Source organism: Pantherophis guttatus, chromosome 2, assembly GCF_059756535.1.
Source record: "Pantherophis guttatus breed Tessera chromosome 2, ASM5975653v1, whole genome shotgun sequence".
Lineage (NCBI taxonomy): Eukaryota > Metazoa > Chordata > Lepidosauria > Squamata > Colubridae > Pantherophis > Pantherophis guttatus.
In genome coordinates, this window is record NC_142064.1 from 158,205,494 (window position 1) to 158,469,301 (window position 263,808).

The 263,808-nt window shown below is 40.4% G+C and overlaps 12 protein-coding genes and 1 long non-coding RNA gene across 17 annotated transcripts; 5 read left to right on the plus strand and 8 right to left on the minus strand.

Moving 5' to 3' along the window:
- Positions 1 to 4,830: 4,830 nt before the first annotated feature.
- LOC132710863 (uncharacterized) lies at positions 4,831 to 65,871 on the minus strand. Its single transcript, XR_009621589.2, has 3 exons — positions 65,631 to 65,871; positions 59,955 to 60,028; positions 4,831 to 5,603 (listed from the first exon to the last, which is right to left on the minus strand). It is a non-coding gene; the product is annotated as an uncharacterized LOC132710863 (long non-coding RNA).
- Positions 65,872 to 84,284: 18,413 nt separating this feature from the next.
- On the minus strand, positions 84,285 to 88,347 carry TMEM235 (transmembrane protein 235). The gene is made up of 4 exons (XM_060688249.2): positions 87,999 to 88,347; positions 86,218 to 86,298; positions 85,729 to 85,866; positions 84,285 to 84,996 (listed from the first exon to the last, which is right to left on the minus strand). Exons 1-4 carry the CDS (start codon positions 88,204 to 88,206, stop codon positions 84,764 to 84,766), a joined length of 660 nt encoding a protein of 219 aa, XP_060544232.2. The 5' UTR covers positions 88,207 to 88,347; the 3' UTR covers positions 84,285 to 84,763.
- Positions 88,348 to 94,002: 5,655 nt separating this feature from the next.
- On the minus strand, positions 94,003 to 97,663 carry LOC132710851 (baculoviral IAP repeat-containing protein 5-like). Its single transcript, XM_087887100.1, has 4 exons — positions 97,444 to 97,663; positions 96,085 to 96,194; positions 95,096 to 95,213; positions 94,003 to 94,262 (listed from the first exon to the last, which is right to left on the minus strand). The coding sequence occupies exons 1-4, from the start codon at positions 97,564 to 97,566 to the stop codon at positions 94,179 to 94,181; spliced, it is 435 nt and encodes a 144-aa protein (XP_087743226.1). The 5' UTR covers positions 97,567 to 97,663; the 3' UTR covers positions 94,003 to 94,178.
- Positions 97,664 to 104,872: 7,209 nt separating this feature from the next.
- LOC117663025 (baculoviral IAP repeat-containing protein 5) lies at positions 104,873 to 115,292 on the minus strand. The gene is made up of 4 exons (XM_087887101.1): positions 115,089 to 115,292; positions 111,616 to 111,725; positions 106,572 to 106,689; positions 104,873 to 105,132 (listed from the first exon to the last, which is right to left on the minus strand). The coding sequence occupies exons 1-4, from the start codon at positions 115,209 to 115,211 to the stop codon at positions 105,049 to 105,051; spliced, it is 435 nt and encodes a 144-aa protein (XP_087743227.1). The 5' UTR covers positions 115,212 to 115,292; the 3' UTR covers positions 104,873 to 105,048.
- A 6,689-nt stretch (positions 115,293 to 121,981) lies between these two features.
- On the minus strand, positions 121,982 to 125,932 carry LOC148115396 (baculoviral IAP repeat-containing protein 5-like). Its single transcript, XM_087887099.1, has 4 exons — positions 125,763 to 125,932; positions 124,055 to 124,164; positions 123,075 to 123,192; positions 121,982 to 122,241 (listed from the first exon to the last, which is right to left on the minus strand). The coding sequence occupies exons 1-4, from the start codon at positions 125,883 to 125,885 to the stop codon at positions 122,158 to 122,160; spliced, it is 435 nt and encodes a 144-aa protein (XP_087743225.1). The 5' UTR covers positions 125,886 to 125,932; the 3' UTR covers positions 121,982 to 122,157.
- Positions 125,933 to 126,565: 633 nt separating this feature from the next.
- Positions 126,566 to 135,425, minus strand: AFMID (arylformamidase). Its single transcript, XM_034412860.3, has 11 exons — positions 134,676 to 135,425; positions 133,756 to 133,846; positions 132,644 to 132,748; positions 131,991 to 132,039; positions 131,766 to 131,851; positions 131,617 to 131,689; positions 131,318 to 131,415; positions 130,908 to 130,986; positions 130,184 to 130,316; positions 128,694 to 128,798; positions 126,566 to 126,843 (listed from the first exon to the last, which is right to left on the minus strand). Exons 1-11 carry the CDS (start codon positions 134,703 to 134,705, stop codon positions 126,814 to 126,816), a joined length of 879 nt encoding a protein of 292 aa, XP_034268751.2. The 5' UTR covers positions 134,706 to 135,425; the 3' UTR covers positions 126,566 to 126,813.
- A 977-nt stretch (positions 135,426 to 136,402) lies between these two features.
- On the plus strand, positions 136,403 to 142,586 carry TK1 (thymidine kinase 1). Its single transcript, XM_034412863.2, has 7 exons — positions 136,403 to 137,871; positions 138,016 to 138,047; positions 138,821 to 138,934; positions 140,171 to 140,264; positions 141,112 to 141,201; positions 141,284 to 141,403; positions 141,517 to 142,586. Exons 1-7 carry the CDS (start codon positions 137,806 to 137,808, stop codon positions 141,700 to 141,702), a joined length of 702 nt encoding a protein of 233 aa, XP_034268754.1. The 5' UTR covers positions 136,403 to 137,805; the 3' UTR covers positions 141,703 to 142,586.
- SYNGR2 (synaptogyrin 2) lies at positions 140,726 to 148,894 on the minus strand. The gene is made up of 4 exons (XM_034412864.3): positions 148,617 to 148,894; positions 146,742 to 146,979; positions 145,241 to 145,380; positions 140,726 to 144,749 (listed from the first exon to the last, which is right to left on the minus strand). Exons 1-4 carry the CDS (start codon positions 148,719 to 148,721, stop codon positions 144,552 to 144,554), a joined length of 681 nt encoding a protein of 226 aa, XP_034268755.2. The 5' UTR covers positions 148,722 to 148,894; the 3' UTR covers positions 140,726 to 144,551.
- Positions 148,895 to 161,428: 12,534 nt separating this feature from the next.
- Positions 161,429 to 196,475, plus strand: TMC6 (transmembrane channel like 6). Its single transcript, XM_034412865.3, has 21 exons — positions 161,429 to 161,679; positions 167,379 to 167,657; positions 169,070 to 169,194; positions 173,333 to 173,455; positions 173,601 to 173,759; positions 174,924 to 175,029; positions 175,178 to 175,271; positions 176,170 to 176,424; positions 177,588 to 177,781; positions 178,683 to 178,827; positions 180,742 to 180,894; positions 182,360 to 182,532; positions 183,047 to 183,128; positions 185,411 to 185,508; positions 187,628 to 187,723; positions 188,143 to 188,218; positions 189,116 to 189,249; positions 190,943 to 191,119; positions 192,940 to 193,018; positions 194,288 to 194,367; positions 195,675 to 196,475. Exons 2-20 carry the CDS (start codon positions 167,602 to 167,604, stop codon positions 194,342 to 194,344), a joined length of 2,382 nt encoding a protein of 793 aa, XP_034268756.2. The 5' UTR covers positions 161,429 to 161,679; positions 167,379 to 167,601; the 3' UTR covers positions 194,345 to 194,367; positions 195,675 to 196,475.
- Positions 196,476 to 197,141: 666 nt separating this feature from the next.
- ARL16 (ARF like GTPase 16) lies at positions 197,142 to 207,597 on the minus strand. Of its 4 annotated transcripts, none has more exons than XM_087887102.1 (6): positions 207,412 to 207,597; positions 206,548 to 206,605; positions 203,845 to 203,958; positions 201,641 to 201,685; positions 199,025 to 199,140; positions 198,646 to 198,912 (listed from the first exon to the last, which is right to left on the minus strand). In XM_087887102.1, the coding sequence occupies exons 1-6, from the start codon at positions 207,504 to 207,506 to the stop codon at positions 198,747 to 198,749; spliced, it is 594 nt and encodes a 197-aa protein (XP_087743228.1). In that variant the 5' UTR covers positions 207,507 to 207,597; the 3' UTR covers positions 198,646 to 198,746. The 4 variants fall into 4 exon arrangements, with proteins under 4 accessions (XP_087743229.1, XP_087743230.1, XP_087743228.1 ...); XM_034412877.3 differs by having other exon boundaries at positions 206,548 to 206,604; positions 207,485 to 207,594; XM_087887103.1 differs by lacking the exon at positions 201,641 to 201,685 and having other exon boundaries at positions 197,142 to 198,912; positions 207,412 to 207,593.
- On the plus strand, positions 207,582 to 219,057 carry HGS (hepatocyte growth factor-regulated tyrosine kinase substrate). Of its 2 annotated transcripts, none has more exons than XM_034412869.2 (21): positions 207,582 to 207,763; positions 209,201 to 209,285; positions 210,110 to 210,185; positions 210,262 to 210,354; positions 211,688 to 211,811; positions 212,411 to 212,463; positions 212,984 to 213,052; positions 213,207 to 213,331; positions 213,619 to 213,697; positions 213,794 to 213,892; positions 214,619 to 214,714; positions 215,140 to 215,178; positions 215,297 to 215,440; positions 215,776 to 215,989; positions 216,238 to 216,410; positions 216,522 to 216,662; positions 216,764 to 216,941; positions 217,058 to 217,191; positions 217,584 to 217,712; positions 217,909 to 218,004; positions 218,215 to 219,057. In XM_034412869.2, exons 1-21 carry the CDS (start codon positions 207,727 to 207,729, stop codon positions 218,326 to 218,328), a joined length of 2,298 nt encoding a protein of 765 aa, XP_034268760.2. In that variant the 5' UTR covers positions 207,582 to 207,726; the 3' UTR covers positions 218,329 to 219,057. The 2 variants fall into 2 exon arrangements, with proteins under 2 accessions (XP_034268760.2, XP_034268761.2); XM_034412870.2 differs by having other exon boundaries at positions 215,779 to 215,989.
- A 2,076-nt stretch (positions 219,058 to 221,133) lies between these two features.
- On the plus strand, positions 221,134 to 228,494 carry MRPL12 (mitochondrial ribosomal protein L12). The gene is made up of 5 exons (XM_034412879.3): positions 221,134 to 221,387; positions 222,423 to 222,609; positions 222,799 to 222,873; positions 226,047 to 226,184; positions 227,894 to 228,494. Exons 1-5 carry the CDS (start codon positions 221,335 to 221,337, stop codon positions 228,008 to 228,010), a joined length of 570 nt encoding a protein of 189 aa, XP_034268770.2. The 5' UTR covers positions 221,134 to 221,334; the 3' UTR covers positions 228,011 to 228,494.
- A 2,554-nt stretch (positions 228,495 to 231,048) lies between these two features.
- SLC25A10 (solute carrier family 25 member 10) lies at positions 231,049 to 249,451 on the plus strand. The gene is made up of 11 exons (XM_034412878.3): positions 231,049 to 231,391; positions 235,386 to 235,505; positions 236,689 to 236,803; positions 236,892 to 236,940; positions 237,613 to 237,654; positions 238,002 to 238,045; positions 240,591 to 240,661; positions 245,251 to 245,343; positions 246,947 to 247,024; positions 247,265 to 247,321; positions 247,777 to 249,451. Exons 1-11 carry the CDS (start codon positions 231,302 to 231,304, stop codon positions 247,876 to 247,878), a joined length of 861 nt encoding a protein of 286 aa, XP_034268769.2. The 5' UTR covers positions 231,049 to 231,301; the 3' UTR covers positions 247,879 to 249,451.
- Positions 249,452 to 263,808: the final 14,357 nt, after the last annotated feature.

Sequence of the window (263,808 nt, forward strand, 5' to 3'; positions counted from 1 at the left end):
AAATCAATCCCAGTGATTCAATAAGTTCTGCTAAAAGGCCCCACAGATATTGTAAAGCAAGTGAAGAAACAATTTGGGCATGTAAGTGAGTGGCATTCATTCATCTGATGGCAAGAAATATATCCATTCTGACTTGGCAGACTATCTCACTGAGTAAGATTCTATCATTAGCAACTTCCTCATCACATTAAGCCCTGAGTTTGTTTCTATAGTGATTGTTTACTTCAGTGACCAAAAATATTTTGCTACTGTTAAGATGTATTTACAATTATGTTATGGGAAGTTTTATCCATCAAGTGTAATGAAAATAGCTTCTTGGAATTAATCCAACATATTTCTTCCACTACCACCCTATTTAGATGATTATTATGATTTTCTGGTAATATAACACCGGTAAGTAGCAATAATGCTCAATAACCCTGTTGGAATAATATGCAAAGAAATCCTAAATGCAGAAGTCTACTAGGTTAACAGTTATCTTCACAATATACTCTGGAGTCACTGGGGATGCAGAATTGGTGCTGAAAAGGTTCATGTGACAACTAGGTTGTCCATCCACATCCTAAGGGATATCCTTAGGTGTAGAATATTTTCATATGTTTTATAAAGTTAATATCCTTCACAGATTACCATTGGAACTGTGAAAACATCCCCTGCCCAATAGGAAGCAGCTGAAAATGTATTAACAGGACATGAGTATGACATTCCAAGAAACTGTTACATTCATTCCAATTCTTAGAACAACGAGAAGTTCTAAGTCCTTCATGAGCTATGGGTTTCTATGGCAAGCAGCCACTTGAAAATATGCTGCCATAATACATAGATATATTAATTTATATAGGAGCACAGATTAGCACTCAAAAAGACTGCCAAAGCTCCTGCTCTCACATCGGATTTTCAGACAGAAACCTTTCCTTAGATCTGTTTATTTTCATCATTCTGCTATACCCTAATGTTTTGCAGATGCATTGGTACTTTAATTTCCAAAACTGTTGACCTGTATGGGCCTTGGTCTAAAGAGCCCAGACTCTGTCTTTTTCTGCTAATCTTCTCTTGTATTCTGACCAGAGACAGGAGAAAGGATGAGTTATCGCCTGACTTTATTGAACTAATTTTCAGCATTCAAAGATAATCTCTACCAGATGATTTTTAAAAACTTGATTGTCCAAAGCATTGAGTTACAAGCTCCAGAATCTTCAGCCTACTTCTACATAGTAAAAAATGCTGGCCCCAAGTCTCTATCCGTCTCTAATATTCAACTCCATGGAAATCCCTTTCTGTCAAGCCCACACAACAATATGTACCATTAAGGAAATCTTCATCAGTTTCTAAATTTCATTAATCTTTTCTTCTCCAAAAACATAATCATTCTCTTATGTGTTGTATCTAATTGCCAGAAATAGCCCTACCTTTCATTTACATTTGCTTTCTGTTTTTGCAATAATAGTTTGAAGGACTTTTATCAGTAATTTTTCTCCTGTCCTGATTAAAGTATGCCAAGATTAGAACTGAGGAAAGAGATGGGAGAAGCAAGTCATGTTTGTTTCAGATACATTTTTCTAAAAAAATAGAAAGTAGAGATGCAGAAGGGGGAAATTTGAAGGACCCTGAGAGCTATTCCCCAATTGCAACTCATCATGGTATAAACATACTGTAGCAACTTATTTTTGAAAATATGTTTTTATTGTGCTTTATTATTTTTATAAATAAACCAGGCAACAAAGTCTAAAACTCCTTCCTCCTCCTCTTTTCTCCATAACAACAACCCTGTGAGGTAATTTCGGCTGAGAGAGAATGATTGGCCCAAAGTCACCTAGCTGGTTTTTGTACTTAATGCAGGACTAGAACTCAAAGTCTTCTAGACCAGCACCTTAACCACTATCAACTGACTCTTTTCTCCCATCTCTCTATGATATTGCCTCCATCTCATCCTGAGCCCACAAATGAGACAGCGTTAAGTTTAAGGTCATCCTTAACTACAGCAGTATTCACAAACTATTTCCTCTCTTGTTCTGACAGCTTCAGAATAATCCATTATGCTTTGCCACCTGTTATCTTGGAGGGAGATCAGGGGATTGCAGGGACTTGCAGCAGAGACAATAGCTGTAGACAATAATTGTAATTTCATTGAGGGCCACATCAGGGTTGTGTTTGACCTTGGGGGGCTGGGATGGGTGTGGCCAGGTGGGCGTGGCCATCTTGACGTCACTTGTGTTGGGGGCACCTGTAGTGGCCCAAGCGCTCAGCCAGCAAAAATGGGCTCCCAAGCTCCATTTATGGCTGCGACAGCCTCCTGCAACCCTCTGCCAGCGAAAATGGAGACCGTGAAGGCCGCACACAGCCCTCCCAAGGTCAGTTTCTGGCTGCGATGGCCTCCTGCAACCCTCTGCCAGCGAAAACGGAGATCGGGAGGGCTGCACGCAGCCCTCCCGAGCTCTGTTTCTGCTGGCAGAGGCACAGCGAGCCAGTCCTTCGCTGTTTCCAGGGCGGCCCCGCAGGCTAGATCCAAGCACCCTTAGGGCAGCCCACAGGCCTTGAGTTTGACACCTATGCCACAGAAGAAGGGCTGGTGAGAGCAAATTTCATACAGGTCCAACTTTTGCTGATTCAAGATGGACAAATAGTAGCTCAATTCAAGATGAGGAAAAGCCTCAGAGCTTTTCTTGAATACAGGTGTCTGCTATTCTTCCCCCCACGCCCCCCACGCCCCCAGCCTACTAAAATGGGACCCAGACAGGTGTGAAATGCTCCTGGATTGGACTGGATCGCCTGATCTGGTAGCGATGGAGGCGGGTGGTTCAGAGAACCGGTAGCAAAAATCCCTGCCCCCCCTCCCCATTGCCCAGCTGAGCCGCGCAATCACCAGAGGCTTTTTTTAATTTTTAAAAGCATTTTTTCTACAACCTCTTTGGCCGAAAAAATGCTTTTAAAAGTAAAAAAAAAAAAGCCTCTGATGATCACGCGGCTCAGCTGGGATCATCAGAGGCTTTTAAAAGCATTTTTTCTACAACCTCTTTGGCCAAAGAGGTTGTAGAAAAAATGCTTTTAAAAGCCTCTGATGATCACGCGGCTCAGCTGGGATCATCAGAGGCTTTTAAAAGCATTTTTTCTACAACCTCTTTGGCCAAAGAGGTTGTAGAAAAAATGCTTTTAAAAGTAAAAAAAAAAGTTGGCCACGCCCACTCAGTCATATTAACCCCCCCACCAAGCCACGCCCACAGAACCGGTAGTAACAAATTTTACATTTCACCGCTGGATCCAGAGCCAGGAGTGGCTTAGGCTCAGGCAAGCAGAACTGGAATGGATTTTATTATAAGTTTTTCCTCTCAACACCTGATGGTGGTACAAATCATTGTGCTGATATGTTTGCCACTGGAGTATGTAATCTCTTGGTTTCATGGAACTAGTTTTATGATTACAGTATCTGAATGTTAGTTTTTGTGCAGCAAAAGCAAGGGACTCTTCTCTCCGTAATTGGGTAAATTCCTACAGAAAGAAATTCCCATTAAACCTGGCACTTTTCTCCTCCCGACTATAGAAAGCAGGAAATGTCACTGTATTTGCATATATTTTTTACACAGAAAAGGGAACTAGCGGCTGGGAAATACAATGCTGTTTCCCTGCTTGAGTAGACTCCAGTTTCAACAGGCCAACGTCATGTGGCCACAATACTAAGGAAATTGCATCTTCGCTAGACTCTTCGTGATTGACAGAGGCCAGGGTGGTATTTCCAGGAAATTTCTTGATGTGGAGGAACTCCTACGCAATCATTCAGGGAAATAGGTTCAAAGAAAGGAAAGAGAAATATTATAAAACAATTCAAAGAAGAAACCAGAGATTCCTCACAAGTCTGAGTATTGGAAAAATCCCAATTTCTTCAAAAAGCAACTCACTTTATTGAGAAATTCAGGGACTTTATCAGAATCACTCCAAGAGTCATTCTTTCTGGGAGCAAGATGGACTGAATTCAGATACCTTAATATTACTGTTCCAAATTTACATCATGGTTTCTGAAAGTCCTTTACAAACATTGCCTGTGTAATCTTCAGAATTACTGCATACCTTTGTGTTTTCTGCATTCCTCTATGCATATGTGAGTGTGCGATCAGAATTAATACCTAAGATAAAACTCTGGTTTAGGCTTATGGGAGTTGTGTCTGGGTATATGAGGAACCACCTAATCCCAAGGAATTAACCCACCCCACATATTCCAGAGGAAAGGGATCCCTATGGATCCCATTGTCCAAAGAATTTTGGATGGTGGGGTCCAGGACAAGAGCCTTTTCTGCTGTGGCCCACGCCCTCTGGTATAATATTGTCCAGTCAGAGGTGAGATCGGTCCCCATGCTCCTGGCCTTCCGGGAGAGGTTGTAGAAAAAATGCTTTTAAAAGCCTCTGACGATCCCAGCTGAGCCGCGCGATCATCAGAGGCTTTTTTTTTTTACTTTTGAAAGCATTTTTTTCAGCCGAAGAGGTTGTAGAAAAAATGCTTTTAAAAGTTTTTTTTTAAAAGCCTCTGATGAGGTGGGCGGGGTAAGCAAGCGGCAACTGGGCAGGGCCTGGTTCTGGGGCATGGCCAGCCAATGTTATTACCGGTTCTCCGAACTTCTAGAAATTTTTACTACCGGTTCTTGCGAACCGGTGCGGACTGGAAGCAACCCACCACTGATTCAGTTTTATCTCCAGCTCCTGGAGATAAATAAAGCACTCATCTGTCAAGATTTCAGCCGTTTTCCTTCCTTTCATTTTAAGCAGAATTTACTATTTTATCAGCTGATTTACCTTGATATATATATTTTTTTTATTTTTTATTTTTTTTTTGCATGATGAGAGCAGAGTCCTTTTGGTTTCTCAGATGGTTGAGTAAATGTCTATTCTAAAAAAATGCATTTTGGAAAATACCACATTTGCATGATGCATGTACAATAATACTTTGGAAGAATGTTTTAATCAAAGCTTGGTTGCTACAACTATAGACATTGCCCATAATTCCTGTCCACCCTCCCCCCACTCCACCATACACACACCATTGCCATTTCCTCCCTAAATTGGGAAGACACTCATTGAGGTTGACAACAATTTATCATCTCACTGGCATTAGAATGCAATCACCCAGGCAAACGGTATCTCCTAAGAGTCTCCATGAAGCTCCTCCAGAAATCTGAGTTTTGAAAATTTGAGGAGATTCCAGCTGACTATGAGGGGGAAACAGGAAGAGGAAGGAATTTTAGGAATGTTTGCCACCTTGAGTTATTTATAAAGTAATAAAGAGGGTAACAATTTAATCAATTGATCAATAAAGATGGGGCAAGCTGGTTTGGGGCTGAAGAAAAAACCTTACTGGAGGACAGCATTCAGTTAGAAAAACTCTTCCTTCCTTTGTGAAAATTCACTTGTGGCGTATGGGTCGTATTCGTTTTGGATCTAACCATGAGACAAAGATATTCCAACAGCATCTTTTTTCTGCTTAAAGTAGTTTGAATGGCGTTGTCTTCCCTTCATCCTCAGCCCCTGAGTAAGGCAACCATGTCATCCTTCACTGTGCTGAAAAAGCCTTTTCTCCTCTGCTTTGACACTCTCTGAGATGGAAGGAAGTCAGATGACTAACAATGATGGGGGACAACGATAAATAAAAGAGAGATAGAAATTAGCAACAAAGGACAGCAAATATCATATCGTTATGTTGTGTTCTGCCGACTCAAGGATGGTTACAAAGCATTCTATTCCAGTCATGGGGGAAACCTATAGGTTGGCTATCTTTATCAAAAGAAGAACATTGGATCCCTTCTAAATCTGTCATCCTGGGGTTTGCTATTATTTTCTGGTGCATTTTTGGTAACTCTGTCCCCTCAATGAATGCAAACATTCAACAGTGTGAGTGTGAGTATGTATTAAAATTGGGGCAAATTATCTATGGGCACAAAAGGTAGTGAACTACAGGTAGTCCTCGACTTACGACCACAACTGAGGCCAACATTTCTGTTGTTAAGCAAAACAGTTGTTAAGTGAATTTTGCCTCATTTTACAACTTTTCTTGCCTCAATTGTTAAGTGAATTACTGCAGTTGTTAAGTGAGTAATGCGGTTGTTAAGTGAATCTGGCTTCCCTATTGACTTTGCTTGTCAGAAGATCGCAAAAGCTTATCACCTGACACACACACTCCTCCAGGATACTACAACCATCATAAATATGAGTCAAACATCCAAATTTTGATCAGTTGACACTGGGAATACTCTAATGGTCATAAGTGTGAAAAACGGTCATAAGTCAGTTTTTTCAGCGATGTTGTAACTTTAAACAGTCACTAAATGAACTGCTGTAAATCAAGGACTACCTGTATTGTAATTTTCTTGCTCCCTACCATCACTTGCCATCAATATTAAAAGTCACAGAATCTGTTTAATCATAACATTCTTCTGCATATTAAATGAGACAAAATTATGGGTTTATCTCTTCTATTACAACGTCTTCTGTTAAAAAAATTAAAATGTAATCCTTTACATGGTGGAAAGGTTTGGGCCAGAGGTGGGTTTCAGCAGGTTCTGACCAGTTCTGTAGAACCGGTAGCGGACAGTTTGAGTAGTTCGGAGAACCGGTAGTAAAAATTCTGACTGGCCCCCAAGTCCCAGCTGATTCTCTGCCTCCCAAGTCCCAGCTGATCGGGAGAAAATGGGGATTTTGCAGTAATCTCCCCCTGGATTGGGGAGGGAATGAAGATTTTACAGTATCCTTCCCCTGCCACGCCCACCAAGCCACACCCACAGAACCGGGAGTAAAAAAAATTGAAACCCACCACTGGTTTGGGCAAATTCCAGATGGTAAATATCATTTTTTAGGAAAGTGAAATGAAAGTTCAGTTGCACTTATGACCTTACACATGACAGTGTCCCAGTCGCTTAGTATCTTTCCGTGGTTCCTCTTTTATGCGCTACTCAAGCTGTCTAAATTAAACTTACCAGAGCAGAGCAGCCTGGAAATCCTTTTGTTCCTTTAGCACCACCATATAGTATGTCTTTTGTCCACATTCAGGGGTTGCTCTTGATCATATGCTAAGGAACACTTCTCACTAAAATAATCAGGTGCCAAGCAGTGGCTTCCGATAGTCTTCACAGCAGTTATAAGTATGATTACATTTTAACCTCTTTCTTTAAAGTTATGTCATCATACTCTTTTTTCTATAATCTACCTTAACCATCAAAACCATAAATCACATGTTCATTTTTTTCATTTTTAAGCAAAAAGTCCATAAGCGGTTTCCAGTCACCAATAAATTTCTCTAACCAAAGAAGATACTTTATACATCTCAGCAAAATTTGTCAATTTCATCAACCAGCCCTCCATAGTGAAAACAGAAAACATCAACTTAATGTAGTCCTTAAGTTATGACAGACCCCGCAAAAGGTACTTACTACCCTGTTCTGAAGTTCCAATGGCCACATGTTGGTTAGAACATAGAACGTCATCAGAGTTGGAAGGGATGTTAGGTTTATCTAGAGCTCAGCCTACCTTCCCAATGACCTAGGTGGAACAATAAAAATGTAGTCTGGTTGACAACTTGTGTCTCTGTAACATGGGAGTAGATGGGAGGGACCCGCTTTAGATTTAGATCAGTTTTAAAAGATTTTTCATTCTGTCTTTATTATTTTTATAAATAACTCAAGGCAGTGAACATATCCAACATACCTTCCTCTGCACTATTTCCCCCACAACAACAACCCTATGAGGCTGAGAAACAGTGACTGGCTGAAAGTCACTAGCCAGCTGTCATGGCTAAGGCAGGACTAGAATTCACAGTCATCCACTTTCCAGCTTGGTCCAAACTGGCTCTCTAGGGGAAATGAAAGCTGAATCCTTGGGCCCCTCAGCATGAGTTCAATTGGCTAGATCAGGTGTCAGCAACCTGCGGCTCCGGAGCTGCATGCGGGTCTCTGGGCCCTCTGCTGTGGCTCCCTGTTGGGTGATCCCACCACTGACTGGCCCCACTCCTCACCCTCCCAGTCACTCCTCGCCTGGCCTGAGAAGGTAAGGACGATGGCAGGGGATGGAGAAGTGGCCAGGGCAAACACAGAGAGATACAGAGAGAGTGGGAGAGAGAGGAGGGAAGGGGTGGGAAAGAGAGAGAGAGAGATGTCAAAAGGGTTTTGTGGTTCTCGGTGTTTTTTAACAACTGCCCTAATGACCAGCTGGGTAGGCGTGGCTAGGGGGATCATGTGACTGGTGGAAGTGAGTGATGTCAAGTTGGCCACACCCACCCAGGTTTTGTGGTTCCCGGTGTTTTCTTTTCTGTGGAAAATGGGTCCAAATGGCTCTTTTGAGTATTTAAGGTTGTAGACCCCTGGGCTAGATGTTTTAGGGAGCACTTTTGTGCCAACCTTAAACTAGGGGGATTATCACACTTCCCCAGTAAGGATTTTTGCAGATGGATTCATTTGAAAAACGTCCCAAGCAACATGCTGAAAAATGGAACATTTAGACAAACTCACATGCCAATTTTATAAAGAAACACATAAGTTTATTTATTTATGAATTTATTTGATTTCACCTCACCACAATCTAATAGACTAAGCAGCTTTCAAGTGCAATAAAAAAAATCTCCAAGCAAAACTACAAACATACAGTGCTGAGAAGAGGAAGAAACTCAAACCTCAAAGCATATGGTGACCCTATCAAAAACGCATCATAGCATCACAGAGCAAACATCCAGTAGAAGAGCTCGATCTTGAACATCTTCTGGAAGCTAGCCAAGATAGGAACAAGTCTAACCTCAGATGGGAGGCCGTTCCAAAGGGCTGGGTGTCACCACCAAAAAGTAATACTTTCGACCATCCTTCTCCTTGACCTTCCCAAAGTGTTGAGGAATCAATAACTTGTTCTCACATAATTGCAACATTTGGGCCAACGTCATTAGGGAATTGCAGTCGTGCATGTGGTTTGGTGCTGAGACATAATGCCTCTGGTACTTTTAATTGCACTTGGAAGCCAATAGGTAACCAATACAGGGCTTACAAAATAGGTGTTGCATGTTCCCACTGATGGCTGCCAGGGAGCACTTACTTGGAGTGTTGCAATCTGTATCAATTGAAGCTTCCAGATGGTTTTTAAAGGCAGACCCATGCAGAGTGCTTTGCAATAGTCATGGTAATGAGGATATAAGCCGCCATCATAAGGTTCCCTGGGCCCAGGAAAGGCCACAAATGATGCACCAGTCGAAGTTAGGCAAAGCCTCCATCTGCTATTCTAGAAGGAGCCACAATTCCAGCAGGCCTTCCAAATTGTGCTCAGGGGTGAAATCTAAAATTTGTTACTACCGGTTCTGTAGGTGTGGGTTGGGGAGGGGGGGGGGGTAATGGCATGGCCAATTTTTTTTTTTTTTACTTTTAAAAGCATTTTTTCTACAACCTCTTCGGCCAAAGTGGTTGCAGAAAAAAATGCTTTTAAAAGCCTCTGACGATCCCAGCTAAGCCGCGCGATCATCAGAGGCTTTTTTTTTACTTTTAAAAGCACTTTTTCGGCTGAAGAGGCTGTAGAAAAGATTGTAGAAAAAATGCTTTCAAAAGTAAAAAAACAGCCTCTGATGATCGCGCGGCTTAGCTGGGCGTGGGGGGGGCCAGGGATTTTTGCTACCAGTTCTCCAAACCACCCGCTGCCATCGCTACCGGATCGGGCAATCTGGTCTGAACCGGGAGCATTTCACCCCTGGGTCTGCTCCTTGGGGGAGCAATGGCTTCCCATCCACAATGATCACTGGGTCTCAAAGTGAATCCCAATGTAAGAGCAGTTCTATTGTGCTGGAGCTTAACATCAATATCTATCTGTTTTCTTCCATCCACGCATTGAGATAGTACTTCAGTGGGATGAATTACCACTCTAGAAAAGTCTGATCTAAAAGATACAACTGGAAAATAAACTTGCCTGTTAAGTTCAATTCCTGTGAAATATAGACTAGATGCAAGGTCAGGATTGAAAACTGGCTCCAAGTTCCACATTCAGGATGCCAAGAGAATTGTGCCAAAGCTAAAGTTGGATTTAATATATCAATATTTATTTATTTATTGGTTTGTTTGTTTGTTTGTATAAAAAAGAAGGATTATAAAAACATTTGCTATTTCTTGGTGCACAGGATTCAAAACGCTCATCGAAACTAGCTACTACAAAAATAAATTCAAATAATTGCTTTGGCAGCTGTACAGAGTTCCTGCTTGGATTAAATATAAAAAAAACATGGGAAATGTGTTACATAAACTGTCCTGAGGATAAATTGAAAGGCCATAATTGTTTAGAGTAATTTATCCACCACCCTTGATGCTCTTTACCACTGTTCTCTGTTCACAGGATCACATGAAATACATGCAGGAAAGTGAGAGGGGAAAAGATAAAAGCCACAGCCAACTTGATTCTGTGTATTAGATAAGGAGGCCTAAAACGACAGAAATGAAAAGTGACTTTATGCAGAATGCAAAACTTTCAGATGTTTGAGATAGCTGCTACACGTTTCCACGCAGCTTGCCCTGCATTAACAAAACTGCTCCTTTACCAAAATAGTCACTTCCCAGCAAGTGTCACAAAGCCTCTCTTCTGACCGTGGGAAGCTGGTTCCCCTCCCCCACATCTTTGGGGTACCTGGATTCTCCCACCTGGCATGTTTCCAGAACAAGTTTGCTTTGATTCCATACAGGTTGAGCAAGAAGTAGTTACTCCCTTCCTCCCTTCTGCCTATAGGGCAGCTGGCAACCAGTAAAAGCGGGTGGAATAGAGCTTCAGCAACACTTACACAATTATACATGGGGCCTGCTTCCCGTCAGTCTGTACACAACCATCACATGCTCTAGTTTTATAATCTGCATGTTCTACTACACCTATCATGCACGTACACACTTACAAATCTAGTTCACCACCCTTGATTCCTCTCACCTAGTTCTCAGGTAAACACCTTGGACTCAAAGGACTATATGTTTCTTTTTAGAGGGCTCCTTGGTTTCACACAACAGCTTTAAATGAAAGAAGCTGAAAAGGCAAGAGAGGGGGAGGGGAGCCCCTTCAATGTTTTCTTTACAGTTCTACCAATCAGGTATTTCCAGTAAGTGTGGACTGTTAGCTGGCGATTTATGGGAATTGGTATCTAATACATCTGTAAGACACCAGTTGAGGAAGAATTGCTTATATATTGCTTGTTAAATATATTAAATGTTTTAGGACAGATTACTATTATCCCAATGGCATAAGCAATGTACATTTTAATTTATCCACTGGATGCCTGGTGAGTATTTTAAGGGTCTGCCCAGAGTATGGGAAACAGATCGGAAAAAATCCTAACAGAGCAAGGGGAATATGACACAAGCATTACTGAAATGTGATGGGGTGACACACAATTGGAACAGAGCTAGGGTTGCCAGGTGTCCACTATTTGAGCGGACAGTCCACTTTTTTCACATTATGTTCACTATTTTTTTTTTCACAAAATAGTGGACATTTTTTTTTATTCAAAAGCTTTATGATGAAATGGTACGTAATCTAAAGCTGTACAGTCTAAGAGAATAAGGATAGGAGAATCACGTTTTGTCTTTTTTTTCATAAGTTAGAATGAGACAAAGATCGAATGCTCATTGCAATAATCACATTTTACACAACAGCGCAAAAAATGCATTAAAGCAGTTATCTTTTGATATCGAAAATGTAGTGCTGAAGGTTTTTGCCAAATTTTTGAATTCTGCGAAGAAACGAGAAGAGTTGAAATCATTTTTTGAGTTTTGCGAGTCAGAATTCCATGAAGTTTTGCGCCATGTTCCAACACGTTGGTTAAGTTTGTTTAAAGCGGTCAAAAGACTTCTTTTAAACTGGATACCTCTAAAATCGTATTTTATTTCTCTTGGATCTGATGAGTGCCATAAGGTTATCTGGAACCTTATTTCGGATCAGGAAAACGAACTCGCAAAGGACGACAATTTCAGAATTGTATTTATATTTCACACACTTCTTCATGTCAATAATGCAAGACACCCTACTGAAGCTGGAAAGCAAGAAAATTCTTGCATGTGATCTTCACATTATCATGTGTAAGCTGCGTGATTCTTTGCAAAAAAAAATACGATGAGCAGTTTTTTGGAATGAAAGTTTTATTTGCCTTACGTAAAAAACATTTGCCTGAGAATGCCGTGCAAAAGTTCAAGAAAGAAGCCATCAACGTGTATCAAAGAGCCATTGCGTACCTAGAAAAGTGGTATAATTTCACCGATTCAGTATATGAGATGCTAAATTGTTTCAATCTAATTGATCACAATAATCCTCCAACTTTAGAAGAAATGACGAACATCTGGTTATTATCACCATGGCGAGAAGAACTTCCACCCAACACTCTCTTCGATGAAATTTCTGCCTTAGAAGAAGTTTATGTTCATCTGCAGGACGATTCATCCTTTGATAAGTAGATGTACTTTTTCAAGAAAGAGCCAGCTCCAAGTTTACTGAAACTGTTCCAGTATTGTGCATCAATTCCGGTATCAAATGCAAACGTTGGACGAATTTTCAGCGTCATGGGAAATTTGTGGACTGACGAACGTAACTGACTGCTTGTATCAGTTCGAAGTGAACTTTGTATATTTTTTAATATTTCTCAACGTTGTACTGAAATTAAAGAATTATTCCTTAAACACAAAGAATTGATCAAAGCTGCGCAGTCAAATAAAAAATACACACGACAGCAAAGTAAAATGTAATTTAATATTTTACATATTATTATAATATATTTGATGTTTTGAATTTTAAGTAAAGTTTTGAAGTGATTATTTTAATACGTGTTAAAATGTTTGTATGAAAATATATAATTTAATTGTAATTTTTTAAAAAAATTTTTACTACTTAACCCCCCCCACCCCACCCCCACTTGTCCGCTATTTTTTGGAATCAAACCTGGCAACCCTAAACAGAGCACTGGAAGACTACAACTTACTCCAAAGAAGCAGACTCAACAGAAAAAATAGAAACACTATACCACTGTATATGTTTATCTATTTTTCAGCCACATGTATAAATCACTCTAATTCTAAAGGATTGTTGGTGATTCGCAAAGATAAACACAGAATAAATAGTTTGCAATTAAAGTGCACAGTTAAAAGAATCTGCAAACCAATTAATAAGCAAAAAATGCAAATTGTGTTAATAGCACCAACCTATGACCCATTCAAATTGGTGTCTGGGACATGCTATAATTATAAAGCCTTCTAGAAAAGCTGTTTTCATGAAGATGGTCAAAGTGAGTGCTAACTGCAAATACAAGAAAGACATAAATTATCTGCTACTGCATATACTTACAGCGGCCTTTGTATAGAAGTGAAAAGAGAAAGTTACCCCAAATGAAGAGGAAATACTACTAAAAATTTTCAGCTGCGCAGAAATGGATACACTCGCCTTGGAACTCAAGGATAAAAGCGAAACATTGTACTATAAAATCTGGGCAAAATTCTATGAATGGTTAGATAAAAGGAGGATAGCCGAGACAAATGTGTAGTGTTAGACTAGAATTATATACGTTATTATAGAATTATATACATATTATAAATATGTATGTGAATTGTATAGATAGGTATATGTAGGTATAGATATGTATAATTGTATAGGAATAAGGTATAAATGATTAATATTATACTATGTTTAAATATTGTATAAGGTGTAAGGAATATATTATTATATCATCATTAGTATATTATGTATTAACTTAAAGTGTTGGAAGATGCTTGAGACCAGTGATGTCATATCTATGTCCAATGTTTTTAATTTTGAATTACTAATAAAAAACTTTTTATTAAAAAAAGAACAAAGTGGGTGGTAACTGGATGCTCATTGGGAGGCCATTCCAAAGGACTAACAATACTGTCAATTGTGGTCCCTCTCGCCTCCCTTTGTTATAGCTTTTCTCTGGTAGATTGAACTGGCTTGGTCAGGCCAATTCTAATGAGAGAAGCACTCCTGCAGATAACCTGGCACCAGTTACACAGAGAAAGCACATTTCCCAGCATGGAAATGTGGGTAAGGATAAAAGGAAACAAAAAGAAAATAACATAATCCTAGCCTACTAGACAGGCAAAAGGTATGGATGAGTTGTTTCTGTGCCAAGTAAACAAGCTTTTAAAGAGTCAAGCAATCGTGACAATGGGAGATTTCAGTTATCTCAATATCTGCTGGGAATCTAATACTGACAACCGTAACAGAATTCCAGCAAATCCCTGTCCTCTTGTTGACAACTTCATTGATCAGAAGATAGAAGAAAGAAAAAGGAAGTCTGAGGTCCTGGATCCAATCCTTCTAAACAGGAAGGAATTGGAGAAGCGATGGTGACTCAAACCTCAAGGAGAAATTCTATGACTATGGTGTTTTTTTTCAGTTCGTGATATCAAGGAGAGAAGAAATAGAAAAGAATCAGACTTTTATGCCAAACTTCAGAAGAACAGATTTCAATCAACTAAGAGGGTAGGTCAGATCTAGTGGATTAAACTATAGTACCATAAACGGAGAGCAAACCCCACTGCCTTCTAGCAGCGAAGATGTTACCCTGATCGGATAATGAAATGTCTGCAAGAAAACAAAGAAGCTCTGAGAGCATCAAGGACTCCACAGTTTTTGGATTTGTCGCAAATGTGTCATATCAAATCAGAAGAACACCATGGACAACATACTGTACTTCGACCGCAGCAGCACACTGATGGTAACTTCATTAATAAATCTGAAATATGGGCTACATTATACTGTTTCCCCAAAAATAAGACCCTGTCTTATATTTTTTTGAACCCTGGAATAAGCACTTGGCCTTATTTTCAGGGAGGTCTTATTATTTTGGGTGCGTGGAACAAGACGGGGCTCCTCTTGCTGTCTTACCTGATTTCCAGCTCTGCCTCCCTAACCTTAAGCAGAGGAAATGGCGGTGACCGGCTGCGCATGCATTTAAATATTTTCGGGGGGGGCTTATTTTTGGGGAAGGCTTATTTTCAGGGGCCTTATTTTTGTGCATGCGCTCAAAATTCCAATTGGGCTTATTATCCAGGGAGGTCTCATTTACGGGGAAACACTGTAGAAGCATTCAGGTAACAGGTTGAACGAGCATAGTCAGAATACATTACTGTATAAATGGCTCCACATGAACTAGAAGAGTAGGGTTCAGTAGAATATCATGGTGTTCCGAAGCCCTGCACCATTCCACATTTTTTTAAAATTTATGAAATGGCTGAAGGGGTTGAGGCGATGATTATCGCTTGCAGAGAATATAAAATTGAGGGAAGGGGCATAAGTATTAGAACAGAAAGGCAAAATTCAGGAAGATCTAGACAGTAGCTTGAACAGTACTGTGAGCTGAAACAAGCAAGATGAAATTTAATAGCAAGGAATATAATGTGCTGTACTTGGCAAGAAAAAATGAAAAGCATAATGTAGGACGGAGGAGATGTGACTTGGCAGTAGTACATGTGAAAAGGACCTGAGTGTTTTAGTATTACAGCTCACAGATTGAACATGACCCAAGAGTATGGTACAGCTGCTAAAAAGGCCTGTGGTATTTTGCAATATATTAATGGAAACTTACACACCAGATCATAGGATATAATTGTTCTACTCTACTTTGCCTTGGTGAGGCCCCACTTGGAATCCTGTGTCCAGTTCCAGTTAACAGAGTACAAAATGGGCATTAGTAAAGGACAGAGTTCAAGGGAAGGCAGGCAAGGTGATGAGAAGACTGGAAACAGTCCTATTGGGAATGTTTATGGAACCTGAGTAAGTTTAACCTACAGAAGAGAAGGCTGAAGGGAGATGGGACACCAGGCGTCATATAATAAAGAGCTGTCATACAAAGTAAGGACAAGACTCAGTTCTATGTCTTCCTGAAGTAAAGTAGATTCAGATTAGATATTAAGAGGATTTTCCTGAGAATCACAAATGGAATAAACTGCCTAATAAAATGGTACGGCCCCTTTCACTGGAGGTCCTGAAACAAGATCTGAAAAAGCAGTTTCACAGATAATTCATCAAACAGGAGACTAAATTAGATGACCTCCGAGATCTTTTTCAATTCTCTAATGATCCCACTTCACTATCCTTATGCTAAAATTTATCCTTGTCTCATTTAATTAAGGTATGTCAGTAGTCAAAATGGAGTTAGAGGATCCAAAGACACTCAACTTTCAATTTAAAGCAGAGGGGCAGAACTTCTGATGCTCCAGATGTTGATACATTACAATTTCATTTATCACATTAGTCAGGATGGATGAAAATTGGCAGAATATTTAAAGCCCACAGATAAACGTGCCCATTTCAATCTCCTATAGCTGATTTTCCCAATTGAAGGTCTTCTGGCACTCTAGCCCCAATGTATCAAGTTGGCGCTATATTGGGTGTCTTATAGACATGCACAGACTACACGCCCCATTGGATCCAATTTCCTTTAGCTTTATTCATTAAAGGAACTGGGGGCAGGAGATTGTTTGCTGGATATACTGTGCTAGCTACAAAACTAGTCACTCACATTTTACCAGTCTGTTATGTTAGATAAATCTAGCCTTCAGGTTACTGATGATTCAATATGTCTTGCAAACCCAGAGTACTGCATTAGTGGAGTAAACCATGGTTTAGTTAAATATAGATGTTCATGTGATGTCATGTGAAGGCAGCAGTGAGTTATTTCCAGTAGCTCTTAATCTGAGTTTTGCCTCAACAACTGTTAACTTTTCCTGCAAGGTCCATTGCAAACCACAATAATACCAAAATGACAAGTGTGCAATGACATCATCATGTAAGTGCTGTATTTTTGTATTTCTGTCCCCATCTCTGAGACAAGTATGTAAGCCACAGAATTATCATCATTATTCATATGATGCCCACTTGTCACCTCCCAGCATAGATGCCTTTCCTTTTATCAGTAACTAGAATAATTTATTGGGCACTTAGACACACATATATCACACATATTACCTTTGTACTTTTTGTAGGGTAAGTAATATTATAAAAAGGCACCCAAAATAGTAACAAGTAGCAAATAAAAGATACTGACGGTAGAAGATAAAATAATAGGAAATTTAGCTACATTTAGTTTATACTAATATCATTCTTTATATTTCTCCATATGTGTGTCTTGCAAATCATTATTGCTTTGACCATACCGATACTCTTGAGCATAGATTGTTATTTTTAAACTTCTCACCTCTCTCCTTCAAAAGATTTTATCAGCTCAATCTGATAACCATCTCAAAACCACAATTTTCTCAGACCTTCCCCATCCTCTCAATTCACTTTTTTCTTGAGATTTGCAATTTGTTCCTAATTCCGTCTTTTTATATGATCTATCTCAACATACTTCTAATCACTCATTTTTGTAATCAAATCACATGCATGCAATATGTTATTATTGATTACACAGTCAGTCAGATTGGATTTGACATTTTTGTCCTCCAATTGTATCTTTCCCAAGGGAATAGGAAAATTAAATATTGATTTAGATACTAATATCTTCAACAATATTGAAGATATTGTTTGCCAGATGTAAGCTGTTCCAAGAAAAGCTGCCTTCTGCAATTAACTGGTGATAATTTTGTCAATGACAATGGTGTTCACATAGTGTTCCAGTGGTTTTGGAATTGTACCCAAAGAGCCTATTACTATTGGTACTATCTTTGATTTCTTCTGAAGACGTTTCGCTTCCCATCCAAGAAGCTTCTTAAGTACTTCACTTCTTCAACTTTTTCAGTTTCTTGGATGAGAAGCGAAATGTCTTCAAGGAAAAAACCAAGAAAGTCCAGTTGCTTTTTTGAAAAAGCATCTTTAAGACAACCATGACCTGGACGATTGAGAATCTCCATAGACATTTCACCACGGTTGTTCTATATTTTATGATTTAGTTTTCAATTCTTTCTCTTCTGTTCTGCTGACTCCAGAAATGGCAATGTCCGCTATTAAATATTTTTGTCTTTCTTATCAACAATTGTTATAACTGGAGTACTGTGTGGCAGATGCTTATCTGTTTGAATTCTAAAGCAGGGATCCTCAACCCCCAATCCGTGGACTGGTCCGCAGCATGCCAGAAACCAGTCCGTGCAAACAAGTGAAGCCCCATCTGCGGGATGCAGGCAGCATACAAAACCACATCCCCTCATGTCCACAGAAAAACCTCTCTCCGTGGAACTGGTCCCTGGTGCCCAAAAGGTTGGGGGCCACTGTTGTAAAGTCCAGAGCACATTAGCTTCTTGTTTTCTGTCACTTTGTCTATTTTGCAGTCCCAGCAGTTCTTGCTTGCAGGCAAATGGTATCTCTTGCAGGTATTTCAATGCAGCATTGTTGCTACTTTGTCATGTTATTATTATGCAACATCCATTCATTTGTAATCTTATCTCTTATTATTCTACCATGCACACTTCCTAAGTAACTCGTTCCCATTACATTCAATTTACTTTTATCCTTCCACTGACATCCCCAACTCTCACTTCCACATAACAACATGGGCAGAAGCTACTCTCGTACAGATCTATTTTAATTCCTTCTGACAAAATTCATTCCTAGCAATAGCAATAGCACTTAGACTTATATACCGCTTCATAGTGCTTTACAGCCCTCTCTCAGTGGTTTACACAGTCAGCATATTGCCCCCAACAATTTGGGTCCTCATTTTACCAACCTTGGAAGGATGGAAGGCCGAGTCAACCTTGACCCCTGTCAGGATCGAACTCCTGGCTGTGGGCAGAGTTAGCCTGCAATATTGCATTCCAACCATTGCACCACCATGCAGACCCCAGAGTGCCTACAAGATTTCTACCAGATGTACATGTACTTGCACATCCAATCCATTCTTCCATGTACTTGCCCTAATTTTTCACCATTGATGTATGAACTGTATTCATTCACTCCATTTTCCTTCTCAAATATAAATATTTTACAGTATCCGCCCTGCCCATTCAATCTGGTAGGATTAGCATGCTCTGATTCCTTTGATTAAACAACACATCCTATTGGGACCCTAGAAATGTGCCTTCCCAGGAGCAGCACCTGCCCTCTAGAATGGGATTCCTCACAAGTTCCAGATTTTGGATCCTGGTTCTAAGAGTGGAAAGCCCCCTTTGGATTGTGAGGATCTATTTCTTTTTACTTCTTGTGCAGCTTTTGTCATCTTTGCCATCTTCTACTCCTTTATTGTTGTCTATGATGATACTGTGTTTCCACGAAAATAAGACCCTGTCTTATATTTTTTTGAAGCCCAAAATAAGCGCCTGGCCTTATTGCCATGCGTTCAAAAGCCCAATTAGGCTTATTATCAGGGGATTTCTTATTTTGGGGAAACAGGGTACCTTTTTCCTTTCTTGTTCTTAATGTTTTTTTTTTAACTTGTGAACTACCCAGAGTTGTTGGAGAAAAGAAATAAATAAAATAGATTATACAAGCTATCTAACATTCACTGCAAATCAGTCAGGCTCTTGGCCAGTGCATTGTCTGTATAAAAAGGAAACATTCAATTCCAACCAACACATTTCTAATGAAATTATAATTATTCCTTATACACTGATTCACAAATACATTAATCAAGAAGAAATACTGTGGAAATCATGAAGAAACCTGGATATGTTGCTCCCCCACCCCCATCAGTATATTTAACTCTGAAATATCTACAGGGATTGAAATTATTAGTCTTTGTGAATCAGGCAGGGATCTTTCCTATCTGGAGATGCAGATTTTGAAATGGAAATCTTTGCCAAGGTTTACTCTATGGCTGCAGCAGGGCTCATCAAGATTGAAATGGCAATTTTCAATACAGAAACTCAGCCCTGGAATATATATGAAGTTCAAGGAAATAGAAGAACCATTGAGAAGGTACAAAATGGATGCCGTCACCACTAGAGAACCCTCACAACCAAAAGATAGAAGGTAGAAAAAGAGAAGGATGAATGGATAGAGATACCTAAAAATTTAATGCCTGCCATGATAGGATTATCAGTAACAGTGATTATTGCTAATAATCACTGTTACGGATAATCCTACCATGGCAGGCATTAAATTAAGCAGCTCTTGGGAGAATTAGAAGAGTATTGATCTATGTATCCATCAGCACACAAGTCCTTCTCTCTTGCAGCCAGTCCTTATACTATGCTTTTCTTGCTGAGTTGGTACGGGTGAAACCTAATTGAGAATCATGACTAATTTGTTCTTTGAATAACATCTCTGTACATCCCTCCAGAAGAGACTGGTGGGAATAAGAAAGGGAAAACTGAATCATAGCTCCTGGCCAGCAAGTTATATTGCACAGAAAAAGGAAAAGAAACAGATGTTTGCCAGGACTATGATTATAGCATACACAAGAACAACATGGGACAAATGTGAGATGCGTCATGGGAAGGGCAAGCGAGAGCCAATGCTATTCTTCCCCCCCCCCCATCTCACTGGGACCACCCAGAGCCATGGAGGCTTCCCTCTCCTACTGCCAGTTGCTATGGATCCTGTCAATAATGACTTCAGTAATAAACCATGAGATAGACTGAGTTAAGGTTGAGAGGGGGACACGCCGTTCTATGTATATGTATCAGTACAGAGATGGCTTATGCAAGGACTGGGCGGGGGGAGGAGAGGGTGTGTCTTGCAATTCAAGAATCCATATGCAGAGACAGTCTTATTTTTAGACCAACTGAGGCAGACGTCCCAGGTAGTAAAAGGGTATAAAGTGGGCAATGGCAAAAGCCTACCCTGCACCCCTAAATTAGCATGCTAAGGATAGTGCTCTACCAAAATCAAACCAAGATTTGAATCAAACCAAACCCTTGAAACAAAGTATGTATTTTCATCCCCAAGAATGAACGAATTTAAAATATTCCATTTATGGAACCTGAGAAAAGGACTGCTCTGTTGGACTATTCTGGGAAATTATTTCATAAGGACTGACCTGGTACAATTTGAAGAAAGCCCTGTCACTTGTTCTTGCCAGCCTGGCTCCAGCCTGACTCTTGCAAGCAAGCGTCCCAGTAGCAATCTCAGTGTACTGATGGAGAATTGAGGGAGAAGGGGTCTTCCACACATGTAACTTCTATTTCACAGAGAATAATCCTCTATGGATACAGAATACAGAATAACAGAGTTGAAAGGAAACTTGGAGGTTTTCTAGTCCAACTCCTTGCTTAAGCAGGAGACCCTATACCAGTGATGGCTAACCTTTTCCGGACCGAGTGCCCAAAGTGCACCCGAACTCCCAAAATGCAATGCACGTGCAGCCCCCGTGCACACACTCCATCTCCCTGTGGATGTGCACGTGGGGCCCCGCACGTGCCTCATCCCCCACACATGTGTGAGTGGCCCCCATGCACGCAACCTGGCCCTCACACATGTGCATGCACCCCCCACACGTGCCACACATCCCGGTGCATGCACAGCAGAGACCCAAAGACAAGCTGGCCACAGAGAGGGCGCTGTGTGCCACCTCTGGCACGCATACCATAGATTTGCCATCATGGCCCTATACCCTTCCAGACAAATAGCTGTCTTACCTCTTCTTAAAAAACCTCCAGTGATGGAGCACACACAACTTCGGAAGGCAAGCCGTTCTACTAATTAATTGTTCTCACTGCCAAGAAATTTCTCATTAATTCTACGTTGGATCCCTAAAGTTTCCATCCATTACTTCTTGTCTTGCTCTCAGGTACTTTGGAGAATAGGTATCTGAGGGCAAGACAATAAGATAATCAATTAATTAATCAATTAGTCAATCAATCAGTAGAATGGTTTACGGTTCTCTCTTACAAAGCCATTCCATATTAAAGGTAAAAAGAAAGAGGAGATTGAAGCTACCATTATAATAGCATCTGAACTGAACAAACATGCAGAACATCCAACCTTTCCACAAGTATAGTGAGATGCATTATACTTCTGTTTAAAGTATATCATTATTTCTGAAGTTGTTTCTGTACCAATCAATTAACATATGTAATTTTTATGCAAATATGCATTGCCTTTTCTCCTCTTTGGGGGCCATACATTTCCTCTTTTAGTAATTCAAAACTGGACACACTACTCCTAGAGGTGCAGTTGTGAGGTGAAGAAAGAGACTTCTGATATTCATTACTAGTGATGATATCACAAGGTTACTCAGTAGGTCCTATGATCCTTACACAAACATATTTCTGTCAAAAGGTTTCCATTAACTGGTAAAGGAATGAGTTTTTGTACTAAAAAAATACTGAATACTGGGTGCTGAAATAATTTTTAGAGCACAGGAACAACAAAATGTACTCAAGTATTCATTCAGTAAATTATGTGATCTTAATGTGTTTCGTGCACTAAAGAGCTCTTCACCCGAGGGGGAAAATAACATGATCACTTACAAATTTCAGCACAGAGTACTTTCTGGCATCTTGTGTCAGTTGCAGTGATTTTGTTAAAAAAATGCCCTATTCTTGTAATAAAAGCATTACCTTAAAGAAGAAAAAAACCCAGAGAACCACCTCTGCAAGAGAGGCACAATAATCTGCATTGTGCCAAAACATATTCACACACATTCATGTTCATTTGGAACATTTATTTACAGCACCCATCTCGTATCTACAATAGTAAAACTATGAGTGAACCAATGGCTGGGAAGAGAGAGGTCTTGTCCTGACACTGACTGGGATTTGGCTCTCATTGATTTGCTGTTACTGAAGCAAGTAAGAGTGGATGCTGCGGTCGGGAACTCAGAAGCTCCCCTCAGGCATTTCCTGGAACAGGCATTGCTCATACGGCCTTCAGTTTCAGAAACTGCACACAAACACTTTTGCCTCAGATCTGGAATAACTCCCTTGCTTTTGCATAAATGGGTGGACGTGCATTTCTCTATCCTTCGTGATGTTTTTCTTTGGAAGAAGCTCTGAATGATTGTTTGTCAGTCACACTGTTAATTACACAGAAGGCTTCTCTGGGGCCATTTCCCCACTTTTCACTTCTACCGTCTTCACAGCATTACCCAGCCATCACTTAAGTGATATAAAGTCTGTTGCTGTGATTATTTATTTAGGCACAACCATGGTTGTTTGACTTTTAGAATCTTCTGGGCACCATACATTGTTATCAAGGAAATATTCCAAAAGGGCATAGCCAGAGGTGGCTGCTGCCGATTCGGATCAGTTCAGGCAAACTGGTAGTTCTGACCAGCGGCTGACATTTTCGGTTCTGGGCAAACCGGTTGTTACAGTATGTGACACCCACCTCTGGGCATAGCCATTCATCTCTAAATCCTGTTTCTTTCAACATTTCCAAGGGTTATCTCAATATGAATCAGTGGTGGGTTGCCCCCGGCTCGCACCAGTTCTATAGAACCGGTAGTAAAACTGGTGGGAGGCTCCGCCCATTGACACTGACATCATCAAAACGCTTCTGTGCATGCACAGAAGCTTCTGCGCTTGCGCGCAGCCCCATTACAAACCGGTAGTAAAGGTAAGTAGAAAAGTAGAACCCACACCTGGTATGAATTATGGTTTTTAAAAATATTTCTGATGTCATGGAGCCGTTCTTGTTACCCCATCTGCTTTGTCAGCCTAACTCAAGACAAGCTGGTGTGCTTGTATACCCAATATCAGGACAGAAGGTTGACTCTCAAAAACATTCACTGTGAAATATTCAAAGAGTTTAATAGGTGTTTAGCTTTTGCTTACATTCCTAAGAATCTAAATTCCTAAGTGCAGCCTTACTAATGTTTGTTTGGCGTATTTATAGGCCACCCAACTCAAAATCACTCTAGGCAGCACACATATTGCATAAGGTTTTTTCCACTATCACCATCACTTTGTGGTACACTCTCCAGAATCATAGCCAGATCCATCTTAAAGTCCTGATTTTAACTTTAAAGCCTTATGAGACTTAGGATCACATTCTTTAAATGTCTCCTCACAATCCTAAACTTCAAATCAAGTTAGTCAAGAAATTGAGCTTCCTTGGTGGTAGTCCAGAAATTCCTTCGTGTTAATTTGGGTCTTAGGTTCTGCAACTCTTTAAGCAATTAAAGCCTCTTTCTTCACCTCTATTAGATTGGGATTATTTAAAAAAAAAAAAAACAACCCTGAGAATTCCTGCTCTTTGTGTGGTTCATGGAATCTGAACAAGACGGCAGATCTCTCACATAGGTTCACACACTATGGAACATGCATCCCCCGGAGGCTTAAAGGGTTCCTTATTTTCGGGAACAACATTACAACCTTCCTATTCCATTAGGCGTTTGGCTCCATTTGATTAGTTGTGGGCACCTCTCTCTATTAATTTGCAGTTTTTGTAGGTTGCACTGGTTCTCTTTGTATGGCTTTTGTTCTTTTTCTTTCTTTGCTGTACATTCCCCACAATCAAATGATTGAGATGGTTTATAAGTGTTGTAAAACCAACAAACAAACAAATAATACACTTCAAAAAGTAGTCTGCATCCTAAAGGCTACCATACACTTGAAGCCTTCCTAGCTCTTGCTTCTACAAAGATGTGTGAATAGATAGGGTTAAAATACCAATTTGATAAACACTGAATTAAGTAGATAGTTCAATTTGCTTAGGCCCAGTAAAATGGAACAAAATAACGTTATCAATTTTTTTAGCAATAAAGGAGACAGGGAAGTGGATTTTTTTTTGTTTATACATCAAAATATAAGGCTAATCTAATTTTAGAAGCCTTCATGTTCCAGAATTAAAGTTCCACATCTTGGAGCTTGGTGACTTGGTGATAAAATAATCTTTCTTCTCCCCAGCCCATTGCCTCTCTCAGTATCATATTAACCATGGTCACTTGAACAGAGGTCCTAGCAGAGATGGCTAGGATCACAGTGGTATTTGTAGGAGGTCAGGTACTCTTCTCCCTAGGGATAAATGTTGTTCCCTGTCCAGGAATCAATCCCTGGCTGGGCCCCAGGATATAGTCATGACTCACCTTTTGCCATCTGGTTCCTGCATGCTTGGGAGCATAAATGCATGATCAATCAGCATGGCCAAAACCCCACCCTCCCATTTTATACATATTTCCTGGAAGTGGGTAAAGTCATCCTTTCCCGTTTTGGAGGAGGATGGGAAGTGAATCACTGTCTTGCTGCATGAATGTCTGCATTAAGGAAGAGTTAAATGATTTCAAAACAACTCAAAATGAACACCATTGCCAGCTCTTGACAAACCACAGGATTAGGGTCTAGAAAAAGGCTATGGTGAGGCATGGCCCAAAGAAAAGACTCTGCTCCTTTCAGGTTGTCAGCGTTCAGAAATTCAAGCAAGACCATTCATGCAGGAGACTGTATCACCGTAGATTTCTCAATTGAAGCACACATCTAAAACAAGAATTAAAAATGAATGCATAATAATAATAATGTAGGACTTATGTAAGTCAGAACGAGTGCCTAGAATAAATTACATTTATACACAAAATGTATACATGCCTTTGAGGGTTTTTTTGGCAGAAAAGTAGAAGGTAAATATTTAAAATAAATATACATTCAACACACAATTGCTGAACAAAAAAAGAAATATTTGATATTTTAGAAATTATTAACCTGTGGGAATATGTGGATGGAGACTAATGACAGTGAACCCAGGGTTAAGATCTCAAATATATAAAGAATAATTATCTTTAACAGACAACCACAAAATGTGTGTTTGTGTGAAAAGGTGATTGAAAAAAATGTTGAAGGCTGAAAATTGTGATTACAGATACTTAGCACAAGACTGAGAATTAGGATTAAAAGGCTACTAACTTCTCTGTTTATCAAGAATTGTCTCTGCAAACAAAAAATCAGAAGGATATCAAAATACTCTGGTAGTACCTTTTCCGACTAATATATTTTAGCAAAAGGCATAAATTTTTCATAAGCTGCAGTTCATTTCATCAGATACACCATTTCCAAGAGGAACAGATCTGGAATATGTTAAATACAAATCTTCAAACAACACAGTCAGAATGAGTGAATTTCAAAAGTGAAAGAACCTGTCCATTATTCTCAGCCCCACATTGGAGTTAATGGGAAATATCCCACTTGTATAGACTGGTGACCTGAAACCATGGATAAAGCAACAGCCACAAACTTACATATATATTCTATGCTCATTTAGGGTGTCTGATCAAACCATTTAACTGAAAGTGCAGAACTGGGACTGAAGTCAGCAGATTTGTTTCTGACTTTTCCCTACCTAAATCTGAAGAAGGCTATGATTTAAAAAGAATATGTATGTCTGTGGAAATACCGTAGTATTTTCCTCACTACTTACAGCCATGAGTATTACTAGGTAAGCAGAAAGCATTTGTTCTTATTTGCAACTGGCCAGAAAGGCCCTGCTCTTGAGCATGTTTGCAAAAAACAGGTGATTTCCCCCCCCCCCAACTCAGAAAACTGTAGCATGTCGCTTAACAGATTTCTCCAAATAAAACTCATACAGTAATCCTGAAAGGGCTTCTTTGTCTTTTGGCCTGGGTGACAAGTAGTGGGAGGAAGAAATCAAGTTGAGGCTCAGAAACAGGCCTTAGCACAGGATTGTCTAACTTGTGGACATCAACTCCTCCATATTCATTAATCAGCATCACTGGCTGAGGAATTCTGGGAGTTGAAATTCACAGGTCTTAAAGTGATCAAGGTTGGGCACCCTGTCTTAGAGAAATTCTCAGCTCTAAGCACGAGCAAGGAATGTTAATTAAAATCTTATCATAAGGTGCCAATAAGGAACACTGTGTCCTGTTTAGTTTTGCAAACATACTTCTTTTTTGGACTGTTTACTTATGCATTTTTTCTGCTGCAAAAAGAAAAAGAAATTTGCCTCTTTTATTTGCAATTTTTGCTCCTCTCCCACTGTTGCCATCTTTTTGCTGATAGGTGTTTTGCTCTTAATGCCAGCATAATAGATTGAAATTCCCTTTCATTCCAGGAAAAATCGCACTTAATACGTGACAATCTGAATTTGTAACAGCTACTGTAAAATCAAGATTGGAAAAAAAAAATGCAGCTGTTGGGATGGCTGCAAACAGTTAGCATCTTCTATATCTCTTTGGTACCATCTAGTGGACATTTGGACTTTTGCATTTGGTGGTCTTAGTGTTGTGCATTTCACCACCACAGAGCCTCTATCAAGAGAAGTACAATGCTGCAAACAAATCAGGAAAACTACACAAAGAGACCCCTTTGACTGTTATGGTTGTCCTTACTTGGCTTCCTGGAACCACCACAAAAGGCTGATTCCTAGGAAATACAGTGGATAAGATCAAAAGCTGCACAGCCTTTACTTGGTCGCATGCTAAAAAGTTGAGATGGCCAGGAAAAAGAAGTAGCTCTTGGTAGAAGAAAAACATAAACTTACTGAAATTAAATCATAAAATTATTAAACTAATTAAATATAGGTAATATGTTTTTCTTCCCGTGCAACTAATAAAAATAATTAAGATAATTCAATTTATTTCGCATGTAGCAAATAATTTTTCTGTTCTGTCATATTAAAAATTACAGTTCATCGGCAAAGTTTAGATGGGTTAAGGCCTTGAGGATGGGGTGAAGGTGCAGGCCTGCAGCTGTGGTACCACAGAAGGTGTTACCTCAAATGGAAATAGTAAGGTTAAGTATGAGCCATGAAATCAGCTCCCCACACCAAGCGTAGGCCAAATGTTTATGCCATTTTTTTGTGTGCACCTATGTGTAACACAGCACAACCGATTACACTGTCAATGCAAGTAAGCAAGCTAGCGAACAAATTCAATATGTTTCTACCCTTTCATATTCTAGTCAATGTTTTGCTACCAATCCAAAATATTGCCCCTCTGTGATGTACTCAAGGAAATTAATATTCCATCTTCCCCAAAATATTGATGTGGTCTTGTTTGTGAATATATTGATGCTATGATGTTGGTAAGGTACTGACCATCTTTTCCTGGCCATCTCAACTTTTTGGCATGCAACCAAGTAAAGGCTGTGTGGCTTTTGATCTTATCCGCTATACAGATAGTCCTCAATTTACAACCATTCATATAGTGACCGTTCGAAGTTACAACAGTACTGAAAAAAAGTGACTTATGACCGGTTTTCACATGACCACTGTAGCATTCCCATGGTCATGACATCAAAATTCGGGCACTTCACAAATGGCACGTGTTTAGGATAGTTGCATTGTCCAAGGGTATCATCATTTGTCAAAATGGTTTTTGACAAACAAAATCAATGGGAGCAGCCAGATTATTTTAATGACCACACAATTCACTTAATAACTGCAGTGATTCATTTAACCACTGTGGGGAGGGAAAGATCATACAATGGGCACCACTCACTTAACAACTTTCTTGCTTAGCAATGGAAAATTTGGGTTCCATTGTGGTCGTTAGTCGAGAACTACTTGTAGTAGGAAATGATGCAACATGTAGAGAAAGGGGTTTAAGAAACTAAGCAAAGAGTATACAGAGAGTCTCATAAGACAAAGGAGCTAAATGGGGAAAAGGTGAGATGGAAGTTGGAGCTGACTTTTGTCTTTGTGGAGACCAAAGTTTAAGCAAGTCAAGTAAAGATCTAGCAGATGCATTTAGATAAACACAATTAGGGCTTTCATTTTATGCAGTTAAGTGGATGATGCAGACTCAGCTCATTTGTTTATTTTATGGATCCAAAATAAATTTAATTAATTTTATTACCTGTGTCGTGGGAACACAGGGGGAATGGAGTTGCAAGATAGCAGAAGATATAGCTAGAACATCTCTAGATGTTTGGAGCTAACTTCCAGACTTCCTTTTCATTGTCTATTCTGTCTGGGACTGATGTGAATAAAAGACATCAGGATTCTACCAGGTGGCTATTTCCTAATTTAGAAGTACTATCCTCAGAATCTACATACTTCCCCAAACTGCATAGTCTTTTCTGTGGGACACACACCTTTATGGCTGTGTCAGTGCTCAGTTTCAACTAAAAAAAACCCCCATGGTTATCATTTTCTGTTCTTCTTTTGCAAGAAATACCTCCTTTGTGAGAAATCTCCAGTTTCTGTCTGGCAAAGGAAAAGAGAAGGATCAAAACTGTCTACAATGTAGACAGGGACAACATACTGAAAATGATTGCTTGGCTCAGGATTCCCACAAATTGCTATGTCTCTACTCTGAACATATTGTTCAGCAAGCACTTGCCTAACAAGTTTTTAGAAACATCAAAACAACCCAAATACTTAATATTCTTCATTCCTTCATAATTGAGTAATAAAATGAGGCAAAATGTTCATATTTCTGCTAATTCAGTTTGTATTCCCAGCATGTTACCTTACTGTATCTTTAAATTCACCAAAATAAACAAATTAACAATTAAAATTCCTTCCCCCTCTTTTTTGGAGAAAAGCCAACCCAACCATATCCAAGTCAATTTTACCCATAATGCCACAGATGAACCAACTGGCTTATTCAAAAAGACCCAGCCCCTTCCAATTCTTGATTTGAACTCCGATTTCCAGTATCTCAGCATGGTCATCTCATGTTTATTTGATTGCTCTATTTATCTCTTTCAGAATTATAAAAAGAGACAGATTCCACTCTATGGCATATGTTGTCATTGCATGTTCCATAGGCCCTTTCTAAGGCTAAGACAAGACCTTGATTTCTATTTTTATGAACCTGTAAACCCTATGGCATTTTTATAGATTTCCATTAGGCAAAGTCTTCCGTTTTTTCCTTGATTGTACAGTATTCAAAGGTAGAACACAGTTTTGCCATCTTAACTATTTTGTACTTGTTTGTTGTTTCTCCCTGAATAAATTATCAAAAGACTATTACTTCCCATAGCAAAATAAGAATGACAATGAACAACAATTTAACTTCTATACACCTGCACACATATACCTATGCTACATTTCAGCTGCACAGGTCTATTTGAAGCATGGAGTGAGGAATTGCTGTGGTCTGGTCTTTCTCCATAACATCAAATTGGAAGTGGTCCAACTCATTATTCAGGGCAGAGTCTGCTAAAACATTTTGGACGGATGGGGATCCAACCTCTGTCTGAAATCAGCCAGTTTTACGGGTTAGAATAGCTCTTACATCAGGAAGTTTCACTTAATACATACCGTGTTTTTTGGAGTATAAGACGCACCTGAGTATAAGACGCACCTACCTTTTCTGGTGAGGAAAAGAAGAAAAAGAAATCTCCCTCTGCCTCTGCCTTTGAGTAATTTTGCCTCCTTGCAGCATACAGCAAACATCCTGCTTTACTTTCAGTTTCGTTTTCAACATAGCTTGATTAGCACAAGGGGAAAAAAATCTGCTCCAGCAATTTACCTCTTTGCAGCAAGCAGCAGAGCCCTGCACAAAACAGCTGAGAGCAAATCAGCTGAGACTTGGGAAGCCGATCCAATCAACTTGTGTTAATTAGGCTGTGCTGAAGCTGAAAGGAGCTGTTTTTTCTTGCTGTTTGCTTGCAAGGAGGTAACCGCTGCGAGGCAGAGGCCAAAGGGGTCCACCCCCTTGTAGAGGGGAAAAAGGTGTGTCTTATACTCCGAAAAATACGGTACTCTCAATCTAAACCCCCGCAGTTCAACACTTTCTGATCCCACCCTCTGGGATAAGAGAGAAAATATCATTCCATCCTGTTTAGATAACTAAAGATATCTCAGTTCCTCTTGTGCAGGCTAAACATATTACACAGTTCTTCAGCTGTTCTTCATAGGACTTTATTTAAAGTTCCCTCACCATCCTGGTAGCCCTTCTTTGAACTGAGCCAGGTCTGTCAATGCCTGGAGCTGTTGGAGGCTCTATTCCTTCCACCGAAGCAGAATAGAGGAGAACCATTACTTCCCATGAATCGGACTCTCTTGCGGGATCCCATACATACATTCCAAAACAGCGTCTGTCATTTTAAGCAGCTGCATCACGTTGGCTCATGTTCAACTGATGATCCAGTAAAAGAGAGAGATATTTTTGTATGTAGTACCGTACCCATCCAGATCTCTCCCATTCTATTTTGTCTCTTTTGCTTTCTCCTCAGGAACAGGACACTATATTTCTTCTTGTTAAATTCTGTCTTGCTTGTTTCAGCCCATTGTTTCAAACCTGTTTATACCCATTGGAGCTTTTCTTTCTCTTCTCTTTCTGCAAAGTTATAGTCACTCCTCCTATTTTGTATTCTCTTCAAATTTAATAATCAACCCTTAATCCCTTCAGTCAGATCATTAATAAAAAATGGTGAATAGCACAGGTCCCAGGACAAAAGCTACCGGCATTCCATTCAACATTACTCTTCTAGCTGATGTGGAGCTATTGATGAATAATCTCTGGGTGTGATCATTCACATCTAGCCCATATTTTCACCGTTTTTTTTACTGAATGAAAAATCTTTGTCTAACACGTTACTGAATTCAAGATACACCAAGTTCATGGCACTCCCCTGATAAATTATACTAATAATTCTTGTCAAAGAGAAGATGTTTCTAATACACTCATACTGGTAATTCTTAATTGTTGCATTCTTATCTATGTACTAACTAATTGATATACTTTTAATTATTTGCTCAATACATTTTCTCAGTGTAGACAACAGACAGACAGACTTGTAATTTCCCAGAGTCTTCTTTCTTCCTATATTTGAGGACAGGGGCAACATTTCAGTTCTTCCAAGACTTTACATCTGTTTGTTTCTTGCAAATAACTCAAGGAGATCAACATATCCAACACATCTTCCTCCTACTTTCCCCACAACAATAACCCTGTGAGGTGGGCTAAGAGAGAATAACTGGCCCAAAGTCACCCAGTTGGCTTTCATGGCTAAGCGGGGACTTGAACTCCGTCTCCTATTTTCTAGCCTGGTGCGTTAACCACTAGTTCAAACCAGCTCTCTAGATCTTAACAGTTCTCCTGGAATTCTCAAAAGACTGTAATACAGTTAGCAGTTCTGTTATCTCTTCCTGCTGTTACTTCAGTACTGTAGGATATAGTTCATTTGGCCTTGGAGATATGAATTTCTTAAATTAGCTGGGTGTTTGCACTGTGTCCTCATTGAGCTATAATTCCCTCCTTCTAGTAATGTCAAAATGTTAGCCAGCTAGGGCTTTGTTTCCCAGATTGGAGATGACAAGACATAAAATACAAAATATTATACTTGTCATCATTCCTTTCTCCTCACAATGTAAATAGAGTTTTTTCTTTTGTTTCTGACATGTTCACACACAAAGACAATTTTTTTTTTTTTTGGTCTTTTGGAGCATGACTTGCAAGCCTCAGCACATACCCACTTTAGCTTTTCCAACACACATCCTACAGTTTCTGACAATTGCTTGGAAGTTTTATTATTATTATTATTATTATTATTATTATTATTATTATTATTATTGAATGCCCATCCTCCCATTTCTTATACACATTTCTTTTTCTTTTCACCATTTTAGGAAGCTCTGGGTATATCAACGCTGGTCTCTTTGGCTGTCTCCCATTTTTTCTGTAGTAGGAATTGCTTGTGATTGGGCCATCAGTACCTCTTTTGACAGGATTTTCCCTCCTTCCCGGATCTCTTTCATCTTCTTTATTTCAAGTCATTGGACCTGATTATCTGCCACTTGAGTTCACAGAAATTCACTCTTCTGAAACCTAACACATAAGTCTGTTCCTTTTCTATTCCTCTTTGATTAACCCTGTCTGTTACTAAAAAAGAAAGCACTGTAGAAACATATGAGCCTTGGTGGCCCAGCAGACTAAAGTGCTGTTAAATAGCACCAGCTGCCTGCAATTACTGCAAGTTCAAATCTCACCAGGCTCAAGGTTGACTCAGCCTTCCATCCTTTCGAGGTAGGTAAAATGAGGACCCAGATTGTGGGGGCAATAAACTGACTTTGTATAAAAAAGAACACTGCTTGGGGGGGGGGGGCGAAAACCCTACTAAGCAGGTATATACAAAAGTATGAAGGCTATTGCTTTACACATTGTAAGCCGCCCTGAGACTCTGGAGAAGAGCGGCATATAAATTGAACCAATAAATAAATAAATAAATAAATAAAGCAAATGCTTTCTTTCTCTCTGCTGCCTCTTTTTAACCAGAGGATCACAGGAAGCTCACATATTGATCAAAGCATCCTCCATTATGTGTACAAAACGCCTCCACATCTCCAATCCTTTTCATTTCCAGTTCTTCCAAAGCAAGTACAAACTGACCTGCAATCATCTTCAATGCTGCCAGTGCCAACCTTGAAATGCAGCAAACACGTTGAGATCACCAAGCCAGTCAATGCTCCTTCGAGCTCATCAGTGGGGAGGGAGTGGGAGGGGCAGAATCATTTAATCAGTGACCTAACCCTGTCTCCCACACTAGCTAAATAAGTAGCTCCTATCAATGCACTCATGTTACTAGGAAATATTACTAACATACAGGTAGTCTTTGACTTATAAGAGGCCACTTAGGGACCACTCAGAGTTACTACAGACCCTCCAAAAGGTATTTGCAACTCGGTTCTAAAGTTCCAATGGCTGCACCCTGCCCCAAGGTCACATTACATTTTGGGTGCTAAGCAACTGGTCTGCATTTAAGCTGTTTGCAGTGCCCTGCAGTCATGTAACTGTGATTTACAGAAAACTGATGTTTACTTCCACACCACAAATAATGGGTTCATTTAACACCGTGGCAATCATTTAACAACTATGGTGGTAGCTTTAGCCCCATGGTATTCACTTAATGCTTGCCACAAAAAATGGGCATAAAATTAGGTCGATTACATGATGATCTGCTTTACAACTGTCACAGTTGGGCAAGTTCCATTATGGGCATAAATTGAGGATTAGAGCTGCAGTGGCGCAGTGGTTAGAGTGCAGTAATGCAGCATTCTTCTGCTGAACACCAGCTGCCAGCAGTTTGGCAGATCGAATCTCACCAGGCTCAAGGTTGACTCAGCCTTCCATCCTTCCGAGATGGGTAAAATGAGGACCCAGATTGTTGGGGGGCAATATGCTGACTCTGTAAACCACTTAGAAAGGGCTGTAAAGCACTGTGAAGCGGCATGTAAGTCTAAGTGCTATTGCTATTATCTGTACTGTGTTGTTTATGAAAGCAACTGAAGCTGTTAACATCAATAGCAATTATACAGTTACAGTAGGACCTTTTCCCACTGTCCTTACGCATGGTTCCGTGCCACCTGTTATAGTGGCTGGAGTGGGAGAGAAGACTTTCTAAGCAACGAAGAAAAATGATAATATTTCTAATTTAGAATACAGACAACATTGATCTGGGCTGACAAGGGTTCTATTTGTCAGTGTACAAAACACTTGTAAGCTTTGGTTTCTTCTGAGGGATTGTGTGAACGCAAGAGCCTTTCTTGAGCCCATGCATAAGAGGCCCAGAGAGGCCAGATTTCCTGCCCAAGTGGGTCATTCCCAAATACCAACAATGGGAAAGAATATGCCAACTTTACTCCAGTTTCAAGTGGAGAAAATGCAGCTACTGTATTTTTTTAGGATCAGAAGGGGAAATGCCTGAAAAACTCCCACTTTTCATTTTACCAAAAGGTAATCTTGGATTAGTGACTCAGTAGAGGACAGATAGTGTGCACCTGTACAGACACATACGTTAGGGAAAATGAAAAAAATCCCCTTCCTTGATAGGCGTGTGCCATTCTGCTTCTAAGAAAATTAATGAGTTCTCTCTTGTGTCGACAGTGAAAAAAAGAAAGAGACTGGAAAAGGCAGAAATTTTTCAGAATCAGTTTGACTCTGATTTCCCCTTCAGTACAGCGATTAAAGGTCTAGCTATGATCTGTGAAGTAGACAATCTGTGGCTGATAAATACAGTAAAGTGAAACAGCAAATGAAGAAATAGGATGCGAGGAACAAGGAAGGGGGACAATTTATAGAACATGGTAACAAAAATCCAGATCAGTCAGGTTTACAGAACATTCTGTGAGATTTTCAGTGCACAAAATACTTGTTAGGGAAGATACATTTAACTTTCCACGCATTCAGATCCTTCTTTCTTTCCTTCTTTCTTTTTTTCCTTTTCTTTCCTTTCCTGCCTCAAGGTGAAATATCCACCCACCTTCTTTCTCCTATTTTCCCCACAACAATAACGAAGTGAGCAGGGCAGAGTGCCCCAAAATCACCGAAATGGTTTTCATACATAAGGTGGGACTAGAACTCCCTGTCTCCCATTTTCCAGCCTGGTACCTTAACCACTAGACCAAAGTGGCGTTCTTATATTTAGGCATTCATCCTTGTGTGGTTAGAAGCTGGAATAAGGAACCTCACAATTCAGTTCTTCTTTGGATTCAATGATTATTCAAGAATAATTTGTCCCAGCTGAATTTTGGTTAGTAACAGTATTGAAAAACCTCTGGATCAGATTCAATACATGTGCTTAATGCTGCAAAACATATACAGATAGTCTTCAACTAGCAATCATTTATTTAGCAACGGTTCAAAGTTAAAACGGCACTGAACAAAGTGATTTATGACCAATCCTCACACCAGTCCTACAACTGCTTGGATCACACAACCCCATGGTTGTGTGATCCAAATTAGGGGCACTTGGCAACCGGCATATATTTATAATAGCTGAAGCATCCTGCAGTCCTGTGATCACCATTTGCAACTTTCTCAGTCAGCTTCTAACAAGCAAAATCTGTCACAAGTAAATGCCTTATTCTCAAATGGGGAAAATGTACATACACAGGGTATCAGGGGTTAATTTATTCTTCCTTCCTTAATATATTCATATGTAACCACTCCCATCCTTTACTCCGCCTTATTGATATAAAAGGGGATGCATGCACCTCCTTCTTTGCTTCTATCTACGATCATTCAGAGAATATAGAATGCCTACTGTAAATAAATAGTGCTTTATTTGAATACTTCATTCCTGAATCATTTATTGAGTCTGATCCTCAAAATTACGCAACAATCTGGTAGCAGAGGATGGTTGGACTGACTCAATAAAAATAGACATGCCTAAGAAAGAAAACTCCAAAAACAAAAGAGAAAGACCCAACACCAGGGCACACAATAAAGAGATGGAAACGGATCAAGAAATGATCGATGAATCCACAACTATAATAACAAAAGAATCTGAAGACTACGCTACAGACAACGAAGAGATAATCGATGAAACTGATGACCAAGAAGAGAACGAGATAGAAAACAACGAACTCAGATCAGAGATACTGAGACTATTGAAAAACCAAAAAGATGACGAAAATCTCATCGCGAACCTCCAAGACATCATAAGAAACAGCGGAGCAGCGAGAGAAAATCACATCGTAACAGATGAATCTAAAGAACTAAAAATGGTGAGCGAATTGCCTGTAGATAAGAATATAACGAAAAGGAAGACTAACGGTCCCGCACAAAATTTCGAATGGCAGCCATCTTGGTTTCAACAGACCACTAAGATGAGCGAAGCAGAGCCAATCAGAAAACAGAATTCAAAATGTCTGGCGCGAAAAGCTCTACATAGTGTAAAAAGTAAAAAAGAAAAAATCTACTCTTCAGAAGAATCTGATACAGACACCGAAGAAACTTCAATCGAACTACAAATAGAATCAGCAATGAAAACTCTATTTGCAACATTCGGCCCGAATTTAAAAATTACAAAAGAATCAACGAAAGATGGCAATCAAAGAATAAAGAAAAGACAAGCAAGCAAGCAAACGTCTTGGAATCTACCCGCTTCCATCCAAACGGCGAGAACACCAACGCCTGAGCCCAGAGAACCCTGTAAATACTCCCCCACGCCGCAGACAATTCCAGGGACCAGAGGCCTCAACAGGAACAACTTCAGCGAAAAGAAGCAAGCGCCAGTCGTCACCTGGACACCCAAGATCGAACCGGAGACCGAGTCATCGGAGGAAGAACACTACGAGGGAGCTACAGCAACGAGAACCTCTCCCGACAGCTTCAGAAGCGAAATGAGCAACGTGCATGTGCAAACACACACAGACAACTACGGAGAACATGAAGAACAGAGAGAACCATTCAGACTCGTTGCGAGCATACCCACACCATTCTGCAATTATCAACATTTACAAGATCATGGACAACCTCCAGTTGTAAGTAATGGAACTAATAATATTGAGAACTTGCCCAATGATTTCCCAAAACTGAGAATAGATGGTATTAATTTACAGGAATGGTGTCAACAACTTCAGGTTGTTTTTCTAAAAGAGAACTTATTATTTTTTATAACTAACCCCCGCAAAAGGCCTTGGACTCTAAAATTGGACTGCTTACACCACAGAGCATTCTACTTATTAATATCTAGTATATCTCCTGCTATGTATCATAGTATTAAGCATAACTTGACTGTCTCAGAGATTATTCACTGCATGTTTAAATTGTTTCATAGTGAAAGTGTAGCAACCACTACAAGAATGTCTAAAGATTTCTTCTCAGCTAGGATAAAACCTGGGATTACTATAAGTGAACATTTGATTTCTCTAAACAAAATCAGAGCAGAGCTACATTTAAGGGGAGAAATAATTTCAGATCAGACAATGAAAAGTGTTATCATTAATTCATTAGACCCATCGTGGGATAACTATATATCACATTTAGACACAATTAATTTGGGATACTTATCCATAGAAAATTTATCAAATAAGCTAATAGCTGAAGATAATTTAAGAAGAAGCCGCTGTAATACACACATAGAACATAGACAAAGTAAGAGAGTGGTATTTCAAGAAAAATATCGAGAATCTATTGAATGTTATAATTGTGGATCCAAAGAACACTGTAGAAGAGATTGTCCTAAATTTCTTAGAGAAAGACAAAAACATGACTATAGAAGCAGATATCATAACAGACAATCGTCTATTGATAGACATAGATATAGAAACTCACCTAATTTTAGGGAGCGTAGAGGGGGCAGAGATAATTCAAGAGATAGGAAGTCTGGATCATTAAATGGATTAGATAAACATAATATAACTAACATACAGGATTCAAGGGATAATGCTTGGCTCATTGATTCTGGGGCAACTAATCACACAACACATGACAAAAAAATATTATCTTCCTTTATAGAAGATAAATTTGTTATTAAGGTAGCCAATCAAGAAAATGTCCAAGTTATTGGTAGAGGAAATGTAAACTTACCCGGTCTAGGGAAAATAGAGGGGGTTTTGTTAATACCAGAAATACCTCATAACATACTTAGTGCAATAAAACTAAGTAGAGACTCTGACATAAATATAGTATTCTCAAAAGGAAAAGCAACACTAGAGAAAAATAAAAGAAATTTGGGTAGTATGGTTATCAAAGGGGGTCTACCATATTTAGTCATAGAAGAAAAATGGCTACACAATATTGATTCAAACATGGAAGATGACACTAACATAGAGAATGAAGACAATAGCAATAGTGATAATGAAGAACATGAAACAAATCATAACCACAAAAACACATCTATTAATGACACACTCAATAACAAAAAACCTACGATTGGAAAACCAATCCACGATGAATGTGCACATATATTACATAGGAAATTGGGACATGCTAGTTTCCCTGTAGTACAAAAAATGATTGAACATGCTGAAGGTGTTAAAATAAAAAATTGTAAAAATTATTTGGAATGCTCAGTATGTAAGTCCTCAAAACTCAGAACTAATCCCAAGCCAAAAAAGGCAACAAGATCAACTAATCACATTTTTGATCTGGTACATATGGATCTAGTTGGTCCATTAACCCCATCAATCACATATAGAAAACGATATTTTCTAACTATTGTAGATGACTATAGTCGTTATGGATTTGTCTATACTTTGAAACACAAAGATGAAACATTTCAAAAATTTAAAGAGTTTTACAAACGTGTAGAAACACAGCATAATATTAAAATAAAACAAATCATGACAGACAGGGGATCTGAATTCATGTCTAAAGAATTCTCCCAATGGCTAAAAAACAAAGGAATGCTACACTTCACATCTAGCCCCTTCTCTGCATTCCGAAATGGAGTGGCAGAAAGAAAGAACTCGACACTACAAACCATGATTAGATGTACATTAGAAGATGCTGGCTTAGGAAAACAATTCTGGTCAGAAGCATTACTATATTCCAATTATACTCAAAATAGAACTTGGTCCAGCATTGTAAACAAAACGCCATATGAACTAATGTATAATAGAAAACCCAAAATAACACACATGCACATATTTGGAGTCACAGCGGATGTACACATACCAAAACAATTGAGGCGTAAAGGAGAGAACGTATCCAGAAGACTTAGATTCATGGGATACGAAACAGGCACAAAAGGGTACAGATTTATTGATAATAACAACAGATTCATAATTTCTAGAACAGCTGTATTTCATGAACAGGCCAATTGGTCTAAAATACATCTTAATGAGATATTCCCAACTACAAAAACAGACACTGAACATCAAGACAAAATAGATAGAGAAGAACTCAATCACAATGCACATGAAAACAAAAATAAAACATGGACAAATAGTCACCCCAGAATAAAACCAGATTCATTAACAAAAAAGGAGGCAAGATATCTACACGATAACGATAGCAAGCCAGAAAAAACAATCAGATGCAACAGAAATCAGGTGCCAAGTAAATATAAGGATTACATAATGCAATTGAATAATGAAACATCAACACCTAACACATACGAGGAAGTATTAAAGCTCCCCATTGAAGAAAGAAAAAAATGGGAATTAGCTATGGCCAAAGAGATGGACAGTTTGCGAGAGTTAAGTGTATTTACACCTACTACTGCACCTAAGGACAAAACTATTATAGGCACCAGGTGGATATTCAAAATTAAAAATCTGGAAGAAGGCAACACATTATATAAAGCTAGATTAGTTGCACAAGGTTATGCTCAAAAGTATCCTGAGGATTACACAGATACATACTCTCCCACAGTAAGGACTGAGAGTGTTAAGACAGCTTTAGTCATAGCATCTGCACTTAATCTTGATGTCTTTCAATATGACATACAGACAGCGTATTTACACGCAAAGCTCGACAAGGAGATATATGTAAGAGCACCTCATAGCCAATACACAAACAAAAATGAAACTTGGTTATTGAATAAAAGTTTGTACGGACTAAAACAATCTGGCAAACGTTGGTATGAATGTTTAGTCAACGTACTCAAAACTATGAATTTCAATGCCACAACTGCTGACAATTGTTTCTTTGTTAAAAAGGAAGGTGACTCATTAGAATTTGTGTTAATTTATGTGGATGACATTTTATATATCGGTAAACATAAAGAGAAAAGAGATACATTTGTAACAAAACTAAATGAACATTTTTCTTTAAAAACATTGGGAAAAGTAAACAAATATCTTGGAGTTCAAATCAGTAAAACCAAAAAAGGATTTAAACTTTCTCAAAAAGATAAAATTATAGAACTCCTGAACAAATGTAATTTGAATGATGCCAAAACTTGTGATACTCCAATGCAGGCTGATTTCTTAAGAAACATGGATGAATCATCCCCTGAATTTAAAGATAATACACTTTACAGATCAGTTATTGGTTCCCTTTTGTATATATCTAATTGGACTAGGCCTGACATTGCTTTACCCCTCAATCTGTTATCCAGATATGTTGGTAAACCCTTAATGTATCACTGGGAAGCCATTAAACGAATACTAAGGTATTTAAAACACACCTTGGACTTCTGCCTACTACTGGAACCTAATAATATTAAAGAGCCCATCCTCACTTGTTACGCTGATGCGGATTGGGCAGGTGATACTAAATGCAGAAAAAGCACCTCAGGTTATATATTCTTTCTTAATAATTGTCCAGTCTACTGGTATACCGGAAAACAAGATTTAGTAGCCACATCAACGACCGAGGCAGAATATGTTTGTTTGTCTAAAGCCTCCAATAATCTTGTATGGTTTAATGATTTATTAACAGATGTTTGGAAAAATCCTTCATTACCATTTATCATACATGAAGATAACAAAGCTGCTATTGAGATATCTAGATCTGATGCCATTGGTCAAAGATCCAGGCATATAGATATCAAATTCAAACATGTAAGGCAATTATCTCAAGATGGATTCATTAAGGCCATCCATTGCGAAACTTCAGAACAGATAGCTGATATATTGACTAAGCCTTTGCAATCTAAACAACATAAATATTTAACTTCAAAACTACAAGTCTTATATTGTTCTGAATCTGAATGTAATTATTGTTGTATATCGAATCGGCATTTAGAGGGGGATTTGTCACAAGTAAATGCCTTATTCTCAAATGGGGAAAATGTACATACACAGGGTATCAGGGGTTAATTTATTCTTCCTTCCTTAATATATTCATATGTAACCACTCCCATCCTTTACTCCGCCTTATTGATATAAAAGGGGATGCATGCACCTCCTTCTTTGCTTCTATCTACGATCATTCAGAGAATATAGAATGCCTACTGTAAATAAATAGTGCTTTATTTGAATACTTCGTTCCTGAATCATTTATTGAGTCTGATCCTCAAAATTACGCAACAAAATCAATGGAAGAAGCCAAATACACTTATTGATCACATTGATTCCCTTGACAACTGTAGCAAAAAAGGTTGTAAGATTGGGTGCAATTTGTTTAACAATTGCTTATTTAGCCACCAAAATCCTGGCCCCTATTTTGATTGTAAGAAGGACTACCTGTATGGAACATAATAGTTTGCAGACATAATTTTGATTGCTTTTTTCATGAAATTCTTGTAAAATAATCCCAATCAAGCTTCTCATAGCATTATTACTTTAATCAACTCATTTCAGAAGTATTCTGTCAAATACTACTTTTGTAAAATTAAAAAATAAATTCATTTACTTCAGAATGCTTGGTGGCAGTTCATTCAACTTCAGTATTTCTTATTCAGTTTATTTGTTCAGGTGCTATTATAGCTTCCGAAGATCCAGTACGAATAGAGATTTTGGAAGAATTAATTGTACTTCCTAAACCAGTTGCCCTTTTTAATAAGAAATTGATGAAATTAGTATTTACTCAACTTCAGGGATAATGAGCTGGAACATTCTGGCTTAGTAAACTAAGAGAAAATTGCATTAAAACAATATAAAATTTCTACAACCTTTGAAAGAATTTAAGATAACGCTTCTGATTTATTGGATGCCTGAAAAATATATTAATACCGGTTGGTTGGTTACACTACACTTATTGTTGGAAATATAATTCAGTAGTCATTAACAACTCTGATCTTGTTCTATTATTGTCCCTTTTTCTGTTGATATCAACAGAATAATTCATATGATTTTGGATTTTTGGATTAATAACAGTGTGTTAGAATGCATCTTGGCTAACAGGACCATGGATTTTTCAGAAATTGGGGTTGGCTCAAAGAATTAACACTAGAAAAAAATGCAACAATGAATTTTTGATATATTTTCTGTCAACTTTGAATTAGCATTTTTAAATCATGGGACAATGAAGAATTTTCAATATGAATATGAATATAATCAAAGTTTTAAAATTGTTCGGTTCCTAACTTTTCAAGCCTTTTTCTCCACTTTGGTGATGATGAAGTTTAACATTGAGACCTTAATACTGTTGTCTCTATTTACACATTCTTTTTGTTAATTCATTTAGCACAATAAAATTGTAAGAAAATGCCTGTCTTGTCTCTTAAGAAGCAAATTTCTCAGTGATGACAAGCAAATCAGCAAATGCAAAGGTGACACATACTAAACAAAATATCCAGTAGCCTACAATTTAATACATTCTAACTAGTTTTCAGAAGTAGCTATTAGAATTTCATTATTTTGTAAAGAACATGGTAAGCTCTCTTTTGTTAAGGCTAATATGAGACACTCATTGCTGCCAGACACATGTCTAGACATCAATAAGTAAAATATTACCAATCTGCACCTTGCGGGGAATGACATTGCAATCTTCAAGAAAACAAGAAGCCATCATTTGATCTTACTAATTGCATGAAAAGATATGCCTCTTAGTCAGCCCACATTCACCAATGAAAAAAACTACTTTGCTTTTTTCATGTGTCAATTCCACAGAAATTATAATTTTGCATGATTATAAGGATCGAGTCAGTTGTCAGGGTTCCAAGTAATAGATCCATAGCAAGCAAAACTCGAGAAAGTAGATTCCTCAAAGAATAGCTTTATTGGAAATATATTTGCACATACCTGGTGAAAACCGACTCTGAAGTCTCCCATAGTTTTCACCTAATTAAAAGTAAAAGTTTTTCTACTTTCTCAAAACAATCAATCACGTAGTCCAATCATGGTGCAGGCTGGCAGCCAGGTAGCACACCTCCGACCAGGTGTGAGAATGTCCTTGGTTCCCAAGAGAAAATATTTTGTTTTAGCTACAGAATCCCCTCTATCTCAAATCACCCCTCCCTATCCCTCGGCTCCAGTGTGGCAACACTGAAGTGGTTCAAAATAGCTTCGATCAGGTCAGCTTCAGGGTTGACATCAGTATGGATATGTAGTTGCACTCCGTGTCTCTCTAGCAACTAATATACAAGCAGTCGTCGACTTATGTCAATTGAGTCCAACATTTATGTTGCTTAGTGAGACAGTTGTTAAATGAATTTTAAATGAATTTTGACCCATTTTACAGCTTTTCTTGCCATAGTTATTAAGTGAATCACTGCAGATGTTAAATTAGTAACACAGTTGTTAAGGAAACCTGGTTTCCCCACTGACTTTGCTTGTCAGAAGGTCGCAAAGGTTGATCACATGACCCCAGGTCACTGCAACCATCATAAATATGACTCGGTTGCCAAGCATTTGAATTTTGATTACTTAGCTATGAGGATGCTGCAATGGTCATAAGTAAGTGTAAAAATCAGTCATAAGTCACTCTTTTCAATGTCGTTGTAACTTCGAACAATCACTAAATGAACTATTTTAAGCTGAAAACTACCTGTAGTAGGACGGGAAAATGTTTACTTTTCAAGGCAATTGGACTCTAATATACACCAGCAAATATGCTAATTCCAAGAAAGCAAATTTCCAGTATGCATATGCTTAAGCCAAGAAATGCCCTTCCTTAACCAATATGCCTTATGATAGAAATTTACACTGGGGGAATTGAAACCATCTTCTCTAACTGAAAACTGAAGCTACCAAATGGAAAAACCAGGGGGAGAATTTCCCCAGACAACGTAGGGCATCTCTGAAAATATGTTTTAGCAATATCTCAGGGAACACTAAGCATACTATTAGTGGTGGGATTCAGCTGGTTCTCTCCGGATCGTGTGAATCAGTAGCGATGACTGCAGGAGGCTCCCCCCACCTGCCCGGATGTAATGTACGACTACTGTGCATGCGCAGAAGGTCGTGCGCATGCACAGAGGTGGCACATGCGAGCGAAGCGAGAGAGAGCACACGTGCACGCACTCACATTTGCGAACCAGTAGGGAAGATAAATTAATCCCACCTCTGCACACTATGTATTGTCTATGGCAAAATATTAATTTTCAAATCATCCATTTTGATCAAATTACTCCAAGACTCACATATGCAATATATATCTCATTAATGTTGGCTGATATTTGTAATAATAAAGGATTTAGATGTAATTTAATCATCTGATTAAAAAATATTTTAAGTAGAACTGCGCCCAAGGTAAATTATTTCCCAGGACACCATCAACCATATCCAGAAATTCAGAGGGATCAGTTCAGACTCGGGTCAGTGCGTATGTTGTGTGTCTGTGTGTGCACACAATATCTAAAAACAGCTACAAAACAGTCTGTGATTGAATTAAGGAAGATCTGGGATATCTTTCAATATTTTAGGATTAGAAATAGGATCAGCCTTGTGTCAATGGGTGCTTCAACATGCTTCTTCTTTCTCTGCAGTTAAGGGAAGAGAGCCAGCCAAACAAGCATTTTTAATTTAGCAGAAACTGGCGCCATGGGACCACTGTTCCTCTAAGCAAAAGCCATATTTTTTCTTAAATTAAAAATCAGGTGTTTGTTATGGCCTGAATTATATAATGTAACTGGTTACAGATTTTTTGTATTTTTTGACTTCTGGTGAATGCCTTGATTAATTCCTACAGTTTTCTTGGCAAGATTTCAGAAGTGGTCGGCCACTGCCTACTACCTAGAATTGAGACAGAGGTACTGGCCAAAGTCATCCGGCTCGCTTTCTACCAAGACCAAACTCATGGTCTCCAGGTTGCTACCCTGATGCTTTAACCGCTACACCAAACCAGCTCTTAAAGACTTTTAGATGTGTGCATGTATATTGCAGTATAATTTTCCCCCTCTTTTATAAAAGATTTTTAATTTTTAAATATCTTTTAGTATTTTATATATTCAATTTTAAATTGGTTTTAAAAGTTTGGGGTTTTAAATTTGTCGGGGCCAAAATTATTTAATTTGATTTTATTCTATTTTTAAATTTTGTATGTATGTGTTTTTATTGTTTGGCTGTGCACCGCCCTGAGTCCTTCGGGAGTAGGGCGGTATAGAAATCAAATAAAATAAATAAATAAATAAATAAATAAATAAATAAATAAAATATTGCATGCAGTAAACTATGTGAAATTACGGTTTTTAAGAGCTATGGTGGTGCAGTGGTTAGACTGCACTATTGCAGGCTAATTCTGTTGACTGCCGACTGCCAGCAATTCAAGTCTCACCGGATCAAGGTTGACTCAGCTTTCCATCTTTCCAAAGTCGGTAAAATGAGGAGCCAGATTGTTGAGGGCAATATGCTGACTCTGTAAACCGCTTAGAGAGGACTGGAAAGCACTGTGATGTGGTATATAAGTCTGCTATTGCTATTTATCCAGTTTTTTTCAAATATAGATTAATGATTGCATGCGCAGTACGCACCAAAAGGAGGGTTGGGAAGGTAAATAGAACAATGGGGGTGGGGGGGGGATCAGCTGTGCCGCGCGGTTTAGCTTTGCTAGAAAGCATCCTGCTTTCTAGCAAAGCTAAACCGCGCGGCACAGCAGCTTTTTTAAACTACTGGTTCAACTAAAGCAGTAGCTTTTTTTTAACTACCGGTTCACCCGAACCGGTAGTTTTTATCACCAAACTGGAGCGGAGTGAACTGAAGCATTTCACCCCTGCTTCAGATTACATAAATATTGACCTTTCAAGAAAAAAGAAAACTTTTTTTTTTACTCAGAAAATTAAGAAGTTCTTATATGATCTAGTGGCTAAGGCTACAGGCTAGAAACCAGGAGACTGAGTTCTTGTGCCACCTTAGGTATGAAAGCCACCTGGGTGACTTTAGATCAGTTACTCTCTCTCAGCCCACTACATCCCACAGGGTTGCTGTTAAGGGGAAAATAGGAGGCAGGAGTATTAGGTATGTTCATCTCCTTGAGTTTGTTACTAACTAATAAAGGCAGGATTTAAAAAAATCTAAAATAAATATATCCTTTCAATTAGTTCTTACACTGAAGTTTTACTAAGTCAAGAAAGGCCTAAGGCTTTATTACATTTTTAAACGGTATAAGAATACTGTGCAATCTAGCTGTCTGAATACCTACTCAGAAGCAAGATTCATTAAATGTCAAATTTCAAACTTTTTTTAATATATATTTTTACTGCATTCTGATTTACAAAAATTATCAAGTATGTTATTTAGTACATAACATCTGAGATAAAAAAGATTTTTTTAAAGTACAAAAAAATATCCTAAAAAGTAAGGAAACAGCTACTGTACACATATAAATTTACCATATGAATATATTATATAAATATATTACAATATTAATCTATTGGTACTGAGATAAACTAGAAAATCCATTCAGTTTTGAAAGAATCTTCCTCTAATGTTTTGTTATTTTAACAGTGATTTTTTTTTCTAATGTAGCAATGGAATTTGTTAATACCATTAATACCATTAACAAATGGTATTTGTTAATTCAGATCTCAATTAAAACGTGGACTACAAATTTACACATGCTTACCCTAACTAGAATAAGTTGTAATGATCTCAATTGTATTTTTGCATAGATTGCCATAGGACAAGCTTGCATACTTCTTTAACAATTTTGAACTACAGTACAGAAATTTGCTTATTTACTTTGTTTATTTCCAATTCTCTGGATGTCTGCTGTTTAACTCCACAAACGTAAGATTGCTTACACTTAATCTTTTAAATGCTTAGAAGTATTATTTCACTGATTACATTTAATTCTGGTTTTAATAGTGAAGCAGTCAAATTTGATGTATGCTATTTGTTAACTCGGGGTGAAGTACCACCAGTACGCTGATGACACCCAGCTGTACATCTCCACCCCAGACCACCCCAACGATGCCCTTGAAGTGATGTCCCGGTGCCTGGAGGCCATGCGGATCTGGATGGGGAGGAATAGGCTCAGGCTCAACCCATCCAAGACCGAGTGGCTGTGGTTTCCGGCGTCACGATATAGTCAGTTGGCGCCATCACTGACTAATGGGGGCGAATCATTGGCCCCCACGGAGAGGGCGCGCAACTTGGGCGTCCTCCTGGATTCACGGCTGTCTTTAGAAGAGCACTTGACGGCCGTGACCGGGAGGATTTTTCATCAGGTTCGCCTGATTCGCCAGTTGCGTCCCTTTCTGGATCGGGACTCCTTACGCACGGTCACTCATGCCCTCGTCACCTCCCGCCTGGACTATTGTAACACTCTCTACATGAGGCTCCCCTTGAGGAGCACCCGGAGGCTCCAACTGGCGCAGAGTGCAGCCACGTGGGTGGTAATGGGAGCGACATGGTGTTCCCATGTAACACCCCTCCTGCACGAGCTGCACTGACTCCCGGTGGTCTTCCATGTGCGCTTCAAGATTTTGGTTACCACCTTTAAAGCGCTCCATGGCTCAGGACCTGGGTACTTGCAGGACCGCCTACTACCACCAATAGCCTCCCACCGGCCAGTACACTCTCATAGAGAGGGGCTCCTCCGGGTGCCATCGGCCAAACAATGTCGACTGGCGGCGCCCAGGGGGAGAGCCTTCTCTGTGGGGGCACCTACTATCTGGAACGAGCTCCCCACGGAGATACGGAGGATCCCAGATCTGTGCATCTTCCGCCGTGCTCTAAAGACCTTTTTATTTCACCAGGCGGGCCTGGCCTAACTTTCTCCCTCTTTTTAAACATTTTCAATTTTTATTTTTTTAGTATTTTTAATATTCAAAGTTACATTTGTTTTAAATTGATTGGGGTTTTAAATTTGTCTGGGCCAAACTATTTAATTCGATTTTATCTCTGCTTTTTAAATTTTGTATATATGTATTTTATTGTTGGCTGTTCACGCCCTGAGTCCTTTGGGAGTAGGGCGGTATACAAATCAAATGAAATGAAAATGAAATGAAAATGAAACTCCAGATCCCACTGAGGTGAAAGGAATTTTCCTCTATGCTATGTTCGATGGGTGTATGCTTTTCCAATATTTGTCAATATATGCGTAACCCTTGAGTCACAACTGATTACACACCTACTATTGTGGAGGGCAAGTCCTGAGAGTAACAGCTGGAACGGGAAATACCTCAAGTTGTACCAGTTATTGGCACATGATTCAGTTAAGGGAGATTTGTCATGGTGCACTTACTCTATTTATATGGATCATCGGCACAGAAGGGCGTTGATAAAGGGATCAAAGCAGCAGAAAGCCTCAGGCCACCAATGACGGCCACCTCTGAGATTTGCTCCAGGGTGCAATATGCCTTTTGTTTTTTGAAAATGTGGCCACTTCCTGCAGCAAAAGGTTGCAGACATCTGCTCAACTTGAATTGGGGTTTTCCAGCAGGGGGATGTCCTCCTCACAAACCTTGATCTTATCTTGCCAATAAATACGAACATGTCATGTGCAACAACCAATTATTTGCATGCATCAAAGCACTCTTCTGCCTAACTATGAAGCTAAAGGCACCAAACCTAAATCAAACAAAAAGAAAGAGGCCAATCATCATTCTCCTTTGCAAAACAGAGAGAGAGAAAGAGATCTCAGTAGTTTTTAAATTCTGAAAAAAAGAATAATTTTGAAAGAATAAAAAAAGTATTGAAATATAGATTCCAAATGAGTATATATTTTGTATTTCAGTTTTTTATTACACAAAACAGGATTTACATTTGGTTTCTTTCTGGAGCAAATAACAGCACAAGGGAGAGGGCAGCGGATTATGAAAATGACATGATGGGGAACATTAACTTCCTGACATAAAATGTTGCTTTCCCATTCCAGCTTAGTATCAGTTGCTTTAGTCCTTGAAAAAGACTTGATTTGAACACAGATTCACCTTTCTCATACCCATGTTTCCCCAAAAGTAAGACCCTGTCATATATTTTTTTGAACCCTGAACTAAGCGCTTGGCCTTATTGTCATGTGCTCAAAAAGCCTGATTGGGCTTATTATCAGGGGATGTCTTATTTTGGAGGAAACAGGGTATTTAATTTAACTTCAGTATAAGTGTACCATTGAAAGGGAAGCTTGGTAGAAATTATCAGATTGCAGAATTAGGAATACCCAAATAGTCATAGATGAGATATATATCAGGTATAGTAAAAAAACAAAACAAAACTATTACAAGAGTTCAGAAGTTCCAGAGGTGGATACTAGATGCCTATCCAATAAGAATTATGATCAATAACAGATCACTGGCATTGCCTTCGAGTTCTAATGTTCTTATCACATTGAAATTAGGAGGAGCTAAAATCTCAGTGAGTCAGTTTGGTGTCATGGTTAAGGCATCATGCTAGAAACTGGGAGACTGGGAGTTCTAGTCCTCCTTGGGCACAAAGCCAGCTGGGTGACGTTCAGCCAATCACTTTCTGACGTAGGAAGGAAACAGTGGCAAACCACTTCTGAAAAACCTCGCCAATAAAACTGCAGGGACTTGTCCCTGAATCAGACACAACTGAACAGAAGAAAAGAAAAACTCAACAGAAAAAAGCTCAAGAGGAACCACCCCAACTTGTACATCATGCATGGTTTTGACTGAGTGAAGATTTTGCTCCAGTGCTCCCACAACAAGGACGTGTAGGGAAGGACTTGTCCCCCAGGGACAAGGTGCAAAATTTCCTATTAGGTAGTCACAGAGAGAAACCACATTTGACAGAATATGGAACAGGTAGACTTACCATTCCATTTAGTAAACACAGGCCACCCATGTAGTAACAGACACTAGACAGAAGGACAGACGGTGATTTATTACTTTTTCCCATTTCTGTGATGTGCTGAAGCTCAGGGCAAGCTTGGCATCAGCACTTGTTGTACTTGGGCTGAACCACTGCTGCATATCTTAAAATCAACATGGACATTTCTTGGAATGTCCCCTGTATAATGTTGCTCCAGGACACAGTAGGAAATCACAGCAAGGGAAATGGCTAAAACCTATGGCACTTCGGGCAATGTTACTGTTTCCATCAGTGCCACTAAATACAAGAAAGCTCATTGGGAGGGAGGAGAAATTAAATCATCAGAGAATATGATGCCAAAGATACCTTCAAATCTGGGACAGGCCATGACTCATAACCTCTCCACCAGCAGAAAAGAGGATAAATCTGGAGTTGTTTTACAGTACATGGTCATCATGGGAGTTGATTGCTTTTACCTTACTGTAAATCAAAATAGAGAACAAACAGCCCATTATTTAGCCCAGTTAAATCAAACTCTATCCCAATAAGAGCACGTTAAGACTTTTTTTTTATTTCTCTGCACAACAAGCCTATGGAATAAACTGTTAGGATGATTGTTTCGGATGACTGCAGAATTTCTGATCTGCCCACATATGAAGACAGTTCCAGATACAATATCATATTCACCAGACCACTCTGTTTATAATCCTTTGAATGGAAGTAATTTGTTCCACCTTTTGAAATCCCTTTGATGTGTTGACTGCCAGGAATTCAGCAGGATTCATTTCTATTTCCCCTTAAACTCTCATCTCCTCCTAGTGGCCAGTTTTTGCAGAGATCTTCAGATTTAGACGTAACTTTCTCATTGCTTGTGAACCTCCTCAAATGCATTTTTAATAATGGTGATAGCAATCGTTTCTACGCAATATACCAAGAAGGAAAGAGTTATCTAGACTCAAGAAGATGATTACTTTTCCAATTAAGTTATATTCAGAGAACAGCATAGGCCAGATATATGAGTCAGATAAACAAGAAATACCACGTATGCACAATTTTAATTTTAATTTTAATTCGAATTTGTTTTTAAAAATAGGGGTGTTTTTAATTAGTATGGGCCAAATTTATTTAATATGTTTTTAAATTGTTTTTTAAATTTTATATTGTCTCTGTTTTATCTATGGCTGTTCACCGCCCTGAGTCCTTCGGGAGTAGGGCGGTATATAAATCTAAATAAACTCAAACAATGATATTACAGTACTAAATAGACAACAAGGATGCAATGCTATGCAGGCAATAGTAATTTTCGCTTATTTCAAAGATAATTAATTCAATCTGGTTGAGGTTGTTTTTCACATATCTAGCATTGATACAGTGCCTGTAAACCAAGAACTTTCAAAGGGACATGGTGGCTCAGTGGCTAAGATGCTGAGCTTCTCGATCGAAAGGTCAGCAGTTCAGAGGTTCAAATCCCTAGTGCCACATAACAGGGTGAGCTCCCGTTACTTGTCCCAGCTTCTGCCAACCTAGCAGTTCGAAAGCATGTAAAAAATGCAAATAGAAAAATAGGGACCACCTTTGGTGGGAAGGTAACAGTGTTCCATGCGCCTTTGGCAGTGGTGGGATTCAGCCAGTTCGTACTACTTAGGGAGAACTGGTTGTTAACTTTCTGAACAGTTTGGTGAACTGGTTGTTGGAAGAAATCATTAGGGCAGAGAACCGGCTGTTAAATTATTTGAATCCCAGCACTGGGCTTTGGCCTTTAGTCATGCCAGCCACATGACCACAGAGACGTCTTCGGACAGCGCTGGCTCTTTGGCTTAGAAATGGAGATGAGCACCACCCCCTAGAGGCAGGAACGACTTGCACATATTGTATGTGCAAGGGGAACCTTTACCTTTAGCATTGATACAGTGCCTGTAAACCAAGAATAGAGAATATTGTCCTGCAGATGTTAAACTCCAAGTTTCATCAAAAGGTCCTAACTGGGGAGTATGAGAAATGTTGTCAACAATCTAAATAAACTAAGATTCCTCAGTTCTTGCTATAAATACTTTACAATTCCCCCCACCTCGACCTTGCAAAACAAGCTCTTTCAGGACTGCTCCCTTATTCTTTTCGGGCTTTTGGCCATTTTTTTTTCCTACTATTGTGGAATAACACGAAAAACACTGTCACCGCACATGGGAAGAGAAACACAGAGAGTGGGACGTTTACATACATTTGTACAAAAATAGGACATCTAGCGTTCTGGCTTTCAACTCCTGTCAGACAGCTATAGTGCCAATATTTGCATGTGTGGGTATGCACCTGCATGCGTATGTATTAATTAATGCAACAGAAGTCTGTGGATTAAAGGGTTTCACGGTTGCTAAATGTGACCACTATGGTTAACTGAGCTCACGCCCTGAGGATTTTCTCTGCTTGTGGAAGTGACACTTCTGCTTCAGCAGCCTTTGGTGGTGGTGTGAGACAAAAGCCTTTCACTTCCTGAAGATCACCAGATACCCACAGCACCTGATCACCACACCACAATTGAGTCAGTCTATTTCCTCAGTGGAAAGTTTCCGAAAGTGAAGTGAATTGTAGGTGCCTGGTTTTGTTTGTGCGCGCTTGCGCACGCATGCGTGCTCACACGTGTGCTCTATTCTTCCCATATGCACTTACAAACAATAACTATACCACCCCACCTTGCCACATGTATGGCAAGACATGCAAAGGCCAGAGAAAGCTTCTTTGGCCTGTTAGGTTAAGCTAACCTATACCCACATTAAGTCTTGCATGGATGCTTGCTATGAATAATCATACAGGTAGCCCTTGACTTAAGACCACAAGGAAGGCTCAAAATTTCTGTTACTAAGCAAAACAGTTAAGTGAATTCTGCCCCACTTTATGACCTTTCTTATCACAGTTGTTAAATGAATCACTGCAGTTCTTAAGTTAGTAACAGGGTTATTAAGTGAATCTGGCTTTCCCGTTGACTTTGTTCACCGGGAGGTCACAAAAAGCGATCACATGACCACAGGACACTGTAACCATCATAAATACAGTTGCCAAATGTCCAAATTTTGATCACGTGACCATGGAGATGCTGCAACAGTCATATGAAAAATGATCATAAGCCACTTTTTTTCAATGCCGTTATAACTTTGAACAGTCACTAAATGAATACTTGTAATTTTTTTACTCCAACCATATGGATGAAGGGCAATTTTCCAAAATAATATCATCTCTGTTTTTTTTTTTAAAAAAAAACCATTCAGGTAATAGTTAAACCTACAACTTTAACTACTGTAGGAAACAGTTAACATTCTATCATTATAATTTACCACAGGTAATTGTAATCTGGGGATCTAGATCAGGGATGAAATGCTCCCAGTTTGGACCGGATCACCTGATCCAGTAGCGATGGAGGCGGGTGGTTTGGAGAACCGGTAGCAAAATCCCTGCCCCCCCACCCCATGCCCAGCTGAGCCGCACAATCATCAGAGGCTTTTTTTTTTTACTTTTAAAAGCATTTTTTCTACAACATCTTCGGCTGAAAAAATACTTTTAAAAGTAAAAAAAAAAGCCTCTGATGATTGTGCAGCTCAGCTTGAATCATCAAAGGCTTTTAAAAGAAAAAAACCCTTTTTGCCTGAGTTGCCTGATCGTCAGAGGCATTTAAAAGAAAAAAAGTCTCTGCCAATCAGGCAACTCAGCTGGGATCGTCAGAGCCTTTTGAAAGCATTTTTTTTACAACCTCTTCACAGAAGAGGTTGTAGAAAAAATGATTTTAAAAGAAAAAAAAATGGCCACGCCCACCCAGTCACATTACCCACCACCACCAAGCCACCCCCACAGAACCGGTAGTAACAAATTTTAGATTTCACCATGGATCTAGATTTTAACACTTCCAAACTAGTTCATTCCCAGTAGTTTTTATCCAACCCATCACATCTGACAGGATGGGCAGGCTCTGGGTCCCCTTTCTAAAGCAATGTCATTCGGTGTGATCTAAAAAGAGTTTGCTATCCTGATGCCTACCTTATAAAACTATATCCTGCTTAAGGGTCCTCAACCCTGCTAGCCTGAAAACAAAACTTTTCCTTTAGGCATTTTGATTAGGAAGTTTAGGGGTGCCCAGCATTGGCTGTGTTTATGTTGTTAGGGCAGTTTTTAAGAAGCCTCTACTAGACTTTTTTAAAAGGAGTTTGCACATTTGTGCTTTTGTTTCCTGTTGAGAGCTCCTCTAGTTATGATGGGCAGCCATTTAAATGTGCTTAATAAATACTGCCTAGGGACGCGGTGGCTCAGTGACTATGACGCTGAGCTTGTCGATCGAAAGGTCGGCAGTTCAGTGGTTTGAATCCCTAGTGCCGCGTAACAGGGTGAGTTCCCGTTACTTGTCCCAGCTTCTGCCAACCTAGCAGTTCGAAAGCACATAAAAAATGCAAGTAGAAAAATAGGGACCACCTTTCGTGGGAAGGTAACAGCGTTCCGTGCACCTTTGGTGTTTAGTCATGCCGGCCACATGACCATGGAGATGTCTTCGGACAGCGCTGGCTCTTCGGCTTTGAAACAGAGATGAGCACCGCCCCTAGAGTCGGAAATGACTAGCATATCTGTGCGAGGGGAACCTTTACCTTTAATAAATACTGAAAAAAATAGAAGTTTATATACGAAACTATGTTTCTCTACACCAAACCCTTGTAAGGTACATTGGGCTAAGATTAACTGATTAATTCCTAATTTGGAATAGTTTAAACTGGGCTGGGATTGCTTTTATGGCATACTAGCCAAAATGTGCCAAAAGTGAAAAACACTGTCCTTAACTTATCAGGGAAAGATACCTATAGAACAGATAACACTAAAATGAGTAGCCCAGTCTACATTACTAAAATTTAATATGAGTAAGTCCTTGACTTACAACTGTTTCTTTAGTGACCATTTGAAGTTGCAACTGCACTTTAAAAAGTGATTTATGATTGTTTTTCACCCTTACAACCACTGCAACATCCCCATGGTCACATGATCAAAATTCAGACGCTTGGGGACTGATTCACATTTATGACCATTGCAGTGTCACATGCAGGGTCATGTGTTCCCTTTGGTGATCTTCTGACAGCCATGTCAATGGGAAAAACACATTCACTTAACAACCACGTTACTAATTTAACTGTGGTTATTCACTTAACAACTGTGGCAAGAAAAGTCATAAAACGGAGCAAAATTCACTTAACAAATGTCTCACTTATTTATTTATTTATTTATTTATTTATTTATTTATTTATTTATTTATTTATTTTTCATATTTGTATACCGCCCTACTCCCGAAGGACTCAGGGCGGTGAACAGTCATAAAGACATATAAAACAGTCATAAAAAAAAAGACATATAAAAACAGTCATAAAGACATATAAAAGTTAAAGACTATTAAAAAACAGATCAAATAATTTAGGCTCAAAAAATTAAAACCAAAACATCCAAATTTATCTAAAAGAGATCTAAAACCCGATTTAAAAACCTGATTTAAAAGCCAATTTAAAAGGGAGAGTTAGGCCAGACCAGCCTGTTGGAATAGAAACGTTTTCAGGGCACGGCGGAAGATGCGTAAATCTTGGATCCTTCGTAACTCCGGGGGGAGCCCGTTCCAGATGGCAGGTGCCCCCAGAGAGAAGGCTCTCCCCCTGGGGGCCGCCAGTCGACATTGTTTGGCTGACGGCACCCCGAGGAGCCCCTCTCTATGGGAGCGAACTGGTCGGTGAGAGGCTATTGGTGGCAGGAGGCGGTCTCGTAAGTACCCTGGCCCTGAGCCATGGAGCGCTCTAAAGATAGTAACCAAAACCTTGAAGCGCACCCGGAAGACCACCAGGAGCCAGTGTAGCTTGCGCAGGAGGAGGGTCACATGAGAGCACCACATTGCTCCCGTCACCACCCGCGCGGCCGCATTCTGGACCAGTTGGAGCTTCCGGGTGCTTCTCAAGGGCAGCCCCATGTAGAAAGCATTACAATACTTACTGTAGCAACAAAAATTTTGGACTCAATTGGGGTCGTAAGTCAAGGACTACCTGTACCTGGGAGATTGACCTGGTTGACCAATAATTTTGATGAGCAGCAGAGGTATGTCTTTGTGGACCCATCTGGAGATAATCATGGCATAGGTGAGACTGAAATTTGGAACATGAGAAGAACAAACATAAAATAGCAAATCACACGAAAGAAAAGGGGCGAGATATATTTTGAATGTGTAAAACTAAGGATATTTCTAGACTGCAGACAGTTTGCATAAGCCGGCTGGAAACAAAGCGAGTTTAAGAAATCCCTCTTCTCCTTTCAACTTTCTTCCGCTTTGGCTCAAGTGATGGCCTTACATTCCTAAACTTGGTCCTTGACTGATGGATTCTCCTGCTTCTTCACTCTTACAAAACCAGTAAAGAAAGAAAAAGAGAACACCACGGTTACACCAGTTTCTTCCCCTTACTTGGTCTAGAAGAGAAAAATGGAAAAACTCTTCCACTTAATTGGTTAAAACAAAAAACAAAAAAACCAGAAGCTTCATTTCCATCAGTAAGCTTGTAAAGACAAGAGAAAGAAACCTCAACTTCTCATCATGCTACTGGTTAACTTGTGTGGGGGGTAAAACTGGCTATGAAGGGCACTAACCAGGGATTGGAGGAGAGGACAGTCACAATACACACAGGGGTCAAATGGACTGGATGCATCTACCTATCATAAAACAAAACCCAGCAGGCAAACCAGTCAGCACCACCTGATACAGCAGAAGTCACTAAATGCGAAGCAAACAAGCAAGAAAAAAAAAGGACAGAAGTTTCCTGCCCAGGAGCCTGGGGAGGGTAAAGAATGATGCTGTATATTCATACCCTTAAGAGATGGTCAGTGGTTCATATTCGTACTGGGGCAAGTTATTTCTATAGATAAGCTACAAGAGAAAGGGTTCCACATTGAACAAAGAATTAAGACAGAGATGTGTGAATCTTCTTAGCTGAACAAACATACAAGCAATATTTGTGGTTCTGTTAAAGGTGTATGATTTGGGGATTTGAATGTGCATGTACTTTTGTATGCAGAGGATGCTCTGTGGTTGGTTGAGAACCCAGAGGACTGGCAGTGAATGTTAGGTCGTTTGAGGCAACAAGGAACATGGATCTGAAAACTCACCTGTGCAAGACCAATGTAGTTGTGTTTGACAAGGAAGACGGAGTACACAATTAATGGCAAATTGAGTGAATTGTTATAAAAAGCAAAATTATCAATGGCCCAAGCACAGAGCAAATAGAAGAATTTATAAACTTTGATGGAACACTTACTAACAATAAAAAGAGATTGGAGAAATTTTAAGTCATGCAATCGCTGGTGGGAAGGTAATAGGTAGTATGTGCTTTATTACAATCTTAAACCAGAATTCATACATATGTGAAGTTTAACCAAAAGTGTGTGTGTGTGTGTGTGTGTGTGTGTGTGGTATGATATATGATAGGATATATATGATATATGATATAATAATAATAACCTTTATAGTCATTGTACATATACTATACAACAAAATTGATTTAGCTTCTACTGGTGCAATATATATAATGAATATATAATGTGTTATATATTATATATGACTGTATTAAACATATACTGCATGTTACCTTAATGCCACCAGATATATTACTTGATATAACCTGATGGTTGAGTTCACATTGTAGCTCTATGTGCCTAATCCACTGTTTAATCTTCTCATTTTACACCTGATTTTAGCAGGTATTCAAGGAGAAGTCCAGTGTGCAATTTATTTATATTTCCCCACACTTCATTCTGCATCTCTCTGGTACTATTAATAGGAGCAGATTGAGTTTAGCTAGGCAAATAAGGTTATTTGCCTCCCTGTTCTATGGAGACTACTTTCCAATCTCAGTGTCTCATTTGAAACAAATCTAGGTGTGTGCAAAGGGGTACTTAAAAAGCTGTCTGTATGTTTTGAATGGTAGCAAACTGGAAAAATGGGTGGGATATGGTCTATTGCAAGAATAAATTGTGGAGGGCTTAAGAACATTCATCCAAAGAAGTAAAAATGTGTTTCTGCTCACATTATACAGAAGTGAGAGTTAGGTATGTCAGGATAAGTATAAAAGTAAGCTGAATGCAGTGTGAATGGGGTACTTAAGAAGAGTCATTTTTAAAACAAAAAGAAATGGATTCAGGAAGGAATGGGTATTGAATGAACTTGGACTGAATACAAAATGAGTGTCTCACATGAAGTAAGTCTATTGATGTGATTTGGTCACATGAAGGTATAAATGAACTGTAAAACAAATACTTGAACGACAGATGAATAGGTTGGGAGGAAGTGAAAGGCCAAGAAAGCTATGGTTAGCAGAGATAGTGATAGCAGCCCAAAAGAAAAACAGTAGAAGCTAAAGAACCAAAAGCAATGTATGACATATTATTATGCATCTGGCAGAAGCAAGGATAATAAAAAAAAAGTATGGAGAGGGATAGTGAAAAGTGTTGGTATATAATAGATTTACTTTACTGATATTTCTTTTTTGTCTTTTGATTACCTTACATAATGACTTTAATTTCTTTATCTCGCTATTTTTTACTCATTTTTATGCTTTCCATAATGCTGCTTATGCTTACATAAAAAGGAATAGCTGGTGTATGTGTGTACACATAATAACTCAGGATAATTTCTTTTAAATTTCATTCAAAAACAGTTCTGTGTTCATAAAATATGGACAGTTGATTGCATTCTGCATGCATTTTATACAGGGAGATAAATTGTTAAATGTATAATGATTTCTGTTTGGAAACAATTTGTATCACTAACTTTATTGTTTATACAACTATGGAATGTCCCGGGAATCCAAGGCAGCATACCATAAATATCAGATGCCAGCGTGCAAAAGAGGAAGAAGCTGTTCTCATGGCCTCCTTGTGAGCTTCTTAGTATATTTTGTTGGCCTCTAATGCTAGGTAGGTCTTTGGCTTGATCCAGCAGGGATAATCTTAAATTCTTAAAAGAGGAGGGATCTATGGGAGTTCTAGCACATCGCTGTGGTAAAGTGGAAGGTGAAGTTGGAAATGAAATCCAGAAATGAGTAAGCAGCCAGATCAGGTTCTACATTCTGACAGATATATCAGTAGACAATTTATACTCACAGTCAGGTGAATTTATAATCAAGAGTCAGATAATTTATCCAAGCAGAAGTAATCAACTTTTTCAAGAAAAAAGCACATTGAGTGATTTTAGCTATGTTGTGGGCATCACAAATAAGCAATTATGTAAGATCACAGAGATCTTACAAGATCTCGTTATTTATAATACTGTGACCATTTTTTTTTCATTTTGAGTGTATCATTAGGCCTTGTTACGGATGCCATGGTTGACTACCAATTCAAAGGAATTAAGCTGCTGAAACTACATAGGCTCATGGTTTAAACATAAGATTCTGTATGCATATGTGCTTCACGAACAAAGTTAAACCAACTAGAAATAATTATTGCTAAGCCTATCAAGCCAACCAAGCTATTTGACTAGGAAAGGAGAAACTGTCCAAGTTTTGAAGGGCAGCAAAACTTATTTTTCTTTCAACGTGCAGCCTTGAATGCTTTATACCACTAAAGCCACCAGGTGGACTTTTGATTAAAATTCCTTAAGACTATGATACCCACAACAATTTGGGATGCTTCCAAAAAGTTTTCTTATTATGCAATGTTTCTGTTTCATTTATGGAATTTTATAGGGAAGAGATTCAGACATAGAGTTCTTCTTGATCAACCTGTCTCCAAGTCATTCTGAACTCAATTTAAAGCACGCCCAAGTTGAGTCTGAACTGTTTTGACGGTTTTTATTTGGGAGCAAACTATGCTACCGAAGCAGAGTGCTGCAATATGTTGCCAGTGAAAATGGCTTGAGAATTGCATTTTTCCACATAGGTATATATTGAAATTGTTCACATTTGCAAGCTATAACATTTTATCAATGAGGATACTCTCACCTTAACACTAAAACTACATCTCTTTCTGGAAGGGCTCAGTGTTCTCCATTCAGGTGGAGATCCCCAGCAAGAATCTAAAAAGGAAAAGAGTAATAGCTGAACAATGCCTTTTGATTAATAGTTATAGGAGCCATCTGTTTGGAAACAGCCTCGTTGTGCAATTCATCTTAATCCTGGCAGAGAGGCAATTCAAAACAATAGAGCCAAAATGAAATGTGCATAATGGGGATTACGTTTAAAATATGGCTAACATCTGGTTGAGCTGAATTAGAGGAATCTCACATTTTTAAAATCCCTTAATTTACATCTTCTTCCTGGAATCTAGGAGTTCAGTGTGATCCCTAAAGAGCCATTTCCAAGAAACCCAGCTTTTTCTCTTTACCAGATGCTGATTGCTAGGATTGGCCTCACTGGATCAATTTGCAGTGACTTGCCTTGGGGGATGATATAGGTTTAATGCAGCACAGCTGTCAGTTGTTCTCTTGCAGGTTTTGTTTGAATTTAGAGCCTACTTCAAGATCTGTCTGCCCAAAACAGACATGTGGTAGGATTAATCCATTTAACTATCCATATCATGTTGCCACCCTCCCAAGGGGAAAAAATCCCCACTACCTTTAGCACACTGCTGGAACTGAGTAAAAAACTGAGCCAGAAAGGGTCTTCATAAGAAAGGCTTTGTTTGTGCTCTCTTGCAGTTCTAAATCTACACACCTCTCACTTCCAGGATCCACATTTGCAACAGATCCTCCAGACTTGAAAGCTCCCTTCCCTGGGTGCCTTCTCTCTCAGGAGTCAGCCTACGGACTCAACTATTCCGTTTTCAAAGCAATTACCAGCAAGGGGCTGTGTAGGCTGTGCTCCCTACCCATTAACACTGGGTTGATTTATAGGAAACCGATGGTTGGGCTTGTCAGAGTATATTAATGGCTGGCAGAGGAACAAGTCAAACAGCCTGACCAGTAAGAAAGGAAATCCTTGTCTGAGCCTCACTGAAGGGAAGAGGCAAATCTCCTGTCTCACTTGCATTCCAGCTGGGGACTTCAAGCTGCACCAGGCAGGGGAAGCCAAGGAAATATTTAGAAGAGGCATTCAAATAAAAAAACAACAATCTGGACTCCAGAGGTCTGTCAGAAAGATTAGCTTTTATAATGAAGAGCCATATCAAGACTGGCGCTTCCTAAGAGAAGAAATTTATTTGGTTCTTCTTACTATTATATAAATGAGTTTGGTCTAGTAGTGGTTAAGGTACCAGGCTAGAAACCAGGAGACTGTGAATTCTAGTCCTCCCTTAGAAGTGAAAGCTAGTGGGAAGACTTTGGGCCAGTCCCTCTCTCTTAGCCCAACTCACTTCACAGGGGTTGTTATGGGGAAATTAAGGGAAAGAAGGAATATTAGGTAGGTTCCCCTCCTTGAGTTATTTATAAAAATAAAAAAAGGCGGGGAAAAGTCCAAATCTAATATTATACAGTATAAGGAACTTATAAATGTAAGTTTTGCCTGAATTTACTCACTTCCCTAATTCCCCGCCTCTGAAGATCAGAGCTATCAGCAGAGCTAAAGTTAGTTGATTTTAAATTATTTTTAAATATCCTGATTTGACAGTATTTTGGGGAAGAATATGAAGTACTGTGTGTGTGTGTTTCTTCAGGCAGTGCCCACTTAAGTCAACTGGAGTGTTGTGGCTTAACTGTAGCACAGAGCCTGCCTTCATTACTGAACTAAGTACAGAGCCTTCAATGGGAATATAGTCACTGATGTGCTGTAATGATGCCCCTTGAGAAATGGCCATATTCGTTTCCCAGAACAGTGCCTCTCATTTGTCAAATAAAACCTCAGGATCGCTGGCAACAATCATCAAGAGCCAGGCACCCTCACATGTCCTGATTGCTATGCTGCACTGTGAAGCATGAGACTTTCCTGGCAAAGCTGCAGACCATGAGGAAATCCCATTTTCTGGGAATGCAATGGGGTGGAGGGGGGATAGCATGAAGGTCATTCAAGTATTGCTGGGATAGCTACAAAAGTGCTAATCTAATTCAGTGTTTGACTTTATTTACATGACCGTGTTGGGTGAGACACTAGGAAAAGCCACAGAGAAAATAATCAGGGATCCCTCATAAAATAATTTCTATCAAAAGAATCAGGGGGTACTATAATAAAAACTTGCATCCCTTGATGATTCCGCTTATTTAACACTTCTTAAATCCATTTTTGCTTCTTCAGCTAATTTGATACATTGCTGCTTTATGGCAGTAAAAAGCCAAGCCTGATTCCTATCCAGAAGTTTCTTCTCATATTGTAATTATATAATTATGAAATGAATACATACAGCCAGTTTGGTCTAGTGGTTAAGATACTACGCTAGAAACCAGGAGATTGTAAATTCAAGTTCTGCCTTAGCTATGAAAGCCAACTGAGTGACTTTGCTCTGTTACTGTTACCAGTCACCCTCTGTCAGTCCAACCCATCTCACAGGGTTGTTGTGGGAAAATAGGAGGAGTTATTTGTAAAAATAAAAGGCAGGATATAATTTTTAAAAAAAAAAATACAATTGACTGCATTTTTTGTTCTGTGGGAATTGAAGCAAGAATTCTGTAAAAATTCCCAAATAGTATGATCAGTCTCAGAGGTTGTTTGTTATATATCAAGATTAGTAAATTTTATTCTGCTGCAGTCACCTTAGTTAAGAATCAACCTTCCTTGCAGTCAAGTAACAACCCTCTCATCAGATTCAGCAGGGCTGTCAAACTCATGGGCCAGATGCGTCACACGCTGGCCACGCCCATGTCCGGTTTAGGGAAGGGGGGGAAAGTGTCGATACATCACGTGATGCCACCATGATGCGAGTTTGACACCCCTGAGATACAGTATTACATTCTGACAAACAGATGTGGCAAAATTCCCGTGCTTAGAAAAGGATGTTCACTATGAAGCTGTAGGAATCATTTATTCTCTTCCCAGTCAGTGACAAAATGAAGACAAGGAGCGGCCCAAAGCAACATGACTTTGCTCTCAAGAGCCATGGCGGAATGCTCCCTGCCAGCAATTTTGAGTTGTTTTGCACTGCCTGGGTTGATTTAATGCAGACTGTTTTCCTCAACAACAACAACAAAAATGCTCCCTCCCTACCTCTCCCAGAAAAAGTGGAGGCATTGTAGCCTGCCCACTTAATGTTGCAACAAGTAATTGTAACAGTGAATTAATAGTCTTCAATGGTTGTTCTGTTGTCTCACCAGGCAATGTGGGGTTTGTTCCATTATGGAGCTAAACAAAAGAAGCAGGAAGCTACAGCCCTAGCTCAGAGGCATGGCGTGCCTTCCCGCCCATTCCAGCTGTGTGGGCCTGAGTAGTTTACATGACAGAGATTCCCCACTCACGCACACACGTAGGCACAGTTCAGACATTCCTTCCATCGCCTCTGGGGTGTTAAGGAGAGCTCTCAGGGCCTCAGAGGAAACCTTTCATGTGCCCCTCCCCCCCCCAAACAGGAGAGAACGATAGTGCCAAGCCTTCCCACCCAGCAGACTGCATCAATTTAAATACCATATTGGAGAAAGCATAAAGGACAGCTTTGGCCACTCCACCCCCCCACCGCAGGACCAGGAGGGCCTGATCCCCGCAAAGACCTTGCTCAGTTCCCAAAGCATCCCTTACCCACCCTCCATCAAAGATCTTTCTCAGCCATAACCTTGGAGGCCATTAGATGGTAGACACCGGTGGTGGGTTGCTCCTGGTTCTGTCTGGTTCTATAGAACCAGTAGTAAAACCGGCGGGAGACTCCGCCCACCTGCCATGACGTCATCATGGGTGATCTGTGCATGCACCCACTGGGAACCGGTAGTAAAGGTAAGTAGAACCCACCACTGGTAGACACGCATTAGTGTTTCCGGTATCACATGACTACCCACTATTGGTCGATGGGAATTTTGTGGATCATTGTAGATTGCACTGTCATTCATATTTTTATGCCACCTCCACCTACTGTAGGAGGAAGAGAGCAAGAAAAGGAAGAGAGCGGTTGAGAGCCATGTTCAGGGAAGCTACCAGAGTCTCCAAGGATTTTGTTTCTAGCAGACACAATGGCTGATTTCATGACGGCTGCTGTAGCAGTTCTGCTGCCCTTTCTCTTGCAGGTCTCAATGATTCCTGTGAGGGGCCCACATTTGGGCTTTCAGACCTGGGTTGCAGAAATCTGGACCGCCACAGAACATGGCAGCAAAGGGATACAGCTCTTTATTGATATCTAGTGGTCATCTGGAATCGGCAATCATGAGGGTTGTTAAAGGGGCAGACAAAGAGTGTGAACTCTTAGGTGGCTGCTTCTCCTGTGTTTAATCTCTTAGGCCGCTGGTCATTTTAGGAAAAGTTATTTACTGTCAATAATAGCTTTAATTAATTCCCCCCAAAGACCTCTCAATTATTCATCCTGCTCTGGGCTGCAGAGAAAACAATTAAAGCACTTTATATTTCTCTGCCATCCCTGCTTCCAAAAGGAAATGAAAGAGGCAAATGGCATTGTATGGCATGTGCTCCAACCTGTGGCCCTTCAGAAAGTTTCAGTACGTACTATTATTAGCCTAATATAATAATACATTATTTATATTAATATATTAATAATATTAGATAATAAAGGTAAACGTTCCCCCGCACACGCGTGCTAGCCGTTTCTGGCTCTAGGGGGTGGTGCTCATCTCCATTTCAAAGCCAAAGAGCACCACCCCCTAGAGCCAGAAACGGCTAGCACGCGTGTGCGGGGGAACGTTTACCTTTATTATCTAATATTATGAATATATTAATATAAATAATATATTATTATTGACTAAACGCCAAAGGTGCATGGAACGCTGTTACCTTCCCACCAAAGTGGTCCCTATTTTTCTACTTGCATTTTTTAAGTGCTTTTGAACTGCTACAACCTAGCAGAAGCTGGGACAAGTAACGGGAGATCACTCTATTACGCGGCGCTAGGGATTCTAACCGCTGAACTGCCAACCTTCTGATCGACAAACTCAGCATCTTAGCCACTGAGCCACCGTGTCCCTTTATTAGATAATACTATCCTATTAACTGACTGTTCTGCAGCTTCAGTTCTTATTTACAGGGTTGTGGAGATAGATTGATTGATTGATTGATTGATTGATTGACTCATGGAATTAGATTCGTACATCAATATAAAATGTGCTCATCTATAGAAATGAAATATGAAATATACTAATCTATGTAAATGCTGCTTAATCATATCATAATTTTAATGGAAAGATGATTGACAAAGGTGGTGAAAAGATACTAGTCTGTTGGAATTTAATAAAAGGAATACACATAAAGGTTCCACTTCTCAGGCAAAAGCACCCCCAGTTTTAGCACAAAGGGGGAAGCTAAAGAATCAACCAGAGTCAAAAGCCACCTCCTTCTATATAAGGAAGAGTTTGTCCTTTAAACCTTATAGAGTGCTGATTTTCTTACTCTCACATTATAAAATTAGATTAGGACACTATGTCAGAGAAGAGTTACATGAGGGAGAAAGAAGGAAAGTCAAAACTATACACCCTGCTCTTCACTGTTTAACTTTACACTCTTTTTTGTTTTTAGACTAACAAAATTGTTTACTACATTAAAGGGTGTTCTGCCCTGGGAATAAGAGTTTGGATAACTGTAATAAATAAAAAGAAGCTATACCTGACAGGCGGAAGGCAGAACCGTTTTGCTACGGCCTAATCGCGTTTATTTCCAATTTACCTAATCTACATTTAGAGTTATGTTGATTTTGCCTGACTCCTCCCTTCTCACAGACCAGAAAACCGCAGTTAGAGTTCGGAAACTGCAATAGATGAAAATGGAGTGTGGGGGGGAGACTGGGAGCTCTCCCACAATTATAACTGCTGTCAGAAGCTGAAGTAGAGACTGTGATTCTTTCATAAAACCTGACTTCTTAGGCACATAGTGGGGCTACTGTCTTTTATCACCAAAGCACTTCTGCAGCAGATCAACCATCCTTGTTCTCCATTCTGGCCTGCCAAGGGTTAAGAGCACAAATAATTAAATAAACCCTCATTCCTCTTCCCCAGCCCGCCATCCACTATGAAGCCAGAGGGCGGGGCTGTCGGGAAGCCCAGAGTTCTGCAGGGGGTTTACTGGAAAAGTTGTTGTGGCAGGTAGGAGGGAGTCACCATGGCAACACCAATGGCAGAGCGGGTGGCATTCTACTACTACCACGACTACTCCTCCCAGAGATCCGATTCATCAGAAAACACCAGAACAGCAAACTGTGGACAACAGCCCTAGAAAAAGACTGCCAGTGTTTAATTTCTAAGGAGGGAGGGGAGAGAGAAATGCAAAGGAGTGACTGGGATTACTCAGAAAGGAGGACTCAGCATGCCTAGAAACATGTTTCATTGGCATAAGTTCAAAGTTTCCAAGATGATCCCTCATTATCACACTCATTATCAAGGTTACCGTGAAACAGTTTACAACCCCAGCAGGGGTGGAACTAGGTGAAATGCAAAGAATTTTGTTCTCCCATTTGACTGAGGTCAACTTCTGCCATGCTTATTCCCCTACTCCTCTTGTTGCCAGTGTTGGCTTTTGGCTGAGAACTCAAAAACCAAGATTGGTATCAGAGAAATATTTCATTAGCTAAGAGATGGCAGGCTTTCCATCCAATTAGGACTAGATACAATGTTTTCCGTAACGATAGTATGGAAAATGAAATGCTAAAAGATTCATCTTAAGTGGAATTAAGCGTCTTGACACTCTCCACATTTGCTTGCTACAGGTAGTCCTCGACTTACGACCACAATTGAGCCCAAAATTTCTGTTGTTAAATGAGACATTTGTTAAGTGAATTTTTATTTATTTATTTATTATATTTCTATACCGCCTTTCTCCCGTAGGACTCAAGGCGGTGTACAGTCAAGAAAAATATAGATACACAAACATCATAAAATTGCTAATTAAAATTATTATTATAACATAGTTTGGCCCAATTAAATAGAACCTAAAATTAGATAACATTTTAAAAACATTCACATGTTCATATGTTTAGCCCCGCCTGTTGGAACATCAGGGTTTTGAGGGCACGGCGGAAAGCACGGAGATCAGGGATATTTCGTATCTCAGGGGGCAGTTCATTCCAAAAGGTTGGAGCCCTCACAAAGAAGGCCCTCCCCCTGGGAGTCGCCAGTCGGCATAATTTGACTGACGGTACCCTGAGTAGTCCCACCCTGTGAGAACGAACTGGTCGGTGGGAGGCTATTGGTGGCAAAAGAGGGTCTCGTAGGTACCCAGGTCCTAAGCCATGGAGCGCTTTAAAGGTGATAACTAACACCTTGAATCGCCTCCAGAAGACCACCGGGAGCCAGTGCAGCTCGCATAGAAAAATGGGTAATTTTTCCCCATTGTACGACCTTTCTTGCCTCAGTTGTTAAGTGAATCACCGCAGCTGATAAGTTAGTAACCTGGTTGTTAAGTGAATCTGGCTTCTCTATTGACTTTGCTTGTCAGACGGTCACAAAAGGTGATGAAATGCTCTTGGGACACAACAATGGTCATAAATATGAACCAGTTGCTAAGCATCTGAATTTTGATCAGATGATCATGGGGATGCTGGAAATGTCATAACTGTGAAAAACGGTCATAAGTCAGTCACTTTTTTCAGTGACCTTCAACGGTCATTAAGCAAACTATTGTAAATCAAGGACTACCTCTATTGTTTGTATTAACTGGAGCTGATGGGAAGTCCAGAAGACAGAAAGGAATAAAGTTGCCTAGTCTACTTCATGGATTTTAGACCAGACCTGGACCAAATGTAAAGAAATGTGATATTGCTGGCTGTACAACTCTGGATTGCTTACTTGTTTGTGATGTTATAAATGCCCCAACCCATATTATCAGTTTCTCTATCAAACCTGGACAAGAGGTTACAGCTGCACTAATATTATCAAGCCATTTTATAAAGCTGTGACATCGCTTCAGCATCTCATTGTCACAAAGATCTCTGGCCATACTAGTGCATACGTAGTGTTTTTGCCATTCTGCTCAACTTTCCATCAATGTGCTATTCTGTCTTGCAATTTGAAAACTGAAGTAAGCAGCCAAGATGATGCAAACAATGGATGTACATTTTATTTTGCAGGTCAGCTCAAGTCCAAAATACACCATTTTTAAATTATTTATTTTACAATATTAAAGCCCATCCAATTCAAACTGACTCAGGTGGAATAAATAAACATGAACAAAGAAATGCACCAAGCAATTCACTGAAATCATCAATAAACATGAGTTGGGATCATGTTGTATTATTTTTTCCCCCAGAAAATAGTGCTAAGACTGCCATTATATCTGCCTGTCCCATCAGATTTGGCAGAGAAGGCATGCTGTGAGTCCCATCTGTTAGGGAACTTACATTGGCAGGTCCCAGGAGTCGGACTTTCTCTGCCATGGCAACTGCCTTATGGAATTTTCTCCCTCTGAAAGTGAGTTTAACTCCATCCCTGTTAATGTTTTGGAAGTCCCTAGCTATTTCATTAGGGGATCCCAGAGGAGCGGTGAGATCTCTGGATGGGTCCCTTATTGCAAGTCACATTTATCTTATTGTGCCTTGTGCTTTTTCATATTTTTAATCATAATTTTATATATTTATTATTTTAATTAAATGTTCGCTGCCCAGAGTCATTTTTTCCAGGATGGGCAGCCATACAAATTTGATAAAGAAATCTATTTTGTATTAATCTAAATACTTTATATTTTAGATTAACAAGATGGGCCTTATTTTATTGACTGTTATATTCTGAACAGTTTGTGGAAAACTGAGCAGGAAAGAATGAACCAGTAGAAGAAAATATTCAGAGTCTACATTCAGCAAAGCAGGCAGGATGTAAATCTGGATGGAGTAAGAGTATGAAAAATAACAAGTTGTTGACTAATGCAAGGTGGAGCTAGACTAGAGTATATCTTACTCCAATCAATGTTGCCTTGAATCAATTATAGTGGTGGTATGGGGGGATAGGAGTGGATGTGTGTCCGACAGAAATGCATATTATTGGCTATGAAAAGTCAACGGGGAGGAGATAACAGATTTATGCTACCTTCAAAGACTTGAATGCTACGTGCCAGCAAATGAGGCAATACAGCAGCCTTCTCCAGATCTGACACCCTCCCCCACCCTCAGCTATCTGGGCTAAAGCTTTCCGAATTCCCAAACCAGATGTGTGAGCTAAAGCTGTGCATGCTTCAAAAATGATTCAGAAGAAGTGTTTCAGGTTTTGCATGAATACCATAAATCTCTCCTTTTTATTAAAGCAGCCCTTTTTTTTCCCAAAACCTCTGTGCAACCTCTCCAAAGGCAGCTATGAAACTATCTTGCTGCTTTTCCTCTTCTATCTTGGGCCTTAGCCATGAGATTCTTTAGAAAGGTTGAAAAATAAATCTAAATAAAAATGGATTTCCCTACTCCATCCTCTCAAGAAACAAAACATCTTTTTTTCACCACACTTAGGCTGTGGAGAAATTTTGAGCTGTTTTTTAAAGTTTCACTTTATTTAATGGCAGCACTTAACTGACTTAATTTGATCTCCAAAAGAAAAGCAAGGTTGGCAGCATTTCCTTGCTCTTCATTAAAGCAGCCTGCCATTTTTCAAGGTCCCAAGGAACTTGAGAAAACTTGTGGCTACCTTTAAGAGACACATTAACTTTAATTAGCCCAGTAGCATGTTTGTAGACTAATGCATTTGATTAAAGGGCCTAAGCTTTCATGGGCTACAGTTCACTTCACCAGAGGCAAAGAGTGATAAAGTGAGCTGTAGCTCAAGAAAGCTGATGCTTTTTTAAATATATGTATGTGTGTGTGTTAATCAGAAAGTTGCTCCAAATGTCTCCTGATGGATAGCTACCAAGGACTAATACAGGTGTGCTCCTATGGTTTAATGTTATTCCTTCAAATAGTGATATTTTTTTCCAAACTGGTGTGAAAGTCTAAAAAAAAGTCAGGTGTGCTTTAATGAAGGGCAGAGAGAGTCTGGGTTTGTCAGAGGTCCAAAGAAAGTTCTGTTTCCAACACATCGTTCAAACCCATGAAGGCCAACAGCTCTAGTCTGTTGTGTGCCCCATGCTGACAAATAATTTTCAAAATACGCTTACACTGAACACAGAAGCTGCATTTAGCTGTCACAGCTAATAGCTAACATCCTCACTGAATATGCTTAACATCAGATTGTTTAATACTGAGTATGTCTTAGGAAATCAAGGAAGATAATGTTTCTTATTCTCTAAAAAAAAGAAAATTACAACATAGACTTGCTCTGTCTGAGAAATTATGTCACTAATTATGCCCAAGAGATGAACTATGGTAATTTCAGCAATTGTGGTCCCATTATTTCTTCAGAAGATAGAAGTTTTCTAACTAGGAACCATACAATTTTATGCCAGTACAATTTTCCTGGCATAAAATATTGGACTTGGCTCAGAAAGTGTAATTTCTGCTAGACTACAATAAAGTCTGAGCACAAGGTGACAATACTGTAGGAACCACATGAAAAGTGAAATTAATTACCACCCACAGACGTGCACGAAAAAGGCTGTCATATAATCTTCAAATAATATTCCAGTCTAACCTCAGCAGAAAAGCCTCAGGTACAAGATCATTCATTCATCAAACTTGCACAGCCTTTTTCCAGGTCAGGAAGACAAAACCAGGCGAGACAACCCTGGTTTGAAAAGATGACACTTGGTCAATAGCAAAGAGGAGAGCAAATGATTAATACACAACCCAGAAGACTTACAGTGGGAGCCTCTCACTCCCAAGAACCTTCCATTCTGAACAGGGCATAACCAAGTTTGTCAGGTGGCTTCTAGTCTGGCCAATGCCTTCCTGGCCCTCTATGGTTTAATCAATAAGAATATCCCTTGCAAGGGGGGGTGGGGCGTGGATCAGGTAGTTCTGCTCTCATTGCTTTTCCATAAGAAGGAAGAGTTGATCACTGCTGACTTCCTGGGAGTCCTTCCTTTGATTAATTGCCAAAGCCTTTGGAGATGTAAAAGGATGCGAAGTATGTTTGCAGGGGGTCTGATTTCTTCCAATCTACACAATATACCCTCCACAAGACTTTGTTCTGCTTACTGCTTGGGTTTCACACCCAAGCTATTGTTTCCAGCTTCTATAAGATCCTAACAATCTTCTGGACAGATTTGTGCAGTTTCTTGCCACCCTAATCTCTCTCTGCCCCTTTTTAAGTCTCCTTGCCTCTTTTCATTGCCTTTTCTATGCCAATGCCACCCACCCAGTTGCTGGTATACTGTTTCATCTTACTGCCTTGCTTAACCAACTTTTAAGTGGCTGGTGAAATAGCCAGGAAAGGGAGATACAAGGTAGGATAACTCTGTGGTACAGCACTGTTCCCAACCCTGTGCCCGCTAACGGGAAGTAGTTATTTTCAATGACAGTAAATCAGATTGGCAAGATTAGAGGCTTCTTGCTGCCTAATCATGAGCTACTTGGGCAGGACAACTTACTGGAACTGAGAGGAAATAAAAGTAATAAACAAACAGTACTGTTAACATCTGGCCCTTGTCATATGGTGAACAGTTTCTGCAGGATGGGGTGGGGGGGGTTATCACTTATTCCCTGACTTTGTAGGGCTCTATGGTGTAAGGAGAGAAGGTAAGAGCAGTAAAGCATAACAGACTTTGCCAAAGTCAGGATATGCATGTGTGAGTGTACGTATACATACATATAACTCTGTGTGCATGTGTAAATATTCACATTTATATTCAAACAAGACCAGGCAGGTCAGGTAAGTAAGAAGGCCATTTTGGTAGCTCCATTTATAAAAACTCAATTAGCATTGTGCTCCAAATGGCCTACAGATCCCAAGGACAAAGAATCGTGCATCAACTACAGAGAGAAGGTTTATAGAGAGCTCATTATGCAGCTACCCTAGGAGCAGGAGTCAGCTTTGCAGTGAAGACTTGTCACTGCAACTGGGAATAGACCAATTTTCCGAGCATCAAAGTTCACATCTCTGACTTCCTTCCTGATAATAGCTAAGAGAACATTTTAAGTATGTTCTCCCTCTTCCCGCCCCTCAACACCTCCCACAGATACCCAGTCATTATGTGTGAGAGACATTGTAACATGGGCCAACCTAGCCTATCTCACCAGAGAACAAGTAAGTCTGCGGATATCTTTTCGAAAAACTGGCATTTCCACAAGCAAAATCTCAACTAGGGGAGAAAACAAAGGTGGTATTAATTAGAATAGAGTGAAAGAAATTGAAACAATCATTAATACTGAAAATAGCACGATCAAAAGTAACCAATGCTCTTGATCTTTTTCAACTTTAGGTACCTTGCAAACATGTTCAATGCATAATTCCCAACTAGCATCTAAAGAGAAGTAATTGGGGAAATTGGACCTAATCTGTTTCTCCAGCCAGTTCGGACTAATGGTTAAAGTGTTGACTTAAAAAGAAGGAGGCTGTGAGTTCTAATCCTGATTTAGGCATGAAAGCCGGCTCGGTGACTTTGGGCCAGTCACTTTTTCTTAGCCCAACCCACCTCACAGGATTATTGTTGTGGGGAAAATAGGAGGAGAAAGGAGTGTAATATGTTGGCCCCCTTGAGTTACTTATAAAAGTAATAAAGACAGAACTAAAAAATCAAATAAATAAAGCTTATGCATATGTAAAATAAGGCCTTCCAAAATCTGAATTTGATCTTCAGAATCCTTCCAAAACTGCCACTGTGCTTTGGATGAACCACCTACCTATTACTTTTCACATCAAAATTATGATGAATTCTGACTGTTCATTCTTTTTTTCTATCTCAGATGCTGCTGAATTATCCTTTCTATTTCAGCAGTGATTTACATTCTACCCACTATCATTAGATAACAAGGGATGAGGGAATGATGGGAAAAGTTCACTGATTTTCCATTATGGGAAGAATGCTTTTATCTGCAAACATATCACTGGGCAGAACAGGAAGGACATTGCTTCTCCCCTTTCACAAACACAACTCAGAATATTTTGAAGGAAGGCTGTAGGGAGATGTGATGATGAATAAATGTGCAACTGCAATATGTGTATGTAGGTTTGTGAATAATCAACATCACTTCCCCAGTTCTATAAACAAGGGGGCTCTGAAATATCTCTATAAGTCATGCAGCCACCAATCCAATAATTTGAACTCCTTGAATTTAAACATTATAATAATCACTATGCTGATGCTGCTAATAAATATTTTTTCTAAACAATAAAAACCCATTTCCCCAAAGTACTAAGAATGAGGAGTGGAACACACTCTTTTTTCAAAAACTGAGTAGTTAGTGGAAATAAAGATTTTTTTTTCCAATTCATAAGTACAAAATTTTAGATTGAATTAATAATTAGGTTGCCAATATGCACTACAAAACATATCAAGGAGTTACTTGCTCCTTATATCAGGTGTCCAATGTCTGAATATATTTTGTATTACTAGTCTATCATCCAGTAATATTCTTATTAGTAATTGGTAGGATACACTCACAGAATGGAAATTGTAACCCAGGAATCTTCTTCAAGAATGTTATCACCATCCCTGTCCCGATGCAACTGTTTGGAAGGTATGAATATTTGTTTAACAGGTTGATTTACATATATAACAAGGATCATCTACAGGTAATTTAAGCATTTCATTGGTTTTAATTTGTCAGAATTTAGATGTAGTTTTCAGAAGCAGTGCAAAGACGGATGTGAGAGTTCAGAATTCCTGTACTGAAGATTCACCATCTGAGGAATCATATGATTCTTTGGAAACCCTGATGCCAGATTAAGAGCAGATATAAAGTACCACCATGACTGATAAGCAATAAGGCAGAGTCATGGACAAAGGACACAGGAAAAAAAGCACACTTGCATAATAACTATGTGCCTTTGTGGTCCACGGGCTCAGAACACTGTGTTCCCTAGCATTTTTGCTAGATTTGAGGTCTATTCCTCCAGCACACAAGAGGCTTTCCTAGAAGAGATGGAAGACAAGGAAAATCCCTCAGGACACTGAGAAAGCAAACCTCAAATCCAAGGTTCCCTCTGCCTGCAACCTTCCCTGCCAGCTTCCCCATTGATTTTCTGAGGAAACCAGCAGAGAAGATTGCAAATAGTGATCATGTGATTACAGGGCACTTGGCAACCAGTCATAATGCAAACAGGTTGCCATGCACCTGAAATATGGTCATGTGATATTTGGTGGTTGGCGTGATTGCCAGAAGTATTTTATCAGCTGTAAATCACCTGGTCAAGGTTGGCATGACAGTAAATGGTCATTAAATGTCCAATTGAGTGAGGATACCAGTAATACACTTTGAAAAAGGTTTTCACCTGATAACAGAACATAAGGAAAATCACTTAAGTCTTGGAACAGGGAAGTCCATATATCAAATGCAAGGTGTGTTTCCTTATTGCCTCATAGGTAAAAAAAAAAAAAAATGGAGCCCAGTGAGGCACTTGCCAGCATCACAACAAAGTAGGGTAAATTGTGCACATGCCACATCCAAAAGGGCAGTGTAGGTGAACAAGAGAAGGAAGTGGATGCTCTTTTCTCTGCCCTCTCTCTGGATAGCTCGCAATAATGGAGTTCTTGAAAGAAAACATGTGAGCCAGAAAAGACAGTCAGTGAGATATCCATGGGCTTATCTCACTTGCTCATCTGTAATCCTTTTGGAGGTTCTCTCCCTGAGAGCACTTAACTGTGGCAGGAATATGCTCTGATTGGGGAAGGGGAATGTGGTTGACTTTGTCAGCCATTATTCTGGAGACAAGTTCAATGACTGAGAACAGAGGCAATAGAAGCTGGATAGAGATCGGCAATAGGGAGAACAAGTTTCATGCCAGTTGTCACATGCTTGCTGATGACAAGTAGCAAAGCCTGGATGGAAATATTTCATTAATCTTTGTGCTTCTTGCTCTCTTAGGAGCTTTTGATATTCTTGTCCATGGTATACTTCTGGATAGGTTCTAGGGGTTGGGAAAAGGTGGCACTGTTTTCTGTATTTCTCTTTTCAGAACTATCAACTTTTGTTGATAGCAATAGCACTTAGAATTATATACTGCTTCATAGTGTTTTATAGCACTCTATGAACAGTTACAATGTCAGTGTATTGCCCCCAACAATCTGGGTCCTCATTTTACTGACCTCAGAAGGATGGAAGGCTGAGTCAACCTCAAGTCAGGATCAAACTCCAGACTGTGGACAGAGTTTGCTACAATACTGTATTCTAACCACTGAGTCACTACATGATGTTGGTCGAGGGAGTGGGGAGGGCATTCCCTAGACCCCTCCTGTATGAGCTGCCTCAGGGCTCAATGCTTTCTCAACTCGTTTATCATTACATCAGGGGTGTCAAACTCGCGGCCCACAGGCCAGATGCGTCACATGCTGGCCCCGGCCCCAGCTGGTTTAGCAAAGGTGGGGGAAGTCCCAATACGTCACGTGACATCACTGTGACGACGCGAGTTTGATACCCCTGATCTACATGAAACTATTACTTGAGGTCATCTATTAGTTTGGGGCTTGACATCATAAGTATGCTGATGACATCAAATTAATCATCTTGATTGTAGAAATGAGCCAAGTGAGGCTATCAAAGTCCTGTCCCGGTTTCTGAATGCTGTGCAATCAGATAGGGGGAGGGGAAAACATCTTCAGCTCAATCCTACAAGACTGAATGGCTACAATGGTTAGGTCCTCCTAAATCCAGGGAGATTGTAATTTTGGCTTTTGTGAGGTTGCACTTCTCCAATCATTGAACAATCTGGTGGTCTTCCTAGACTCATAGCTCCTGCTTGATAGTACAGCAGATGGTACATGTGACCAAGAAGCTTCATCTGGTTCATCAATTGTGGCTTTTCCAGGATCGGGAGACCCTTCAATCATCCATGACCTAGTCAGCCCATGGTTCAATTATTACAACATGCTCTACATCACACTGCTCTTGAAGACAGCTCAGAAATTTCAAATGATTCAAAATGTAGCACTGTAGGCAATGATCGGCAAGCCTCAGTATGGTCATATGAGACCCTGCTCTGTGAGTTGCACTGATTACCAGTCTGCTTTTGAGTGCAATCCAAAGTGCTAGTTATGATATATAAAGCCCTACATACTGTGATTATTTAAGGAACCATCTTACCTTCCATGGTCTTTGTACAGTCCATACAAGCTAGGAGGGCTGACATGTTTTAGGTCCCTTCAATCCAAAAGCAACACCTTCTCCATCACAGGACCTGCCCTCTAGAATGAATCCTCCCTACCAGATCTAGGTGGCTCCTCCATACAGAGCATTCCAGAGAGTCATGAAGATCTGGCTTTTGCCCCAGATCTTGAGGTTACGATGGTTGGAACTTGGAACTGCTTGCGAGTTTTGTCAGTCAGATTTCCCATCTTCTGGGAAATATGCTTTAATTTGCTTTGTTATCTTTTTGATCGTTTGTTTTTGAATTGCAGTGTGTTTTATTCTTTTGTACCCTGTGAGCCACCCAGAATCGTTTGGAGTTAGATGGCACTTAAAATTCATTAAGATAAATTGCTTTCTGTCCTCTAAAGGATAGCTGACTAGCACTGTATCTTGAAAGGCCCTGAGAAAGCAAGTGAGAAGTGGCTGTTCCTGCAGGGAAAGGCTGCTTTATCGTTTCACTTGCACCTTGAACGAATGGGGTGGGATGGGGAGGGGAGTTGTACAATAGCGGGGATTAGTAAGAGAGGCAGCGGAAAGAGCAGTCTACTTTTTGCTCACACTTAAGAGACACGCTCCTCACTCTGCGCAATTTCCCAGTCTTCTCCGCCACACAATGCCACCATTCTAGTCGCTTCCCTGGTGTGATCCACGACGGCGAGAGAGAAAGAGAGAAAAGCCTTTTCTTGCCCACTCATCCCTCTCTGCGCAGAGCACAAAGGAAGTTTGGGCCGCGGCTCCTCCCGACAACTCACCTCCCTTCTCCCTGGGGCGATTCCACCCAGTCTTCCTCCCCCGTTTCTCTTTGGGTGGCCCAGCGGAGAACGTTAAGGCCGAGAAACCCCACAACGGGAAGAAACAAGGGAGAGGCGGCTCATGTGGCTCGACCTGCCCGCCCTTCACCGCCATCCAGCTCCCTCAGGGCACCGCGGTAGGGAAGACTACACGGATAGCTCCGGCTCCAGTTCGCGCCTCAAGCTGGGCTAAAGAGCGCGCGAAGCATTGGGAACCCAGCGAACAGCAACAGAAAGCGAAGCGCTTCCTTCTCGGATCCTTTCCCATGAACAGTCTCTCTCTCTCTCTCTCTCTCTCTCTCCCGCCTCTACGTCGCCGGCCTACTGAGCCCAAAAGGACCCACCACAGAAAGAGGGGAATAAGATTTAACCAATGGGCGCCGACTTACTCTCCCCCGCAGCCCTCCCCCCCACCCCGTTCTAGACTTGGCTGGAAACCTGAAAACGAGGCCGGGGTGTGTATGTATATTTCTCCATGCCAAGAACCGGACTTCCACCCCCCCCCCCCCAAATCTGGCCTTCCATAGGCAAAAACCTAAAAGCCGAATGTATAAATGCATCCCCTTTGGCAGCTGCCCTGCCAGGTATTTTGAATACCGTAATGCAGCCAGATCAGAGGTGAGTTTCAGCAGGTTCTGACTAGTTCTGGAGAACCGGTAGCGGAAATTTTGAGTAGTTCGGAGAACTGGTAGTAAAAATTCTGACTGGCCCCGCCCCCATCTATTCTCTGCCTCCCAAGTCCCAGCTGATCGGGAGGAAATGGGGATTTTGCAGTAAACTTCCCCTGGAGTGGGGTGGGAATGGAGATTTTACAGTATCCTTTACCTACCACGCCCACCAAGCCACAGCCACAGAACCAGTAGTAAAAAAATTTTTGAAACCCACCACTGAGCCCGATGACTGGTGAAACTGTGCTGTATGTTGTGCTAGACTAGGGAAAGAAACAAGCAAGCCGTTTGGGCTCTTTCCAAGTGGGAAAGGGCTGGGCGGGGGGAGGCTAGACTCAGCAGGCTAGTAGGAGAGATGGTAGACGGGTAAAGAAATAGATGGAGTTTTATATAAGGAGCCTCCCAGCTCTCACTCCTCCTCTTTGACACCCAGCACTCTGACCTCTGCCAACACAAAGATGGAAAGCTGACGCTACAAGCAGTGGAGCCAAGGAGGGGCTCAGGGTTGGACCCAGCCTGGGAACATAAAGGCAGTTTGGGCCTACACAAAATTTGGGATTTGTGGCAGGGTGGTTACTACCTTTCGGAGCAGGAATTGGGGCAGAATTCCGGAAGTCTATTCAGCCAGATCCAGACAAAGAGCCAACCTCTTAGTGACTGTTAGACAGCCTTGCTTTTTGAGCATCGTATCAAAAATTACAGCCAATTTGTTCTTGGCCAAGAAAGTATCATTAATCCAGGAGACTGAATATATCTTCCCTTGTCTCAGATATAAAACCTACTACTCGTAGTTACTGCACCACAGAGACCAATTGCTGTGTGGCAGTTCAACAGAGAGACTGGATGAATCTGTCTGACCCAGACAGGAGTTACTCTATGACTCAGGCAGAGATGGGTAATGACCCTATGCAAGCAGAAGAGGCACCCCATGGCAGGAATCATGTTGCAACCGTATTCTGAACTTGCTTACAGTTTTATATGTGCTGCTTCTGCTCATCTCTATGGCAAAGGGTACAGGTTAAAACCACTGAGCACCAGAGAATTGGTATGTGCCCAGGGATCATATGGCAGCTGGAAGAATAGGGGATAGAAGAGCCACCATGAACATTTTTAAAAAGGAAGGATATATATATATTTATTTATTTATTTATTTTATTGAATTTCTATACCGCCCTACTCCCGAAGGACTCAGGGCGGTGCACAGCCATGAAGTAAAACACATAAATATACAAAATTTAAAATCAAATAAAAATGAATTAAATAAATTTGGCTGAATAATACCCATAATTAAAAACCCATAATTTTAAAATACATTAAAAATTTAAAATTTACAGTTAAAAGGGAGAAGATTTAGGCAAGGCCAGCTTGATGAAATAAAAGCGTCTTCAGCTCACGGCGGAAGGTGCGGAGATCCGGAATCCTCCGTATCTCTGGGGGGAGCTCATTCCAGATCGTCGGTGCCCCCACAGAGAAGGCTCTCCCCCTAGGGGCCGACAGCCGACATTGTTTGGCCGACAGCACCTGGAGGAGCCCCTCTCTGTGGGAGCGTACTGGTCGGTGGGAGGCTGTTAATGGTAGTAGGCGGTCCCGTAAGTAACCAGGTCCTAAGCCATGGAGCGCTTTAAAGGTGGTAACCAGAACCTTGAAGCGCACCCGGAAGACCACCGGGAGCCAGGGCAGCTCGCGCAGGAGAGGTGTTACATGGGACCTCCATGTTGCTCCCATAACCACCCGCGCGGCCGCACTCTGCGCCAGTTGGAGCCTCCGGGTGCACCTCAAGGGGAGCCCCATGTAGAGAGCGTTACAATAGTCCAGACGAGAGGTAACGAGGGCATGAGTGACTGTGCGTAACGAGTCCCGATCTAGAAAGGGACGCAACTGGCGAATCAGGCGAACCTGATGAAAAATCCTCCCGGTCACGGCCGTCAAGTGTTCTTCTAAAGATATATGTTGATGCTTGTGTTATTATTAATAGTAGGACACTTTCATTCCCTATAATTATAGAAGACTACCGGTAATTCTATTAGTGGATGCCTCCAGAAAAGATCAAACAGCAATAAACTACACACTTTATGACTGCATCTTATTTAAAGGGATAAAATGTAATCTACCAGCAACACTTCAAAAAAAAGTAGATGAAACTTTAATCTTTGTTCAAGTATAAAACTAGTATTTATTAAAATACTTGTCTCTGAAATCTTATTTTTGTATTTTCCTATACAGGTAGCCCTTGACTTATGACCACAATTCAGCCCAAAATTTCTGTTGCTAAGTGAGACATTTGTTAAGTGAGTTTTGCCCCATTTTGCAACCTTTCAGTTAGGTGAATTGCTGCAGCGGTTAAGTTAGTAACACAGTTGTTAAATGAATCTGGCTTCCCCATTGATTTTCCTTGTCAGAAGATCGTAAAAGCGGATCACATGACCCTGGAACACTGTGACTATCATAAATATGAGTGAGTTGCCAAGTATCTGAATTTAGATCATGTGACCATGGGGATGCTGCAGAGATTGTAAGTGTGAAAAAAGGCCATAAGTCGCTTTTTTAGTGCTATCATAATTTCGAATGGTCACTAAAAACATGGTTGTAAATTGAGGGCTACCTATAAAATCCCCCTCTCCCTGCAGAATCAGTCACTTCACAGTTGTTCTCTTAACCATCTTCAAGTATCACTGTTATGGGCAACAAGCAGACATAAATGTTGTCAGAAGAAACCCTGCAGTGCACAGATTTGAGCCAAATTGGATTGGGCCAGTAAATCCTGTTTAATAGAGGGAGATGTTTGATACAGAATACTAAAAATGCATCTGAACTTTCCTCTTTCATTCTTTCTGTTCATGCTAAAGTGTACAACACTAGGAGACAATTGAATGTATATTTCATTCCACATGAGTTTGATATTAAAATTAGGAACCTATTTATAACTAACATGAGAAAGTTATCTCTGTCCTTCTAGCAAGTAGGACTCCTGAAATAAATTAATAACCATTTCTGTTTCAACATAGTTCAGCAAAAGAAGTTTTAAAAAAGAGACTAGAAAAATCAAGAAAATCTGAACACCAGTTTGAGGGTCTTAGCACTGCAATTGTTAGCCTATCAATGGCGGTCTGAAACACAATCCCCAAATTGCATCTGGAATAAATGAATAAACTTCAGCTATATCAGAAGGCAATTTTAGTGAGTTACAATAAATGTTGCTAACAGTTACCAAGTTTTTGTGACGTTACAGTTCTGCAAGATTTAGAGAGTTACTTTGCGAAGTTTGCACACACTTGAATGAAATGCCTACAAAAAAGGCAAAGAAACCTGGTCATTGGTTTCCCTCTAGTGGCCATTAGTACAAGCCTCTTTTTTTTTTTTTAATTTGATTTATATGCCGCCCTTCTCCGAAGACTCAGGGCGGCTTACAATGTGCTCAGCAATAGCCTTCATCCTTTTGTATATTTATTTTCTTCTCCTGGGATCGGTACATTAATGAAATGTGACAAATGTCCTAGGTCTAGGATTTTAATAATTTGGAGGTGCACCAGACCATCCTGTGTAATTGTGTAATAACAGTTGAGATCTGAAATGATTGGCAACCTCCTAGATAAACTAAATACTTCCATTTGTTATCCTCTCTTCTCTCATCTATGTCCCCTGCATCGAATCCAAAGTAGTATTCTCAAAGGTGACTTCTTGTGATGCAGGAGGAGGAGAAAATGAAGATTGTCACCATCCAGTAGTCTACCATGGTGTTAACAGAAGGGCTCTTGAAGGGCTGGAAGGGTATCTGCCAGAAGAAAAATGGAACCCCAGGAAGGAAGTGATGGGGAATATCTATTTCTTTGCTAATGTGCTAATTTAATGTAAATATAAGAAAGGGATGGGGTTTTTTTTCCTGCCAAAGTGATCGTACTGTTCCTAGTGTACCAGGAAACCACATGCAAAAACAAAAGGGGCCTAAAGAAAACATAAATTGAAGTCCACCAGATATTCTCTCAAACACACACACGTGTACCAGTATAAATCCAACTCTTCATCCTGAAATTAGCTTTTTAACCAATTTTACTGCAAAGATAGGTAGTTTGGGCTCCAGATAACTCATCAGTTGGAACTCCTTTAATGACCAAGAAGCCCTCCTCTTTAGACTCCTAAGATCTTCTGATTTCTGGATATGAAATATTAAGATGGAATTTATCAGGGGCCTCCCTCAAGTCAAACTTAACTCTTGGTGATGACATGGATATGTTCCATGATGCTTTTTTACCATGTTACGAAAATGATTTATCACTGGTGGGGCGGGGGGGGGTAGTTGTTTTGTTTTTCTTTTCAACTTTCCAATCTGGCCTGCAACAACCTCCCATCTCAATATTAACAAATCAGGCTGTGCAGCACTTCAGATTTTGTTCTGCACAAGGTGTTTCAAAATGTAGAGGTGTATAGAGTACTTGCCCACAACTCTATAATTATCTTCAATTAGAATAGCAATTACATTAAAATTCTTGTGCTAAGAGATAATTAAACGGAACTGGTATAATGGATCTATCTTATTTCATCTATCCACTTCATCCTGGAATAGGAAGTTGGGGTCCTTTCAGATTCCTCTGTTGGGATCATGAGTCATGATGAATTGGAATACAAAGTCCAGCAGATGCACAGGTACAAGTACTATCTTCATCTTGAGTCCCTCTGCCTTGAAAAGGCAGGTTGTTCAGATGGGGGGGGGGGGAAAGGGGGGAGACACAGAGATGTCGATTCATTCAGTAACTCCAAGAGATAAATCTTAAGAGCCAGCCTACCTTTCTTAGCCCAACTAATTTTTCTGAAGAATCATCTTGTTCTCTAGATAAATGAGTATCTTGGGTCATTTTAACTAGCAGTAATGTGACCTACAACACTATCTTGCATTTCCACTCCACTGCTTCCAAAATAATAATCTTGTAGTGAAAAGACTATAGTAACTTCTTGCCCAAATCTTCTCTCACTCCCATGCTGTCTCCAGTACCTAACAAAAATGGAAACTCTGTGATTATTACTTGGATATGCAGCTAAATTGGATGCTTGGACAGAGCAATCTTAGTGGAGCTTGCAAGAACCAATAGATGGTTGCAACAGAAGTTTCTCAAGGTTCTAAACGAGGCCTCTAACTGGATCCAGAAGGGATTGGCTTTCACATTCTCCAGTGCCTTCACATGTGGCCTCCATTTCTTTCCCCTTTTGCTTGACAAGAGATGGGTATCCCCTGCCAGGAGTCCTCGGGCTAGAGGCAAGGAAACCCATCACTGATTTAGCATAGCCCATGAAGAGGCTTCGGGGAGAAAGGCAAGTTCTGACAACAGCTCCATTTGTTGGATTAAACTATGGATGAAACACTGAAAAGTGCCCAGTAGGTTTGCTCAATGTACCATCTCTGTGAGGAGGAGAAAGAACAAAAGAGTTGTATAGTTAACTATTTGAGCTAAACCGGAGAGTACATTTTCTCCTGGTGGTGCAGGGACTGGGATGTTTTTTCAGATCTGTTTATGTAAGTTAGAGCCTTCTGCAGCAATTATTCAGTTCCTTCCTCCTAAGAGGCACAGTTTTTACATGATTGAAAATTAATGTGCTTTGGATTACGGCTCATCCCAGCTTTCTGATCTCAGAATTCTTCTAAAGTGGTCTGCACCTGTAATTCTCTGTTCTATTCCATCAGTCCAGTAATAGTAGAAACCAGTGTTACCATATGGTAATTAACTCCTGCATGTTATGTGAGCTCATGAAGCTATGCATGAGGAAGGTGCTGCAGTCATGGACAAAGTTATTAACATCCAGTTCACCCCCATAGGGTGAACTCTACCTAAGTGCTTTCAGGCACTATAAATCTCCAGGAAACATCAAAGAAGCACAGCTTGGATTACATATTTTGGAGGACAAGTCAATCCGCACACCAGAAGTGAAGTTGATGCTTGGCACACCATTCTAGACTACATCAAAATATACTCAGCTTGGCTAACGCAAATTAGACTTACCCTTAAACAGAAGAGCATTTAGCAGAATAAGATTCCAGCATGGGTATTTCATTTCTTTCCATTAAAACTCTCCTTGACTATTCCACGGCTATAAAACTGAAACAGATTCTGTTTTTTTAAGACATGGTATGTTTAGGGAAACCTGCTTCCCATCCTCTGCTCCCAGAAGATTCCAAAGGCTAAGGTGGAAATTGTTCCAAAGCATATGCCATCTTTTACTATGAATATCCTTGCACTAAAACCTTTTAAGTTCATTAAAACCCCATGCGAAAACAATAGGAGAGTAGCAGACTGCAAGTAGCCAGTCCTATCTTAGCAGGATGAGAAAAACAGCTGGTTTGTAGGTGCAGGTCTGAAGGCCAATAGCGCCAATGTTCTCTAAAACACTTTGCATCAAGATCAGTTTTAACTGAGAATCATTCTTGCTTCCTGCACGGAAAGAGACACTGTTGTATATTCTTCTTTTTTATACCTCGTTGCACTTTCAGGGCAGGATGGGGTATGTACCAGAGAGTTACTTCTTTGGGCTACTACAAACTATTTAATTTTATCTGCTAGATGAGGCCTGGAGAATCCAATTTTCACAGCACCGATAACTACTTTATACTTGTGACACACGGAAGCTACATTTTCCTTTTGCTTCATGGAGAGAATAAGAAACTAGCAGCCAGATGTTAGATTTGTTTATTTCGAGAGCTCCTGGATTAATCAGAAGGTAGAAATTAAGCCATACTTTGAAGAAAAGTACAAATAAGGAATACATTAAACAATCAGGGCAAAAGGTTTGTCATAATTCTTGGAGAGGCAACAAATCCTGTCTTGCACAATTTAACTCAATTTACACATCAGGAGTTCAATCCTATGTTCCCTAACAATGTGCATGAAAACAACAATCAGAATTGGAATCAGGATGTCTTTTTAACAGAAGTTTCCATTTGTGCTACCCCTTAGGTTTCACATTCACCAGGGATTCTTCTACAGTAGGCACCCAGCCCTGTAGCCCCACAGACTATGTATGTGTGCTGTATTTACACCAGAGCAGGGCATGAGCATCAGCATTTATTTCCTATAAGAAAGGCGAAGGAAAGCAGTATTGCAGACCAAGAATTATTTCACAGGCCTGGCACTGCCTCATTTCCTTTCTCACCATCTCCCAGGATTAAATGTCTGCTGAATGTGCATCCAGCTTCCGACGGACTCCTTGAGCAGCCAGGAGAAGCAGGATGCCAGCCAAACCCTCTGTGCCAAAAGAGAGCCATGCAAGTGACAGGGACCAGCCAAAGGTAATATGGACACGGTCAAAACGCTGTTCGTCAAACATACGCACAGTCTCAATGAACGCGGCTTTGGAGTAGCAGATATAGGTACTTGTCCCGGACAGAGTCAGGAGTGCTGAAAGGGAAGAAAAGTGGAGAAGAAGTCATCAGAGGAGCAACTTGAGTAGCAAATACAGTCGTTTGTTCGTATCAATGGAGGTAAATGGAGCAATCCAGATCACAAACAGAGGACCAAGCAAAGAGGCAGGGCTACCATCTCCTTGTTTGCTTGGAAATTTCTAGAAGCATTTGTAAACTAAATAGATCGTTGCATTCTAATAAAGCAAATCCTTAGATGACACACCTTCATAAAATAAGTTTCCAGTGAGCTCTTGTTGTAAGTATCCAAGAAATAAGTCACACAGGAGAGTGGTCCCTGCTAGAGAAATGCTTGGGGATTCTGTCCAGAAAAGACCTGGATAAATCCATCTACCAACTGTGCTTCAATCGTGTCTCCTATTGGCTTCAGAATAAATTAATTGTTTATAGCTTCTATCATAGTGAATGTGATTATCACAGCAATCTCATTTGCTGGCAAGTTAAGATGCTTATTATGAGATGTCTCACAGATACCTTATGTCCAAGTCTGCTGTGAGTCTCAATTAATGGCTAAAAATACAATCTGCCCTGCATAATCTCAAGAGCTACTACTTGGACCTGAGATGATGGGGGTGAATATTTTATATAATAAACAAACCATGCACACTGTCATTTGAAATGTCAGATCCAACAAGGAGTAGCTGGCAGGCTCGTAATGCAGAGATGCTATGGGATTCTTCGGAATCATTCCAGACATAATATCACTCACCACCCAACAGAAAATAGCAGCCTGTGAAGAGCAGAAGCCAGGAAATCTGGGCCAAGGAGCCAATGATCCCACAGATCCAGCCAAAAATAAGCAAGATGAGGCTGAGTGGCAGCAAGATCATGAAGGCTCGATGCATGTCTGATAAAGGAAAAAAACAGTGGCATAGCAAAAGAAGAAAGTAAAATCCTGGAAGTTAAATAAAGGAATATGCATTGGCTGAATTATAAGAAACTTTCTGCTGGAAACATCACTCCTTCTTAAACATCTATCAATTTTTCCTCTTAAAGAATGAATATTCCCCTTATGCCTATTCCCAAAAATAAAAACAGTGCCCACTTCTAGAAATAATCAGTTTTACAAAAGGCTCCATCCCCTTTTCTGAATTTAGTGTTTTTACAGAGGACAGTGTGAATTTCAAAACGGGAAGAGCTATATAAAATTTCCTATCACCATCAAGGATGCCAAAGTCACATAAATCTCTCTACTCACAGATAAGATGCTGGAGTGATGCTGGTACCAGCCAACTCTCTGCACCAAAGGGGTCGATCAGGGGCATGCAGGCATTTTGTCCTGGGGAAGCAGTAAAATAAGAAAAGCAACAGACATCTAGCATTGGGGTTCATGGTGCTGGATTGCTGACCAATGCAAACTCAGCAACAGGTATGTCCTAGTTCAGTAGAAATTTCAAAGAAATCACAAGCTAGAACTAAACAACAGCAGTCCAACAAGTATTTGTGCTGAGTGACAGTACTTAGAGGTGGTTTTTTTCTCAAGATCACTAATTTGGCTCATTCTAGACAATGAACACTTTTTTGAAAGCTAGAAAGGGCAAAGCAAGCCCCTTTAGGTAGTCTGTTGTACATTCAATTTTTTTCCTGTGATAATATCACAACAGGGGCACTCTTTCCTCATTTCATACCCAGTTGCACGATTCTGATGTGACTTGGAGGAAGAACAAATGAGAAGAATGGGGGATGTGTGTCTCTTGGGTGAGAAAAAGATTCTGCCTGTTGCAAATCTCTCTTGATGGTGGGTACCCTTTTCTCCTAGCTATGCAAGTAGGTAACATTATACTTGACCCATCTCTGCTGCCATAAAAGTTCTTCCCCTCCCCAGATCATGTCATATTGAGAAATGAGGTAATCCTAACAATAGCCGTCCCTACACTTAGAAGAAGGGGTCTCGATGCTCCAGTCAATTGTAACAAAAGGAAGCAAAGCTCAGAAGACGGAAAATGGCTCTGTTTTACAGCCCGATGCAAATGCATGCAGACGCTTAGGATCGGCTTGGGATTCAGTATATACGTGCCATTTCAGTGGGAGTCCAGCTGACAATGAGACATACTAAAAGTCATGCTAGGCATCCGAATGAGATAGCAAGTAGTTTCCCAACGAGTAAGGCTTACACTTATTTAAAAATTGCATGAGAAATGTGGTGCATTCTTCAGAGCTGATGGTTAAAGTAGCAGACAGCAGCCGTTGGCAGCAGCTCCCAACATTTTCTTCATTGTTGTCTCCTTTGCCCAGGAGATCAAGCCTTCTCCTCCACTCCGGGCTCATCTTCTCTTAAGGCAGTATTTCTAGAGCTTGCAGACCAGCTCCTACGGTACCGGAAAGGCACTGGGATACAGAATCAAGGGATGGGTGGGGGGGATTAATGAGCCACAAGAGAGTTAGGAGGCACCCCCCAAATTGGCATTTTTCCTCGAACTATATATCATATTATTCAACTAGCAGGGAAAGCAGCGGAGGAAGCACAAATGTGCTGAGTGGAGATGGCTGGAATGAAGGGCCAGCTGAGTTCAACGTCCTGAGCCGCTTACTCGCTCGCCTCAAGCGCTCAGCCTTCAATAGGGACTGTAGCTCCTAGGCGGATGCAGTTTTCCCTGCCGCGCCGGTTGAAAGCCGCCGGATGGATAGATGGATGGATGGATGGATGGATGGATGGGTGGGTGGATGGATGGATGGGTGGATCATGGATGGGTGGATGGATGGATGCATGGATCATGGATGGATAGATGGATGGATGGATGGATGGATGCATGGATGGATGGATGGATGGATGGATCATGGATGGGTGGATGGATGGATGGATGGACCATGGATGGATAGATGGATGGATGGATGGATGGATGGATGGATGGATGGATGGAAACGCCACAGATGTCCGGGATCAAGTAGCCACGGAGTTCCTGTCCACGCCAAGGAGATGGCATGGGACAGCGGCACCGGCAGGCAAGGAGCAAGCAAGGCTGCCCCGTCCTCCCTTACCTTCGCAGAGCCGCCAGAGCCCGGAGTGAGAACTCAGTTCCTCGCCATCCCGAGCGCTGCCGTTGCGCCCAGCCCCGTCCACGTGGATCAAGTACCAGTAGTCGGTGCCGATGGCCGCAGCCAGAAAGCCGAAGCTGAGTAGCCCATTGAGCGCAGCGGCCAGGCAGAGCGTGCCGGGAGACAGAGCCGCCCCGCACTTGGGCACCATGATCCTGCCTCCAGCACGGCCAGAGCAGGAGCGGAGAAGCTGCAGAGAGAAAGAGAGGAGGGGAGAGAGAGAGACGCCCCCTTTTGGGACGCAGCTCTACCTTCTGAGAGACCTCGGGGGAGCCCAGGAGAGTCGCTCAGTCAGTTGGAAACAAGCAGGTAGCGGGGGCAGTTGCTGCCGGCCTTTGCCCTTCAAACCGGGGAAGAGGAGCACGAAGAGCGCATCTATGGGCAAAAGAGCAGATCCCAGCTTCACCCAGAAGGGAGTCTGCGCCACTCGACAGCAAAAGCAGGTCTTGGAAACCCGACTAGATGTTACTTGGTGGCAGAATCTCCCCTGTTCATTTTTCATCTACTTCCAGTCCATCTAGAAATATAGTTGAGATTCATACAATACCCTAAAACCTGGGATGGGAAGTCCAGGTAAGTTTTTGGCTCTATCCCTTTCAAGATGAAAAGAGTGTTAAGAGGGGTTGGGGAGGGCTGAGGGGTTCTCTCTCACCCCTAATCCAGAGACCCATAACAGATTACTCTACTATAATCCTTGGAGTAAAACTGCAAAATTTGGAAGAAGCATTTTCTCTGTCCTTGAATCTTTTCTGATTGGGGCAACAATGCTACAGGTGACCAAGCAAATGAAATTATGAGTTATAGAAACATAAGGAAAGAGACCAGGATAACAGCAAGAAAAGGAACTTACTGTCTGAAGTGAGTAAAACTTTAAAGCGCTAAAACATCTCAGAAGTATCCAAAAAATTGATAAAGCTTGGATTCCCAGTTCATACCAAGCTATGGTTTTATACTATATTGATTTTTTCTATTTAATTATCCATTTGGCTGGGTTAGTAAACGTGGTAACTCAAAAATAGTTGTCGGACTCAGTATATTTAAGTTGCACTTCTCAGGTTGCTCCCAAGATGTCCTCATCCTCTTGTGTTTGTTACCTATATTTTCATTTGAAACATCTGCAGCAATCATGCTAACCAAATAGACGGTGCTTTAAATTTGTCCCCAAAACTCATTACTTCTGAGGAGCCATTAATCTCCCTATTTCCTATTATGTTCTAATTGCTCTCATATATCCATAACTGAAGTAAGCACTTTTTTCTTTTCTATTGTTTGTGCAAGCCTTAAAATTCTGCACTTAAGTCTGCACTACTATTAATCTTCTCATCATTCCTATCACCCATCTCCTCCCACTTATGACTGTATGACTGTAACCTTGTTGCTTGTATCCTTACAATTTATATTGACTGTTTCCTAATATGATTTGATTACTTATTTGTACCTATGACCATCATTAAGTGTTGTACCTTATGATTCTTGATGAATGTATCTTTTATGTACACAGAGAGCATGTGCACCAAGACAAATTCCTTGTGTGTCCAATCACACTTGGCCAATAAAGAATTCTATTCTATTCTATTCTATTCTATTCTATTCTATTCTATTCTAGTCTAGTCTAGTCTAGTCTAGTCTAGTCTAGTCTAGTCTAGTCTAGTCTAGTCTAGTCTATTCTACTGCATTCCATTCCATTCCATTCCATTCCATTCCATTCCATTCCATTCCATTCCATGGGATTCAAGGCAATATTATGTCCAATAATGTGACAACCACTCTGTATTGCCACCTTATAATTAATTTGTTAAGAAACGAAAAGATCCTTTGCCTGAAAGAGAAAATTCAAAATCCTCTTCCCTCAATCACTAAACCTTCTATACCAGAGTGAAAAATAATTGATGATTCACTGCCCTTCAGAGGCATCCAAAAACGTGCTTCTGGGGGTGGGGTGGGGAAGGCTCCATGCTGTCTAGCTGCAGGGCTCTCTCTGATCTGAAAGATGGTTGCAACCACCCTGTCTCCTTAGAAATATCCTACTGTGATATGAATTAGTGCAAATGTGTCAAGAAACTGCAGTGCCATTGTTTCAATTGCATTACAGTTGCACTGGGGATCTATTATGGTTTCACCACTGAGCAAAGGGCATAGTTAACAGCAACGGTGCCCATTGCAAATCATTCTTGGGGGTCATTAGGAATGCTCTCAACTTTTTAAGAACATAAAGCATCCTTTCCAAGCTGTTTATTTAGCTTGTTAAGCTTTGCGAGAGTGTGAGGGAATTTTACAGTCTCCCAATGTGGATAATTTCCGGTCATGCTGGAGACGTTGTATAAGAAGGCTGCCTACTGTAGTAAAAAAATCAGCTCCTATTAAACACACACAAAGCGATACATGGACTGCCTGTTGTCTTTTCATCAATCTCTACCCTGAAAAGTGAATTTTTAAAGGAACAATAGAAGTCAGACCCTTATTACAAAATAGTTGTTCATCTGCCAGACAACACCAACTATTCTTGCAATAAAGCTTTTGTATTACTCAAACAAGGAATGCTTTGTCTGAATGTATGTTGTGCGGCTGTTATAAGTACTAATACCACAAGCTTTCAACTACAATTGGACTGGCTTTTCTCTGTAATATTGTTAACTATTAAAGAGCAGGATCCATTTTAAGTTACAGTGATAGAGCAGTTCTTGTTTTGAGGGACACAATTAACTGGTCAATCACATCATTCAATTCCCAACCGGATCTGATATTTTAAGATCTACAAATGAAGTAAAATCAGTTTATAGAAATTAACACCCTTTCAATTTTTCCTAAATCTTTTTAAAAGGCAATCTAGAGTACTCTTGTTTACTGAGAAGATGAATTACATAATTGTGAATCAAGATCACAATTAATGTACAATTTTACCAACATTGCACAACCAGAGGACCTTGAGGTTAATATAGAACCAATGACAATTACTGAAGTTCAGGACACAATATGACTGTTTAAAAAATGACAAAGCAAGTGGCTTGGATTAAATATCCACAGAGCTCTTAAAACATAGAATAGAATAGGATAGGATAGGATAGAATAGAATAGAATAGAATAGAATAGAATAGAATAGAATAGAATAGAATAGAATAGAATAGAATAGAATAGAATTTTTATTGGCCAAGTGTGATTGAACACACAAGGAATTTGTCTTTGATGCATATGTTATCAGTGTACATAAAAAGACAAGATACATTTGTCAAGAATCATAGGTACTTAATGATGGTCATAGAGATTGGTACAAGAGCTCCCTATTTTATTACGCAACTGTTGGGCTAGTAATGTGTACCGGAAGATTGGAGGCAGGGCGGTAATCATTAAAATACCAAAGAAAGGGAACCTCAGATTGTAATAACTGGAGGGGCATAACATTGCTACCATGTTTCCCCCAAAATAAGACCCTGTTTTATATTTTTTTTGAACCCTGAAATAAGCGCTTGGCCTTATTGCCATATGCTCAAAAACCCGATTGGGCTTATTATCCAGGGATGTCTTATTTTGCGGGAAACAGGGTCCCTGGAAAAGTTCTATACCTTGTGTTGCCCAGGAAACCACAGGATCAAGTGGATGCATACCTGTGTGAAGAACAAACAAGATTCAGGGAAGGACACTCTTATAACAACCAGATCCTGACCTTAAGAAATATCATCAAACAGTTTAGAATTTTGGAAGCCAATGGTAATCACTTTTATTGACTTCAAAAAGGCTTTTGAGTCAATTCATCAGGAATCACTTTATATTATTGTAAAGTCCTATGGCATTACTCAAAGTTTTATCAACATGTTTAAGAGCCTGTATTATAATTCTAGCTGTTATGTATGAACAGAATGTGACAACACAGCTTTTAACATCAATACTAAGCCGTGGTGGCGCAGTGGTTAGAGTGCAGTACTGCAGGCTACTTCTGCCAATCACCGGCTGCCAGCAATTTGGCAGATCGAATCTCAACAGCTCAAGGTTGACTCAGCCTTCCATCCTTCCAAGGTCGGTAAAATGAGGACCCAGATTGTTGGGGGCAATTTGCTGATTCTGTAAACTGCTTAGAGAGGGCTGTAAAGCCCTGTGAAGCGGTATATAAGTCTAAGTGCTATCGCTAATACAGGAGTTAGACAGGCATATATACTATCGCCATTCTTCTTTCTCCTCCCCATGTAATTTTTGTTATGCAAGAGCAATGGATAAGCCATCTAACAAATTTGGGTTTTGTGGATGACATTGCACTGCTTGGTGAAACAAAGGTGTGTTTGCAAGAAATGATCACCAGCTTAGATAACGAGGTCAACAAAATTGGCTTACATATAAATTTTGAGAAGACAAAGTTTATGCACATTGGAACAGTCAATGGCCAGGCTATAGAACAATCCAACGATTTATTTAACTTGTGAGCATTATATCTATCAATGGAGGTACAGATAAGGACATTAATTATATTGGCTTGGAATGGCAGCAGCTGTGTTTCAATGCATGCACCCAATTTGGTCTCTGGCAGATATATGTATTACCACAAAGATAAAACTCTTCAAGAATGTTTATTTATTTATTTATTTATTTATTTATTTATTTATTTATTTATTTATTTATTTATTTATTTATTACATGTATTTATATGCCACCATTCTCCCGAAGGACTCAGGGCGGCAAACACAGGTTAAGAAACATGTACAATAAAATCCCATTTTAAACCAAATAACTAATTAATAATAAATAATAAAACCCGGAAAGAATGTTGTTCTACAAACTGCAATATATGCTTGTGAAACATGGAAGTGTACAACCAAGATGATTAAATGGTTAAATGTTTTCCAGCATTGCTGTTTGAAAATACTTTGTCTCTTATATTATGACCACATCACTAATGAAGAGGTATTACAAAGATCAGATTTAGATAACCTATTGAAAAGTGGGTGACAACTAACGATGGTGATGATGAATTAACAACATCACACTGTTCATCTGATATATCCAGTCAATCTTTTTGCAAACTCATTTATGTTACAACATATCCTTCAACAATAAATTTTGAAAGTTAGTTGTGCACTATTTAAGTATTTACATTATTGAAAGTTCTGGCACTCAGTTTCATTGGATGATTGCAAGTCAACTGAAGGATAATTTTCTCTGTTCACCTTCTCTTATAAGCAAAGTAAACTCTACTATTTGATAGGAAGTTTGGAATCTTTTCTAACATTTCTTTTTAGTTTATGTCAGTGAAACATAAAGCCTACATATCTATAAACGTTTTCTATTGCCTCTAATCTATCATTCTATTGCCTCTATATTTCTATATTATTATCTATAGTAATACTAATATAACAATGTTTTCTTCTTCCAAACGCTATTCTGCTTTAATTCCTCTCTCTATAATTTCTTCTGCTTTTTTCTTTTCCATTACTGGCCAGCATGTAGAGTATTTGCAACTTTCCATATTATGCTTTTGTACTTAACTTTTCCTTGCTGTGCCACTATTTTTGTTGTGCTTCTTTTCCTCTGGATTATTCACTACTTTAAAGAAAAATGCTTTCTTTTGTTCAGCTGCTTTTCAATTTCTTGGTAGTTGCAGAGCTTCCAAAATGCACACCCCCTCCTATCTCCACCTATATCTGTTCAAAGGTTGCAGCTTTATTGTCAACACAGCAGTGCTGATATAGGGAGAAGGCTTAAATAGGAGGTGAAGAGGGCAATCCAAGTGTCTACATTTTTTCTAAGCAGCCTCCTCTTTTACAGTACCCCTTTGAGGATGACCATTGCAAAGAATCAAAGACAGAATCAAAATATAGCTGTTTCCTAAGAACGCAGTTCACCCACTCTTCTCAATTGATTCTATTTTCAAGAATGGGTCAGAGCTTCATTTAGCACCTGAGAGCAATGTTTGCCTTCAAACAATTTTGCCCAGGAAACTATTACAATATGGTAAACATGGTATTTTATAAAAAGGAATATTTATTCATAAACACATTAGAAAAAATTCCATAAATAGTAACTACAAAAAAATTTAACATAAACTTGAACAGCAGACTTTGAGCAACTCAACTTTTCATTTTGCTCAATACCATTTAGACACTCAAAAAGCCCACAGCATCCAATGGCATATACAGTTTATGAACGCAGCTGGTCTATTTTTCCACGGATCAGATTAGCATATTTCTCCATCTCGGTAATTGTGTGCTTAACTTCTTTTTCCTAGAAGAAAATGAAAAACACATATTCCTATTAATAAATAGGCAGCTATTTATAGGGAAAAAAACTATATAGGGAATCTTATCCTAATGAACAGAAATCTACCTAAATAATTCACTTTGAGATAGAAATCAGCCAATAACAAACAGGCTTACGCACTGTAGCTAAATTAGGACATACGGTATGTATGTAGCCATATGACCCCTATAGCACAATAGGGAAAGCAGAGTAATTCTAGAAGGAATTCTAGAAGACATTCTAGAAGGAAAGCCATAATAATTTATAATAGCCAAAAATTGAAAGGAGTCTAGTATCATCTTTATTACAGCTTCTTCCCCAATTGCATCTCAGAACAAGGGTAAAGTTTCAACCTCACAGGATACTTACTCCATTACAGGTCTTAAAGTAGCCGTTTTGGAGAAAAACAACTTTGCCAGCACTATTGAATCAGAGATTGCTGAATTCACATATATGTCAAAAGGCTTCAAGCTATATCAGGATGTCTCAACAAATACAGTAGACTTTAATACAACACAATTTTATTTATTGCACAACTCCTTATTATGCAATAAGGAATTTATAATCTATATCGCATGTAACCTACATCCGAGTAACCTATCTGTCTTCTCCTCCCCCGCCCCATTCCCAGCTTTATTCCAATTTAATTTGGCATTAATCAAATTTAATTAATCAATTTGGCATTTCATGCATCTGATGAAATGAGCTGTAGTTCATTCTTTAATAAAATGTGTTAATCTGAAAAGGTGCTATCAAACTCCTGCAGAGTGATGAGACTACTCAAGCTAAGTTAATGGTTCCTTGCAAGTTATACTCACAATCAAATTTTTCATCCTCTCTTTACGAAGTTTCATAAATTCCTCTACTGTCAGGTCACAAATGTCTTTCTGTAGAGCAAGAAATGCACAGCTGGGGGAGTGTTTACGGTGCTCTTCCCTAGAAATTTGAAATACAAGTCATAATCATGCAATAATTAATCATGCACCCATAATCACAGCCTAGCCAGCTCTAGAGAGACTAATATCCGCGTTCTCTTCTTTAGTCAAATTGATTTCCAAACAGCTTACATGTTTTCATAAAGCTCAGAAAGTATAGCTAACTTTTATGCCAGTCTTTTCTGGCATCCAGGGCCCGAATGTGTCACGTCCCTACGCCTGGTATAGAGAAGTGGGGGGGGGGGGGGGGGGGGGATTGTGATACGTCCCATGGGCTGGATGCATCATGTGCTGGCCATGCCAATGCCCGGTTTAGTGAAGGGGAAAAAAGTTCCGATATATCACGTGACGCCACTGTGACGTTTGACACCCTTGATTAGGATTAGCTGACAGGACAAATATAAAACCCTTACAAACACCCCACACGATATTCTAGAGGTTTCTGGACTGTGTAAATTCACAATCAAGATTCCAGGTTCCCATCCTCCTACCTCAGTGAAAGAAGGGGAAAAAACGTGAGTTGAAAAACTTGAGTGGAAGCCAGCTGTACTGACTGCAAAGTATTAGCTGATCATCTTAACAATTACTGTCAGCCATACAATTAATAATCAGATAGAGATGTTGAACCCGTCTTTGACAAGTGGCTTAATTTGCTTTGACGTGGCTCTAACAGTACTATGGAAAAAGAGTGGATGACATAATAAATTATTAATATCTAGTACTACAATTCTATATTTGCCTCTATCATCTTCAATATTATCAACTAAATTTAATGTTTTGCAAGATCACCTAAGTGTATTTGTTGAGCTTTCTTTCCTAAAACTCCTTTGGTATCATTAAAAGTCTTAGGATAACAATTTCAAAGTACTTACATGGGGTCATCATCAGGTTCCCATCCCTCTAATTCTTTAAAACATATAAAACATTGTGCCACATCGGAAGCATTCTCAATAGGACAGTGAATGAATCCAGCTTCAGCCATCTGAATTGGGAAAGGGTGAAGAGACAGAGCAAGACAAATGAGAAAAAATGTTCAACAAAGTTATACATTTCAAGTTATACAGCTGATTTCTGAAACGGGGCTGTAGTTAAAGAATGATTTCACCGGAGGTCTCCTTGATTCTAAATAACATCTGACTCTTACCCTGTTACAAATATATGAAAAGAACAGGAAAAGAATAGTAATGTTTTGTGTGTACAGTGCTATTTCAAATTTCTAAGATTAGCTAATACACACATTCATAAAAAAATTCAAATAGGAAGCAAGATAAGTAAAATAAATTTAAAAATTTAAGAGGACACTTTTAAAATGTCCTATAATGGGTTAGCATTATGATTAGCCTGTATCAATTCACTGAAATATATATACAGAGAGAGCAGCCATTGTAAGCAAGATTCCCCTTCAAGAGCTTTTTGACATGAAAATAGCTAGGAAACTGATTTCTCCAGCATAAAAGGATTGCATTCTTCCCATATTAAGAGTTGGTTCTTCTCCCAGGTGTTGAACCAGGACGTCATAGGAGAGGGTCTCCGGACACTAAGAGAGGGCATTTTATTGTACTGCAATGTTTTAAATCCTTGTTAGCCATCCAGGATTGCTTGGCATATCAAGCATATAAAGAAAGAGGCTTGCCCTTGCTGCCATTTGTTTGCCAGGCTCAAATCAAGACACTGGTTGGGGGACAGACTTAAAGGAATCACAGTTTCCTTTAAGAAATGCCCAACTGGCTGATTACATCAGTCCATTGAAGCCTTTTTGCAGAGAGGATGCACAACACCCGACAAAGGGACAGCTTTGCAACCCATGGTGCTTTTTTCTGTGCCTGGAGTTTGTCATTTGTGAGTAAAGCAGGCTATGAATCCCTGAAGAATAGGAATAGGAACAGAACAGAATAGAGCTGGAAGGGATCTTGGAGGTCTTCTAGTCCAACCCCCTGCTCAAGCAGGAGACCCTATACCATTTCAGATAAGTGACTGTCTAGTAGTCTAGTAGTAATCTTTTTTGTTGTTGTTGTTGTAGGATGACCAAACTCGGTTGCAGCATTCCAGGTGTGGTCTTACTAGGGCTTTGTAAAGCGGTACTAATACTTGGCGTGGTTTTGATGCTTGGGGGGAAAAGCCCATTTAAACAGGAGGAGGAGGAGGACTTCCAAGGCAGGAAAGCCCACCCGTCCCGCACCCCCGAGAGAAGAGGGACCCCAGGGAGGGCTTGGCAGAAACGGGGCCCTCACCCTGTCTGCAGTGCAGGAGCAGTCGGAGTCGAAGGGCCACTGGGTAAACGTGGAGAGACGCTTCTCTTTCAGGTACAACTCGAGGCCCGGCGGGACCTGCCCTTTCCCCTCCGCGACAGACATGACGGTTGCCGGAGTTTTCAAACCGCCGCGGGAAAGAAAAAAAAAAACAAAACGGCTTTCCGAGGCATGATGGGAAATAGGCTGAGCGCTGACGTCATGTATGCCGCGCCCCCATGAGCGCTGAACATGCTGGGAAGCGTAGTTCTTCTTCACGATCGCAATGAACAAAGAACGGGCTTTGTTCTACAATTTTAAAAAAAGCACTTCCGTATCGACAGCAGCTTTTAGAAAAATGGCCCTTTGAAACCCTTACTGATTTTTTTTGTACTTTATAAGGGTAAAACAAAACTAGATCTCCAAGTTGTCCTTTCAAACTGGAAAACTCCACTTTTTAAAATATCTGGTGTGGCAGTAAGAGCGAAGGTTTTTGTGACTTTTAACTATGAACAGGAAGTCATTGTTTTGGTGTTACCATTAGCCGCAAAGTAATGGTAATGCCCATGAAAGTATAGTAGATGGCAGCACCTTGATGCCCTTGATAAAAAGTTAACCAGGGTTGGGTATGGTTAGTTATTGGACTAGGTCACTAGGAAATCCAATGGCTGCCTAGCCTAAGAATTTGAAAAAGGCTGTCAAGCAGTCAATTATAAACCATTTTCACACTGTACTGTGGCCCAGAAAACTACTTGTGGGTCCCCAGTCACAATAAATTGAGTTCACTTCGGATTTCAATTTACTTTCTTAACATTACTAGACAGCATAGAATTAATTTCTGAGTGAATACAATAAACGTAGGTAAGTTCAAAGATTTATTTCCCCTTGGCAATAGCTCTTTCCCTTGGCTAATTCTTTAAAGTTTATTATTTTTCCTTACACTTCCATTGTTCTCTGGTAAAACCTACCCTGAATTGCAAGGAAAGCAGCGGAGGAAGCACAAATGTGCTGAGTGGGGATAGCCGGAATGAAGGGCCAGCTGAGTTCAAAGTCCTGAGCCGCTACACGCTCACCTCAAGCGCTCAGCCTTCAATAGGGACTGTAGCTCCTAGGCGGATGCAGTTTTCCCTGCCGCGCCAGTTGAAAGCCGATGGATGGATGGATGGATGGATGGAAACGCCACAGATGTCCGGGATCAAGTAGCCACGGAGTTCCTGTCCACGCCAAGGAGATGGCATGGGACAGCGGCACCGGCAGGCAAGGAGCAAGCAAGGCTGCCCCGTCCTCCCTTACCTTCGCAGAGCCGCCAGAGCCCGGAGTGAGAACTCAGTTCCTCGCCATCCCGAGCGCTGCCGTTGCGCCCAGCCCCGTCCACGTGGATCAAGTACCAGTAGTCGGTGCCGATGGCCGCAGCCAGAAAGCCGAAGCTGAGTAGCCCATTGAGCGCAGCGGCCAGGCAGAGCGTGCCGGGAGACAGAGCCGCCCCGCACTTGGGCACCATGATCCTGCCTCCAGCACGGCCAGAGCAGGAGCGGAGAAGCTGCAGAGAGAAAGAGAGGAGGGGAGAGAGAGAGACGCCCCCTTTTGGGACGCAGCTCTACCTTCTGAGAGACCTCGGGGGAGCCCAGGAGAGTCGCTCAGTCAGTTGGAAACAAGCAGGTAGCGGGGGCAGTTGCTGCCGGCCTTTGCCCTTCAAACCGGGGAAGAGGAGCACGAAGAGCGCATCTATGGGCAAAAGAGCAGATCCCAGCTTCACCCAGAAGGGAGTCTGCGCCACTCGACAGCAAAAGCAGGTCTTGGAAACCCGACTAGATGTTACTTGGTGGCAGAATCTCCCCTGTTCATTTTTCATCTACTTCCAGTCCATCTAGAAATATAGTTGAGATTCATACAATACCCTAAAACCTGGGATGGGAAGTCCAGGTAAGTTTTTGGCTCTATCCCTTTCAAGATGAAAAGAGTGTTAAGAGGGGTTGGGGAGGGCTGTGGGGTTCTACATGGTTTTATACTGTATTGATTTTGATTATTGAATTATCCGTTTAGCTGGGTTAGTAAACATGGTAACTCAAAAATAGTTGTCAGACTCAGTATATTTAAGTTGCACTTCTCAGGTTTCTCCCAAGATGTCCTCATCTTACCTATATTTTCATTTGAAACATCTGCAGCAATCATGCTAAGCAAATAGAAGGTGCTTTAAATTTCTCCCCAAAACTCATTACTTCTCAGGAGCCATTAATCTCCCTAGTTCCTAAAGTTCCAATCTATATATATAAAAGTGAAAACCACTCATGCATTAATCACGCAATCTCCAGAACTGTAAAGCCTACGAACTTGAAATTTGTCAAGTATGTTCCTCTTGGCTTCTAGGTGCTCACTAAGAAAGGATTTTTCAAGATGACCATCAGAGTATTAGTATTTACTATATTATTATAACATGCTCTGATGCTAATTAGTTAGATGTTCTACTTCCCCTCCCAACTTGAAAATAACTCTGGAGAGAATGGGATAGCATAGGACAGGCTTCTGTGGGGCAAGCCTCATGGAGAGAAGGGGCTAGAAAGCCTGAGGGAGAGAAGGGGATAGGAGAGGATCTATGGGGCCAGCCTTAGGGAGAGAAGGGGAGAGAAGTGGATCTAGGGGGGAAGCTTGAGGGAGAGAAGGGGAGAAGAGAGGCCTACTCATTAATTTTCAAACTCATAGTTTCGTAGCGGAGCACGGGTATTCAGCTAGTTGCTCTAATATATCACTAATTGAAGTAAGCACATTTCTCTTTTCCATTGTTTCTGCATGCCTTAGAATTACAAGGAGGGGATTCAATGGACTGGGAAAGTGCCATTTACAAAGGCAATATTATGTCCAATAATGTAACAACCCCTCTGTATTGCCACCTTATAACTAATTTGTTAAGAAATGAAAAGATCCTTTGCCTGAAACGGAAAATTCAATATCCTCTTCCATCAATCACCAAACCTTCAATACCAGAGTGAAAAACAATTGAAGATTCACTGCCCTTCAGCAGCATCCAAAAACGTGCTTCTTATTTATTTTATTTATTTATTTTATTTTATTAAATTTCTAAATTAAATTTCTAAACGTGCTTCTGGGGGTGGGGTGGGGAAGGCTCCATGCTGTCTAGCTGCAGGGCTCTCTCTGATCTGAAAGATGGTTGCAGCCACCCTGTCTCCTTAGAAATATCCTACTGTAGTATGAATTAGTGCAAATGTGTCAAGAAACTGCAGTGCCATTGTTTCAATTGCATTACAATTGCACTGGGGATCTATTATGGTTTCACCACTGAGCAAAGGGCATAGTTAACATTCTAAGAAACAGCAACAGTGCCCATTGCAAATCATTCTTAGGGGTCATTAGGAATGCTCTCAACTTTTTAAGAACATAAAGCATCCTTTCCAAGCTGTTTATTTAGCTTGTTAAGCTTTGCGAGAGTGTGAGGGAATTTTACAGTCTCCCAATGTAGATAATTTCCGGTCATGCTGGAGACGTTGTATAAGAAGGCTGCCTACTGTAGTAAAAAAATCAGCTCCTATTAAACACACACAAAGCGATACATGGACTGCCTGTTGTCTTTTCATCAATCTCTACCCTGAAAAGTGAATTTTTAAAGGAACAATAGAAGTCAGACCCTTATTACAAAATAGTTGTTCATCTGCCAGACAACACCAACTATTCTTGCAATAAAGCTTTTGTATTACTCAAACAAGGAATGCTTTGTCTGAATGTATGTTGTGCGGCTGTTATAAGTACTAATACCACAAGCTTTCAACTACAATTGGACTGGCTTTTCTCTGTAATATTGTTAACTATTAAAGAGCAGGATCCATTTTAAGTTACAGTGATAGAGCAGTTCTTGTTTTGAGGGACACAATTAATTGGTCAATCACATCATTCAATTCCCAACCGGATCTGATATTTTAAGCTCTACAAATTAAATAAAATCAGTACGCTTTAACTATTTGGCAAGCAACTAAATTCCACATCTATTTTAACCACCGTCATTTATAGAAATTAACACCCTTTCAATTTTCCTAAATCTTTTTAAAAGGCAATCTAGAGTACTATTGTTTACTGAGAAGGGATGAATTACATAATTGTGAATCAAGATCACAATTAATGTACAATTTTACCAACATTGCACAACCAGAGGACCTTGAGGTTAATATGGAGCCAATGACAATTACTGAAGTTCAGGACACAATACGATTGTTAAAAAATGACAAAGCAAGTGGCTTGGATTAAATATCCACAGAGCTCTTAAAACATGGTGGAGACAGATTGGTACAAGTGCTCCCTATTTTATTAAGCAACTGTTGGCGCCAGTAATGTGTACTGGAAGATTGGAGGCAGGGCGGTAATCATTAAAATACCAAAGAAAGGGAACCTCATATTGTAATAACTGGAGGGACATAATGTTGCTATCCTAACCCTAACCCTAACCCTGGAAAAGTTCTATACCTTGTGCTGTTCAGGAAACTGCAGCATCAAGTGGATGTACCTGTGTGAAAAACAAATAGGATTCATGAAAGGACACTCTTGTAACGACCAGATGCTGACCTTAAGAAATATCATCAAACACAGTTTAGAATTCTGGAAGCCAATGGTAATCAATTTTATTGACTTCAAAAAGGCTTTTGAGTCAATTCACTGAGAATCACTTTGGATTATTGTAAAGTCCTATGGCATTCTTCAAAGTTTTATCAACATCTTTAAGAACCTATAATATTCTATTTGTATTAAAAGGTATGACACTTAGAATAGGGTGATTGGCATAAAAATGACACATTGAAATATTGAATAACTAAATAATGAAAAATTATAATTTAATAAAAATATGTATATTAATAGAATTATATAAGCTTGTTAAATGAAACTATTATGATTAATACTATTTTATTTGTACCAAAATGTATGACATTCAGGTGCCACACTGTTCACACATTGATGTTTGTAAAAAATAAAAAACTTGAAGAGAAAAAAAAAGATCTTTAAGTGCCTGTATTCTGTTATGTACGAACGGAATGTGGCAACATAGCTTTTAACATCAATACTAAGGCACGGTGGTGCAGTGGTTAGAGTGCAGTACTGCAGGCTACTTCTGCTGATCACCGGCTGCCAGCAGTTTGGCAGATCAAATCTCATCAGGCTCAAGGTTGACTCAGCCTTCCATCCTTCCAAGGTAGGTAAAATGAGGACCCAGATTGTTGGGGGCAATATCCTGTCTCTGTAAGTGCTATTGCTATTGCTAATACAGGAGTTAGACAGGGATGTATAATATCGCCATTCTTCTTTCTACTCTCCATGTACTTCATTATGCAAAGTACATAACATATGACATTGTACTGCTTGGTGAAACAAAGGTGTGCTTGCAAGAAATGATCACCAGTTTAGATAATGAGGCCAAAATTGACTTAGATATAAATTTTAAGAAGACCAAGTTTATGCACATTGGAAGTGCTCAGGATCCGCCTATAACAGTCAGTGGCTGTTCTGCCCCAGCTATGGACCCCAAAGAACGCAACACACACAAAGTCCATACAAACCTTAGTTTACTAGTTAAGGACTACTAATGAGCTTTCTTAGTAGTTGTTCGAATACAAGTACAGTTTAAATCAGTCTTTTCTGAACAAGGGCTGTTAATTTAACTTCATTAACAGCCGACAAGAATCCAAAGAATAACTCCATTCTGAGGCACAGAATTTCAGATCACCGTAATCTTACTGTGGTTGGCAGAATGCCCAGAAGCAATTTGCAGGATAACTGACAAGAGAGAAACAAGAGCCGAATCAAACGTTTCTGGAATCAAGACGTGAAGGAATATGAAAGAAGTTGTTTCCTGCAAATTGCATCAGTCGTCATCCTTCCTTAAATAGGCTAGGGGAGTGGCCAATTAGCCCCAAGCCTTACTCTCGAGGAGACCTCCTCCTGAGAAGCCACTCCTGCCTTTTAATAGCTCTGCGCGCTTGTGCATCGAGAAGAGGCTCCTCTTCTTCTTCCTCCTCACTTAGGGGAGCTTCTGGAGGTTCTGAAGGCCCTGGCTGAATCTCCACTTCTGGCACCACATCTTCTCCAGTCTTTTCATTGTCTGACTCAAGTGCCAGCTGCACAGGCTGCTGGCGCAACACCACACCAGCCTTCTCACTGTTGGAATCAGCTACTAGCTGCACAGGCTGCTGATGGGTCACAATAGTGGCCAGGCTATAGAAAGTCCAACAATTTACTTAATTTGGCAGCATTATATCTATCAATGGAGGTACAGATAAGGTCATTAATTATATTGGCTTGGAATGGCAGCAGCTGTGTTTCAATGCATGCACCCAATTTGGTCTCTGGCAGATACATGCATTATTATCACAAAGATAAAACTCTTCAGGAATGTTGTTCTACCAACTGCAATACATGCTTGTGAAACATGGAAGCGAACAACCAAGATGATTAAATGGTTAAATGTTTTCCAGCAATGCTGTTTGAGAATACTTTGTCTCTCATATTATGACCACATCACTAATGAAGAGGTATTAGAAAGATCAGATTTAGATAACCTATTGAAAAGCTTGGATGAATGCCAAATGTGGACTTGTTGGCCATATCTTACATGTGCCTAAAGACCAGAATCCAAAAATTGCTCTACGCTGGATACCTCTTGGAAGAAAGGAAACGAGGCCGGACTTGGAAAACTTGGCACCAAACACTTAAGGAAGATCTTAAGACTATTAATGTTCCTTGGGACAAGGCCAAAGATGCTGTGAATGATCAAAACCACTGGAAAACACTTGCTGCCCAATACGTTCTGCACAGGACCTAATGATGCTGATGATGAATTAACGACATCACACTGTTCATCTGATATATCCAGTCAATCTTTTTGCAAACTCATTTATGTTACAACATATCCTTCAACAATAAATTTTGAAAGTTAGTTGTGCACTATTTAAGTATTTACATTATTGAAAGTTCTGGCACTCAGTTTCATTGGATGATTGCAAGTCAACTGAAGGATAATTTTCTCTGTTCACCTTCTCTTATAAGCAAAGCAAACTCTACTATTTGATAGGATGTTTGGAATCTTTTCTAACATTTCTTTTTAGTTTATGCCAGTGAAACATAAAGCCTACATATCTATAAATGTTTTTATTGCCTCTAATCTATCGTTCTATTGCCTCTATATTTCTATATTATTATCTATAGTAATACTAATATAGGTAGCCTGCTCTTTTACAGTACCCCTTTGAGGATGACCATTGCAAAGAATCAAAGACAGAATCAAAATATAGCTGTTTCCTAAGAACGCAGTTCACCCACTCTTCTCACCCACTGATTCTATTTTCAAGAATGGGTCAGAGCTTCATTTAGCATCTGAGAACAATGTTTGCCTTCAAACAATTTTGCCCAGGAAACTATTAAAACATGGTAAACATGGTATTTTATAAAAAGGAATATTTATTCATAAACACATTAGAAGAAATTCCATAAATAGTAACTACAAAAAAACTTAACATAAACTTGAACAGCAGACTTTGAGCAATTCAATTTTTCATTTTGCTCAATACCATTTAGACACTCAAAAAGTCCACAGCATCCAATGGCATATACAGTTTATGAACGCAGCTGGTCTATTTGTCCACGAATCAGAGTAGCATATTTCTCCATCTCGGTAATTGTGTGCTTAACTTCTTTTTCCTAGAAGAAAATGAAAAACACATATTCATATTAATAAATAGGCAGCTATTGAGTTATAGGGAAAAAAACCTATATAGGGAATCTTATGCTAATGAAGAGAAATGTACCGAAATAATTCACTTTGAGATAGAAATCAGCCAGTAACAAACAGGCTTACGCACTGTAGCTAAATTAGGACATACGGTATGTATGTAGCCATATGACCCCTATAGCACAATAGGGAAAGCAGAGTAATTCTAGAAGGAATTCTAGAAGTCATTCTAGAAGGAAAGCCACAATAATTTATGTTGTTGTGATGAAGAAAGACGCATAGGCAGGAAGAAGGTTAATGGGAAGGCACCCAGAACAGCTTCTGGGAGCCCCCTTTTATTGTTCTCTATAGTCTTCATGGCAGAAGCTGATTCATTGATCAAAGTTCACTTTGTAGTTGATTGGCTAAACAAAGCTCATGTTCTAGGGTATGCTATCCATGTGGACAGCGCATGGACAGTTCATGTTTTCCTGTTGCAAACAATGTGATATGCTTACGTGACAAACCTCATGTTTTGAGACTTCCTGAGATAGGACCTTTAAGGATCACTGTGCTGACGTTTGCATTCCTCAGCATGGTTTGCCAGCTACTGAGAAAGCAACCATCCCCACAAATTTGATAGCCAAAAATTGAAAGGAATCTTGTAGAATCTTTATTACAGCTTCTTCACCAAATGCATCTCAGAACAAGGGCAAAGTTTCAACCTCACAGGATACTTACTCCATTACAGGTCTTAAAGTAGCAGTTTTGGAGAAAAAAAACGTTGCCAGCACTATTGAATCAGAGATTGCTGAATTCACATATACAGTATGTCCGCCGTGCCCTCAAGACCCTGATGTTCCAACAGGCGGGGCTAAACATACAAACATGCAAATGATTTTTTAAATGTTATCTAATTCTGGGTTTTATTTAATTGACCAAACTAAGTAACAATTTTAATTAGCAATTTTATGTTTGTGTGTCTATATTTTTCTTGACTGTACACCGCCTTGAGTCCTACAGGAGAAAGGCGGTATAGAAATATAATAAATAAATAAATAAATATATAAAAGGCTTCAAACTATATCAGGATGTCTCAACAAATACAGTAGACTTTAATACAACACAATTTTATTCCTTATTGAACAATTCCTTATTATGCAATAAGGAATTTATAATCTATATCACATGTAACCTACATCTGAGTAATCTGCCTTCTCCTCCCCCACCCCATTCCCAGCTTTATTCCAATTTAATTTGACATTAATCAAATTTAATTCAATTAAATTTGGCATTTCATGCATCTGATGAAATGAGCTGTAGTTCATTCTTTAATAAAATGTGTTAATCTGAAAAGGTGCTACCAAACTCCTGCAGAGTGATGAGACTACTCAAGCTAAGTTAATGGTTCCTTGCAAGTTATACTCACAATCAAATTTTTCATCCTCTCTTTACGAAGTTCTATAAATTCCTCTACTGTCAGGTCACAAATGTCTTTCTGTAGAGCAAGAAATGCACAGTTGGGGGAGTGTTTACGGTGCTCTTCCCTAGAAAATTGAAATACAAATCATAATCATGCAATGGATTTTTTTTTGAAAATTTTTTTAATTTATTTTTTAACATAAAACATCTTTTTAGAGCAAGGGTTTGATCCGGTATAAAATAAGTATAAATTCCAAATTTCATCAATTAACATCTTAAAGGGAAAAAAAAGAAGAACGAAAAAGAACAAATCTAAACCCAATTTTTGTCATTCAATCTAACATCTTATTCTAACATTTAGCTATTATGTAATCACCCTAAATCTTAAACTTCAAATCTAGACAGCTCTGTATAATATTCATTTATCATTTTAACAATCAGTATTTCATATATTTTCCTTACTTCAAAGACCCACATCAAGTCAATGTTTCTTTTAAATCACATCTAATAGTCAACATAAAATATTTTATTCCTCTCAAAACATTTCAAAATCAGTAACTGTTCTTCAAAAATATCTCCTTCACTCCTCCTAGGTTTATTTTTAGCTGGATTGCAGCTTAATTAGCTGGTTTCCAGGGATGCTTTCCTCCACTCCTAACCTTATTTATTGGCTGGATCACAGATTGGTTTTAACTGCTTTCCAACATTTTCTCCTTCACTCCTCCTAGGTTTATTTTTAGCTGGATAATCTGGCAGCCAGATTATGGAATTCTTTCTCAGAGTGTGTATGACTGCCTTTCTTTCTATTGTGTTCTATTTCTACATTTGTAGAATAACAATTGTTCTAGGACCAGACTATCCTTTTAAATGAACTGTTTTAATTGTTCTTTCAATTCTTATGGAAAGAATAGAATAAATAGCAACCTTTCCGCGGCACTGTTACAACAATAAAATCTATGTTTATAACTGGATAAAATGTGTAACACTTTTGGAAGAGGCTCGGGCAAGCTTACACAGAAAGCTATTATATATGAAGATGATGCGGTCAGAAGATTGGAACATTTCTTGTGTTCCATTCTATGAACTGGATGAAATCAGGGGCCGAGACCCCCGAGTTCCTCCCACTGTTCCTGAGGGGCCATCACTATGGTGCATCTTGAAGCAACAGCTCCCAAGGGCTGGCTTGCCTTTCTGACTGCTTTGTTTCTGTGGCTGAAGGATAGAAAATAATGACATACACTTTGTCATGACTCATCACCCATAATCACAGCCTAGCCAGCTCTAGACTAATATCCGCATTCTCTTCTTTATCAAATTGATTTCTAAACAGTTTACGTGTTTTCAAAAAGCTCAGAAAGTAAAGATAACTTTTATGCCAGTCTTTTCTGGGTTTTGCCAATTTAGGTCTCTAGTGCAGGGCTGTCAAACTCACGGCCCACGGCCGGATGCATCACGCACTGGCCACCCCTACGCCCAGTTTAGCGAAGGGGGAAAATATTGTGATACGTCACATGATGACACCGTGACATGAGTTTGACACCCCTGCTCTAGTGAAAAGAACAGATGTTGCAGATGGATTTAGGACAGGGCTGTCAAAGTCATGGCCCACAGGCCGGATGTATCACACACTGGCCATGCCCATGCCCGGTTTAGCGAAGGGGGAAAAAGTCCCAATACGTCACGTGACGCTTCTGTCAGGATGTGAGATTCAGGATTAGCTGATAGGACACATATAAACCGTTACAAACACCCACCAAGATATTCTAGAGATTTCTGGACTGCATACATTCATAGTCAAGATTCCAGGTTCCCATCCTCCTACCTCAGTGAAAGAAGGGGAGAAAACTTGAGTGGAAAAATTTGAGTGGAAGCCAGCTGTACTGACTGCAAAGTATTAGCTGATCATGTTAACAATTACTATCAGCCATACAACTAATAATCAGATAGAGATGTTGAACCCGTCTTTGATTAATTTGCTTAATTTGCTTTGACGTGGCTGTAACAGTACTATGGAAAAAGAGTGGATGACATAATAAATTATTAATATCTAGTACTACAATTCTATATTTGCCTCTATCATTCTCAATATTATCAACAAAATTTAATGTTCTGCAAGATCACCTAAGTCATTGGTTCCTAAACTTTTTCAGTCCACCCACCCACCCCTTGGTGCTACAAACTCACCCTCAGTGCCCCCCACCCCCTATGAATAGCATTGTTTGGAATAGCGGTTTGCACTACCCACTAAGGAGGATAGTAACAGTAAAATTCAAAACTGTAACAAGTATTTGCACATTTATTCAAAATCCAATTTAAAAATCTTTTGTTAATTCAACAAAATTGTTGAACATGATCCAGTGATACCAGGTTTTCAAAGTCTGATAGTCATTTATCAACAACCTTAACTTAGTAAATTCAATAAAATTTAGTAACTACTTCACTGTTCAATAAATTCTTAATGTGATGGATGGGCTTGATGAAGTGATACTAGTTTCCCAATGTCTGGTTTTAAGTCACTTCGTAGGAGTCTTAAATCACCACGTTCAGTAATCTGGAGTCGATTTCTTTGCTTGGAGAAGTTGGATGACCACACTGAAACCACGTTCCACCAAATATGATGTTGGAAATGCAACAAGGAGCTTTTTAACCACTGTCCATAGTGCAGGATAGCGATCAGAAATTTCCTTCTGTAACAAAACTGATTCAAGGGTAAAAGAGACTCAGATTTTTATAGTAGTTGGAACATGTGGTATGATTGGATCCAGAAACGATGGGAGAGAGATAAAGGATAATGTTGGATTATAATTATAGATGATGGTATAATTATGGTAATCAATAAGTATTGGAAATGTAAATTTGTATATAAGAAAATGTAAATAGTTTCTATTTTTACTTTCTGATTATTGGTGTATATGTACATGGATATTTTGGTGATGTTACACCGTGATAGAAAAACTATTATATATTTGTTTTTGTTTTTATTTTTTTGAACTATAATAAAAATTTATAAATAAAAAGCTAAAAAAAAAAGAAATTTCCTTCTGTAACCAAAACTCTTGGTACGATTTCTTAAACTTTGGCTTCAGCTCAATGTCATTTTGCAGCTCTATTAGTTGTTCCTCCACTACCCCATCTTCCTCAGATTCTGAAAATGGATTTATCACCCAACCTGGAATTTCAATCAAAAGAAGATCCTGATATCGCTCAGACATATCTTTATGCAGCATGTCCAAATGGTCACAAAAAACTTGCAGATCATCATCTTGTATCCCACCTTTCTATTCTAGCTCAGACAAGCTCAGAAATTGGTATAGCTCGCGACAGCCTATATTGCGCTTGAATAGAGTTAACTTTGAAATAAAGGTAGAGATGACAGATTTGGCCTTAATAAGATTGACCTCATTTCCTTGCAACTTCAAATTCACTTCATTGAACTTTGCACAGTTCTGATAAATAAGCAATGCCATGCCTGATCTCTTTGAGTTCATCACTGAACAAAGCATTCTTGTCTTCAAAAAACTCCACAACAGTGTCAAAAAGATTGTAAAAGCGTCTCACACAGTTGCCTTTTGATAGCCAACTAACTTCTGTATGAAGCAGCAAATGATCGAAATCTTCATCATTCTCAATACAGAGCCCTCGGAATAGTTGATCATTGAGAGCATATACTTTAATCTTGTTCACTGCAGTAATGACAGTGTGTAATGACTTGTGTAAGCAATCACTGAGGTTTTTTGCAACCAGATGTTGGCGATGAATGACACAGTGAATGGTAAAGACATTTGGCACTGCTTTTTTCAAGTAAGCAACACACCCACGGTAGCGACCAGTCATTGATGGTGCTCCATCAGTTGCACAAGCAAGTTATATTGGTAAGTAGAATTTCCTTGTCTTTGAAAAACTGCTCAACAACATGAAATATTGACTCCCCTTTAGTATCTGTTTTTAGTTGCCTCGCAAATAACAACTCTTGAGTCAAACTTTCCTCTTTAATAAAGCGCACATAAGAAGCAAAGATTCATTGCCTGGCAAAGTTGATTCATCCAGCTGTAATGCACTCAGTTGTCCGTAGTATGCTGCACAATACATCTTCCACATTCTCAGCCATTTCATCTATGCGTCTTTGCACTGAATTGTTGCTGAGAGGAATTGTCTTAATTATATCATGTGGTGACTTATTCAAAAAAGTACTCAGAACCTCACTAATGGCTGGTAGGATGAGTTCTTCACCAATAGTATGTGGCTTTCCAGACTTAGCAATCAGCAATGAAATGTTGTATGATGCACGCAAACCATCAGTGTTTTGTTGGGAAGCATTGTAAAACATGCGTGACAGTGTTGGGCACTTTTGAAATTTGTCACGAAGTGATTGAAAAAAAGTTAGGTTCTTGTCTGCCTTGTCAGGCTGTGCCTTCTTCAAATGTTCGTTCAGAATGGAAGGCTTCATTGCCTCATTAGAAAATACTTTTTCACATAGTAGGCACTGTGGCAGCTGCTGGTATAAATCCATACTTCAGATATTCCACACTATATTGTCCACATTTCCACATGATTTTTCCACTTCTGCCATTTCTGCTCTGAAAATCAGAATACTAACAATGTGTGTGTGTTCACAACTGATTTGAAAAGAGTTACAATTGCAGTGGGGGGGAGGTACTAGAAACCTGCTTTTTTAATTTAAAAGAATAGGGAAAGTTTGCCGAGCAAGGCAAAACAGAGCAGCACGCATGAGGCTTAGCCTGGCTGCCAGTGTACGGTACGCGCAGGTGCAGGAGGTGATGGGGCGTGTCAGGCCGGAACCGGAAGTGTTCAGCTGACTGGTGGCCGACAGAGCCCCAGGCAGAATTGTGCCCAGCAAGGGGCCCACCTCCAGCACTACTCTGCCACCCCCCTTGCCTCTTATCACCCCTCTAAGTCATCCCACTGCCCCCCAGGGGGCGGTACCACTCACTTTGGGAACCACTGACCTAAGTGTATTTGTTGAACTTTCTTTCCTAAAACACATTTGGTATCATTAAAAGGTCTTAGGATAACAATTCCAAAGTACTTACATGGGGTCATCATCAGGTTCCCATCCCTCTAATTCTTTAAAGCATATAAAACATCGTGCCACATCGGAAGCATTCTCAATAGGACAGTGAATGAATCCAGCTTCAGCCATCTGAATTGGGAAAGGGGGAAGAGACAGAGCAAGACAAATTAGAAAAAATGTTCAACAAAGTTATACATTTCAAGTTATACATCTGATTTCTGAAACAGGGATGTAGTTGAAAAATGATTTCACTGGAGGTCTCCTTGATTCTAAATAACTTCTGACTTACCCTGTTACAAATATATGAAAAGTACAGTAAAAGAATAGTAATGTTTCGTGTGTACAGTTCTATTTCAAGTTTCAAAGATTAGCTAATACACACATTCATAAAAAATATTCAAATAGGAAGCAAGATAAGTAAAATAAATTTAAAAATTTAAGAGCACTTTTAAAATGTCCTATAATAAACAGGTTAGCATTATGATTAGCCTGTATCAATTCACTGAAATATATAGATCTCTTCACTGAAGGTTATGGACTATAATCAGCCACTCAGGTCCAATACAATTGTGAACTGATGCTTTTTGACTTCCCAGTTTAGGGGAGAACTAATGCTTGGGTCTCACCATTCCTAATCCTGCATTCACCGCCCTGAGTCCTTCGGGAGTAGGGCGGTATACAAATATGAAAAATAAATAAATAAATAAATTTAGCGACTACTGGTTCTCAGGATAACATTAATTATACATGGCTATATATTTTAGACCAGTAGTCTCCAACCTTTTTTGGCACTAGGGATCAGTTTTGTAGGAGACAATTTTTCCATGGACTTGGGGCAGGGGTAGGGTAGGGTGGGAGATGGTTTCAGTTTTGCTTGCTTTGTCTGCCATTCACCTCCAGCTGTGCAGCCTGGTTCCTAACAGACCACAGACTAGTACCAGTCCCTGGCCTGGAAGTTGGGAACCTTTATTTTAGACCTATAATTTCTAAAGTGACTCACTAGAGATATTAAATATATTGCAGTAAAACCAGAAAAGATATATTGGTTGCTTAATATTATATCACAAGCTTTCGTAGATTATGGTCCACTTTATCATATGCATGCAACTGATAAACAATTGTCAATAATAGTAATAGTTTACAGATAGTCCTCAACTGTTGACCACAATTGAACCCAAAATTTCTGTTACGAAGCAAGACAGTTGTTAAGTGAATTTTGCCCCATTTTACAACTTTTGCTTCAGTAGTTAAGTGAATCACTGTAGTTGTTAAATTAGTTACATGGTTGTTAAGTGAATATGGCTTCCCCATTGACTTTGCTTGTCAGAAAGTCACAAAAGATTATCATATGATCCCAGGAAACTTTAAGTCATAAATACATGGCAGATGCTAAGTGTCTGTGTGAATTTTGATCACGTGACCCAGGGGTGGGTTCTAAATTTTTTTACTACCAGTTCTGTGGGCGTGGCTTGGAGGTCATGTGACTAGGTGGGCATGGCTAGCTGGTCAGAATCATTTCTGGAAGGTCCTCGCACTTACAACCAGTCCTCGCACTTACGACCCAACTCATTTGTTTGCTTTTAACACTGATCAGCTGTAGGACGGCCCTTTGAAGCCCCACGGCAAGAGTTTTAACAGTTTATTTCCCTCTAGTCATCAGCTGGGACTCAGGAGGCAGCAATAGATTGGGGGTGGGACCAAATAAAAGGTAAGAACAACGTGGGGGGGAGGACGGGGGGGGAGAACCGGTTCGGTGACGTCATATTGTCACCGCTACCGGCTCAGCCGAACCGGACTGAACCGGGAGGAACCCACCACTGACGTGACCATAGGGATGCTGCAATGGTCATAAGTGTGAACTTTAGAGAGGTTGTCCCAAAGGTGCTTTTTCAAGAGGCAACTGGACTTTGCTTTTTCTTTGAAGATGTTTCACTTTTCATCCAAGAAGCTTCTTCAGCTCTTCAATCCTTCCATTCCCTACCATCCAGTCAGAACTGAAGAAGTTTCTTGGATGAGAAGTGAAATGTCTTCAAAAAAAACCCGCAGAAAGTCCAGTTGCCTCTTGAAAAAGCACCTTTGGAACCAGGCCCTGGATGGCTGAGAATCTCCATAGACATTTAGAGAGGTTAGCATATATTTGTACTGATAATTGCTGTTAAGAATATTGGAGGCCATTTTGTATTTTCCCTTTCTTTTTTATTTTTTCCCTTTTCTTGCACCTGTTGCTTTTTAATCCCCCCCCCCTTATTTTCTATTAGTTTGTGTTAGCTTTTATCTTCTGGTTTAAAAGGTTTAATAAAAATTATACATAAAATATAGTATGTTACTATTTCTGGTAGTTCTTATTAGACTTTGATTTAGACTGAATATGTTTTTATAATTTGCTAGTTGGTAAGGGAAGACATATAGGAATAACTTTTTAACTGAAATATTAGAGAAAGTTACTGAAGTTGTTTATACCTGTCTGGAGGAGGGGGAGTGGAGGGGGAGTCATTGTTTACATACTTTTGGTTATTTTTTTTTCATTTTTTCCATCTCTTTTCATTTTTTCTTTTTTATATTGTTCCTAGTTTGTATTAGTGTTTTATCTCTGTATTTGTAAATTTTAATGAAATTATTACAAAGAGAGAGAGAGAGCAACCATTGTAAGCAAGATTCCCCTTCAAGAGCTTTTTGACATGAGAATAGCTAGGAAACTGATTTCTCCAGCATAAAAGGATTGCATTCTTCCCATATTAAGAGTTGGTTCTTCTCCCAGGTGTTGAACCAGGACATCATAGGAGAGGGTCTCCGGACACTAAGAGAGGGCATTTTATTGTACTGCAATGTTTTAAATCCTTGTTAGCCATCCAGGATTGCTTGGCATATCAAGCATATAAAGAAAGAGGCTTGCCCTTGCTGCCATTTGTTTGCCAGGCTCAAATCAAGACACTGGTTGGGGGACAGACTTAAAGGAATCACAGTTTCCTTTAAGAAATGCCCAACTGGCTGATTACATCAGTCCGCTGAAGCCTTTTTGCAGAGAGGATGCACAACACCCGACAAAGGGACAGCTTTGCAACCCATGGTGCTTTTTTCTGTGCCTGGAGTTTGTCATTTGTGAGTAAAGCAGGCTATGAATCCCTGAAGAATAGGAACAGGAACAGAACAGAATAGAGCTGGAAGGGATCTTGGAGGTCTTCTAGTCCAACCCCCTGCTCAAGCAGGAGACCATACCATTTCAGATAAGTGACTGTCTAGTAGTCTAGTAGTAATCTTTTTTGTTGTTGTTGTTGTAGGATGACCAAACTCGGTTGCAGCATTCCAGGTGTGGTCTTACTAGGGCTTTGAAAAGCGGTACTAATACTTGGCGTGGTTTTGATGCTTGGGGGAAAAAGCCCATTTAAACAGGAGGAGGAGGAGGAGGACTTCCAAGGCAGGAAAGCCCACCCGTCCCGCACCCCCGAGAGAAGAGGGACCCCAGGGAGGGCTTGGCAGAAACGGGGCCCTCACCCTGTCTGCAGTGCAGGAGCAGTCGGAGTCGAAGGGCCACTGGGTAAACGTGGAGAGACGCTTCTCTTTCAGGTACAACTCGAGGCCCGGCGGGACCTGCCCTTTCCCCTCCGCGAGAGACATGACGGTTGCCGGAGTTTTCAAACCGCCGCGGGAAAGAAGAAGAAAAAAAACAAAACGGCTTTCCGAGGCATGATGGGAAATAGGCTGAGCGCTGACGTCATGTATGCCACGCCCCCATGAGCGCTGAACATGCTGGGAAGCGTAGTTCTTCACGATCGCAATGAACAAAGAACGAGCTTTGTTCTACAATTTTAAAAAAAGCACTTCCGTATCGACGGCAGCTTTTAGAAAAATGGCCCTTTGAAACCCTTACTGATTTTTTTTGTACTTTATAAGGGTAAAACAAAACTAGATCTCCAAGTTGTCCTTTCAAACTGGAAAACTCCACTTTTTAAAATATCTGGTGTGGCAGTAAGAGCGAAGGTTTTTGTGACTTTTAACTATGAACAGGAAGTCATTGTTTTGGTGTTACCATTAGCCGCAAAGTAATGGTAATGCCCATGAAAGTATAGTAGATGGCAGCACCTTGATGCCCTTGATAAAAAGTTAACCAGGGTTGGGTATGGTTAGTTATTGGACTAGGTCACTAGGAAATCCAATGGCTGCCTAGCCTAAGAATTTGAAAAAGGCTGTCAAGCAGTCAATTATAAACCATTTTCACACTGTACTGTGGCCCAGAAAACTACTTGTGGGTCCCCAGTCACAATAAATTGAGTTCACTTCGGATTTCAATTTACTTTCTTAACATTACTAGACAGCATAGAATTAATTTCTGAGTGAATACAATAAACGTAGGTAAGTTCAAAGATTTATTTCCCCTTGGCAATAGCTCTTTCCCTTGGCTAATTCTTTAAAGTTTATTATTTTTCCTTACACTTCCATTGTTCTCTGGTAAAACCTACCCTGAATTGCAAGGAAAGCAGCGGAGGAAGCACAAATGTGCTGAGTGGGGATAGCCGGAATGAAGGGCCAGCTGAGTTCAAAGTCCTGAGCCGCTACACGCTCACCTCAAGCGCTCAGCCTTCAATAGGGACTGTAGCTCCTAGGCGGATGCAGTTTTCCCTGCCGCGCCAGTTGAAAGCCGATGGATGGATGGATGGATGGATGGAAACGCCACAGATGTCCGGGATCAAGTAGCCACGGAGTTCCTGTCCACGCCAAGGAGATGGCATGGGACAGCGGCACCGGCAGGCAAGGAGCAAGCAAGGCTGCCCCGTCCTCCCTTACCTTCGCAGAGCCGCCAGAGCCCGGAGTGAGAACTCAGTTCCTCGCCATCCCGAGCGCTGCCGTTGCGCCCAGCCCCGTCCACGTGGATCAAGTACCAGTAGTCGGTGCCGATGGCCGCAGCCAGAAAGCCGAAGCTGAGTAGCCCATTGAGCGCAGCGGCCAGGCAGAGCGTGCCGGGAGACAGAGCCGCCCCGCACTTGGGCACCATGATCCTGCCTCCAGCACGGCCAGAGCAGGAGCGGAGAAGCTGCAGAGAGAAAGAGAGGAGGGGAGAGAGAGAGACGCCCCCTTTTGGGACGCAGCTCTACCTTCTGAGAGACCTCGGGGGAGCCCAGGAGAGTCGCTCAGTCAGTTGGAAACAAGCAGGTAGCGGGGGCAGTTGCTGCCGGCCTTTGCCCTTCAAACCGGGGAAGAGGAGCACGAAGAGCGCATCTATGGGCAAAAGAGCAGATCCCAGCTTCACCCAGAAGGGAGTCTGCGCCACTCGACAGCAAAAGCAGGTCTTGGAAACCCGACTAGATGTTACTTGGTGGCAGAATCTCCCCTGTTCATTTTTCATCTACTTCCAGTCCATCTAGAAATATAGTTGAGATTCATACAATACCCTAAAACCTGGGATGGGAAGTCCAGGTAAGTTTTTGGCTCTATCCCTTTCAAGATGAAAAGAGTGTTAAGAGGGGTTGGGGAGGGCTGTGGGGTTCTACATGGTTTTATACTGTATTGATTTTGATTATTGAATTATCCGTTTAGCTGGGTTAGTAAACATGGTAACTCAAAAATAGTTGTCAGACTCAGTATATTTAAGTTGCACTTCTCAGGTTTCTCCCAAGATGTCCTCATCTTACCTATATTTTCATTTGAAACATCTGCAGCAATCATGCTAAGCAAATAGAAGGTGCTTTAAATTTCTCCCCAAAACTCATTACTTCTCAGGAGCCATTAATCTCCCTATTTCCTATTATGTTCTAATTGCTCTCATATATCCATAACTGAAGTAAGCACTTTTTTCTTTTCTATTGTTTGTGCAAGCCTTAAAATTCTGCACTTAAGTCTGCACTACTATTAATCTTCTCATCATTCCTATCACCCATCTCCTCCCACTTATGACTGTATGACTGTAACCTTGTTGCTTGTATCCTTACAATTTATATTGACTGTTTCCTAATATGATTTGATTACTTATTTGTACCTATGACCATCATTAAGTGTTGTACCTTATGATTCTTGATGAATGTATCTTTTATGTACACAGAGAGCATGTGCACCAAGACAAATTCCTTGTGTGTCCAATCACACTTGGCCAATAAAGAATTCTATTCTATTCTATTCTATTCTATTCTATTCTAGTCTAGTCTAGTCTAGTCTAGTCTAGTCTAGTCTAGTCTAGTCTATTCTACTGCATTCCATTCCATTCCATTCCATTCCATTCCATTCCATGGGATTCAAGGCAATATTATGTCCAATAATGTGACAACCACTCTGTATTGCCACCTTATAATTAATTTGTTAAGAAACGAAAAGATCCTTTGCCTGAAAGAGAAAATTCAAAATCCTCTTCCCTCAATCACTAAACCTTCTATACCAGAGTGAAAAATAATTGATGATTCACTGCCCTTCAGAGGCATCCAAAAACGTGCTTCTGGGGGTGGGGTGGGGAAGGCTCCATGCTGTCTAGCTGCAGGGCTCTCTCTGATCTGAAAGATGGTTGCAACCACCCTGTCTCCTTAGAAATATCCTACTGTGATATGAATTAGTGCAAATGTGTCAAGAAACTGCAGTGCCATTGTTTCAATTGCATTACAGTTGCACTGGGGATCTATTATGGTTTCACCACTGAGCAAAGGGCATAGTTAACAGCAACGGTGCCCATTGCAAATCATTCTTGGGGGTCATTAGGAATGCTCTCAACTTTTTAAGAACATAAAGCATCCTTTCCAAGCTGTTTATTTAGCTTGTTAAGCTTTGCGAGAGTGTGAGGGAATTTTACAGTCTCCCAATGTGGATAATTTCCGGTCATGCTGGAGACGTTGTATAAGAAGGCTGCCTACTGTAGTAAAAAAATCAGCTCCTATTAAACACACACAAAGCGATACATGGACTGCCTGTTGTCTTTTCATCAATCTCTACCCTGAAAAGTGAATTTTTAAAGGAACAATAGAAGTCAGACCCTTATTACAAAATAGTTGTTCATCTGCCAGACAACACCAACTATTCTTGCAATAAAGCTTTTGTATTACTCAAACAAGGAATGCTTTGTCTGAATGTATGTTGTGCGGCTGTTATAAGTACTAATACCACAAGCTTTCAACTACAATTGGACTGGCTTTTCTCTGTAATATTGTTAACTATTAAAGAGCAGGATCCATTTTAAGTTACAGTGATAGAGCAGTTCTTGTTTTGAGGGACACAATTAACTGGTCAATCACATCATTCAATTCCCAACCGGATCTGATATTTTAAGATCTACAAATGAAGTAAAATCAGTTTATAGAAATTAACACCCTTTCAATTTTTCCTAAATCTTTTTAAAAGGCAATCTAGAGTACTCTTGTTTACTGAGAAGATGAATTACATAATTGTGAATCAAGATCACAATTAATGTACAATTTTACCAACATTGCACAACCAGAGGACCTTGAGGTTAATATAGAACCAATGACAATTACTGAAGTTCAGGACACAATATGACTGTTTAAAAAATGACAAAGCAAGTGGCTTGGATTAAATATCCACAGAGCTCTTAAAACATAGAATAGAATAGGATAGGATAGGATAGGATAGAATAGAATAGAATAGAATAGAATAGAATAGAATAGAATAGAATAGAATAGAATAGAATAGAATAGAATAGAATAGAATAGAATAGAATAGAATTTTTATTGGCCAAGTGTGATTGAACACACAAGGAATTTGTCTTTGATGCATATGTTATCAGTGTACATAAAAAGACAAGATACATTTGTCAAGAATCATAGGTACTTAATGATGGTCATAGAGATTGGTACAAGAGCTCCCTATTTTATTACGCAACTGTTGGGCTAGTAATGTGTACCGGAAGATTGGAGGCAGGGCGGTAATCATTAAAATACCAAAGAAAGGGAACCTCAGATTGTAATAACTGGAGGGGCATAACATTGCTACCATGTTTCCCCCAAAATAAGACCCTGTTTTATATTTTTTTTGAACCCTGAAATAAGCGCTTGGCCTTATTGCCATATGCTCAAAAACCCGATTGGGCTTATTATCCAGGGATGTCTTATTTTGCGGGAAACAGGGTCCCTGGAAAAGTTCTATACCTTGTGTTGCCCAGGAAACCACAGGATCAAGTGGATGCATACCTGTGTGAAGAACAAACAAGATTCAGGGAAGGACACTCTTATAACAACCAGATCCTGACCTTAAGAAATATCATCAAACAGTTTAGAATTTTGGAAGCCAATGGTAATCACTTTTATTGACTTCAAAAAGGCTTTTGAGTCAATTCATCAGGAATCACTTTATATTATTGTAAAGTCCTATGGCATTACTCAAAGTTTTATCAACATGTTTAAGAGCCTGTATTATAATTCTAGCTGTTATGTATGAACAGAATGTGACAACACAGCTTTTAACATCAATACTAAGCCGTGGTGGCGCAGTGGTTAGAGTGCAGTACTGCAGGCTACTTCTGCCAATCACCGGCTGCCAGCAATTTGGCAGATCGAATCTCAACAGCTCAAGGTTGACTCAGCCTTCCATCCTTCCAAGGTCGGTAAAATGAGGACCCAGATTGTTGGGGGCAATTTGCTGATTCTGTAAACTGCTTAGAGAGGGCTGTAAAGCCCTGTGAAGCGGTATATAAGTCTAAGTGCTATCGCTAATACAGGAGTTAGACAGGCATATATACTATCGCCATTCTTCTTTCTCCTCCCCATGTAATTTTTGTTATGCAAGAGCAATGGATAAGCCATCTAACAAATTTGGGTTTTGTGGATGACATTGCACTGCTTGGTGAAACAAAGGTGTGTTTGCAAGAAATGATCACCAGCTTAGATAACGAGGTCAACAAAATTGGCTTACATATAAATTTTGAGAAGACAAAGTTTATGCACATTGGAACAGTCAATGGCCAGGCTATAGAACAATCCAACGATTTATTTAACTTGTGAGCATTATATCTATCAATGGAGGTACAGATAAGGACATTAATTATATTGGCTTGGAATGGCAGCAGCTGTGTTTCAATGCATGCACCCAATTTGGTCTCTGGCAGATATATGTATTACCACAAAGATAAAACTCTTCAAGAATGTTTATTTATTTATTTATTTATTTATTTATTTATTTATTTATTACATGTATTTATATGCCACCATTCTCCCGAAGGACTCAGGGCGGCAAACACAGGTTAAGAAACATGTACAATAAAATCCCATTTTAAACCAAATAACTAATTAATAATAAATAATAAAACCCGGAAAGAATGTTGTTCTACAAACTGCAATATATGCTTGTGAAACATGGAAGTGTACAACCAAGATGATTAAATGGTTAAATGTTTTCCAGCATTGCTGTTTGAAAATACTTTGTCTCTTATATTATGACCACATCACTAATGAAGAGGTATTACAAAGATCAGATTTAGATAACCTATTGAAAAGTGGGTGACAACTAACGATGGTGATGATGAATTAACAACATCACACTGTTCATCTGATATATCCAGTCAATCTTTTTGCAAACTCATTTATGTTACAACATATCCTTCAACAATAAATTTTGAAAGTTAGTTGTGCACTATTTAAGTATTTACATTATTGAAAGTTCTGGCACTCAGTTTCATTGGATGATTGCAAGTCAACTGAAGGATAATTTTCTCTGTTCACCTTCTCTTATAAGCAAAGTAAACTCTACTATTTGATAGGAAGTTTGGAATCTTTTCTAACATTTCTTTTTAGTTTATGTCAGTGAAACATAAAGCCTACATATCTATAAACGTTTTCTATTGCCTCTAATCTATCATTCTATTGCCTCTATATTTCTATATTATTATCTATAGTAATACTAATATAACAATGTTTTCTTCTTCCAAACGCTATTCTGCTTTAATTCCTCTCTCTATAATTTCTTCTGCTTTTTTCTTTTCCATTACTGGCCAGCATGTAGAGTATTTGCAACTTTCCATATTATGCTTTTGTACTTAACTTTTCCTTGCTGTGCCACTATTTTTGTTGTGCTGCTTTTCAATTTCTTGGTAGTTGCAGAGCTTCCAAAATGCACACCCCCTCCTATCTCCACCTATATCTGTTCAAAGGTTGCAGCTTTATTGTCAACACAGCAGTGCTGATATAGGGAGAAGGCTTAAATAGGAGGTGAAGAAGGCAATCCAAGTGTCTACATTTTTTCTAAGCAGCCTCCTCTTTTACAGTACCCCTTTGAGGATGACCATTGCAAAGAATCAAAGACAGAATCAAAATATAGCTGTTTCCTAAGAACGCAGTTCACCCACTCTTCTCAATTGATTCTATTTTCAAGAATGGGTCAGAGCTTCATTTAGCACCTGAGAGCAATGTTTGCCTTCAAACAATTTTGCCCAGGAAACTATTACAATATGGTAAACATGGTATTTTATAAAAAGGAATATTTATTCATAAACACATTAGAAAAAATTCCATAAATAGTAACTACAAAAAAATTTAACATAAACTTGAACAGCAGACTTTGAGCAACTCAACTTTTCATTTTGCTCAATACCATTTAGACACTCAAAAAGCCCACAGCATCCAATGGCATATACAGTTTATGAACGCAGCTGGTCTATTTTTCCACGGATCAGATTAGCATATTTCTCCATCTCGGTAATTGTGTGCTTAACTTCTTTTTCCTAGAAGAAAATGAAAAACACATATTCCTATTAATAAATAGGCAGCTATTTATAGGGAAAAAAACTATATAGGGAATCTTATCCTAATGAACAGAAATCTACCTAAATAATTCACTTTGAGATAGAAATCAGCCAATAACAAACAGGCTTACGCACTGTAGCTAAATTAGGACATACGGTATGTATGTAGCCATATGACCCCTATAGCACAATAGGGAAAGCAGAGTAATTCTAGAAGGAATTCTAGAAGACATTCTAGAAGGAAAGCCATAATAATTTATAATAGCCAAAAATTGAAAGGAGTCTAGTATCATCTTTATTACAGCTTCTTCCCCAATTGCATCTCAGAACAAGGGTAAAGTTTCAACCTCACAGGATACTTACTCCATTACAGGTCTTAAAGTAGCCGTTTTGGAGAAAAACAACTTTGCCAGCACTATTGAATCAGAGATTGCTGAATTCACATATATGTCAAAAGGCTTCAAGCTATATCAGGATGTCTCAACAAATACAGTAGACTTTAATACAACACAATTTTATTTATTGCACAACTCCTTATTATGCAATAAGGAATTTATAATCTATATCGCATGTAACCTACATCCGAGTAACCTATCTGTCTTCTCCTCCCCCGCCCCATTCCCAGCTTTATTCCAATTTAATTTGGCATTAATCAAATTTAATTAATCAATTTGGCATTTCATGCATCTGATGAAATGAGCTGTAGTTCATTCTTTAATAAAATGTGTTAATCTGAAAAGGTGCTATCAAACTCCTGCAGAGTGATGAGACTACTCAAGCTAAGTTAATGGTTCCTTGCAAGTTATACTCACAATCAAATTTTTCATCCTCTCTTTACGAAGTTTCATAAATTCCTCTACTGTCAGGTCACAAATGTCTTTCTGTAGAGCAAGAAATGCACAGCTGGGGGAGTGTTTACGGTGCTCTTCCCTAGAAATTTGAAATACAAGTCATAATCATGCAATAATTAATCATGCACCCATAATCACAGCCTAGCCAGCTCTAGAGAGACTAATATCCGCGTTCTCTTCTTTAGTCAAATTGATTTCCAAACAGCTTACATGTTTTCATAAAGCTCAGAAAGTATAGCTAACTTTTATGCCAGTCTTTTCTGGCATCCAGGGCCCGAATGTGTCACGTCCCTACGCCTGGTATAGAGAAGTGGGGGGGGGGGGATTGTGATACGTCCCATGGGCTGGATGCATCATGTGCTGGCCATGCCAATGCCCGGTTTAGTGAAGGGGAAAAAAGTTCCGATATATCACGTGACGCCACTGTGACGTTTGACACCCTTGATTAGGATTAGCTGACAGGACAAATATAAAACCCTTACAAACACCCCACACGATATTCTAGAGGTTTCTGGACTGTGTAAATTCACAATCAAGATTCCAGGTTCCCATCCTCCTACCTCAGTGAAAGAAGGGGAAAAAACGTGAGTTGAAAAACTTGAGTGGAAGCCAGCTGTACTGACTGCAAAGTATTAGCTGATCATCTTAACAATTACTGTCAGCCATACAATTAATAATCAGATAGAGATGTTGAACCCGTCTTTGACAAGTGGCTTAATTTGCTTTGACGTGGCTCTAACAGTACTATGGAAAAAGAGTGGATGACATAATAAATTATTAATATCTAGTACTACAATTCTATATTTGCCTCTATCATCTTCAATATTATCAACTAAATTTAATGTTTTGCAAGATCACCTAAGTGTATTTGTTGAGCTTTGTTTCCTAAAACTCCTTTGGTATCATTAAAAGTCTTAGGATAACAATTTCAAAGTACTTACATGGGGTCATCATCAGGTTCCCATCCCTCTAATTCTTTAAAACATATAAAACATTGTGCCACATCGGAAGCATTCTCAATAGGACAGTGAATGAATCCAGCTTCAGCCATCTGAATTGGGAAAGGGTGAAGAGACAGAGCAAGACAAATGAGAAAAAATGTTCAACAAAGTTATACATTTCAAGTTATACAGCTGATTTCTGAAACGGGGCTGTAGTTAAAGAATGATTTCACCGGAGGTCTCCTTGATTCTAAATAACATCTGACTCTTACCCTGTTACAAATATATGAAAAGAACAGGAAAAGAATAGTAATGTTTTGTGTGTACAGTGCTATTTCAAATTTCTAAGATTAGCTAATACACACATTCATAAAAAAATTCAAATAGGAAGCAAGATAAGTAAAATAAATTTAAAAATTTAAGAGGACACTTTTAAAATGTCCTATAATGGGTTAGCATTATGATTAGCCTGTATCAATTCACTGAAATATATATACAGAGAGAGCAGCCATTGTAAGCAAGATTCCCCTTCAAGAGCTTTTTGACATGAGAATAGCTAGGAAACTGATTTCTCCAGCATAAAAGGATTGCATTCTTCCCATATTAAGAGTTGGTTCTTCTCCCAGGTGTTGAACCAGGACATCATAGGAGAGGGTCTCCGGACACTAAGAGAGGGCATTTTATTGTACTGCAATGTTTTAAATCCTTGTTAGCCATCCAGGATTGCTTGGCATATCAAGCATATAAAGAAAGAGGCTTGCCCTTGCTGCCATTTGTTTGCCAGGCTCAAATCAAGACACTGGTTGGGGGACAGACTTAAAGGAATCACAGTTTCCTTTAAGAAATGCCCAACTGGCTGATTACATCAGTCCATTGAAGCCTTTTTGCAGAGAGGATGCACAACACCCGACAAAGGGACAGCTTTGCAACCCATGGTGCTTTTTTCTGTGCCTGGAGTTTGTCATTTGTGAGTAAAGCAGGCTATGAATCCCTGAAGAATAGGAACAGGAACAGAACAGAATAGAGCTGGAAGGGATCTTGGAGGTCTTCTAGTCCAACCCCCTGCTCAAGCAGGAGACCCTATACCATTTCAGATAAGTGACTGTCTAGTAGTCTCTTCTTAAAAACCTCCAGTGATGGACAGCCACAACTTCAACAGGCAAGCTGTTCCACTGCTTAATTGTCCTCACTGTTGGAAAGTTTCTCCTGAATTCCAGGTTGCTTCTCTCCTTGATCAGTTTCCAACCATTGCTCCTTGTCCTGCCCTCCCGTACTTTGGAGAATAATTTGACCCCCTCTTCTTTGTGGCAGCCACTCAAATACTGAAATATTGCTATCATGTCACCCCTAATTCTTTTCTTTAGACTAGCCCAACCCAGTTCCTGCAGCCCTTCTTCATGTGTTTTAGTCTCCAGGCCTTTGATCATCTTAGTTGCTCTTCTCTGAACTTTTTCCAAAGTCTCAACATCTTTTTTGTTGTTGTTGTTGTTGTAGGATGACCAAACTCGGTTGCAGCATTCCAGGTGTGGTCTTACTAGGGCTTTGTAAAGCGGTACTAATACTTGGCGTGGTTTTGATGCTTGGGGGAAAAAGCCCATTTAAACAGGAGGAGGAGGAGGAGGACTTCCAAGGCAGGAAAGCCCACCCGTCCCGCACCCCCGAGAGAAGAGGGACCCCAGGGAGGGCTTGGCAGAAACGGGGCCCTCACCCTGTCTGCAGTGCAGGAGCAGTCGGAGTCGAAGGGCCACTGGGTAAACGTGGAGAGACGCTTCTCTTTCAGGTACAACTCGAGGCCCGGCGGGACCTGCCCTTTCCCCTCCGCGACAGACATGACGGTTGCCGGAGTTTTCAAACCGCCGCGGGAAAGAAAAAACAAAACAAAACGGCTTTCCGAGGCATGATGGGAAATAGGCTGAGCGCTGACGTCATGTATGCCGCGCCCCCATGAGCGCTGAACATGCTGGGAAGCGTAGTTCTTCTTCACGATCGCAATGAACAAAGAACGGGCTTTGTTCTACAATTTTAAAAAAAGCACTTCCGTATCGACGGCAGCTTTTAGAAAAATGGCCCTTTGAAACCCTTACTGATTTTTTTGTACTTTATAAAGGTAAAGCAAAACTAGATCTCCAAGTTGTCCTTTCAAACTGGAAAACTCCACTTTTTAAAATATCTGGTTAAAATATCTAAAATTTCTTTGAGATAGGAGGAAAACGGGCTTGATGATTCTGTCTCGTTTTTATAAAGACATATATAGTTCTCAAACGCACAGGGAGCCCTAACCAAAAAGAACAGCTACCACTGAGCTAACTCATAGTTTTCCTGTTCTGACCATGATAGCTTTATATACACCCAGAACATCATATGCGGCTGCTGTTCAAAGGGAAGAATATCTACCTGCAGTTTGAGACTAAAGCAAAATAAAGTAAAGTGGTAATTTGTGCAGCAATTTTGTATTGCTGACAGATTCATTCCCAAACTACATCCTTTGGGCCAAGTAATGGACAACTATGATAAAGATGTAATTTAGGCTCTTTTTTTTTTATTATTGCTTTTCATCTCTCGTGTCACAATAGATGTCACAGTGTGAGAGCAGAGGTGGACTGTTTCAAAGTTCCACATAATATCTCTGGTCTCAATACATCTGCAGCTGAGAAAAGACAGGGGCAGGAAGCTCAGTCCTTGTTTGACCTGAAGGAGTTCAGTGGAAAGACAGCGGAGAAGAAAACAGCAGGCAGGCAGCAATTGTTCCTTTCCTGGCTTCAGCCACTTGAAATTATGTTTAAAATCACCTGGAACAGAAGAAATAGGGACATGTAATTATTTTCTTCTTGCAGGAGTAATAAGTTCCCATTGAATCAATCTATTTGTGCTTGCAATGGGCCTGTGAGTATAGGATACTTTTGCTGTGTTTTACAAAATGAACTTGACAAACTGCAAAAAAGGGAACAATCAGGTTGTACTTTAGAGATGGGTGCAACAATTCATATTGTTGAAAATGGCCCCTTTGATTGTATGTTGGCTTCCTAAATTAGCTTTTCACTGCCACGGGAGACAGATCTGAACAGAAAAAGCCCAAATTATTAGCCACATTGACCTCATGCAGGAATATGTGTAGGTAGTTTTAGACTACAATAGCAATTGGATCATAATTTCCCTTGCCGAGCAATGCAATCATAAAGCATGATCACATCACTTAAGGATGGCAATCTCTGAAGTTTTGATTGCTATCATTAACTCAGTCCCATGTTCATTAAGTAAGGCAATTTCCTGCTGGCTTCCTACAAGCAAAATCAGTGAGGAAGCCAATAGGAAGTTGCCAATTATAGGTTCTCGGGCAGGTAAGTAGCTACTGCTTGGTGTGTGTGTGTGTCCACAGCATAAATAGGGTGCACAGGATAAATGAGAGGCACCGCACAATTGGTGCACGAAAAGCACCATGCGAGTCAATGAAGGATGTACAAGAGGTGCTGCATGGGAAGGGGAGGTGCATGGATATGTAGTCTGAGTGCACAAGTGAATGTGAGTGGCTGACACAGAGTGAGCCCAGAAGGGCTGGGGAAGAGTGTGAAGGTGGGGCAGACTTACCCCAGTGATTTGCAATCTTCTCTACTGGCTTCCCCTTTGATTTTCTTGGGAAGCCAGCACGGAAGTTTGCAAATGGCAATCATGCAATCATGGCGACTTGGCAACCAGTTATAAATGCAAACTGGTTGCCAAGCACACAGATCATGGGGATGCTGGGATAGCTAAAAGTCTGAGGACTGCTGGTCACCATCATCCATTAAGTGCTTCCGTAACTTCAAATGGTCCCTGAATGAGTGGTCATAAGGTGAGGACTGTCTTTATGCACTTTGTTCCCTAGTAATGTGGGATCCCTTTGTAGCTCTGTAATGCTCATGCTTGAGTGTTGTGTGGAAACTTCCATTTCCAGCCATTTTTTCAATCCTTGAAGGCCTGAATCTATCCATAATTTTAATTGATTTCAAAGAGGCCTATAGAAACTACAATTCTGTCTTTCTTTAATAAAATATTGTAAGATGTATCATTAGAATAAGGAAAATTCAACACATCTTGATCTTGTGCAGTCATATTTTAACCAACGTCTTTGTTTTCTGTGTACTAATCTTAAAATCTGCTAATCTTTCCATTTTTTTCATCAAAACTTCAATTCCTTTTGAAGGGCCCTGTAACATCAAAACTAAACGATAAGCAAAAGCTCTTGATTTAAAGGACTCATTTTTAATTTTCAAACCCATTATATTCTCATCTTGTCTAATGTCTCTATTCAACACTTCAGGAACCAAAATAAACAACATAGGAGACAATCCTGTCTTGTTCCCTTCTGAATATCATGTGATTTAGTCAGATCACCATTAACTGTAACTCAAGCTTTTTTGAGATGTACGGTAGCTATTGACTTGGTTCCATGAAGAAAATTCTCACCAAAAACCAAATCTTCCATAATTTTAAACAGGGACCAATTCAAATTGTCAAACATTTTCTTGGCAATTAAGAAATGTGAATGACCAATTATTTTCTAAATGTCATGACTGTCTGAAGCATAGTTTATAGCACAAGTTCAATCCAATCTGCTCCCAAATGCTTTCATTTTTACTGCCAAATCTCTTAGCCACTATACCTGTGTGAGGAGATAGTTCTCTTGGGAGAGTTTCTCAATGATATCAAAGTGATCTGTGCCTGCTAGGTCTAGCAAGGAGACCTTCCAACCTGCTGTACGAAGAGCCTGTGGTGAAATAAAAGGAGTGTGAACAAAATGGCTCCCACCATGGCAGTTACAAGTGCATTTGCCCTGAGTACCCAACAAGTAGAAAGACAGAATGTAAATTAAATTAACAGCAACAATGATGATGTAGATCTCAGGATAGAATATTTAAAAAAAAACCCAGGAAAACAAAAACCCTCTGTATCTGTATTTTCACATCTATTTGTCTACTTGGGGAAGTTGAAGTTGCACAGTGAAAGGAGCCCATTTGACAACTAGCCCTCGACTTACAACAGTTCGTTTAGTGACCATTCAAAGTTACAACGGCACTAAAAAATGTGACTTATGATTGTTTTTCACAGTTACGACTTTTGCAGCATCCCCAGGGTCATGTGATCAAAATTCAAACACCTTGGCAACTGCCTCATATTTATGACGGTTGCAGTGTCCTGGGATCCCCCTTTTGTGAGTTTCTGACAAGCAAAGTCAACGGGGAAGCCAGATTAACTTAACAACCACAGTGATTCACTTAACAACTGTGGCAAGAAAGCTCGAAAAATGGGGCAAAACTCATTTAACAAATATCTCACTTAACAACAGAAATTTTGGGCTCAATTGTGGTTGTAAGTCGAGGACTAGTAAGTCGAGGACTAATGTATGCATTTTTAGTCTTACATTTAGATATATAAATGTAATACACATTTTCGATGCACACACATGATTATTACTTTGATTTACCCCCTACTATTTCACACTGATTACTCAAGGTAAACAATAGAATTAAAAGATGGATGAAAGCCGTTAAAATTATTATGCCTTTTAAAGGACTGGCTGAAGAGGAGCCAATATCAGCCATACTTGCTTAAACCCTTGTGAAATACAGGTAGTCCTCAACTTAAAACCATTCATTTAGTGACCGTTCAAAGTTACAATGGCACTGAAAAAAGTGACATGACCATTTTTCACACTTACGACTGTTGCAGCATCCCCATGGTCATGTGATCAAAATTTGGACACTTGACAATTGACTCATATTTATGACGGTTGCAGTGTCCTGGGGTCATGTGGTCACATTCTGCAAACTTCTGACAAGTGAAGTCAATGGGGAAGCCAGATTCACTTAAGAACTGTGTGACTAATTTAACAACTGTGGTGATTCATTTAACAACTGAGGCAAGAAAAGTCGTAAAATGGGGCAAAACTGTCTCCCTTAGCAACAGAAATTTTGAGCTCAATTGTAGTCGTAAGTCGAGGACTACCTGTATTTCCAAAGGATCAAAATGTTTGCATGTTTGTTCAGGCATGTTTGTTTCCATACAAAAGGGCGCATGCACATTTTTTTTTCTTAAGTGCTTTCTCTGATCATTGAATCCCTACATTTCAAATGGAATGCATAGTCAATATACCTGACAATATTCCTGAGACTGTCTGTGGAACTCAGGTGGGTCATGCTGGGCTACTGCAATGAGCACATTGCAAGTTTTCTTGTCTTTCACCTTTGGCACACAAGACAAAGGGCTATTCTTTTGGGCCACTGCACTGAAGAAAGAAAACACACTATTAAAATGAGTAGTGAGGTAAAGGAAGCAGACTTTGACAGATAGGCAGGTCTATGAATGAGGCCAAAAAAAGAAATAGCCCTTTCTATGTATAACTGTATTTTGAATGCATTTATCACACTAAATGCAAATGAGAGAATGAAGTCCATGGGTTCAAAAAACCTTGCTGTGGGAATATGTACAGTGTGTTTGGGATATAGTATTTCTACACATTGGCTGAAAAGGCGATGTGATATGCAAATGGAGGAGACAAGAAGCTACATGTATATAGACACGCACATCTAGAATACACAGAAGACAATAGAGAGAAAAGTTCTAAATCAAAGATAATGAACTAATCAGAGATTTAAATTATTTGGTTGTATACTTGTTTCTCCCTGTATGTATCACTCAGGTAGTTAAAGGACTATTGTGCCGGATTATATAAATACTGCAGCTTTAGCTGGTCATGTGTATATAATTAATATAGTACTTCCTGTTTGAAGTCAATTTGAAGAATTGGCAGTTACAAGAGAACTACTGTTACGATTCTGCTCTGCCCAAATTAAACAGTTCTAGGAATGTTCCTTACCGGCTCATCTGCAACAGATCATTAACATAGGTGTGCGTAATGGGCTCCAAATCATAAATACCGCTCACCAAAAAAACACCTAAGGTGAAAAATAATTAAAAACAATTAAATTAATAATTTAATAATTAAAATAAAAATCCAGATTGTTTTAAATCAGGGGTGGGCAACTGTGGCCCTATTACAACCTGTGGACTTCAACTCCCAGAATTCCTGAGACAGCCAAGCTGGCTCAGGAATTCTGGGAGCTGAAGTCCACAGCTTGTAAAAGGGCCACAGTTGCCCACCCCTGTTTTAAGTGGATTCCAGCTCCATCGAATATTCCAGTATGCATGATGTTCAAACAAGAGAAACTGAGGAAATAATGAGGCAAAAAAGTGAGAAAAACGGGATGAATTTCTCCCAGGCAATACCTTTGATGTTTGGCTCAACACCAAATTTTTCCCAATCTGTGGAAAGCACCATGGCTGCCAGATGGGCTCCTGCTGAGTGCCCAAGCAGGTAGACACCACTGCAAGAAAAGGAGACATGATAACAATGAGCAAAGAAGAGATGCTGACGGGGACAGAGAGGGGAAAACTGGCTGAAGTGTCAATCATTCAACATCTACTAAGCTGAGTTCTAAACCTGGGCAGGTTATCAGTGGAATCCAAGCTTCTCTTTCTCAAGGTTGCATGTTTATTAGTCATGCAACTTTTGCAGCCACTCTTACCTGATCCCTGTATATTGCTGAACTGCAAAAGCCACACTACGCCGCACCTGCTCAACCATCAGCTCCAGCTGGCCTGGGCAGAGAACACAACATCATGGTTAATCAGAGGAGAGCAGGGTGGTCATTAAACCTGAGCCACCATAACATACCTTTTGGAGCCACATCATAGCCAACTGCAGCCAAGGCAATGCCTTGGTTCACTAGGGGACATGCAGCAAACCCAGAAACATCTTTGCTAGAAAGAAACAAAAAATGTCAGTTGTTATAACAGTAAATGTTCTCCATCAAAAAAGATGTTCTTCTAGCCAGAGTGAAACTGACTGAAGTCTAGCAATTAGAAAATGTAGACCATTGCAGCCTCCAATACAACTCACCTCAAACTTTGCCAGTAGCCACCATGAATATAGAGGACCAGAGGAAAGGCTGAAATGGGATAACAAGTCACCAAAAGCATCGTCTACTGTTAACATTCCTCAAATGTACCATCCCTCCCTGTCTTTGTTCATCTTATCTAAGAGTTGTGGTGGCACAATGGTTAAAATGCAGTATTGCAAGTTAATTATGTCGACTGCCTGCAGTTTGATCCTGATCGGCTCAAGGTTGATTCAGCCTTCCAAGGTCAGTAAAATTAAGAGCCAGATTGTTGGGGGCAATATGCTGACTCTGTAAACTGCTTAGAAAGGGCTGTAAAAGCACCGTGAAGCATTATATAAGTCCAAATGCTATTGCTATTTCTCAGACATAGCATCAGCCCTTGCAGGTAGATCAGGTCAAGAAACCATCACCACAACAACTTATGAAGTCTAGTGTTGGCAAGTATATAATAATAGGAGATTCTTGAAAGCATGACAGAGACTTTCTCTCCCACCCTTACATCAAAATAATTAAAACAGGGCAAGTTTCTTAAGTTTCTTCCTGAGGCCATTTCCATACTCATCTACCCACGTCCAGCCTTCTAAGCTCTCTGTTTTCCTATTTCCCTACCCTGCTCCTTTCAGATCCCTCACCCCACTCTTTGTGCTCTTACTTTCAACATGTTTTTTAGGAAGATACACATCCAGTTTCTCTCCCTCACTGGAGCCATAGGGGACATTCAGCAGAGTTTGGGTGAATGCCTGGGCATTTCGAGTACCTGCAGAGTATTGGAAGAAAACACCAAGAAATGCAGCAACCACCCTTCCTAAATATTATTTGGGCTGCCCTCCTAGATGTTCCAGATGTCACTGAATCCCCATACAGACAGTCCTTGACTTACAACTATTGGTTTAGTGACTGTTTGTTACAGAGGTATTGAAAAAAATCACCTATGACAGTATTTCACTTACAACCATTGCCGCATCCTCTATGTTCATATGATCAATATCTGGTCTCTTGGCATCTAGTTCATATTTATGGCCACTGACGTGTCCCAAGGTCATGTGATCACCTTTTGCGAACTTCTGACAAGCAAAATCAATGGGGAAACCAGATTGATTTAGTAACCATGTTACTATCTTAACAACTGCAGTGATTCACTTAACTGTGTCAAGAAAGGTTGTAAAATGGGACAAAACTCACTTAACAACTGTGTTGCTTAGCTAGCAAAATGTTGGGCTTGATTGTGGTCATAAATCGAGGACTACCTATCGTCTCAACTGCATCTGATTCTGTTTGCTTTCTGGGAGAAACAGTGGCTCTTCACTTTGACACAACTTCAAAGGAAGGAGGTCTCCCCTTCATGTTTTTTTTCCAGTCTTGCCCAGCTCTTCCTTGGTATGTTTTTCTTTCCATACCAGAGGGTAGGTAGTCCATAAATCTGTATGGCCTAGTCATTAGAAATGCCATATCCGCCAATTTATTTCAATATTTTCTACCTTCTGGAAAAAGTTGAAGGCTGAGCTTTTCAGGAGTGCTTTGGGGATCTTGTTGTCATCTGTTGTATTTTATTTTATTTTATTTGCCTTATTTATTGTATTTTTTTGTCTTTGATGTTTGGCTTGTGAACAATCAGGATTTCTATGTTTGCAACTGTGTGCAAATTTTCAGAGTTTACAAACAAGGGAACACCTGCCACGACATAACTAATCCTGGCAATGGGAAGTCTATAGGAAGGTAGTCTGTTGGCTTACTCCATTTTTCTGGCTCTTGGATAGCCCATACCTTCAGCCATTGCTTTTATGTGTGCCTCAATCACAACATCCTTATCCAGCCGTGGAGTCCACCTGCTAGGGGAATATTGAGTCTCCAGCTCCTGTGTAGAAAGAAAACAGGATAACTTGTACAAAGGCAATGGCATCCTCAATACATAATGTGAACAGTTTCAGAAATAGATTGAAATGATGCTAACCTCAATTACAAAAAAATAGGTAGCTACCCAAAAGACAGGCAAGAGGATGCCTATATAAATTGCTGCACCTGTAATCCCTTCCATCTGTCTGCACAAAATGCCTTGTTGATTTATTTGTCTAGGGTTAATTTAGTTAATCTTAAATTTAACATTTCGTGACTGTTTCTCTGTGCATCAGAGTAACATGGACCCTTCCAGTCACATACAATTTATTCCCCAGAATTCTCTTAGCCTTAAGTTCAGTAACAGTGATCTAAATAATCGGTCTTCTTTCTACAACCCTTGTCTCCTCTCTGAACCTGGGTATGAAAGTGGCAGTATGTTGCAGCTAAGAGGAGAAGGAGCAGGAGGCATGGACCTGAGCAGCTCTGAAGAGCAGCCATGGAAGCTCTTTTGCATTGTGATATTCTTGTCATCAATGGAGCTAGCTGGTTAAACCTTCTGGGCTTTTGTGCTGTGAATAATTTTTGTGGCAGGGTGCAAGATTAGACTCAGAGAGTTCCTTAGGGATTCAGGGAACTAAACTTCCAAGCACATAAATAAATCTCCGAGTAAGTCATTTCTTAGCCCTTGTTCTAGAGCAAAATATGTCATACCTCTCCACTTCCCGTTCTGGAAACTCCAGAATCTTTTTTCTTTTAATGTCTCTAAAATACACCCACATTAAACAAACATTGACAATCTCTCTTCCCTCCCTTCCGCAATCATACACACACAAACATTACAACTATACCTCCTTTGTCATTTCCTGCCACTTTCCCATAGCAATGGCTAAGTTGTGGCTATATTCCTTCTCCTGATGAACCTGGGCTCAAGTGACGAACAAAGTGGCAAGAACATGTGATCCTACATAGCCTCTGACAAACAGTGCAGATCAGATTCAGCGTTTCTCCTTGACCTGTGGTCTTCCAGCTGCTCTGCAAGATGTCAGAAATTCCTGATTAGGGGGCTGTCGTCATTGGTCATACCAGCATTGGGGCTGCACAGAAAGCAGTTTGCTGTAGAACAAAGACACTGAGCAAACTCCGCTCCCTGTCTTCCTGCTACAATATCCAAGTACAAAAATCTGGGGAAGAAATGGTAATGTTAGGCCTGGCAATGTTATCTCTACCCCACCCCACCCCCTTTTTTAAGCTTATTTTAACTTGCTGATCTCTGTGTCTCTATAAACAAATTTTTCTACCATGCCTTCATAAGTATGCTGAAAACGAATAATTGGCAAATAACGTTAAATATTAACCTAGATACACTGAGAGGCCAGTCAACTTCTAAACATAAAAGCTGTTTTAAAAATGTTTTTATTCAGCATGTATCCACTTTAGTTTTGACTGCACCCACACATTACTAATATATACAGAATGTTTTGGTAATGTCTTTGTCTTCCATTTGTTAATCTTAAAACCTGTTGATGTACCAAATTATTTTATTTTTCCTATTAATGTTACAATTCCCTTTAAAGGATCCTCTAAAACCAGTAAAAACGCTGAGTTTTGATCTGTCCCCGTCCACACACACACACAAACACAGCCAGCCAAGGGTTAAGGAAACACTTTGGCACACACCCAGGTCTTAATCTCCAACTTGGCAGCGATTTACACACCGTCTGCCAAGTGCATTTATTTCCACAAAACAGACAAGATACTTAGCGTACAAAAGTCCAGTCAGAATAATATTTCTCTCAGCAGTTTCCGGACGAGGCTTTAGTGACTATCCAAGGTTTGCTTTGCTCGTCACAAGGATCACTGGCCACCACCCTCTATTATATAATCTCTAGGGTGTGGTCCAGTGACTCAGTTCTAATCCCTAGCACGCCTCCTGAGCTGCTGCAATCGTTTATCACGCCTTCGGAGGCGTGCGTCCAGGAATGATGTTTCTCCCTCACTCCCATCCGAGCCACCTGTCTCCCTGTTAATCTCCTCTCCCTCGGCCGGCACCTGAGACAGTGCCAGAGGGGAGGGGCCTGGAGAGGGAGGCCTGGCTGACTCCTCTTCCTCATGCTCAGAGCTTTCTTCCTCCGATGGGACAGGCTCAGAGGGCGGGGCCACAACAAGTTTGTCAATCGAAAGGATGGCAGTTCAGCAGTTCGAATCCCTAGTGCCACATAACGGAGTGAGCTCCCATTACTTGTCCCAGCTTCTGCAAACCTAGCAGTTCGAAAACACGTAAAAAATGCAAATAGAAAAATAGGGACCACCTTTGGTGGGAAGGTAACAGCATTCCATGTGCCTTTGGCGTTGAGTCATGCTGGCCACATGACCACGGAGACATCTTCGGACAGCGCTCTTTGGCTTTCAAAGAGAGAAGAGCACCTCCCCCTAGAGTCAGGAACGACTAGCACATATGTGCGAGGGGAATCTTTACCTTTACTTAAAAACCAGTATCAAATCAATTTTTTTTAACAGATTAACATAATTGGAAGGGATGTTGTAGGTCATCTAATCCAACCCCTTGCCCAAACAGGAGACTCTGGCCTACACCATTTCTGACAGATGGCAGTCCAGTCTCTTCTTGAAAGCTTCCAGTGATGAAGCTCCCACTTCTGAAGGCAAGTTGTTCCATTGGTTGATTGTTCTGTCAGAAAATTTCTCCTTATTTCCAGGTTGAATCTCTCCTTGTTCAGTTTCCATCCATTATTCCTTGTCTGGCCTTCAGATGCTTTGGAAAATAGGTTGGCCCCTCCTCTCTGTGGCAGTCCCTGAAATATTGGAACACTGCTATCATGTCTCCCCTGGTCCTTCTCTTCACTAGACTAGCCATGCTGTTCCTGCAACCATTCATTGTATGTTTTAGCCTCCAGTCGAATGGTAGGTTGCCCCCGGTTCGGACCAGTTCTATAGAACCGGCAGTAAAACCGGCGGGAGGCTCCGCCCACCGACCCTGACATCATCAGGCGGTTTCTGTGCATGCGGCCCCGTTGCGAACCAGTATAAAGGTAAGTAGAACCCACCCCTGCTCCAGTCCCCTAGTCATCTTGGTTGCTCTTCTCTGCACTCTTTCTAGAGTCTCAACATCTTTTTTATATTGTGGTGACCAAAACTGGATGCAGTATTCTAGGTGTGGTCTTACTAAGGCTTTATAGAGTAGTCTTAGTACCTCACTGGATCTTGATTGTATCCCTTGTTAATGCAACATAGGAGTGCGTTGGCCTTTTTGACTGCGGCCACACACTGTTGGCTCATATTTAATTGGTTGTCCACCAAGGCTCCAAGATCCCTCTCACAGTTATTGCTCTTAAGCCTAGTTTTACCCAGTCTATATTTCTAATTCTTTCCAGTTTAGTTCTGACATTGAATTTCCTGAATGGGAACAACTCTGAATGAGTTTGCTCATCCTCAGTTCCTAAAGAAGCAAGCATCATGCCCCATACCGACAGCCTTCCTCAAACTAATGCTCTCCAAATTTTGTGACAAAAGTAGTTGAAATCTCAAGTTATCAATTAGACAACAGGCTGAGGAGGTTGGATGAACCGTTTGCTTTGCCGACAAAAGAAGGCGGCGCTCAGCTAGAAAAGCAAACAGAACATTAATAGCAACAGATATAGCAAATTCCGAGATATCCTTCTTCCCTTCCCCCTTTTCCTTGCTTCGCAGCGCATGTTGGAAGTTCCTTACAAGTCGTCTAACAGGAATGTCGATAAGCACTTTTAAAGGGGGGGGGGGGGAAAGTCCCGCCTTGTTACTGATTGGTCGAAAAGTTCTTTTCTTCTTCTTTTTCTTCTTCATGATTTGCTTGACTGATGGGAACCGTCCCGATTGGTCAGCTACTCTGCTACAGACAAAAACCGCGCGCGCGCCTGAAAAAAAAGCCGCCTTTTGGGGATCCCGCTTTTGGAGCAGAGCAATCGGCGGGACCCAGTCGGTGCTATGAGTTGCATGATGATGCCGAGAGTGCAACCAGGATCCCCGCAGAAGGCCCGCGGCCAGATACAGGTACACGACAGGACGGTCCGCTTTAAGAATTTGAAAAGATCGCATTGTAGTTAAGGATGGAAAGTTTTAAATTTAGGGGGGGAGAAGGCGGTCAAGTGGAAAAACTGCTAACTCTTCATTTCCCCCCCCCCTCTTTTATGACAGGTCATCTTTGGACCCATGTTCTCTGGAAAAAGGTATGAAGGCATTAAAAATAGTTAGCACTGGTATCTAGATGCTGAGATGACTAGAAAAGAAGAGGGGAGTTTCAAGTGAAATAAATTGCTGGGGGAAGGGGGAAGCTGCAGAGGAGGAAGGCAGTCTGCAGGCCTGGTTATATTCAGCTAGGCCCATGCTTCTCCTTAACTCAGTAGACTAGGAATTAAAAGTATGGCTGAGATCATTTTAGCCATGAAAGCCAACTGGGTGACTTTGAGCCAGTCAGTCTCTCTCAGTCCAATCCACCTCACAGGGTTCTTGTTGTGGGGAAAATTGAGTTATTTGTAAAAATAATAAAAGCCGGATATAAACAAATAAAAATAAAGAATAGATTACACATGTATTACAACATATATAAAGTAGCACTGTCTTATTCTTTGAAACTTTGGCTAAGAATTTTAGAAGTTTGAGCTTTAATCTTATTTCAATACCATGCTGGAGGAGGCTGGAATAATCGGGGCAAAAATTAACTACCATTTTTTCTGTTTCTGATGATACAGTATACAGTACAAACCTATACCATTTCCAAGTACCATTGGAAATGGTATAGGTTTGGTATCTTTAGGGTGTATATTATCCAAGGGCCTAGATGCTCAATTACTTTGAAGTTATGTGGCCAAACTATTAAAATTGAGATTTTGGCTAATGCAAGAAGTGTTGATGCATGATAGAATAAAAAAGATTTTACTTCTTGATACTTTAGTTTTTTCTGAGTAGCGTTTGTCACAATGGAACTTTAATTCTTTTTTAGCACTGAATTGATGCGCCGAGTCCGTCGATTTCAAATTGCACAATATAAATGTCTACTAATCAAGTATGCGAAAGATACACGCTATTGCGTCAATGGAGTCTCCACACATGACAGGTGAAAATATACTATGAGCAAAGTAAAACAATATTTTATCACTTGGAGAAAACACTTTACAGAGATACGTTTTTTGGTTCAGGAAAACAGAGTTCATATGTGTCCTGTAATATTGTTTGAGGATTTTGTTTTATCATCTTCAAGAAACTGCAGTTAGTGTTATTGCCTCAGCATACAATATATCAGACACTTTTTTGGCCTTAAATATTGTACAGTGAAGCTTCATATAAGTCTCAATATGAGCTTTTAGAGAATTAGAAAAAGAATTTACAGATGATCGACAAGCATATGAAATTATTAATATATAAAAAGACATTGTTTCACAAAAATATGGCAAGTTCATTTCCTTATATAGTAACTTTCCCAATGATTTGTAACTATTTTACTATTCCTATATATACTTACACACAGTTCAATGTTTCTTTACAAATACAAACAAATAAGAAATGGCTCCTGTCACTTTGGAGGGAAGAAACAAAATTGCAAGAACAATATGAAAGGGTTTTTTTAGTTAAATGCTAGGGTAATCCAGAGCCCTTTTGTGTGCAGTTATGTTTTCATCACAAAATCATTCTTGTGAGGAAAATCACCCCAAACTCTTATGATTCAATTGTATGATTGTAACTAAATACACTTCTGTATATAACTTTTATTCTTTTGAAAGTTAAATAAGCTAAAATTGTGATCCCCTAATTTATCATATTGGTTGAGCCTTTCAGAACTTCAAATTTTATTTTTTCACAAATGTCATATATATTCCATATAAATAAGACAATTGCAAAAAGGTAAAACATTTTTCTACATCTTTTATTTGAATCTCTGCATTAAAATGTTTGCGATCAGATAGTCTTTAGGATTCAGAGGGTTGCTGTCTGTCTTAAAGAGGATCTGCAGGTTTTGGTATTTGGGAATAGTTACCCTTAAATAAATTTTAACCTGCTGCAAATACTTATCTTATAAGCAGAAACTTATGGAGGAGCGATGCAACCTAGAATTAAAGAGAAATTTCCTGACAGTAAGAACAATCAGTGGAATGGCTTGCTTCCAGAAATTGTGGGTGCTCCTTCATGTTTCAGATAGATTTAAGAATCAACCTTTGTAACACATTGCTGGAGGTTTTTAAGAAGAGATTGGACAGCCATTTATCTGAAATAGTGGAAGGTCTTCAGCTTGAGTAGGGGTTGGACTAGAAGACCTCCAAAGTCCCTTCCAACTCTTGATGTTCTTTCTGCACAGAAACACCATGGAGGCCATGTCAGCTTGTTGTCTTAAAGATGTCCAGCAGGAGGCTCTGAATTCCGCTGTGATTGGCATTGACGAAGGCCAGTTTGTAAGTTTATATTACCTGAATGTTTAAATGAACTGCCAAGTACTGATAGTTTCCGTGCTTAGTAGAGTTTGAAACTTAATTCTATACACATTTATGTAGGGTAAGACCCATTTTGTTCATTGATATTACCTCAGATGTGGGGCAACAGTGACGATATGATAGATCTTTATATTCTCTTGACTTGATTGTAAATGTGAATGATTAAAATGCAATCCTATGCATGCTTAGCCTGGAGAGCAAACTTCAGTAAACTCAGTAGGACTTGGTTCTTAAGCAAATGGATAAAATTGTGCTATGAATACCATGTAAATGCTTCTAATGACATAATCTTAAATAAATTGAAAATGCAACCAGATTTGGGAATACAAGTAGAATTTTGATCAATTCATCTGAAAAAGAGCATCATGGGGTTAAAGAAGGACACACACACACACACCGTTCAGAAGAATATAATTTTGCTCTTTATGTAGGAAGTGTGCAAATTTATTCTTTTGAATTATAAAACCTAGAAATTAAGCTGAATGATAGAATTGCAACAAATAACAGAAAATGATTATTTAAAATACTATATTCTATATACAATTTCTTTTACTATTGGAGAAAGCATATATTCAAAAGTTAATTACCACAAAAGATCCGTGGGAGGCTATGTTGTACTCCTGCTTGTAAGCTTCCTAGAGGCATCTCATGTACCAGTAGGTTCAGAATGGTGAATTAAGTAGATCTTACGTTCTTTGGAGGACCATCACTAACTTTATTCACAACAAAACAGCATCTTAGACATTGTTTCACGAAGTTTCTAAAGGCTGGAATGAGGGAATGATTAACTTTTAATTTTCCCAATTAGTTTCCAGATATAGTTGAGTTTTGTGAGACAATGGCCAACGCAGGGAAGACTGTCATTGTAGCAGCCCTTGATGGAACATTTCAGAGGAAGGTAAATCCCTTTAAATTCTTCATTAGAATTTCTGGATAGTTTATGTCCCAGATCTACAAAATATTTCATGGTTTCATTTCAGGCTTTTGGGAACATCTTACAACTAGTCCCCTTAGCAGAGAGTGTCGTGAAACTTAACGCTGTTTGTATGGAGTGTTATCACGAGGCCTCTTACACTAAAAGGTTGGGAACAGAGAAAGAGGTAAGGCTCCAATAAAAGCTCTCCCTTTCTTTAAAGCTATTGACAGTGAGAGATATTGCCTATTATAGGTTGAGAACAGCAAAACCTTTTATTTTTAAATTTCATCCTACTAGGTGGAAGTAATAGGAGGGGCAGATAAATATCACTCAGTCTGCCGGGTCTGCTATTTCAAAAATCGACAACAGTTGGTATTGGAAAACAAGGAGAACCTACTAGGTGGGAATAAGCCCATGGATATTAGTGCCTCCAGGAAAGTCTTGGCTACCCGTCAGATCATGCAATGGAGTCCATCTAATTGAACAAAGGAAGCAAGAGATCTGATTCTCAGGTGGATTTAAATAAACATTTTCCTGTCCTTCCTTCTAGCTTTGTATTGTTAAGCTGATCTCCCTCCAACACATCAGAAAGAGTTGCTTTTATGAAGAGCAATAAGGCTTGAGGACATTATAACATGCTATAAATAAGGATGTTCTATATTGAGAATTGCACTGGTTTCTTAGTCTCTAGAGGGAAGATTTTGTAATGTCATTAGTGGCATTTCCTCTTGCACAAAATTTCCCCAAACGGTTTAATTCAGAGTTTTAACGGCCGTAATAGCTAAAGTAAATTTACTAACAGCAAGTTGCACTATGAAACTGGAACATTGTTTTTCTAAATCCATCAAATTGGGGTTTGGGAGAAGGGGAATTCTTATTCTATTCAATAGGTAATTCATTTAGAATGAAACAGGCTGTTGGGGTATAAAGACTGAGTAGGGTAACTGAACAAAATGTATTTTTATTTGGTGCTGTGTATATCTGCCTGTAAGTAAAGATCTGGACTTCCAAAGAAAAAGGCCCCTTTTCCAGCCCTTATAATTAATTAATTATAACCTTCCTGGATAGAGACTTGACATCTTACATTATCGACTTAAATATATTCTACTTTTGCTTGATTAATTTATTAAACTGTGTCAGTCATTTTAAATATTATATTCCTGCTTTATGCTTTCTACATACTGTCTAGCATTTTGTGATGAATATCTGCATTTCCTCTTTTTGAGTAAATGTAATCTTTTTACACTGAAAACATCCCCCGTGTCTTGCTTTTGTTGTCTTAGGAGCAGAAGTATTAACTTCTGTAGTGGAAACTGAAGGGCTGGTTTTAATAATGATGTACTGAATAAAATTAATCTTAAAAGTTTTATGTGCAAGACTTAGTAGTACCAGTTCATCTTAAGAATATTTAGGTTCAGTGACAAGAACTTTATTACTGGTTTAAAATGTATTCTAGAGTTACCCTACCACCTTGTTAATGCCCGTTGATATAACAGGCATTATATTGCCCTAATACGTAAAGCTCTTAAATCATTAATCAGGAAATGGCTATATGTATGGCATTCATTGGAGGGAAATTACAGCCGAAAATGCTGGGAAGTTTAAAAATAATTACTCCCAATAATCTTACCCTAGTTATTCCTAAACAGTATAGATGATCTTCACACAAAAGCTATACAAGCTTTTTTTTTTTTTTTTCCAGACAAAAAGCAGGCAATAAAGGCTAGGCTAAAAGGGTTCATGCTTTTTAAAAGCTCTACTGCTGTCCATATGCTAAACAATATACCCTTGACTAGTTATTACTCTTTCTGTAAACTAAAGTATTTGTCCTCTCCCCTAAAATTATAGGATACATCAAAATCCACATTATGTTCTAAGGGATGCATATAATTCAACTTCTACTATGGCAAAAAGATTTAAAACACTTCAAAGCCCCAAGATTGCGATATTTGCCTGAAGTTTCCCAAAACGTGCAATTAGAAAACAACCGTGTTAACAGACACAGGCTATGGATACAAAAAAGCCATTCTCTGAAAGTCTTGTTAATGGAGATGTATAAATCATTGTGTGCAGAACAGCCATTTTTAGCTGGTTTCTGCCTGAACTAAAATACATCAATTTTGAATGTTTTGGTCTGCATACAGACTAAAATTGGGTGGGGTGGGGGGTATCTCTTATTCCAGTGGTAGACTGAAACAGAGATGGTTTTAGATAGAGCAAGAATGGTACCACATGCAGAGGCTGACAGTCACAGCAGGGAGGAAGGAAAGGCACTGTGAAGATTGGGAATAGGCTTTGCAGTGCTTTTGGGGCAGGAACTGCTGGGAAGATCAGGGCAAGAGAGGAAATGGGATATGCTGTGCTTTGGCATTGGCTGCAGTTGAAGGCAATATGCCTATTCTATTCATCAGAAAAATCCTGATTTGAGTTTGATCAAAAGACCGTATTGCAGCTATTGTTCTTGAGCTCTTCTAGAATGCAGTGTTATGGGTTCAAAGCAGTGTATTTTCCACTTCACACACATTCCTATTTGTTAGTGAATCAGGAAAGGTTAGGGGAATAAAATTTGTAAGAGTGAGTTTGTCTTTGGTACATTATTGAAAACCTGTAGGTCTCTACAGAATGCTTAAAACAGGTCTTACAATTCTTCATGGAGCCAAGTCCTTCCCACTTTTAAACCAAAGAAAAGGTACGATATGGTAAATTCAGTTGAATCACTAATGCAATACGTGTAAAGCTTTATCTAGAAATGTTTTTAATTGATTTTGGTATCAGCAGCTGAAATGTTAGAAAGCACTGCACAGATATTTCCCAGTCTGGAAGGGTAGCACCACAGAGCCATAGGAACACCAGACCCATTGGGGGTCTGGAATGGTCAAGATGAACAAGCACACCAAGGCACAGATGTAACAGCACCGGGCGGATAGCAGTGGCAAGGATCCCACTGGGGCATATCCAGTAGGAGTACAGTCTTCCTCTGCTGCAAAATGCCTCTAGCTTTCCAGCAAGCAGCTTAGTTAGCTGCAGCAGTAATAAGACCAAGTAGTCAATACCGTTTCAGCAATCAATATGCCTTGCAAGTCACACAGCAAGCTTCCTGTGCCCACAAAAGAAACAGCATTTTTTTTTTTTTTTTTTTGCAAGAAGCAAGTTTTGAAAATAGTTGAAAACAATAGACTATCCCAGAACCCAATACATATACAGGCACAACCCGCAATCTTGGTTGTGGCACTCTCACAATTTCACAGTAGACATAGTCCCCACCCCGAGAAATGAATACACAGCACTAGAATACTATCCCTGCCAGCTGCTTTGAACAGTGTGAGTAACAATCAATACACAGGTGGAGGCTGGTAGCCCTCAGAGGTCTCTCCAGTGTGAGTGAAGGGTGGCTGCTGGTAGCTCTCATGACTGGCATTGGGGTAACTGGAGTATGGGGGTGTCGGACCTGGAGCTGGGTCGATGTAACTTTGGTCAAAATCTTGGACACCCATACGGTAACGCTGAAGGGCGAAGGCAATCAGGAGTCCCTATGGAGAGAAAGAGTTATTGCAATAGTAGGAATCTGCCCATAAAGACTTGCTTGCCAGAGAACTAATATCCTCTGCAACACTCAGCACAGTGTTCAGTGAACACGCCATCGCCTTAATTAATTTAAATCACACTGCAACTTATGGAATCGAACTGAAAAAGTTACATCTCATCGAGTCAGTTCTATTGTAAAAGGCGCCTGGATGCATTTCCCTGGGATTCCTTCATTCAAGGTTTTTACAGCCTTTCTATAAAAGAGAATAACTTCCATGTTCCTCAGGCAATTAGAAGGCTGTGTTAATGAGAATGAGATTTGAATCATTCTCTGGTTTTGTGCTGAGGTCCTTTCATGAAATAGCAAAAGCAAAACAGCAAAAATCACCAGTTTCATATCCTGTTTGTCAACCAGGCCAAAAAGCTGCTTGATCTCCCTAGGCTGACTGTTCATTCCTGGGCTTTCTTGAGACAGAGGAAGAAACTCTTTACTCACCCATGAAAAAATGGAGAAGAAACTGAAGGCAATTGATGCACGGGCAGAATCGGCCCCAATTCGTACATCGCTAATGGGCGTTGATGACCACTGGTTTGTCAGCACACAAAATCCAATAAACCACAAAAAGGTCCAAACAGCTAGACAGAGGATAAGAGAACACATCCTTATAGATTACATGATAGCATGAAAGCAACGTATTAACTATAGCTATGAAAAGTTACTGTACGATACATTAATCCTATTCTGATATTCTTGAAGAGCTGTGGTGGCGCAGTGGTTAGAATGCAGTACGGCAGGTTACTTCTACTGACTGCCGATTGCCGGCAGTTTGAATCTCACTGGTTCAAGGTTGACTCAGCCTTCCATCCTTCCGAGGTCGGTAAAATGAGGACCCAGACTGTTGGGGGCAATATGTTGACACTAAACTACCGCTTAGAGACAACCAAAGTACTGTGAAGTGGTATATAAGTCTAAGTCCTATTGCTATTCTTTTTTTGGGGGGGAAGGTATTCAAGTCAGCAATGGCCACTTTAGACAAATGGCCTAGAGCAGTGGCCCCCAACCTTTTGGGCGGCAGAGACCAGTTTCGTGGAGGGTGGCTTTTTTGTGGATCGGGGGATGTGGTATCACACTGCCTGGATCCCATGTGTGTGTGCAGATGGGGCTCCGCTCACTTGTGTGGCCCAGTTCCTGGCAGGCCGCAGACCAGTGGCAGTCTGAGCTGAAGACCCCTGGTCTACAGCATGGGCAGGCTTCATTCCAACTTCGTGATAGGCATTAGGCAATATACCTCTCAAATGCTTTGAACACTATCCCAGTATTCTTGATCATTGGCAATGATGGCAGAGACCGAGGAGAATTGTAGTCCAAGAAATTTTAAAGGACTGCTTGTTCAATGACTGAAGTTACTATGGGACTGAAAAAGGAAATTTCTGACCACTCACTCGTTCATGTTATAGCCGTTACAGCATCCAAATGATCACGATTCGGGTGCTTGGTGACCCACATTTATGATGGTTGCAGTGCTCTCTGGTCAAGTCACGTGACTGCCATTTGCAACCCTCACAGCCAACTTCCGGCAAGCAAAATCAACGGGGAAGCCAGCAGGAAGTCGCAAAGTATAGTCAAGTGACATTGCACTTAACTGGGTTATGTGCTTCATGATTGCAATCACACGACTGCTTAGTGACTGTAAGTGAAGACTACCAGTAATGACTTTTTATTCAGAGAACAGGCTCCAATTCTATGTTCTCTTATCCTTCAACAATTATCCTCATGAAGAAGCACCCAGAATGAGGTCCCCTCCCTTAAAGGCCCTTTGCCCTTTCACAAAGCAAACCTTAGAGGGCATCATTCCAAAAGATCTGAACAATTACATGCACGCACAGGGGAATAGGAGCCAAAAGGGGAAATGCTGTCCCAAGACTGGAAGAGATAAAAGAATTCAGCTGTGTTCTCCCCAGGGTCCTGTTTGAGTTCACATCTCCCAGAAGCATACCTGAGAAGGCTAGGTCGGCCATAACGAGGTACTTGCGATCAGTGGCACTGCTAATCTGAGGGAAGTAGATGTCGACCATAAAGAAAAATATACAAGCCAGGAAGGCAACCACACCAATGCCGATACCATAACGACAGGCATCCTCACTATGATTAAAGATGCAGTAAAGTTGAGAGTCTTTCATACTACTGGTGTAACCTTCCCCAATGATGCAGGAGAAAACAATGAGTGCAAATACCTGCAAAATAATAAAAGAGAGAAGGGGAAAAGGTCAATGCTAACACTTCCGGGGAAATCCCATAATAACCATTTATGGAATTACAGATTCCGCTAAGTTTTGAACTCAAACTCATGCCTGGCGCTATTCTAGGGCAAGAAGCCAACTTGCAATATTTATTGCAACTTTATTGGTATGCTGCCCAATCCCCAAAGACTTTAGGTCAATTAACATCATAAAATAAAGCTTTGATAAAAAGGAGGAGGAGTAACAAAACAAAACAAAGTAATTGTAATCGTTTAGCTCTGGTGTTCAGGCAATAGCCCTGCCCAAGCGGAATTCACTATTCACAGAAACTGCCCCACTTTTCCCTCCACAAACACAAGAAACTCTACCTTAAAAGGTTAATGGAATGGAATTGAAATAGGCTCACCAAACTACAAACTGAATGCTCACCACAGGCAATTAAGCACACCCTCAAGCAGGTGCTTCTCAAACCAAATCAGCACAGCAGCCTTTTTGTGTGCCTGCAGGACTTGGCTTTGCCTATAGACTACAATTTTTGAAGACAAGGACAGAAACGTCTAAAAGTTTTTTAAGCCACGGAATAAATTACTTCAAGTCTTTAACAATTACAAATGTTCAAGCTCCCCCACCTTCTTTAAAAGAAAGTTAAGAGCGTAGTAGAGTCAACAAGACAGCTGCCATCTACTTCCGTGTTTTTGGCTAAGGAAACCAGAGGGACGGGTCGGGCTCGACTTGAATGGGTCTTTTATCTGTCTACTACGGTGCCTAGACTTTATTTCCCTAAGTCTACAGTAGCAGCCGGAGCGCAGGGCATTGCCACGTTCTTTGCAAGGCAGGACTGGGGGCTTCAAAGCAAGGGAAGAGCGGAGCCATGACCGTGCTCGTTTGCTGGTCCTATCCCCGTTACATTGTAAGGGAGCCAGCCCCTCGCGCCGCCCGCGGACCATCAGCTGACCTCCCTATGACTAGGTTGCCGCACAAACAACGCTCGGTACAAAAACGGAGGGGTTTTATCTGGCCGAACCGAAGCAAAGCTAACCCGAAGCAAAGCCCCGACCCTCCGTCACCACCTCAAGGACCCGAAGGGGTCCTGCCCGGCGAGGGTCAAAAACACCTGTTTTGCAACGCAAAGGGCAAGACTTGATCTCAACCCGGCCTGAATCGGCCGTTAGTTTCCCAAGCGGCTCAGCGCCGCCGGGATTTTGGAGAAGCGAAACACCGAAGGGAAAGTCCTCTAAAGCATCCGCCCTGGGTTAAAGCAATAATCCCCCTCCGAGGGAACAGCCTTGGCCGTTCCTCCAGCCGGGGCCCTCCGCTTTACTAGCAGCGTTGCATGACTCTGCACTGCTCCGCTCAGGCTACTTCTAGGTAGGGGTCCCAGCTCAGGTGCGCAATAAGTAAACAAACACTCCTTTAGTGAGGTTCCACTTCAGTGGTGCCGGAACACCTAACCTACCGGCACTCCGGCCACGTCACGCGCCCTCGTCCACACACCCTAGTGAGAAGCCACCGTTCCAGGCGTGCCCGCGAAAGGGAGGGAAAAGAAAAGAAGCGAATCGGTCTCCGGCAAGTTCGAGCCCCGCTGGTGGTTTCAAGCTACTCCGGGGCTCGGACCAACTTCAGCCACTCACCGCACTGAAAATGCGTGCAATGACCTGTGGCTGCTGCAAGAAATGCCACAGGTCAAACGTGCCTCCCGCTTTAGGGGCTCCGTAGGCGCCTCCGCCACTCTCCATAACTGTCTGACGCTGCTTTCCGAGACTGTCCCAGCCCGGAAACTCCCTACTGCCGCCTCGCCCAAACTTGTGTTTGAGCGTTCACAAACCCCGCCCCTTGGGAGGAGACCCTGCCCGGGATCGCGGAAGCGAAGGACCGCGTGCTGGTTAAGAGAGACCGGAATCGAGGCTTCTGCTCCTGCTCGCCTCAAAGTGGTTCGCTTTCTCTTTCTCCCTTACTAAGGAAGGGAGCGCGCGCGAGTTAGGCGCGTGGGTTACGATAGGCTTTGCCTTATTGTAATGCATTTTCGGGCTGTGGTTCAGGTTTGGGATCTTTTTGGAAAGGTGGTGAAGCGACACAAGTCCGGTGGGGACAATACCAAGGGGAAAATATACCACTCAGATAAAACACATTTTTTTTTTAAATTTATTTTTATATGCCGCCCTTCTCCAGAGACTCAGGGCGGCTTACAATGCGTTAAGCATTAGCCTTCATACTTTTGTATATTTTATACAAAGTCAGCTTATTGCCCCCACAAACCGGGTCCTCATTTTACCCACCTTAGAAAGGATGGAAGGCTGAGTCGACCTTGAGCCTGGTGAGAATTGAACTCACAGTAATTGCAGGCAGCTGGATGTTAAATGCTGCCTTAGTAGGAGGCATTTGCCTCCTACGCCACTCAGGCTCCTTCAGGCTCCCACATTTCCCAGCTTCAGAAGATGACACTGTTTAATTGAGGGGCTTTGGAACAGGTCCACCCTTCCAGATCATGATGGACAGAAATCATGAGGCAGATGGTCCTTCAAATAGTAGCCCTATGCCATATAGAACTTTATAGGTAATAGTTACTATCTTAAATTGCATCTCGAAACCTGCTGGCAAACTGATGGCATCTTGCAGAGCAGGGATACCATGTCAGCATTACATTAAATTCAGATTTAAAAAAAAAAAATTTTTTTTTTTTAATGAAGTGTGCTTAATGTTATGCCAATGGATATTTTGCTTTCTCTGATAGTTGAGTAGTCACTCCTATAGCGATTATACTTTCCTATATATGCCATTTAGAAATTTGACCAAATTCAGGAGACTGAATGAGAAGCTATTTTCCCTCTGGAATTAGGTCCACCCCAGATCCCTGCAACTGCCACTCTGAAGATGTTTTGGAAGGCCTTGAAAAAACTACCGGTAGTAAGGTGGGTGGGATTCCCCTGCTTGTGACATTTTATGTTGGATTTGTTTGTTTATGCCCTCACATAATTATTTGGTAGTTAACTTTTGTGCTACTCTGGTCATTTTCTGTATATTGTTTTTATGTCCCAAAGGTGCTTTTTTCAGGAGGCAACTGTACTTTCTTGTTTTTTCTTTGAAGATGTTTCACTTCTCATCCAAGAAGCTTCTTTAGCTCTGGCAGGATAGTGGGGAATGGAAGGATTTAATCTGCAAGGAATAAAGCACCTTTGGAACAACCTGACCTGGATGACTGAGAATCTCTACAGAATATTGTTTTTATATTATTCTGTTGCAAGCTGCTTAGAGGCAGTTGGAGTTGAGCAGCACCCATGTTGAATAAATTAAATATGTTCTATAAACTGCTTGTTACATTGAAGGAACAGCAATCAGGATACAGGTTGGGAATAGTTCCTCTTTCTCTGAAGAGTGGACTGTATTCACGGTTGGAGAATTTTCAGTAAAATCTATCGACCTGAATAACATAATTCAGACCAAGGCCTTAGGACATCAGCTCCCTTTATGAAAAAAGAAAATGAATCAATTCTTATTGAATAAATTTTCTTTAATATTAAATGCAACAAAGGAAAGAGCACGTAGCAAGTAGTTAAATCCTGAGCAATTGTAGCACCTTTAATCTCATGAGATACATTTTTCTCAATTTCTAGTGTTATCTAATCTAAAATACACCAATTTTTCCAAACTCCACAGAAGTGGTTTTGATTCATTTGAACTAAATTGTATAGTTTACGGCCTTCCCCAACTTGCATCCAACCCTCACAAACATGCCCTGGCATATTTTTTCGGCCACGTTCCTATGACGTGCCTTTATCATGGCTCCTTTTCATGAGTCACCCTTAGCTGTACTAGTATTGAAACAATGTTCTCCTTACCAAGGATACTGCTGAAGGCCACTTTAAGGTATGTAAAAACTGTTTGCCTTTGGTTCTCATCACCTTAGAGAGAACTCGGGGGCCTGCAGTGACTTGAAACAGAAGTTTCAGAGGCAAAATAAGGATAAGCAATGAAGACCTCGAATTTAGATGTTTTCTATTCCCACCAACTCAATAGCAGGGGAAAGTCCTGAGTCTTGTTGGAATAAATTTTGAGTTCAAACTATTGCAACTGATTCAGTGTTTTAGATCCATTATGATTATGCAGGACTCTAGAAATCTAATACATGTGATTCATTAAATAAAACACCTATCATGAGTTTGTGTTACATGAGTCATAAATATGATGCAGTGGATTGAAGAGTTGGTCTGTGCTCTGATCAATAAGGTTCTTCCAGCTTCATGTTTAGATCAGGATAATTTTCTACCTTCCCTAGTTCGGAATCGACTATTTTGTGGGTTCTGCTCTCCTCAGAAAAAATACATTTTCTTGCTTGATCATCCTGTAGCTCTCCTACCAGCTTCTTCTACATTCATTTTTTCTCGGGGATCTTTTACACCAAGTTTAGGGGAATTCCACTGGAAGTCTATTTTTTGTCACTAAATATCACTTTTCTTAGGCACACAAAATTCACATTAACAAGAAAAAAATGAACCATGAAATCATTATATTAAATACGTGTCAAAACAAAGCATCTTCCCATCATAGGTTTAATCGATTTCACAGTGCATATTAATGCATCTCATCCAACATCCTCCTGCAAAATTACAGGATTGCTCACTGTACGTGTTGCCTCTTGAGTCTGTAATGCTTTGTCTATTCGCCTGTGTCTGGAAAAATGTAAACCGCAAAGACAATGCTGTGAGAGACAAAAGAGAAACTATCATGCTGATGCCAGTAGTTCCTGTATTCTTACTTTTTACTTCCCTCACTGAATAGATAGTGAAATGAAAGAGTTTAAGGATAAGGCATAAAAAAAAACAAATTTTATTTATTTATTTTATTAATTTATTAATAAAAATAAATTTTATTTATTTTTTAATAATAAATTTTATGAACTTGGGGTCTTATAGATTAGATTGATAGATCTTAATAGAAATGACTTGTTTATATTATGGAAAAACAAAAAGCTGTGATTCGGTGTTAATGCTTTATTCTACTGCAACAGAGAGAGTCGGAAGTCAATGTTTCTTCTTCTTTTCTTTTCCCTACCTTTCCTCACTTGTCTCTCCCCTTTCCCCACCCCTCTCACTGCTCTTTTATTTACTTTTGTATTTTGCATTTTATATTACTTTATAACCTAATAAAAATGTATTATGAGAAAAATAAATAAATTTTAGAGATGCTCAAGACTGAATTGTAAAAAAAGCAGCTGGTGTTAGAGAATTTACAGTTATATAACTTAATAAAAAAAAACCCAGCCCTGCTCACCAGTTGCAGCTGACCAAGATAGAACCATGCCCTTACAACACCAGTTGTCTTTCTTAGCCCATGACACAGCCTTGTGTATGAATGACAGCATTATTTGTACTGGTAAAAAAGCCAACGTATCCCATCACAGTGCTATGGTACAAGTAGTCCTTGATTTACAACCATTCATTTATTGACTTCAAAGTTACAAAGGCATTTTAAAAAATGGCTTATGACCCTTGTTCACACTTATGACCTTTGCAGCATCCCTGTAGTCACATGATCAAAATTCAGAAGTTCGGCAGTTGGCATGTATTTATGATGGCTGCTTTTTGTGACTGCCATATAATCCCAGAAAAAAAAATGGCTATTTTGAAGGGTTGCCTATAGGTTTTATATTTGTGTATTTTACACTCTTCAGAGCACCAGTTTGGAACTCAATCCAAAGCACTATATAGCTTGACATGTTTATTACTATAAAATAACATTTTCTGGTTGCAAAGTAGAATCTGTGGTGGAAATGTTACTATTTTAAAGACATGTAAATCTTCTTTCTATCTGAACATCAGAATTCCTTTGGAAGTGAGGATGATCTTTCTGATTCGATAAATTTATTTTATATGCCACATTTATATATTGTCCAATAGTTGAAGAATGTGTGTGTGTGCACGTGTGAGAGAGGGAGGGAGGGAGGCAAGGAGGAAGGGAAGAGAAAGAGAGTGGGAGAGAGAGAGAGAGAGAGAATGAATGAATGCCTAGTATCATGAAAACCAAGAGAATGGGGCTGGATCCATAATCCAGATCTGACACCCATTGTCCCTTTTTATTTAGTATTTATGGCAGGTGGACATATAACAAAGCAATGGCAGAAATGGATGAATACCTGCCTTGATCCACTATAGTACTTTAAACATTATGTGGTCTTGGTACGTCCTGTTTGCCAAGTTGCTGAGCCAGTGCGGAAGTTGGATATTTAGTGCAGTATTTTTCAACCTTTCAAGGAGTGTTGATGGTCACTCTCAGAATTCCAGGTGTTGAAATCCACATATTTTAAAATGGCCAGGATAGAGAAACACCGGCTTAGCCTCTAGCCAGGGATAAGGAAAAAATACATTCAGGGAAAGTCTAACAATGGCAGCAAATTAGGCCTACATCTTTGTAAATGACCCATAGGTGCCATTGTCACTTTCTCATGGAAAGCGTATACTCTAATCCTCTACAATATTCCTAGTACTGAATGTTAGGAAAATTGAGAGAAAGATTAAAAAAAAGAACTCCAAAACATACTAATTGTTAAGCTAAGATTCAACATTGGGGTGCCAGGGACTGCTCCAATGACCATACCTGATAAATACTATTGCCTATATACTGAAGCTTTCGAAAAGGACATTGAAAATTATCAAGAAGCTGAAGCAACTTGCCTAACTGAAAATGATACAACCTTTCAGGCCTTCAGTTTAGAAAAATGGCAAACAATGGGAATATAAAATTGTATGGGATGTCAAGACAGCAGATAGACACCTCTTTAATAATTCTGGAATTGGGTTCATATGATGAAAAAGAGTTATGAGAGATTGTCTCCTCCCCCCCAAAAAACCACAACCAAATATTTCTTTACACTCTACATAGTTAGACAATGAAATCTACTAATGTAAAATGTGGCAAAAGCCATCAGGAAACAGCTTTAAAAGGGATAGCAACTTCACATCAGATATGTTATGTCTTATCTATATTTGTTAGCAACGATGGTTAAACATTCAAACATCCTGTCGCTGGGGAGGCAAATTGGGATGGCCTTCTCATAGATATCTAGATACCGAGTTCTCACTTTAGAAACAGAATGCAGGATGAGACAAGACTGTAATATTCTTATGATTTATGTTCTTATGATCTATGTTGCTGCTTCTAATCTCGGCAGGATGGCCAGATAAGGATATTTTCCCTAACAGGTCCAAAGGAGTGATGTGCATATCTGTAAATAAAAGGCACGATCTGCGCATGTGCAGAAGCATGCGTGTGCGCTCCCGTTGTGAACTGGTAGTAAAGGTAAGTGGAACCCACCCCTGCCCCAAACCCCCAAAATGCAATGTTCACCACCACCCTGCCTGCCCTCCACACATGCACGGCAGAGACCCGAAAACCAGTTGGCCAGTAGGAGGTACGCACACATGCGTGGCGGAACTGAACTGGGGCGACGGCTCACATGCCCACAGAGAGGGCACTGTGTGCCACCTCTGGCACGAGTGCCATAGGTTTGCCATCACGGACATAGACCAATATAGTTAAGAAACTATATCATCACAAAATCCTTCGAGAAAAGCTACCAACATTTAACAAAATTTGTAAAAAATTAGTTCCTTCATTTTAGATATCAGAAGCAATGAAAATGAGTAAGTGAGATGAGGAAATAATGCACAGGGGAAGAGTGGTAACTGAATGCCTGCCTCCTGCATCCCCTAAAATGACATTTCCTGTTTTTGATAGACTTGGTGCACACCAATCCTCCCAGATCTTACACGTTTGGCAGAAACAATTGGAGTATCAGCATATTTGGTAGACCAGACCGGAAACTCAACTCCACAGAAGAACTAGAACTGTACCTTATTGAGATTGACTACAATAACAGAATCTTTATTATCTCTAAATATTTCCTACTGACTAGTGAAGATATGAAGAGAGACAGTTTGGTGTAATGGTTAAGATGCCGCCCTAGAAACCAAGAGGTTGTGAGTTGTAGTCCTGCATTAGGCATGAGAGTCAGCTGGGTGACCTTGGGCCAGTCGCTTTTTCTCAGCCCAATCCACCTCAAAGTGTTGTTGTTGGGAAAATACAAAGAGGGAGCATTATGTATGTTTGCTGCCTTGAGTTATTTCTAAAAAATAATAAAGGCAGGGAAAAAAACTAATACATTATTCCAGAAGTGTTGACTGGTGTCATAACTGTAATTCATGCATGCCAAGAGTAATGGCTGCATCAATTACAACTGCCATAATTCTCAATATATGTCCAGCAGCCATATTAGAATAATATATTTGAGAGATGCTAGACCCATAATTTTAAAATGACTTACTACAAACTTACTACACAAAAGTAAGTTTGCCGTTCATTGTTTTTATTAATCTTTGTACGTAACCAGCCTCTAGAGGTCTCCCTTGCCTTACACACCAGCTTGATTAATGGTTTAAAAATTATTAGCCCTGTAGATACTATCAGACAAAGATGGATAACTTATCGTCCTACTGATGTCGCTCAAAGTAGCAAAACCAATCATGAAGGCTGTTGTAATTCAACAATATCTGCAAAGCAACAGCTTACCTACTACCATAGAAGGTATAACAGGGAATCCCCAAACTATTTGTTCAAAGGGCATTTTTTTTACATTTTAAGAGCATGTCATGTGGGTTAAAAGAAACAAACAAAAAAGTTGCCATGAAAGCTGGTCCATTCACAAATGATTTCCATTAATTGGAGTGACCAAAATTGCCTTAACTTCCTTGTTTTCTAGTCTTCCAAGATCCTATTATCAATCTATAGTTTAATTTTGGGGGTTTTTATGATCCTGTAGGCACATTTAAAAAAACAGAAAAATTGAGTTATAACATCTGCTATTTTTATTTTATATGAATAAGAATCTAAGCCATTATTGGAAAAAGATGACTAGAGGCCAATGTTTAGCTTTGCAGCATGCTGATTTCAGTTTGGTAGAAATAATAGCACTCTTCACTCACCAGCTCTGACGTTTTTATACTTGGGCAAGAAGGAGGGAGGGAAATTTATCTCTTCCTGTGGTTGATGTCATAATGTCATGCGAGAGTCTTCTTTGGTCATCCAGGAAGTAAAAGGCTGAGTTACAACCCCTCCTTCTCCTCAAACATTGCCTAGTCTTATCTATTTGTGCAGCTGAAAAATTATTTCCAGTTGCTTTTTTTTATTTCATCCAGAAAACCTTTCCCAAACTGGAAGATTATAGTTGATGCTGTCCTGAAGCTGCCTATGCTCACTAGACTGAAGATTTAGAAGGATTATGATAGACTTGTGTCCACCTCTTTCCTAGAAGAATGAAATATTTTAGGAAATATTAAAAAGGCAGAATATTATGTTTCCCTGGATGAGAAATGGAGAAGCATGTTTTAAAAGATGAAGCAGCTCCCACCTTCTTGCCCCCCACCCTTTGTCAAGGGGCCAAAGGCAGAAACTCAATCTTTGTCAATGGACCATCATCTGCAACACAATAGGACCCATCTAGCAACAGAAACTCACCACATGGCACCTGGGAAGATTACATCAGCCAGCAAGACCCCCACCCCCTGGGAAGTCTGACAACCAATCAGGATACTCTTTCTGAGTCCCAGGAAGTTCAAAGCCAGAGAGGGCAGAAAACCCGGGGACTCGCTGCGTCTCGCCCCCTTTTCTGTTCAAGAACTCAAACCATGTGATCCTGTCCACCATTAAACCATCTTTCCAAGTAGTCTCCATGTTTCCAGTGTCTTTTTCCCCACTTGGAGCTGAACCCAGAAGGATATCTCTTCCTACACTTGAATACGACGTCTCGATATAGTCAGTTGACGCCATCGCTGACTATTGGGGGCGAATCGCTGGCCCCCACGGAGAGGGTTCGCAACTTGGGCGTCCTCCTGGATTCACGGCTGTCTTTAGAAGAACATTTGACGGCCGTGACCGGGAGGGTTTTCCATCAGGTTCGCCTGATTCGCCAGTTGCGTCCCTTTCTGGATCGGGACTCTTTACACACAGTCACTCATGCCCTCGTCGCTTCCCGCCTGGACTATTGCAACCCTCTCTACATGGGGCTCCTCTTGAGGAGCACCCGGAGGCTCCAACTGGCGCAGAGTGCAGCCGCGCGGGTGGTTATGGGAGCGACATAGCGCTCCCACGTAACACCTCTCCTGCGCGAGCTGCACTGGCTCCCGGTGGTCTTCCGGGTGCACTTCAAGGTTCTGGTTACCACCTTTAGAGCGCTCCATGGCTTAGGACCTGGTTATTTATGGGACTGCCTACTACCACAATCAACCTCCCACCAGCCGGTACGCTCTCATAGAGAGGGGCTCCTCCGGGTGCCGTCGGCCAAACAGTGTCGACTGGCGGCCCCCAGGGGGAGGGCCTTCTCTGTGGGGGCACCTACTATCTGGAATGAGCTCCCCCCGGAGATACGTAGGATCCCGGACCTGCGCACTTTCCGCCGTGCTCTAAAGACCTTTCTATTTCATCAAGCAGGCCTGGCCTGACCTTTCCCTCCCTTTTAATTTTTTAATTTTTAATTTTTAAATGTAAATTGAAATTTTAAATTTGTTCTAAATTTTTGGGATGTTTTAAATTGTCTTGGGCTCAAATATTTAATTTGGTTTTAATTCTGCTCTTAACTTTTTTATCTATGTGTTTTATTTTGTGCCTGTTCACTGCCCTGAGTCCTTCGGGAGTAGGGCGGTATACAAATTTGATCAAATAAATAAATAAAAATAAATAAATAAATACTGGACCCTACCTAACAACATGAAATTCGATGGTGAAAAAAGTAAGGTTCCACATTTAGGCAAGAAAACCCAAGTGCACAGGTATAGAATAGGTGGTACCTGGTTCAATAGCAGTTAACTGTGAGAGAGATCTAGGAGTCCTGGTGGGGAATCATTCAAATACAAGCCAGCAGTGTGCTATGGCCATCAAAAAAGCCAATGTGTCCTCAACTGCATTAACAAGATCACATGAAGTGTTAGTACTGCTTTATAATGCCTTGATAAGACCAAACTTGGAATACTGCATCCAGTTTTGGTCGCCACAATGCAAAAAACGATGTTGAGACTCTAGAAAAAGTGCAGAGAAGAGCAGCAAAGATGTCTGGGGACTGGAGGCAAAAACATATGAAGAACAGTTGCAGGAACTGTATGTGTCTAGTCTACTGAAGGGGCTAGGGGACTAGGGGTGACATGATAGCAGTGTTCCAATATCTAAGGGGCTGCCACAAAGAAGAGGGAGTCAATGTATTTTCCTAAGCACCTGAAGGCAGGAAGAAGCAATGGATGGAAATTTATGAAGAAGAGATCCAACCTAGAAATTAGAAGACATTTCCTGACAGAACAATTAATCAGTGAAATGGCTTGCCTCCAGAAGTTGTGGGTGCTCCATTAGTGGAGGTTTTTAAGAAGGGATCAGACAGTCTGGAATGGTATAGGATCTCTTGCTTGAGCAGGGGGTTGAACTGGAAGACCTCCAAGGTCCCTTCCAATTCTATTCTTCTATAGCCACAAGTAACTACGTTCAACCATCCTTGAATTCCAATAATTTTTATCTAACTGTAAGCAGGTGCTAACCATTAGTTCAAAAGATTCCTGTGCATAGGCTGTTTAGCAATAAATCGGTTTAATAAGATCTTCTTGTGTGGTCTTTCCCGCCTGATATTGAAGCATTTATTCAGTAAATTAAAAAAGAACACAGAACCAAAAATTGGCTTAATTGAGTAAAGCTAACTATGGGCAAGTGTATCAGAGGTGGTATTCAGCAGGTTCTGTCCAGTTCTGGAGAACCAGTAGCGGAAATTTTGAGTAGTTTGGAGAACCAGTAAATACCATTTCTGACTGGCCCCAACCCCATCTATTCTTTGCCTCCCGAGTCCCAGCTGATCGGGAGGGAATGGGGATTTTGCATTATCCTTCCCCTGGAGTAGGGTGGGAATGGAGATTTTACAGTATCCTTCCCCTGGAGTGGGGTGGGAATGGAGATTTTATAGTATCCTTCCCCTGCCACGCCCACCAAGCCATGCCACGCCCACCACGCCCACAGAACCGGTAGTAAAAAAATTTGAATTTTTTACTTCCTATTTTTTTTTAAAGCTTTTCAAGAAACCTTCTTAAAAATATGGATTAGAATAAATCAATCTAGCATGCAAAACAATATATTTTATTCCTACATTACAATTACAGCTAATTATTACCCCTCTGCTTTGCCCTCATCAGACAATAAATACAAAAAAATTCTGACATGAGTTTAGGTGTTGCATGCATAGAAGCCCTTCACCCAATCATTGCATAGCTAAGGTCAACTAAAGAGCTTGAGGGAATATTTCAGGTTTCAATTGCCAGCCTTTAATTCATAAGTGCATTCTGATTAATCTAGTATAAAACTGATATTGACTATAGTTAGGCATGCTAATTTTACAGTACCCTGACAGTACCCGTTACAGCTCCCACACCCTTAGTAGAACTGTGGAATGCTATGAAGCATATTATTGTTTTTCTCCTTCCCCACCCTGCCATTCTATGTTTTACACTCAATTCAAATATTCCTGATAAATTCCTTGGAGGAACAAAAACTTAAGATTTGCTAGCCCTGATTTTAAATAAGAAGGAAAACAATGAACATGCTTTCCCTCTGAAGAGTTTCCTATCATAAACATAAATTACAGGATCATTATAATTACCAGACTAGAAGGGAATTTGGTATTTTGGCTTGATGCTCAGCAGTTTTGTTTCGCAACGAATGCCATTTATTGGAAGAATGGTTTTATACAATTACACTTTTTAGAAGTAAAAATAACAAAATTAGCATAACCATAAAACTTCCTGATCTCTATGTCAGACCTGGAAGCCATCTTTTTCGTTGGATCTTCAGGCCTGCCACATTTACTACTGTGGGAAACTGGGAGGGGGGATTGTATGGAGCATGGGTGATATATAGTCATAATTACATTCCTTTCTCAGAAAGTCAAGGACAGCATGCCTTGCACCTGGAAGGCTGGAAATGGGAGGCATCTCCAGTTGGGACGGTGCTTGGATTGGACCGTGTGATGGACTTGTGGGTGTTGAGCAGAGACTTGAACTTTCCTTTCGGTGGGGAAAACCTGGAAGCTTTCAGATTCGGGTTTTCCCAGATGTGCCAATATGACATCTCTAATAAAATCAAACTTTGAAGAAACTTAAGCCTCGAATTTCCTTTCGTTGGGAGTGTTACTTGGGACCCTGATACTCTAGCTGTCAGCTATAAGTTGTTTTTAAAGTAGTATATACACTATTGCAATATTTTAACTGCAGTGAGCGCTAAATCATCCAGGTAGTTGTCCTGGCCTGTTTTCACCCCCATCCTGTTTTCTGCTTCCATTATCTTTGGGTTCAATATTTCCTTAGCTTCCAGGTCCATCTGATTTTCTATACTAAAAATAAATTTTTAGGAGTTTACAGATTGTACTACATATTCCAGTGTTACTTTTATTTTCAAACAGAACTTATCTAGCCCTAAATGAATCCTGCAAACTTTCTTAAAGGTAAAGATCATAGGCAGTGACAGTCTTAGGAGTTCTGCAGAATGTTAATTATTATAATGGCCTGGCTGACAGTGTCTAAGCAGACTTGGGAGTTGACAAGGAGACCTCCAGGGAATACCAAGTCTGTAGCCTTAGCTTGGGAAATTGAAAAAAAAAAAACCCAGAAGGCAGTCAGTGCGAGCTATCCTTTATCGTTGCCAAGAAGCTACATAGCTATTTCTGTGAAGGTACCAGGAATCAAACTCAGCTCAAAATTAATTTATATGGATCCATTTCCAGGAGAAGTCAACTACTGTATGCAAGGAGTTTCCCTGTAAGCAATCTAGTATAGGAATAAGAAAGTGGGGTGGGGTGGGGGGAGATATCTGCTTACAGGGCCTTTTTTTAAAGGAGGCAATACATCACTTCTCATAATTCAAACTCTTCTGAGAATGTCTTAGAAAGTGCCCCTTTTACTCTTCTGCTAAGAACCACTCAAGTCAAATATTTTAAATCATTCCTTTTTTTTTCTCATTATAAAGAGTGGAAATATTTATATGTAACATTTGTATTACTGAAAACATCTTGTCCCTCCCTCTCTGATGTATGGGATCCACAGCTCCTGCTCTACTGTATATGCCAAACCAATGCCCATTCTGACTGGTCCTTATGCACGTACCAAGGAGCTGGAAAGAAGTCACTAGACAAGAGAAGACCACTATGAGAAAATATGACTTTGATGACTTCGGTTTTTCAAACCTGGCGACTCCTAGAATTTCCAGGTTAGCAAGGGTTGAAGCCCACACATCTTAAATTTACAACCTTGAAAAACATTCGCTTATAAGTTGTAGAAGCCTCCTGATAGAGTAGTTGGTCTCACTGGATATGAAGGTTACTCTTTTGTACAGAGGAAACTTTTCTTCTCGCAAGCAATTTTCCGTTTATGTTGTGTAGAACTTAAAGCAAACCTAAAAGCACCTTTCACCAAAAGCTCCAGCACCTTTCCTGCTCCACCTTTCCTGCTTTTTTTCAGGGGAAAAAAAAAAAAGAACTACAGCTCCCAGAGTCCTTTGTTGTTCAGGTGAAGCACAGGGTGTGTTCTAGCTGCCGGGACTGGGGTTTCCTTTGGAGAAAAAAAGTTTTCTTGGTGTGAAGAGGAGCCCTTTAACCTGATTAAACCTGGAGGAATAATTCAGAAGGTGAGTGAAAAAGATAACCTGATGTAACTGCAGGGCTATGTCGTGATTCCGAGAGTTGTAAAAAGGCTCCGTCTTCTTTATTTTGTGAGGTGTTACTTTTTCTCGCACGTTTTACAATTGTTTATTTGTAATAATCGGGGAAGGGGGGGGGTCCCTTGGTTGCAAATTGAGGCCTGAATGTGATCTCCGTTATTGCGATCGCTATCCTGGATCTCAGAAATTCCATTGTCCAGCGTAGGATTTGCTGCAGGCGGGAAAATCACCCGAAGGACGCAGCTACAAGGATTCCTGAGTGAAGTAACTGACCTCTGAAGTGAGGCCCTGGTCCTGGAGGGGCTGAACCATAAAGCAGACTAAGTGTAATATAAATAAATGCACTAAAAATGCTTTTGCTTTCTTTCTAATACATTCCAAGCCCAAAACAAAAACAGACACAAACAGCATTTGCTATTTGGCCCGGAGAGAATCTTAAAATCAATTATTTAATTGTAGGATCAGGCAGGGTTTTCGTTTTAAAAATTTCGCTTAAAAATAGCAGATCTTTTCCACCTTTTGAAAATCTGAAAGGGGCAATAGAAGCAGTAGCTATAATGTCGAGGTAAATCAAAAGAGGCAAGATTTTAACACACAGGTCTCCCATGGAAAACGGGGGCTGTTTCTTTATGATAAAATATCACTTATTACAACCCACATACTGCATAATTTACTTCCAGTAAGAAGTTCAAGAAGAAGTGCTTCTTGTTAAATATAGATCTCTTAGGTCTATTATGATGGGGTGGAATGTAAAACACTGCAAAATCCTCAGAAACAAAAAAGCACCGACGTTTCTAGACTTTAAAATGTACTTATAATGAAAATGAGCCTGTCGCCTTTTCTGAATAAGTCTATGTTTTGTAGGATGTTAGGTTTGCCTCACTTTTTACATCATTCCCTCCAGAGGAGCACTTTTAAAGAAAAAAATAAAATAAAAAATGCTAAGGTCCTGATCAAGTTTAAACACCAGTAATTGTAATAATCTTGCTCCTAGATAAATAGGCTGAGATCTTCAATATGAACATGAGTAGAAGAGTTGTTGGAAAAATGATTTTTCTTTCCTAACCCTTTTGAATGCCCCAGTGTTATCAGACAGCTCATTTTAAGGAGGCGACTGCCAAGAATATGCCCAGAGAAAAGGGAGGGTGGAAGATGAGACAGCAGCCTGGACTGCTTGGCACAGTGGGAACCAAAATCCTTAGTTATGCAGCCTGTCCATTCTTCCGAAGCTGCATGAATGAGAGAATGTAAAGGAGGATTGCCATTAGCCAGTGGAATAGGATGCTCTTGATGGAGGCAGTGCTTTACTTTGGGACTATAACAGATTTCAGGAGCTGAGGTGGCCTTTGGACAACCTTGTGTTGGTAAGTAACCAAGCTGTAATTTTTATTTTGAGGAATGATCTACCAAATGCATTGGAGATATACCCTTTTTTCCTATGTTTTTCTTTGATGGATATAGTACTGAGCTGCCAGAGAAATTGGTAGAATTAGGAAGAGACAACCTCCTGCGAGGTCATTTCCCAACTTTCTGCTGGAAGCCAGTTTGTTGGGTGATAACTTTTGTACCTTCTTATCCAGTTCTCTCCTTTCCCCTGCAACTGAGCTTTATGATTATGAATTCCTCTGGGCAACACCATAGATACTGGCAAAAATATAGAACTGCAATCAGGTTATTCTATGGGAGCTGAAACATTTTTGTTTCACCATACAATATATGCACTGTGGAATAAATTTATGAATCTGTCTGAACAAAACATTTAGTTTCTCTTCACTCATTCTCTTGTACCTGCACACTATTTTTGTGATGTGCGCATGCATGCACACATGAAAGGGAGCATGACCTAGAGCAATGGGCTGGCTGGTTGAATCCTGATTGGCTCCTTAGAACTCAGGCGTGACCATGCCAATTATAAATTCTTCCTCTGTGTGGCTACCAATAAATGATCCAAAATTCATTGAGATTTGGGCTACACCAATTGGTGTAAATGCTCCCAAAGATCTTCAGCTGCAGTTTGTTTCTGAACTGAACAAAACAATCCAATCTGGGTTTCTAAGAGAGAAAACAGTGTGGCTCACTAGCAAATTGGAGGGGGGGGGGGAACGACTATGAATCCTATAAACTATGATGCATGGCAAAGCCACTTGAAGACACCCTCTCAAAAAAATAAATACTATTGAAATGGGGAAAGTACAGATAATTGTTATTGTGCAGATCAAGGCTCACCTGAGTAGATACCCTCCAAATTAGATTGAAGAAAGTATACACATCGCCTTGAATGGCTTAGACAGTGATAAAGTTTTGGTATTCAGTTGAATTGGTGCCAAAGCAGGACAAAAGGCTTCTAATTCATTGGAAAGGCGGGCAGCCATGACGGGCAAGCAAATGCATTTCATGCATATCATTTATGCAGCAGCTGGCTCCTTGCATTCTGTGGAAGTGAAAGAACAGGAAGCTTGACATTTATGTGTAATCCCTATGTCATGCCAATCTGCATAATGGGTCTGTTGGGGTAATGGGTTATAAATTGAACTTTCAAAAAAAAAAAAAGAACTCAATGCTGCTCATATCAAACATGAAGCATTTTTGAGTAGAAGTAGGCAACTCCCTTGGCGCCCACCAGGTTCCCTATCCATCTGACAATTTGTTTATATCCTACTTAATTTAAAACAGCAAATGGAAATTGAGGTGCTGCAAAGAAAAATGCCAGTATCTAGCTGTAACTGTATTTGCATAAAAACTGTTAAATAAAAATGGTGGGTGGCACCATTGAGGGAGGTGCACATGATTTTAAAAAAAAAGATGTTCTCTGTTGCTGCTACTGTTGAGTTGAAGTGCTCCTAGACATCCTTGAGTCAGCAGAAAACTATTCAGATTGCCCCTGGCAATGTCATAATAAGCAGAAACGTACTAATTTAACCAAGTACAGCTAAAGGTGACTGAAGACTCTCTCACTCATGGGTTGGGAACAACATGAAAGCAGTGTCATGGAACATTGCAGAAAAACCGGTACCAGAGCATGCTGAATCTTTGGTTAAGTGAAACCACCAATCAGGTGTGGGCTCAAGCTTCCAAAAAATTCCTACCCAGTATGGTGGCTGGGGAATTCTGGGAGTGGAAATCCACTCATCTTAAAGTTGCTAAGGCTGAGAAACATTGACCGAGAGGTTTGCTCAGAAAAACCCAAAGATGTGATAATAGCAGAATAAACCAGCTGATAGCTAGGAAAATAAAGAAGTGGAGCTGGTTTGAACAGGAATATACCTATCTCACCTGGTCCATTAGTCTTTCTGTTCCTCAAAGATCCTGGCAAACCAAAATTTATGGAGAGACAATTCATTCTCCCAAGCCTTTCTTCCTTTCAGAACTTGCTACTGGGGGAATTGTTTTCCTTCTCTGTGAAGAGTGTTCCAATATCTAACAGGTTGCCACAAAGAAGAGGGGGGGTCAACCTATTCTCCAAAGCATCTGAAAGCAGGACAAGAAGCAATGAATGGAAACTAATCAAGGAGAGAAGCAACCTAAAACTAAGGAGAAATTTCCTGACAGTGAGAACAATTAACCAATGGAACAACTTGCCTCCAGAAGTTCTGGGTGCTCCAACACTGGAGGTTTTTAAGAAGAGTTTGGACAACCATTTATCTGAAATGATATAGGGTTTCCTGTCTGAGCAGGGGGTTGGACTAGAAGTCCTCCAAGGTCCCTTCCAACTCTGTTGTTCTGTTAAGAAAGGGATGCTTTTACTTGCTTCCAGAGATGAGCAAGGATGTTCTCCCTGCCATCTCCTGGATGTGAAAAGACATTCCATATAGAGCAGGGGTGTTCAGCCTTGGCAAATTTAAGACTTATAGACTTCAACTCCCAGAATTCCCCAGCCAGTACTGGGAAATTCCTGTTTGGCTCATTCTGTACTACATGCTTTCCTTCATACAAGAGGACTGGGAGAGCCATCAACTCCAGGAAAGAAATAAAGTTCCAGAGTTTTGCTGCTGCCTCATTTGTTCAGCAAGGATGACAAAGGATACCTAGCTGAGGCCCAATATTTTAAAGTGTGGAATATCAAGAAGTAGTAGCTCAGGCTTCAGGATTTTCTGAAAACCTTAAAACAGCAGCTGTTAGGTAAGCTAAGTTTCCTGGGACTGTTCATTTGTTGCCACACCCATAGTTCCCCATTTGTTCCCCAACAAAGCCATGACTAGCTTTGTTTACCCCTTGTATATTTTGGGATCAGGAAAAGATTAAGGCTCTACAAAGCATTGAAAGCTGCTACTTCACAACAATCTGCCCTGAAGCTGTGTTTAAGCTGGAGCTGGCTTCCAATTTTTGCAACAGGGGAGGTGAGAATACATAACAAGGCTCAAGGATTTGTATTTCAGAACATTCTTGAGTTCCCTCAGAAGTTTGGATTCTGTCTTTATCAGGCTGAAACAAAGACGTCTGATAGTCCATGTTTGACTTCTGGGGTGGACCATTCTTGTCCTTGTATCAGAAGATAAAAATATGCAACATATTGTTGCAAGCTCCACTTAAAATCACATTTTTTTAATATCAAAACAGGTCAAGACTGGTTTGCTGCTGTCTTTTTCTTGTCATTTTAATGAAGTTTTATTTTGCCCCACCCTGCATGACAAGGTCCTAAGATCTCCAAAAAGCCAGATATCTCAACAGCCACAGTATGGGACCTTTCTTAAAGGGAATGATAAATAATGTGAGAGAGTTCAGACTGAGAAGCAGAAGTGGGTTTTTTTTTCCCAGTCAAGAGCTGTCCTGGTGAAGATAATTACTTAATCACTTCCCCAAGAATAGCGTATGTACTGACCTTATACTTAAACCACAAGTTTATAATTTCAAAAAGCAAAGATGCCATAAAGTTCTTTGCTATCAGTATAGCAAAGTACTAGTGTCTTCTACAGAAAAACAAAATATCTTTCTGAATACAGTAAAAGCATGTTGCAACTCTTGCTGAGCTGGGTGGCAGGGAATGAGCCAGAGAGCTTCCTGGTGTTGAACACTGACAGGATGCTCCGTTTTTATCTTTCATAGGCAACAAGCTCACTTCCTTTCTTCATTCTTCTCATGCTCTATTGAGAGTTTTAGCCCTCTGAACCTGCACAGTCAGTGGTAGAAACAAACTTCCTGTCAGGCAGGAAGCTTGGTTGCTTCATTTGCTGGTGTTCACTCACATTCTCCTCTCAGGAATGCAGGAACTGGGCTTTACTAACCCTTGGAAGCCTAGCCCATCCTGGAGTATTGAAATGCAGAGTTACTTATCTCCCTTAGTGACAGCTGGGCTGCTTGACAAGGATTGAGATAGTCAAGAGAAACTTTTATGTTAAGTCTTCTGGTAGTGAAAGCCAGAGATGCAGCTGCAGGTAAGTGCAAGGGAGCTTCTGCTTTCCTTTGCAGAAATGATTTGCTTTTCTACTGTAAGTCAGAGAATTACGAAGTTTGAGCACCAACAGCTGTATTTGCATTATCTGAAATGCAGGCATCCAGCTTGAATTGCAGCCTTTGTCTCGACCTTGTTTTCCTTCCTTTTGTGTGATTTGCTCACAGCAGACCAGGCAGCTCTTGTGATACACACTTTCTAAATCTTGTAGTAGGAAGAGGCGGGAGAGCCCAGTACAGCTTTGTGAGTCTCAAGTTGTGTTCTTTATGGCATGTAGGCTTGAACGTAGTGGCCTGCTGTTCTTCGATCTTGAGAGGGAACAAGAAGACATCAGATATTAGACCACAGTCTGAACAGTTTGTTAGAAGATGTGGATCCCGAATCGTCTCAATGTAACCAGCTTCATGTGACATTGATTCTTTCTGTAACCTGCATTTGGAAATGTGGTGGAACTGAAAAGTGCAGAGGCGAGCAAATTACTTGTGGAGTTATTTATCAAAATGTCCCACACCGTGTCTTTCACCTTTCAGGACTTTGAGAATGGAGAACCTACCAGGTGAGTGTGGTTCTTTTTTAAATAGGCACATTTAAAAAACATATATGGGAACTGTATTCATTCCTGCCTTTGGAAAAGAAAGCATGTCATCAGATGGTTAGAGTACTTCCAAATTATGCACAAAGCTGAAAATTAGCATGTATTGATTTCAAAGCAAAGCTCCTTTTCAAAAGCCTGAAAATAAGACTTTTCTTTTTCTATATTGAATTGAATTCTATATTGAATTATCACAATACTAAAAGTAGAATTCTTGTTAGCATAAAGCATGGGAAGGAATATTGGTGTGTGGGAGTTCTGTTGCTTGTTTATGAAAGCTGGAGAGAGGAGTTCCCAGTAACAAATACAAATCATTATCAACATTGAGAAAAAAAAAGTTGATGGACTATTTATATGCACTGATGATGTTACCTAGTTTGGTAATGAAATATTGGCAAGAAAACCACCAAGCTTAGAAAGCACCAAGGACCCTAAAGTTCAACCTTGAGCTACAAAAATTCTCTACTATTGGGACTATTTATAATCTCCAATGTAAATCCTTGGGAATGAGTGGGTAGTGCATAAATTGCCCTACCGTGATTTCAGTTATTCTCAGAATAGTCTACAGTGTTAGGAAAATATTAGTCATTGCTTCTAAATGTTTTGAGTATCACTGCCTTAGATCTGATGTTAAGACGTGTGAAACATGTTTTGTCCATTATTGAACCATATGGTACTAAGATTCACAAATTAATAGAATTTTAGCCACAGAGATCAAAAGTTCAGGATTCATATATTACAAATTCTGGAAGAGACAGGAATTGATTGATTCTACCTCAATATTAAATTGGTAGATAATCATTGATTCGCCAGACTTAGGACAGAACCTACCAGAACAGTACACAGCTATGTAATAAGGAATTACAGAATTTGGATGTAAATATGTTAACAGTTTAATTAAATTAGAAATAAAAATGGAACAATAAAATGCAATTAGTAGAGCACTAAAAGATATGATGCTGAGATTAATCCCTACCTTACAAAACTACTTTCCAAGATGTAATAATCAAGACTTTATTTGTTTGTAGTTTATTGTTTAAACATATAAGGCTTTGGTTTCACTCTCATTATGTAGATCTCCTGGGTGCCCATTAGTAGATGCTTACATAAGGCTCTGAAGGCCCTGAGGGGAAGTCTTTGTAAACCATGTTTGATCACGTGATTAGTTATTCTCCATCCCTTTTATGTATTCTGTCTGCGTCTTAGACTCTGTCTGTAATGTTCTAATATGTTTTGCCTCCTTCCGTTTAGTCACTACATATTCCCAACTACTAACTAAATCCCATGTGAAGTTGGTGAGATGTTAGTTAGAGACTGTTGTTTTAGGGATCCTGTTAATTAAACAGTTGGGCAGACCGGTTCTCTGTTCCCCACAGCCAAGACCTAAGTCCATATGATGAAGGGGCCGTGCATGATTCCTTCCACCAGCTAATTAAGGAGCAGAGCAGTTTGGCTGAACAAGAGTTGGTGGAGATGCAAGATCTGACTACCAGGAGCAAAGGTGAGACAAGCCATGTCTATATAGGACAGAGACTTCCTGATGATTATCAGGGATATTCAACTTGTAGGTAAATAGTTGGGGTGAAGAAGAAAGATGTGTAACTTTTAAGTGGTATTTCCTGATTTTTCTTCAGAGAACAATGTGAAAAGCTGTGCAGCCTAATGTTACAGCTTTTTAACTTAACAAAATGTGGATGAAGAGATGTTTCTAGAAAGCATTTTCTTTCTTTTCAATCATTGTATCTCTGTATAACCAGCACACCTACAGCTAAACAAAAATCCTTGGCTTCTTAACTATGTTTAACAATCCTGTTCACAGTAAAAAGTAGGGTGAAAAACAAATGCATGATCTCATTTTATCCAAGATTGGCTTCAGAAGCAGTGAAAGCTCCGCAATACATTTATAGCCAGCATGGATTTTAATTTGAAGTAGTAATAATGACCTCTTTCACAAGATTGACATGATACCAAATAAGATAACTGAAAGGGCATTGGAGATAAAGGTGAGCCTATAGAGAGTGGTAGGTCAAATCAAAATTGGAGAACTAACCAAGATATGGGATCTACGACTGAGCAAAAACCAAGACTATAAGGGGACCCCACCACCCAAGAAGAACTCAGCCAATACAGAAAACTCTGTTAATCTTCTTTTTCTGTCCTTTAGGACCCAGTGGCTCACTGAGAGAGCTGGGTCAGGCCAAGGCATGAATACATTTTACTGAGAATATTTTTTGCAGAATAGCATTAAAGGATTATTTGCCAGTGGAGGAGGTTGGCATGCAATATTATGGCACAAAATTGTATCTTTAATCTTCCGCCGCAGAACAAATCGTTGATGGAAGAGACAAATTATAAATAGTCCTTGTTTAATAACTGCCTCATTTAGTGACCATTTGCAATTACAATGGTGATGGGAAATATAGAGCAACATAATTGAAGGGACCAATCTCCTACTCAAGCAGGAGACCCTATGCCATTCCAGATGAATGGCTGTCCAATCTCTTCTTTTTTTTAAAAAAAAAATTATTAAACAGACAAAAATACTTACAAACATGTATACATAAAGACAATACAGGAAAAACATACTAACTAAATAACAACTAACATTGTTTCAGCCTATCGGCTGACTTCTAGAGAGCTGTTGCATCAGTGATTATTTTCTGTTTCACCTCTATTTGTCTATTAGAGATCTATTTTATGTGCTTACTTGTTTTTACTTTTTTACACGTCCAAGACTTAACTTTATACTCTATTTTTAAATTTTCCTCTGTGTGTAAGTATCTGTTACTTCTATATATCCTTCTAATAACCGTTCTAACTATTTATACATACAGTCATGCGGTCTTCCTCCTATGTGATTGTCTATGTTTCTTGGTTAGATTTTGCATAAGTATTATTTTATCAATCCTATCTTTCCCTTTAGCCAGGAATACCATCTTTGCCAGACTGCATAATAATCAGTGTCCTCTTTCTCTTGTAGCTCTTTTGTGAGTCTGTCCATTTCTGCACATTCTGTTATTTTTGCGATTATTTTTTCTTCTGTTGGTAATAGTTCTGATTTCCAATTTTGAGCGTATACTATGCATGCTGCTGTTAGGATATGGATAATGAGATATTTTATCTCTTTAGTCTGTTGTGGTGTGGTCATTCCGAGTAAGAAAAATTCTGGTTTCATATCGACCTTCTGTTTCGTTATTTCTTCTATCATTATCTTAATTTCTTGCCAGTAATGTTGTGCTCTTCTACAAGACCACCAGAGATGGTAATATGACCCCTTTTGCGACTTGCATTTCCAACACATTGGTGACACATTTGGAAACATTTTCGCCAAACATGCCGGTGGAAGATGCCATCTGTAGAACATCTTATAAAGGTTTTCTTTATATGGTATCGACATTGTCAGTTTAAGATTTTCTGTCCATAATTTGTCCCATTTTTCCAATTCTATGTTGTGGCCTATATTTTTTGCCCATGTTATCATATTTTCTTTCACCGTTTCCTCCTCCAATTTGTAATTTATTAAATATCTGTAAATTTTGGTTATCATTTTCTCCTCTGTACTTTTTAGTATCTTGTCTAGTTCATTCGGTTCGGTCTGAAATCCATATTGTGTCCGATCTGCTATATATCTTGACTTTATTTGACAGTATGGCCACCAATCGATAACTATTCTCCGGCTTTCCAATTCTTGCCTCGTGTATAAATCTCCTTCACTACTCAGTAGTTCTTGGTAATTCCTCATCTTTCCTATTTCTATGGTGTTTGGGTAGATTAAGGCTTCCATAGTCGACAACCAACGCGGGATCTTAGTGTAGTGTTGTTTTCTGATTTCTTGCCACGTTTTGTATAATGAGCCTCTGATAATGTGCCGCTGAAAATAACCATGTTGCTTATCTGTGCCTTCCCATAAGAAGGCGTGCCAGCCCCGATTCAGATCAAATCCCTCTAAGTACAATGTTCTCTTGTTTTTTAAGTCTATCCATTCCCTAATCCAATTTAATGACGATGCCTTATAATATAACTCCCAGTCTGGTAAACCGACGCCTCCCTTCTCACGGATGTCCTGTAAGCATTTTACTTTAATTCTGGCCTTCTTTCCTTGCCAGATGTATTTCATTATTATCTTATTAAGATCTTTGAAGAAATCTTTTCCTGGGCCGATTGGTATCACTTGAAAGAGGTAAAGTAATCTCGGTAATATGTTCATTTTTACTGATGCTATTCTGCCCAAAGGTGACAACTGTAATTTGTTCCATATTTCCAAATCCTTTTTAATTTGTTTCATCAATTTAATATAGTTATCCTCTCTAATCGTTGTTGCTTTTGTAGTGATCCAAATTCCCAAATACTTTACTTTCTTTACAATCTGTATTCCTAATTCTTCTTCCAATTTTGTCTCTTGTGTCTTAGTCAGATTTTTTGCCAAGACTTTAGTTTTTTGTCTGTTAATTCTGAGACCTGCTACTTTGCCGTATTCTTCTATCTTCACCAGTAATTTAGTTCCTACTATTTCTGGTTGTTCCATTATGAACACCACGTCATCGGCGAAGGCCTGTAATTTATATTCCTCGTTTCGTATCCGTAGTCCCTTTATGTCCTCTTCCTTCCTTACCTCATTTAGTAAGGCTGTCCAATCTCTTCTTAAAATCCTCCGGTGACCCACAACTTCTGGAGGCAATCTGTTCCACTGGCTAAAGACCACATCTTTTGTCCATGTCTTTCTGAAATCATCAAGGCATCTTCCTGCCATGGTCAGCAGACTATGCAGAAGAGGCCTGAGAAACCTCTATCTGCATTTCAGTGGTTCACTTCATGGGGCAGCTGCCTTCAAACACCTGAAACAGAACTTAAATGATTCATATGTCCATTATGAAAGTGAGTGTTAGGACTTTATTCTTCTCCCACTCAAAAGCTAAGAATATTATTTTCCTCCCCTTCAAAATAACTCATTTGTGTGATTCATATAAAGTGTTGATAAGAATTAGAGGTCTTGCCCTTGATTTTTCTTATGCTATATTGTATTTTGAGCCGTGGTGGGATAGTGGTCAAAGTGCAGTATTGCAGGCTAACTCTGCCCACGGGCAGGAGTTTTATCCTGACGGGTCTCAAAGGCTGACTTAGCCTTCCATCCTTCCGAGATTGGTAAAATGAGACTCAGATTGTTGGGGACAATATGATGACATTATAAACTGCCCAGAGAGTGCTGTAAAGCACTATGAAGTGGTATATGAGTCTAAGTGCTTGCTAAAAATTTTACCTATTGTTGCTCTAGAGCTGATTTTGAGCATTTCATTATTATGTTATTTGTGAAACTTGGATTTGGAATCTTTTGTTTTTTCTGAAACACTGTACACAACTGTATGGGCACAAGGATCTCTGTCCTGTAAACGACAGGGAGTGACTCAGTCCACCTGGTAATCTGTCATGTTATAAATATTTGCTGTAGGAAACAGTAAAATAAATTTAGAATGGATGTCTAAGTTGTGAAATGTTACAGTAGGAAAAAAACCATGCTCATTTGGGGAAATGGCACAAAAGGAAGAAGAAGGGAAGATGTGGAGATTTCAGTTTTGACAGGACAATTCATAGCAACTTGGCAATGCAGAGAGGTTGTATCGAGCACTTTTCTTTTTCTCCAGAAAATCTGGTTCATCCCTCAGATCTGACTGGAACTTGGAACCCAAATGCACGGCTGGTTGAGCACCCTGATTTCTCTTCCACCACATTGCGCATTCTTGCCAATATGCCCAGCCGGACTATTGGTGAGTTGTGATGCTCCCGTGTAGCCCCTGTCTACTTCTTTTGATGAAGAAGAATTTCAGGATAGGGCATGTGAAATGTGGGAATTAGCATAGAGGACCATCCTTTTCTCCTTTCTGTAGTGACGGTCTTCCCTTTCATTTGCAGGGCGCAGCAGAGGAGCCATCCTGTCCCAGTATTGCAACCGCACTGCCAGGCGACGGCGACGGAGCAACCGTGCCCCTCTCCAGGAAGTATCCCGTTCTGCACGGCCTAGTTTTCGAGAGCTGTCCCTAGAGTTGGATTCCAGTTACAGAGAAGAAGACCGTAAGTTGACTAAAAGAGTAAGAAGATGTCTACTAAGCAGAAAAGTAGTGCAAGAAAAATAGAAGTGTATATTTAAGTTATCGTGCAGTTATTAAGAGTAGCAATAGCAATAGCACTTAAACTTATATACCACTTCACAGTGCTTTACAGCACACTCTAAGTGGTTTACAGAATCAGCATATTGCCCCCAACAATCTGGAGTTCATTTTACTGACCTCGGAAGGATGGAAGGCTTGAGACGGTCAGGATCGAATTGCTGGCAGTCGGCAGAATTAGCCTGCAGTACTGCTTTGGCCACCTATTGAGAAGGAAGGACTCACTGGAGAAGAGCCTAATGCTGGGAAAGATTGAGGGCAAAAGAAGAAGGGGATGGCAGAGAATGAGGTAGCTGGATGGAATCATTGAAGCAGTAGCTTAAATGGATTCCAGAGGATGATAGAGGACAGGAAGGCCTGGAGGAACATTGTCCATAGGGTTGCAATGGGTCGGACACGACTTCGCAACTAACTAACTAACTGCATTCTAACCACTGCACCCCCAAGGGGTCTTATCATAAAGAAATCATCTTGATCATTCTCAGTATGTAATCCAGCCATTGTAATCTCTCAGTGCTTCTCACAAAATAGTGATGAAGTGTTACAACATGTCCTGCTCGGTGGAGCAGCTAGTCGTTCTTTGACTGATTTTGCAAACCCAAGCAGGGTTTGACCTGATTGGGACCTAGATGGGAAAACACTAGAGAGTGAAGTTAGGACGTATTCTGGGAGAGGAAAACTAGGAAAGTATCCATGAAATCCTGAAGAGTCAAACTTGATTCGGGGGAGGCCATTATAATATTCCTCACTGAAAGAGATGGAACAATGTACACTTCCAGAAGACCTGAGAGTGAGAGTACCCTTGCTCTCTTATTTAACCTCTAAAGATGACTTTGTCAGGGTTCTTTTCTTGGTCAGCTTTGCCATGAAAGGCCACAATATGTTTGCTTTTAGTAGAGAAGGTGGCGTTTCTTTTTTCACCTTCCTATACCTTTAAAGAAAAAAGGTGATCCTAATTAAAAGTGGAGGAAGGAAAGCATCCTTTTTTCTTTCTGTAATCCAAATGTTTGCACTGGAGATGCAGCTGGGCTGCCTGACCTCTGACCTCACCTCTGCATTTCCTCCGTAGCCAAGTATATTTTGCTGGTCAAAGAACTCCAGAACCTGCCAGTACATCAACGCAATCACATGCTGCAGATGATGCCTCTAAGCTTGGCTGAGAAGCGCAGACTCAGGTGAGTGCCTTTAATCCATGTTAGTGTTCTGGTCATAAGATGCTTTTGGAGGAGAGAATCTACTTCACTGCTGTTCCTCCCCAAAACAACTTTTGCCATGTTTTAAGTTCGCTTCTCTCCCCACCTCCCCGCCCCGCATCTCTTACAGGCAGGATTCAAGTGGGCATTCAGGCACCTTGAGGAAACCCAAGCCAACGGGTCGCTTGTCTTACTGCAGCTGGATTAAATACCACATCCTAATAGTAAGCCATGTGCCCTACTTTTATTGTGGCAGGTGAGAAATAAGTGGACTCAGAGGACTTTCTGTGTCTTTCTCACGCTGCTATGAGAAAGGAAACTTTCACTGGAGTCTTTCTGTGAAATTTGTGACTATTCAAAGAGTTGGGGAAAGTACTCTGGAAGGTCTTTTTGCCAATTCTTGATATACTTATCAAGAAAGCATTAGCAAGTTTTAGGAGGATCTTTCTTGGTCACTGTGTTGAATATGAAGCAGGGGGGTTTGCCGTTTGCCAAATTCTGGTGCACAGGATGGGAAAAGTGGTTTTTGGTTCAAGCAGGCTCAGAAAAATAGGCTAGAGCTTTTGGGACAATAGGAAAGGGAGCTGCTGTGGTCTTCTTGCCAAGAAACATAACTTGCCAGGCAAATAGAAATAATTCCTACTTGGAGGCACGGAATGTTTCTTCACTCCAGCGGAAGCTGCAAATCCTTCCCTTCAGCAATAATTTTTTATAGCATAAGAAGAAGATGATGAAGAAGAAGTACGCACTCCCTTTAACATGAGTTTAATAATCTGAGTTCCCAGAAGACTTCTCTTTCCATATTTTAATGCTTTTGCTAATAGTGTTCTGGGCTTGAGAAAGTGTCAATTACCACACTTTTCTATTGTGCTAAATATTGTTTCAAACATTTAATTTTTTGCATTACTCCTTCAAGTAGGCAATTGCAATCCCTATTTCTGTTATGACACAATAAGACTGAGAGAGTTTCTCATAATGAAGGCTGGGGTGATATGTTTCTGATACACATTGGACTATACTATTATTTTCTGTCAAATAAAAGGGGTTGGAAGGTTACTCCAAGTCATCGTCTTGTCATGTTTTCATCTGAAGTTGACCCTTCTGTATCCATTTTTCTTGCAGGGCTTCCGGAATTTTTGGTACAATCTGCTGTCCTTCATTCCTATTCTCCAGCCCTGGCATTATTCCCTCAAGAAGATCAGTGGCCGCTTTGGCTCTAGCATCCTCTCCTATTTCCTATTCCTCAGGACGTTGCTCTTCTTCAATCTCTTTATGTTCCTGATCCTGCTGGTCTTTGTAGTTGCTGTGCAGGCTGCTTTCCCTTCTGCCATACCCAACAACGTGGCTTTCACAGGATCTGAGCTCTTAACTGGAGCAGTGAGTATTCATGAAATCCGATAGCTTTCCTTTACTAACAGAATTAGTCCCACGGGTAAAGACTGAAAAAAATCCTTTCACAGAGGCAGCCAGCCACCTCAGTGATCCCTGGCTAACATGTGCCATACGCTAAAAAACAACAACAACCTCCCCTCCAACTAATAGAATTAATTAACAGAGTGTATCACCAGCAGTTGTGAATACTTATAATGACATATTTCTCTCTAATCTATCCAGTTGCACAGTAGAAATTTCGCTTAGCCCATGAAAAGATTATTTTAAAATCCAGATAAAGCCTGACTCCTGCACTATGAGACAAAATGGGAAAAGTATAACCTATTGATGTCTGTCAATTTTGCCTTTGACTTTCAGTCCATAACCTTCTACCAGAGTCAAACTTTTGCTTGCCAATCTACGTATTAGATTAGATTATTGTCATAGTAAACAACACACCTACTGACTTTTAGTCTGTAGCACATGTCTAGATGATTGATAGATGCCTGTTCATTACCAGTGTTTCTGCTTGTAGTCTATACTCTGGAAAGGTGAACTTGTTCCAGAAACAAAAGAATAGTGTTTGAACTAGCCCAAGGGCAGGGGTGGGCTGCTGGGGGTTCGCAGGGGTTCGGGAGAACCACTAGCTAAGATTCTGTGCAGTTCGGAGAACCCCCAAATCCCACTCCTGGCACCCTGCTCCACCCCTCCCAGGAGTCCCCACGCGGCCCATTTTGGATGCAGGTAAGTGCAGGGCGCGTGTGGAGGCTTGGGGTGGGTGAAAAATGGGCCTACTGGAAAAACGGGCCTACCGGAAGGCCCTCTGGAGCCTGGGGAGGCTGTTTTCACCCTCCCAGAGGCTCAAGGAAAGCCTCCGGAGCCTGGGGAGGGCAAAAATGCCCCCCCCCTCCTGGCTGTGGTGCAGGAAGCCAACTAGGCCACGCCCACCATGGCCACACCCACCCAGCAACCGGACAGAGAACCCCTGCTCAAGGGATATAGGTTATTTTTATGTGATTTTGGCACCTGTGTAAGACCATTTCCATGAATCATCTGTGGCTGTAATTTTAACAAAGAGTGAAGTATTTCAGTATGGTTACAGCCAGGGCCATCTTCTTCAGGAAAGGATAACCCTCCAAAGGATTGACAATAATGTATTTTCTTCACAGGGCTACTTCAGTCACACAGTGATGTATTATGGCTACTACAGTAATTTCACACTGAATGCCCCTGATGCTTCTGAAGCTAATAGCACCCATTACAGGCAACACACACATAGCCAGATGTCCTACAATATGCCTCTGGCTTACCTCTTTGTTACTGGAAGTGCCTTCTTTGGAATCTGCTTTCTCTTGATCTACAGGTGAGATGAGATGCCTATTAAGCTTCCCTTTGAATAAGAGCCCAGCTGATCCTTTCTTTTCTGCCTGGGATAAAACCAGTCTTCCTAAATGCATTTAATATGTACTTGCATCCCTTTCAGGTAGGATTTAAATAAACATTATTTTTATCCTTACCCCAAGTGGTTTTCTCCTACCTATCAATATTTATTTTTCTTGGCTGTGATTCTCAGCAACAGGGAGAGGAAGCTCTGCTGCTCACCCAGACTTTTGTATTTCAAAATACAAAAGCCTGGTCCATCTGGACCAAGAGCAAAGGATTGTGGGACATCTTAGTAGAATCATCAGACTGATACAGTACAGTATATAGGATTGCCACTAAGAAAGCAAGAGAAATGGTTACTCAGAAATTAGCCTCACTGAACTTGCGAGGGGGGGGGGTCTTATTTCTGCAACATAGGATTATATTGCAAGCATTGTGTAATTTACATATAAATTATTTGAACATAAATATTGTAAATTGTTTCAAAACAATTTTAGGCTTCTTAAAATGATCATTTAAAACGGGTTTAAATAATTAAATAACTTGATATCATTTTCAAAATGCCCATCCCCCCCCCCAAGAAATGGTTTGATATCAAATACTCTTAACATTATTCCTGTTACAGCTTTCCCAGTGCTCTTAGCACTCTTGCCTCAGGCAATTTACTCAAATGTATAATATTAAGCTTTACAATCTTACATAGGAATACCTGCCTATTAAATACAGTGAAATTTGCCTATAGCCCTGCCAAACTTTCCACCAGACAGTTAATTCCATGCTTGCAGCTAACAGAGTGACCACAAAGGCTCTTCCTTGGAGAACAGTTTAAAACTGATGCTTGTCTAACCATCAGATACTGATGTCTTTTTTTCTCCTCACAGTTTGTCTCACTCCTTTGGGGAAAGTTACCGTGTAGGCAGTGCCTCAAGTAACCTGGCAGTCAAAGTCTTCTGTTCCTGGGATTACAAAGTGATTCAGAAACGCTCAGTCCAACTCCAGAGTGAGAACATTCGCACACATCTGAAGGTAAGTGCTGAACAGAGCTGTGTAGTCTGTGAAAATGCAAGAACTAAATTAACTGGGAAATAAAATCTCCAGTGTTAGTGAAACAGAGAATAGAAATGAGAAGTCACAGGTTTAGTTGAGAGTGCATTTGAAAGAAATGGTGCAGCCTTTTAATGCTGAATACACACAAATCTTCATTTTCACCAATCTTTCTGCAAGTAGGTTAGCGAGTAGCTGTGAATTCTGACTGACATCTTGCCTGCTGCTACAGCCCTAGTGTGCAAAAGAAGGGGAACAATCCCAACTTTCCATTATATCCTTTGGCTGAATGCTTACAGAGTTTCAAATTATGTGAATGTTTGAGCCATTTTCTTCTTTTCCTTATAACTAACTTCCTCAACCATGCTAGCAATAGTACCATCCCGTGTGGTGCCTAAAATGTTTATTGCCCCTCATGATACAGGACATTTTAATGAACAAGAATCAAACCTACTGCCTTGAACTTACGACGTTCCCTGTCTCAACTGTTCATACTTCAGTCAGGACAAAGGGATTCTATCTGCAAGAAATAAATATGCGTAGTGCATTTTACAGGAGGGCAAGAGAAAAACATGTACCAGTGTGCCTCTTGATTCTGAAACTGTGGGTGAAGTGAGCAATTTGCAGTTTTTAGTCTCTGCAAGCAGTCAGATCAGTCTTTGGGCAAGGAGCTATCTGCCCCTTCCTTGGCAGGTCAAGAGGGGGAGAAGGGTGCAACTGCTAGTGATAGGTCACTGACTATATTATTGTTGTGACTCCGACACAACAATACATCCCCGAGGCTGACTTATCGGAGGGAGAAGGCTCCGAACATGAAGGAGAGGAGTTGGCCAGGCCTCCCTCTCCAGGACCCTCCTCTCTGGCAATGCCTCAGATGTCTCCCGAAGGAGAAGAGATTGGCCAGGAGCCAGGTATCTCCTCACAGTCGGACAGTGACGGAGATAAGTCTTGGCTGGATCCACGCCAGCGTCGGAGAGACAAGGCACGCAGCAGAAAAGGAAGTGTGCCAGAGATTAAGCTGAGTCACTGGACCACACCCCACAGGGGATAAAAGGGGGTGAGGTGGCCATTCAGACTCTGTGACAGACAAAACTAACTACTAGCGAGTCACATTGTAACTTTGAAACAACGTTATCTGCTTTGGATTTAATACGGACTGGACTTGACAATTCTTGAACTGTGTGTATCTTGTTTGGGTTTATCTGTCGGAGGAACAACCCCTCCCTCTATGAGTAAAGTTCTTGGCAAGCAGCTACTGGGTTGCTGCCAAGCCTCTTATCGAAAGAATTTGTTGTCTGCCAGTTTTATTTAACCCCTGACTATCTGTTTGTGTGCGTGTGTGAGACGGGGACAGAACAATTATACTCCATGGAAATTTGATCTTCATGTCAACAACAGTGACGACAAAAAATTTCCATCCTATCTTTTTAGCAGCAGGAGAGAGGACATGGGCAGAATAGGAAACCTGGCCTATTCATGCTCAGTGGCAAAGCCTTCTCAGAGTGGTAGTACTGAGCATTAATAGAGAGAGTGTAGATTGCATCCAAGATAAGATTTTATGTACCCTGGAGGTTTCAATATAATTTGCCTGAAGCTTGTCTTTTCCTGTAATTGCCTATTTTTGTTTACATCACATTGCCACTTAAAGCCTACAGTTCACTTTTGAGGCTCTAGTCCCTCTCCAGAGATTTCCTTTCCGAAAAATCAGTGCTGACTTCTCATTCATTGAGAATCTACTTATGTGTTAAGACATAACTGTACTGTTACACTTTCATTATCGAGTCACATGCTTAATCCCTTTTAATCATGAACTGAGCTGTTTCTCTCTCTCTCTGTCCCTCCCTCCCTCCCTCCCTCTCTCTCTGTATCGTGTTTTTCTTCTCATTTTTTTTCCAGGAGTGTCTGGCTGAGCAGAGGCTGGAATCCTGTTTAAGTTTTTCTAAGAAACTTCAGGAACTCGTAGTCTTGCTGGTGACCTGGACTGTATCCCTGAGCACTGTTGCAGGCACTGCCATTGGTGTACACTACTTTTCTGAATATGTACATCAGGTATGTGAGCAATAGGGTTCCTGTTCAGATACCTGCTCCTGCTTCCTGGGAGAGAATCATGAGAATGAGATCATTTTCTGGACTCATATAATAAATCAAGGCTCAGGAGTGGCAGGAGCCTCTGAGAAAGGGAAGTCAAAGCAGGCAGGATGGTGGTTGCAGCAGGCACATACAAAGGGGCTGGACTTCAGTTGCATAGCTGCAACTGCTGTCTTCCTGGGTTTTTTTCCTCCTTCCTGGGAGATGACACTTATACCAATAACAGTAAGTCTTGGATTCGTGCATTTATATGCTGTCATAGGCACCTATCAGAAAATCTTGCCCAAAAAAATCTGCAGGAACTTGTCCAGGCAGTCTCTGAAAATAAGACACAATTGAACTGAAGAAAAAAAAATTTATAACCATGTTTATGGTCAGAAAGCTATTACTGGACAGGATAAAATGTAATGTATACATTGATGAAGAAAATAAATGAATGTAAGAGCATAGGTGAGGGTTGTAATAGAGTGATCTTTCCTAACCTTGCATTCTCCAGGCATATTGTTTTATTGTTCTCATCACACTCAGCCAACATTTCATGCTTGCTTTGTCCGATGAGAGTTGTAACTATAGAGAACAAACACACTGTGGTTATACTTGGCTTCTATAAAATAACCATTCTTGGGAATAAAATTAAACTCTTAGTTTCAGCAGAATCATAATCGGGGCCAAGAGCATTGAGCTACCGTCAGCCATCTTAACTGCAGTGAAAGAAGCCTCTTTTCCAAGATGACTGTTTCAAACAAACAGTAATTCTTCAGTCATCATGGAATTATTGCACACACACTGCTAACTAATTAAAATGGCCCAACTTGTCTATAGGGATTTGAGCGAAAGTTCAGTTTGAGGGAAATTCTCCATGTTCCATATTGACAGTTACATTTGCACTGAATGTGGACATGCTACTTTTCCTGGTGGTTTCATGTATTCTTTGGGCATTTAATGCATTGAATAGCAAGGTATCATGATGCACTGATTAAGATGTTGGTCATGAACCAGGGTAACCATCTGTCAAGTCTCTGCTCAATCATGGAACTCATTGGGTGACATTAAGCTAATCACCTTAGCCTATCCCAGATTGCTTACAGTATGGTGTGGGAAAGCTAGTTTGATCTAATGGTTAACACATTGAGCTAGAAAGCAGGAGCTTGTGAGTTCAAGTCCCACCTTAGCCATGAAAGCTATCTAGGTGATCTTGGCCAATCAATCTCTCTCAGCCCAACTCACCTCACAGAGTTGTTGTTGTGGGGAAAATAGGAGGAAGAAGGTAAGTTGCATATGTTTGCTGCCTTGAGTTATTTGTAAAAATAATGAAGATCGGATGCAGATAAAGAATAATAGCATCAGGGAAAAACTCTCTCTATGCTGTCTTGGTTTCTTAGTGAAAAAGTGGAATATAAATGCATGTGAATGATTTTCTCCTTAGGTTCTGCATGAGGAGTTTTTGAAAAACAACCATGCTGGGAAAGAGTTGCTGCTCCTGGCCCTGCCTCTGGTTGTGTCTCTCATTAACTTGCTTATGCCCTATTTTTACAACCTCCTGGCTGCGTGGGAGAAACAGGAATCTCCAGTCCTGGAGGTGTACATTGCCATTACCAGGTAATAAAAAAATCTCACAGCTGAAATGCAGGGTGAACGGGGCTCGACCGCATCCCATTGTTGCAATATTATTAACCGTTTATAAAAGGGATTTAAAAGCCATTTCCACCAGCAGTATTGCACAGAAAAAGCTCAGCCCTCAATGCCTTTCTTTTCCATTCCCCATAAAACAATTTGTGCAGTCCAGCCAGAAGCATGTGATAGGACAAGACGGGCGAGCTGTGCTTGTAGAAGTGAGCTAAATCATGGTATACATAATTTTGTAATAGAAAGAGCCATTTGTACCTTTGTTTTTACTGTGCAGCTAGAAAAGAGGAAGCACCTGGGGCTTAATCTGCTTCCCTCTTCTTGTTCTGCCCACAGTCTGCCTCCTTGATAAAAGAGGCCTTCCTTGCTCCAGGTGTCAACTGGAGGGAGGCAAGAGAAGCAGGGAGAGAGGATACCTGATGGTGATTCCTCTGATCCAAAAGCAAACTTTTTCTTAGGCTTTTTCTTTTTATTTCTTTTTCCCCAGGAATTTAATTCTCAAGACGATCATCTTGGGCCTACTGTCCTACCATTGGTTGAGTTGGAAAGTGACATCTTCAGAGATTCAGGTCAGTTCAGATCTGAAGTAACTCAAGACTGTTCCTGGAACAGTTCAAAAAGGGTTAATGGCTCTGCCCCTCTTACATTAGGCCAACCACGAATCAATGGTTTTAGGAGTTGTAGAACAAAAGAGCTTTTTCTCTTGGTCAATCCAGTGTGGGTTATGCCAGAACGACAACCCGTGACTGCCAGTTATGAAGAGAGAAAGGGCCTTTAGGACATGAAGGGGTTCTGCAGGGAGTAGCTTTTCCCATTGAATAAGACTGGTCATCTAGACGTAAGTGTGGCTTTTCTCTTGGGTCATAAGCTGTGGTGAGTGGGTTGAGGATATGAAATGGGCAGGCATACACATCCATGTGGGCAGAAGCAGACGTTTCCTTTTTCTTTGTGGGCACTGAGAATACTATTTTCTATGTTTTACTAGTTTTTGACAATCAGGCTCCCCAAATTTGCAGTGCATCTGGAGAGAGCAACAAAGGGATTGGGAGATTGCCAAATGCCCACCTTCAATACAGCCAATTCTGCAGGATTATTAAACTAAACTACGCTATATTTTTATGGAGGAAAAAGATTCCTGAGTTTTAGACTACAACCCAGACTCGCTAGTACAGTATTCGAAATGGAGTTCCTGCTTTTTCCAAGCAAGACATTTCTTCCCAGGCCCATAGATTCTTTCTGCATGGCAGGAAGCAGTGGTGGGATTCAAAAATTTTTACTACTGGTTCTGTGGGCGTGGCTTGGTGGGCGTGGCTTGGTGGGCATGGCAGGGGAAGGTTACTGCAAAATCCCCATTTCCTCCCTATCAGCTGGGACTCGGGAGGCAGAGAATAGATGGGGGCGGGGCCCGTCAGAGGTGGTATTTACCGGTTCTCCAAACTACTCAAAATTTCCGCTACCGGTTCTCCAGAACTGGTCAGAACCTGCTGAATACTACCTCTGGCAGGGAGGGACTCTACTCTGATAGGCTTGGTGAGTGCATGCTTCCAATAAGAGAGAAGCTGATGGGCACAGAGCTCTGGAAAGAGTGCAAGAGCAGATTCAGTATTGCATCCTGGGGTTCAAAGTACATTTTACTAGGTTTGTGAGTGTTTGCATGCCAGGGAGAGGTATCTGAGCACTCCTGTATTATTGCAGCTAAGAAGACAGTTACATTATAAATGCTGTAGTAATAGATACCTGGTGGCACAGTGTTGCCACTGAGACTTCCCATATGAGGGGGTCCTTGGTGCTCCCTGAGCTTGCTTGTTTTCTTGCAGATGTTTCATTACCCTAACTAGGTAACATCATCAGTGCTAGTAAGGAGTGCTGTTTGCTGTCAGTTTATATTCTGGTGTCTTGCCTGTCTGTGTGGGTGGGGGCGGTCTTAGAGATTCTTTCATTGGGCTGTTTACTGATGGGTCTTTGGCAGCTTGTTAATTGAAGTTAACCTTGGAGTTAATCTATGATCTGGGTGCTGATTACTGGAGGAGAGATGCTGGAGTGTTTTTGTTCTCTTTTGGGCTGGTTGATAGTCTATAGATGTTGTTAATGTCTATGTGTCTATTGATGGCTGATTTCTGCCAGGCTTCTAGAAATTCCCTGGAATTTTTGGACTTAGCCTAGTCTAGGATTGTCACATTTTCCCAATTGAAACTATGCTTAAATCATGTCGATATGCTGTGAAATTAAAGAATTTTCCTCATGTCTTCTGACTGCCAGTTGGTGTTCATGGATGTGTTCTTCTATAGATGTGTTCTGCCACTTCTCATATGGCTGCAGTCCATTCCAAGTTACAATACATTTCCCTGCCTTTTCATTTGTATTAAAGGCTCCTCAGTCTTTTTCCTTTGAGTCAAAACTCTGGCACAGGACTTTTTAATGTTCCCTTCTCTTATGATCTCAGCAGCTTGCTCCCAAATACAAGCAAGATGACACAGACAAAGAGCATAAGGGGACAGCTCTTTAGATCTATTGTGATTCACTCCTTTATATGGGAATCAAGAAGCACCACCCGCTCTTCAAGCTTTGTTCTGTTCAAAAGGTGGTCTCTGCTCCAAAGAAGCTGTGAGTTTTATAGAATGATGGGATTTCAGCCTGAAGGACTAGACATTGAAAGAGATCCTGCATTAAGCATTGTTAGCTTCCTCCAGGAGTAACCAGGTGCCAAAAGAACTGAACAGTACATTTTTGTTAACTTTGGTTTAGCCTGCTACTTGGTGTTCATTTGACTTCTGTAAAGGGGATAGGGAAGGCTGAATGGAGAGAAGCTCATCTGCCTGCTCTGATGTAAATGATGCTTATCTTTCCACAGTGCTGGGAAACCTTTGTGGGGCAGGAGCTCTACCGTTTGATGGTGATGGATTTGATTTTCATTCTCCTGGATGTCATCTTTGGAGAGCTGTTATGGAGGTAATAATTACAATGGAGATAATATGGAGGCAATCAGATGTTCTCCACCTGATTCCATCAAATGGTGGGGCACATACTTATTTAATGTAGGCAACATACTCTAAATCTTAATACACAGGTAATCAAAAGAAATATGCCCTATAGGTAGTCTCGACTTAACAACCACAATTGAGCTAACATTACGGTTGCTAAGCAAGACGTTTGTCAAGTGAGTTGTGCTCGTTTTACAACCTTTTTGTCACTGTTAGGTGAATCGTGTCGTTGTCAAGCAAATCTGGCTTCCCCCTTAATTTTACTGATCAGAAGCCAGCTGGGAAGGTTGCAAATGGGGATCATGTGATCCTGGGGACAGGGCGACTACCATACATGCATGCCAATCGCCAAGCAGGCAAATTTGGATCACACGACTATGGGGATACTGCAACATACTCATAAGTATGAAAACTGGTCATAAGCCACTTTTTTCACTGCTGTTGTAATTCAAATGGTGACTGAACAAATGAGTGTAAGTCAAAGACTGCCTGTACCACTCTGCTTATCCATGTTTTTGAATAAGATTAAGGATAGAGGTTACATAGCTGTGAAAGAGCATAGGATGCTATCTTCGGGCATTAAAAATAAGAGATTTACCCTTTATTGCAATGGGAAGAAAAAATTGATCCATATACTATATTATACAGGTACCGTAGTTCTTGTTTAGTGACCACAGTTGGGACCAACAACTCGGTCATTAAGTAAAACAGTAAAAAATCATGTGATAGCGGTTACAATTTTACTTCGACTGTCCCTTGCTTTACAGCATCAGAAGGATATGACCCCAACTGCCAGGGGAGCCCAAATGGTAGGGAAGGTTTCCAGCATTTGAGTCATGAGGAAGCCAGGTAAAAGGGCAAATCTTATAGCCTTTTTACCCCCTCCCTGCCCTTTAGAGTGCTCACCCGAGCACTAGGATAGTTAGCAAGAAGAGAATTGATATTTGTATTTACATTCATTGGAGAGGAAGAAACTACAAGAAATTAAGCAGGCACAAAAGGAGGAAGATGCAACTAAAGGAATGCGCTACAGGTAGTCATTGCTTAGTGAGCCTAATTGGGACTGGAATTTCCATCACTAAGCAATGAGGTCATTAGGTGAAACATCATGTGACCACACTGCTTAGTAACAGCAGTTTCAGTAATCCCACTTTTGGTTCTTAGGCAAGGATCTTGTGCTTCTGCCCTTCCAGGCTTGCCTCTGCTTCGGCTCCCCAACTCCCCACTCTCCCTACTCTGTCTTTCCCACCACCCCGTCTTCCCCATCTCTGCCCTGACTGCAGAGGCACCGCAATAGCCATAATTTTGAATCATTGGTTCAGTGTTGTCATAACTTCAAAAGGATTGCTGAAGGAATGGTTGTTAAAGGGGGATTACTGTAGCTGAAGTGCCAGCCATAAGCTACAAAGGAGGCGAACAAAAACCTTTAGTGTGAAACTGATTAGATTCTGATTAATTTCAGTCAAGCTGATTAATTGTCACAGAGCTGACCTTGCTAACATTCCCTTAGCATTTTCTAAGGAAGGTTACATTGCCTTGAAAAGCAGCTATGGAAAAGAGAGCTTGTTTAGGCAGTCTCTGCTGTGTGAAGGGAAGGGGTAGGAAAAAAACGAGTCAGTCACAGGATAATGTTTACTAGCTGATTGTAATGATCAAGAGGTGACAGAGGCATGTAGCAAACATTGTAAAGTTGCTTTTTCATCACCATGTATCCACAGATGGTTGCTATCCAAGGCAGTTGCTAAAAACAAGAACTACTCTACGTGTCATCCTAAATATAATTCTAATTATGTTAGGTATATTGGACTTGTTTCAGAGTAACCTCCAATAGGATTGTGTTGTTAACCCCTTATGATGATGCTACTCCAGGTAAATAAATGCCAACATAAAGGGTCAACCCCTAAAGTGGAAACTTTGGGGGTCTGAAAAATGTGTCTTTTTTTACTTAGTAGACAAGTATTCCAGAAATGAAATAACTTGCTTGATATTTTGAATAAAAATATATAGAGGATTATATATATATATTATAGCAACACCAAAATCGATTTTTGAATTTTTAAGCAAGGCCTCTTCTCTCTTCTTTACAGGATCATATTGGAAAAGAAGTTACAAAGTAAACAGAGGCCTGAATTTGACATTGCTAGAAATGTGCTAGATTTGATTTATGGTCAAACCTTAACCTGGTGAGACTCTTTCTTTTCCTTCTGTTGGTTGTTTCTTGCTTTGTTCTTTATACAGAAAAACCCAATTACAAGCTTCAAAGTATGTTGATCTTTAGACCTTTGTGTGCATCTGATTTAAAATAATTGTACCTTGCCTTTGTCAAAGTTTTCAAAATACTTCCCCAACACATTTACTGTATATATTTTAAGTTTTTTTTAAAATACGTTGGATTAACCTCAAAGACATGTATGTGAGATGGAACCTTGATGTTCACTATAGTTCATTCTCTGGTCCGTCCATTTCCATCTCTAAATCAAAGCTTTGTATTACTTTAAGCAAATGGGGTCAAGTGTGGAATTGTGTTAGTGCATTGCATCTTAATGAAATAACAGCTAAGTAATATAATAACATTTCTTCATCTTTTTAATTTTATTCTTAGGCTGGGGGTTTTCTTTGCCCCACTTCTTCCTGTGGTCCAAATCCTCAAATTGCTGCTGTTGTTCTATGTTAAGAAGGTAATTTAGTTGCCATTTTTATTAGTTCTGATGCACGTTGCTTTACTTGGCTGGCAGCAGAGGTGGGTTTCAGCAGGTTCTGACCAGTTCTGGAGAACCGGTAGCGGAAATTTTGAGTAGTTTGGAGAACTGGTAGTAAAAATTCTGACTGGCCCCACCCCCATCTATTCTCTGCCTCCCAAATCCCAGCTGATCGGGAGGAAATGGAGACTTTGCAGTAACCTTCACCTGGAGTGGGGAGGGAATGGAGATTTTACAGTATCCTTCCCTGCCACATCCAAGCCACGCCCACCAAGCCACACCCACAGAACCGGTAGTAAAAAAAATTGAAACCCACCACTGGCTGGCAGCATGCATGGACAAAGGACAGGAGTTTGGAAGTGGGTACAATATTAGAGACACCAGTCAGTATCAATATCACCAGTATACAATATCAGCCCCCCGGCAGGATGGAAAAGTTAGCAAATCGTATTGAATGGGAGGAGCTGCATTGACCAGAAGACCATTTACAGAAAGGCAAATCCATCAGGTGTTCTGACCCAAGAGGAAGATGTTTATTTCACACATTCAGAAGCAGCAGTGAATGAAATGCACCGTTACTCTGAGATGTGAATTAAGAGTATTTTTGTAAAATATTTTTTGTATAAAAATGCTTTGGGAGGTTACATTTGCAGAAGAAAATATTTTGGCCGTGGTTTATTTTCCCCTCCTTAAAATCACCCTACATTATTTATGCAGAGTTTAGACATAAATTACCCTTAAAGCAGAGGAGAGGCATTTATTGTCTATAGTTCACCTATTTCAACATACATATATACTGCATGTAAGTTTTACTCAGAAATTACTGCTCTTAGGAATAAGTAAAAATCCATGAATTTTCCTATGAATCTGCCTTAGGTCAGCTTGATGAGAAATTGTCAATGTCCCAGCAAACCCTGGCGTGCATCTCAGATGAGCACCATCTTCATCTCTTTGCTGTGCTTCCCTTCATTCCTGGGTGCCTCCGTATTCCTCTCCTATACTATCTGGGCGTGAGTAGATTTTCCATGCAAAATAACCTTGCGGTTACATTCCAGATGTGAAATATTTCAAACCAAATAGTCAAAACTTCCTCCTCCACATTTCTGTAATCTCCATTCTATCATCCATTGTCTGATACAAAACAGATTCAGTTTTGGTGGTTTTAGGGAGAAGGGGGCTCTCACAGGCATTGTGTTGTAAAATTTGTATCTCCACCCCATATACAAGTTACCATGTCACCAAAAAAAGTATTCCTTTCTTTCTAAGAGGCCAGTCTTTTACCAATGCTAGTTCATTAGTACTTGCAGCAGAACCATTTTAACACAATTGGTTGTCAGGTCAGGAAACTATAGACTGTGTTTCTAATAAGGTGACCCTGTGATTATTCTGTCATTGCAATCTTTAGTATGTTCTTGCTTTAACAAAGCACTTATTTTTCCTTTGAAAAATGTTATCTTAAGCTGTTGCAAATTGCTCTTTCCATTAGTGTAGATGTCACAATTAAATCTGCTTTATTTTCCATTTTCAGAATTCCAATTCACACATAGTTGCATATGCAGCATCTTTTATATATGTCTATGGAGATTCTCAGTCATCCAGGTCATGGTAGTCCCAAAGATGCTTTTTCAAAAGGCGACTAGAATTAATTAATTAATTAATTAATTAATTAATTCATTCATTAATTCATTCATTCAATTAATTAATTAATTGAATTTATATACCGCCCTTCTCCCAAAGGACTCAGGGCGGTGAACAGCCATAATAAAACAGTGTACAAAATAGAATTTAAAAACAGATTAAAATAATTAAATCATAGGCCGAATTTAAAACTCTCATTTAAAACCAATTTTAAAACCCCATTAAAACCAAATTAAAACCATTTATCCCATCAGAGCGGCTTGCTGGACAGGGTCTTCACTGCACAACGGAAGGCGTGGAGGTCAGGGATCCTTCGTATGTCTGGGGGCAATTCATTCCAGAGGGCAGGGGCCCCCACAGAGAAGGCTCTCCCCCTGGGGGTCGCCAGTCTACATTGTTTGGCTGATGGCACCCTGAGGAGGCCCTCTCTGTGTGAGCGTACCGGTCAGTGGGAGGCAATCGGTGGCAGAATGCGGTCTTGTAGATAGCCAGGTCTTAAGCCATGGAGCGCTTTAAAGGTGGTAACCAACACCTTGAAGCGCACCCGGAAGACCACCGGGAGCCAGTGCAGCTCGCGCAAGAGAGGTGTTACACGGGAGTGACGGGTCGCCCCCATTATTACTCGCGCGGCCGCATTCTGGACCAGTTGGAGCCTCCGGGTGCTCCTCAAGGGGAGCCCCATGTAGAGAGCGTTAAATAGTTTTGTTGACGATATTTCACTTCTCATCCAAGTAGCTTCTTCAGTTCTGATAGTCAGAACTGAAGAGGTTTCTTGAATGAGAAGCGAAAAATGTAAAAAGCTAAGTGCTGTTGGCCTTTTGAAAAAGCACCTTTGGCACATCTTTTATATATTGTTAAATAAAGAAGGAACATATGTTAAGAGGGAAATTGCTTTTTATATGTTGGTGCTATAAATTGTGTTTAATGTATACTGAAAACACTGGTTTTATAATAGGCAATACAGATTACATATGTGTAAAATGAAGAATTAAAATGTGGTTGTTACATGAGTTACATTTCCTTTTGCTTGACATTTTGATACTCGGCTTCTCTTTCTCCATACAGAATAAAACCATCAGAAATGTGTGGACCTTTTCAAACTTTTGATACCATCTATGATTCTTGGAAGGCATGGGTACTAAAGCTGGAAGAATCCAATCCAAATATCACTTGGTTTACCTGGATCCATCAAAACCTCTTCCAAACTTCTTATTTCCTGTTGTTAATCATTGCAATGTTGATGTAAGTTGAAATGACAAATTTATTTAAGCCTAGATAATCATAAATACTTGTTAGCTACGGTGCATAAAATATTTTTGCAGATGTATGTACCATGCAATTGAGTAATTGAATAGTATGGATAAAGGTTGACTGCATGCCATTTTTCAACCTAATGTAGCATCAGGATATATAAGAAGTTGTTGATGGTTTCTGCTGCTGGGTATCTAAGTCAAACAGGAATAATTTGCCGTAGATTTTAGTTTAATGTAATGTTTAGTTTGGTTTTATCTGAACTTCTAGGAAGTTCATGAAAAAGTGTTAATTTATGATCTTCCAAACAATGTAAAAAGCCTTAAAAAGTTAACTGAAAATATTGAATAGAAAATGATTAATGATTTGGAGAAGTAAAATGGAGACTGAATTATAGAAAGATATATAAAATACAATTAATATTTTTAAAACTGCAAATTATGTGCAGTATTAGTAAAGAGTTATAGAATGAACTGTCAGTTTAAAAAGTTTACTTATTAGTAAACTTTTAATAAAAAATAAATTGAAAAATACAATACATATAAATTTAAGAATTATGGTGGCACAGTGGTTAGAATGCAGTACTGCAGGCTACTTCTGCTGACTGCCAGCTGACTGCAGTTCGAGTCTCACCGGCTCAAAGTTGACTCAGCCTTCCAAGATCGGTAAAATGAGGACCCAGATTGTTGGGGGGCAATATGTTGACACTGTAAAATTGCTTGGAGTGGGCTTAAAGCACTGTGAAGTGGTATATAAGTCTAAGTGCTATTGCTATTTTTTTACAATTTGTAATTGTGGTAAATGTTAAATTAGTACTCAGTGATTCACCGTGTGATTCAGAATTAAACTAATTATCCAACATGAAATGCAGAGCTTTGAATTTATTAAAAGGAATAAAGATTCTAAGGCTAATAAAGCAGCATGATTACATAGAAAATTATGAATATGAGGTGATCTCTGCAGAAAAAAATAGTACAAGTATAATTATATTTAGCATGAAGTACGTTTTTTAGCATTAAGAAGCCCTCTTTGTTTATGCAAAGCTAAGTAAAATACTTGAAATTTAGTTGAGATAGTTTTTAATGTTAAAATGTAAGATGTAAGATACATTATACTATTAAGATCTTAAAATTTGCTGTTACTTTAACATTTACAATTTTATGTTTTGTTTGTTGAGTTTATTTTTTTTTTAATGAAAATTCAGAAAATAGATTTTTTTTTAATTTTTGCTGAACTGTTGATATTTTGTTCACAATATTACATTCATAGTGAGGTGGCATATTTTATATCCCTGCATCTCACAATGTCAGCCCTTATAAGATAGACCATACCAGTAGTAAGAAAAAATGCCATGTAAGTCAGTACTATTTTCATTGTAACAGCTGCAGTAACAGACTCTTGCAAGTCTGAAAGTGTTTTTTCACTTTATCTTCGTGTGAAGAAGCCTGTCTGAGATATTTACTCAAACTCGTATCTTGCAGTGGGCCAAACTGGGCTTGCCTTAGTTTGGCTCTTCCTCCTGTCCCTGAAGGCCACTCTAAATGCTCTATACACGCAGTGGGTAGAGGTCTCAAGATGCTCATCAGAAGATATATGTATTTTAGAAGTGCTGGCTTATCTGGTCATAGATAATTGATTCCTCTTGTTCTTCTAAAGGACTATGTTCCCTGTTCTCTGTTTGAAAATTCCGGGCAAAGCCATTTCCTCTTAGCAATTCTCTTAGCCTTTTTGGAGCACACATTGTTCTTCTCAGTATGTGCTGGTTAATTTGTCAGCATAAATGTCATATTCTCCAATCTTGTGTTTTACAGGGCTGTGATCTACTTCACCATTGAGATGGTAAAGGGTCTTCGGAGTATCATTTCAATACTAAAGGGTCAGATTGCCAATGTGAGTACTAAAGGGGAGTGGTTCCCCTTTTTAAATAATTTTAATTTAAACACAGTGTGAAAAAAAACATTAGCAATTAAAAGAACAAAACAAAACAAAAAAAGAAATATAGAAAGTACTGTGGCCTAAAAAGCAAATATTTAAAACCTGCATAAACTGAGATTATGTATACATTCATTTGAAACACACAAATATAAACATCTGGATTTATTTTTATTTATTTTATTTATAACATTCTTATGCAGTCCAACTCCCCTACAAGGTGGGGAAGCATGATCAGCAGAGTTTATATCATCATTTATCCAATTCCACATTTCCAGAGCCCTTATTTCCTCCAGTCCCAACAGCTATTAGCTTTTCCCCATTCTTACCCTCACCACTGAAACGTTTCTATCTAAAACAGATCCAATCTATTCCATTTCCAGAGCAAACATACATTTTGATTTGGATACAAACCCCCCTCCAAAAAAACCCGCTAACCATTGTAGGCATTTTCTGTATCCTTATCCATTTTTAGTATTTCTATCTAAACAGACAATTTTAGATAGGAATAATCTACTATGAGTTACATGGTTACTGTGGCTAAAAATGGAGACTAAATCTGATTTAAAATATTTTTAAAGGAAAAAAATCTTAGAGACTTTCCTGTGTTTATTCTCAGACAACACTGTTTCCTACATTGTAAAGACCTCTAATGCAAAAAAAAAAAGTTTGGTTGGTTTTCTGTTGTACTTTGTTATATGGCAGCTAACAAAAATATTCATTTTTAATGTTGCAACATTTTATTTGTCCTGAAAAAAGAACAGAATTATACAGTTAATTATGAACGTACTGATTTCCTCAAAAATGTTCAACCAAAATGGGTAACTAAATAGCAATTGCCAAAGTTGGTAGTATTCACCAATTTAATCACAGTCCTTCAATTCAGCATTTTTCCTTGTGACTTTTTTTAAGAAAAAAGAGCTTGTCTTCCTGCATTGCCCAACTTACACTAGTTGTAGCTAGGTTGCTGAGGGGAGTGGGCTGCAAACTGTCTGTGCCCAAAGCTCTACAAATAAAATGGACCTCCTACTCTAGGTACCTGAACTGTAATATGACTTTCCCTTTCATACCTATTTTGCCAATCATAAGTAAACTTTTAACAATCAACGCCAGCATAAAAAACAATTAGCAATTCTGCATTGTATTTGCTTCAGCATTCATAATGTCCATGTTCTATTAAGAAAGTCAATTTCCTGCTGCTCATCTTAAATGTGTCTCATATTCCAGGAAAGAGAAGACAAGAAGTTTCTCATTCAAAGACTTCATATTATATATGAAAAATGAAAGTACAACAGGGTGAAAATGAGGTAAGGCCATTTGGAACTAATTAGGACAGGACAGGACAGCGATATGCCAAACAACAGGACCCAAGTAGTTGGCTAAAAACTTTGCTCAAACTAGCCGACAGGCTATGCTAAATCCACACAGCTAGTAGCCTCATACCTTATAGTTTAGTTTAGGAATTCTGCAATAGTTGTTTTGTTTTTTTCCTCTTTTCAGTAGACCAAAATACCCAAGTGCAGTTACAGGTTTCCCTAAGCCCCTTCCTTCAGTGTACAACACTGTAGCAAATTACCAAATTTTGTCTAGAAAATTACAGGCTCTGAAGCAAATATATTTCAGAGGAAGGCACATTAGTCTTGTTTTTGTCACATACACACACACACACACACACACACATAAATGAGAAAGACTATCCCCACTAAACTTAAGATATTATGCTGCCATGATTGCGGGAACTTTCTATGGAAGGACGATGACCAAAGCAGCAACATGAACAGGTGGATGCTGAAATCTTGCTATGACTCACAACATTTTTTCTAATAACGTTTTTCTTCCATTTAGGCTCAAGACTGAAAATACTTCCTTCCATCAGAATTATAGCAGGCATGAGAAAAAAATGAAGAGAGTCTGGGAGAGGGGGGTACACATTATATTATAATATAATACAGGTAGTCCTCAACTTACGATCACCATTGAGCTCAAAGTTTATGTTGTTAAGTGAGAAATTTGTTAAGTGAGTTTTGCCCATTTTACGACTTTTCTTGCCACAGTTGTTAAGTGAATCACTTCAGTTGATATGTTAGTAATTACTAGTTGTTAAGTGAATCTGGTTTCTCCATTGACTTTGCTTGTCAGAAGGTCGCAAAAGGGGATCACCTGATCCCAGGACACTGCAATGGTCATAAGTATGAACCAGTTGCCAATCATCTGAATTTTGATCACATGATCATGGGGATGCTACAAAGGTCGTAACTGTGAGAAACAATCATAAGTCACTTTTTTCAGTGGCATTGTTAAATTTGAACGGTCACTAAATGAACTGTTGTAAGTTGAGGACTGCCTGTATTTGTTTACTCTTGGGAACCAAGTCTTTAGATCCTCTATTCAACACATAGGATGCTAGAGGACATTATACAGTAATTCAAGTACTGTGTATATGTCTGGGATTTTATTTATAAGCAAAGATGAGGTTGGACTGTATTTTGCAAATTGGTATTTTGAGGACAAATGTAAAAAGGCAAGATAAGGGTTGAAAAATGTGTTGTCATTAGGAATTGCATTATTCATTATTGACTCTAAAATCATCACTAATTTTCTTATTACATTACAGATCCATTTTACCTTAGCATCTTTACCAGCGAATGTACCAAGTGAACCTTTCGCTGAAGGACTTCTTAGGAAAAGGAGAATAGATATGTGGCTATCCAGAACAGGTTTGATGAACATGTTCATGCTGCTGAAGACATCTGACATTGACGCCCTTCACTTCCTGCATGTGAATGTTATCTACCTTTAGTTGAAGAAGTTATATTTTAACTGTTTGCTGGCCATTCCAGTTTGTCTTCAGCCAAATGGAAACCTTTCCTGAACCAGACTAAGAGCTTCTAGACTTCCTGAAGATTTTTACAGACAATTTTTATAACAGAGAATTCAAACTTATATTTTATAATGTGCAATGATCTAAGTACTTTGTTTTGCCAGGATTATGAAATCTATGACCTCACATGGAAAGTGTAGTTACTGGAATGAAATCTTTCTTACAAAGGACCTCATGGCTTAATATTATTAAAAATGATTGTCTTTAAAAAGCTCTCTAGTTACCTAAGAGTAAATTATATTCCCTTTTAATTCATTTGCTATTAATTGCCTAAGTGATGGTGAACAGTTGTCATTTGTTAAGTTCTCATAGTGTGCAGTTACTCCAACATGGTTATGCATGCCTACATTTTAACTCATATCCTTTGAATATATTTTCACTTCAGGTGTGAGCACTAATCTGTAGAGGAAATCTTAACTCTTTGCTACCTCATCTTTTATTTTCTTTGTGCAATTAAGGTGTACAATTATGGGCCATTTTTCACAATTTCTACGTTCCAGACAGTAAATAAAAACTGCAACTTTCTTTTTAGAATTGTCTGCCCACAAGAGTCAGGTGAGTGAAAGATGGTATGAGAATGTGTGTCATGGTGAAAGCAAAGCATGTGTTTTTTTAAAAATAAAGTGTTGCAACCTAAGCCATGTGTTCAAAACTCACTGAAAAATTTTAGCTGCTCAGCCACCTAATGCCTTATGAAAATAAATAAAATCCCATAATAAAATGTAACGCCCTTTACCTCAGCTGTGCAAAATATTTTCCCAAAGATGCTAACTAGTAGTGGAGCAGCAGAACTAACCTCATTTCTGGACATGTCATATCTCCAATCTATCCATGTTGAATATTAAGGATAGACTATGCTTGCTTGCATTTATACCATTGGAAATGCTACTTTAACAATCAATTATGAAATATGTTTCCAAATCAGAGATTCAGAAAGCAATGTAACAGGACTAATACCAGCTCTACTTCTTAGAGGTCAGTGGCTCTCCCTTGCCGGCTTTATTTTTTTACTTATTCTCTGAGCCCAAGCTAATTCCTCAGGGAAACCGTAATTTATTTTGGCCTGCAAACTAAATATCTTCTAAAGAGCAAATTACTAAAACAAAGTTACTAGTAAATTTCAAAAAAATGAAAGTAACGACAAGCCTTGTACAGAATGATGCTGTAAGAGCTGCTTAATCATTGACACAATAAGTGGTCTTTACTTTATGAAATATTTATTTCAAATAAATATTTAAGTTTCTAATTTAGAGCATTGTCATAGAAACACCAGTAAGAAAATATGGCAGCATAAAATAGGTTAGTTCATAGCTTTCAGATGCATTGAGTTCATAATTAACCTGTTTTTGGTATTAGGCTTTCAATTAATTAATTGCAATTAATGCAATTAATTAAAGCTCCCACTAAATTAGGTGTTTATGGAGAGTGGACACAGAGAGATACAGCATGATGAGAAGGGAGAGTCAGTTCTACTGTGTTGAATCTACCCATTTTGTGAGACAGGAAGAGAATGTCATTTGTGTTCACCTCTAGTAAAACCATCTTTGTGATTGTCCAGCAGTAGGTGCAACTGGACTGAATGCAAGCATTCATTCTGTAAATATTCTTTACTATACTTTTAACCCTAGTATATAATTGGTTTCTTATAAGCCATTCAAAGACTCTCAAGAGTCACTGAATTGGAATAAGTAAATAAATGCATTCAAATAACAATTTAGTGGCTCTGATGGATGCCACTGACACCACAAGAGAATAAAATGGAAAGCTGAGAAGATAAAAGTTAAGTGAAAAGAGTGACAGAAGAGCTGAGGTTTAAACAATACATCCAAAATTGATAAGACTCTCATCTCGTTACATCTTACATTTTACAATTTTTAATTGGTTGAGAGAACTAATTAGTCGTGCAGAACTTTAGAATTTGTACATTGCATACCCATTTTGTAATTCAGCTATAATCTATTGACATTGTTTTTGCTGATGCCCCATGACTCAGCTAATCTGGTTCACATGAGCTCACCAAAAACCTGAATTCTAAGAATGTGAGATTCTTGTGAGAAGAAATCAAAGTCAAGGAAACACCACAGAATTAACACATTTCTAATGTATCTCACAGAAAACCAATAGTATACAGTGTAGCAAACATACGTCATGTGTATGGCATTTAATACAGATTAATGTTGCCCCTGCACACTGGTCTGGATGGGCTTTCTGGCTGAGGAATAGCAGAGACTGCACCATTGGCAAAAGTTATCTGCTAAATCCCATCAAGTTAATACTTCTTAGGTCTGAATTTCTGGTTAGATCATTGTTGTAGAAAATAGTTAAACTATTGACAACTAAAACACAAGAGACTATGCACACAAACTCTTGAATAAGGTACTCTAGACTTGAGCAATCTGAATTTCTAGTGTGTTATAGAACAGGATTTTGTTTGCTTTGTACTTCCATCAAATCTGACTTCATACAGAGCACAGAAACATGAGTGAAATTAAATTTCACGTTGCCTACAAAACCTGATTGGTACTTCTATTACAGCATATTTTACTTGCCATTATTTCAACTCTACATATCTTCATCTAGAGAAAATGATACAATACTGTATATCATTACTGGGCTTACTGTTAGAAGCTACAATATTCCCTTTCAATGCATCTGTATTCAGTAGCAACAATTCAATATGCCAGTTAAGAGGCAATCCACTGAATAATTTAAATGACATATTTCTACATCAAAGTTTGTGATAGCAATGTTGATCTGCTGTTTGCAGGAAACATTTCAGCTTCCTGACGTTTCCAGATTCCAACTTCAATCATGCAGGGTGGATTGAAACCACTTCATTATATCAGATAAGCCCCTGCCATCTCGTGCACTGATCTCAACCACAGTGATAATCTGTTTGGCACAAGCAATGATATCTTGAATTCGGAATAATGACTTCATCTCCACCAGGGACATGTAGCATGGTAAGTCACTAGGATTCAGAATAGTGAGAAAAAAGGTAGTTACACACCCATTTCCATTTTGAGCTGATAAAAGCCACTAATGTAAGTCTTCTGTGTGGAAATTCAGCTTAATTTTCTTACATTTTGTTGAAAATGAGGAGGACAGGAACTGATGTTAGCTGTTCAGCAGAAAGGACAGACAGAAGCTGGACACAGGATGCGGAAATCTGGGTAGGGTTGGCAGCATCAATCATATACTGCAAGAGATAGGGAGCCATATACTTAAATAATATCCTAAAGTACTGTATAAGCTTGTTTTCTTATTTCGCTATTTGTGCCGTTTGCCATGGGAAAACTAGAAATACATAAAAATTTGGTACAATCTGAAATCTATACTTATAATCTATAGACAATAGGCTGTAAGACTATATTTTTACAACTCTTTAACCCCTTTATTCGGGATGGAGTTGGAGCGATTGAATGGAGCTGAGAGGTTTACTGGCTGGATGCCCTTCCTGACACTTACCGGTATGCAGAATTCGCATAGGTATCAGGAAGGGCATCCGGCCATTAAACACATTAAACATTAAACACTCTGCTCCATTCAGTCACCCAACTCCACCCCAAATAAATGGCTTAAAGAGTGAATGCTAAATATAATATATGCATACCTACATATAACTAATTTGTTTACCCTATATACAACACTTTAAATACAGGTTTAGAATTATATTTTCTTATAAAGGAACACCAATTGTGTCTATCAGCCCCACCAGATCTGGCAGAAGGGATATTCTCCAAATCCCATTGATTAAAGAGCATCACTTGGCAGGACCCAAGAGATGTGTCATTTTGTAGCATTGCCTGCCCTTTTGGCGCATCGTTCTTCCCAATATTAGATCATCCCCAAACTTGGCTAGTTTCTCCAGAGTCCTTAAAACCTGGCTTTTCTTTCAGGTATGTGGCTGGGAAGTAGTTGTGATTATGAGTTGTGCAAATTTGTTACTGATTGGTTTAGCCTTTGCTGTTTTTCATTTTTTCTTTCTCATGTGTTTTTATATACTGTATTTTGTGTTGCACAAAAAAAATCTGAAGACCAGATTAAGGATCATCCTGGAGACAATTTTAATCTATGTGGTTGCTGAGAGTCGAGACACAATACTGACTTGATGGCGCACAATAAATTTTATTATGTTGAAGTTTTCATTGCGTTAGTTATTCAGAGTCACTTTATATGAGATAGGGATCATATAAATCTAATCCTTAAACACTCTAGCCTAAGAAATAAGAGTGGGAAATTTACTTAGCAACAATATCCCTAAACATTTAGATTTATATATTAAATATATGTTGAGATTATAAATCCAATTGAGATGTCCCAGAACATCTAGAATCGCTTAAAAACCCTCAGAATATAGTTCTAAACTTAGAAACACGGTTGTTAAGAGAATCTGGCTTCCTCATTGACTTTGTTTGTCAGAAGGTTGCAAAAGGTCATCACATGACCCAAGACACTGCAACCATCATAAATATTAGTCACTTGCCAGGCATCTGAATTTTGATCATATGACCATGAGGGTGGTGCAACAGTCGTAAGTGTGAAAAACAATCAAGTCACTTTTTCATTGCTATTGTAACTTTGAACAGTCATAAAAGGAATAGTTGTTAAGTCGAGGACTACCTGTATTTATTTGACATTTTTGCCCACTTACAGCAAACAAATTTTCAGCAGGTTAAAATCTTAATTGTAACAAAGTACCCATGGCACAATTATAAATTTAAACTAAACAACAAAAGTAAAAAATAAATTTAAAAAATTACTGCTCAAGTGAAGAACAGAACAACTAGCCAATAGAAAGAATAAATAAATTGCAACAAATCAAAAACTTTGAATAATGCTATCTTCAGTAGTTACCAAAATAAATAAATTAATAAAAAGGAAACTGATTGAATGTTATGGGCAAGATGTTCTAGAGCAGGGATGTCAAACTTGATTTCATAGAAGGCTGCATCAGGGTTGTGTTTGACCTCTGGGGCCCGGGTATTTGTGGCCGGGGTCGGCATGGCCAGTTCGACGTCACTCATCAAGGCTCCCATTTTTGGTCGTGACTTCCTACTGCAACCCTCTGCCAGCAAAAATGGAGCTCGGGGAGATCGCATGCAGCCCACCTGGGCTCCATTTTCGGTTGTGATGGGTTGGAGCCCTCTGCCAGCGAAAACAAGAGTCCAGGGGGGACATACATGGCCTCCCTGGCTCCGTTTTTGCTGGCAGAGGGCTGCAGAAGCCCGTCGTGGGTGAAAACAGAGACTGAGTGGGCCTTGTGCAGCCTCCAGACCTTCTTTTTTGCTGGCAGAGGGTTGCAGGAGGCCGTTGCAGCTGAAAATGAAGCCTGGGACCTCCATTTTCGCTAGCAGAGGCACTATGGGCTGGTCACTGTTCCCAGTGCGGCCCCACAGGCCAGATCTAAGTACCCCGTGAGCTGGATCTGGCCCATGGGCCTTGAGTTTGACACCCCTGTTCTAGAGCAACTTAATATGGTTGAGGTTGCATTTGGGAGTGTTGTGGGCCACATAACAGCCCATGGGTTTGGCACCTCTGCTCTAGAGTGCCCTGTAGCTGCACACCAACCACATTTTTAATAAGCATGTTCCCACTCCCAAAGGAAGAATAGAGACAAAGTGGTAGTATCACGTGCAAATGGGTCCAGGGACAGTCTCTTGAGGAGACACACCACAGGCACTTTCAAGGTAGCTGACCTTAATTTCCTCCCTCACCCAATCTGTTCCCTGTCTTCCAGATACCTGAAAGAGCCAAGAGAGCGAGAGGGATGAAGCATACAAGGGAAAACTAAAAGGGCACACTATCAATTTCATTAAAGTTCAAAGGATAGAAATCATTCTGGGTAACATGGCTAGATGGACCACAAAGAATCAAGATTTTGATGAATCAGAGTAGCCTTCACGAAAATTTGTGTTAAACAGTCACAGGAGTAGCACACAGATAGCCCTCAACTTACAACTGATCATTTAACAGTGTTTGTAGTTATGACAGCCTTCAAAAAAATCTACTTATGTCCCATCCTCAAAATTATGACTGCCATTCCCCCTCACCCAGTGATTGTGTGCTTGCATTTCAGGGGCTTGGCAATCAGCTCATCTTTATGACCAGCTTCAGCATTCTCTGGTCATGTGCCCTTGATTTACAATATTTTTTGCCATTTTTTGGCAAAAACCACCTATGTAGTTTGTATAACAAATATGTGTTCCACTTAACAACATTGATGACTCACTTTACAATAGTTATGAAAACAATCACAAAATCAAATTAGATCACAAGGTGCCTCAATTATAATAGCAACAACTTACAACCAAAATTCCGGGTTCCACTGAGGTCCTAAGTTGAGGACTAGCTATATACATCTTTCTGCCTTCCGTTCCTTAAATGTCTGTGCCAGTGCAAGAGGTCAGACTGCAAGACGTCAGAGGTTTTATGGCAGCTATAAATCTTACAACAGTACAGCAATGTGAAAGTCCAGGAAAAATAAACAAGGAGCCTGGGTTCCATGCAGACAAATCCTAGTTCCAGGAATCAGAGCTAAGTATATTCTTGTACTGATCCAAAATTCAGTCAGGGAATCAAAAACACGGTCGGAAAGTCAGGCCTAAGAATGAGAAGTTGCTTACCAACAGAAATCTGATCCACAAGCCCTTCTTTTATAACATGATTCAGGCTTGCCTGTTTCCAAAGTCAAATCTCTTTTGAGGACCCTTATGAAGCATTCACCCCTCTGAGGTGAGAGTCCCTGATCACAAGGTGCCATTTAAGATGAATATTATACTCCTATTGCCTATACCAGGCATCTGGGTCTTTAACCCAAAGAGCAGATTTTTGAGAGAGCAGTGTCACTGCCCTCGCACAACCAGGTTTTGGAAATAAACAGTACACTAGATCTGCATGTTCATCAAGTTGTAGACAAGAAAAGTTTTATAAGGACTGCATCGCAGCTGACAAACCTATGCACTGACACATGTACAGTACCAGTGGGCCAGCTAAATAAGCTCCCAAAGCCACAGCCTCCAAGAAGATCCAGATACCCTCTAGCTCAGTGAGTAGCTGCTTTACTTCCTCCCTTTTTCTGCCAAGCGTCTGCCATTGATCTGCTCACTTATCTTCATCCTCCCAATTTACAACATTGCACTTTTTTGCCAACTCCAATATTATAGGATAAGCATGACCACAATCACCCAGAATCTTAAACTCTACCAAAAATAATTCTAAGTAGTAGTATCCTTCCAATCTGACCTCACTCTCCCTTTCAAAAAAACATTCATTGTTTAGCACCATCTCTCATTCCTTTGCATCCATATAAGAAGAAAAGCTGGTGTGCCACTGGTAGAAGCTAAAAGGCCTCTGTTCTTGCACCCCCCCCCCAGTCCACTTTTAGCAGCCCTCTGAACTTTTAACTATCGACCAGCCCCAGAATAATCATATAATCCTAACACTTCCCTGACTCCATAAAAGAGCAGGAATCCCTCCAGGATAAAGAAAAACACCATATGCAGATATGAAATACACATATCTAAAGAAAATTTTCCTTTATGGATTTCACACAGGATCAAACCCCAAATCAGGAGCATCTGCACAGGAAAGATACATGTTAAAACCAGCATGTTCACAAATCTCCTTGCTCACATCAAGGACTAGCCCCTCTATAAAACCAAGCCTCTGGACCCCATTTCCTATGTAGTCTACCCCAAAAGCAAATCCCTTTGTTCTTGGGAATAAAATTGGATTTCTTTTCTCACAGTATGTCTGGATTTCATGTTTTCATTTGTTTTTGTGCTACCCTGGCTCATAGGGCCCCAAATTATTCTTCTAACACCATAAAACTGGTTATAATCTTGCAAGTTTATTATAAAAATACCACTGAATTATACATAATACATTAATGAATGCTCACCAGGACAGCATGGCAGTCACTATAATAACTGGACCAGATAGGACCCATGCATCCTCCTAGCTCTCGAATTGTGATCTTCCTTCCTATTGGGAGATCAGTAAGATTTGTGCCTACCTGCAAAAACACAATCATACAAACATATACACAGATGTACAAATGAATTAATGTATAACAATACCATAAACTACAATAGGTCTTATTCCTAAGAATCTGTGCACACAACTGTAAATACTATCTACTCTGTTAATTAGGTTCCTTATCCTGATATAGTAATCTAACTCTCCTAATTCTAATGAGAAAGAGCAAAACCTGAATATTTTTCCATAAAAAGTTCTGGTATGCAATATCATGAAGTTGTTTTCAGGATCCTCAGAAACCTGAGCTCTATTTTCAGTGCAAGGTCTGATATAATTCAGTAGTGGCAGAAGGCCTTCTGCTTTCATTGATGGTATGTTTTCAGGACTTAAATATCCAAAAATATCCATGTCATATACATACTATTGAGCTATGATTAACATGACTAACATTTCCACAGGTAACTTGCCTTTTCCAAGAGTGGAAAATAGCAGCAGCTGAAAAATCATAAATTGGAGGGAACATGATAATAATTCAACAATTTATTTATTTATTTTTCACATTTTTAAACTGCCCATCTGCCCAAGAGATGAATGCTATTGGGTAAATACATAATAACAAGCCACAGATGGACATGTCCCATACCAACACACATTATAAAATATAATGGAAGGAAAATCATAACAAATAGAGAGAATAATAAAGTTTGTCCCAGAAGAATTAATTCTGAGGGCCACCTACTGGCTTTAATTACATGAGGCTTTAAAAACCTGCTTTGAATGAAGACAATCTGAAAACAAGCATGAACTTGATGATTAGTAATTACATTGCAATAGTGACAATCAACTATAAAATTACAGTTAGAGCAGCAAAAAAACTTATTTTTTAGAGGTCTCTGTAATCCTGTAGTATTATGATGCACAATGTGAACTGAACTTTAGTTAAGTCCTACTGGTATAGTATATCATAAAATGGTATAGTGTGTACTGTCTAGTGAACACACTAAGCCAACATTCACTATCTTTATTAGAAAATTTGTAAAGATTTAATGAAGTACTATCAAAGTAATTGATGTTACTTCTTTTAGCAGTGACAACTTGCAACAAATGTTTTCTGTTTTCTCTTTACAGAACTACAACTAATAATATGATTGTGTCAGGTGATGCCATAGTATTTCAACTAAGTTAATGTCACAGCTTTAACTTGGATATTCCAAAATTCAGTTTTCTTCTGCTTCAGTCATTTTGATGTAGATCAGGGGTGGTATTCACTTACCTTCGCTACCGGTTCGCAAATGTGAGTGTGCACACACTCCCTTCACTTGCATGCGCAGGGCCTTCCGCGCATGCACAGAGCATCAAAAACGTGCATAACTGGGACGTGATTACGTCCAGGTGGGTAGGCGAAGCCACCCGCAGCTACCACTATCGGTTCACCCGAGCCAGATAGAACCGGCTGAATACCACCACTGATATAGATTTATATGTATTTTACTATTGTTTTGTTGCATGAGCCACATTCATTTAAGCATCAGCTCATGGACAGATACCCTGCCATTTTCCTGATAAATCTGCTGACGCAGCCCAAAATTTGGTTTTTTCAATTATTGCAAGGTGAAAGCAGTCCCATTCTTTATGCACTCTTCTGTTAGAATGCAGTATGAAATCCACAAAAATCTTTCGAGCTCATAATTCACTTCTACAAACCTGTGTCATGGAGGGAAGGTTCCAAAAGAGGCAACCAACTTTTTACTTAATTGAGAAGAGTCCCTCAAATTCATGCCTGGATTGTCATCAAATTAATTGAAACCATCTAATTCAACTTGAGTTGATTATCCTAGGCTTCACATATTTTCCACAGCAGAGATATTAAATACTCTCAATGTTCTATAAAGACATGACACTGTGCAGTTTTCAGTATTGTTTGTTTAGTATAAAGGTACTAGGCTAGAAATCATGAGATCTAGTCTTGCCTTAGACATAAAACTAACTCGGTGCCTTTGGGCAGTCATTCTCTTAGACCTAGAAGAAGGCAAGGATAAACCACTTCTGAAAATCTTGCCAAAAAAACAGGGATTAGTTTAGGTAATTGCCAGGAGAAAAGGCTGACCTGAAGGTATAAAAGAGCTTTCTCTATTGTTTACTGAAAATACAAACAAACCTAAGCATACATCATGTGATATCCTACACTGCACCTATTAATCCACTAGGCTAGCAAAATATATTCAGTACCTCAACACCACACCATGGCCATTCCCTCAGCAGTTTGTACAGTCTGACTAACAATACTCTGCCAGCCAGCTTTTCAGCCATTAGACAGGCTGTGAAGAAAAGAGCCTAATGCAGAAGGCATATATCTCACTCTTGCCCTATAATATTGAGAAAAGGGGAGGGAGAACAGAAAATTCTGTTTAAGGGTACGTATATATTAATGTATGGATGAACATGAGTCTCCTAATTCTGTTTTCCACTTCCTCATATATTGTACCTACCAGCTCCAACTATTTATGTGGGCTCAATTCTATACACCAATCAACCCTGATCTATTCAAGCAACAGTGCTTAAAGAATTTCTTTCACTGGAATTCTTTTCACCAAAACTAGTGAACCAAAGATAATAAAAGCCATACCGTTGGCAAAGTAGCTGGTGGATCTCCGAGGTCCTTGGCACCACATTTGGAGCTCAGCTGTATAAAAAAGCCATTAAGGAAGATGGTAGGAAAGAATAACATTCAATACAATAAGATATAGGTTGGATTGAAATTTTCCAGAATAGCCTTTCTCAAACAATACTCTCAGATGTCTTCCATTGCTTATGCTTATCTGGGAATTATGGAAATATTTCTCAAAGATCATTACCTGGAAAACAGCAGGATATGAGTAGGAAAGGCTGCTCAAGGAGGAGATCCCATTTACACCCTTGCCCAATACAGCAAGGACTTAATATTCTGTGTCACAAAAACCTACTTTCCAAACATCAAGCAGCCATTTTTTAATTCCATTCCTCTCTCTGACTCTTAACTTCATGCATTAGCCCCAAGATTCTTACAAGAGAGGCCAAACCCCTATAATTTTTCCCCGGGGTGTGCATTTAACGATTTAATATTGTATTGTATGCTGCACTTGGAAAAAGTAATGGCAGCGGATATTCCAAGCCTTCCTTTTGCATTTAAACTTCATTAAAATTAAATATAACCGACACGGGTATTTTTTTTTTCTTTTTGCACTGTCATACATTTAATGGATGCCCTCTTCAGTCCCATTTAAAACCACAGTTCAGCAATCACAATTTAGTCATCACTTTCTGCAATCTCTAGAGGCCACCCTCACTCAGTCCTATGCATCTCTGCCCTTGGCAAGGCAGAGAGGCAAGGAGCACCCACCACCTCTCCTCGCTCCTTTCCTTTCCACTTCCTCGCCAGGCGCTCCTCTACATCGTCCGCCTTTGACCCAACGAGCCCCGCTTCCCCCTTCCTCGCCGGGGCCCGAGGATATTCTGCAGCCGCTTCACCAGCAGCGTCTTCCCCACCCCGGTAGCCCCGAGAAGCAGGCAGCAGAGAGAAGTACCACAGCTTCCCGCCATTCCCATAGCAACCAAGGCCAGACCGTCCGGTCGCCAACGTTCTTCGCAAGCGTTCCATTGGTTCGGAGCGACAGCTGGCTTCGTTCACGCCTCAACCAATCGCTATAAGGCTTGCCGCCGGAAAGCCCGCCTCTCCGCTGACTGGAAGGCGGAAGCGGGGCCTAAATTGCGGAGACGTCGGAAGGGGAAGAGCGGCGGTCCAGCCTGATCTTCAGCGGGGAGGACAATGGGGCGAGGAGGGGGCACCTTCGAGCGCCTTTTAGGTACCGAGTTGGGGGGGATAGAGGGGACCTTGGCCTAATCCTGCCTCAGAGGATTAGCCTTCATTTTAACGCTCGCTGGAGCAGCGGGGCTGGGTTTCCTTGTTTCCCTTCGACCTGCCTTTCTTCAGCTCTTGTGCAAAAACCTTTCTGTAAATCGCGCCTCCCTTTTCTGGGATCTTTCGTGGCTTCTGAAAACCAATCACGGCTTTGAAGTGTTTTCCCTTTCGTGTCCTTCCCCACCCCCCACACCCCCAATATACACCCATATTGATTGTCCTGTATTTATTGGTAGGATCATTGTCCTCGTTCCACAGATTGCTAGGTTGTACTTCAGCGACAAAGAGGTCGGCTGGAGTGATTAATAATGTGATATTGCCCAGTGTCATGTGATGGGATTGCAGAATGACAGTATTATTCACTACTCAAGACTAAGTACTGGCTCTCCTTTTCATAAATGAGGGGTGGGGGGATCTTTTGACCAGCTTAATCCATTTTGAATGTATGGAGTGATATACAAATGTTTAATTTGGGGGGGGGGGGAGAAGTCTCAGTTCCTGTATTTGTAATTGTACAATGCTGCTGACCTCATCACTAACCTAGAATCAGGTTCTACAAGGTGACTGATTGTACCAGGAAATAACTGACTAAGTACTGGCTGAATCAAGGCAAATGTGATGTGTTGCATTAGGACAAATACCAATGGAAAGAAAATCTACATCTCACAACCACCACCACCCTTTCAACAGTCGACAAATTAACTGGTGTTTTTGTGTTGATGGGAAAAAGGCAATGATATTCATTTCCTCTTTAAATATAGTGCTGTATTTGAATATGGAGTGTTAGAATATACCAAAGTATACCATTCCAAAATATACTTAAATTCCTTCAAGAAATTTATAACATGACAGGGAAGGAGAAAAGACGGGTGAGAGAGTGATATGCAGAAAGATTAAATACGTACAGAAGCAGTTACATATAACTAGGATTTATTGTACATAAATGTGGAAAAAAGTACCAAAGTTTATGACACAAGGAAGTTTGGAGGAAGAATTAGAAAAGAGGAAGTGAATAGGTTATAATCTATTGTAAACTTGATGATGGAGATGCTAGAGTGGCCTGATTAAAGAAGTCTATTTATTGGGGACGATGAAGTAATTAAAGGAAGTTAAGATATCTGGGCAAATGATAAATGTTATGGTTAGAGAAGTAAATGTTAGATTCGACAGCTAAGAAGTCAGCTTTGCTGACAAAAACAATTTATAAATGCTTGCTAATAGCATACATTAAATAACTAATAGCTATAATTGTTTGTGATCTGAAGTTCTCATTCATCTGTAATAATTCCCGTCAGAACAAAAATCCCTTTGTCCATCAATTCTCTGATAGTGAATATAAATTTTAATTTGTGCCTGAATGACTTATCTTGTTATCTTGCAGATAAGGCCACAAGTCAGCTTCTGCTGGAGACAGACTGGGAATCTATTCTACAGATCTGTGATATGATTCGTCAGGGGGATACCCAGTACGTGCTGAACTCTACCATTTTATCATTTCCCCTATTTTTATGCACTTTATTGACAAAAGAAGCATTCCTTCATTACAATTAAACTTTAAGCAAAGAATGAGTGGAAAGAAACATGCTGCTAACACAGAAATTTGAATCTATGTTTATCCATTTTCTAAAGCAATGAATTTCATAGCTTAATTGTTTGTGTGAATAAGATTATTTTCTCATTTAGATGCAGTAAATAAAGTGCATTCTGATACTGTGTGTGAAAGAAAATATATTTTCTGCTATCCATTTTTTCCCCTTACATGCATGGCTATATCATACTCTGTCTGCTTTGTTAATTAAGAAGCATTCAACACTATTTTTTTCCTTTTTTGCGGTGCCCTTGTTTTGCTCATAGCTGCATCTTTTAAGCTCAATAATGGGGTGGGTTTTTTTTTTTTATGAGAAATAACTAATTTAAGATGCAGTTGTAAAATTGATTTATATTAATTATTTCATTGGCAATTTTTATTTTTAATTAATTGGCTAATTATTCCTAGAAAATCCCAGAACAACTTGGTGCTACTTGGGACTAAGCATATAGCTGGTTCCACTGTGGTTGGCCCTTTAGCCCATTATTCTAGGACATAGTCATTTGGGATATTTTCTTTGTCTAGGACTAATCTAGTCATGACTTTTTTTTGTTTTTCTTTTGTCTTGGTATATACACAGCCTCCTTCATCAAGTGTTTGCATTTTGTAGGTGATTATACTATGTTTCATGAGAGAAAAAATGTTATCTTGCGGCTTTCATTAGACTGAACTGGTTCTCTTTTTTCCCACATGAATTCCCAGGGCTAAGTATGCTGTGGGTGCAATTAAGAAAAAAGTCAATGACAAGAATCCTCATGTGGCGCTCTATGCACTAGAGGTAAGCAGAAGTATAATCACACTCCCAGGTCTCTGAACTTTACTTGGGAACCAACTGTTGTATATTTTTCATGCAGGTCTTGGAATCTGTAGTAAAGAATTGTGGTCAGACAGTCCATGATGAGGTGGCTAACAAGCAGACCATGGAGGAATTGAAGGAATTGTTCAAGGTAATAGCACTTAGGCCATTTTTCTTTACAGTAAGCTAAACTAGAGAAAAGTGTTATACTGGAGTGAGGTGGAATAGATTGACTTTGCTGTTATTTTTCCCCTGAAGGTTTGTGTTAATATTACATAACAAAAATACTACCTTATTTGACCTTTTTTAAAAAGTAAACAACACATAAAAAATGCCAAAGTCCTAAAAGTTTTATTTTTAAAAATCTGCCTGGGCCTTAAAAATTGTAATGACCTTATTCAAGCATAGTATGTTTATGCATTTATATATACACATACCAGATCTAACATATTTCAATTAGCCTGAAATAGTTTCCATATCTGTACATGTATTTGTATAGCAAAGATTTCAGCCTGAATAGTTGCGCATACTTATATCAGTGTATGTATTATTGATGCTTTCATTGCTTGAATACACTCACTACTGGATTGTTTTCTTCCTTATTATCATCACATTTTTTAATGTGTGGATTTTATCTATTAGTGTCAAATAAAACATAACACTTTCTATGCTTCCACTTTATCTCTAAAAAAAATAAGTGAAGAAAAATAAATGTTGGATAACTATGCAGGTCTTGTACTCTGATTTGCTAGTTCTTAAAAATATATAGATTTAATATATATATATATATATAGTATACACAAGTGTAGTAATGCTCCTGTAGCTAAGTGGTGGAACACATCTTTTTCCTAGAAGAACATTTCAGATTCAAATCCTGGTCTCTTTTTGCACCATAGAGTAACATGACTCCTCCCACAAAGTCCATTTTTACTGTTGCTCTCTTAACCCTAACCCTATCCAATTTAGATCTTTTCCTCATGATCTTTCCTGCCATACAGTATTTCAGCCTCATTCCATCAATGGTTCTTGATGGAAGCAATATACTATTATGCAAGGTGAGAATGTGCTTGTAACTGCATCTTCAGTAATGCAGAGGTAATCCTAGTGTTCAGGGAAGAGCATTTTTCTACAAGAGCCTTGCTGTACCTTTAACTTTGTTTTTTTAGCTTGTTGCAGCAGGAAGAACCTTACATGATTTTATGTTTGTGAGGTAAGAACAGTTGTTTGTGTACCAAAACACCTCTTAAAATTAGATTCAAATTTCTTCAGTGAGAATAAATGCTTAGGAAGAAATTATTTTAGGTCCCTAGTCATATTGTACATGTTTACAAGCAAGGACTAAACAAGGGGAAAGTTGGGTTTAGCTTTTGCTGCTCTGAGGAATGATGCATTGTGTATCAGTATCATAACTCAAACAGTGGAAGATTGCGAGCTCAGTTCTGCTGGCTACAGTGCCTGATCTTGACCCTTCCTATTATCTGCAGAGACAAGTTGAAGCAAACGTTCGCAACAAGATCCTGTACCTGATCCAAGCATGGGCCCATGCCTTCCGCAATGAGCCCAAATACAAGGTGGTCCAAGATACCTACCAGATCATGAAAGTAGAAGGTGAGGAAAGACAAGTAGCCTTCCATTGTGGTATTAAGGCCATTTGTGTGGGTAATATGTCTGCAGCTGGGAATTTGGAGAAAAATCGAACTTTCCATTTATTTATCAAATTTATATGACCTGAAAACCCACCTCATAAATTTACTGACATTATTAAAGTGCTGGTGGCAATTGCTTAGTGTTTCATATACTGATCATAGCCATTTCACTTCTTGGGCCTATCTCAGTCTTCTAATTCTGGAGCCACCAGATACACCGGCTTTCAAGTTCTATAATTCTTATCCCTTCTGACTCCACGATTCTGGACATAGTGACAATCAAAAATTAATCCCTTTGCCCTTGTTCATTGTCACACTGACATTCATGGGATTTAGTGGTCAAGTGATCATCTAGAAAGATTCTGAAGAGTTCTTGCAAATAAATCATGCCCTGTAAGCTCCCTATCTTTAGTTAGTAAAAAAAAGAGACTTTGAGGCTTTGCCCACATGAGGCAGAGCATAGGGAAGCATGGAGACAGTTGCTCATGTGTAGTCCTCAGACCAATATCCAGGGCCCAAGATTTGGCATGCAGTGGCATGACAGTGTTAATTTACCTACAGGTCATGTTTTTCCAGAATTCAAAGAAAGTGATGCGATGTTCGCCGCAGAAAGGGTAAGTATCCCATCTGGGAAAGTGGCTCACCTCATTGGGGGAAATAATTTGGACTTTTCTGTAGTAATTACATCTTGACTGTGTAGCATATATTTGTTTTGTCTCTGCTTTGATGACTGTTTCTAATGCTGAGAATTTGGGATGAATCAATCACCAGCATAACAGCTGGTTGAGGCAGGTGATAAAACACAGCCTCTACTCTTTTTTTGCTATCAGTACATTAGGAATTTTCCTAATTCTTCTCCACTCATTACTTCACATCTGAGAGTGATTTGTGATTGCAGTTATATTCAGACAGACAGCTAATCTTTTTTCAACTTGCAAATCAACAAAAAAATTAGTTCACACTGAACTTTTACTGATCATTAACGACACATTATATCACTGAATGTATTTCCTTTATCTGTAATGCATTCTAGCATAGCAGTACTTTTGGAAAACTTTGCACATTTAGGATCACGGCAAAGTGTTATAGTGGCCTTTTTTTGGTACTCTAATTGCTGTGTTTCTATGCGGTTAGGCTCCTGATTGGGTGGATGCAGAAGAATGCCACCGGTGCCGAGTTCAATTTGGCGTGGTGACTCGCAAGGTGAGTACTACTGCATCCTCTGATCCTGGGATCACATGCTGAATGTGACGCAAGGTTTCTGTTAGAGGTACTAGGAGAGAAGAGGGCATTGGCTTTATGTTTTCCTGCGAGATGTTTATCTTGGATAATCCTGATAATTCTGGTATGTTCACAGCATCATTGTCGGGCCTGTGGGCAGATCTTCTGTGGAAAATGCTCATCCAAATATTCCACCATCCCCAAGTTTGGCATAGAGAAGGAAGTACGAGTATGTGAGCCTTGCTATGAACATCTCAACAAGTAAGAGCTTATCTGTGGAAGGGGCTACTACATTGAGATTCTGAAAACAATGGCTGTTTGGGCACCTCTGCTTTTTGTATGTGTGGATTTTGCAGTGTGGGATTTATAAAAATGAATGGCGTAACATCTCCTATCCTACAGAATGCTGTTTCCAGAAAAATTGCTAGTTGGTTCATTGCAGATTATAGTTTAATTGTCACTGGGCCCCTCTGCTTTCTCTTCCCCATTCTGCTTAGCAAGAGGATAGTTCAGCAGCAGTCATGACCTTGTCCTTTCTATCCATACAGGAAGGGTGAAGGAAAAGGAACTGCTACCACAGAACTTCCTCCAGAATACCTGACCAGCCCTCTTTCACAACAGTCCCAGGTAACTCCTTGCCTGTTTTAGGTCTCTACTCATGTTTAATTTAATTCATCAGTTCCAAATAGTAGGTATAGTGACTGCTGTTTGTTCTGCCCATAGCTTCCCCCAAAGCGTGATGAAACTGCCCTGCAGGAGGAAGAAGAGCTACAGCTGGCAATTGCACTTTCCCAGTCTGAAGCAGAGGAAAAGGAAAGGATGGTTTGTGTATTGATCATGATTCTTTCAAGTTGTCACAACTAATTTTCATTAGTCATAACTAACATTCCTATCAATTCCTCATGCTTGGCTGCTTTGTGTTATTATAAGAATTTATTTAACAACTCAGGCTTCTGCTTTTTCCTGTGACAGCTTATTGTCCAGTTGTGAGAAATTTGTGCTAATGTCACTTTTGTCTCTAAGTCAAAGGGAGACCCTTAATTACCAAACAGAAGTCTTTCTGATAATCTCTCTCACCTAATCTACTGTTCACAAATGATCCAAAAATTGAATTCCTCAAGACTTTTCAATCTTTGCTGCATTCAGAAGGTTACAATATCACATTTTGTTTTCTGACATCAAATTATCACTGATGTACTGTATTTTAATGAAATATCCTCATATATAAGATATTGTAGTTCTGACTGTCAAAAGGATGCTTAACGCTTCCTCATAAAACTGTAATAATCCAGATTTGAAGGGGGAAATATGATTTGGAGTGTGTGGGGGCACTTTTATATGTTGATAACTCCTTAAAAATGTGTCTTCCTAGTCTTGTGTGTAATCCCAGGTTTGATTTATGAAGGTACCAAAGTGTGGTCTGAATTATCTTTTTCCCCTTTCAATCCTTACACAGTGCTACTCTTTTCTGTACTACATCTCTCATGCTGATAAACATCAAAAAGTAATTAAAGATGGTGGTCTTACGTTCTTACTTTTCCTCTGCAGAGGCAGAAAAGCACATATTCTACCTACCCCAAAGCTGAACCCACACCAGTCACCTCTTCAGCACCCCCAGGCGGTACCCTCTATTCCTCTCCTGTGGTAAGAACGCAGCCTTTGGCAGAGAATAGCCAGTAGAGAAAGTTTTTGGACCCCTGCAGGCTAAATACTTTTTAATTGGTTTAATTGGTTTATTGTATGCAAGTCAGAGTCAGGTTTGTGAGATGAGCAGCTATATAAATCTGATTAGTCAATCCCAGGAATCAATTTTGGGGCTTTCGGTGACTCTTAAGCCACTTCGTTTCTCATTTACCATGACAATTCAGTAGTATCTTGATCAGGCTAATGAAGGATATTTGGAAGATGAAAATAAGAATTTGTTTTTGCTCTTATCTGCCTTGCTTGAGCAGCTGATTTGCAGGTCTATTCTCAAGCATTTGATATATATTTTTAAAGGATAATTAGATTGTGAGATATTTTCATGATGTTAATCTTACTAAGAATAAAAAATCTATGTCTTTTTTCAGAACTCCTCTGCTCCTCTAGCTGAGGACATCGATCCTGAGGTGAGACTCCAATCTTTTTAAGTTAATGAGCTGGTCTAAATAATATCTGACAATAACTTGCTGGTTTGAATAATGTATTGGCAATAACTTACTTTCATTTCTCAATATTTCTGGGCAGTTGGCTCGATACCTGAATCGCAACTTTTGGGAAAAGAAACAGGAGGAAGTGCGCAAGAGCCCCACCCCTTCAGCCCCACTGTCTATGGGGGAGCCAGCAACCCAAGCTACAGAAGTCCCACCTGCCCCACTTAGTGTTGTGGAGGTAGGAACGAAACCCTTCTGCGTTAGTACAGTGTCACTCTCTAAGCATCACTCAGACTCAACCACATCAACCTAGGGTTTGGGGAATATTTATTTATGAACTGGGAGTAGCAGCGCTAAAGGAAAGTTTAAGAGTGAGTGCTAGGCTTTCTTTTTGGGAGTTGTGAGTTTGTTTCATTGTGGGTGCATCTATTCTGGTGTGGGGTTTACGTGGACAAACGGTAGTAGCCATCTTGAAGAACAAAATTAACTTTTAAAGAAGCAGTGCCAGGATTCTAAGGCAGGAGAAGGCAGAACCTGGGACTTCTGGTCAGCAGTTTCCAATCTCTTCCCCAGCAGCAATATCAGAATGGTGAGACAGATGAGAGCCATGAGCAGTTTCTGAAAGCTCTGCAGAATGCGGTCACCACCTTTGTCAACCGTATGAAGAGCAACCACCTGCGAGGGCGGAGCATTACCAATGATTCGGCAGTTCTTTCTGTCTTCCAGTCCATCAACAGCATGCACCCCCAGCTCTTGGAGCTACTGAACCAGTTGGATGAACGTCGCTGTATGTTATCAGAAGCTGTGTCCCTGATGTGTGATTTAAAATAGATTTAGAGTTCCCTTGCCCCCTGTTGAATCTTAGCAACCTAAGTGACTACTGCTACTTTTCGATTGGTGTGGGGTTAAAACAATCCGGTGCTTCCCAATCCTTCTGACAGTTCCGCTTCTGCTTTCCTCTTTTAAGAGTTTTGGGGAGGTGTGACTACAGTGGGGGCAGCAATGAGACTCCAGCCTCGTCTTTCTTTTCCACAGTATATTATGAGGGACTTCAAGATAAACTTGCCCAGATCCGGGATGCACGTGGAGCCCTAAATGCCCTGAGAGAAGAGCACAGAGAAAAGCTGCGCCGAGCTGCAGAAGAGTCAGAGCGTCAACGTCAAATCCAGCTAGCTCAAAAACTGGAGATCATGCGGCAGAAGAAGCAGGTGAGGCTTGGACCGTGATGTCCCAAGTTTGTTTGGAGCAAAGATTCATCCGCTATCTGAAAGCATAATGACTACAGTGCCTAATACATCCTGCGTTATTCCAACCTTTAGGAATATCTGGAGATGCAACGGCAGATAGCCATCCAGCGCCTTCAAGAGCAGGAAAAGGAACGCCAGTTACGGTTGGAGCAACAGAAGCAAACAATCCAGATGAGGGCACAAATGCCTGCTTTCTCTTTGCCATATGCACAGGTATTTGAGTGAAAGAAGACTTGGGAGGCCAAGAATTCCTTTTGCTCTTCCCTTTCCTGCCTGTAAAGTTTACAGGAACTAATCTTGATTTCTGTGTGTAGCTGCAGGCCATGCCTCCTGCCAGCGGAGTGATCTACCAACCATCAGGACCCACAAGCTTCCCAGGCACCTTCAGCCCAGCAGGCTCTGTGGAGGGCTCACCCATGCACACTGTCTACATGAGCCAGTCCACCCAGGGCAGTACAGGACCCTACACTGCGATGCCTGTGGCAGGAACAGGTAACAGAAGTAGAAGAAAGAAAAGGAGTGGGTGTGGATTTAGCCCAGCCTCTTACTAACAGGCTACAAAGCTCAGCCTAGAAGGATAACTTTCATCTCTTGTATGTTTATTTCAGATCCTGGCATGGTGACCACCTACATGTACTCCACAGGCAATAATAACACACAACCAGCCCCACAGGCACAGGCAGTGCCCACCACAAATCCTGCTTATTCTTCCTATCAGCCCACACCTACGCAGGGCTACCAGGTACGATTGATCTTGAATAGCCCCACATCTCACCCCAAGTCAGGAGACTAGCTCCTAGCATTCTATTGGTTGTGTGAAGACTATAAGCCAGTGTGGCGCACTGGTTGAATTAACTCTGGGAAAATCCAGATTCAGTTCCCTATTCAGACATGAAGATCACGGGGTGCTCCAGGGCTGGTCAAGTCCTCAGCTTAATTAAGGAAGATTTCTCTCTTCTTTTACTTGTGAAAAAAGCAGGCTTTCCCAGCTTTCTAGAAGCAAAAGGCATCATATTGTATTTGTATGTTGAAGCTTGTCTAGACTTTCCTTGGAAGTTTCTGGGTATCAAAATTTTCTGCTCAAATTTGCTATGTACGGGGCATCTTGTTCCAGCTATCTTCTTTACCCTGCAGAATGCAGCCGCCCCTTCCCAAACGCAGACAATGCCTGCCATGACACAAGCGCCCCCCCAGTCTGGAGGTACTATGGGTTACATGGGCAATCAGTCAGTGCCAATGGGATACCAGCCCTACAATATGCAGGTGAGGAAGTTGTTTCAATTACTGTGCTGTTTCCTTTGCTGAACATCATGAATGAGGTTATCAGCAGGAAGATTTATAGGGAATATGTAGTTATGTTCATAGTGATGGGAAAATTCATTTCTAAAGCCCAAGTAGCTGCATTTCAAGAAGGGCCACTTGTTGTGGTGCAAAGTTTGACACCCTTTTTTTCTGCTAGAACCTTATGTCAACTCTCCCTGGCCAGGAATCAGGTCTGAGTAGCCTGCCACCCCAGCAGCCTTACCTGTCAGGACAACAGCCTATGTATCAACAGGTAAGTCTTTGACCAAATTTTCAATGTAATCTCTTCCCCTCCCCCCACTCCAAAACAATACTAATGAATTTCTTGACCTTATTAGCATTAAGATAGTGACTCTATCAACCCTTGGACTAAAGCAGCAAGTGCTGTTAATTCTTTTCTATAGGAATTTCATTGAAAGAAATGCTGCCTTACTCTATGCTTGCTTCCATTTATTTTTTGCAGATGGCACCCTCCGGAGGGCCTCCACAACAACAGCCTCCTCCCCAGCAGACACCTCCCCAGGTGCAGCAAGTGCAAGGGGGAAGTGGAGAGGCTCAGCTTATTTCCTTTGACTAATCTCTTGGGTTACAAGGCAAGGGAGGGATGGGTTTCTAAAACATTGTAAAGCTATCATTTCTTGGTCACTGCTGTACTTGCTACACCATTGCTGTTCCTTTGTGCTGTTCCCTCAATGGGGAGAGAGGAGAGTTGAGCTGAGCCCTTGGTGTTGGGTTATTTCCCACTGTCTGTCTGCATTTTCCCATTCCACCTGTCTAAAATGCTGCCAGAATCAAGAATCTGTAACATCCTATATGCTGCTACTCAGCTATGGAGAGATAGTGGCCCACAGCCCAACTCACCTAGCTTTTCATTAGTTGGATAACAGAGCTTAGTTCTCAAGCAGTCACTGGTATGTAGACCATTCAGGAAACTTCTCTAGTTCGGGAAAATAGCATTTAAGCATGCTCTAGAGTCAGAATTTATGAGATCCAGTGTATGGCATGGCCCTGAGCCTGCATTCTCTCTCTCTCTCTGTGGTCACATCTAGCCAAACAAGTGACCTTCACTTTGCCCAGCACACTCAACTTCTTTCCTCACTAATTTTTGACATCTCTCCACCACTTCCCTCCATGTCTTCTGAAAACCCCTATCTTGAACACAGCCTATCCCAATCCAGTATGTTTTTTAAGTCCTCACCCCATCCAACCTATCTCTCCTTATGGCTTTGAAGATGTGTGTCTCATACTTAGTGGCTGGTGTAGACAGAATGGAATCAGTGACAATAAAAATAAGTATTTAAAACTTTCCAGTCTCTGCTTCTGTTACAGCCCTGTGCTGGTATTTTAGTCTTTACATAAATGTGCGTTCTACCAAATATGTCATTGGGATGTGATTACTGAGGTGCTCCAACAAGAATACACGAGATCACACATGCTGTGTTCCAGGACTCGAGAGAATTTTCACCATTTACCAACTGAAGAATTTGTAGAACTATCTAACTTTATATTCAAAAGTTTTGTATCCAAACAGAAGGGCCACGGAGGTGCAGAGCCCTGCACAAATCCTTCCACTGACCCACCAGGCCAATTGGAGCCAGCAGTTTTCTGACTTTCAGAGGCTTCTTCTCATCTCCGGTTAGAGAAACATTACTTTCATGCTCTTAATATCTTGGATGGTCTTCAGCCTGCATCAGCAAAAGTCCATCTAGGAAAGGGAGCCTCATTTGGAGGACATGTCTTCAACAATACTAAGCATACTTCAGTCCTTGATGAGTTCATAAAATTGGATTCCCTGTGTTTGGTTTTACATTCCGCAACATTCCAGGAAGTTCAGCATCTATCCAGTGATAGACTTTAGTATATTTCCGTTGAGAAGGTGCATTGATCCCTAAAGTAATGGCAATAAAGGCCTTGGCAGTTAGGCCTTAATCTAACTGCACACACTTTTGTTACTGCATTATGGTCTGCCTGTCTGTTTCATGCATCTTATGGTCTAAAAATAGGTCGATCTAAAAAGAGTAATTCCACAATAATTTTTTGAGGGGAATTATAGAATTCCTAAAATACACCTAGAAAGTTTTTTTCTAATTCAGTGGTACATAGTACTTCTGTGACAGGACTTGTGTTTTGAATGCTACCATTACTCTATAAGGAAGTGAATAAAAGATTCCTTCAGCCAATTCCTGACAACTTCATGTGATTCTTGACAATAATACAGAAGTGGTTTGTCATTGCCTTTCTCAACTTTCCAGTTTAGCCTACAGCTTTAATCTACCCAAGTACTAACCAGGTCCAATCTTAGTTTTTTTCAAAGTCAGCGTTAGCTGGCTGCTGTTGGCAATGAAGAATCATTAGAAAGAATACTTTCTGCTAAGAAAACTTCCTGCTATGGAAAATAATTAGTTTAACTGTTTTTTAATGCTGTAATGAATGGACAGTGGCCATTAGTGCAATATTCTTACAAATCCCAATATATAAGTGTATCCATGAACAGGATATGCAATAAGGCAAAACTAATATTTATTTTTGTACCGTGTTGGTGATAATTAGATGATAAAAATTACAAAACAATGTCTGGAGAAGGCAGACTGTGCTTCATGCCCTGATTTTTTTTCCTTGGTCTTCACCCAAATAGCATTTTGTGTATGAAACATAAACCTCTCTACATAACTTTTTTATCACTGTGTGCCAACAAGTACAGTACGGTAACTCAAATGCAATGTGCTTCCAGAAATAAACCTTTGTTCCAAAGAAGACTGCTATAAGATGAACCGCAGGCAAACTGTGTGCCCACTTTCTCAAGATATTGTAACTGGTTTACTGCTAAACAAATCAAATATAATAGAAATAAAATTCCCATCTACTTCACTATCTCGTGTCTCATTTGTTGACTTCACTGCCTCGGGAAAAATTTTAAATTAGTCCTGCACTGCGGAGCTGTTGAGAGGCTCACACAGTAAATCGTAAATTAGCCTTCCATCCTGTAGTGTAAACCCTTCGCGGAGCCTCACTCGTCCGCCTGTGCACTCAAACCCTAGCTTGGAGTTCTTTACAGTTACAGTAACACAGTTGAAAGGGACCTTGGAGGTCATCTAGTCCAACCCCCCGCTCACGCAGGGACACCTGTACTAGGGATTCGAGCCGCCGACCTTTCTGATTGACAAGCTGAGTGTCTTAGCCACTGAGCTACCTAGTCAGGCTTTTTTTCCGCTTAAGCCTCCGAATTACGGAATATTCTTTAGTTGCAAATATTACTTAGTTTCACTTTGTTCGCCGAGCGTCGCAAGGTCAGCTGGGTAACAAAGTTTGGCTCTGTGGAAAACGGGCTTCCGGTTCCCGTAGTTATCCTTTCTGACATGGTAGGCTAGGCGGGCTTTGAATCGTCACATCCGCTCACCATCGAGACTCAAGGCTGTGTAAACGCTCTGTACATCACAGAGAGTCGAAGTCGGCGGAGATTGGACGTTTCGTTTAACCACAGAGATGCTCGGAGAGAGCGTCCCCGGCGCCCTTTGCGGTGTGCACGCTGCAGAGAGGGGGGACCGTCGGTGTTTCCTTCCTGCCGCCTTTTGCAGCCGCCGATATGGCCATGTTTCCCGCGGCCGGACTCGGTACCGCTCTCCGACTGTTACTGCGGTACGTAGGCCTAGGCGACCGATGCCGCAAACGAAGGGGAAGCGGGTGGGGGCGAACTAAGAGGCCTGAACGCCCAAATAAAGGTCATACGCCTGCCTCGCTTCTGCAAACGGAGCCCTTGCTTGGTGGTGCGCGTATAATTGCAGGGGGGGCAGCGGAGATTTCTTTGGCTCTCTCTAAACAACTCTTCAGCCCCCTCGATGTGTGTGGAGGAAGAATTTACTTTTTGATAAGTCTTGAAGCATCCCTGAAAGGTCAGCTCTGTTACCCCAACTTGCTAAGGGGGCAGAACCTGATGGTGGGTGGACTCCTGTAAGCTGGGGTGAGATCTGAACCAGAAACTTCGTGACTTGGGGCTCTGGCCAGTAGAGAATGGGTGTGTCCAGGTAATATCCATAAATAAGTCCTAATAGATCAATCAATGCTTGTTTGCTATTGTTGCAAAAAATACTGAATTAAAGCAGACCTATTTTGTCTGAGGAATCTCTTATCATCATGAATAAAAATGCACATTTAAAAATAAATTTACCCTCATTAATTCCTAATTATTAAAAATAGTCTGTCCTTACTTTGTCATGTTGAAGCATCCTAGCAGAACAGATTTAAGTTTTGTAAAAATATATATATACCATGCAAAATTGAAAAATTTGACCTATGCTACAGTATATTATAGTTTATCTTTTGGTTGACTGTTTTAAATTACTTGAACTGTACCTTTTGCGGTCTGAAACGTAGTCATTATAAAGCTCCTACCATGTAATATTTCAGGCTATTGAAAATAGCCATTATTTCTGAAACTGGGTTATTTCTAAAATGGAATTTGTCAAAATTTGCTAATAAAATGGCTGGGGAACACTTTTCTTTCTTTCCAATAGCATATGCACCAATTCATACTGTTGTTCTCCCCCAGCCATCTTGATTGGTCTTTCCTTGTTATCCGTCCATTCTTCATCTGTTCAACAGATACTTTTCATTTGCATGTACCTGTGTGTTGGGAAATGTGAACTGTAACTTTTGTTGTCTGATTTTCTACAGGCAGCATCGATCACAAGCTTGTGCTATCCGGATGCTGAAGACTACATGTTCAAAGTGTAGTGAAGTTTTAGCAAGTCCACGTATGGATGATGCCCCAAAAGAATATTCACCCAAGATTCAGCAGCTAGTTCAGGACATTGCTAACCTGACTCTCCTGGAGATCTCTGACCTCAATGAGTTGCTAAAGGTACCATTTTTACATTAGAAACTGGGTGATTAATAGAGCAAAGATGAAAAAGTTGTAGTAGATGCTTCCTGTTGTTTGTAGCTTCTTTTTCCTTATAGAGATGCAGTGTGGTACTGTGGGTTATAATCCCTATTTCATTATTACAAGTGATATAAAAGATGGATAAAAAGATGTTTTCTATGTTTACAGAAAACTCTCAAGATCCAAGATATTGGACTTATGCCAATGGCCGGGATGATGCCAGCAACACAGTTGGCAGCACCGGTAAGCTATCAGCCTTATATCTTGTCATTTACCTGAATCAAATGTAATTGCTTTTGGACAAGGGTCTGAGTGCACCTGGTCAACAAATACACATTGTTCTTGAAGAGGTGGGGATGAAACTTGCAAGCATGAAGATGAAAGGTGCAGACAGACTGCTTTCTTTACTTGGTATTTAAAAGAGCTTTAAGAGGTATAATGAAAATAATAGCACAGTTAGTATTTGTAATGATATGCAAATTGTAATAAGCTCCTAAACGATTGGCAGTATAGAATGGGGCAAAAAGATTTATAAAGGATGTTCACAAGTTAAAGTCAGCTACTTCTGTATGCAGCTATAGTTTTAGTTAGCTGGATACTTTTCAGTCCTGAGGGTGATCTTAAATTAAGCGGGATAACAGACATTTTATTATAATGGACTTAGCAGCCATTATATTTTTTTTCAGCTGTCCCTTTTAGATATTACTATGTCTCTATTGCTCACTTAATAGTTTCCTACATATTCTTGTATATTGTGATTTTCTATTAAAGTTAAGCTTTGTATCATTAAATATGGAATAAATATCTTTGTAGTGCCCCAATTATTCTGAGATTTGCTTCCTGACTAAAAGATTGTGTAGATTTGAGTGAATCAAGTGAAAATATTTCTAAAGCTTTAAGAAATTCATCTCAAACTTAACTTTTCCAAGTGGCTGCTTAATTTTACTCCAGAGAAGTTCCCAAAACAATTATACCGCCTTATAGCAGTTCTGGAAATCTGGCAGATTCAGTGGGATATCTGTAGTAATTGTGAATAGATGCCTTTTAGAGGCTGCCTCATATCACCCTCTTCAAGGTTGCTGATATTCTCTCCGTTTACCAAACAAAAAGGCACCATCTGCACTTCTTTTCCTTTTATTTTTTCTTTCACATTTTGAAAATATTTGAACTTATACTGGGGTGGGATGGTGATAAAATTTTCAAAACGTGAAGATGAAGTAAAAATTTGGCAAATATTAATCTACGCATGAATATTAAACCTGGATAAAACTATGGACTACAAAGCCTCCAGCAGACTTAGCATATATAAGAAGGAGCACACACTAGCTCCTGAATGAAATAATTCATTAACAATTTTGGGGAATATTTTAACCAGCTCCATAGAGAAGAAAGAAATGATCCTTAAAGTAAGGGGATTTTTCCAGAGAAAATAGCATGCAGGACATCCAACTTCTCAAAAAGGAAAATATATGTTTGCAATGTCTAGGTTAAGAAATTAAGAAAACAAGTTTTTTCAAGGATGGAGTTTTCTTATTCTATGCCCTTTCTTCCGTGACCTGACTCCCGAAAAGAAATCAATGAGTTTACTCTGTTTGGGGAAAAAAACTTACTTCTTGCTAGTCATAATTCATTTTGTAGCTCTTCTTTTGATTATTCCCATTGTGAGTTGTCATTTATGATTAAATTTAGGCAACTTGGTTGCAGAGCGTAAAATCACTGATCAGTCAAACAAAAAACCAGTGTGAGATTTATTTCTTAATGTGGATGGGCAAATAGGTTTTATTAGGTTTATCAGTGAAATGTGTATATCAAAGTTCTGGAGGAATGACAAAAGGAACAGAAATAATAAAGATTTGTATTACTTGTTTAAAATATCCATTCCCACTTAGAAATTCAGAGGAATGTACTTGATATGCTGTGAGAGAGCATTTGATTAAAATAAGTTACAGAAGAATAAACAATATTATTGTCAATACATTCAAAGTAAAAAAAAAATCAGTATGCTAGTTACTAAGTGAAAAAGCTAAAACGCTAACAGGTAACTAAGGAAAGATGATGGTTAGCAATTATTTTGGCTCTCTTATCAGTGAAATGATGGATGAAGGGACAGGATTGAATTATAGGAAGTTGGCTATTAACTTCGAATGAGTTTAAATCTATACAATCAGAGGAATTCCATCATAGGGTATTGGTAGCTAATGGTCCGGGCTGAACATTATACTAGCTTTAAAAATCCTAGAGAATAAGACATGTAACTGGAACAAAGCAAATATTTTCTCTACGTTGAAAAAATGATCCAGCAAATTATGGACCAGTTAGTCTGAATACAATACCAATATTTGGGAAGATACATTTTATTGGATAGTACCTTTATAGTGTAATGGCATGTAGGGATGACCTTTGGGGACATGTACTTTCAAACTTGCAAGATTGATGTCAGTTTTGCAAGATTGTCCAGGCAGGAAGCACACCACATGAACTAATTGTACCGTAAGTGTAAGATTACATTGATTAGAAGAGAGCCAGTTTGATACTGTGGGTAAGGTAACAGGCTAGAAACCTGGAGACTGTGAGTTCTAATCCCACCTTAGACATGAACCCAGTTGGATGACCTTAAACCAGTCACTTTTCTCAGCCCTGGGAAGAAAACAAGGAAGGTAGGAAGAAGGCAAACCATTTCTAAAAATCTTGCTTAGAAAAATGCAGACTAATCTAGGCAGTCGACAGGAGTCAAAAGGCACCCAATACACACACATATGAATCTTAAAAAACTAAAGGTAGATTCAGATAAATCACCTTTAGAAGCCAAAAAACTAGACAGGATCCCTTCTGAGATATTTGCCATGTCCACATTCGTTCTGCAGGTGAACCTCTCTTATCCAACTGTCCCCTTGGTTGCGGTTCTTTCCTGTTTCCCAAGGTCATTTCCACATACCATACATATAATTGACATAATACTATACTTCAGTTATTTTTATTAAATAAGTTGGATGAAGAACTGAATGCTTAATACACTTTCAGATCATGCAAATTGGGGGCAGATAGCTAACACCCTAGAAGACATAAATGAAAATGCCCCCTTTTGATTCTATGATTATTAAGAAGAGATTATTGGATCTAGTCTAGTACTATGTTTTCTGTAATGGAAAGCTAGAAAAAATTCTAAGAAGTCCCCATGTAGAATATGAAAATAGTAACCATTTTCAATTTGTGCCTTTAGTTCCACTGTCAGTTTATAAAAACAAACAACACTGTTATAGTTCAGTGCTAGCTTTGGGCTCCCTCCCCCATCTAAATAAATCAAATGAAGTGCCTAAATAGTTTGATCCTTCCTTTACTGCTGTCTCCTTGGAGACAAAGGGGCAGGCACTACCTACTAATTGTCAATTTGTTTCTCTTTCCTCTTCATCGACTAGGCTGAAGAAGAAGAAGAAGAGGTTGAAAAAGTAGAAAAGGTCAATTTTACAGTGCGATTGACTGGGTTTAAAGCTGAAGACAAGGTGAAAGTTATCAAGGAACTAAAGAACCACATGGAGAACATAAACCTTGTCCAGGTAAAATGATTCTTTCCTATTCTTGTTCAGATTATATTATTGAGGGGGAATATCTTTTTACTTGAAATGCTTGCAGAATACCTAGATGCTTAGAATGATGTGAGTGACAGTTCCCTGTATTGTAACTGTTCATTTAATAGAAATATATCTGCTGCTTTATGGAGCCTCAGGGGCCTTAAAGTGGTTTGCACTAATAATACAATTTCATTAAAACAGTTAGGAAAATAAACAAAATAGTGATCAACAAAATTAACATTGGATGGAAATATGCTTATTGCCTGCTTAAAAAACATCAACGAAGGACTGAATTATACATCTTGGAAGTAGGTTCCACAGCTAGGTGCTGATACTAAAAATGCTATACCTTATGCTACTGATTCCCTTGATGACATAAACTAGTGGAAACTTTAGTGATTACAGTTAATTTCTTAGCAAGGTCTTGCAGGCAGACACTCCTTCAGATACTGTGGTCCCAAAAGATATAAAGCTTTATAGATAGAAATCAACATCTTACATTGTGCCTGAGAATGAATAAGAAGCTAATCCCAAAAAACAAGAGTTAGTATAATACGGTCAATAAGAGGGATATTCTAAAACATGTTACTTCCTTTAACTGCCTTAGTTCATTTCTAAACTTGATTTCCATAGAACTTCTATTGTAATTTTTTGATGTTGCCAGTTGGGAGCAAAAAGGGTAAGATTTGATGGAGAGTTTAAAAAAAAAAGATGTAGAATGAGTAAAATTAGGATCCTCAAATATAGTGGCAATTAGTGTGACACAGTCTGTCATCAATCATGCAACTCAGTGACATCTATTGAGAAAGCAGGGCTTTAAAAAAAGGCAGGTTGGCAGAAAGGTCACAGCAACGCAAACCCAGACCCCTTGGGTGTGAATGTATACAAAGGCACTAGACTTGCATTTCAACATCGCTTTCTCCTTCTTGCCTTTTTGACCTTGCATGCGTCTCCACCCTTCCTCCATGCAAATGAAGCTGGTAAAGCTCCAAAGACAATTTCCTCAAATCTTTGAATTCTGTTCACTAAACCCTAGAACCATAATTTAGGAAATGTTTCTTTGGAAAGATTTGGGGGCTGCGTTGTCTCCTCAAATTCTGGAGGTACCATAAGTAGAAAATATATAGAGATCAAGACTAGTATTAGCATACATATTCTAACAGCAGCAAGATTGGCTTTTGCACAAAAATGGAAAAACAAAGAGACCCCCACAGAAGTGTTAGCTAAAATATTAATTTGTGCGGAAATGGACAGGCTGACTTTGGAATTTAAAGATAAGAACGAATCAGAGTATTATGAAATCTGGAACAAATTTTACTATTGGCTGGAAAGGAGGAGGAATGCTCGGATAAAGGACCATTGACGAGTAAAATGTTTAGAAGTGTTTATGCTAATTTGTTATGCTAGATAATCGAATTAGATATCGATATAACCCATATGGATGAAAGAATATATATATTTGAAATGTGATAATTAGTGTAAACATGTATAGAGATAAGGAAGTTTATCAATTATATGACAAAATTTGATGAAAACATTTAAACCGGAGATGTCACGCTATGTTCATCGTTTTTAATTTTATTATAAATAAACTTTTTAAATAAATAAATAAAAAAGGCTAGTATTAACTGAGGTTTCTCTTGAATGTTGTGCAATCCTTTTCATTTTCTGATTAGAGCCTTTCTATCTTGCAGGCAAAGAAGTTGGTGGAATCTCTTCCTCAAGATATCAAAGTAAATGTTCGTAAAGAAGAAGCAGAAAAGATTAAATCAGCTCTAGAGGCAGTTGGAGGCACAGTAATTGTGGATTAAAGAATCTGCCTACCTGCCAAAGGACTTAAAGCAGAGCGGGGGAAGGACCCTCTGACTTGTGTCAGCCACTCCTGCTGACTGGTGGTGGAGTACTGTGCGGTTCCAGGAAAGTTGCTCTGCCCCATTTTTTTCTGCTGTGCAGTTTCCCATGGGGATGGCTCAGTGTGTAACAATTCTTTGGCACACCTTGCAGTCTGCTATGTGGTTAAAAACCTGTATTCATAACGAATATACTGATGGATAACACCTGTAGAATATGTGTGATGATCCTTTCTTGCATGTTATAGGGGTTTTCACCCATCCAGCAGGTTCCTCAAGTTTGCATGGGTATTTGGACCAGTGTCCCTTAGTGGCAGATTTAATCATTTGTGGGAGGAGATGGGTGGGATCTTTGTAGATTTTGGGTCGTACTCTTAAGATCATCTTTTCAATAGAAGGTGTAAGTGAAATTGATTCTCTTTTAATAAGGACAGCAGCTTGGAAATGTTAGCTTTTCCTGTTGTGATTTACTAGATTTAGTAGGAAAAAAATTTTTTTTTCTTCCTGAAACATTTCCAAATCTGAGCAGGTTAAATTTAGGTAGGACAATACATTCTGCCAAGTTCCTTTGTTTATCCAATATCAGGGTAGATGGCTAGACCCCTACCTTGGCCCCCTGATTGATGTCTGTTCTCTTCTGTGGGTGGCCCTTTTCCTCTCCCCTGCCCTTAGTCCCTTTTGGTATGATTTATATCAGCACGGCCTACAAGTATCTTTTCCTTGGCACTTGCTGGGTCTTGCGATACGGTAGTTTGCTGAATCTTGGCTCCTGTTTGAAGGTTTAATATAAGCCATTGTTCAGGTCAAAATGAATATTCTTAGTTTGGTTTAGATAGTTCACTCAATGGAACAAGATGTGGTTTTAGTCCAATGTCCATGTTGTTGCACTTTCATTTAAAGCCGAGCTAAAGTGAACCCTTGGCAGCCAAGAGATTGTCTAAAGGCAGCTTTTAAGGCACGCTGCTGAGGCTGATAGTTGGGATGCTGCTTTTGCAGTTTTAACTTTTCTCCAGCACCTGAGAATTCATAGAGGAGATTTAAAGTATACAAATTTATGTGAGGCTTTAAAGACAGGAAGAATTTGAGACTTCTTTCTCTGTCATTTTTTTCATCCTTTTCTCGAAGATAGCTTGGCAGTGGCTAATTTTTAAGAGTTGGGAAACAAATTTTACTGACCAATAAATTTATTGGGCATTTTCTACTATATTAATGCAATAAACAGTGCTAAATATTGCACCTCCTCCAAAATATACCTACACAAATGTGTTTTCTGTGCTTGTACATCTCAAATATTTTCAAGATTGCTGAAGCCCTGTAAATAATATTGCCCTTTTACAGATGCAACTATGGAGACTTAGAACGAATTTCGGCAAATGAGCACACTTTTAGCAATTATTCTATCTGCAACAATCATTGGAAAGCAGCAAATACACCCTTCAAGACTGGAATGGTGATGATAAAGTATGGATGGAAAGTTTCATCCTAAATATTATTTTCTGTTGTCTCTGATCAAGGCAGCAAGATTACTCAGAACATGTAAAACTATCCATTTTTCTTAATGCATTTGAGGATGCTCTTAAAGCAATTTGGAATGGCATGCCTTCAGAAATTATGAGTGGTCCATTATTAAAGGTCTTTAAAAGATAGGACAACAATTTGTCTGAAATGGTACAGGATCTGCTTGAGAAGAGGGTTAGACTGGACCTCCAAGTCCCTTCCAATTCTTATTCTATTAATTGAGAGAGTGAGCAAGGTTTTTTTTTTTTTTTTCAAAGAAGGTAAAATTATAAATGGCATCCCTGGTTAAATTTATTATTTATTTATTTATTTATTAGATTTATATACCGCCCTATTCCTAAGGGACTCAGGGCGGTGAACAACGAACGATAGAAATACATGTAATACAAACGTTAATAAAAACCAATTAAAATATACTAAACACTCTGGTCCTAGATAATATAAGACATCCCAGTTTAAAATAAAATCAAAAAGCAATATAAAGGGAAAAATTAGGCCAGGCCGGCCTGCTGAAACAGGAATGTTTTGAGGGCACGGCGGAAACTGCGCAGATCCGGAATCTTCTGTATTTCTGGGGGGAGCTCGTTCCAGATGGTGGGTGCCCCCACAGAAAAGGCTCTCCCCCTGGGGGCCGCCAGTCGACATTGTTTGGCTGACGGCACCCTGAGAAGCCCCTCTCTATGGGAGCGTACTGGGCGGTGAGAGGCTATTGGTGGCAGAAGGCGGAATTGAAGAATTAACACCCTGCTACTGGAAAAAAATAGAGCAATTGTGTGCAAAATGTTTCTAATGTGTATTGCTTCAAGTCTGAAACAGGTTAACATAATTTTGGAAGCATTTTGGACTTGAAACAGTTCTGAAATGATTGAGCCCATTTCAAAAGAATTGTTTCAGATGTAAAACGGTACAACTGTGGAAGTTTTGCACATCTTTATTCAGTACCAGCAGTAAATCATGCAAAATGAATGCCCTCTTAGGAGCCTTGAAGATGACTTTGCTGCAGGATATACAATGTTCAGATTGCTATGCCAAAGGCAATGCAGTAGGAGTTAGAAAAGCTATAGCCAGTAGATCTGAAGAACATCTGTCAAAGGAAGACTGATGTATACAGTACAACTATGTTAACTATCTAAAGGGAGCCAGCTTTGCAAGAGGGCAGCTTATATACACAAGAAAGACGGAATGGCAAGAAGAGGCTTTAAATTCAATAGTTTGGTGAAACAGCAATGCAATGCAAGCTAAAGCTGAATTTTTAATTTCCTACCAAACATTCCCAGTAAAGGGAGGGGGAAGAAGACAGCAAGACTTGCTCCAAAACACACATATCTTATGGTACATTTTAGGATTACAAATCCTTTATCTCATAACGTCATAAAATAGTCTTAGGCTGCCGTCTTACAAATGTGCATAGGAAAAGGCGCTTTGCGGCTTGGTGAAAACGTCTTCGGAGCCGTCTTAGACTTCAACGCCAATCCCAGAAATTCGAGTCCCTCTCGCGAAAGAGAAGCCCGGGCGGGAACCTACACAGCAGCCCGGGAAACACCTGGCCCCTCTTGCAAGCTGCGCACCTTTGGCCTCCCGGTTGCTCTTTTAAGCTCTCCCTCCTCCTCCGTCGCTCACGGCGTTGCCCGTTTAAGGCCGCCTCATTCGGGTGTGCAGAACAGAGGCTGGGCTTGCCGGATCCGAAAGAAGGAGGGAGGGGAGGGATCGGCGAAAGCCAGTCTCGCCAGCAGGATGGCGGAGAAACGCGTGTCCCGCTGGTACTTCGGGGGCCTGGCCTCTTGTGGGGCGGCGTGCTGCACGCACCCGCTGGATTTACTCAAGGTGCGTCCTGGCAAGGGAGGGAAGCAGGGAAGGAGGACTCTTTCTTACTCGGCCACTTGCTTATCCTGCAGTCGATGTACAGCAGGCTGCGGTAGGGCTAACTAAGGTCTTCCCGGCAGCTACTTCCTTGATCAGTCCAGGGCCCGGGAAGCCTGGTAGGAGCCTCTACCTGGGGCAAATGCGTGGTATGGCCGGAGGCGGATCTCCAACTGTTACCATGGCTGCAATGGTTGCCCAGCTGCCATTTTGGCGCCCTTTATTCCTAGGAAGCGCTGCCTGACAATAAAGTCGAATATTTGTAGCTCGGGGTTGAAATGAGGGGGGTCCTTGGTGCTCCCTTGAGCTTGCTTGTTTCCTTGCAGACGTTTCATTACCCTAATTAGGTAACATCATCAGTGCTAGTAAGGAGGGCTGTTTGCTGTCAGTTTATATTCTACTGACTTGTTTGTCTGCGTTGCCTGCTTCCATTCATCTTTCTCCTGCCAAGAAATGTACAGAAATCCCTAATTGCCCACCCGAAAGGCAGATGACCACAAGGAGAGCCAGACTGCCCCCCCTTGGCTTTGGTGTGATGCTGGGGCTGCTTCTTATTTGGCTATACAAGCTTTTCTTCTAGGATTCTAGTCCAACAACTCTCAGGCAGTTGAAGCAAGAAAGTATTGCCCAACTTCATCCCTATTAAAGCATTGTGGGAAGTAGAAAAGCTACACAAATGTTAAAGAGGCCAGAAACACATTTCTTTGCCTTCTTTGCTTGACTTCCTCTGAGGCTCCTTGGCCAAGACTTCCACTAGTGACTAGGACACTTCTGAAAGAACTTTTCAACTTTTCTGATCTAATTAATGTACAACAATATTTCTTCACAAAGCAACAAATCCTGATACTAACTAGTTTTAATGACTGCAAATTAATGACCGCAACTGAGCCCAAAATTTCTGTTGCTAAGTGAGACATTTGTAAAGTGAGTTTTATCCCATTTTGCAACCTTTCTTGCCACAGCTATTAAATGAATTACTGCAGTTGTTAAGTTAGCAACATAGTTGTTAAGTGAATCTGGCTTCCCCATGGACTTTGCTTGTCAGAAGGTCGCAAAAGGGGATCATGTAACACTGCAATTGTCATAAATGAGCCAGTTGCCAAGCGTTTGAATTTCGATCACGTAATCACAGGGATGCTGCAACAGTTTTAAGTGTAAAAAATGGTCAAGTCCTTTTTTCAGTGCCATTGTAATTTCAAACAGTCACTAAATGAACTGACGTAAATCGAGGACTACTATTTATTTTATTTTTTTAGTAATCCTCGATTATTTTTTTAGTTTGGAAACTTTATTGCTTGATTGTGAGTCATCTTCCTGTCTTTGCATACAAGCCTCAGTTCAGTCAATATACCAGAATTGCATCTGCAGCATTTCCCCTTGAAATACAGGTAGTCCTCCACTTATAACAGTTCGCTTAGTGGCTGTTCTAAGTTACAATGGCATGGAGAAATGTGTCTTATGACCGTTTTTCACAGTTACAACCTTTGCAGCATCCCCATGGTCCTGGGATCAAAATTCAGATGCTTGGCAACTGTTATGACGGTTGCTGTGTTCCAAGGCCACATGATCCAACTTTTGTGACGTTCTGACAAGCAAAGTCAATGGGGAAGTCAGATTCACTTAACAATCGTGTGACTAACTTATCAATTGTGATTTGCTTAATAACTGTAACAAGAAATGTCGTAAAATGGGACAAAACTCACTTAACAAATGTCTCAATTAAGAACAGAAATCTTTAGCAGATGAGATGAATTTCAGAGCATGATAGTTTCTAGCCCTGTCCAAAACATTCTGCACTCCTATTCTTTCTACATGGCATTCTAAGAATGGTTGTTCTTAAGGCTGCCTGTTGCTGGATTTTTGGGCCATGCTTGCCAGAAATTCAGATAGTTGTAGCCCCAAAGCCTATGGAGGGCAACAGAACGCAGAAGACTGAGTGAACAACAGTGGTATCCGTTGCAGAACATTAACCGTGCTTGTAATAGCTCTGGTATATCCTTGGGACACTTATCAAGGTCAACCCATAGAAAAGAATAGAGGTGGCATAAATTGGTCAGGCTGCTCAATCTGTTAAAGGCAATTTGCTTTGGAACAGGTGCTTTGAGGGCTTTGCAAGTTTCCATATCCAGCCTCCAGAGCGTTTCCAGATCAAACCTGTTTTATAATCTCACTCATGCTTTTCTCTTCTCAGACATTTGGCACACTTAAATGTGGTCTATGTGGAGGAAAGTTTCCATTTGTTTGTCATTGCCTGCCTATTGGCACCTTCAAGTCAACACAAAGGTGCTAACTCTTGCAGAATTCCTCTTCCTCCTGCATGTGTTCCCTCTGTGACCTGCTGGCTAGCTGCTTGAGGAGCAAATTCCAATTTCATGCTTTACAATAGATCTTTGAACTATCATTAAAAAATTGGTACAATGCCCATCTTAGTCAGAGCTAACTTTTCATTGCCCTCTCCTGACAGCAGATACTTCTGTAGCTTCGTCTAATATATACTCTCATCACAGGCTACTTCAAGACATTGATTGTTAAAGTCGATTTACTAGATATTACTCTTAACTGATGAACCACATTGATAGAAATCTGAGGGGGTTGCATTCAAGTGCCTGTTCCCAGCTATTCATTGGGCTTTTAGGACTCCTCTTATACTGGGTGGAATGGAAGAACGTTTGTGCTACTAGACTGAATGTTTGTGTTTTCTCCTGGCATCTCATACAGTACATTCCATATATTCGCCTCCTTGTCTTGTTCAGCTCTCCTCCTTCTACAGCAGGGGTCCTCAACCCCTGGGCCACAGCCCACTACCGGGCCGCAGCCTGTTCAAAACTGGGCCATGAGAGAGATTGGACAAGTGCGTGCACAGACAAAGCTCTGCTCACAGATATGGAGTTGTGTGTATGCATGTGCGTGCGTCTGCGCCTGCCACTCACATACACACACCATGCCGGTCCACCAAGCTAAAAAGTTTGGGAACTGCCGTTCTAAAGGAGGAAGAGTAATCAGCAAGCCAAACAGCGCTACTATGTTGTTTGATTAACTTTGGGGGCCTTTCACCTAGAACTTCTGTGTGGTTGTATTATTATTAACTTGAGTTGCCCCATAGCAGCACAGAATAGAATAGTTATCTGGGAGCAACTTTTAAGTTGGATTTCCATGCTGCAGAACTGGATAGCTTAACAAGCTCTCAGTGTTGCCGAGTCCTGTGCAAACCTTGGAGTCTTTTGCACTGGCTGAAAGATGTGTTGTTTGCTTTTCACTATTAAAACATCCAAAGTTAACTGCCAATTAGATATACAGTGAGGAATGCAGGGCAGAGCTCTGTCAAAAGAAGAAGAAAGATGAAATTGGAATGGTTGTGGCTAAGAACTAGAACTTGGTGCTTCTGGCTAGATCAGGCATGTCCAACCCACAGGCTGGGTTGGACATGCCTGGACAGCTAGTAATATGGCCTCACAAGATGGTAAACTTTTAAGACCATTACGTGTTTTTTATACATTATAATATATATTTTAAATGCGGCCCAAGACAATCCCTCCTCACTCAGTGCTGTCCAGACAACCCAAAAGGTTGGACACCCATGGGATAGATATTTCCACTTGAGCGGTTAACAAACCCTATTAGAGAGGAAGGAAAGGAATCCAAATGTTTTTATCATAAATTTTATAGATCAAAGGTATTACCGGTGTTATTTCTTATGTGAAACTGGAAAGATCAATCATAGCTACTGGGAATCTTTTGTCTTTAGGGCCAGGGCAAAATGTTCTCTTTAAGCATGAGCCAGTGGAATCCAGGGCTAGAGGGATAGAGGCAATCTTATGGGCTTCTTATGGGTTTATGGGCAATCTTATGGGCTTCTTGCATCTGGAGTGTTTCAGTGCCTTTTTATTTGGCCTGGGATGCCCCTCAGCAAATGAGATCCAGAAAATGTGAACTTGACCTATCTGCCACTTCTGCTTAGGTTCATCTGCAAACTCAGCAGGAAGTGAAGATGCGCATGACAGGGATGGCGCTACGTGTGATTCGCAACGATGGTTTTCTAGCTCTCTACAATGGGCTCAGTGCCTCGCTTTGCCGACAAGTGAGTGTTTGGCTGCTGCTAAAATGGCTCACCTCATCATCTGCCATCCTGCTTGTTGTGTCCGGTGCCAGCTTCTTGCTTTCATCATTGGCAATGAGAATTCTGCACTTCTGTCCAGCATTTTCTCCTAAAAATCCATGTTGAGCATTCCGATGACATTCAAGCTCCCAACCAAGCACTTATGAATTTTATGCACTCTCTGAAACTGTAGAATTGTAACAAAATGTCTGTAAAATACTAATGATGAAAATAGAATATTGTTGACTACCTACAGCCATATTGGTAGATCAGGCAAACGCTAAGTATGGAAATTTATTAAATAAACCTGTGTGTTTCTGGAGTTTAACAGAATATGTGCAGGTGGGAAACCTGTGTGTTTCCAGAGTTTAGTAAAGTAATATGTGTAGATGGGAATAACTTGGAGCAGAAGCAATTAATTATTTCCACTTCATAATATTTTGACAGTGACAGCTTTTTCCTTCTGCACCTTAAGATCTTGGTTGGTTTTTTCACATACTACATAAATATCCTGCAGAGGCTGATTCTGCAGTCTAAATCAGTCATTCTGTATTAAGCCAGTTGTAATGCTGGCGTTTATGGTTTTCATCATTAAGCAGGATCTGAGGGAAAAACTTCACTTGCAGTCACACTTGCCATATATTTTTACAAGCATGACAAACTTAGCTAGGGCAATTTTTTTTTTTAACAATAATAATAAAAAACTGAAAGCAAATTTTTTTCATCTTTTAGTGGGGTATACCAAGGATGTTAGGGCACAGAAGTAGAATAGGCATGTCATACTTGCTTAATAAACTTAATTTGCTTATTTTTCTATTTACAAATAGCTAAATGTTATTGCTGCCCAATTTGGGCACTGCAGTTAGGAGGAACCAGCACAGGTAAAGGAGGAGGGGGAAGCGCTTGCATGTGGCCTGCGGACAATGGATATTTGTGATTCTGATGAGCAGGTGTCCTAAAGGTGCTTTTTCAGGAGTCAGCTGGACTTTCTTGTTTTTTCTTTGAAGACGTTTCGCTCCTCATCCAATGTTTTCAAAGAAAAAACAAAGTCCTGTTGACTCCTAAAAAAGCACCTTTGGGACAACCATGACCTGGGTGATTCAGAATCTCCATAGACTGATGAGCAGTTAACACATCCTCTTGTGACTCTTTTCTGCTTCTTCAGATGACGTACTCTCTCACCCGCTTTGCCATCTATGAGACAGTGAGAGACAGCTTGAGCCAGGGTGCCCAGGGGCCATTGCCCTTCTACCAGAAGGTGCTGCTAGGTGCAGTAGGAGGTGAGCTGGGGCTTGGCAAGTACAGAAAGAAGGGTGAAGTCATATCAGGCTGGGCAGTGGTTTTTCATCTGCTGTCCTTTGGTTGCAGGATTTACCGGTGGATTCGTGGGGACCCCAGCTGATATGGTGAATGTCAGGTCAGTTTTTCTTTCTTCTCCTCCCCAAAACTCAGTTCTGGATCTTTAGGAGGATCCTAAATTAGTGGAGGGTAGAGAAGGATTTTATTTTGCCAAGAACAAGGCTACAATTTGGTGAAATCTGCACTCTTAGGATATTCTAGTGCAGGGCTGTCAAACTCATGGCCTGTAGCAGTGGTAAAATCCAAATTTTTTTACTACCGGTTCTGTGGGTGTGGTTTGGTGGGCATGGTGTGGCTAGGTGGGTGTGGCAGGGGAAGGATACTGCAAAATCTCCATTCCCACCCCACTCCTGGGGGAAGGATATTGCAAAATCTCCATTCCCACCCTACTCTAGGGCCAGCCAAAGGTGGCATTTGCTGGTTCTCTGAACTACTCAAAATTTCCACTACCATTCTCCAAAATGTGTCAGAACCTGCTGGACTTCACCCCTGGCCTATAGGCCAGATGCATCATGCGCTGCCTACGCCCACACCCAGTTTAGCGAAGGGGGGGAAGTCGCGATTCGTCACATGACAACACTGTGATGACGCAGCTTTGACACTCCTGTTCAAGTGTCTCTACTTCTTAAGGTCGTTTCGAGCAAACAAAGCTATATTTGGTGGGGTGCTTGAAGAGAGAGGTTTTTTTTTTTTTCCCACATCTCAACACTGCTGTCATGTTCTTTTCCAGGATGCAGAATGACATTAAGCAGCCAGCACATCTGCGACGCAAGTGAGTATCAGAGCTGTATCAGATGCAAAAAGTGAACAAATATGGGAAGGCAAAGAAGAGCATTGGGGGAAGGAAGGGCTATGTGGCCTATCTCTGTTCAAAAAAAACCCTCTTGAATATGCAGGAGCACAGAGGGACAAAATTGATCTTCAGATGTTCATTCTCTCAAGTCTAAGATCTTTTTTAAATTGGTGGCAATCTCACCACAGATGTCTAAATCCCATCTGTCAGAGTTATCAGACAGAAAATGGGATTAAAAGTCTTCGATAGTAGCCAGCTGGGGTAGTGAGCGCCTGTCAGAATTACATGAATATTAATGAAAGCTGTTATCTCTTCCTGTTTTCCAGCTACTCCCATGCCTTGGATGGCCTGTATCGGGTGTTTCGTGAAGGTAAGAATGTAATCAGTGTACAGCCGAAATATATTGTGACTCTAGGACAGGGATGTCAAACTCGTGACCCACGGACCAGATGCGTCACACGCTGGCCACGCCCATCCCTGGTTTCGCGAAGGGGGAAAAAGTTGTGATACATCATGTGACGACGTGACGACACGAGTTTGACACCCCTGCTCTAGGAGACCCTTGTTGAATTAAGCTTACTTGAAGGGGAAAAGAATTCCCTGAGCAGAACACTCTAAAGTAGAATTTGTGGGCAACTAGCGGCCCTCCAGGGAGGGCTACATTATGACTTCTGTGGGTCCTAGGCACTTTTGTCTTTGTCCCTTTCTCTAGAATAGGAGTGAGGAACTATAGCCCTTTTATGACTTGTGGACTTCAACTCCCAGAATTCCCGAGTCAGCCATATTGACTCAGGAACTCTGGGAGTCGAAGTCCACAACTCATAAAGGGGCCATAGTTCCCCATCCCTGCTCTAATAATGCAGATAGTCCTCACTCTGATAATTGGAACCAGCAACTCTGTCGCCCAGAGTCCCTTGGGAGTTGGGCGGCAAAGAAATGCGACAAAATAAATAAATAAATAAATAAATAAATCTGTCGCTAAGTGATCGTAAAGCATGATGTCATCTGACTACATCAAGTTACAACAGCGGTTGTGGCAGTTCTGTTTGCTGTTGTTAAGCGAATCCTGCATGTTTGTTAAGCATGACACCATGTGATCACTATCTGAGACCTCCTGCCAGTTTTCCCACTGACTTTGCTTATCGGAAGCCAGCAGTGAAGGTCACAAATGGTGATCACCTGACCACATCACACGGCGACTGTTTTAATGGCAAACTGGTTGCCAAGTGTCTGAATCATGATCATGTGACTGGGGGATGCTGTGATAGCCACAATGGTCTTGTAAGTATCTTTGTTCAACTCCATCAGATGATTGCTGAACGGTTGTTAAACAAGGACTACGTATTTAGTGTGATTTTTCAACATTTTCTGGCATACTTTTCTCTTATAACTTCTGATGATTTAATATCACAAATGTGAGAATTAAATTTTCTTGGTAGCATTTAATATATGATTAAGCTTTTAATCTGCATTCTATGCATATTTTATTTGTATTTTATGTATTTGTACTATGTATATCTTCAAGAGTGAAAGACAAGACATGAAATTTCTACTTCACTTTTATTCTTTCTGTGTTAAAAGGATTTTTTGTGAGCCTTAGGCACTGTGCCTCTTGTGCCTAATGGGTAAGAAAGGTCCATTTTCAGTAATCCAGCCAGTGGAGGTGGGTGCAGGAGCCCAGTATGTGGTTGTCGTGGTTGCCCCATCCTGGTGGTCTTATATCTTCTCTCTTTTCAATTGGAGGTTGATCCTTATGGATCAGTGATGCTTCTAGTTATAGGTTGTTCTCAAATTACAACCACAATGGCGTCCCAAATTTCTGTTGCTGAGCAAGACAGTTTGCTAATTGCGTTTTGCCCCATTTCACGACCTATTTTGTCATAGTCATTGAGTGAATTACTGCAGTTGTCATTAAACAACATCTGGCTTCTCTCTCCCCCACCCACCCCCCTTTGACTTTGTTTGTTGGAAGCTGTCAGGAAAGGTTACAAATGGTGATAACAGGACCCCCGGGACAGTGAAACCATCATAAATAACATGCCGGTTGCCAAGCAACCATATTTTGATCACATGATCACGGGGGTGCTATGATGGTGATGAGTTTGAAAACTGATCACGAGTCAATGTTTTCAGTGCCATTGTAACTTCAAAAAGCCACTGAACAAATGGTTTATAAGTCGAGGACTACCTGTATAGGCAGAAGGCACCATGAAGTATTCTTGAGGCAGAGGCTTTTGAAGCAGGTCCTCGGCTTCCTCCTTGCCAGGTACAGAAGGTAAAAATCAAAGCCCTTCTTAAGATCCAGATTGTGGTTCTTGAGAACTGAGCAATCTTCCTCCAAACGCCTTCCGGGTGTTTGATTTGAACTGTCTGATTTATAGCCTGTGTAGTCCTAGATGACAGCTGGTGTCCCATCCAAATCTCACTTTGAAGCCAGAAGTGAGAGTAGCTTGTTTTGCTCAAGGATATTAGCTCTCAGTTAGAGTGCAATGAATGTGAAATTGAACTCGTGGCAGAGCATATAAAATGCACTTGTATTAGCCAGAGCGTCTTTGCTACAGTTAGATTTCATCTGCAAGCATTTAATAGGATCTTCCCTTGATCTTCATCAGCAGATGTATTTGTTTGCCTCTTTCATTGTGGCTACGTACATTGAGGCAACTTTCTTTTCAAACACAGCCGTCTAACCTTTTTATAGCCATTATATCCAGTCTGGGATGTGTATTGCTGATTGGTTTATTCTGCTCTCCGGGTGTTTTCGTAAATATACTCTGCCATTCTTTTTCCTTGGGAGTAATAGAAGAATACTTGTTCTTGAGGGATGCCTTGTGGGGAGGAAGAGTTGCATCTGCACAGGATAAGCGGAAAACACCACTAAAATGGAATCTGTAAACACCAGGCTTTTGTCTTTGCAGAGGGTGTGAGGAAATTGTTCTCAGGAGGAACAATGGCATCCAGCAGAGGAGCCTTGGTTACCGTTGGACAGGTAAGAATCCAGAGTCAATGTTGCCTGTGAGCCTCTTCTGAACATAAATAAGTGTGTCCATCTAGGCCAAGAATGGACAGGTAGTCCTCAACTTACAACAGTTCGTTTAGTGACCATTCAAAATTACAACGGCACCGAAAAAAGTGACTAATGACCATTTTTCACTGTTGTGACCTTTGCAGCATCCCCATGATCATGTGATCAAAATGCTTGGCAACTGATTCATATTTATGACGGTTGCAGTGTCCCAAGGTCATGTGATCACCTTTTGCAAACTTCTGACGAGCAACTAATGTAACAGCTGCAGTGATTTACTTAACAACCAGGGCAAGAAAGGTCACACAATGGAGCAAAACTCATTTAACTACTGTCTTGCTTAAGAACAGAAATTTGGGGCTCGGTTGTGGTCGTATGTTGAGGACTACCTGCAGATACACATTCATAAACATGAAGGATGTGCAAAATTCATGGACCTGAAACAGAATATTTGAGGGAACCTCAGAATACTCTGATCCCCTTCCAGGGCATGCCAGTCCAAGGGCAAGATCCAGTTTGGTCTAATGGTTAAGGCACCAGTTCTAGTCCCACTTTAGACATGAAAGCTGGTTGAGTGACCTTGGGCCAATCCTGCCCTCTGGGTCCAAACAAGGGTGGTTGTTATGGGGAAAATAGGAGGAAGCAGGAGTATTAGGTATGCTCATCAGCTTGCGTTACTTATAAAAAGTAATAAAGGTGAGATAAATATTGGTGGTTTTCAGAAAGAAATTTCCCAGGAGTGGTTCAAAATACTCTGAATATGGCATTAGATCTGGGGCACTTCGAACATAGGATTGATTCAGGAAGCTATGAAGTTGCCTTCGGAATAGATCACTTGACGAGCTAAATATTCCACCATTTTCATGCTGCCTCTGTCCAAACCGTTCAGTTGTACATAGCAAGAGCAATAGCCCTTAGACTTATATACCGCTTCACAGTGCTTTACAGCCCTCTCTAAGCAGTTTACAGAGTCAGCGTATTGCCCCTAACAACTTGGGTCCTCATTTTACCCACCTCGGAAGGATGGAAGGCTGCGTCAGCCTTTGAGCCTGGTGAGATTTGAACTGCCAAATTGCAGTCAACCAGCAGTCAGCAGAAGTAGGCTGCAGTACTGCACTCTAACCACAGCACCATCTTAGCCAATGTACGTCCGTTTTTTAAAAAGTATGTTTCTGTAAAGCCCACTATCCATAGAATCTTCTGGTTGTGTGCATGTGCCAGTTGTGCCCGTTCTAGATCAGGGGCACTACTCATGGTCACTCGTGCCTTGGTCACCTCTTGGTTAGATTACCACAATACACTCTACATGGGGCTACAGTATCTTCAGCTGGTGCAAAATGCAGTGTTGAGAGCAGTTACAGTCAGGTCCAGAAATATTGGGACATCGACACAATTCTAACATCTTTGGCTCTATACACCACCACAATGGAGTTGGAATGAAACAAACACAATGTGCGTTAACTGCAGACTGTCAGCTTTAATTTGAGGGTATGTACATCCAACTCAGGTGAACGGTGTAGGACTTACAGCAGATTGCATATGTACCTCCCTCTTGTTAAGGGACCAAAAGTAATGGGACAGAATAATAATCATAAATCAAACTTTCCCTTCTTAATACTTGGTTGCAAATCCTTTGCAGTCAATCACAGCCTGAAGTCTGGAACGCATAGACATCACCAGACGCTGGGTTTCATCCCTGGTGATGCTCTGCCAGGCCTCTACTGCAACTGTCTTCAGTTCCTGCTTGTTCTTGGGGCATTTTCCCTTCAGTTTTGTCTTCAGCAAGTGAAATGGATGCTCAATGGGATTCAGGTCAGATGATTGACTTGGCCATTGCATAACATTCCACTTCTGTCCCTTCAAAAACTCTTTGGTTGCTTTTGCAGTATGCTTTGGGTCAGTGTCCATCTGCACTGTGAAGTGCCGTCCAATGAGTTCTGCAGCATTTGGCTGAATGTGAGCAGATAATATTGCCCGAAACACTTCAGAATTCATCCTGCTGCTTTTGTCAGCAGTCACATCATCAATAAATACAAGAGAACCAGTTCCATTGGCAGCCATACATGCCCACGCCATGACACTACCACCACCATGCTTCACTGGTGAGGTGGTATGCTTAGGATCATGAGTAATTCCTTTCCTTCTCTATACTCTTCTCTTCCCATCACTCTGGTACAAGTTGATCTTGGTCTCATCTGTCCATAGGATCTTGTTCCAGAACTGTGAAGGCTTTGTTAGATGTTGTTTGGCAAACTCTAATCTAGCCTTCCTGTTTTTGAAGCTCACCAATGGTTTACATCTTGTGGTGAACCCTCTGTATTCACTCTGGTGAAGTCTTCTCTTGATTGTTGACTTTGACACAGATACACCTACCTCCTGGAGAGTATTCTTGATCTGGCCAACTGTTGTGAAGACTGTTTTCTTCACCAGGGAAAGAATTCTTTGGTCATCCACCACACTTGTTTTCCATGGTCTCCCAGGTCTTTTGGTGTTGCTGAACTCACCGGTGCATTCCTTCTTTTTGAGAATGTTTCAAACAGTTGTTTTGGCCATGCCTAACGTTCTTGCTATCTCTCTGATGGGTTTGTTTTGTTTCTTCAGCTTAATGATGGCTTGCTTCACTGATAGTGACAGCTCTTTGGATCTCATCTTGAGAGTTGACAGCAACAGATTCCAAATGCAAATAGCACACTTGAAATGGGCCTTTCATCTGCAAATTGTAATTGGGGTAATGAGGGAATATCACACATCTGGCCATGGAACCGCTGAGAAGCCAATTGTCCCTTTACTTTTGGTCCCTTAACAAGTGGGAGGCAAATATACAAACTGCTGTAAGTCCTACACCGTTCATCTGAGTTGGATGTACATATCCTCAAATTAAAGCTGACAGTCTGCAGTTAACGCACATTGTGTTTGTTTCATTCCAACTCCATTGTGGTGGTGTATAGAGCCAAAGATGCTAGAATTGTGTCGATGTCCCAATATTTCTGGACCTGACTGTATGTGTATCTCTGGTAGAACAAACATCACTCCTCTGCTTTATGAGCTGCATTGATTATCAGTGTGTTGCCAGGTGCTGGTGTGAACTTTTAAAGCCCTTCATGGCATGGGACCAGGTTATTTGAGAATCACCTGTTCCCTATTTCATCTGCCCATCTAATCAGATCCAGCAGAGAGAGCATGTTATAATTCCATCACCTAGGGCAGTGGCCCCCAACGGGGCTTTGCTTATTTGCGCAGCCCAGTTTCTGGGGTTGGGGATAGGTGAACTATTGAGGTGGCTCCAGTTTTTTAAACAACTCTTCATCTACTATTCTTTGTATTAGCTTTTATACTTTTTAATGTATTTAATGTATGAGCCGTAGTGGTGCAGTGGTTAGAATGCAGTACTGTAGGGCTAACTCACTGCTCACTCCAGGAGTTCAATTCTGACCGGCTCAAGGTTGACTCAGCCTTCCATCCTTCCAAGGTCAGTAAAATGAGGACCCAGATTGTTAGGGGCAATATGCTGACTCTGTAAACTGCTTAGAAAAGGCTGTAAGACACCGTGAAGTGGTATATAAATATAAATATAAGCGGTATATAAGTGAGTGCCATTGCTATTTATTAACTGTTTTTAGCTTTGTTATACGCTGTCCAGAGTCACTTGTTTGTGAGATGGGTGGCTATATATAATTTGGTTTAATTGATTAATAAAACAAATACTCAATATTTGTGTTCTCCTTGTGGATTTTAAATTGGCAGCTGGTCAGCCGTTATGGAAATTCTGTAGCCACTTTTAATCAAGCAAAGTTCTGTCTTAGATCCTTATATTGTATAGAAGTTCTTACTAAATTCTGAGAGAATGGTATTCCATGGTGTCCAGAAATGAATAGCAAGGTGACTTCAGCTTTCCTACTTAGGATATTTAAAGTATTTTAAGCATCTTTCTTCTCTGCTTCTCATTCAAGAGGACAAAATTTAACCGACTGGCTATAATCCCTTGTATTTTGTCTGTGTTTCTGGGACTGCAAAAAAAAAGTGGAGACTGGAGAAGGTTACAGAAGGAGGAAGGTTATTCTTTGAGGAGGATATGTAGTACTCCTTTTCTGTGGGGAATTAACTCTGTACGATGGCATCACCCTGGGGAAATTGTGAGGCCACAACAGGGTTAGGGAATGTAATCTCAACAGCTCAGGCACACTTTGGCGTGATGTTTAGATGTTTAACAACTGCAGACCTCTGGCACCTTTATTTTTTTTGGTAGTCCCAGTGGGAAAGGAGAGGCTCTTCACAGATCCATTACGGCAGGATTGTCAAACTCCCGTCAGATGCGTCATGTGCTGGCCACGCCCATGCCCGGTTTAGCAAAGGGGGAAAAAAGTCCCGTTACGTCACATGACAACGCAAGTTTGACACCCCTGCATTAAGGGCTCCAAACTAAAAACCCATGAACTCCTAACCTGATCTACCTGATCCCTTGGGGTTTAGCAGAAGTTTGAGCCCGTCTGCTTAATTTCCAAATCTGCTCATGACGCTCACAAACAGTCTTATTGTTTTCCGTTTCTTTGCAGCTCGCTTGCTATGACCAGGCAAAGCAGTTGGTTCTTGGGACCGGTTTACTCACTGACAATATTTTTACTCATTTCCTGGCCAGTTTTATTGCCGTATGTATATATCCGTGTTGGTGCAAAGTGAGCTAAGGGTGTGTATTTGTGTGCCTTTATAAGAGTTTTTGCTACTTACGCTAATGTTCAAGGGTTGCTCTGCCAGTTCCTTGGAAAGGTGGAGTACAGCCTATTTCCCAGAGCTGTCAAGGCTGGGAGTAGGCTGGATTGCTGCATATATCCAGGTTTTCTCTGCATGTTTTGGGCACCTTGTTCCTGCATTTTAATTTTAAGAGGGAAATGTCTGTTGATTAAGAAAAATCACATTGTAAGGTTAAAGTGGTAGATGAATATCAGCACACAGGTGGTGGCTCACCAAGGCAAATAAAACACAGATGCATTTGGCATTGATACTCTCCCCCTCCCCCCCCCCTTATCTGATGCTTTAAAAAGTATGCAAGATCTAAATGTCACACTTGATGGGAGACTTTGGCATTATGGATCAAAAACTATTCTGATTTACATAGACTCAAAGTCCTCGTTATTTTAAACAGCTGCTAAAGTGCACCTGAGTTATCCACATAGTTTGCAAAGCTATGTTTTGTTTTGTTTAAGCGGGCTTTATTAAATGAACTATTGTCTGGATTTACATTATGCTCTAAGGCTAGACAAGAAATTGGCAAGCCAAGGCCCATTTTTTCAGGCTTTGGAGCACCCCCCTACCTTCCCGGATTTCTGAAAACAAAGGATATTTTTTGCTATTTTAGCTAGAAAACAGGTGAAAATTAACAGTGTTTTAACTATGGTCCTTCACCAGCCAAGGGTGCTCATCTCTGCCAGAATTCATGGTTTATTTTCCGATTAATAAAGGCAAAGGAAAGGTCATTAAAAGGGAAGAGTAACTTCTAGATACAATGCCATATACTTTACATAAGAAATGGGGTTTACAGATGACTACAAAGACAAGAAGATTAGCTGTCAGGGAGGCTGTCCCAGGCAATGAGGTCAGATTAACAAAAGCAGGGGTGTCAAACTCACTATGACACGTTGTCATGTAATGTATCACAACTTTTTCCCCCTTCACTAAAACGGGGGTGGCCATGGCCAATGTGTGATGCATCCGTGAGTTTGACACCCCTGCTCTAGAGCAGGGTTTTTCAAATTGACAATTTGAAAACGTGTAGACTTCAATTCCCAGAATTCCTTAGCTAGCATATTGGCTGAGGAAATCTGCGAGTTGAAGTCCACACGTCGTCAAGTTGCCAAGTTTGAAAAACCCTGCTCCAGGGGGAAAACAAAGTTTCTGATTCTTCTATAAAAGATCATGCAATAACTCCAGAAGCTCTAACTTGCTTGGGATGATGCGAGTTGTAGTTGAACACATCTGAAAGAGGTAAAGTCAGAGAAGACTTATTTTCCATTTTAAGCCTGTCTAACTGATTGTCTTTTAGTTTCATACAACTGGATGGCTGTAAAGGCCTGCCTAAGTGAAAAGACTTTTCCCATTTCTAATGGGGCAGGAGAGATGTGGTGCATTGTGCATACCCATCTGATATACAATAAGTTATATTCAGTTCCAGCTAGAACACAAGCCATTCTCCCCCATGCAATGTCTCAGATCAGTCTGAATCTGTTTTGTCATCCTCCTTTTTCTGAACTGCAGGGAGGATGTGCTACATTCCTGTGTCAACCCTTGGATGTGCTAAAAACACGACTTATGAATTCCCAAGGCGAATATCGGGTGAGTGATTGGTTTGCTGTGATTGCCAGCTTTCTGATTTGTTAGAGAGCAGGTGCTCACATTAAACACCAGTGGCTAGGCATTGCTGTCTTTGCCATTTGGCGTCACAGCCCTGTGATTTCAGCATTCTGTTCTTGAATTTCATTAAAAAGCTAAGAGATGAAACCTTGTGAGGATCTGGGTGGGTTCTGGAGCTGGAGTCAAATCCGCATGCACTGAGTTCTTCCCATTTTGTTTCAGGGTGTCATGCATTGTGCAGTGGAAACGGCCAAGCTTGGGCCATTGGCTTTTTATAAGGTAATATGGGAGAGATGGGAGCTACAGTGAGTAATCATGGCATATAGATCAAACAGGAGCAGAAGAATTTGCTTAGAATTTCTCATATTCCCATGCATTCCTGTCCCACAAGTGCTGGCCTCCATCCTGTTTCTGTCTGATCGTTTACCTTCATCAAAACGTGCAAGGTGGCCTCCATCTTTTCTCTCCAGTGCTTAGCCATTGGTGGCAACTAGCTGAGGCTAAGATCTCCCCTTATTGGTTTAGGGCTGCTGCCCAGTTATAGACAAGACACAGGGGAGCAGAATATGCAATATGTACTTTGTTTTAGCAATGAGTTCTTGTTTGTCATATGCCATTTGATTCCTAGTCCTACCTTGCCTTCTTATATCAATGTGTATTGGAGAAGGATACTGTATGCAGCTGAAACTCCACAGTGGCCAAAGCTGATTTTCCCCCCTCTTTTCCTCTTCTAGGGCCTTGTTCCTGCTGGCATTCGCTTGGTCCCTCATACTGTGCTCACCTTTGTCTTCCTGGAGCAACTACGCAAATACTTTGGGATTAAAGTATTGACCTAAGGGAGAAGAGACCTGTTAAGAGTTAAAAAAAGATGGGGAACAGGGACTACAGAGTTCCAGAATTGTTGGGTGTCATATTCTTTCCCTCCTTGAGGGGCAGGTATCCCCTTCAGTGCCAGGACACTGTCTGACATCTCACAGAAAGTCCTTGTTTGGCATCTGCTCTTGGCCAGCTTTTCAATATGGTTTGGTGCCTACTAGTGGAGTAGCCCACTAGGATTTTCAGTGACCAGTCCCAAATACCTCTCTTCCCTGCCCATCAGCACCCAGGACCTTTTCAGTGTTGAAGGCTTGCTGATACCACAGCATTCCTCATCAACTCCCAACCTCTCTGTCTCCTTGCCATAATAGCCAGCATTCCAACAGCCTTGTCTGATTTTTTTTCTTATTAATATGCTTTTCTTTTGTGCTGTCAACAGGCATGTGCCTCATTCAGAAGACACCCCCCCACACACACACACACAATGTTGAAAACATTGTTCTCCTAGTCTCATGTATAGCCATACCCTTTCCATCTGTGTGAGGATTCCTTTCTCCCCAAGTGGAAGGGTGTTGGCCTTATGTGGGAGGGAGATCCTTCATCACAAGTTTGTTTCACTTCTAAATGTTACAATTAGGGGCTGGAAAGGGGTTCTGGTGGCTGCCAAGGGCAGTTGATAGCAATATCAGGCAGGCAGGGACCTTGACATAGCAGGGTCTCCAATTATTATTCAATAATGTGGAGAGAACAATGCTTTTCTCACTCTGTCCTGCCTGCTCCCTTTCTCCTACCTCAGTCTTCTTTTACCCTTAGAGCTGCAGTCCAAGGAACAAGCGGTCCTCTGTGTTTATTTCCTGGGATTGTGGCATTGGGCAAGTGATGTCCTTCCACACACCTCAGTCCGTAGCAAGTCTAATATCACTCTTCTCCTTCAATTGCCTCCTTAAGCTTGTTCAACCAAAGCCTTCTGAAACCAAAGGGCCTTATACTGATGAGAGGCTGCCTTGGAAACTCCTATCTAAGAGGGAACAGGTTTTCTGAATGCATGTAGATCTCCCCCCATCCTGTGAATGGGCAGTGCAGCTGCCCATTTAAAGTTCAGAGATGGGAGGTAAAACTGGAGATGCCTTGTGAGGTCCTTGGAAGAATAAAAAAAAGGAGCCTAGCAGATGGGCTCCTTTTTGTCCCTGTGGGATATGGGCTTCGGTGTCAAGTCAGAAGGCCATCAATTTTTTATAGTAACTACAATATATTTGTTTGTCGAGCTTTTATCCTGAGCCTTTCTGGTACCACTGGAAGAAGCATCAAAGGCTGTGGAATCTTCCCAGATTGCCTTGCTCTTACTGTGACAGCATCTAGATCCTACTGTAACATTGATGTATTCTTTGTTTTTCTGTCTCGGAGCCTGTTTAATGAAAAAATTTTGGGGCATCTATTGATTTTATCCTCCACTAACCTGTGGAAGGGCTGCTGGCCACATTCAGTGTGCCATTCGGGGGGGGTGGGGAGTGGGTGTGTGATTATTGCCAATTCCAAGAATCGGAGCCAGTGATCAGCACTTTAGGAATCATGAAAATAAAGTGATTGTGCAAAGCAGGTGTTATTTATTTCTGGATTGCCAAATAATCTTACATGCTGCAATGTTGCATTCATTCCAGAATTGAAGCTGCAAATACATGGAGCAATAATTGTACAATTGTAGAGAGAAATGGGTGGTGAAACTGGATTGGCGACATGGATTAATTTTCCACAGGAATTCGTTTTCAAAACTGCAGAAATATTTTGCGAATTTGTCTTTCTGAATGATTTTTAATATTTCGATCACCAATAATTTCACTGAAATTTCACCATAGTTGTAAGAGATGGCCTGACAGTAGTGTTACTAATTAAAGACCAGGATATGTGGAATCGTATAATTTATCTACTGTCCCTTTTAACAAATGACCAGTTAGTCAATAATTGAGAAAGATGGCACAAAAATTTACCCAAGCAGTTAAAGCAACTGTTTTACATGGGGTAGTAAAAAGAAATAGAAGGCAGGAGCTTATTACGAATGGTATATAGCAAAACCTTACAAGATCCTGATAGCAGGAGTGAAATCCACTTACCTTTGCTAACAGTTCGCAAATGTGAGAGAGAGCGCTACGCATGCACACGCCTCTTCCATCCATGCAGAGCCTTCTAAGCTTTCCTTCTCAGAATTTTTCTGTGCTTAAAGGAGAAGTTGATGAAATCCCTACATTGGGTAAGGCAAAGTTTAATTCTTCAGGCTCAGAGAATCACCAATCTTGGCTTTGAATTTGAGCTGCTAGCTCTGCTCGGTGACAGACAGAGGCCAGAATTACTGAGCAGTTCCTTAAATGAGTCCTGAAAAGATAGGGTGGGGGGTACTGGTAATTCCCAAGCTGTGCTCCTCAGTCATGATATGCATGCCTGAATGGTGTACAGTCTACAGCTACCACATAGCTAGAAACTTTTGCCATGCTATGGGCCGCCTCCTGTGTGGCCTGCCTCACAGATGAGCCCGGCAGACGCTGCCAATTAAACCTGGAGTGAAAGCTCATGTTGGTGGAGTTTAATGATCCTTGGCATAGCATTTTGTTCAAAGTGTAGCTGCTTTGGGCAGTGATCCAGTGTCCAGAGGTAGAAATATCCTGTAGGACAATGTTTTCCAATCCTGGCAACTTTGAGATGTCTGTACTCCAATTCCGGAGGTGAAGTCCAGACATTTAAAGTTGCCAGGATTAGAAATTCCACTGTAGGATCTGTTAGTGACTGAGGCATCCTGAGGAGTAAAAGGAGTCTAAGGAGTCATGTTTCCTTTGCAACTATCACTGAAAAAGCCTCTGACTTTTTTGGGGGTCAGAAAGTACTTTGGTTGCATTGGTTATGTCACCTTGAATGTTTGGTCTCTTTGAATACAAAGGAGGATACAAAGAAAATACAATCCCTCTATTGTATTCACAAAAGAGGGAAGGGGGACTTCCTCACCCTGCCCAGCTTGGCACGCCAATACTGAATTGATGGATGATGCCTCTAACACTGGAGCTGTTGAGATGGTGCAGCCACTCTTGCCACTCAGCAGATGGAGCTCAAGCATTGATGGCTCCCTCCAGTGTTAGCCCTGGAGAGGAAACCTGTGGCACATGGTTTTGTTTTCAATTTTCAAGCATTTTTTTGTACATACGTATTGTGGTCCGGATCAGGCCAACTCTGGTTGCAACATGATAGAGGGAAGCTTCCACAGTTCAATGTTCCCTACAGAAATTTAGCTCTACAAGGAAATATGAAGGGATTGTAGCTATCGGAGATCGCCAAGTGTACATGGTACAGCTGTGTTTTCCCAAGAATTTGGATCATTCCTATATAGTGAAAATGAATCATGCTTTAATCTAACATTTTGTGAGAACTTCTTGTTAGTTTATGGTCAGTGTGTTTTGAATACAGAAAATTTGAGCTGAGGAAACAGGTTTTAATATGGATAAAACCCTAGTTCAGGGCAGTGGTGGGATTCAGCCAGTTCGCACCACTTCAGGAGAACCGATTATTAAATTTCCGAGCAGTTTGGTGAACTGGTTGTTGGAAGAAATCATTAGAACAGAGAACCAGTTGTTAAATTAGTTGAATCCCACCACTGGTTCAGGGGTGTCAAACTCAAGGCTCGGGGGCTGGATCTGGCCTGCAGGTACTTAGATCTGGCCCGTGTGGCTGCCCTGGAAACAGCAAAGGATCGGCCCATGGTGCTTCTGCCAGCGATCTGTAACTCTCTGCCAGTAAAAATGGAGCTCGGGAGGGTGGCCCTCCCAAGCTCAGTTTTCACTGGCAGAGGGTTGCAGGAGGCCGTGGCAGCCGAAAATGGAGCTCAGGGGGCTGTTTTCACTGGCAGAGGGTTGCAGGAGGCCGTGGCAGCCGAAAATGGAGCTCGGGAGCTTGTTTTCACTGGCAGAGCGCTTGGCCACCACAGGTGCCCACAACAGGAATGATGTCGAGTTGGCCACGCCCATTCCAGCCACATCCCCCCTCCAAGGTCAAACACAACGCTGATGCAGCCCTCAATGAAATTGAGTTTGACACCCTTCCTTAGTTTATTCTGTAGATAAATTATAGCTAAATCATGGGTAAGTGTATCATGCAAACCACAGCCTATATGCAGCTACGGTGTGCTGGGTAAGTGTATACAGTTGGCCCCTACATACAATTCTGCATTGAACACTCCAGTGTTGCTAAAATCTGAGCCCTATTTGGCTCAGCAGTCTACTTTATCTAAAACATGATATGACAATGAGTGTTTCTTCCTCAGCAGCTCTCAGTTCTTAAGATGGGCCAAGCAATGTGGGACGGAACCAGAGAAAGCTGATCCTGCTCACCCCATTCACCCAACCCCATTAGTGCCCCCCCCAACTCTTGAATATTCTAAATCTGGAATGAAACATCACTTCAGTTTTTGAAGTCTTTCAGCTTGGCACCGAAATATCTTTTGAAATATTCCTTAGGGGGCTTTCTATTAATTATTAGTATTATGGGATTAATATGGATCTGATCTTTTGTGGGTGTTTAAATTGGATTTTAGATTCTGCTCACTGTTGAAATCCCATTATAAATTAAGCTGAAAGAAAAGAAAAATACAAGATTACCTAGTTCACATACCTATTATAGCTAAACCACAATGCAAGTTTACTGGTAATCCTCAACATACGAATACTTATTTAGCAGGCATTCAAAGGGAAGGTTTGAATGGCACTGAAAAAAGTGACTTCTGACTGATCCTCACACAACTGTTGCAGCATTCCCACGATCACTTGACTGAAATCCAGGCACTTAGCAACCAGCATGTAGCTACGATAGGTCCAGTTTCCAGAGTCATATTTGTGATTGTCATTTGCAACTTTCCCAGTTGGCTTCTGACAAAATAAATGGGGGAAGCTGGATTTGCTTAACAGTTGCAAGATTCTCATAACAACTACTTGAAAACCATGACAAAAAAGGTGGTAAAATTGGGAGTGACTCAGTTAACAACCTCCTTGCTTAGGAATAGAAATTCTGGTCCCAATTGGGGTTGTGAGTTGAGAACTACCTGTATGGTGAAACATGCTGATAAAAGAATTTGAATCTAGCTCTAATGGATCAAGTGGCAAAAAAAAAAAAAAAAAAAAAAAAAAGTCAAATTCCAACCCCTATCAAAATATCTCTGCTTTCGTGGCCATTTCAGTATGGATTTAATTCACAAACTGCCATGTAAAGACCTGGAAGAGAAAGGGATTTTCCGTCACACTCAGATTGCCATTATGAACATTTCTTCCAGGTCAATATAACTCTATAAGAAGTAGCCTTATGGAGGAGATACATCTCATACATCTAATTTAATTTCTGAATTTATTGTGGACAGGGGTGATAGTGGAATGCATGCTGAAAACAGAGATGGGGGAGGCTTAATGTGTGTTACTATGAAAGGTTGGAGGATGAGACATTTTTTTGAGTCCTGATTTGAAACTCTCCGACAGTGGAGAAATGGATATTCTCTTTGCTAAATTTCCCTTTGCTATAAGATATTTCAGATTTGGATCTTGTTTTGTGTTGAAATGCCATAAGAATTGCAGATGATACACACTATGCATGGCTCAGGGGTGGGTTCTACTTACCTTTACTACTGGTTTGCAACAGGAGCACCCAAATGCATGCTTCTGCACATGCACAGATCATCACTTACGGCATCCGGGTGGGTGGGAGGAGCCTCCCACCGCTTTTACTACCAGTTCTAGAGAACCAGACAGAACCAGGAGCAACGCACCACTGGCATGGCTGGTAATAAAGTGACATCGCTGGGAGGAGTGGGAAAGCTGAATTATTCAACATTTTTGGGTGGGATGAAAAGAGGCAAAGTGGCTGCATTAAGCTTTGGTGCTGTTCATAATTGGCAGTTTTGTATGCTCTTCAGTGGGCACTGTCTGGACATGAGACTGAAAACCTAGATCTGGGGGGGGGTGGAGTGGCCCCCCTGGTGCAACTCTCGTTCTGTCATCCCAGCATTCAACTTTATTTTGTTTCAGATTCGTTAGCCTAAATAACTTAAATGAAGGTATCCGACTTTGTTGGAAACTGTCCCAGACTTTTCCAACATCGGTACTTATTCCTATTTCAAACCAGCTTATGTACTTAGTTAAATCTGATTGTAAAACTTTCAAGTTGATCTAAAGAACAGTGTCTTTTTCTGACCCATTATAACAAATGCTCCTTCATGTACAAACATATTTATGATCTGCTTTTCAATATAAATAGTAAAGTCTCTGTGTGTGTATATGTAGATCTCTCTCTCTTCTCTTTTTCTCTCCCTCCCCCCCATATAAAACCAGCTGACATGCACATTGCAGGGCACATGGTAATGACATACTGCCAGGCACTAATGGACAGGATCCAAATTGTCAACGTTTCAACTGCATGGTATGGAAAATTAAGTGGTACAAATGAGAGTTCTGTAGTCAAGTTAGAATTCCATCATTCAAATCCCTAATGAGCTATGAAACTAGAGGTCCTTGCTCATCATCTCTCTTCCTAACTTGGCCCACAGAGGTATAGAAAGACTAATCACCTGAAGTTTTCTAGGGAAAATATTAATAACTTAATAAAACTTATATTTATTGGATTGGCATGAAAGATGCCCCAGAGTTCATGCAGCTCTTTTAAAATTGAATAAGTGTACAGTGTCAAGTTTTGTTTTATTTTTCAAACAATGGGATAGGTTTTCCAAGTGAGGAATGAAGACACAGATGTTGTTGTTACTGTTTTGTTGTTACATTCCTTAGATTTATTGCTGAATTCTTCACCAAAGTGGCTCCCAAAGCAGATATCAGCTTGCTGGAAAGTTTTGTGAGTGCACCAAACCAGACAGTGTGATGCCCTTTTAGAGTTTCTTTGGCTTGAAGCCGGCACCCCAACACAGTAGGGGAGAGAAAATGGACAAGATGTCACTGGCCAGCAACTGCTAATTGGGTGATAGCAGGCAGCCATGTTCTTCAAAGCAGAACACAACTCATTTCTGTGAGCTATTGTCATTGGGCCCTTAAGCTCTCCTCCCCTCAGTTTCAGGAGATTTTAAACACAATCTGTCACTTATTTGTTTCTAGAAAAGAAAACAGCTAGGAGAAGGTGGAAGAGAAACACAACAAAGCTTTTTAAAACTGAAGAAATGGTCTGTCTCTTATGACCCTGTCCAGAAATTATGATAGGCTTTGGAAATTTTTCTTTTTGATGTCTTGGGAGATGAGTTGGTTGACTACCAATGGTACAGCACCTTTTCTGTGGCTGCACTTCCAGATATCTTTCTCTCCTTAATATGTTTCTGCAGAGCCATCTTTTGGGCATTAGGGCAAATTTTCCTTCTTAAGTTATTTATAAACTGCAATGCTCTCCTTGCCTAACCAGTTGAATTCAGGAGGATGTAAAAGTTTAAAGGATTTCATGAGTTTGGATCCTTCTAATTTATGAAATCTTGATCTTTGGTTCACTAAAGAAAACCTGCTAAAATATCTTATAGTTTTATAATTTTTCCCCTTGTACAGAATGCTATTTATTTGTTATACTGTAAGCCCAACAAATATTTTTTAAAATTCCTGAATTACTGGAATTTCAATTTGTCGGGTGAAATGGCACATTGACAGTAACAGAAATACCTCAGAATAATGATTCAGTGTGTGTTTAAGTCTGTACATTGAACTCAGTAGGGTTTTTGTTTTTGTTTTAGAAGACTTACATAAGATTCACTGATTGAGAAATGTGGGTGATAGTCATTAGTTCCAACAACTTTTAGAAGTCCGTATTATATCTTCTGAGATTTAATATTGAGGGAAGAGATTGATAGACAATTGCTACCTGTAATATTTAAAATGGATCCTCAAAAATAATATCCAATTGACTATGGACAAAAAGAAAAAATACTCTTGTGACATATTAAAAACAAATAATTTAGTTGGGGTAGAATATGAATGAGGATTGACACATGGCCACAAAAAAAGGAGATACATTTCGGTTATATTGTTTTCAAATGACAAGAAGTAATAGTACTGTGTACTATGTTCTCCTTTAATCAAGTCCTAGCCTGAATACTGGGACCATGTCAGCCCTACAAAGTAGACCAAATCAGGAAATCAACTCCATAGAAGACTAGAATTATATTTCATTGCAATAAGCTATAATACCAAAATCTCTCAAAATCTGCCTGCGATTCTTCTTCCCTCCCTCTTATACCCTAGGGCCATGATGGTGAACCTATGCCACAGGTGGCACGTGTAGCCATATTGGTGGGCACGCGAGCTCAGCTCCGTCCCACCAGAAGTCGCCAAACGGGCCGTTTCCGGCCTCCGGAGAGCCTCCAGGTGGGGTGTGGAAGGCCGTTTTCACCCTCCCTAAGCTCTTAGAAAGGCTCTGGAGACTGGGAAGAGTGAAAAACGGGCCCACTGTGCCATAATGTGCCAGGAGTGAGGGGGAATAGGGGGGCGTGCGTGCATGCATGCACAGGGGTGGGGCACATAGAATTATGGGTGTGGGCAGGGGGTAAATCTTGAGTCTCTCTATAATACTCTCTGGCTTCTCAGGGCTGAACTCATGTTTCTTCTACCTCTGATGTTTCCCTAATGGCTTCCAGATTCCTTCTCCAACCAGGGAACCTCCCTGGTTCCCTACTATCCAGTTCAAGATACTGCCATTCAAGAGGGATTCAAGCAAAATAGATCAGGTTGAAAGAAGAACTGAATGATTAGGAAATGGAAATTGCCTTCTGAAGAGCCATGAGGAAACAGGAGATAAAGTAGAAAAGATGAGAGAGGGTATGATAACACTTTTAAATATCTGAAGACTGTCACAGGGAAGAAAACATGGTATATTGTTCCAGAGTGCAGGACACAAAATAATAATTAATTAAATAATTAAATAATAATTTAAGCTCCAGGAAGACAAATCCTGTTCAAATACCAAGGAGAAAAATCACTAATCCTAAATTCAAGAGTGGAACTACCACCCAAAAAGATGCTAGGTTCCCCTTGATTGGATGCATTATATATAAATTAACAGCCACCAGTGAGTCATGTTGTAATTTGGATTCCTATGCTGAGCAAAGGGTTGGACTTGATGGCTAAACGGCCTCTTCGAAATCTATAATTCTGTGATTTAAAATTTATCATGACAGAAACTTTCATGAAATAACACTCCTTTCATCAGATGAAACCAAAGAAGAGAAGCCTCATCCATAAAATATGCCATAATGAATGGTCTTCAAGGAACCATAAGGCTTTTGCGGTAATGTCATCACTGCCACAAATTAACACATGCTTTAAAATGTTGTGTTTCTAGCCTGTTACATTTAGGAACCTCTCGGGGCTTCTGGATGACCACATCTGGAAATGGACAGCTGAACTGATGGACCTTTGATCCAGCAAGGCAATTTACTTAAATGTCACTGGACAAATAAAAGAGAGCAAAGCTTGCCAGCTAGCTCATTGAAAGAAGATCCCAGTGAATGGTTTTCCCTAACATTTTACATCTCTGGGAGGAAGCATTCAGCTAGCTTTGTTAGATGATCAAAGAACTTATTAGGCTTCCACATAAAATGTTCAGCTGCAGAACCAGGAGAATGTCTGCCCAACATCTCCATTTACTCAAGGTTCAAGAATGCAACAGCAGAAATTAGGGTTGCTTAGACTGCCACTACAGGGATGCGGTGACTCAGTGGCTAAGAGGCTGAGCTTGTCGATCGAAAGGTCGGCAGTTCAGCGGTTAGAATCCCTAGTGCCGCGTAATGGGGCCAGCTCCCGTTACTTGTCCCAGCTTCTGCCAACCTAGCAGTTCGAAAGCTCATAAAAAATGCAAGTAGAAAAATAGGGACCACCTTTGGTGGGAAGGTAACAGCGTTCCATGCACCTTTGGTATTTAGTCATGCCGGCCACAGGGACGTCTTCGGACAGCGTTGGCTCTTCAGCTTTGAAACGGAGATGAGCATTGCCCCCTAGAGTCGGGAACAACTACCACATATGTGCAAGGGGAACCTTTACCTTTACCTTAGACTGCCACTGCCATTGTGAGTGGAAGGCTATTCTTTAGTATTTCCAGTTGAAAATGATAATTGAATGTCATGAGACCAGTGGTGGGTTTCAAATTTTTTTACTACCAGTTCTGTGGGTGTGGCTTGGTGGGCATGGCAGGGGAAGGATACTGTAAAATCTCCATTTCCACCCCACTCCAGGGGAAGGTTACTGCAAAATTCCCATTTCCTCCCAATCAGCTGGGAATTGTGAGGCAGAGAATAGATGGGGGCAGGGTCAGTCAGAATTTTTACTACCAGTTCTCCAAACTACTCAAAATTTCTGCTATCGGTTCTCCAGAACTGGTCAGAACCTGCTGGAACCCACCTCTGCATGAGACCCCTTCTGGTTCAGCATCATGAAAAAAAGTAAGCATCTTCTCTATATCATCACCCTGTCTGCCTTAATGTTTTTTGGATAAATAAAAGATAGTGTCACTACCTACCAAGTGAAAGAAGGGGGGGGGGCGGAAACAGGACCAGAGGGAGAAGCTCAAAATGGCATTTGAGCCTCTCTCAGGCCTCCTGAATTTGGTAGTGCTGTTGGATTGGCCTCAAACATACCTAATAGTCCAGATACTCCTGGAATAAAAGGAATTGTTGCCACCCATGATCAGAGCCTAGCAATAGGTAGTCCTCAAAGATAAAAAGAAAGCCTAGCAAGAATAGGGCAAGGACTTCAAATCTATCGAATTCAATTGATGTGGAATAGATATGCAAAAACAAACTGATAATTCATTCATTGCAGAAACCTGTCAAAGAAAAGATAAAATGCACCCACATTTGATCCTGCATTCCCCAGTGGTGCAAGTACTGGGGGAGAGTACTGTGGTGATACACCTCTGATGAAAGCAAATCATCTATACATCTCTAATGCAGAAATTTACTACAATTGTCTTCAATTGTCTAATTCAGATCCCTATGAAACTTTACTAGAGTTATTTAACATAATATCCAACTATATCATAAGTTTATTATAAGGATATGCAATGAAAGAGGACTAGTTCCCTGAGCTTTGTGATGAAGAGTTGGAAAGGTAGCTACCCTGTTTCCCCGAAAATAAGACCCAATCAGAAAATAAGTCCTAGCATGATTTTTCAGGCTGCTCGTAATATAAGCCCTACCCCCAAAATAAGCCCCAGTTAACACTGTCAGCCAGATGGATGCATTTAGTATCGTATTTCCCCAAAAATAAGACCTAACTAGAAAATAAGTCCTAATGTGTCCTGGAGCAAAAATTAATATAAGACCCGGTCTTATTTTTGGTGAAACACGGTAGGTAGGTATGTAGTCAGATGAATACATAGATGGAGAGAGGGTAAGAGATGCATGATGCTTCTGTGTAGTGCTCCTTCCAGATCCAAGGTAAAAATGTGCTACATGCAACCCAGCCACTTATTTCTTCTCAGCCATCCAATATGACATCCACAAATTCAGTAGTAATTATTATTTTGCTGTAGATACATATTGTTATGATCTTGCAATATACTTATTTACTTTATTTGCAGATTCCTTCAGTCAGGATTTCCCACTCTTGTGCTCTCCAGATGTGTTGGGATTCAGTTTTTAACATTCCTCTTCTACCATCTAGGCTGGCTAGGAATTTTCAGAGTTCCAATTCCCAAATTATTAATATAGTGTTAACTGGGGAAGGTGGGCTTGGATGGATCTTCCTCAACTGGCACACTTGAAATGAGTATAATTCTTCCCCTCCCCCTTTTTTATACTGGTTTTATGCATTTCGAAATCACAATTCTTACCACCAGAGTACGAAAACAAATAGGTAACATTAAGTATCCTTTATAAGGCAAAATACTATCAGAAAACAGCATTTGACGCATAATATTTGATGGCATCTATCGTGTACTTCACTTCCATCTGATTCAGAGGGAGATCACAAACAATGGCATATATATATTTTTTCTAAAGTACTCCTAGAGCAGTGATGGCTAACCGTTTTTTCCTTGTGTGCCAAAAGCATGCGCATGTGCACTATCGTGCGTGTGCACATGCCCACACCCATAATGCAATACCCCTCCTGCACGCACTGCCCCCTGTACATGCATGCGCGACCCCCCCGCACATGCACATGTGATCCCCACTCCCTCCCCTTTGCATGCGCGCATGACTTTTGGCCTCACATTCCAAAACAGCACGGGGGGTGGGGGCAGACCCTCGCCTCCCAAAACAGCTGGGAGAGGGAAAAAAGCCTTGCCTCCCAAAACGGCTGGTAGGGGGAAAAAGCCTCCCAAAACAGCTGGGAGGGGGAAAAAAGCCTTGCCTCCCAAAACGGCTGGTAGGGGGAAAAAGCCTCCCAAAACAGCTGGGAGGGGAAAAAAAGCCTTGCCTCCCAAAACGGCTGGTAGGGGGAAAAAGCCTCCCAAAACAGCTGGGAGGGGAAAAAAAGCCTTGCCTCCCAAAACAGCTGGTAGGGGGGAAAAGGCTCCCAAAACAGCTGGGAGGGGTAAAAGCCTCCCAAAACAGCTGGGAGAGGGAAAAAAGCCTTGCCTCCCAAAACGGCTGGTAGGGGCAAAAAGCCTCCCAAAACAGCTGGGAGAGGAAAAAAAGCCTTGACTCCCAAAACAGCTGGTAGGAGGGAAAAGGCTCCCAAAACAGCTGGGAGGGGTAAAAGCCTCCCAAAACAGCTGGGAGGGGGAAAAAAGCCTTGCCTCCCAAAACGGCTGGTAGGGGCAAAAAGCCTCCCAAAACAGCTGGGAGAGGAAAAAAAGCCTTGACTCCCAAAACAGCTGGTAGGGGGGAAAAGGCTCCCAAAACAGCTGGGAGGGGTAAAAGCCTCCCAAAACAGCTGGGAGGGGGAAAAAAGCCTTGCCTCCCAAAACGGCTGGTAGGGGGGAAAAGCCTCCCAAAACAGCTGGGAGGGGAAAAAAAGCCTTGCCTCCCAAAACGGCTGGTAGGGGGAAAAAGCCTCCCAAAACAGCTGGGAGGGGGAAAAAGCCTCCCAAAACAGCTGGGAGAGGGAAAAAAGCCTTGCCTCCCAAAACGGCTGGTAGGGGGGAAAAGCCTCCCAAAACAGCTGGGAGGGGAAAAAGCCTCCCAAAACAGCTGGGAGGGGAAAAAGCCTCCCAAAACAGCTGGGAGAGGGAAAAAAGCCTTGCCTCCCAAAACGGCTGGTAGGGGGGAAAAGCCTCCCAAAACAGCTGGGAGGGGAAAAAGCCTCCCAAAACAGCTGGGAGGGGAAAAAGCCTCCCAAAACAGCTGGGAGAGGAAAAAAAGCCTTGCCTCCCAAAACGGCTGGTAGGGGGGAAAAGCCTCCCAAAACAGCTGGGAGGGGAAAAAGCCTCCCAAAACAGCTGGGAGGGGAAAAGGCCTCCCAAAACAGCTGGGAGAGGAAAAAAAGCCTTGCCTCCCAAAACGGCTGGTAGGGGGGAAAAGGCTCCCAAAACAGCTGGGAGGGGAAAAAGCCTCCCAAAACAGCTGGGAGAGGAAAAAAAGCCTTGCCTCCCAAAACAGCTGGGAGGGGAAAAAGCCTCCCAAAACAGCTGGGAGAGGAAAAAAAGCCTTGCCTCCCAAAACGGTTGGTAGGGGGGAAAAGGCTCCCAAAACAGCTGGGAGGGGAAAAAGCCTCCCAAAACAGCTGGGAGAGGAAAAAAAGCCTTGCCTCCCAAAACGGTTGGTAGGGGGGAAAAGGCTCCCAAAACAGCTGGGAGGGGAAAAAGCCTCCCAAAACAGCTGGGAGAGGAAAAAAAGCCTTGCCTCCCAAAATGTCTGGTAGGGGGAAAAAGCCTCCCAAAACAGCTTGGAGGGGGAAAAGGCCTCCCAAAACAGCTTGGAGGGGGAAAAGGCCTCCCAAAACAGCTTGGAGGGGGAAAAGCCTCCCAAAAACAGCGCTGGGGGGGAATCTCCGGAGATCTGGGAAGGCACAGGCAGAAGAAAGTGAGGAGAAAGGTAGGTCCCTGCGCATGCGCGCACATCTCCAGCTTGCAGGGCAGACCCAAAAATCAGCTGGCTGGCGGGAAGCGTGCGCACATGCGCAGTGGAGCTGAGCTGGGCAACGGCTCGTGTGCCCGCAGAGAGGCCCCACGTGTGGCACGTGTGCCATAGGTTCGCCATCATGGTCCTAGAGCAAAGCTTTCAGGGAATTCAGAACTTGATGTTTACCCACAAACAGAGAGCCCAGCCTTGAATGTTGCATTTGACATACCTTTCCTCCTCTGTGCCCTAAGCTGTGTGAAGGCTCAGCAGATTAACTTAAAACATGACCACAATGACATCATTATAATTCTTGGTCATGGTGTGACACTTCTGACCTGTTGGCCAGGAAGCCAGATTTTCTCCCCGGGGCCTTCCCTTCACGGTCATGCAGGGCAGCCAGGCAGGTGCTTTGAATCCCAGTTCAGGGCTCATTTGCCACTGAAATCTAAGAGCTAATCAGCTGATGTAGCACCACAGTTAATGCATCTTCTCTTCCTCAAAGGCTGGTAGAAAAAAGGGCAGCTCTTGAAAACATGCATTTTAAAAAGGTCTCAATTAGCTTCCTTTTGCAGGGGAGGGGAAGGAAAAGTGCTGAAACCTGTCTCTGAATAGTGTGAGTTGTCAGTATAGAACACAGAATCATAGGCCTGGAAGAGACCCCAGAAGTCTTCTAGACCAACCCCCAGATCAAGGCAGGAGACCTGGTGAAATGGTTGTCCAATCTGTTTTTGAAAACCACCAGTGATGAAACACCCACAACTCCTGGAGGCAAACTATTCCATTAATTGGTTTTACTGTTAGAAAATTTATCCTAACTTCTAGGTTGGATCTCTCTTTAACCAGCTTCCACTCACTAACTCCTTGTCCTTCCCTCAGGTGCTCTGGAAAATAAGTCAATCTCCTCCTCTCTGTGACAACCCCTCAAGTACTGGAAGACAGTTATCATGTCCCTCGCAATCCTTCCCTTCAATAGGCTAGAGACATACCTACCTCCCTCAAACCTTCATCATAGGATTTAGCCTCCAGACCCTTTATCATCTTTGTTGCTCCTCTGCACACTTTCCAGGGTCTCACTTAACAATTGCAGATTCACATAAGAATTGTTGGCAAAAAGATAACAAAATGAGGTGCAACTCACTTAACAACTGCCTTGCTTAGCAACATAAATTTTGGGCTTTTAAGCCAAGGACTACCTGCATTGCTGTTGGTAACACAATAACAGCTGCAAAATAACACTTTGCAGTAGTTATTAAAAGCATACTGGAAATGCTACTACAGGCCTTAATAGCATTTAAACACTAAGGAGCTGCCAATATTTCCTCCCAAAACTAAGAAAAACCCCCTACTTTTTTCCATTTTGCCTTCTTCCTTGCCCACAATGGATTTCAGGCTCCCAAAATGTTAAGTGCAGCATCTGGCCATCAAAAAGTCCTTTCAGCTAACTTTCATTATTTTGCCCTTGGGCTAAAATAGTAAAAGCCACAGAATTAAAATAGAGTTTGGCCAGAGAAGCAGCCTAGCTGTTTTGTACAATTTTGATAAGTCATTGGCACAATGCTTCTACATCCAGCTCTTTGGAATAAAAAAACCCTAAGGATGGGATATGAGAGTAACTAGAGAATAATGCCTGTATCAGCCCAAACTGGTAAAAAAAATGCCCCTATGATTATTATCCAACATAATGGATATTATCCAATATTATCCAACATAACAGGTTTTACCATTTGCAGCTACTGCTGGGTGCTGTCTGTTTCGGAGGGGAAACACCACTTGTAAGACTAGCGCAGTTTAAGGATGATTAAGGCTGGCTCACTCATAGTCTGGGGTTGCAGTGAAGGTAATATCATAGATCAGGGTAAAAAAATAAGAAAGAGAGTGCTGACAGGCATGTTTGTTTCATGGTTTGGTACAAGTGGGAAAAGGCCCTAAGCCTGATTAGTTTAGCCTC

What these genes read in the sequence shown, in the direction of transcription:
- LOC117663025 (XM_087887101.1), bottom strand. Translation starts at nt 115,211, where the DNA reads ATGTCTCTCGCGGAGGGGAAAGGGCAGGTCCCGCCGGGCCTCGAGTTG. An exon ending in GAACCTGATGATGACCCCAT is followed by an intron (nt 106,690 to 111,615) that starts GTAAGTACTTTG and finishes TCAATTTTCTAG; the next exon opens with GGAAGAGCACCGTAAACACT. An exon ending in AGAGGATGAAAAATTTGATT is followed by an intron (nt 105,133 to 106,571) that starts GTGAGTATAACT and finishes ATTTTCTTCTAG; the next exon opens with GAAAAAGAAGTTAAGCACAC.
- LOC132710851 (XM_087887100.1), bottom strand. Translation starts at nt 97,566, where the DNA reads ATGTCTGTCGCGGAGGGGAAAGGGCAGGTCCCGCCGGGCCTCGAGTTG. An exon ending in GAACCTGATGATGACCCCAT is followed by an intron (nt 95,214 to 96,084) that starts GTAAGTACTTTG and finishes TCAAATTTCTAG; the next exon opens with GGAAGAGCACCGTAAACACT. An exon ending in AGAGGATGAAAAATTTGATT is followed by an intron (nt 94,263 to 95,095) that starts GTGAGTATAACT and finishes ATTTTCTTCTAG; the next exon opens with GAAAAAGAAGTTAAGCACAC.
- TMC6 (XM_034412865.3), top strand. Translation starts at nt 167,602, where the DNA reads ATGTCCCACACCGTGTCTTTCACCTTTCAGGACTTTGAGAATGGAGAA. An exon ending in CTGAGCTCTTAACTGGAGCA is followed by an intron (nt 176,425 to 177,587) that starts GTGAGTATTCAT and finishes TTTTCTTCACAG; the next exon opens with GGCTACTTCAGTCACACAGT. An exon ending in TATGGTCAAACCTTAACCTG is followed by an intron (nt 187,724 to 188,142) that starts GTGAGACTCTTT and finishes TTTTATTCTTAG; the next exon opens with GCTGGGGGTTTTCTTTGCCC.
- MRPL12 (XM_034412879.3), top strand. Translation starts at nt 221,335, where the DNA reads ATGGCCATGTTTCCCGCGGCCGGACTCGGTACCGCTCTCCGACTGTTA. An exon ending in GCTCTCCGACTGTTACTGCG is followed by an intron (nt 221,388 to 222,422) that starts GTACGTAGGCCT and finishes GATTTTCTACAG; the next exon opens with GCAGCATCGATCACAAGCTT. An exon ending in AGAACATAAACCTTGTCCAG is followed by an intron (nt 226,185 to 227,893) that starts GTAAAATGATTC and finishes TCTATCTTGCAG; the next exon opens with GCAAAGAAGTTGGTGGAATC.
- AFMID (XM_034412860.3), bottom strand. Translation starts at nt 134,705, where the DNA reads ATGGGAAAGTGGCAGGAAATGACAAAGGAG. An exon ending in CTATGATGTGGCTCCAAAAG is followed by an intron (nt 131,690 to 131,765) that starts GTATGTTATGGT and finishes TTCTCTGCCCAG; the next exon opens with GCCAGCTGGAGCTGATGGTT. An exon ending in CAGCAATATACAGGGATCAG is followed by an intron (nt 131,416 to 131,616) that starts GTAAGAGTGGCT and finishes CTTTTCTTGCAG; the next exon opens with TGGTGTCTACCTGCTTGGGC.
- HGS (XM_034412869.2), top strand. Translation starts at nt 207,727, where the DNA reads ATGGGGCGAGGAGGGGGCACCTTCGAGCGCCTTTTAG. An exon ending in TGGCGCTCTATGCACTAGAG is followed by an intron (nt 210,186 to 210,261) that starts GTAAGCAGAAGT and finishes TTTTTCATGCAG; the next exon opens with GTCTTGGAATCTGTAGTAAA. An exon ending in TGCTATGAACATCTCAACAA is followed by an intron (nt 213,332 to 213,618) that starts GTAAGAGCTTAT and finishes CTATCCATACAG; the next exon opens with GAAGGGTGAAGGAAAAGGAA.
- TMEM235 (XM_060688249.2), bottom strand. Translation starts at nt 88,206, where the DNA reads ATGGTGCCCAAGTGCGGGGCGGCTCTGTCTCCCGGCACGCTCTGCCTG. An exon ending in GCTCTGGCGGCTCTGCGAAG is followed by an intron (nt 86,299 to 87,998) that starts GTAAGGGAGGAC and finishes CTGCTTCCCCAG; the next exon opens with GACAAAATGCCTGCATGCCC. An exon ending in ATCACTCCAGCATCTTATCT is followed by an intron (nt 85,867 to 86,217) that starts GTGAGTAGAGAG and finishes TTCCTTTATCAG; the next exon opens with ACATGCATCGAGCCTTCATG.
- SLC25A10 (XM_034412878.3), top strand. Translation starts at nt 231,302, where the DNA reads ATGGCGGAGAAACGCGTGTCCCGCTGGTACTTCGGGGGCCTGGCCTCT. An exon ending in GCTGATATGGTGAATGTCAG is followed by an intron (nt 236,941 to 237,612) that starts GTCAGTTTTTCT and finishes GTTCTTTTCCAG; the next exon opens with GATGCAGAATGACATTAAGC. An exon ending in GGCCATTGGCTTTTTATAAG is followed by an intron (nt 247,322 to 247,776) that starts GTAATATGGGAG and finishes TTCCTCTTCTAG; the next exon opens with GGCCTTGTTCCTGCTGGCAT.
- LOC148115396 (XM_087887099.1), bottom strand. Translation starts at nt 125,885, where the DNA reads ATGTCTGTCGCGGAGGGGAAAGGGCAGGTCCCGCCGGGCCTCGAGTTG. An exon ending in GAACCTGATGATGACCCCAT is followed by an intron (nt 123,193 to 124,054) that starts GTAAGTACTTTG and finishes TCAAATTTCTAG; the next exon opens with GGAAGAGCACCGTAAACACT. An exon ending in AGAGGATGAAAAATTTGATT is followed by an intron (nt 122,242 to 123,074) that starts GTGAGTATAACT and finishes ATTTTCTTCTAG; the next exon opens with GAAAAAGAAGTTAAGCACAC.
- ARL16 (XM_087887102.1), bottom strand. Translation starts at nt 207,506, where the DNA reads ATGGGAATGGCGGGAAGCTGTGGTACTTCTCTCTGCTGCCTGCTTCTC. An exon ending in CACCAGCTACTTTGCCAACG is followed by an intron (nt 203,959 to 206,547) that starts GTATGGCTTTTA and finishes GTGTTTTTGCAG; the next exon opens with GTAGGCACAAATCTTACTGA. An exon ending in GTGACTGCCATGCTGTCCTG is followed by an intron (nt 201,686 to 203,844) that starts GTGAGCATTCAT and finishes TGGCTCTTTCAG; the next exon opens with GTATCTGGAAGACAGGGAAC.
- SYNGR2 (XM_034412864.3), bottom strand. Translation starts at nt 148,721, where the DNA reads ATGGAGAGTGGCGGAGGCGCCTACGGAGCCCCTAAAGCGGGAGGCACG. An exon ending in GGCCGACCTAGCCTTCTCAG is followed by an intron (nt 145,381 to 146,741) that starts GTATGCTTCTGG and finishes TCCTCTGTCTAG; the next exon opens with CTGTTTGGACCTTTTTGTGG. An exon ending in TCTTCTCCATTTTTTCATGG is followed by an intron (nt 144,750 to 145,240) that starts GTGAGTAAAGAG and finishes TTCTCTCCATAG; the next exon opens with GGACTCCTGATTGCCTTCGC.
- TK1 (XM_034412863.2), top strand. Translation starts at nt 137,806, where the DNA reads ATGAGTTGCATGATGATGCCGAGAGTGCAACCAGGATCCCCGCAGAAG. An exon ending in AGGCCCGCGGCCAGATACAG is followed by an intron (nt 137,872 to 138,015) that starts GTACACGACAGG and finishes CTTTTATGACAG; the next exon opens with GTCATCTTTGGACCCATGTT. An exon ending in GCATTGACGAAGGCCAGTTT is followed by an intron (nt 140,265 to 141,111) that starts GTAAGTTTATAT and finishes TTTCCCAATTAG; the next exon opens with TTTCCAGATATAGTTGAGTT.